The 288,358-nt window shown below is 41.2% G+C and overlaps 4 protein-coding genes and 2 long non-coding RNA genes across 9 annotated transcripts in view; 4 read left to right on the plus strand and 2 right to left on the minus strand.

Moving 5' to 3' along the window:
* The first annotated feature begins 7,809 nt into the window (after positions 1-7,809).
* Positions 7,810-41,154, plus strand: ESR2 (estrogen receptor 2). Its single transcript, XM_062577245.1, has 8 exons — positions 7,810-8,255; positions 14,748-14,923; positions 17,667-17,783; positions 27,963-28,262; positions 32,402-32,540; positions 34,824-34,957; positions 36,453-36,627; positions 38,795-41,154. The coding sequence occupies exons 1-8, from the start codon at positions 7,822-7,824 to the stop codon at positions 38,964-38,966; spliced, it is 1,647 nt and encodes a 548-aa protein (XP_062433229.1). The 5' UTR covers positions 7,810-7,821; the 3' UTR covers positions 38,967-41,154.
* Positions 41,155-46,366: 5,212 nt separating this feature from the next.
* Positions 46,367-226,696, minus strand: SYNE2 (spectrin repeat containing nuclear envelope protein 2). Of its 4 annotated transcripts, none has more exons than XM_062577243.1 (119): positions 226,635-226,696; positions 209,122-209,237; positions 198,605-198,666; positions 197,550-197,645; positions 197,205-197,282; positions 197,025-197,117; positions 195,586-195,767; positions 193,695-193,891; positions 193,115-193,215; positions 192,243-192,344; positions 191,349-191,486; positions 190,303-190,467; positions 188,177-188,289; positions 187,619-187,775; positions 186,266-186,362; positions 185,914-186,101; positions 185,561-185,725; positions 184,773-184,916; positions 184,067-184,240; positions 182,441-182,599; positions 182,015-182,188; positions 180,663-180,797; positions 180,354-180,509; positions 178,976-179,187; positions 178,612-178,687; positions 177,731-177,849; positions 177,021-177,144; positions 175,831-175,988; positions 175,225-175,372; positions 173,413-174,008; positions 172,384-172,563; positions 171,413-171,563; positions 169,869-170,027; positions 169,000-169,161; positions 166,458-166,559; positions 164,974-165,174; positions 164,455-164,620; positions 163,582-163,694; positions 162,642-162,844; positions 162,148-162,267; positions 161,757-162,045; positions 160,930-161,099; positions 158,929-159,238; positions 158,021-158,185; positions 156,755-157,105; positions 156,092-156,226; positions 155,252-155,413; positions 153,789-153,935; positions 151,203-151,358; positions 150,547-150,812; positions 147,201-149,301; positions 145,952-146,271; positions 144,835-144,979; positions 143,883-144,098; positions 143,236-143,501; positions 142,496-142,652; positions 139,500-139,655; positions 136,921-137,061; positions 136,388-136,570; positions 135,694-135,831; positions 134,539-134,724; positions 132,921-133,043; positions 131,011-131,193; positions 126,863-126,988; positions 124,234-124,428; positions 123,554-123,628; positions 122,076-122,195; positions 121,413-121,520; positions 117,917-118,153; positions 115,676-115,843; positions 114,474-114,593; positions 113,484-113,596; positions 112,407-112,548; positions 111,315-111,446; positions 110,590-110,742; positions 110,133-110,342; positions 108,862-108,963; positions 107,639-107,758; positions 107,274-107,474; positions 105,310-105,483; positions 105,034-105,165; positions 102,911-103,107; positions 101,704-101,836; positions 100,601-100,783; positions 100,005-100,151; positions 99,161-99,337; positions 97,486-97,641; positions 95,983-96,132; positions 93,487-93,657; positions 91,669-91,802; positions 91,145-91,349; positions 88,969-89,148; positions 87,451-87,579; positions 86,672-86,826; positions 86,187-86,334; positions 84,856-84,950; positions 83,283-83,517; positions 81,866-82,060; positions 81,231-81,356; positions 79,079-79,234; positions 75,804-75,962; positions 74,629-74,795; positions 64,650-64,812; positions 60,996-61,183; positions 60,689-60,839; positions 59,992-60,174; positions 58,015-58,152; positions 56,945-57,139; positions 55,865-56,147; positions 55,428-55,496; positions 54,535-54,617; positions 53,407-53,536; positions 52,055-52,266; positions 50,639-50,839; positions 50,171-50,299; positions 49,467-49,658; positions 48,710-48,799; positions 48,444-48,490; positions 46,367-47,634 (listed from the first exon to the last, which is right to left on the minus strand). In XM_062577243.1, the coding sequence occupies exons 2-119, from the start codon at positions 209,198-209,200 to the stop codon at positions 47,406-47,408; spliced, it is 21,120 nt and encodes a 7,039-aa protein (XP_062433227.1). In that variant the 5' UTR covers positions 209,201-209,237; positions 226,635-226,696; the 3' UTR covers positions 46,367-47,405. The 4 variants fall into 4 exon arrangements, with proteins under 4 accessions (XP_062433227.1, XP_062433225.1, XP_062433226.1 ...); XM_062577241.1 differs by having other exon boundaries at positions 54,481-54,617; XM_062577242.1 differs by lacking the exon at positions 226,635-226,696 and adding an exon at positions 219,244-219,344 and having other exon boundaries at positions 54,481-54,617.
* On the plus strand, positions 226,300-229,137 carry LOC134141199 (uncharacterized). Its single transcript, XR_009958554.1, has 2 exons — positions 226,300-226,388; positions 227,545-229,137. It is a non-coding gene; the product is annotated as an uncharacterized LOC134141199 (long non-coding RNA).
* Positions 229,138-254,125: 24,988 nt separating this feature from the next.
* LOC134141202 (uncharacterized) lies at positions 254,126-259,403 on the minus strand. Its single transcript, XR_009958555.1, has 2 exons — positions 259,071-259,403; positions 254,126-255,802 (listed from the first exon to the last, which is right to left on the minus strand). It is a non-coding gene; the product is annotated as an uncharacterized LOC134141202 (long non-coding RNA).
* SGPP1 (sphingosine-1-phosphate phosphatase 1) lies at positions 258,744-279,322 on the plus strand. The gene is made up of 3 exons (XM_062577247.1): positions 258,744-259,364; positions 269,088-269,177; positions 273,021-279,322. Exons 1-3 carry the CDS (start codon positions 258,744-258,746, stop codon positions 273,570-273,572), a joined length of 1,263 nt encoding a protein of 420 aa, XP_062433231.1. The 3' UTR covers positions 273,573-279,322.
* Positions 279,323-288,040: 8,718 nt separating this feature from the next.
* Positions 288,041-288,358, plus strand: part of WDR89 (WD repeat domain 89) — a 16,035-nt gene continuing 15,717 nt past the window's right edge. The window contains exon 1 of the mRNA XM_062577268.1: positions 288,041-288,358. This exon is cut by the window's right edge and continues 307 nt beyond it. The gene's annotated coding sequence lies outside the window, so the exon portion shown is untranslated.

Consider the following 288,358-nt stretch of genomic DNA (forward strand, 5'->3'; position numbering starts at 1 on the left):
GCTTGCAGAGTCAAGAATAAACAATACCTTGATTCGTGTTACTTCAAGGACTGAGTGATGATGAGGAAAAAGATAATGCAAAACTTTTAACTTCTCAAATAGGCACAACTAAAATGAAATGCTCATCAAAATGCTTATAAATAAATGAGGATCACTATTGAAAGACAAGTGGATAAGCTTAAGTCTTTTGATACACATTTTTATGATTTAAATTTTATTATTAAAAAGTTTGCTTTATGCAGTAAGAGGTAAGGCAAGCATATGTCTGTGCCGTGCTGTTTGATTACTGAATAGAGCAAAATGCAAACTGGACAAGCTTTGATGTAGTAATCTCAAAAATGAAGCAGACTGTCTTCCAAAATACAGTTCAACTCCAGAGCTTTAGCAGCTGCCTGAGTGGCAGTGATGGAGTAGGGATCTTGCATGTGATGTATTTTTCTTGAACAGATGCCATGGGCTGTCTTGTAAACAATGTGGACAAATACTGTTAGTTTAAGAGGCTTTGGGCTCTTTAATAAGACTGCTAGTGAAAAAGACTCATTATGTAAATTTGTCTTAGTGTATATACAATTTGTATTGTAATGTGGCCATGGGAAGAATGTAGTAAATACATGGTATTTATTAGTGTGGGTGAGGGGTGGAATAAGGGATGCTCCACATTGATCTGACAGGAAAAAAGTCTACTGCTTTTCTCCACTCTTCAGGTCACCTAGATCTGAAAAACAGTTCCCTGATAGCATGTTTACAAGGAGGGCTTTCAGATGCCTCAAGCAGCTCTGGTTATTGCCATTCCTTCTCAGCCTCATAAAGCAAGAGGTTATTTGAAGAGGCTGGAATATGGCATGCTTGAGGAGACAGACAGTGCATCAGGTCTGCTTAGCCAGGAGAATTCAAATCCTAGATACACTGCTATCCATGACAAACAGAAACCAGATGGAAGCATATTTTGGAGCAATAGCAGATCAGATCCTCAGGCCGTTTAGGATGCACCACCTCTAACTTCTGCAGAGCTAAATAAATCAGTTCATATCATTCAAGGTTGTGTCCCATTTGTCTACCCACCTATCTAATCTCGTTGCCTGTATATTGCCAGGAGCCCTAGACTGTAGGGGCAGCTAGGAATCTATTGTACATTGGTCAAACTAAGATTTGCCCAGGGCTCTTAATCACAGGTTTTTATGCCTAGTGAGGGAAAACTGCTGCCAGGGAATCTATCTTCTATACTTTCTTCAGAAAGCAAGACAGTCTCTCTCTTAGAGAATAGGATGCTTCAATTCCTGTTGTGTTCCTCATGCCTGATTTGCTTGGTTTTCTTCACGTATTGACTCTTTCCTCTTTCTTCTCTTAAATTTCTGCCTACCATGAGTGCATTGCTACTAGGATTGTTCTGTGTGTGTCCTTGCTATCCATCTTCAGACTTGCACAGGAGAACAGCTCAGGATGTAAATAAAGTGATATTTTCAGTTCCTGATGTATTTATTTTATTTATTTTATTATGTTTAAGGAGCGAGACCAATGCTGAGAGATGCTGAATTTTTATAAGACTAAACAAAAAGAACTTGACTTCAATCAAAAAGTTTCAACCCCTCTGCCAGCCCGTTCATATCTACGCCATGCCGATAACTAAAAGAAAGAGTTATTCAGTAACCTGCTGAGTTGTGTAAAACTCCTACTGGGTAAAATGAGGCTCTTTTACTATGTATACTTGTTCTTTCTGAGGGCAGGTTCTTGAGCTGACTGCTCTGTATCTCAATAGAGATAAATTAAAGCTGTCCCTCAATGCAGCCTTTCATAATGACTTGAGTGTGGTGGGCCCTAATGATAGTTCTAGGGCATACAGGATGGGAAGAGCTATAGTGTTCCCTGGCCTGCTCTTAGTCCAGATGACTGGCAGACCAGGACCTTGGGACACACAATGGTACACATCTATTACTCAGCATAGATATAGCCTCCTGTACTTATTTTTGTGAAAAACATTTCTGTGGGCTAAAGTAGAAAATCTTTTCAGTTTCAAAAGAGTTCCCCTCTTTTGGAGATAAGCATGTGTGAAGTGCAGTGAACAGAATATAACTATGACCAAGTCATAGTTACATGACTTGGTATGGTTCTGGAAGCTACTCAGTTAACCACAGGAAGACCTATACTATTGATTCAAAACTGCACTTTATTATTAAAATAAAGTTCTTATTTGACAAGGGTGATGTTCTGTGTACTGGCTTCTGCATGATAGTGCTGTGGATGGAGTAGTGATTACAAAATCCTCAGGTTTATCCATGCTATTTGTGTAATAGATTTACTAGATGTTTCTTTTCCAATAAAATGTGTTAGAATTTTCAAACTGAAAATCAAATACTCTTTTTAATACTGAATATGTACTGAACATCCGCACTGTACTTTGAAATAATGTCATGGAGATGAAAGGAGCTGAAACCACTCAGGTGCACTTGTATTCCTTAACAGGACAGTGGCTTTCCATTTCTGATCTGTAAATTTTTAAGTGCATGAATGATAGCTAAAAATGCAAGTCATAGCAAGCTTAAGTCTGTCCTGAAGTCTGGTAACATTTAAGGCTCTAAAGATTGAAAAAAAGACTGACTGCACTGAATCTTAGCTCCAATTTGAATGGAGACCTAAAAATTTTTTTCAGTTACATACTTAGCTGCTAGTGATCTGATTCCATTAAAATGTACTTAAGATGGTTGTTTTCATGTACCTCAAAGTGTTAAATGTTGATTATCTTTGGACAGGGCCCACACCTCTTGCCTTCTTGAGCAAAGTTGACAAGGTTACCAGTCTCCTGGTAATTAATTAATGATCCTTTGCTATGCTTCACCCCTTGCAGCACAAGTAAAGTAGAATTTTCTCCACTATGAATGCCTCTAATGGAGGCGTCTGGATGAATCTAGACATTAAAAAGGGGGGGGGATAGGAAGTGATATCTAAAGGACAACTAGTCTGACCTTCTGCTTAAAGGTAGGTCAGGTTGCTCAGGGTCTTGTTCTTAATATCTGCAAAAATTGAGATTTCATAGCCTTTCTGGGCATCCTGTTCTTGTGGTCAACCACGCTCACTGTGGAGAATTATTTCTTGTATTCAACTGAATTTCTGTTGCTACAACTTGTGGCTGTCATCTCTTGTCCTTTGTGCTGTTCTGAGAAGAGTCTGGCTTTGTCTTCTTTGTAATTCCTCTTTAAGTAGTGGAAGACGACTGCAATTTGACCTTCCCACAGTCTTCTGTTCCTCCAAAAGAACAAACCCAGTTCTCTTAGTAGCTCTACTATGTCACATGCACAAATATATTTACGAATGTTTAGAATGAACCTAGAAGTTGTCAGTGTCTCCAGTAACACAAGGGTTATGCTTTTAATCTGCAATGTTTTCCTCAGAGGATATCTTGCTCTCATTGGGAACAGGCTATTAATTTTGCAGGAATGGGTATAACATCTCAGGTCTAGAAAGATAGTTTTATTTTCTTTGTGCTTCCCTATCTGTACTCTACTTATTGCATCTACTTCTTCTCAGGTAATAATAAACTTGTTTACTTATATGACTTTTGTTGGCAGGATCTGACATTGCTGCGTTTAATGAGTAATAAGTTCCTTACAAAACTTGAAGCACAAGTGCTGTGTTGTGCATCAGGAATGGTGTTCTTTAACAATCAATTTTTGAAAAAAATTGATTCAGTTTATTGTTGCAGTGAGATGCACAAAGTTTAACTTAGCAGAATATTAATAGAATGCTTTGCAAGATAACTGAGGTGCTTAGGTTGTGGGGTACTGGAAAGTATGCTTGCTGAATCACTGCTATTAAAATGGAAGGAAGGACGATTACACTTTAATTTAAACCTAGCAGAGAAAAAGGTTATCTTAATTCTCTCGCAAAAAATTCTTTGCTCAAAATATGTGGCTTGCAAAGAAAATCTTAAATGCGTTGTAGTGTGTTGATGTGATGGTCACTGAGAACATCCATCAGTCCACTGTTTTCTTGAAGATTGTTACGCTTTTCTCTTTTACTGTATTTCCAAGCAGGCTTTAAAAATTGGTGGCCTACCCTCTCTATTTTTTTTTCCAAAAGCTAAAAAAAAAAAATAAAATAAATTTCCTACAAGAAGATACTTGGTACAGGTAATGTGCAATAACTAGCATTTGAATTTAAGTGTATCTATTTGAGTTTGTTCAGGTAGGTCAGATGGCTTAATTATTTACCCGTCTATCTATTTGACTATGACATCTAAATAGTTGCTGTGCTTAGTCTGGTGTGTGTTGGATGGTGACTCGCAAGAAACAAAATGTTCAATATGTAGAGCTGTTTAAAGACCAAAAACATAATTTTCTGGGGGAGCAGTGATGAAATCACATTTTTTTCCTACATCATCATGGATATCGGTGCTGTCCTCTGCATACTGGAGTCAATAGAACTGTATTCTCTTACACCAGATGCGTACCCTGCCTTTAATGTCTTAGATTGTGAATGGTAAGTGTTACTCAAGGAATCAAATGGAAAATTTACTCTATGTTGAAAGTTTACTTAATAATAGTGTTTCAGTGATTCAGTGTCTTGCTGGACTAAACTGACTTCAGTGGATTGAAACATTTGCAGTCTGCCAGAAGACTGTATTCTAATAATAACTGATTCCTCCTTTGCTCATTTTTGGGGAGTTCATTTCAGGCAGGAGTTCTATTCAGTTTAATGAATGGTGCTTAAAATATGAAGATGTTGTATCAAGAAGGAAAAAAAACGTACTAGCTTGTTGCAACTCTTTATTGCAACCCTTAGCTTTCATGTTGTCCTGCTTCCTTCCAAGGTATCAGTATTAGTGTAGCTTGTCTGTTTCTGTAGCCCAAAATCTTAAGATTTAGTTCCCTGGATCTGCAGTTCTTCTTTAAGATGTACAACTCCACAGTCCAGCTACAGGTTTTGAGGCCCTCCTGAACAATTCTGGTTAATATCTGCAGCTTCACTTTGTGAGGGTCTGGGCTTCTCCTTCTAAATTCTCTTGGGTATAAGGATTATCCCTGAGATGAGCCTGTGTAGATGCATAGTCTACCATGACTAAATTGTTTCTACTACCCAAGTTAATTATCTTAAGCCAGTGCTGTTATTTTTCTACTATAGTGCAATCTGATTAAGACCATGAGTGTGGTTTCCTTTGACCTCCTGGAGTCCCTTCTCTTGTAAATGAGTCATGAGCAGTCTGTTTTTGAAGAAAGCTCTAGTGACTTTTCCTGCTCATGTGAAATCCTCCCTCTAAAACAAACTTCTTTCTTTCTTCTCTTAACTTCTTTGTATATTTCTACATACTGTGTGTGTGTGTGTTCCTTTGGAGAGAATGTAGCCTTCTGCTAAATAAGCAGTTATCCTGTATTTACCTGGATATCCTGCATTATCCTGGATTACCTCTCCACAAAAGCATAACTTAGAGCTCAGCTGACTTCAGTTCATGGAACTGTGTAGTACTAGCTCTGTGTTTTCACTGCTTATGCAATATATATGCGTATATTTTTTTAAAGGTCTGAGGGAAACTAAACGATCAGTTGTTTGCTACAGAAACAATTAAAGTATTTTAGCAGAATGTCTCTAGCTGATTATGGCAGAGATGGTGTTGTAATAGCTCTCACATCCTTCTCCCAGAAGGGTTTGGGTCTACTCTGCCTCGTATGCCCTTTTGAGGGGGAGCAGGGGGCACAGCTAGCACAGACAGCTCTTGCTGGATTTGGCTGATGGAAACAGTCCAGGTGCTACTGCAGCATCCATGCAAACCTTGCATATGTGAGATCTCTAATTTCGTTCAACTTTACCTACACAGAAACTTTAAGTGCACATTGAATACAGTGTGATCATTGGACTGGTGAATAGTGACTACTGAAAACAATCTTTAAGATCATTTCTTAGTTCCATCATCTGGTATTCAAAAATTAACTGGGTTACCCACTGCATAATGTAGGAGTGAAAGCACATTTAATATTTTCAGTGCTTTTACAGTGAAAATTGAATAATACTTTGTTTCTTTTAGAGAAGCCTGTGGACCACATGGCTAGAGCAAATGAAGCATGTAGATTCTGGTGGAATCGAGGTCAGCTTCTTGTCCTCTGGCTGCACTAGAGGTCCAGTGCAACAATTGCTGGATGAAAACAGCTGCAGAGATATCTTATTTTCCTGTTTCCCACAAAGGAAAAAACAGCAGCTGGGTCTGCAGCGCCTGAAATGATTTGAATGAGTTCCTGGTTATTTCTACATATATCTTCAGTTTCATTAACAGAGCCCAAAACAAGTCGTAACTTTTTTTTTTTTTTAATTCTCCTGAATAAAGAACTCTAAAACATCTATTTTCTTCAATAAGACAATTTCTCTTGTTTTCTTGTTAATGCTTCTACCCTTAATCATGGCCCTAAAGAGAAAAGTGTGTCAATTAAGGCCAAAGATGGCAAACTAGAAATGCCATCTAGCTCAGCGTAGTTGGCTGAGAATTTTGGGGCTAAGGAAGTTGCTGTTGCTTCAGAAAATCTGTGTTTGAGTCTTTCTCATCTTGTTTTATGTTACCAAGAGGTGAAAAGAGGTAAGAGTTTTCAGCATGGCAATACTTTAGCCATTTATGAAATAACAGAGCTGTGGGTGACTTTGTAACTATCTGATGTTCTTTCATGTTAAGATTGTATTACCATATGTGAATGTGCGCTGCAACGTCAGTATTGGGGGCTGGAACACGCTGGAAACCAAGTACTATTTTAGTTGTTTTGTGTTGCAAGTTATGAGAGAGATACACATCTGTCATCGAAGTTGGAATGAGTTTCAGATATGTATAGTGAAGAATTAAGGATAAATATTTTTTCAAATGCCATTATAAATAATTCTAGGACAGGGGAAATGTCTTCAGAGGATAGTTTTGGTGTCCTCTTCCCCACTTTCCTTCCTTGAATAATTTGGATCTACCTAAATCTGGTGAGAAGTATTTACTGTGGGTAAATAAAGATCTTTGTTGTTGATTTAGATGAGAGAAGACTGGAGAGTAGTTAGGATGAGGGTGTAGAATGCAGGAAACTCTAAAACTTCATAACTTAAGGAATCGTTAGAGTTCTGTGTTGTGACTTGTGCTTTTATCATGGCTCTGTTTGGAGGAGCTGAATCGCAGTGCCTCTCGGTGATGAAGTCACATTGCTTACTGACACTCGTTGCGTCTTTCTTCCTCCCCTCTGGAGAGGGGTGTGCAGTGGAGTTCTCATTTTGGAAGGTGAAGGGGTGTGTGTGTGTTGGGGGGAAGGTGTTCAAAACACCTGCTATTACACATCTGTGTTGTTGAAGGTAAGACTGAAGAAATATGCTTACACCAGGAGTAGGAACTGGTGAATTTTTACAATGATGATTGACTCTTGGGACATTCACTCCACAACTGTGAACCGTAGGATAATTTTGCCTCTTGGACAGAGGAACTTTACTCTGGCTGCAGAGCCATTTTGCTAAGAATCTAGGTTGTTATCTGCATCTTTGTTTCAGGCATCACTTGAATTCTTTTTTTCTTCTTTTTTCTTTCTTTCTTTTTTTTCTTTTTTAACAGAACCTGTATCTTGGTCTTTACATCATTAGAACTTTCCTAAAAATAGTTTTCTGTTTTTAAAGGTAATAAACTTGAACCGTGACTATTGGATTCTATACATAATGTATTTCCATAGAATATTTTTATATTGTTTAACTGATTTTTTTCTTTTACAGAAAAGACTCAAGACAGAGCATTATTACCTTTAACTTTTTTTTTTTTTTTTTACTATATCTTAATATCTTAGGATGAACATTTAAACAACAAATAATCTTCAGTCTTGCTTAAAAATGTCCCTGTGTGCATCTTCACACAAGGACTTTTCTCAGCTGCTGCCACTTCAAGATATTGGATGCAATAAAACAGAAATTAAAAACTCACCCGCTGGTATTGGCACTCCAGTTCCCTACAGCTGTAATCAGTCCGTGCTGACAGTAGAACACAGTCCAGTTTATATCCCTTCATCTTACATGGAGAACAGACATGAATATTCTGCAATGGCATTCTGCAGTCCTGCTATGATGAATTACAACATTACCAGCAATTTTGGTGATTCAGAGAGTGCATCTGTGAGGCAAGCATCAAGCCCAAATGTGTTGTGGTCTGCTCCTGGCCATCTCTCCCCCCTGACACTGCACTGTCAGTCATCGCTTCTGTATGCAGAGCAACCAAAGAGCCCATGGTGTGAAGCAAGACCAGTGGAGCCAGTGCTACCTGTGAATAGGTGAGTAGTACTGATTTCTTTAAACTTTACTGCAAATTAATTACATTTTCTTTCGTTTTCTAAAGATTTTTATTTTTATATTTGGCTTCTATGCATTGTCTCTCTAAAAATGAAACAGGACTGATTTGGTGTTTGTAACTTTTGAAATAGGGTTTCTTTTCAAATGGCTCCATAGAGAACTATACTCTGACACTAAGCAAAATGAATGTTTTCAATTTGGAAATTGCTTATTGTGTATAAATAATTGTTCAGAGCTTCTGGGTACTTTGAATAATAAAAATTAATTTTCCCGCTCTGGCAAATTAAGTCATTTGAGTGAAAGAAGTAAAGCTTAATTCTTTGTTCCTTTTCATAGAACATTGTATGAACTCCATTTCATTTAGGTAGGTTTGTTTGTTTTAACTGCATCTAATAGTTAGGAAGGCTTTTTGTGAACTTGATATTAAAAAAACACTTTTCTTTGAGTTCTAATAGTCACACAACAGCATGTGTCGTGCTCAGAAGAGTGCTGTTGTTGAAAGTCTGACGTTGTTTCTTATTGCCATTCTGGACTGAGCTTATGAAGTTATTGTGAACAGCAGATACACCTGGCAGGATTTTCAGCTGTAAAGAAACTGTATTTGCAAAAACATGTTCTCATTCTGCACGTTCACTCCTGTTGCATACCATAAGGAAGGTGTACAGCAGCAGTTGATATACCTCATTCATCAGCCCAACAGCTGTTTTATGGATAAAAACACAGTGTTGCAGGTGCTATTCCTCTTTTGGCAACTGCATTCATAGGACTTTCTAACTGTTGCAGTCACTGTCAATAGGAAAAGTATTAGTATGTCCTTGAAACAGGTTTAATCTAATTATTCGTAAAGATTTTGGACTATTTTTGAAAGTACTCACATTTCTTCAATAGATAGCCTTATGTTGCCTGCACATAGATGAGGAGTGAGATCTAAGTCTGCTTCATACTCATGGGATGCAGCAATTTTACAGCCTGACCACTTGACTAGTCTCCTTTGAAGTCAAGGAAGAGTAATGGGCAGATCTGCAGTGCAAATCCAGTTTAGGGGTGTGAATTGGAAGAAGCCGTTTAGATTGCACTGCTTTACAAAAGGCTTCCCCAAAGCAGATATTGTGCACCAAAGTCGGATGCAACATTAATAAAGCTAATATCCAAACTCTTCTCACTTGGTTAATGTCTCAAACCACAGAGAGGTCTGGAAAAGCTGCTACCAGTTAATGTTTTAAGCTGGCCAGATGATGGGGCAGCACCTAAAATAACCCAAAAGCAAGAGTGCTGCATCCAGCGCTCTGCTGCATGCTCCCTGCATGTATAAAGGGAAACCAAGCCTGTGACTCTAGAGTTCCTGTGAATAACAGCCTTCTGCCATTTGTGTGGACTATTGCTCTTGCAGCTGATTACGACTTCACTCAAAGGGGAAAAAGTATCAGTGAAAACTGGAATCTAAATTTATGGATCATCTTTATCTTTCAGCAGCAGGTAACTACTGAGCTGCTGACTCTTCAGACCTTTTCAGTGGTTCAGTTGTCTCAGTGCAGTACACTGAAACTCCCTTTGTGTACAGAGTTTTTAAGAACTGACTTTTAATTTAGCTTTGAACCACAAGAAGCAAGAGTTGTAATTCCCTTATTGTGGATCTCTGGACTGAAATAAGGCTGTAAAGGAAAAAGCCCTGTGCTTTCTTCTGCTTTATACTTTGATGAGGTATTAAATTAATGTCATGAACATTGTGTTTATTGCCATGGGAACAATGACTGCGACACTACGGATTCATAGATTATACCCTGAAGGAAGAGTTCTTCAGGTTGAAACTTAAAAGAATAGTTGTGGGGGGTGAAAGACACTTATGATGTAGGGTGTAGCTAGTTTTAAACACAGCGCTTAGTTCAAGAAAAGGTGTTCATCTAAATGATGAGTAAAAAGGTACTACCACATAGTAAGATCTGTTACAGTTTATTGTTTTACATTTAAAATTAAGAAATAGTCTCACTGAGAAATTAGTTTAATTTTCCCAGGTGTAAAATTCCATTAACATTAGCTAAAATGATGTGGTCTAGTTTGCTAAAAGTGATTTCTATTTAATTTGGATCTCCTTGTAGATCAGTTTGAAATAAGGAACCTAAATTTTCTTTCCTCACAAATGCATTCATCATATGAATGCAGAAGTAATTTATTTAGCTTTATTAAAGGAAAATATTATGTAGCATTGTGCTGCATCTGATGTGTCATATTTTGTGTAAAAGTAGACATGAATTTATAAAGATCCATTTTTACACCAAATGTAAACTTGATGATAATGCAAATTTAGCAGAATCTTTATGGATGCTATATCTATTGAAGACAATGGAAATATTCTCGTAAGTTTTGCTGCGACACAAACACTGCTTTTATATTAAAATGATATTTGACAGCATAATTATAAGTTATTTAAGAGTAGTCTGGCATGTAAGCTGTAGTTGGTTTCTGTCTTTATCCCATTACTGAAAGGCTTTTTAATTAAAGAAACAAAAGGTTTATATTCCAAATGGACAGAGGTATTACTTAAGAAATCTCAGTGAGGTTGCCAGAGTGATGCTTCTGGGACTTAAACTGTTCTTCTTCCTTCTATCATTTTCCTTATGCTTCTGACAGTAATGGCACATAGAATATATAAATAAAGGTTTATTGGATGTACAGGCTAGCAATGCTTGCTTAATCAAAAATCTAGTAACTTCATTTGTGTTATTGTTCAGTGTGTCCTGGTTTGTAGTGTCTTATACATTGTTTAAACCCTGCTTTGAAACCATAATTGTTTGTATTATCCTAATGTTTTTTTTTTTATGGTGCTTATTCTGTAGAGCTCTCTAATGTATCTTGAAGTCTATTTGAGGTGATCTTTTAGCTTAATCTGTGTAACTCTTTAATCATAAAATGGAGATACCAGCCCATGTCCCTTAATTGTGAGATAGCTATGACATGATTTTTAGCATACTAATCAATGTTTGGAGTGTAACAAAACCTGTGCTGTGGAGATAAAAATATTTGCAGTTGTGTGATATTAACACTTTAGGAAATTGAGGAAGGTAATGGCTGAAAAATATTTTTCGGTTGATTTTTGCCCAACATCTTGCACATATTCTGCAAGTTGCTGAGCTTTTCTCCAGGTAAGCTGGATCAGTGATACTCTGACTTCTTGTGCCCTGAACAGGGCAGGCCTACGAACATGGAAAGTGGGGCAGCTTGGGCACAGCCTTGGGCACCGTGCAGCTCGGGTTTGTATGGGACTGAATCATCCCCAGGCATTGAATGAGCCAGAGGTACCTACGAGGGAGGAAAGAGTATTAAGAAGTGATAAAATTTGAACTGTTTATTTTTTCACTTCCAGACTTTCGTTTTCTCAGTGTTTTTCTCCCTCTTTCTTTTTTTTCCTTTTTTTTTTAATGTACAATAGCTTAGGTTTAAAAAAAATCTGACTCATGACAAGTGCCATTAGCAAATCCTGCTAGTTTCTAGGTCACATCTTTGCCATACTTTTTAATACTTCAGCTTTTTAATATAAAGCTGAAGCAGTCTGCACCGAAGTTTTCCAAGTGTGGCATGTTCGTTAAACAGCAGCAAAGGTAGAAGCAATTAAGAAACATAATAGAGATTGAATAACCTAAATACCCTTGCAATTTCCCTCTCTTTTAAGGCAATCAATTTGTCATCTTTGACCAGTAGGAAATCATGGCCCTGTTACTTTGCCCAAAATCTTAAATCTTTTATGGAAACATAAAATCTGTATATAGAAACCATGGTCACAGAGTGGAGAGGAGTAAAAGGAGATGTAAAGTGATAAATCTCTGACTGCGTGTGTGGCTCGGTAGCAGCCAGGGTACATCCCCCATGTGCCTACTTCCTTCGGCCCGGGAGCTTTTTGGGCAGCCAGCCAGCTACCTTGTGGCAGTCCCTCTGGAGGACCTGGCAGCTCGTTCGTCTGCAGAGCCTGCTCGAGTCCTCCAAGCCCCAAAGCGTTGAAAAGTGGCCTCTAACCATACGCAGGGCTGTTCGTTCTAGGGATAACCTGTCTGATCAGAAAGTTTTCAAGGTAATGGTCGTGTACCATAAAGCTCTGAGCTATTTCCTAGGTCTGTTGTCCTTATTAAAGACGGCGGTAACAAAAGATTGGCATTGAGCCTCCCGCCACGATGCTGCGGCTGTCGCGGCTGAGCATATTTGATGCCTGCTCAGCCTGCAGGAGGAACGCGCTCCAGATTGCTGCTCGGTGTGCAAGTTGTTTACCACAATCTGGGGAAGTCACATAGGTTGTATGTGTGCAGGATGACTGCTGTTAAACTTTTAAACAGAGAAAGAAAGTGTTATTTATTTAGTTTAAAGCATTTCTCACGATTGGAAGGTAAAAAGCAACGTTCATCAGTGAGATGGTGTGGAATGTGCTTATTTATTTATTTATTTATTTATTTATTTATTTATTTATTTTCAGCCATAACATTTCTGTGCTTTAGCAGGGACAATAAACATACCTCTCTACAGCATATCAGTCAGGGGCTGAAACACTCTCTAGCTGATTTTTAATTTTCTTCTGAATCACTCAATGGGATTGTGATTCCCAAGCAGAACTTAAAAATATACCTTTGCTACTAATGTAAAACCTCAGATTATGTTCTTCCCTCCAAAGACAGGTAGATGGAGGCAGGAACAGCAATGCTGTTTCTTCCTCACTGTAGCAGTTTATGAGCCATGTGGTACACTCCCGTTATTATGAGGCAGAGTTTCCCTACGCTGGTTGTCCCAGTGTGCCAGAATGGGAGATACCTTCCTGACTCAGAATCTGGCAATCAGCTAACTGTGTGTGTGTGATCAAATACTCAGCTTCTTAAACATCTCATCACCTTTATTCCCTGCAATAGGCTTTATTCCCTGTAATATCTGAACAAATGAGTGTTTGCATGTGTGTTTGTGTTTTTGCAGTAACTCAAGTCTACAATAAATACCTTAAATTCCTATATGAGAATTTGCTCAGAGAACCACCTTTTCGTTCCAAATCTTCTCTCAGAAAATTAGAGTGGGTTCCCCTAGAGAAACATGGGAGGGAAGGCATGATTTTAGTTGGGATATGGATGTGTTTGTCCTTATCTCCTCTCATAAAAGCAGTATAAAGTCTGCTTTAATATGCTAGTTGAAATCTCCTTGACAGCACTTTCAGCATGTTTCTGCCATTCTCTTTAAATTTGCTCTCACTGATACAGAGATTTCTTCTGCCCTGGAAAGGCACCCCAGTTCTTTAGAAGTCGTAAAAGGATGCTATCTACTGTCTTTCCCTGGCTCATATTTCATTTCTTCCTTAACCTTGCTAGAAGGCACCTGAGGAAAACTCTGTGATTTCTTCCCTCTGCCTCTATGCTGAAGTTTATACCTATAAACTGACTGTGCAGCTTTCCGGTTGACAAAATTGCTACTGAGAGTTTGCATGCAATGTTATGTCCTCTCTAGTGAGGAATTGTGTTGACCAGCAAGGTAAGACAAAGAGAGTAAAGTCTGGAGAAAAAGTATACAATGAATGTGTTTCCTCTGTCCTAAAAACCAGACCAGTGACAATCTAAGTTCCTTTCCTCTTACTGTTTGTTTACAGGATCTTGGTGTCAGGAATTGGCTCTTATTTCATGTTTTTATCCTGTTCTAATTTTAATTTAGTCAATAAGAATTGCAATTGGAATTACTTGGAGCACTTCAAGAATGGATATATTTTATTAATTTATATTGAGCAATAAAATTGATTTGCAAAATACATTTTATTAACTGTGTTTCTCCATTCTTCTTGTGTTCAGACTTACTTTTATTTATCAATTCCATCATTAAAGACAATCCACTTGAGTGGTTGCCTAGAACAGAAAACCTTGTCTAACATTAAGTTGATCTTACAGGTCTCATATTCACTTCTCAAAATATGTCTCCAGCATCTCAATGAATTGAGCCTTATTTAAAGGATGAGCTACCTGAGACTGGATATTTATTGCTTCAGCTAGAGTTGTCCCTTGCTAGTAGCTCACTGTGTGATGCAACTGAAGTTCTGTTCATGGTGGTATTTATCATGTCAATTCAAGCTGCCTGACAGTTTTGCACTTTCTATGTTAAGCTTCTAAAGGCAAAGTGCGATCATTAGCAGCTGGACTGCTGCATTTCTAAGAATTCTTCAGGTTTTGTCAATGTTCCATATGATTTTTGCAGCGTTCATGTCACATCAGCAGTAAAGTTTTATGCTTGTGAGTGTTTTGAACTTTCTAGTCAGCCATCATCGAAAGTCCTGGGATCAGAATATGTGCTTTAAATAATCTTACCAGAAAAACACTTAACACTGTTTCACACTACGTGATCTTCAGTAATAGCAAGGCTCTACAAAGAGAAAATTGAAGACAGTGAAAAATAAGAAGCCTTTTGTAATACAGCTAGATTTATTTTTTACAGATTTGCAACAGATTTTTTTCTTTTTTTATCAGAGACACATTAAAAAGAAAAACTAATGGCAATGACTGTACAAGCCCGATTGCAAACAATCCTGGCTCAAAAAGGGATGCTCACTTCTGTGCAGTCTGCAGTGACTATGCTTCAGGATATCACTATGGAGTCTGGTCATGTGAAGGCTGCAAAGCATTCTTTAAAAGAAGTATTCAAGGTAGGAAAAACAGCTTTTGATACCTTTTGCTCAAGTAAATTTTTCTTCCTATGATCAAGTGCTGCAGCAGTTGATCTAGTAATGAACTGATCTCTTAAAATCCTGGTGTATCATGCTGCATGCTGAAAATAGGGTAAAAAATGATTTGACTACTTTATCTGTTGGCTCTTATGTTGTCTGGAAGATCTGGAAACATTATAAACTGAGTAATTGATTTCTTCTGAGAAGAGATGGGACGCGTAGCACACGAGAACACTTCTGCAAAGGCATCAGTGGGATGGCCCTGCAGACCTGTGAAGCTGTTTGCAGTTTGAGTCCTGAGGCAGACATAGTAACTGTGGATTTGTTATAATAGACAATTTGTCTCAAGACTTTGTCTGCCAGGAACTATTTCTATGAGGAGTATATTGCCTGGAGCTGTTGAATCATAGCCTATAATATCCATGTGGTATGTAGGAAATAAAATACAGCCATAGGTAATCCATAGAAAGTACTCGGTTCAATCCCATGTATTTGTTTATTTACTTCCACACCCTACATTGCAGTAGTTCTTGTTCTGGCAAGAACTGTCTGTCTCTAAAATTTGCAGATCAGTGTTTAAATTATCAGATAATTGGTATCTGGTTCAAATCTGCTGAGTGACTGCTGCATGTAGTGTAAGCCTCCGTGGTTACTATCACAGCCCACAGGCTGAAGGACTAGCTTGTACACCATACTGGAGCTTTGGACCACTTCATGTCTTTAGCTGTGGCTCGGGTTATCGTGTTCTTTGGCCTAGTCTACGGCCTCTTGGTGGGAACTTATTTGGATTCAGGTTAGATACTGACTGCAGGCATAGGGTCTGCAGGAACTCCTGTCATTTGGCTGTCTGTAATGTTCTCTTCTTCTTCCGCACAAAGCCTTACTTATTTTGAGGCATTTTCTCGTGGCTCAGTGTGACAGAGTCCATGTCACCATTAGAATCAAACTTGATTCAAAACTTGTTTGCATTTTCAATTTATTGTGTAAGTTCTGCATGGCCAAATAACAACATCTATAAAGTGATGTAAGTCCCTTTGATTCTAAAATGATTGAAGAGAACTTTGTCCCCAGTTTGTCACAAATGCAGACTGAATTTGATCTCAAAGTGTTTTCTGTCAGGAAAATTAGTTCCTTGCTATGCATTGCTCACAGGTGATTTGTCCATAAACAAGTTACCCGTTGTAGCCTTTTGTACACCTTAATGCCCCCTGTCAGATAACATTTGTCTGTAATTCAAATAAATGAAAGTAAGTTCAAGCCATGAAGTGTTATCAAGCACTCAGCTACAACTGAGTAGTGAGCAACATCTTATTAAAGATGTTGCTTAAAAAAAAATCAAAAACTTTCGGGCTTTGGAAAGTGGACAGAATTAGATGAGATGATTGGGCAACTGTGTGTGGTCTCTTTTGCTTGTCCAGGTTTGTAATGTAGTGTGTTGGTCCTACATCTCTGAACATCTGCCTGCAAACTAAATTATCCCAAGGCCACAGGAGTTTTAAACCACTTGATACTCTTGTGTGCTTCAGTTACAGTGCAGCAGAGAGCTCCCTCCTCCTTCCCCCCAAGTTGCATGAAGAGTGATAAATAGTAATTTGTTTTTCAGTTGCATCTGCCAGTAGGAAGTGGGACAAACTGTAACCTGATCTCTTCTTCTTAAAACACTGTAGGTTCAAAAATTCAAGGTTAAAATTATTTTAATTTTGCAAGGAAATAGTCACAATGGTTCAGTTAAATAATGACTCTTGGGGAAATGAACTCTTGGACTTGCTCATGAATCAAGAAAAAACAACCTACTCAGACTGCTGTATCTTTAGCTGATCTATTCTTAAAAAAAAATGAAAAAATAACTTAGAAAAACAACCTGACAGAAAATAGATTAAGAAATGTAAATGAGTGAATATTTTTGTATCCTTAGGTAACTACTCCAAGAGAAACTTCCAGTATTTGGCAGGAGGTGATTTGCTTGAGAGTGTAGTCAAGTCTAGTTCACAATAATAAACTCTTTTGATCAGATTTATTGGTTAATCAAAGACAACAAAGGGTTTTTTGGAGGAGAATGGAGGGAAAGGGAAGACAACAGAAAGAGTGGAAACTGACTCAAATAAGAGAAACTTTAGTCCAGAATATCTAAATGTTTTATCTTCTGCTTTTTTTCATATTATACAGAATGCATTAATTTCTACTTGTATTCTTTGTCTCTTGGGCTGTGTGGTTTTTTTTCTTTTTCTTTCTTTTTTTTTTTTTTTTGTTATTAACTTTGGTGCAGGGTCAGTCCTCCAAAAGCTCACCACATTAGAGAGACAGTTCAGTAAATACAGCTGTAGTTTACACAAATCTTTACAGGACTGAGAATTTGTATAGTTCTATTTTGAACTGTTGGGGCAAATTGGGATACTGTAATATCCCAATATACAGTAAGTAGTTGAGGATTTGAGATAAACTTCCACAAAAGCGTATGTCCCACTTTCAAAAATGACTTGCTATTAGAAGATGCTCAGTTATCTAGCAGTCATCAGGGAAGGGTGGTCTATGTTGCCAGATACTTTTTGAGGTCATAGATTGACATTTTAAGTTCAGGATAAATATAATTTTTTGCATCATTTACTTTAATAGAGCTTGGACATATATATATGTAAAAGTTGAAGTGCTTCAAATCAGGAAGGATTCTGGAAATGACAAACTGCTGGAGATTTTAAATTTTCTCTCCTATACCCTGCTGCAGGACATAATGATTACATATGCCCAGCTACAAATCAATGCACAATAGATAAAAACAGGCGCAAAAGCTGCCAGGCATGTCGACTGCGGAAATGCTATGAAGTGGGAATGATGAAATGCGGTAAGTTTTTAATGTGTTTGTGCATGCATTGTTTGCTTGAATTTTGTCTTCCCCCCTTTCAGTAATTTTGTACAGCTTCTAATGCTTCCCCTCTGCCCTTGGAATCCTAAAAAGCCACAACAAGTAATTAGAGCAAGGTTTAAGCTGGCTTTATAGGAATGAATGCACTGATTCTTAAGGCGGAAAAGACTATTTTAATTTGAGAAGAAAACCTGGGGGGGAAAAATAGGGAATAGGTAAAATGCAGGAAAATCATAATACTTCTATTCTACCACGCTTTGCAAGGCTGGTTTGCTTGCATGCTACATCCTGCTGAACTTCAACCCAAGAACTGCTGCTGCCTGAGCCTCAAGTTAAACTGAAATCCCTTCTATTATGGGAGAAAATGAGCCTGTACTGTGCTCTGTGCTGGTTGAATGTGGTGTAAGAACAGCAGCCCTGCATCTGAGCAATAGTTCAATTAGCCTAGTATCCTACCTCCGGTGGTGGCCAAGCGGGAATGTCTAGGGAAGAGTGCAAGAATGAGACTAGCACTTAGTGAAATTTCTGTTGCAAAATCCCAGCTTCTAAAAATTAGCTGTTTGGACTTCATGGTCTAGAAGAGGTTTTGTGTATTTAATAGATTTAATCCTGAAAACTTTTAGCATCTATAACACTCCGTAGCAAGGAGTTCTGCAGCTTAACTAAATGTCATATGAAGAACCAGCTCTGGTTACCTGTTGTCTGAGGTGGGAGAGGGAGTACTTTTCGGGTGTTTGTGTGAGTTTGGGGTTTTTCTTGTTTGTTTCTTTTGAGCAGGCTACTTTCAGTTGGTGCCCTCCATCCCTTTCATCGAAAGAAGTAGTGTCAACGCCCATTTATGCTCACTGCACCACTCAGCCTTTTCTCTTACTCCTCTCTTGTACTTACACTTCTGTGACTTCACTGTAGTTCTACATTAAGATGATAGTTAAAAGGTTACTGTTAAGATGAAAATATCTTAGAACATGTTTTAATATCTAATGTATTTTCATGGTTAAGGTTTGTTGCTGTTTCTTATAATTGTGTCAATGTACATGAGAGAAATAGGCTAGGAAAGCATCACATAAGAACACTGGAGGGGAAGGGACAAAGTCACTGTGCCTAGTCCTCTGTGATTTGCAGGCATTCATCTCATTTCATTCCATTTAATGCAGATACCTGTTTATATTTCAAAGCTAGGCAGTGTTTTCACCCTTCCACTGCTTTGATCAGAAGGCTGTTTGCAGAATATTATTTTCTTCATTAGGAATGTTCTTCTGAATGCCAACCTGCATTTATTGCTGGACAATTAATGCCCATTGGTGTTGTTATCTTGTAGCTGTATGTGGTGGTGTTATCTTGTAGTTTAGAGGCTCTTCTCTTTATTGTTAACACTGTAATTGTACTTACGGACTACAATCCTCTCCCCTCACCACCTTTGTTTCATTAGGTTAAATATACCAAGTGATCTCCCCCTTCTTGTAAAACAGGAAGGTACTCAGACTCTGGAAGTTTAGGTAGCTTCTCCCTCAGTGTGCTCCAGGCTGCAATGGTCTGTTTTGCATATTGATGGCCAGAATTTTGCAGGACTCCTGGGAACTCTCCTCAGGGTAGTAGCATTTAATAATTACCTCCTCCTGCTGGGGGTGGGGGGCGGCTCTGCGTGCAACCCAGGATCCTGTTTACCTTTTCCTGGTTGCATCCCACTGGCATTTCATAATCGTTCCAGGAGCAGCTGTCATCCTAACAGCCTCCTTGTTCACTTCCAGCTGATAACTCCAACCTCAATTGTTCCCAGTATTATTTTCATACTGCTGAAGTACATCTTGTTTCTATTACTCACATCGGCTCGCTCTTTCTGTAGGAAGTTTCTGTCTGCCTCTGCACTGATGATGCATCTCAGCTTTAGCAGAGTATTTCATTAACATAGCTCCATGCTATGCTTGGTGCTGGCTGCCAGAAAGAAAAGCCTTACCCTTGCAGATGTGACTTCCTTTGAAAACCTTACTTTCTGAATAGTGTTGCTCTCTCTTTTTTTAATCTTTATGACACAGAATTTTACTGAATGTATAAGTCTTTCCAAGAGTGGTTTCCAGCTTTCAGTATTAGAGCTGGAGGGTGTTTTGTAAAGATTGTTTCCACTGTGATATTAAAAGTCTGTCCTCCACAGTATTTCCCATAGGTGAATCTTTTTATTCTAATTGTCTGTGGAGTCCTGGGTTGTGATTAGAAATTATAGACACTGTGGTATTACAAGGAATAAATAATGATAATATCTGCTTATGTTTTAGCCTGTGTTCCTTTTAATCTTTTCACATATCCATAAAAAAATTCCCTTTACAATAATGAATATTTATTGGACACTAATGACTTTGTGAGGCCAGAAATGACGCTTTGAAATTTATAAATGTGCTCATTTGCTAGTTATAATAACTAACAGGAATTTTATTTTTAAATTAATTAGTATTCAGAATAGTAGTATTGAAATTTGAGAATCTTAAGAATTTAATTTGAGGGAAAGGAATATAAAAATTTCATGCTTGCTAATCAGGCCTGAATTGTCTCAATTACCTGATGAGTTAAGAGATGTCTGTGAGTAAAGCTGATGCATGGACATATGGTAGCCAGTGTTTGACAGACAGTTAAACCAGACAGATTTTAAGACTGTACTTCTTGCATAAAACATAAATGCCATTTCCTGCAGAGGCCGTTAGAGCTATGCTTTAATACCCCTTTTTTATTCCAGAAAGCCATAAAAGAGTACATTTATTCTAGAAAGCCATAAAAGAGTACATTTTCTCCTTAATGAAGGCTTTTTCCTAGTCTCTCTGTTCCTTTCCTAGGTCACTCAGTGAATGTATTGGTTCACATCTGTTAAAACTCTGGACAGGATAGAATGCTTCATTAAGTGGATATTAGCTTGGTGGAGACTTGTTGTCCAGCGGAAGTGATAAAAGAGCCTCAATTACTGCTTTGCAAGTTTAGGAAAGCTCTTCATAAACTTTACACCATTTGCATCAAATCTTTAAAACTCTACTTTTGTATATTTTCAATAGACATCTTAGGAAAAAATGTGTGTGTGTGTATAGGGGTATGTTGTTGGGTATAAACGTGATTGGGTAGTATATGCCCCTCTAAAACAGTAGGAGGCAGTAGGAAAATACTGCTTTGCAGTTTCCTTGTCTGAACTTCTCTTGGACATCACTACATTCATAAATATTGAGAAGTCAAGTCAACAAGTCCATGGAGTTGGAGATATTTATGTGGAGGCTAGGTTAGGGGTGTTTTTATTGAAGTGATAATGGATTTTCTAACTGGATATACCATCATTGCCAAAAGCACAATGAAAGTCTTAGAGGCTGTATCTGCACAGTTCTCTGTAAGAAGACTGTGTAGCTTACTGTTTCAGTTGAGAAAGCTATTAAACAGCAAAATTTTGGCATCAGGAGCAATCTGGAACAAGGAAAACAGAATTATTGCAGATAAATTAAAAGTAAATTATGCCCAGCAAACTCAAATAAAATGGATCAGAGTAAAATGGAACTTTTTTGTAGCTTTCTATTATTTACCTTGGGATCCTGAAATGGGCTGAACTATTTGCCCAAGGCAATGAAGAAGAGGGGAGTAACTTCATCGTTCTGCTCTAGCCACTCTAGTAGTGATATGCTGGTACTCATCTTTCTTGCTAGCAGAGACTCAAATAGACCTTTTTCCTTAATGAGTCTTCAGTTTCTTGCTTGGACTAGATTTATCTCTTACTTTTTCTTTTCTCTCTCTCTCTCTCTTTTTTTTTTTTTTTTTTTTTTTTTTTGTGGATCTTTGTTTCTACAAGTGCTAGTTCCTAATGTGTTGAAAATGTCCCAAAGATACAACTACTTTTTTAGGTGGAGTTGGGGGTAAGGGGCCATACTAAAAAGTAATGGATAAATATCTTCCTTGAATACTGGCGTCATTCCTTAGGTTTGCATAAGGAAAAAGAGACAACTCAATGGGCTGATATGAGTTGTGAAGTTCAGGATTTAGCTCTCTTTCTCTTGTACTTAACTGTTGAGTGCAGTTTCTAGATAGTACTTTGAAATGCTGTAAATTACTTTGCACACAAAGTGAATTGGAAAAAAATATTTTGTGATATTCTCTGGACATCAGATGTATTAATTATACTTGAGCTGTTACAGAAATTACTGTAATTTCAGCTCGTGTTCTGCTGAGTATGCCCGTATTCATAAAGCAGACCTCCTGAAAAAGAAGCTGCTGTCTGCTATAAACACAGGAGAACATTTGCATTTGCTTTCAGAGGTGATTTGAGTGGTAATCATTTACTAATGCTTACTGGAGAAGAGCAAGTTTTAAGCTCAGACACTTCCAAAAACTGATTATAATATATTCAACAGTAGAATCTGCAGTTCCCGCTGAACTGGTTAGCAGTTGCTAGGGACCAAAATCAATATTGAGAGCTGCGTATCTGGTAACTGTCCACCATATCAGGCAGCAGGTTCACCTGCCAGAGCACAGGTTCAAATGATTTGTAAACCAGGAGTTACTTTAAAAATTACTTGCTTCACTGCCAATGATATGTGTTGTGATTTGTCCATGGAAGAGCGAACAGCAGGCTCATTTTAATGACTTCTTGGTGTGACTTACTTCTTATGTTCTTGTGATCATTTACCTGTATAGCCTATGATACCATAAATAGAGGTTTCACCCTTGGTCCAGCCTTCTCAGCTGAGTACAGCTATTTTCATGTGCTAAGAATAGCTGTAAATCAGAAGAGTGCTGTGGGAATGTGGGATTTGATCATTTTATGCACTTCTCCAATTGCCCGAATTAATTCCGTAGCTATTTCTCATTCATAAAGGTTATTTAGGGAATCTGTGGTAAAGCCAGAAAGAGTCTCTAAGCTGAGATATTTTAAGGATTTTACTGATGTGTCTTTGCACAGATTGATTCAGATCTCCGTGTCTAGATAAGCCAAACACTAAGTTGATTTATAGTTATTTATAATATATAGTTTTATAAACATTTATACATGTGTTTCAAATGTTAACAGATGTATAAGTAGTATTTTCTGTCCTGCATAAATTTTGGATTTAAATAAATGCACAGAAGCTCTTTTACATTGTTTAAACGGCGCTTTAATTAGAAAGGCTGTTACTGCTTGAAATGTCAATTGACTAGCAAGCTTAAAACACTGTGTTTCCATAACTGTGTAATCTTGTAATGCATGCTCTCTTTTATTTTGTTTGTATTTCAAAAAAAAAAAAAATTAAATGGTATCTCTTTACTTACTGAGGAGCTGTATGGGTTTTTTTTGTGAGCTGGTCAATGAATCAGGCTTTTCCTGCTTTGACAGTATATGATAATTAAACCAAATACAAGCAATAATTCAGTATCCTGCTTTGTATTTTTTCTCCACCAACTATATATAAGTGTATGTGTATTTAGTAAGAGCGGTTTTTGTCATGATTCTACTAGTTTGTTTTTTCTGCACTGGAGATGCGATTATACAAGCTGATTTCTTCTTCTTTTTTTTTTTTTTTTTTAATAGAGTACATGCTACTACTTCAACAGAGGTACTCGTTATCTATGAAATTTGGTTTAGTTGAATAACTTCAAGTAACTTAAAGGGACTTACTACTTCCCAGTAATAACCCTCTAGTTATTGAGACCTTTCGTTCTGTCAGTAAACTTCACAACCAGGGTTGAATTGCTGTAAGGTAGAGTATGGAGCACAGCTACTGAGATTAAAATTGCACAAGAGTGGAATAATTAGAACAGAATGCTGGACTCTTTACTGAACTTTACTGAATTCTTTGATCACTTTGTTGTGCGGTTATTTTATGGTTAAGCTACAAAGTGTTATTTGAAAGACTTTACAGCCGTGATATTTTGAAAAGATAACTTGGCGCTCAGCCCCAAAGGCCTGATTCTGTTTTCACCATGTGGGTTGCAGCACAGCAGAGTCCAGAACACCTTAGGACAATTAACTGGGGTGTGCTGAGTCCTGCCGGAGCTCTTAGGTCCCTTCAGTGCCAACTAAAATGAATTGAACTGCAATCAGTTAGCTGGTTGCAGGTGCTTGTCTGGTCTCCCCTTCTTATGGCCAAAGTGTCTAAACTGCTGCAATTTCTTCCTCCTTGTGTCATTGAGCACTTCTTTCTATCCATAGCACCCTTCCACTCCCCTCATCCCAGCCATACCAGTCCTTTTTTGGACTTTCTCATTTTGGAAGCTGGCCCTTCAGTTAGCTGAACAACTTTGATACATTTAAATTAACGACTGCTGTTCTTCATGCATTTTCTTTCTTGGTGCTTCACATGTCCACCAGGTACGGGAACGTAAAAATTACGAATGTCTTGAAGCAGTTGGTATTTTCTGACAGCTTTAGAAAATTACTTCCCCTACCCTTCTCTCTACAGTTTTTAGGCCCTCTGTGCTCTTTTGGTTGTTTTGTCCTCAAAGGTACTAAAGTTCAATGTGCTTTGGCTTTTTATGCGACCTCTGTGAAGTGTTGCTTTCTGCTTTAGTTCCATTCGCTCCTTGGAGGCTGCAGTCTTGACCATACCTGTTCATATAGAGGTCAGATCCATTAAATCTCTCTGTAGATAAAGCACCCTGATACCTTGGCATTTTGTGGTCTGTGTCCAGCTGTTGTACTTTTGATCCAGTTGCTTAGGTCACTTTTGACCTTTCCTCTTTGCTATCCCTGCTGGAAAATATTTACATACCCTTCTGTGCGTGACATGACTTCAGAGCAGTATGCAACCCGCTGTGCCATTGTAATGTCTTTCTGAAGCTGACAAAGCACTTCAAGATCTTCCTCTTGACCTTCGTGCATTAGTCCAAAATAAGGCTTAGCACAGAGTTTTACGTCATCCATGTTTCTTTACAGAAATTAGTCTACACCTCACTATCCTTTGAATCGCAGAACAGGAAGGATTTGTCAATACTGATGGTTGAAGAGATTTGCTTTGTGGCTTGTGTAGTTCTGCAGGTGACCTTTTGTGGGGTATCACCATCAAGGTTCATTTCCTAATTTTTCCATTAGATACTGTCTCCAGCTCTGATTTTTCTCTGCTGGAATGTGATCTGTTCTTGACTGCTCTTCTCCTGGCTGCTCTGCAGCTTCTTCTAGCTAGATATCTTAAGCTAAAGATATTTGGGTTTCAAATCATTAATTGTTTCTCCTTGATCCATTACTTATGCAAATTGCCTGTCAGTACTCAACCTACCCCATCACACCCATATTCCTTTTAGGGACACAAAGACATCCATTCAGTGGTGCAGACTTTAGGCTTGTATTTCCAGCTGATAACACGAGGTGTTTCAAATGCCTGGTTCTACAGAGATTCCTTCACAAACTTCCTCCATGCCCTAGGACTGTGCTTTGAACCAGATTTGCTTATCAGTCTTCTCCAGTCTCTTGGTTTTCCAGGTAAAGGAACGCTGCAATGTTCAGAGCCTCTTTAATGCCCATTCTGTGCCATCGTACATCTGAGATGGTTCACTGAGCAAGCAGTAATGCCAGGGTTAAGTTCTACATTCTTAAAGTCCTGGCAGATTCTGTTAGTCCTTATCCCATGTTTTCAGTGCCTTCAGGTTGTACCTGACTGGCCTTTGCATCTCATCCTTCTCACAGGTTAATGTCAAATGCTTGACAGCTGTTGAAACTAAGAAAAAACTGACCTGACAAGCCACCTCATTTGAGCAACCTCCACCACAGACCGTCTGTATTAGCTCAGCGTCTTATTTATCAGGACCAAGCCTTGTCAATGGCACCTTAAACTGATTTCTCATTCTCCACCCTGCTTCCCCCCCCCTTTTTTCTTAATTGGGTCTCAGTTTGAACCTCTTATTTTACTGACTGAATCTGAGAGCCAGAATTGCAGTGTCTGGTTAGACTGTAGACAACTCATGGTCCATATAACTCTGGTGGATGTGGGTGAAGAGTGTTATGAGTTGAGGACTCCAGTAGCTAGAGAAAGGGAGACTGCTGCATTACTGTATGCCTCAGTCCAGCCAGCAGCAGAGCCAAGCATGCCCATTAGGCACACATACATACAATGCACATATACACAGCCAGTCACACAGATCATCACGGACAGAAAACACAGCACTCATGCAAACACGAAGAGCAAAATGGCTCTGGTTGATCAGGATTAAAGCCAGTAAGTGGAAAGTAATTATGTATATACATTATGGATCCCTTCAGTACCTGGGGTTAGACTGACTCAGTCTGTCAGTTAGCTGACCCCTGCATCCCTAAGTGTCCCCAGTTGCTGGCACTGGTACACATGAACCTCCAATGTCAGCAGCACCACTCCAGTTGCTGGTACTGAGACTTCCTCCCATACAGATGGACACAGGAAGAGTTGTGCACCGTATGGGACCCTTCAGTAATTGGCTTTAGACACTCAGACTATTCAGTATCTGGTTCCTGCGTCCTCTAGTTTCCTGTCTGCCTTGTGCATGTGTGCACACACATGTGCAAACAGATCTCTCTGGCAGCTGGTCCAAACCTATGGCCTTACCAGTAGCTGGCCTGCAGATCTTGTGATCTCTTTGGTAGCTGGTTTGGACCTTCTAGACCTTTCAGGTGAACTGGAAGGCCTTTCCCATTGACTAGCTGGTGCATGTCACATCCATACCACAGACTGATCATTCTTGTATCGTAGTGCTGGGAATAGCTAAGTCAGGGTGCTCTTTTGCACCAGGTAGGTTATTGGGGTTCCTCCACCTTCATTGTTCCTCTGATTCTTTGTTTTTATGGAGATAAGCTTTTAATTACATGACCTAACAAATAACAACAATATTCTGTGACTATAGTGAAAAGCCTTTAGATAATGCTCCAGAAGATTTGCTGACTGCAATAACATCAAGATAGCAACACTAAATGGAAGGATGCTTTTATTAAATTTGTTACAGAATTGAAATCAAATGAGGCAACCTATTCCTGTGATCTAGGATTTCATAGTTTCTATGTATGCAATAATAAATACTGGTTTGATACAGATTTACAGTAGCACAGACATAATTTTACATATGACAATTCAACCTTTGAGTATCATCTCTCAGTAAAAGTGTTGATGACTAGCACAAAAAATTGACTTTTGTGTGATTTAGAGGGCAATTCAGTTGTGATATTAAAATGTTAAATGCTGGAGCATTTCAGTCTGATGATCTATTTAGAAACTTAGTAGTTTCAAAATGTCCTGCTTTTTAATATGATAAAATCTTCTGCATTACTTACTGCTAGGGATTATTTGTAAATCAATAAACATACCTCTTGTTATGGATTATGCTAAGAGAGTAAGGGGAAGAGAAGCCATGGCTGAATGTTTTAGCAAATCCTGCAACCATATTTTTGAAGAGGCAGAAATATACTCTTCTTGGGATGGGAGGGAGGTTAGGCACTTTCCATGGCAGCTATTCAAGAACAAATAACGGTGATCCCAACGATAATAGAGAGAGTGAGAGAGTCAAAGAATGTTTGCTCTTCTCCTAATGAGCTATAAATTAACTCTTGGAATTTAAAAGCTTTGTAAACCTGACTACTCTGTGCAAAAGCATTCTGCATGCAGCACTGCAAACCGGGCTCACGCCTTCTGGATGTACCAGATCTGAATTCATATCAGGGAAACTCCCCCGGCTTAACAGGACACAGGGAGAAAATGGGCTACATCTTGGGAAAGTCCCTAGCTGAACACCCGCTTGGCAATGAGGTTCGACTGTGCTTCTGGCTGAGGCATTTACTCTGTATCATTGCTCAGACTTTCAGAACTCTTTTTTTTTTCTTTTTTCCTTTTCTTCGGTTTACATCTAAAGTCAAATTTTAAAACAGAAATAAACAGCTATCTTTATTTACATGTAAAGACACAATTTATCTCCTGTTGATGCTAATGTGAATTTTCCCATGAACTTTTAAAATTAGTTTACTGGAGTTCAAAAATAATTTTTTTTTTAAGTAATATTTTGTTTAGTAGAATAAACAAAAACCTCATCCAAAGTCAGTGGAAACAAGGTTAAGTCAATGCTGAATGCTTTAGGAATTTTGAAACTTTATTTCAGTATTAGATCATTCAATATTAGAGGGTATTTTTGCTTCCCCCCAAACATTTGGATTTGTATAAGGCAACACAGAGAAAAAAATACCTCAGTGTAATCATGTACATCTTGTCTCAGGCTCAAGAAGAGAACGTTGTGGGTATCGGATCCTGCGCCGCCATCGTAGTTCAGAAGATCAAGTGCATTGCATTGGCAAAGCTAAGAAATACAGCGAGACGGCAACCCGTGTAAAAGAGATCCTCCTCAGCACAGTCAGTCCAGAGCAATTTGTTTTAACTCTACTTGAAGCTGAGCCTCCCAATGTGTTGGTGAGTCGTCCCAGCAAACCATTCACAGAGGCCTCCATGATGATGTCCCTGACAAAACTGGCAGACAAAGAGCTGGTTCATATGATCGGTTGGGCCAAAAAAATACCTGGTAAGAATTTCAATCCTTTCTTGTTTATAGTGTTCAACACTGTTACCTTAACATACTGTACTCTACCCTGAAGTAATAGCATGGTACAGTAAATGCATTATATGAACATTTAAGCTTTGTATTCTAAAAATGTAATGGACAATTTTTTTGTTCTCAGTAATTCATCTGAAAGTATTTAGACAAAAGACCTTGCCCATAATTTGTTATCTACTGTGTTAGTGAAGTACTTGCTCATAAGATAAAAAGCATACTTAGTGTTGCATGCAATTTCCACCTCATCAGCTATAAATCCTTTATTAATCTAATTACAGAAATTTCATAAAAAAGGATGGTACGCAGATTGTTATTTTGAAAAAAAAAATAAGACTGAATTCTTTCCTTGAACCCTGATGAAAGGTTTCTGTTACGATTGATGAAACCTGACGAAGATTGTCCAAGCACTGAGTGTCTGTAATTGCTTCAGCTAACATAGTTACTTCAGAAGAGCATCAGATTGCTAAGTGGGGAATAGTATTGATCTCAGAATTTATAGTGTGTTCTCCTTCAAAACAGAAATCAATGGGGATGCTTTTGGTTGTTGGCAACATAAAGAACATGCACTGAAGTACAGCTGCGTGTGTTATAACCTGGAATGTCTTGAGTGTGGCCATAGTGTCGTGGCAATGGGCCATTTCTCTCCTTACAATCAAGAAGTAATTGGTCAATATTTGAAGGGCCCACAGTTAAAGCAGCCAGAATAAAGAATAAAAGCTAGAATAAAAGCAGCCAGTGCATAGAGAAGATAATTGGTAAACTGCAGAAAAACTTGCTGGAGGGCATAGACTAAACTACAGACCATTGCTCTTTAGCAAGAGCTAAGGTGACGAACTAAATAATAGCGAGCTAAAAGAAACATCAAACAATTGACAGAGATGTAGCAGCATGGAGCTTAATCCTTAGCTTTGGAAAGAGAACTTTGCTAGAAGTGATCCCTCTGCCAGTGTGTACTCTGTATGGCCAATGTGTCCTGCAGTGCACCCGGTAGTCCTAACCTGATGTCCATCCATACTGAGGAGACAGCATGCGATGGCTCCTCTCTTGGATTTTCTGCTGAGGGCAGCCAGCGCGTGCTGGCAGAGTGGCATGCCCGCAGGCCTTGTCACGGTGTGAGCGAGCGATTGTGCACTGTGGAGGACACTCACTCCTGCCTGAATACGCATCCAGGCAGGCTTGAAATTAATTCTTACATCTGATGATGAACTGTGTGCTCAGTACAGAAGACAGGTTTGGTGGAGACTACATCGTTAAACTAAGAATTTATGAGTAGGAAAGCATCTCCTCTTTCAGGTCTGGGTAGAGCGGTGGGAGATGTTGCCAACTCCAGCTATTGGGCACCATCTCCTAGTTTCAGGTTACAATCTCTACTGCTCAGCCACTGTGTTGGAGGGCTCAGGTGTGGTGTCTTGACTGCGCTACTGGGTGCTTGCAAATTCCTGTTCAGCTGCTGCACTGCTGGGAGAAGACACTTGCACAGTATGAGCATCTGAAACCCTATAGCCGCTTGCAAAGAGACAGTGGGTTTTGTGCTGTTAGTGTGGAATATTTCAAGATGAATGCCCAAATCCTTAATTCTTTTTTTTTCCTGGTTTAAGAAACTCTGGAAAGGAAAATAGTTAGAAAGTACTAAGTAATGTTTGTTAGTGTATTTTCCTGTCCACTCAGAAATATTGGATTGAAAGGTACCATTTCCGAGGACTCTGTGCAGTTCTGTTAATCTGATAGGAAGCGAATTGTGTGTGTGGGGGGGGAAACAGGAAAAACAGTCTTAGAAAATTACCTCATCTTAACAAATTTTGACTGAAGAAAAAGACTTTTTCTTTTTGAGGTGGATTCTTATTTCTGTTTCCTTGAACTATGACAATTTTTTTAAAAAAACAGAGTCAGGCAAATCAAAATAATTTTTCTGAAGCTTGTTTAAAGAAAATGCATGTGTTGGTTTTATATCAGAGTCCAAACAAATGCAGATTTTTACATTGCTCACTTTTAGTTTATTTTCAACATATGTCAGACATCAAGCCTTTTTCTTGGCAATAATTGAATTGGATGAAGAAAATCTGTTGAAATTATCAAAACCATTCAAACAATTCTGAGGAATGTGGACACTTATCACGTATGTTTGTTCTTTCTGATCAGTTGTGTTACGTAGAAAAGAAATAAGCATATTTTAGAACAGTGCCAAAACAAGATGTGATGTTTAATGTGTTCCCATTTATAATTAATATTACCATTTAACATGGCAGTTAGAGCATTTACTTGAATGTGGATTTATTTTTTTTCTTTAAAATAACCATGATGACTAAAGCTCAGGACAAAAAGATCACAATTTTGAAAAGTTCTTGCCTAGAATTAATCATCTAGATCCATGCTCCAGTTCCTGGAAGTAAAGGCTTTGAAAAAAAATAACAGAGTTCTCCGCCAATGGCCTAGTAAGCACTAATTTTATATTCTGTAAAGCTAATTGTAAAGATATTTGCTTTTATATAGCTGGATAAGAAGCCTGTTTTCAATTTCAGATTATTATCGGATATTATTTTGATGCTGACCAAACTTGAAAGAAAATCTCTTTGTTTTTCCCTATATTATATATGGTGATTTTAGCACTGCCTTTTTCCATAAGGGGAAAGATAAATATTTATCTCTTTTCCCCTTATAATTTAATATTTAAAGACTTCCTTTTGTTTTGAGTCTTACTCTGTGGCTGTATTTTTTACTGTACTTTCAGCTCAAAGGATTGTAATTTTATTGTTGCTCGGCAAAACAGTAGTTGCTGCCTAGCTTTGTTTCTCCTAAACTTCAAGTATTTTAATCCTAAATTATCTGAAGGCAGGATATATCTTCTATAATTGCCTTTTACTCTGATGACCTTGTCTAACAGAGTTGAACGTAATTCATAGCTGCAACTGTATTGCTAGAGGATAAGATGTTGTCATAATATTGAAGTTTGGATCCATTATGCAACTTAGTTTGTTGCTGGCCAGAGCAGCGTGTCTTTGGAGAGTCATTACACATCCAGCACAAGTTCCTTCTGTGCTGCTACAGCATTTTGTCTTAGTCATTTTTGATCAAAAGATTAGGTCTAGAGCACATGACTTAAAGGATATGAGCTGTAGAAAGCTCTGACTAGTTAAATGTGCTCTGCACAAATGAAATGAGACTTTGAACACGGTGCTAGGAGCTGTTGCAATGATGGGCCATCTTCAAGCTTGGAAACAAAAAGCTGTTCTGAAGAGTTAGGGCAAACTGCTTGTGATAGCTGTGCTCGGTGTTCATAAATCACACTGCTGGTGCTGGTCATGCTTATTTAGATGATGTCTGGAATAAAGCTGGATGTTTAAGTATGTGCAGATTGCATGTTGTGGCTTGCTCTGACATCTAGCTCAGCTGAGGCTGTTTTTAAACCCAACAACTGGTTGTTTATGCTAGAGGAATCAGCGGGAATGCGCACACGTCTGCTTTAATGTTTAGTTAAGACAAACTTCTGAAATGTCTTTGAGCTGTTATTTCTCAGGGAAATGGCACTGTCAGTTTAAGCTATTCACACTTCCAGGATTATGTTTCGAAAAAGACTTTTTAAGTTATGAGAGTTTGGGTCTGGCAGATTACCTGTTGTTGGCAGTGAATTCTATAGCAAAATCTATGAAGTGAAATCCGTGAGCACAGCTCATGCGTTCCTCTTTACTGTCCTCATAAAATGAGTACGGATATTGATATTGAAAGGTAGGCCCTTTGGGCCCTGATAAGAGAGACTGTGTGTTACTCAGTTTGTATTAACATAGGGATGTTACGGACTGCCTTCTAACAAAGTAGTTCAATAAAACTAAAATATATGGAAGTACAAATTACTGAGGGCAAATTCTTTAAGAGAGCAAACACAGTATGTGGTTTTTAAGACCTCAGACAAGAAACCCATGTCCCACAGTCTGGTTGCATAATGACTTTTCACTTTTCAGCATCATAGATGCTAGCTCATCTAAAACTGAAGCACCTTTGCTAAGAGACACATCTTAAGCATCTCTGCTTTGAAAACTGGCATGAGCTTGATTTTGAATGCAAGTGAAATTAACAGGTTGATTCATTTGATGCTATTTTCATCATTTTAGGCTTTGTCGATCTCAGCCTCTATGACCAAGTAAGGCTTTTAGAGAGCTGCTGGATGGAAGTTTTAATGGTTGGTCTGATGTGGAGATCAATTGATCACCCCGGAAAATTAATTTTTGCACCAGACCTTGTTCTAAACAGGTAAGAGAAATATAATTTTTAAGAGCACTTCACATTAGCATATTTGAAGGGGGATGAACAGTGGGAGAAAGAGAAGTAAGTATTAGAGATGTTATTGATGTTTAACAATAGTGGTTACTTGTATTTGTAACAATATCATTGAGGTCCCACATGCTTCCAAGGGTGTAAAAATGCTAAGTGTAAACAGTATTGTTGAATAATGTCAATTTGTGAGTTCCTTAATTTGTTGAATGACATCAATTTATGAGTTTCTTAATTTCTCTCTAGTACCTAACAGGGTGGAGTGCTACTGCACTTTTAACTGATCTTGTTGTTGTTCCTTCTGATCGAGGTCTCTAGATGCCAAAACTTTAGATACATTATTAAAATACGGTACATTGTCAGTCAATTTCTCTCAGATTTTCTTCTCCTTCTCCTCAAAAAAGAATTAGACATAGTATCAGGCCATATTTGAATGAGGATCCACTTAGTGTTGCCTTATAGACAGTTTGTTGTGCACATACTTGTAATACTGATTTTTTTTTTTTTTGAACAGAGATAAAGCAGAGTGTTCGCAAGTTTAAAAATTATTTCTCTATAGCATCGTGTACCATGAGGTAGAACATAGATTAATAAGGATGTTTTTCTACAGGCCCTTAGGAGAATTTGATCTAGGCTTCGAACTGATAGAAGTCACAGTAACAATCTACTCTCTTGGCTAGCTTTAAAACGTCTTGTAACCTTTTCAACCTGGAGAAATTCTGATCTATACCAGTAGCAGGATTTGAGCTAAATAATAAATATCATAGTGTATATATAGAAGGCAAAATGGGTTTGTAAGGAAAATAAATTTAATTTATAGAAGATTTGAAATAAATTGTGATTCACTCACATAAAATTCAGTGCAAGGACATAGTGGGTTGTTCAATGCAATGATCAGAAATTGCTGAAAATGTATGATACATTTAGTTCCTACGGGAGCTAATACATGCCAAATAGAGCAAGCTTATTTAATAGATTCCTTTGTCTCCACACGACAGCAGAATGGGAATGAGCAAGTATCTGGGCATTCGGTATTTTTTTTCTTTTGAAGACATGCTTATATGAAACTAGTTTGTAATTTGCTTATTTGAGCTATCTTAGCTCAACTTCAGATACATTCCCTACTTTATCTTTGTAAACAAGTACTTCTTTAATGTTCATGCCTATTTTGAAACTGGCAGTAGACTCTCCTCTTCCAAACCTTAAAATTCTCCCTTGCCATGAACGTATAAGAAACTGAGCAATATTTGGGCCGTTACAGCTGCCTTGCTGTAAGGACTATGTGCTGTGCCTCGCTAGTGTGGTCCACCTGTGCCTGCTTCTTGGCCTGAGGGCTCAGCACCTCTACTGGGGATCCAAGAGAGGAGCTGAAATCTTCACACCTCCTGCACTGGTGTTGTTGAGTCTGCCTTATCTTAAAAACTTTACAGAGAAAAATCTCTTATTACAGCCACTGTAAGAAGCATCTCTTTGAATGCCGTGTCACAGAGTTTAGCTGCACTTTAAGTCCAGTACATTACAAAAAAAAAATCCCCCCCCCCCAAACTAAACTGGAGCATAACTTTAGTGGTTTAAAATTTGTTGTTGTTTAATTTTAGACCCAGTGGGATGTCTTAGAGTTTTTCCCTCTTTTTTTTTGGATCAGGCACAATAAAGTATATCCTGAAACATTTCTGACCGTTTCTAAAATCTGAATGGGGAAAGTTGCATTCAAAATCACCTGCAAACATAAAAAATACATATCTATTTAGATTTAAAAGCCTACAAAGAAAAAGTGTTTTGCAGGTAGGTGTCTCGTTGTTTCCAGAAACTTATTGGTGAATCTTTCTTATTCATCAAGTCCTTAGGCCTCTGTCAAATACAAATAGTGATGTGATGGCATTAATTCCCTGTGATACAAATCTGGAAAATGATTGAAGATGCTACTGTGCTCTGCACTGTACTACATAGTTTCAGACTAACTATCTAGAATTTCACTGGTGGTGAGGTTAAAGCCTCTTGTAGAAATGCAGTCATACTTACCTGTGGTCCAGCCTGTAAGCACTTTACAATGTTTTAAAAAGAAAATCAGTTTCTCAGAGGTGCTGACCATTTAGAATAGTGTAATTTTCAATTTAGATTTCATGATGTAACCTTTTGAATGCTCCCAGAGATGAGAGGAATAGGCCTTTTTTCACCTTTTTTATGCTATACCTTTTATCTGGCTGCATCAGAGTTCCTTAAGTTTACATTTTTGGTAATATTTTAAATCTGTTTCCATAGGGACGAGGGGAAATGTGTAGAGGGAATTTTGGAAATCTTTGATATGCTCCTGGCCATGACCTCGCGGTTCCGAGAGCTGAAATTGCAGCACAAGGAGTATCTGTGTGTCAAGGCAATGATCCTCCTCAATTCCAGTGAGTATGCGGTTGCCTCTGACACTCACCAAATTGTACTTGTTATTTAGAGGGTGGCTGGGAAATCAATCTGTAGAAGTGGCAGAAATATCAAGTGAGATAAAGCCATTAAAAGAGAACGATAGGAAGAGGTTTCTAACTATCTATTTTTAATGATTTGTGCTCAAGAGATGACTAAGCTGTGGTGTTTGCTGGATTTAGGGTCTATATCTTGTTGTAAGAGCTGCATGAAAGATCCAAAGTCTGAGAGCTTCTCACAAGGTGTGGGGTTTATGACCCAGAGCAGGCTGTGGGTACGTCCTTTTTGAATGGTGTTGCCTTTTGATCCATGAGAATTTTTGCTCATATCTTTCTGGGTCCTGGGACACGTGTGATGTTGCTACACAGCTCCACAAGACAACCTGTAATTCTTAATTCTAGCAAAGCAAGTTACTCTACTGAGCAATGATTAATTGTATTTAAGTATTCCTGTGTAATTGTGATTAGTTGATAGAAATGACAAAAAGTACTCAACTACTCTGCAAGATGAATTTGAGAAGAGGAGCTTTGCTTTGCAACCTCTTACACACTCCTGTTTGCTGTGTGCATTTGTCACTCCTGTTTGCTGTGTGCATTTGTCTAGTTTTGGATAGTCTGCAGTAAAATCATAATTCTCCAGTACATTTTGTAAAGTTGTCAAAAAAACCCAAAACAAAATAACATCTGTATATACAGAGATCATGCAGTTTACATCTACTGTTTTCAGCAAGAAGCCTCACTATAATTCTCAGGTCAGTTCTGAAGAGGAATAGTCCAGCTGTTATCCCACTTGTCTGTAGACAGACATCATGATTTTTAGCAGACAGCAAAGCCATTCTTTTTTCTTTAAAAGAACAAGTTTTCTAGCCACATTTTTCTCATGACTCTCAAAAAATCTCTCCCTTCCTCTCTCCCTATTCTGTTTCCTTTTCAAAGTTAATCTTTTAGTCCTAATTTTCAAGGTGTTTTGCAGCTCTGTCCTTCCATAGGTGTCTTGAGGTTTGGGGAGTTTGTTTGTTTGTTTTGCCCAGGTCCCGTCTCTGGTAAGCAGTAGGGAGACCATGGCAGATTGAGTCAGTGAGCAGTGTCTCCCACCATCTTCTTCCTCCCTCCCTAAGATAGGGAGAAGATGAAACCTTTTATTTCAGAGAAGAAAGTTGTTTTCAGCAAGATGGGATTAGATCAAGCATAATGCTATAGTTCATAGTAGTTACCAAACCATATGAAAGGAAAATCCGCTGGAAAATGGAGAATGCATCTACTTTCCCACAGACTCCTGGAGTGCAAGGCTTGGCTGGATTGAGGAGTCTGGCTGAGATCCTTGGCCAACTATGTTCACAGTATTGTTTTAGAAAGATCTGGGACAGTTATTAAGTACACAAATGATGTGGCCATCAAATTTAGGCAAGGGAATGTAAGGTGGAGCTTGGTGGAGTACATGGAGCGAAATATTCATGTGTTTCTTTCCTCCGTTTAGGTATGTTTCCACTGTCAACAGAAGAACCTGAAAGCAACAGGAAGCTGCATCACCTGCTTAATGTAGTAACGGATGCTTTAGTGTGGGTAATCGCAAAGAGTGGGATCCCCTCACAGCAGCAGACAACTCGTCTGGCCAATTTGTTAATGCTACTCTCCCACGTCAGACACGCAAGGTAAATTTTGCAGAATGTATACCACTTCTTAGTTTTTACTGTTTACTACAACAGCAAAGTAAGGCTTGAACTTGGAGCTCTCCTGAGGGAATCTGGGTACTGTTCTTCATACCTGTTCATTAAGACTTTCCTTCCTGGCAAGACTAAATAAGCAAGTGCTGACTCACGCTCAGAATGCTTTGTTGATATTAAAATGCTATCTTAACCATATTACATTAAATGATTCCTTTATAATAACACAAATTCAGCCCTTATAAAAATAACCAAACAACCAAAAGTCTTCTATCCCAAAGAGAATAGTCTCCTTCAAAACTGATTTGCAGTATGGAGGTATACCCTGGGTTCCATGTTCATCCCAGACCAAATTTGTCATGTGTCCCAGGAGCAGCTCTTAGTTCTTCACTTCAGAACCACATCAGTTTTTGCCAAGTGACTTGTGTGGTACAGCCATACCACACTCCTGCTTTCCCTGTGAGAAGGAGCTCTCCTGCTCCCTTGTCAGCTCCTGGACCTTGTTGAATCCTCACCTTTGCTGGGCATACTGCAGACTCTCAGACAAGCCCTCACCTATTGAGCAGGGCCCTGCAAACAGACACTTGACATCTAAAGTTGTCATCTTTAATTATTTCCCAGAGACCCACTGTTCACAAAGCTTTTTTACATCTTGGACATGGAGTGTGTGTCCAAGGAAGTCTTTGTGAGAGTCCTGGGGCTGGGCTGCAGTGTGCAAACAAAAGATGGGCATATCTGACTTTGCATGGGGTCAGCAGTAGAGGGACAGCCACCTCTGATGTGGGCTTCCCATGAGAAAGGTTGGGAGCAGCAGGGCATGGACTGTGCTGGAGGCATCTTTTCATAACTGGTTTGTGAACTGGTGGCAAGTTTGAGAGCTAGCCCTACAGAAGCTTTCAGTACCAGCCACAGCTGAACCTGCTTCACAGCTCTGAGGCACTGCTGTGATCTGAATGTCCACACCGTGGTGGGACACTGTCTCATGGTGTCGTAGGAGTGCTTGTCCTGGCATGGCACAAAGGTAATGAATCCTTGCACAATTTGTATTCTTTTTTATTGAAACATGAGTTCTTACGCTGTGCCTGTCTCAGCCAAAGTCTGGAGACTGCCTGTCGCAGTCTGTCCCCGTTACATTGATAGCTCTAGTCAGCCAGTTTCACTCCATTTTGGAAATAGCTGGTGCTCTCAGCCTTAATTACCAAGTGATGCAGGATTCTCAAGGGCTGGGTGCAGGCATTCCTTTCCTTCTTTTTTTGCCATTAACAGGTTTGTAACTTGAGTTGCAGCAGAACCTATTTTTTTGGGAAACTTTGCCCCCCTCGCAGTCCAATCCACCAGGCTAGTCAAGCGTTGGCTGGCTGCCAGTCCTTCCGCTGGACATTGTCTGTATTGAGTGAGCAGGTTTCATTTTCAGCTCTCTTGACTGTATCTGAAGTGTATATATATATGTGCAACTGCTACATCTTGGTAATAACTAACTACTGTTAATCCAAATAGTGATACGGCCACAGTGTTCAAACTAACATGTCTGACAAAAAAATGACTTTTAAATCCTGTCTGAGGGATCTAACACTGGGCAGAGCAGAGAGGAAATAAACTGCTAGAAGTTAACCAGTGTGTTTTGGTGTCCATCCAGTCAGGAAAAGTAGATGGTTGCTGCAGCTACATATTGTAAATGTGTCTTTCATATAAAGGTGCAGAGTGTGAACCTCCCATATTTACAATATTGAAGAACCATAAGGTTGGAAGGGACCTCTGGAGATCATCTAGTCCAACCCTCAGTGTAGCCCGTACAGGGATTGAACCCGCAACCTTGGCATTAGCAGCACCATACTCTAACCAGCTGAGCTAAACCTGCCCCCTGCCCCAAGGTTTTCTCTGGCTTCAATAGGGCCAGCACATTTAAAACACTTTTTAAAGTCAGTTTGTGTGGTGTGAAATGAACCTTGGTTCCCTAGTCAGTGAAATACTTGGCCCCAAAGTGTCAGGGTGCTGTTAATAGTGTTGATAGTGCTGAGTGACCCTAGGGACTACAGCAGCTGAATCCTCTTAATTCCTAATAAAAAGAGCACTCTCTTGAAGCCATGAGAGAACATTGTCCCTCCCTGCACTGTCAGACCTGGACCACTGACCTATTTTTTGTTCTCATTCACAGTAACAAGGGAATGGAGCATCTCCTGAGCATGAAGTGTAAAAACGTGGTCCCAGTCTATGACTTGCTGCTGGAGATGTTGAATGCCCACACTCTCCGAGGGCAAAGGAAGTCCCCAGTCACAAATCCTGAATTTGGCCCATTAGAACAAATGGAGACTGGAGATGGTCTGTGAAACGGGGCAGCCCACTAAATCCATCAAGACCTGGAGTTAAAAATGTGAAGCTTATTCAAAGTTATGGGAGAAAACAAAGCTACCGTGGTGAGACTGTTGAAGATTAGGTGACTGCAGTATGAGTCCTCATCTCTTTTAGATTTGCACATGGGTATCTTGGGAAAGGCTTGTGAGACACACAACTTTGTCCACTTTTCTGACATTATTATGGCTGCACTTTTATAGTGCCTTTTCTGAGACTCTCAAAAAGCACCTTATGATACTAAGCCTCAGAACACTACTGTGACAGAGGGAATTACTGCCTCTCCTTTTTAAAGGTAGGTGAACTGAAACGAAGAGATAAAGTGACTGGTTTAAGATGACAGAAGAAGCCTGTGTCGGGGTGAGGAGTCAGGTCCTAGGTCTCTTTCTCCCAGACCAATGCTTTTAAGCACTCACTAGGCTCTCTCCTCTTTTAGTATGAGGTTGTATGAAATGTACAGCTGCATCATTTGGGAGAGATTTGCCTACCTGTGTGTGCTGGTCACTGAGAAATATCTGCTTTGCAGTTGATCTAGATAAAGTGCCGAGATACATATACAGTGTAAAGGAGTTTCCTCTCTTCATAAATACACAATGGCTGCAAAGGGGATGCTTCATTTGAAGGCCATTCAGAATAGCTTCTAGGACCGATTGCGAGTCTCTTCGGAAGTGTTAAACCAAGCTTAAATTATGTTTTGTGAGCCTGTTCTTAACACTCGTGTTATTAGCTGTGTATAATTCTCCAATGCTTTAGGTGATGACCACACCGCCTGGTTATTTCAGTCAATGCTGAATGTTGAAATGTGTTTGTCTGTGAGATTGACATGTTGTTTTATATATTTATTAATGATGTTAAAGCTATTATAATGTTTAGGTACAAAAGGTTACTATGTGAACGTTAACTGTTGGCATTTGTGTGTGATCTGCTAATCAGGGCTTGTGAAATGAGCTAGAAACAAACCATCCTCGCTCCCCTTTGGGCTAGCGTGTGGAATTATGCAGTGCCCATCTGAAAGCTCTCGCAGTCGTCTTGCACGGGCACAGGAACGGATGGGGAGCTAAGCTATGACATGCCTTACCTGCTTCTGACAAGTTTACCACTTGCTTGTTTTCAAAGTGCATCACACCCTTTGCTGTGCTTTTCGTATCTTGGATAAGATCCCCCAGAGACGTGAGGGGGATGACTGTTCTGGGACTTCTGCTTCTTGAGTATAATGACTTGTTTGAATTTCAGTTACGATGTAGGTCTAAACCTCCTGCTGAGCTGATTTCTGTGTAAGATGCACTGAGCCAAAAAAGGAGAAGTAGCCTGGCCTATATCCTCAGTGAAAAGCATGATGGCATCTTTTGTTCTGACAACAGCCAATATTGCATTTTGCTGTGAGCAAGAATTGCAATCACTGTAAATGGAGATGTCTAAATATTATCATCGATGCATATTCTGAGCTTTCAGATATGTTAAATTGGGTTCACACCTAAAGTCTATTTTGAGCCAAATAAGTCTTATAGATTAGGGACTTTGAGTATGCTATTTGCATACTTTGAGTATTATTCAAGCTTTTGGGGTTGGTGATTTTGAAGCCAAGGACAATGCTTTTTTATAAGAGGGACATAAAGAGTTTTCAGTGAGTTACACAAATCTATAGTCTTGTTTTGATCTTGTACTGTACCAGATGCTGATGATGGTCTAAATTTTTACTAGCTACCTTTTTATTATTTTTAATAAAATGTAATATAGCAGTGTCCTTCTAAATGAATGTAATATTTACTACTACAAATGGAAGAAGAAAAAAAGTGTAAGTACAGTCTTGAATTCATTGGTACTTGCTCATTTTGAGTGAAGCAGATGCATTTCAGTGTTTCTTGGGCTTGATCACCTTTTGGCCTAAATGCCTGATGTATTATTCGTTCTTTGATTTTTCTTATCTTGTATAATCTTTTTTTTTAATACAACTTTTCAAAGAAATGTGCAAGTGATTTCTTTTTTTTTTTTGCTTTAAAAGTGCTGAATTTGTGAGCAATCTTGAAATAAACCTCTTCAAAAGAAATTGGGAAAGAGTGGATATAAATCTTAGTCTTAACTTTTTAAGAGAACTTTACTTTGCTCTGGACCAACTTTGTATAAGGGCAGTGGTGCAGATTCATGCCACACACGATAATTCGTACATGCTGCTACTAGCACAGTATAAATAGGAAAATGCTGTGATTAGGGCAGGTTTTTTGGTCTTACTAAGCATCGTTGTTTTTAAAGTTACTCATTGTGCTTTAAAATGGGCAGCAGCCAATAGCTGTTGAATCTTTTGATTAACTGAATTTATATTTGGACAAATAGAAGATGTCTGATTAAAATGGCACAGTTTATAAACAACTAGCTATATGATGAAATGAATGAACAAGAGTGTATTCATCTCTTGAGTAAAGTATGGGGTTTATCATGGGTCTGAGTTGCGCAGATTTTCTCAGATATTGCAATCCAGCTGTTGAGAGTGACTGTCTGTGCCAAGTCTGAAGAAAACTGTCACTATGCATTTCAGCTAAAATACTGTGGGGCTTTCCAATTTTCAATGTGAATGAGTGCAGTGCTGATGAACTTCAAGGGCCTGGGAGGAAAGAAGAAGAAGGGGGTATTTTACAGCTTTCCTTCACTGCTTTGCTATGGCATTTCATGCCATGTCCTACATCAGCTTCTGCTGCTGAGCCTGGACCTTGCCAGAGGTAGCTGTTTCTGCTTCAAGAAATTGTGCTGTGGTTCTGCAGTGTTCGTGGAGGTGAGCAGACTTGGCTCGTGTGGGAAGTCCAGTTGCTGCGGGTTTAAGAACCCCCCTGAACTTCTCCTTGTGTGCTGTCGAAAGCAGGCTGACATTCCTCTCAAGTGTGGAATTGAAACCAAGTTGTAAAACAGCCTTGATTTTTGAGAAATGAGGTGACTCTTGGATTACTTGAAACAGGTATGTGATACCTGATTTGTCTCCAGGAATGTTAGGTCTTTTCTACACCTCCATGGCAGATTGGGCATTTTTGGTGCATTTGTCATATTGCCCGTCAGAGGGGAACGTGTGTGGGTAAGATGTGTTGGGATGTTCTCCAGCAAGACAGTGCCTCATAGGCTGGGTTCTCCGATAAAGCGTGCAGCAAACTAAGACAGGTAGCTCACAAAGTATATGTTTATTTTTTAATAAATGTGCATATTTCCATGGATGTATCTGCTGTTAGTTCTTTAATGGTTGAACATAGAGCCATATAGGGAGTATTCTCATGAGAAGAGAGCATCCTTTTTGGTGCTGGAGCCCTCTTTGCATGTTGGATGTGAAAGAGATTTGCTGTATTTGTGTCTTTAGAGGAGGAAATCCTAAAAATACAATCAGTGAGTTGTTTCCTAGTCCTTTTCCTAACCGTCAGCAGTGATTAGACTCTTCTGAGGTAAGAATTTTTGTCTTGTTTAGCATTTACTGGAAAATGTAATTTAGAATTGCTTGCAGGAGATTCAAAATATATATGTATAAATTGGTCTAAAAGGGAGTTCCATGTGGCAGCTGATCCTGAGGAGACAAGAATCACTTATGGCCATGGGCAAGACTGTGGTCCAACAGCACGGTGGGGTTGCTGCTGGATAGTCCTGTTGCATTTGGATCCTAACTATACAGCAAGCAAGCCTGAGCTTTCTTTATTAAACTGGAGCGAGTGGTTTTTAAAAGCTGGCCCAGAAAGCGTGCTTTGTGCATCCAAGGTTGTTCCTTTGTCCGGATGATAGAAAATAGTTGTGTATTGATGAAATAGCTGTTCTTCCGTAGGATGTGCTTTAACCCACATATATGAAAAATGTGGTGGTGATTATAGTTCTATTTTGACTTTAGTGCAGAGAGCACACGGCAAAGATGGAAGGTGCTCTTCCTTCCTGCCCTTCCCCACCATCTCCACGATAAGTGCCAACGAGGAACAAGTTGTTCTTACTGTGGTAGATAAGATTAAAAACAAAGTAGGGGTTTGCATGGCTTCATTTTCTGAATGAGCAGTTTGAGATGCCTTAAAGTGAGTACAGTCTAACATCCTGTCACAGGAATTGCTGTTTTATAGGGCTGACTATTGATCTTCTGGCCAGCTCTTGGGATAGCAGGATAGCTTGTAACTGTTCTTGGCTGGTGTAAGGTAGCGCAGATGAAGGACCGACTCAGTGTCTCCACAGCTGTCTTTATTCCCAGTCAGGCTGTAGGCTGTCCCCTTTCTTTAAATGGTGTGCGGTCCTCTGACTGTTCCAAACCATCAAAGCTAGGAGTCATGGAAATGTTGTTAGCATTCTTCTAAGAAGAAATCATTTGACATTATTATTTATGTCCCGCAAGATTCTCATTTAGCAGAGCAGCTAAGGATGTGGTCATACGTTGTGCTGAACCAGTGCCTAAAATAATATTGAAGAGAGCTTTCTAAACGTGAGTATGAGAAGTGGAAAAAAGTGGACTGCTACATTATGGAAACTAAATGTTATGTACATTCATTTTTCACAGTGTTTTACTACTGAACTGAACTGGTGACTTGAATGGCATAGTGTGGTTTGTAGCCAAGACATCCTTCTATTTATGATGTGGATAGTTTTAAACTCTTTTTCCATCTTTATGCATAGGAGTCACGTATACTCCTAATGTATTGTTCTATATCAGTGATTTCTAAATAAATACATAAGAAACCAAGACTGCCGTGCTAGAGAAATGCCAGCTTCTGTTGGTACTGTCTGAACAGACAAGAGCTTCTTCACCTCTCACAGTCCCGTGCTTTCTAAGGCGTTAGCATATCCCTTAGTAGTTAATACTGTGTATTTCTTATGAATGTGTATTTATTTCTCCCAGAAATTTCTGTTCTAAATCCTACTTCATAGGTGGTTTTAGTTTCACTGTTTTCTAAATTTTAAGACAAATGCAAATAGTTTATAATGGAAATGGTTTTAGGACTGAATTCAGTGCCCTTTGAAGTACTTCATATATGTTTTAGAAATGGTGTGTGGAGGGGAACTCTACCTTTTTCTCAGCTGCTTTTTAATTTTGTGAACTTAGAGTATTTTTCTAGTGCTGTGCACTTTATTCAGTTGTAGATTGTTGTGGCTGAATAAACAGGTATCATGACATCTAAATCTATTGCTCTTTTTTGTTGTTCGTTTCTTTGTAGCTGATTTCTGCCTGTTTTTTGGGGAATAAGATACATGTGATAATGGTGTCTGTGTGCAACTGTCTCAGCCTTAATTCCACAGTCACTTTACAATCTATAGATTGATTTGTCAGGTACTAGAGTTCTTACGGAAGTTGCATGGCATCAAGTGAGTATAGAGGCAGAGCAAAGCTTTAGGTTGTTTTCCTAGAGTTTTGGGCACTAGCAAATCTATGCAGGAGGGCAAATTTAACAGTGTGTGTGTGTGTGTGGGGGGGGGGGGGGGGTTGTGTGCCAGTTCACATGAAACAGATTGCTTGCCATGCCTGCAGAATTGGTGCTGATCCTTTTGGGGGGTGATTGTAGCTGAAATCACAGATTGCTCTCTTATCTCCCAGCCACAGAAATGACTTCATCTCAAAACTCGTTTTGGCCTGGTTTCACTTGTGCACAGGATGCAAGTGCAAAAGCGTGCATGCACTCCTACTCGCTTGCGCACACTCACCCTCTCGCCGTTTTTAATCTTCACTGACAGCTAACAACCCAACCCTGAGAGATGATAGGAAAACAGTAAGAAATTGGTGAGGCTATACAATGACTTGTTTGAAGCAGACTTCAGTGTCAGCCTACAGTGCGGTAGTTGTAATCAGCTGGGAGTAAAACTATTTAAAATGGATTTTGGAGAAAAAACATTTAAGTAGAAAGTGAGTTATTTCCCCCCCCCCCCTTTTTTTTAAGACATTGGGAGGTAATTTTGTGAAAGTGCATTGTATTATAGATTACATCAGCTCAACAATTTGATATAACTGTACATAATGAAAGGAAATTGCAGGCTATGAGATTTTCTTTAGCCCTTTAACATTGTTCAAGTTTTTTTTTTTTTTTTTTTTTTTTTTTCCTGCCTAGGTTGCTTAATGGCAGACGAACTGAATATCATGTCAGCAACTGACTATTAGTCCTTGGCAGAAAGGTTTGCATGGGCATTTGTGACAACCTGGCAATGAAATAATGGTTAGGGTTGGCTGACTTCTACAGAAATAGAAACTTAAATGAGCTCCATCTGAAAGTACTTCCTTTCAAAATACAAGATTATGATAAATGTGTGTGCGCGTGCGTGTGTGTGTGTGTGCGCGCACACACACATTGCGGGGTTCTCAGCCTTTGTCTTGCAACACAGCACTACTAAAACTCTGGTAGCTGTGGCAGAAGTCTGGATCCCATCGTCAAAGCTGCACAAAGAGTGCTCTGCAGGCTTAAGGGCTACAAAAGATGCTTAGTATTAAAGTATTGCTAGATCTATTTTTTTTTTGTTTGTTTTTTTTTTAGCGTGCTGGAGTCCAGGTAGTTCTACATGAGATTGGTGTTGAGATGCTTCAGCATGGAGCTTGAAGGTATCTCAACCCCTATTTGCGTATATAATATGGGTGGGTACTACCGTGTTGTAGGGTACCACTACTCTAAATTACCAAAAAAAAGTAAGCTTTGACATGGTGCTAAATGTTTGCCTGTTTAACTGACTACAAGTAATGTATTATTTTAAAAATTCTGGAAATCTATTGTGCTTGTCTGCCACTCGGATTGGGAAGAATCCATCTGTTTGCTCCAGGGACTGTCTTCTTCTGAACATAAGAATGCAAAGCAAGTTCATAAATCCCTCTGCAAGAAGATGGAGAATAAGCAGCCAACAATGGTGACAAGTATAGATGGGATTGGAAAATTCTCACAGGCTGCTCTCAAATCCTGTTTTGTACAGGTAAGCATTACGGAAATTGGGTCTCTAATTACTAGATGACTTTTTCACTACTGCTAAGCATAAAAAAATTGGAGTGCAACCCAACCCCTTACTGTACTACTGAGCTTGCCTTGATATGCCCTTCTTGTCCCTCACAGCTGCTGTAACGGATGCTTTAGAAAATCAGTTCCATGCTGAGGAAATTTTTCAGCATTTCATACAGTAGTAAGCATGAGTTTGTTCAACTTTGTGTTCAGTGATAGAGATCTTTCTTTTCCTTTACAATTGTCTGTAATGTCCTGGAGGAAAAAACATAGAAGACACTTCTGAAGTTTTAAACTTTTTCCTCTGTTAAGCCAGAGAGTGGTTATGCTTCTTCTGAGGCTGTTGCGTTAGCATGCGAATAACATTAATAGCATAAAAGCATAATAACATTTTGTACAGTGCTAGCAGGGCCAGCACTGTTGGACTGCACTGCTGGTAGCCCCCCAACTAGACACTCCAATAGTCCTTGCAGACATTGGCAGAATTTTAATGAGAAATACTCAAACTGTACAACCAAGAAGCAATGTCAAAACTGACTGTACACAGTGTTTTCTCTAGCCATTGCCTAAAGTGTTAGTTTCATTTCAAAGACCAAGAATCTTACAGTTAGTGTATAAAAATGCACAATTCTCTCCCAAGATACTGTACACTGTTCAGCAGGTTAAAAACTGAAAAAATCTTCCATTAAAAAAGTCAATACATTATTTGTATACATCAGGGATAGTCTACATGATTGGTTTCATCTAGAAAATATGTGCATTATAAACCACTTCCATGCAATTAAACAATTTCTTATTTCAAAGGTGGTATAAAAAAACAACACAGCAGTCCTAACCACTAGAACACTGCATGTAAAACAAATGTGCATCCATTTATTGAATGTGTTAGATGAATAAAATACAGTAACAAAGATTCAAAAAAATGTAAATTTTTGTTTCTACCAATATCAAAAGATAGTGATAATGTGAACAGCGTGCAATTGTCATTGTAGGCAAAGTGCCTTTTCAACTGCATGTTTATCCTGCTAACCCATGACAGATTGCTGTGTGCAACATTACTGTTATGTAGCTTCTGCATCTAATCATTCAGTAGTTTTTTTGACTTGTATTTGATGAGCTCATAAGCTTAAGACCACCGTAGCTATAAAAAAATGTATCTATTGCATCAAAGTATAAACTGTCTTGCTTATAGCTTAAAAATCTATAGAAAAAGTTTGTTTTCTGTACAAAAAAGTTGAAATTTTGTCAAGATATACATTTTGGGATGTGAAATTTAACACAGTCCCTGTGACAGGGAAGGGAGGCTATGAAAGTGAGGCATTATTTAGCTGCAGCAGAGTTGGGCATTGGTGCGTAGGACGCGCAGGTGCTGTAGTGGCTGGTTTGGGGAACTAATACAGTAGACAAGTTTTTGTATTTAATCACCATTTGATTGATGCTAGCAGCATGAAAGTAAGCACCGCAGAGAGTGTATTTTGGTATAGCTGAAGATTCACAGGCTGCTTTTTAAGTTGGTGGAGGACCATTGGTATATCTCAGCATGGGATAGAAAGATCGGGCAAAGTTGTTTGCCTGCGTGCAGCTGTAGTCTTCCTCAGAAGATGGAATCATGCAAGCCAGAAGCAAAAGCAGTAGAAAAAACAATTGAAGGGGTAAAGCTGCTCGTAATACACGGTAGAAGAAGGAGGGGGACCGAGGAACTGCTTGAGTAGTAGTAGATGGATGGCTTTCACCTCTGAAAAGGAAGAAACATAAAAGCACTTTAGAGTTTAAATGAAATCAGTTGTTTTAAATCCCTCTCTAGGGTTCACACTGCCCTTACAAGATGCAGAGCTGTATCGCTACAGAAAAATGCAATGCACATAAAAAAAAAAAATTAAATAAAACTTGAAAGCATGCAAAACTGCTCAGCAGGAAGCTAGCCGTTGCCTTGGGTTTTCCTTCCTTATTACAGAAAAAATTTCTTTGTAATAGCTCAGATCAGTAGGATTTTACCCTATTTTTTGATTTGCAAACTCAATTTTCCCAGCAGAGGAACAAATCATTCTAAATGCCTGCTAAAGTATAAGGAAAGCCACCATTCAGGCTGATTAGGCTCCATTCTGCCAGAGCATTAGAGAGATTGGTCCTTTGAATAGACTTTAGGTACTGGATGCACAGCACTCTCTCTGTGTCCTTCATGGTCAGTTTTTAGTAAGTGGCTCTGAGTTGCAAGTTTCTTTGTTCAGGTATGCTAGTGGGATTAAAGGAAGATTTAAAATTAAAATATTCCTCAATTTGGCACAAAAAAAATATTTCTCAAGAGTAAAGACAAGCAAAGTGTAGAGGCTTAGGAGCAGGGTTGCTAAAGGAAAACAGTTCCCCAAGGTGCAGCCCTGAACTTGTAGGCAAGGGAGACACTACAGGTAAGCATGAATTGCCTCCACCTGTAAGTTAACCTATGACAAACAGCTGCCTCTAGTTTCATTGAGTGAGGCTTGTACTCGGCTTGCCTCTGCCATTACTACTCTTCTTTAAAGAGATCAGGATAAGATAAAATAGTACCTGGTACTGCTGTTGCTTTTGCCAGCTACAGTTCTCTGTACAGTGGCCTGTTGAGAGAAACAGCTTTTATTATCCAGGTTTGACAAACTATAGCAAAGTTCTCTTTCTCAAAAAAGACAGCTGAAACTTTTAAGTTCTATTGTACATTCTGTCATAAGATATGCATCTAAAAGGTAAAATAATTACATCTGAGAAATTTGTAGGCTAAGTATGTCCAAATATGTCATATGCTAACAGTATAAATATCAGGAAAAAAAAATACTTGCCTTCTTCACAGGAGGGCTGGATTTCACTGCCACTGGAGGATAGGCTCCTGAGTCCAGGTCATCTGGAACTGGCAGGAATGCTCTGGTATCCTATAAGGTAACCATACCTTCCTCTTAAAAATGCATCTCAAAACTCACAGTAGATGAAGTGCAAAGAGTCATCTTTCATTGCCTCTCTATAGGTGCACAGCCAGGTACCTCTTTAAGGTGTGCACAACCAGGTGGAAGCAGATGTTCCAATTTTTCTGGCACTGGCAAATGTTTTGCCATGCACAGCCATAAGAAACAGTGCTGGAGCAGATGTGTACTGGTACTAGCTTGAAAACACCTCACCTGACAACTCTCACTGATGAACAGTGTATTGCTGTGGATTGCTAAACTCCTCCCATGATGTGATATGATTCCATATTTGATATGGATCGTAGGATAATTCAGGTTGGAAGGGACCTCAGGAAGTTTTTCTAGTCCAACCCTCCTGCTCAAAGTAGGGTCAGCTATGAGATTAGATCAGGTTACTCAGGACTTTATCCCATCTGATCTTGAAATCCCTGAAGGATGACAACTACACAACCTAGCTGGGCAATCTGTTCCAATACTTGACTAGCCTCATGGTGAAACAGTTTTTCCTTATATCCGTTTCAATTTATGGAAGTGGAAGCACTTAAGTTTTAAGTCAATCTTTTAGAAACATTTTTACTCTTAATAAGTTCTTACTTCTCAGTAAGATCCATGAACAAGTATTTAAACTCCGACTCACCAGATTTCCTTGTATTGTTTTCAAGTCATGCGAAACTTGCTCAATAAGCTGTTTCAGTTTCTTTCCAATAACATGGACCTTCTCATCAGCTTCAATGTAATCTTCACCATCTAATTTAAGCAGCAGGTAAGTGGAGAGTTCTTGGAGTGAGTTTACTTTAAGCTGCTGTTCCAGTAGCTCTTTCTCCAGTTGCTTAAAAAAAATGGAACAAACAAAAAAACGTCAACAGTTCAAGAAACTATTACTTTCAACTTTGAGGATGTTATCCTCAGTGGATGTTGCACTAAAAGGATGAACTTTGGAAGGCTTTAAAGAACAACTTAACCTGCCTGACAATCCACAACACATAGGAATGGCTGCTAGTTACATAAGGAATTAAGTTCTCTTAAAAATACTGCTGTACCTGCTCAATGCTATGATGTGAAATAGTTCTAGCAGTAATTAAGCCATAGGGACCAGACCTAAACCTTGGATGTGGGCAGTCTTATTCTAGTGTAAAGACTGTCCATGGGGAACTTAATTATGATCCCCAGTTCTGGAGAAAATATCCCATATAGACAATCTCTTAGCTAATTTCAGAAACCTGCCACTTGCCTGCCTGCCAAATAGTGCAGGTTCAAGGAGGGGCTATAGAGAAATAAACGTGGTGTTCATTTTGTGGTGAGCTACTGACTCTTGGGAAGAACCTGAGGTGCCATACGTACCATTAGCTCCTTTTGGCATTCCAGTATTGTATGGGGGTCAGCATTTGGATCTGTGATTTGCACTTCATTCCTTCGGCTTTCAGCACTTGCTAACCATAGGAGTAGCTTTTGGCTCTGCTCATGGAAGTCCTGGAGAAACACACAAAGATTTGCATGTAAGAGAGAAAAAAAAAATCTTTGCAGTGCTTTCACCTGGCTTTGCTTATGAATAAAATGAGCAACCTGGATTAGAAACAGCTGACAATAACTTCATGATTAGCATAATGAAAGGGTAATATCCAGGTCAAAGATTCTACCAAACCCTTCAAACCCAGCAGAGTCAAGTTTGTACACAAAGAAAACAGCAGACTTGGATTCTGAACCACCATGCCATTAATGTGCAGGAGTTACCCTTCTCCTCTCTCCCCGTATTTATCCCTCAGTAGCATTTTAACAAGTTTTCCCATATAAACTGCATGTTATAGTTACCTGGCAATGCAGTAGGGCTTGCTGCAAACCTTTCCTCCAGCTGTCCAATGCGTGAGTTACTTTCTCCCAGCGCAAGTTCACCTGCCGAAGCCTGTTCTGAAGCTCTTTGGACTCCGTGCTGTCTGCTTGCTGGAAGACTTTGTTACTCAGGTTAATTGAAAGCACCACAGCCTTGTAGTTATCAAATGCTTTAAGCAGGTCCTGGTGGGGAAAGCAGATTAGGAGCTTCTATGACTGATTGAATACATCTTGTTTATTTACAATAAAACCATGCACTCAAAAGAATCATAGGTACTGGGGAAAGCTGTTTGCATTTGAAACACTTTTCAGACACCACTAAGGAGCACATTAAGGTAAGTAAGTGGTTCTTTGGTGGTTTTGGTGGGTTTTTTTTTTTGAAAGCCCAGACCTTTCACTTCGAAGAAAATAAGTGTGGTTGGGCCTGCCCTTCACCCTCAGCTGCAAGCATTATGGCTTAATCTACATCTGTCCTTCATTTCCCTGCATTTCTGTCTTTCTTACCACAGATCACCACATGATATGTCCTCTTGTTTATAAAGGCTTATCGACTTTAGAATCCTAAAATAATTTATGTTGAAAAGGACATAAAAAAATCACGGACTCACTGAGGTTGGAAGGGACCTCTGGAGATCATCTGGTCCAACACCCCTGCTTAAGCAGAATCAGCTACAGCAGGTTGCCCAGGACTTCTCCTAACTTCTGCCCATAACTTCTCTATGCAATGTGTTTCAATTTGTGCCTTTGCCTCTTGTCCTGTCACTGGACACCACTGAGAAGAATGGAGGTCTCTAGTCCATCCTTCTGCTCAAAGCAGGGCCAACTTCAAACTCAGAGCAGGTTGCTCAGGGCCTCATCCAGTCAAAATTTTGAGTATCAACCAGGATAGAGATTCCACATCCCCTCTGGGCCCTGTTTCCATACCAGACCACCTGCACTGTGAAAAACTATTTATCATCTATCTAGTCAGATTTTCTGTCATTGCATTTGGCAAGTCTTAAGTCATTTCTTTAGCTTTGTTGTGTGTTTATCTTAAAAAACAAACAAACAAACAAACAAAAAAAAGAACTCTAAAAGCCCTAAAAAAGATTTCAGGTTGAATGGTTTTGTCTGAGAGAGAATAAACTGTCTTGGTAAGGAAATAGAAAGGGAGAGATTTTTATTTCAGAGTGGCTGCTGTTGTGACCAGGCACATCTGCAAATCTTCGCATATGAAGACAGAAGCATTTTGCTTAACTAGTCTCTTTAGTCCTCTTAGCTGAAAACAGCTTAGCTCCTCTCCCGCATACATGCATTGCTATTAGCTTTCATGCTGCCAATCCCTCCTAGGAGCACAAGAGACAACGATAAAGAGTGTCAGTATCTTGAAATCTCACTTCTCAGTATGCCATAACTTACTTTCAGTTTCTTGACCATTTGCTCCATCATCTGCATGCTGGTGGGAGGCTTCGCTTTTTGCAGCTCTTCCAGCTCTTCCTCAGTTTTATCCAGCCAAACAGAGATGTCGTTGAGATCCGAGTTCAGCTGCTGCCACTGCTGCAAGTTCTGTTTCATCCTGAGTTTATTTCTGAGGTCTTGAGCTTGGATGAGCTCCCATCTATCAATAATGCCTGCAAGTGCCATAACAGCAAATGTTTAAATCATCAATAAGGTGAACATTTTGTAAAACAGGTGCAGTGAGTTTTATAAATAATTTATGCTCCAACCTGCTTAAGGCCAAATAATTCCTACCATGTAAAATTGTTATCCAGACACTGTTTCTTCTTGAGATGATGCAGTCAATAGTTTTTATTACCGGTCAAGTTATCCAAATAGTAATGCTACACAGGGTTCTAAGCATATCAGTTGAAGATGGTTTTAATTCAGCTGGAAAAATAGACTTAAGTGTAAGGAGATGGAATTTAATGAACCTAGTTGTGACTTGGTTGGCAAAATTAATTAATCATGAGAAAAAAGTATGATCCAGCAGTTAGGACTTGGACTTATGTCTCATCTATTCAGTGCTACGGGAGATGGAGAATGCCACCTGTACGTTTACTAATATTGTTTCTGGAAGCCCCTCTAGATCTTTCTCAAAGATTTTTCCTATTCACCCCCTGTAGAGGACCCTGCCCTAACACACTGATAAAACCAGAGGCATTAACTGAGTAAACCATTCACGTAGCTGCATTCTCCTTTCCCACTTGATTTCCTTTTGTTACTGCAGTACAAACATGATCTTATTACAGCTTCTTGCCCTGTTTTGAAGAAATGACCACATAGAAGAACAGAGTACACTACCAGCTTTGGTCGACAAAGCATTTCTGTAAATGGGAGTTGTAGTGTCTTGTTATATGATGTATCAATGCCTGAGAGAACAAACTATGGCAATTCTGTTTTAGACAGGGATCCACTCCTTGGGTCTGAAATCTGATTAAAAGGCTCTGAATTAGCCAGTATCCAGACAAAAGTAAAAATGTTCCCATTCATTCCAACCAGCAAAGAGATGTAAGTTAAACACATTATAAGTGACAGAAATCTCAGTTCTGACAAAAATATATAAAGGCTGAGAACAGCAAGCACAGTCAATTGAGAAGACATCTCCTTCTCACAAAATACAGCAAAATACATTAACTTGGATCATAGCAGTTCACTTCTATTTTGTTCCCAAGAGGAGTGCACAGCCTTTGTGTCATCTCTGCTTTGTCTCCCTGAGACAAAGACAAATATCACTGCACCAAAGCCAACCTCATTGCCTGAGCACACCGTACCTGACTGCTTTTCTGCAGCTGCTATATTCACAAGCTCCTGCTCATCTTGGGGTTCTTCATCACTCACGTTAGCGGACGTAATTTGCTCATTGCTGATGCTGCCGCTGCTTGTAGGCCTGAGCTGATTCACCTGGAATGACATTTTGGTGGGTGAGGCCTGGAGGCTAACAAGCTCTTGACGGGCAAGCGTCATGTGTGTTACGCTGGGGCGGTTGGGCTGATGCTGAGCAATCGCGGATCAGCTTTAGCACTGGGCTGCTGCACCATTGCTAGCGGTTTGTATCGGCCCTCTATGCTTTTTTTTTCGTAAACAGACACACACACCATAGCGATGTTAGTTACTACAAGATCGGAGACATCTACAAATTACTTGCTTTTGCACGACATGTACCAGACAGCCTACGTTTGCTGAAGCTGTTTGCTAGATTCTGGGCCTTGGCAATACTGACTCTAAAGCAATGGATTTGATTAGTGGTGACAAAGGCAGCCAGATACCACTACCAGCACTGGAAGAGTGCTGATGGTAACTGCTGAGCCAGGGGCCTGCTGGGGACCAGCCTTGAGGCTGAGGTATCAATGGGCAATGGCATCTCTCCTCTTGCCACTGCCTTTTGTGCAGTTTTTTTTTTTTTTTCAACGTCCAAAAGTGGATTAAATGGTGAGTTGCATGCTAGAAAAAGATCCTTCAAATCAGTCATCTTAGCATGTAAATATATGTAAATGAATATCAAGGGAGGATGTTTTCACCCTCACCTTGGACAGTAAAGTCCTCCTAGGCTTGTCCTGCTATAACAATAGAGGAATCGGATTCCTCTAGACACTGACTCTGACCAGGAAGCAATGGGATTGCGCTGAGTTGCTTTAAAGAAGTCTTCTGGGGAAGTGGATGGAAGGAGAGACTCTCACTTGCTACCCGAGCCACCAAAAATAACGTCTAATTTTGCATAAAGTGAACGCTCTCCCCGCCCCCAATATTTTCCTTGATGCTGGAGGAAGGAAGAGGATGGGGTGACACAGGCACAAACACATACTCTGTGTAGTACGGGTTCAGCGCCCACAAAGTGCCCAACTCACATAGCCTGGCTTATAGGGGGTACTTGTCTCTGGCCCAGACAGCACGTTTCCAACCTTCTCTGCCTGGCTGTATCGGTGTTTCCTGCAGACTGGGCTATCTGGAGAATGCCAGGAATGAGCTTCTGCAACAGATTTTCCTGAAACAAACAAAACCAAAACCATATACCGTGAATGCAAAAGCCCATCTCCACCAGGAAGCTGCTGCTTTGTATTAAGTTAGAAAGCGCTCTGAATAAAATGGCATCAAGTTATGGCATAAAAATGACAGTTTTGCAGCTTTCCTTGCAAAGCATGCACATTTGCAAAACGTAACAGTGTTTCAAAGGTAATGAGATGAGAGCCATGCAGTTATGGAACTTTCTGTTTTCTTCTGGAAATTGTCTGAATACAAGTATGAGTAAAAAAAAATGAATAAATAAGAAGGCTGCACTGCGGGTTTGGAAAGTTTGCATCCCAACGATATTATCGCATATCTGCAATGCATTTTAGGAGGAACAAGTAGAGGCATGTCCTGATTTGGGGAATGTTCATTCTGGATTTAATTGACAGGACACCCATGGGACTGTCATGCACAATGCAAACCACTAAAAATACTTGCAGAGTTGAAACTGTTTTCCTCAGTAATTACGCGACTGAAATCAGAACCAACCCAAAAAAGTGAAACTACCCAGAGCAAACCACCAAGAAAGTACCAAAAGACTTTGGATCAATGCAATGAAATGCACATAAACCACCTTGGCATTTGGCAGGCAAAATCTAAATGGCATGTTTTTGACTGCTTTGTAATGTACATGTGAATACTGCAGCGTAAGAACACCATGGCCAGATGATACATGGTGTCCACACAAGGCAGGAAGTCAGACATTACGTATGAGAAAGGTTGAGGAATACAGCGTGCAGCACAGGGAGATTGCCATGTTCAGACACATGCATTAGCAGGTGCCTACCAGAAGATGCTTTCAAAGTTTTTGTGGTCATTTTAAGATATGCCTCGGGATTTTCAGTGATTTCTACATCTGAAAAAAGAATAATGTCATTTTCCTCACTATTCAGTATTTTCCAGCTATTAAAAAGAAACATTTGAAACAATGAGGGAAAATAAAGACCCCCCAAAAAAGGGTGTTTTATTTTTATTTTTTTAAATCGGACATTCTTAAAAAGTAAGTTTTCTAAAAATCATACGTTTCTGAAAATATCAGGTTGGTTTAGACAATACCATTTCTTTTCATCAAGACAGTAATCCTAAGATATAAGATTGCTCACATTTATTAGCAGTGCTTGAAAACCAACCAAGTGGGAGCAAGACCTTGTTCCCCCTTCCCTCCTCTACAGGATGTCCTGCAATTGACCATCTCAAAACAAACACCTGGCAGTTGGGTCTCACCTGACAAAGCACTGTAGTATGTTCCTTCTTCTTCGTCCTCATGAGAGGAAGAGCCCCCCACATCACCTGTGTGATCCCATTCGAGTGGGATGGAGTCGACACTGACAGGGGTCTCACAGCCTGATCTTTCATGACCTTGACTAGGCGGCACAAGGTGACAGAGGGACTGTGGGGAAGATGGCACCTCACTGATGGCCTTCTTATGCCAGGGATCATTCTGGATTTCTCTGGAGTCTTCTGGATCTGTCTCATTTTCAGAAGTCTCTTTTTCATCATCCAGTCCCTAAAAATAAAGAATAATTATGGCATATTAGTAAGAACTGTAATAGATGTAGGCTGCTTAAAAAGTTAATGATTGAGCAGCACGGTACTACTGGAGACTGTTTTGTGGTCAGCAGACCCCATGTGCCTCAAATTAAAGGGAAGCATAATTTCTGCCTTGTTCCTCTTCTGCTAAAACATTCCTCACATCAGCAACTACCAAGACACTCAGCTACGACCAAAACACTTCTTCATGGTTTGCAGAAAGAGATATCCAGTTCCAAACAGACTCCACAGGTCAGCAGTGAAATGCTGCTCAGAGCAGGTGAACAGCTACTCTCAGATGCTCAGGTTTGTTACTCCCTCTATTTGGCTTTTTAATAGATGTTCTTTCTTTCCAAGCCAAACCAAAAGTAAAGAGCATGCTGTTCCCAATTCAAGGTTGCCATAAGAAAGTAGACAGATGGAGCGTAACAAATAAATCCATAAAGAGATATTCTAAGCACATTATTGAAATTAAAGAAAACAAGTACTGATATAAAAAACAGCAAAAAGCTTTTCAAGCCCTCAAACCACTACCATCTAAATATTAACCTTGTGGATTACTTCCATGCTATTATCTCAATTCTGCAGATGGAGACCCAACAGGAGAGGCGTGAGGAAACATGACTGATGACAAAGATTTAGCAAAGCTGGCACAACTACTGAGGCATTCCTGATTCCTTTGAGCAAAATCTAAGCTGCTAGGGATAAGCAATGAACACTGCAGCTCAAACACCAAAATCCTGCCAAAGCATCAAGGTGACTCTTGCTTCTTACAGTATGCCTTGAAGTCAGTCTTCGATGGAACCGGGCAACTCGCCCAAACACTTCCTGACAGTATCTATGTAGCTCTTCCAATTCATCTTCAATCAGGATAGCATCCAAGGGCTCACTCTTCTGAATCAGCTGCTCCCCAAAAACAATTAGCTGATCAATCTTATTGGTGTTTAACGTTATTTCTTGCTGGAAACCCTATTTGGAACATACAAGAAAAATGATTACTTCTTCAATGCCCCTTTCCAGCCTGAAGTTTGTCCTCCTTTCCTAGCTCAATGCAGTAAAAAATGAAACTAGCAACTGACATTGTTGTCTAATTTCATTTGGTAAACATTTTTTCACCCAAGATGTGCAGAGGTTTGTTTTATTAGCAGGATTACAGTTCCAAATGAAGTGGCATTTTCCACTTGTGCGTATATCAATATGACTGCAGCATCCTGAGCCTGCAGGGGATCAGGGTGTGAGAATTCAGATAATCAGAGTTTCTTCTGTTGTTGGTTACATGCAATCTTAGTAGCAGAGAAGTCCGGGTAACCGGGCCTGCAAAGAGTCTACATACCAACAAAGCTACATCCCAGAACAGTGTAAAGGAAAAAGAGGAAATCAGCACATGACCACGCAACAAGGAACTAGTACGGTCTTTAAAAACATTACACTCACATGCTACCCTATTTCCCCACAGGAGTGCCAATTACAACCAATGCACCCAAAGAAGAGATCCTAGCTTAAGGCTGGTTCAAAAAAAATCTCACTAGAAAGGAGCACCTGGAATTAGGGATGTGGCTTTTACTGTTAACCCACATGTGCTCCTCACGTCAGACACCACCGTCACTGACGCTAAGGTGTTAGGAGAAAACAGCAAGATAGAACCAAGAGTTTGAATCCTGAATCTGTTTAATCTTGCTTCAGAGAATAAGTCTTAGAAGCTTACTGGTATCTTACAACAAATATAGCCCAACAGAGACCTGCCAGCTATCATGAAGTTCCCAAAAAGAAGATTGTATCAAGAGAGGGCAGCCCAGTATGATCAGCTGGGCTATATTAAACAGTTGCTTTATAAGGATACATACATTTAACTGGCGCATTTTGTCATCAAAGTTACTTTTTGAGAAGTGCTCCACATTCGTCAGCTGGAGGTCCATTTCTGTGAGCCACACAAGGATGCTCTCCCTCGTACCCTCAAACTCATCTCTCCGATTGGTGAAGTGCTGAAGAGCAGGAAGGGAGCCAGTGTTATATTCACTGAATTACAGAGAAAAGATGCTCATAGGAGCCCTCTGAAAATAATATTTTGTTTCAAAATTGCTGTTGACCTTAAAGGACACAAATTAAGCATGTCACATATTAACTGCCCCTTTCCTGCAGTGATGCTGGCATAAAGCATCCCATACTGGAACACTATTCCTCTGGGAGAGGGAATAAAATTTCAACAGTAAAGAATGCTTATATAAAATGATATTCTTGCTTCCACACTGCATGACAAATACACCTTCTCTCACATCATTATACCACAGCAGCAGTCAATCAGGCTCAGGTTTAAGTATCTCATTTGTTTTAAATTTAGAAGAACATTAGACAAAGGAAGCCAGTCCCATTTCTAATTAAACCCAGGTAATTAAAGTTATGGCTTTAAAAGCAGTAGAACAATGGAGAGGCTGGAACATGGATATCCACACAACTAAGTAATGCATCAGTCGGCATGGAAGGCAGGAGATGTTCTCTCTGCTGCCATCTCTCGCAAAAGGCATCATCAGAAGTGCAGCTTTCTGTGCCCCAGTTCTCCTCAGGGGATTTACTGTTCAGGAAGGAGATTAAATAACATCCCAAACATGACAGCTCCTAACTCCACAGCTCAAACCCCTTCATCACTTATCTCACAAACTCACCCACTGGCTTTTGGGACCTAATAATTTTCCCTGGCAACTGCTTGTAGCCCTGCTATACTTAAAGCCCTGCTGTATTTAGGGCTGTAGGGCTGTGAAGATGATCCGAGGGCTAGAGCACCTGCCCTACGAGGAACGGCTGCGAGAGCTGGGCCTCTTCAGCCTGGGGAAGAGAAGGCTGAGGGGGGATCTGATCAATGTGGACAAGTACCTGCAGGGAGGGTGTCAAGGGGATGAGGACAAACTCTTTTCAGTTGTCCCGTGTGACAGGACAAGAGGCAATGGGCAGAAATTGAAGCACAGGAAGCCTGAACGTGAGGGGGGAATTTCTTTACTGTGAGAGTGATGGAGCACTGGACCAGGCTGCCCAGGGAGGTTGTGGAGTCTCCTTCTCTGGAGATATTCAAGGCCCGCCTGGATGCAACCCTGTCTACCATGCTCTAGGTGACCCTGCTGAGCAGGGGGGTTGGACTAGGTGATCTCCAGAGGTCCCTTCCAACCTTACTGATTCTGTGATTCTGTGATTTAAAAACCAGATAGCAGCAAGTTTCTCCTACTGCACAGCACAGGAAATCTGCTCAAAAATATTTTTAACTAGACTAGAGAAAAGTCATCCTCAGCAGCAGTACAGCTCTCTGAAGCATCACAAATAAACCCTCTGACAGCATTCCTGTCAGCACGGAGTGCAGCACAAGGCAGGGACAGCAGCATGTCCCTCCATCACATCTCCATGGTCGAAGGCTTTGCAAGTAGATCATAAGTTAGCGTTAAGCAGAGCTGCATTGTGAACTCCTTTTCTGCATTTGTTCTCTGCCCCTCATTTATGGAAAGATGCAAGTGCATGAAGGCATCCAGCCATGACAGGGCTAGATTAGACAAGTGGATTGGAGCAGCAGTAATGCCTACAACGAACCTTTCAAAATTCGCAGTTGTTCTTTACCTATGCTTCTTTGGTTAACAGGAACTCCTTTGCAAAGGACATACGTACGTCATATAGACAGTGACCTCTTTCAGAGCTGCTCTCCCACATTGGTAACTCAAGCCCACTAAGGCTGAAACACAAATCAGCACAAGACAGTTGCTCAAGTATGTGTTTTGCCCTTGGTAATTCCTATAGGAATCTTTAAGAGCTTCTCACTGTCTCCTACTCCACCATGCAATTACCTTGAGTCTCCTCAGAATGGCAGCGACTCGTTTCTGAAGGTTATCCCAGCGCTGGTTGCCCTCATGTACCATCTGTTTCAGCTTACTGGCTGAGTCGGTCCGGTTCTCTCGTGCGAGGCGTCTATATTGCTTATTGATCAGCTCCAACTGAGTGAGTCGTTCGTGGATTTGCCGTTGGAAAGCCTGCAAGGCAAACTGACAAACTTGCATCCCTTGCCAATAAGAGAAAGGATTGGTGTGATACTATCTATCTATCAAGATGGTGATGCCCCTTCCCCTCAAAAAACAGACTTTACAGCATCTTCAAAATTAAATCCAGAGAAGGCCCCATATTTTAAATCATCAAAATCAACTCTCTCTGCTCAGATTCAGCTCATTGGGGGGGTGGGGGGGGGAGAGAAAGTCAGCCCACAGAGGTGTCCTGCCTATAGAAAGCAAAAGTTTTAACTTCTAGGCAATATCTTGTCAGTTCTGAGTATTGGATTCTCTACATACAAAGATTCTGGAGGCAAATGAATCAGTTAGCTGCTTAGCAGCCATGCACCAGTTAAGTTATTTGTGTTCTCTTTACCACCACTTCCAAACAGCCAAAAGGGTCTTTCAGAGATCCAGGCATTTCACATAGACAATAAGTATTCAGCAACCTGATAATTCAGCCAGCTGGTGAGCATAAAAAACCTAAATTTAAAGAATTCACCTCAAATTTCTTCAGCTCCTCCTTTGCACGCGTGTACAGAACCTCCGAAGAATGAGGGTTAGCTGCCGTCCTTTCAGCGGATTTCAGCCAATCTTCAAAGCGTGAGTAGTCATCCAAAAACCTCTGCCACAGGCGCCAGGTTTCCTCAATTCTGAAAAGGAAATGCAAAAATGGAAGAGTTTTATCACAAGCTTACCACGCATTTTGCATTTCTTCTTCAATATTCAGTTTTTGGCAAAAGCAAGTATTTCTTCAAAGTGCTGCCACAGACTACTTACTCTAGGAAGGGTCAAAAAAAGAGACTCACTTCATTCGTCTCTCCATAGACATGGCACAAATGTTTCTCCACCGTCTGTCCAAACTCCTGGTAGTCTGCTGGATGGAGTCACACTCTGTCTCATTAGCACACGCATCTGAATCATGCAGCAGGACTTCACAAATATTAAATACGGATTCCACCCCAGCAGTGTGTTGTTCTATGTCTCGTTGTAGATCCTGTAATAGGAAAAAGAAGAGTTTCAGTGGAAGGCAATGTGTATGGCCAGGGTTCAGACAGAAGACCTTTCAAAATGCTGCAGAAGATAGGGAAAGAACAATTTGTTTGTCAGTAAAAGCTTATTTAGCTTTACAGACTAGGCTTGCAGGATGAGCAGTGCAGATGACAGGCTGATAGGACAGGACAGGGAACTGCCACACAAGAAGGGATTGTCCAGCTCTGGCTTCCCAGCAAAAGCTCAATATTTTCATTTAGTCTGAACAGTTTTAATGTGCATTCAAAATCCAAACCTTACACACACTGAAAACACACTGATTTTGACAGTACTAGAAGACAGTATCTCATAAGACACTGTAAGACTTGACAGAGAATTACTATTATATTTTAGTGACTACATGATCACAAGCTGGTACCACAAACTGCGGTGCACAGCATACGCAGAGTCAGTGTTGCACTAATACTCTTATTCCCCCTTCTAGACCTCTTATTTTAACAAAATTACTTCAAAAGGCCTGGCAAAAAACCCTCGTCTGATCTACATTACATGTTTCTTTTCCACAGCTTGCATCTCCATCATATTCTAGGCACTCATTCTGTACCTGTAACTATTGATAAAGTCAATTTAAGTGAAGAAGAGAAAAAGAAAGCCTTATCTAAATGTTTCCAATTGAAAAAGCAGCTCTATACAATACTACCAACTGTGAATGTAAACGAACTGACGATGTATACTACCTTCCCATTATTTCAACCCATTCTTGGCTTCCCTAATGAAGGATGCAGTGAATTCGCTGGAATTATACCAGAACAACAGACGCCAAAGAAAACGCGTTTTACTTACAAGAGTGAACAGGAACTCTCACTAAATGTTATTACTGATTTTAGCGAACAGATAAAGAAGAATTGGTTTTGCTCTAGACTTAAAAAAAAACAGGCACACAGCTTGTAGGCAGCTCAAACAGAGTTGAGGGAAGATCTTTACAGAAGTCAGTAAATTGCAAGGGGTTGAGTATCAGCCACTGGCAAGCTCCAGTGGTATTTATATGTGTACCTGAAAGAAGGGCTGAGCCATAAAAAGCCCCAGAAAATTTGGTTTGTGGGATTTGTGGTAATCTGCAGCTCTAAGCGAAGTAAAAGCCAAAAATCTCTACATAGATAACAGGCTGCCAGAAGCAGATCCAACATCATTTTTAACAGCTTATTAATGATTCACAGCAGTTTTTTCAGCAAGAGGCAGCTTTTTAGCACAGGCTCTACTTCTTGGGGCAGGTTCTACCACACTACTGTCACCTACAGAGATTCTTCTAATTTCACCGAAATCGCCCTGGATTTAGAGTTACGTTGGTAGAAAATGAGAATTTGTTCCAGAGACTATAAAATCATCCTTACTTGCACTACGCGATCTTGCTGACACTGTCTCATTACTTTTGGTCCTACCTGGGCTCACGCAATAGCGCCAGGCAGAACGCTCGCGGTTATCAAAGCTGCCTATTCCCAACGGCTTAACTGCGTTACGTACCAAGAACATAACATCGGTGCCCACAGGTACTCTTCCATCAACTCTGCACAGCATTGCCCAGTGAGCTTAAACAGACTACACGATGCTAGACCTCTCCTGTAAACACCTTTTAGATTTCAAAATGATTATTCGTGTTTCAAATCTTAAGCCTTTAACTGTACAAGCACACCATAAAAGTCTCTGGATGCACAAATGCACAACGCTTTCAAACTTCATTGTTCAAGACAGAATGGGTAAAACTTCTCCAGCCATGGATGTCACACCAAAGAAGCCTATGAGGCATATTTCTCACGATCACTCCACACTTGTCAAAGTAATTGCTGAGATAAAACCAGGAAAGATCTCTTTACTTGTTGCATTCGGGTAAGAGTTTTGCTAAAGCTTAGCAAAAAAAGGCCCCCCCTCTTTTTTTTTACTGTTCTTTTTTTTCAGCACAGACTTCTTATATCCAGCCTCCTTAAAGTTAATGCTAGGAGGAGACTAGAGGTGCTCTAAGGCCTGTTGCTTGAAACAGAACCCAAACAACAAGCAGTGAGTGGCTCTGAGGAGTCAGCGATGTCTCTCCAGCAAGCTACAGCTTGAACGCTCATAATAAAAACACATTAGTTAAGACACAATTCTTCCGTGCTCCTTGTCTTTGCCTGGCATAACTTATCACAGCCTTTGAGAATGCAAAGGGTTTTATGAGAAGAAAACATTCCCTTGCCGTTTGCATGACTAATCGCATTGCAGGTTAAACCATTAGATGCTGGGAGTCAACATTTCTGGTGTTTGACCACCCCCTGGCAAGGAGGAGGTGGCCTCTATGGCAATGCCGTGGCTGTGCTCAGCTCCCGGGGAGGGAGAAGGAAGCCCTCAGGTCTCTGTCTCTCAGAGTATTTTTTCTCAGACAAGAGCAGGGACCAGTGGGAGAGAAGAAGGGATGGGTTACCCACCCCTAGGTGTTCTTTAAGGGCAGATGCTGTAAAGCTTCTGCATTTGATAGTTTATTCTTAATGCTCAGTTTTAGAGCAAATATCCCTGTTTATGCCAGTGGCCAGAGGACAGTCTCTGGAGCTCTGTTTTACAGCAATAGTGATTTTCAGTGTCCCGAGGGAACCCCACTTTGAGCCTGTGCAGACTCAAAGCACAGTCCTTAGCAAGGAGTGACGCAGGTTATGCCATTCCACCAGCAAACCTCACCTCGTGCCTCAGAGAAGCTCCTTTTCCTTCTCTAACTGTTGCAGAGAGAAATTTATTCCAGGACTATCCATCTCATCCCACACTTCCACTTGGTGGGGACAGCTGGCAAGTTCAGCTGTGTCCAGTACTTGGCATCTTCAGCATTTAAAATCAACATAGATTGTTAGGATCCCCCCTCCGCTGCTCTCTTGGTGAAATGCCTACACGCACTCAACCAAGGCCTGATAGGGCTCAGCTGGGTCATGCTTATGCCTCAGCAGGATTCACGCACCATCTCACCCAACCCCGAGGGGATTTTCAGAGCCTATCTCCCAATCAGGCCTCAGTCAAAGGTATGTTTGCCCTCCAAAGCTCAAACAAGCATCCTTTTCTGCCAAGCCTGCTTTGCTGTTTGCAAGGGGGGAAAAGGAGTGAGCTGTGTATCAAATCACTGCACTTAAATCCGTCACAGCCAGTTTGTAGAAAAAATAGCATTTAGGCCTTGCAGTGCTGAGCTTAAGTTATCCTCGAGGATTTAGCCCGCCACCTGCATCCCTGTCTAGCCTTTAGGAAGTCTGCTGTACTTAACCAAATAAAAACTATCAAAAATGCTGCAAATCAACACTAAGCCAAATTTGTCCCTGTAAAGTGTCTTGGCAGAGAAATGCAGCGAAATGCAAACAGTTAGAAGTTCTGGTTAAAGAAAAGAAATAGATGATTTGAAACCAGGACCAGTTGTAATCAGTAACATTTGAGCTCATTTTACTTCGGCTGCTCTTATTTCCCACCTGCTGCTCTGCCAGTCTTTTCTGGATTTCTTGATCATCACATATGTCGTAAACAACAGGCTTGGAGAGCTCAGACTCAATGCGGGCCAGCCAGGTGCGAAGGTTACTCATGTTTTTGTCCAACAGTTGTATAAAAGCAAAAGTTTCCTTCAGTTTCTTCACCCTAAAGAAACCAGGAAGAATATTTTGTTAAAAAGATCTGCAGTCAGTAGAAATGATGTTAGCAGGAGGTGATGACATCTGTCACGGATTTATGAAGCTACTTACTGTCACACCAAGCTGTTGTCTGTAAATCAGAGCCATGTTTCAGTCAAAACCTACCTAAATTTGCTCAGCAGGCTCTGCTCTACAGTTGCAGAAGGGTCCTGTGTGAATTATTCAATGAAACTAAATGAGCAGAGTGAATTTTTGTAGCCTCATTAATTTGCAAGTGAGCTCTTCAGGCAATTCCTGGACATTTGTCTAAGTGGACGTTTGTACTGAAACATGCCTCAGTTAAACTAAAATGGATTTTCAGGGATCCTCCAAGGGCCCAATTCTCCTACCACGAATGATGTTGAATGGTTCCTTCATTGACCATCAGACCCTGCTGAGCAAGGCAGCGCTCAGCCAGCAGGGCAGGATCATGCCCAGATGACAACACCCTAGGGAGTAGGCACACAGATGCGGACAGGAGAGGAGAAGACCTGAGCAGCAGCAGCCGTAGACTTACAGCACTACAATGACATTAAAAGCTCTTCTAAACAACATGCTGAAATGTGTGGAGAGGTGCAAGACTCTCCTGGTGGGTGAAAATGAAAAGAAGGATGCAGAAGAGGAAGAATATCCAACAACTAGGATGAGTGGTACAGCAGACAGGCAAATGTACTGCTGCGACCATTTACTGCTCTTACAGCTCTTTGTAGCACAGCTCTCAAAGCACAGGCAAACCTCGTCTTTATTTCCAGCCTTCACAGCATATACCCTTGTCAAAATCCCTTATCAGCCTGTGAGATCAGCCTTCTTCATCCTCTCGTATTATTCAAGTAGCATGTTTATACATTTTGGCAAATCTGGCCTTATGTGTGGAGGAACATCTGTTAAACCACCTCACTGCTCTCCAATCTCTCCTTGAAATTCACATTTTTTGCAATTTCCAATGAAAATTACCAAAAAGCCCAACATCAGGGTGGCATTCTTCTCATTACTTCAGACTGACATCAGAGCTCATCATCTAAACCTTTGGAGTAAACGGAGAAAGAAAAATCTAGATGCTGATTTTCATCAGACCTGTCTTAAATATCCAACTTACAAGATGAGATGAACTAAAAGCACCATTTTCTCCCCATGAACTCCAGTGGCCTAGATAACTACCTCAAATATAAACTTCACAGACACAATGTCAAGTGAAATGCTTCCACCCTTGTCCCAGTGAAAAAACATTTATTAGCCAGCATCATTCCCCCACAATATCCATCCTGGCTGATTGTACCCCCTTGGTTGCCTCATTTCAGCCCTGTGCCCTTGTCTCTGGAGCAAGGACCATCTTTTCTTCTGCACCTTGCACAGGATTAAGAGGAAAAATTAAATTTATGAATGAAATCGTGAACAACTATCTGGTCTAGCAACTACCCAGCTGAGCCTCATTATCTAAATTAAACAAAGTGCAAAAAGTCAAAGTATGTATGATGAACCCATTTATTAGCTGCTTTGGCTTATTTGCCAAACCTGCAGGAAACCATCACCAGCTGAACAAAACCAGTAGGTAGGACTGGGAAGGCAGCTTGAACAAGAGGATCACTGAGTGTCCCAAAACGTGTGTGTGTGTGGAGGAGTGGTAGGCGTGTACAGGGAAGCTTCATGTGAAGAACCTGCCCATCTGCAAGCAGAATGAGGAGTTTCTTGGTCCACTCTCCTGCCATCCCAACCAGCTTTAGAGGAGAAGGGTCTAAACTGCCTGTGGTTGAGCGACTTTTGCAGTTGCCTGTTCTAGGATATGATACAATGACAAGAAATATGCAGGACAGCTAATCCTTGGTGAATACGCCACCTTCTAAGCAGCAACAGATCTTATTAGTAATCTTAAGGTGATCAAACAGGTCACGTATGTCAGCTAGATGCTCTTGATTTAAGGTAATTCACTTATGGAGGATAGGTGGGAAAGATCCTGCTCTCCTTGTTCAGTCCCTATTGGTTACGGTGAGGGTACAGAGTAAGGCCAACAAATTTTGGTTTTCATATGAATTAGCAGCATGAAAAGCAGATTTCCCTGATTCTTGGCCCAAAAGGGCCAGGCAGCACTTTCAGTTATTTTACGAGGAGTGCAAGAACCAGGACAGGAATGTGCAGGTGAGAAGAGCATAGTCCTGCACTGGGACTACTGGCACATATTTAGCAACTCTGCAAAACGTGAACTAGTCTTGCATGGTTGATGCAACCCTGCAAGTCAGCCTGAAGGATTTGGCCAAACCTGTGGTCCACCTTGTTCCTGTCTTGCACTCACAAAGCCACCAATACTGGTGTAAAGTGCAAAACAGCTGCCTCTGTCCCTTTGTGCTGATGGTGCTTTCCACTGCTGCAACTGATACAGGAACGCAGTTATGGAGGAAGCCAGCAGATGACAGAAATGTTTAGCTGCTCTGGCTTTCCTTAACGAGCTGTTCTCAGACCTCTGCTCTGAACCCTGTATGCAGAAGTATCCAGCTGCTGAACCAATACTCCTGCCCCTGGTCCTGCTTCTAGTAAGTGGTACTCAGTGAACATGTCACACTCTGGGTAATTACACAGCATTTTCTCATGCTTTCATGGCCTGGCAGCAGCGCACCCAGAAGATCTCATTCTCCTTCCGCTCTCTGTCCTGCTCCTGTCCCACCAGCCAATTTTGATCCAGTTGGTTATAATGCTCAGCATGTCCTGCTGGCCCTTAGGCACGTGGCTTATCAAATACAGGTGATAGGAGAGCACTTCCCCCTAAAGAGGCGGGACGATGCAGACTCTGCATGGAGCACTGAAGGGAGGAACCACTAGAAGCTCCAGGCTCGAGGAAGAGTTTGAGCCAAACGTGTACACAGTTAATTCGGCACTGCTTCAGGCCAATCGGAAGGAAAGCAAGGCTAGATCACCGCACTGACCCTGACGTTCAACGGCAATTTAGTCTTTGCATACTCTTGTTATGTTACCAGGCCTGATTCCCCCTAAGATAAGCCACCTAATCTACCCCTCCTACTAGAGGGAGTACAGTCCTGTGGACCATGCCCGGCCTGCTACACACAAATCTGTCCACCAAGATGACTGCAACAGAGACTCCTTGAAAACTTGCTCCAGTTCACAACCTGCTATGCACTACTGACTTTTCCCATGGGAAAAGCAGGACTGTTCCCCTACAAAGGTAACCACTGCTGTCTTGAACGAGTGCTCTTTTGCAGGGGTTTTTTTGCAAGACATACATGTTGAGACCATCCTATGCCACAGCTTCCTTGTTGGCACTACAGTTACCATGCTGTTTTCAGTATTGTCTCCATACTTCCTTACTCCCTTTTCTGTCTGTAGTCACCTTTTTCCTGTCTTGAGGTTGCATTATAAAAAAAAATCATGGGTTACAAGCCATCTTTCTTCAGTTAACATGCTGGATGACAAGCAGGTGAATACAGACAAGGAGGTCCAAAGCAAAATCCAGGCACAGCAGATTATAATTGAACATTTTTATGATTGACAGCACATTCAACAAATAGGAAAAGCAACAGCTCTGGAATCCAAGTGTTTTTTTTTCATGAAAAAATACTATTATTATTTTGGCTTGGAAACCACTCCAAAATTCAAGATACAAGTATTACCCTACATATGTGGGGCTGTATCTGCTAATGTTACTAGCAGCAGCCCCAAAGACAGCATTACTGTGGTACTGTGAGCTTATATTTACCTTCTAGCAGTTGCCATTACAGATGCACCAATGTAATTAAATAATTTAATTGTTTCATATTTTAGATAGAATATGACATTTGTCAGTTGTTTCATCATGCTTAATGCGCTGAGTTATTAATCTCAATCTTGCACTAAACAGTCAGAGAAAAACAAAAACCTGATAGAAGTTTATATTAGTGCAGGGTCTAAATAGGAAGGCAGTCTTCTTCCGATGTCCATAATGACCGATTTTTCTTGTTACAGTCAAGGCACACAAAGCCCAAGGTAAAGGGTTGGGCTCCACTGTGAAGAAACAGGTGAGATGACGAGAAAGTTGGGCATCCCCAACAGATGCACAGGAGTCAAAGGAAACTTCCATTTCTCCAGCTATAGCTCAAAGAATAACAGGAAAAAAAAAACACCACCTATCCCCATAGAAGTCATGCATTTACAACTACCACGCTCAGCTTGCCTACTTGCAATAATCTTGCAAATTATTTGCTGTTTACAGAAAAGAAACCTTGTGAACACTTTTGAGATGCAGCCTGAGAGGGTTATTTGTCCTGAAAGACAAGAGACCTCTTCAGAGCTGGGCAGGGGTCTGCGAGCCACCGAGCCTGGGGCAGAAGCTGCCCTATGCCAAGGTGGCCAATCACCCAACATCCACTGAGTCCAATCACCCAACACCCGCTGAACTACAGCTGCAAGAGTTCCTCAGAGGACATGAGCTCCTCCCAGTTACCTACAGAGTAAAAGGGATTAACACCATAAATGATTGACTTCCTCCTCTACAAAGTACGATTCTCATGTTATTTGGTCACACGGGCAAAACTTAACGTTTAGTGGATAAAGGCCTAGCTGTACACAGGTCGTTTCCCAATGACAGCTGGCCAAAAACCAAAGCATCACCATCACCATAAAAAGACCAATAAACTCAAACACCTCCCATAATTAAGTTGGGCCTACTGCAGAGCATTTCCCGATTCACAGGAGCACACAGACGCACGCGCTAGGCAGCCGGGATAAACCCAACAAAGCCAGTTTCTCAGTGTCTTAACCTTTACACCAAAATACGAGTGGCAGGAAAAGACAGAGCAGAACTAGGAGATTATAACCAAAAACTGGTTGCAAAAGCAAACAGCAGCACTGACTGCCCTGACCCGAACTGGGGATGGGGCTTGGCGCACCCCGGCTGACGCCACCAGTTAGCACCAGTCACGCGCCAGTTAGCACCAGTCACCAGTTTCAGGCCGAATGGCCCCTGCTCCGAGCGGCAGCGCCCGGTTGTAGGAGGTGCCTCCCGGCTGCCGAAACCCGCTTGCCCGAACCCGGGGCTGCGCCAAGCGCCGGCCAGGTGCGCCCGGCTGCCCGGCAGCGCTGCAGGGCCGCGTCCCGCGGGCGCGCTCAGCGGCACGAGCATCGCTCAGGCCGGGCAGCCACGGGCTGAAATTGCCCTGCCAGCTGCCAGGATTGTCACCGGCTTTCCCGGATGCACGGGGGAGGAAAAAAATAATAAAAAAAAAAATAAATAAAAGCGGGGTGGGGGGGGGCCAAACCTTTGTTCAGGAGCTCGAGCGTGCGAGGGATGAAAGACCCGGCGGCGAGAGGCGGCGCCGCGCGCGGCCCCCCCGGGGCGGCTCGGCCGCAGCCCCCGGCGCGGAGCCGCCCGGCCCCCCGCGCCCCGTCGCGTCCCCCCCGCCGCCGCCGCCGCCCTCCGCCCGCGACACTCACGGTTCGCCGGGGAAAACCATCCCCGGGCGCTCGCGAATCCCAGGGGCCGCGCACGCCACGCGCGGAGGCGGAGGAGGAGGAGGAGGAGGAGGAAACCCCTCCCCCGCTCGTGTGCCCTATTTATTCGCTGCCTTAGCATCCCGCACCGTGGCGGCGGCGGCGGGGGAGGAAGGCTCGCCCGTCCTCCTCCTCCTCCTCCTCCTCCCTGCGCCGCGGGGCACGGTTTTACCTGGCAAACGGCCTCATTGCTCCTGGCAACGGCACCAAAAATAAATAAATAAATAAATAAACCCCAAACCGAAAGCGCCTCCCCCTGCCCAAGGGGGCCAGCAGAGCCCGAGGCGCCCGCGGAGCAGCCGGAGGCTTCGAAACCGGGCAGGCAGCTGCGACGCGGCCGAGCCCCGCGGGCCGCGAAGCCGGCGGCGGCCCCGAAGCTCGGGAGCGGGTGTCCGGGGGGGGCCCCAGCTGCGCCCGCTGCGGCGCGGCCGTCGCTGCGCGAGCTTGAGCTTCCTCCCCGCGCGCCCGGCCTCTCCTCAGCCTCCCAGGGAGAGGGATAACAGTCTCCGTTTGCGGTAGCATTCGTTTAGGGGAAGTCGGAGTCACGCTACTCCCACCCGAAACGCCACCGGGAACGATTGGGAAACCGCAAGCTCGGCTGCAGGGCTCGGGCAGCCCTCGGCAGAGCGGCACGCGCTCGCCAGCCGCTCGGCCCCCGGCAAGCCTGGGGATCGCGGCCGCCCCGGCGCACCCGGGCCGGCGCCGGAACGAGCTCCGATAAGCTCACGAGCTCCGTGGCAGCTCCCGCGCCGAGGAGGGGCCTGATCCCTCGAGGGGAGGGAGGACGAGGACAGAGAGGAGGCAGCTCGCGAGCGTTTCTGCGCGGCAGTAATCGCAGGAACGAGACGCGGGGAGCTTTACTGCGACGAACCGGGACAGCTCAGCCGCGAACGGTGCTTTCGTCTACCCGGGGGCCTCGTGCCAGCACGCGCCGCTCCGCTTGCCGTGCGACAGCCGTTCTCCAAGGACCTTTGCACCCGTCGGAGCGCGGCGGCGGGGCAGGACGATGGCGCTCCGACGGCCGGCCCGGCCCAAGGGTAGGCGCCACGGCGGCAGCTTGCAAACGCGGCGGAGGGACATCGCTGCCGTTTCCGAGGGCGGAAAGGCAAAAAGCGGAGGCACGCGTTGCCTCGGCAGCCTCCCTGCGAGGTCGCGCTCGCACGGAAGGGCGCAGCCATCTCAACCGATTCCTGTGATGTGTTCCCCCCCCCCCCCCCCCCAAAAAAAAAAAAAAAGGGAGCAAAGCATTGCGTTAACCTCGGTGGTGGACCAGCCACCGGAGGAGGCAGAGGAACGGGGTTGAGCCCGCGAAGGCATCGTGGTTGCCCGGCAAGTCTTGGTGCCGCCGGGGAGCACGGCTCCGAGGGCTCTTGGCCGCCTGCCTCCGCCGCGCAGCCTGCCCGCTCGCTCAGCTGCTCGCTGCGCGTGCAAGCGTGCAGCCCTTTCTTTTGACACAGTGCTGTGGTGACAAGAGAAAACAAGCCCAAGATTTTTTTGTGCCCATTTTCACAGCCAGCAGACCACACTCTTCCTCCTGTCACCACGTTCCTAGTCTTCCCCTATCAACAGGGACGTAAGCACAAGAACCTCCATAGTTTCACAGCTGAATATAAATGCATTTGCATGCCTGAAAAGGAGAGCAAATGTCTTAACGGTTATTTTAAGTTCATGAGAAGTAACATTTTGAGACCTTGCCAGAGGCGCACCAAGCCACGCTCCGGCTGCAGCGCCTGCGGCAGGGCTTTTGCCACCACGCAAGCCAAGCACGTGCATACAAGGAAGGTGTTACGTCCTGCGAGCGCTGCCATATGGCACATCTGAGCTTGTCACCCTGAACTAAGAGAATCACTTCACAGACTAAATGGAGAGCTCACCTAATTTGCCCATCTGTCCTAGGATGTTTATTGGTTTAAAAAGGTGAAATAAGCTCTCAGGAGGAGTGTGGTGTATTGAGTAGACTGGCCCAAGACTGATTTGCTGGAAAGACTCAGTCCCCAGGATGGAGGTAGGCTTGGAACAGGCAGCGGTGCAGTCTGCACCTTCTCCGGCCATGCAGTGCATCACTCGGTGCTTTACACACTGCCCAGGCCATGGCCTGCCCTGGAGGCACTCACAAGTGCAAGTAGAGGCAGCAGGCAGTTCAGCTTTTAAAATAACCTGCTGGAGTCATAATACTCGTCAAACAAAACCTCCAAGTGGTGTTGGACTCAGCACCCAAAACTTTTTAGCACTGCTTCAATACAATTGTTACGGCTTTTGCAAAAGCAAACTGAAAAGGAGAGAGACTGTCTCTCAGTGTAGGGCATCGCAATCCACACTCACAGGTCATCTCATCTCCAGCCCAAGCAGAGCTTAAAAGGGCACAGGTGGGACCTTCTCTTCAGTGCTCTGGAGCCCACCACTGACGTGGAAATCTCAGTGAACACCTATGCAAGCCTAATTCAGCTCCAGCCAGATTTCAGCTGGATTAGGTGAGAGATGTGCTATATTCATGCTGCAAAATGCAGTGGCTCACTGGTCCGAGGGGACCAGCAAACCCACAGGGCTGCCTGATAGCCCCGGGCCACCAACGGGAGTCACTTAAAACCAGCCCCTATCAGTTCCTTCCAGTTCTTCACCCTGGTCCTAAATGCAGAATCGGTGGGAAATCTCATGAGGAAGCCAGGACGGTCAGAGGCCTTTTAGGCTGAGAACCCAGGAACTGTCACATAGGAGCAAATCCCCTCTCTAGCAGCTGCTATATCCAGTTACCTAATGAAGGGGCTACGCTGATGCTCTGGGGAGACGCACACTGACCTACCTCAAAGACCATCGTACGTTTGTCTGAAGATAAAGCTTCAAGATATCCCAAGTAAACAGACAAGTGCTCTATTGGCAGAGGCTACTTGAACAGAGCACCAGACATTGCTGTAAATATCCCACCAGTTCTTTAGCATATTTTCCTAAATATTACTGTAAACATGCAATGTTTACATCAGCTTTAAAATACTGCACATTTTAATCTGCATTTAAGAACTGATATGATTCATAAGTAACACAAAGCAAAACATAAATGACCACAAACATGTTTAAAAACGAACAGTATGTTGCCATCAGATGAGAACAGAAAAAGTGCTGTTGTAACAGCAAAACGCTAATTCCTACAAACACGCCATCGGCAGCTCCCAGACGCGTCTACAGATGAGGTAGGTGTTAGATCCTAAGAAGGCTGCTTCTGCTTAATCATTCATGGCTCACGTGTCACCAGTAATTCAGATCTAATTTCAGGTTAAGATCCAGCACACTCGGCATGACATGGCCACAGCACAACTGCCGACTTAACTGCCCTTCGTTAACTGAGCAGAGAGAGCTTCTCCGGGCTCAGAGGAGCACGAAGTGGGGCTACAGGGGAAACCAAGGCTTCGGAGAGAAGTTGAGACTGATACTAATGCTGTATTGGGCTTTTTATTTCTGTACTACTAAAAAATGCAGGAAGGAGGCGAAGCCAGCCCAGCATCCTCTTCCCGAGTTGTGGTAGAAACTCGGGGATTATGGTGAAATGAGATAGTCTCAGTAAGACTAATACTAAAATGATCATGATGTTCTTAACTCTTTCAAGTATAGTAAGGATGTTTAATCCAATAAGAAGAGGTCACTGCCTGGACTGTACAGGTTTTTGTTTTAGTTCTTCCTGGTAGTGCTACCCAGGTTACCAGCATGCAGAAGATACTGAATTAAAAAAAACAAAAACAAACAAACAAAAAAACTCATGGTATGGTCCTTCAGTTGTAGTTAGGGAAGAAAGAATGACTAAAGAAATAGCATTAATAATCAGGGAGATTCCATACACTTCTGAAGGTCAAAAGGGAATATTATCATTATATAAATCTGACCATCTGCACAGACAAGTCAGGGATCTCCTCAAATTCTGTGCAAATATGTGAGGATGAAATAGAGGCTTCTTTTAACACAGGAGACTCTCCTAAAGAACCCAAATAAACTCCCACTGCACAGCCTTAAAATTAAGCTGCATTCAAGACAAACAACAGAGAAATTGCTTTGGCTCTTCATTTTATGTCGCTCCCATGATTAAGATTATACTATATGACTTCTTACACCCTGCCCTTGAGCACTGGATAAATTAAGACATTTGGTGTCACAATACAGCAACAAGTTATAACAACCTCCCCCCCCAACTGAACTTAAATTTGAATCTCAATAATACAATTAATTTTAAACAGAATTCAAAAGCTGTGTTAGTCTGTTTCTGATGGTTGAGGACACTGGTCTCTGACTTTTATCTCACATAAAACAATAGAAATCATTTTCTTACCGTGCTCCAATGACATCAAAGAGATGCTGCCAGCGATCATTGATTTTGTTGAGTTTGTCATCTATTTCTGCAACTCGGCTCTTGTTGCTAGCCTTGATGAGCTGGTCACCCATTTGTTTCAAGTGAAGCTTATTTTCACTGAACAGGTTTATTTCTTCCATGCAGTCCTGACAAATACACACACACACTGCTTAGTTCCTGGGCAAAACCGAACAAAACTATCTATTTCTTTCCCCACATGTGGGATGTGAAGGCAGCTCTGATTGGGGTGGCCAAGGTTTCTACATCAGTACATAAAACTTCTTCATTAGAGAGGAAAAAAAAAAGACTCCTCAATGGAAATGCTCTCACAATGAAGCCACTATGAAAAAATAAGCAGCTTAAAGACTACTAGAGGCTGGGAGTAAGTACTCCTAAAAATAGCAACTTAATGTTCTAAATTTGCTCCTGCTTTCCTCATTTAACTTAATTTTTCAATCAAGCTACCTTGAAAGAATCCACATTCAAGCCTAGGATGGCTTTATTTTACTGGTATTCTTATCCAAAGGAGATCTGGGATTAGATATTGAGCCCTTTAAGCCACACAGAAGAACTCTGCAGCAAAAAAAGTCCTGTTTTAAATCAAGCTAATAGGAGGGTATTAGAAAGCCCTAACTGGACTGCGCACCAACACAAACGCACAGAATTGTTCACCATTTCAACCTGCAGGTTTCATTTTTGGTTGTGGTAATCATTTGGCTCGCGTAAGACCTGTCACATCCTCCAACCTTTTCTTTGCCTTTGGACTGGCACTTTCATAACAGCTGACCCTGGCTGGAGGCGGTGACGGCATCGAGACACGCCAGGACACCTCTGATCCCTGCGAAGGAGGCTCTGGAGTGCAGCGTACGTGCACGCACGCATGGCCACAACCACCCAGACCCCAGACCAGTAACAAATATGTGTCACGCTCGATGTCTGAATGCAGCCAGGGGGTACTTCTACTTTGCATTTTGCTCTTAGCCTGAACATTGAGAAGGTAAGAGCTGAGGATGGAGTATCTCAGCTCCTCGCAGAAGACTAAGTGCTGTTTTTAGACCATGTGTCATTTCCCAGGGACTACAAAGAGATGGGGACTGGCGTCTCTGTAACAAGTTACCAGGCTGCATTTCAAGAAACGCTGTGCTACTACTTACCTTCTGCAATTTGTCTATCATGTCTTCAATGCTAACATCTGCAGTCTGCAGCACTTTGCTTTCCATCTGCACCAGCCACGAGCACAGCTCCTTATTCTTCTCATTGAACAGAATCCAGGCGTTCAGTCTGTCCTCTATCTCCTGCTTACGGAGGGATACCTGCAAATAAGCATATGCATTAACCACAGGGAAGGAAACCAGCGATTATGAACCATTAATTTCTAGTCTACGTTTGATTGTGTTCCATTTTGCAGGAGCCATTATTAAGTATCTCTAGATTTCTTTCTGAAGCCAGCAAGCAGATTGTTATTACACGTTATTTTGGATAGCAAGGCCAGAAGTTGTCTAGCAAGCAGCAGATTCTCTCCTTCAGGGGAATGAAACTGGGTGACAGCTTTATAAATGAGGATGTTATACAACAATTTAACTATCACTTAATGAAAACTTTAAAATGCCAACAAAGTAGTAATATAAAATATATAATTAACCACATAAAAATGAATAAAGTCTCATATAAAACACAAAATAAATAACATCTAGATAAGTTCTTGTTTTTCTGTAATTATAAGAAAAGCTTCGCGACCACTAACTGCAATTATTATATCTCTAAAATACTTCCCTGTTCTCTATTTGCTCATCTCTTCTTAGAGAACTTCCAAACAACTCAGCATCAAGAATCTATCCTCTTTCTTAGAATATGTGGATTTTTTTTCCTCACCAAGATGCATAAACATAAGGTTTACATAGGGAAATTAAGATACCAAACCAGCAGTGCTCATACCACAGCTCCATCATCTTCGAAAGAAACCGGCTCACTGTTCTAGCAGCTAGTGTCACTTACTCTGGCATAGAGGGTTTAAGTGTATATGCATATTCATTTATCTACTTTGATGGATTCCTGTACTAAGGCAACCCACACCTATGGAAGAAGGAAGTGAAGAAACAGTGCAAGTTACATCAAAACAAAACAGACAACTAAGCGCCTCGCCAACCAACTTCGGGCTAAAGAAGACGAAGCAAAACACTTTGCTCGAGCTGGCTGTGAGCGGCCACTCCAAATACCACCACGTGGCAGGACACGTACCTCCTCTTCACATCTAACAAGCATCCCATACAGCATGTGGCTCCTCAAAAAGCTATTGCTGATTCTCATCTAACCAACCTCTAACACAATTTTGTACCTTGGTATGAAGCTTAAGTATACAATGGGGAAGCAAGATCAGCTCCAACTAACACACGGACCAAAGTGTGAGCTACTGAATGATCCCTCCAAGTGATTGCTTGAAGGCTAGGCTTTGCTGCTAACACACCCTCTTTGGACCAGCCACACAGGCACCAGCACCTTCCTCTCCAGCTTCGCCTCTCTAGCCTGATGGCAGACCTCTCCCTGGGCATCTCCAGCCATCCTTGCCCTCTGCTTTGTCCTCCTGCTCCCACTTCAACGGTTTTCTTATGATTTTGCACTTCTCAGCTGCTGAGTAAGACACGACACATGTTCGTTCTCTGACAGAGTGTCACATATGTTGGCGTTAAAATGGGATCTGCGACAACATGAATAGTTAAATCTTTGACCTACATGTACCTTGCAAGGGCATCTATGTAAAAACTAATCCCTCTGAGTGCATCTGCTCATTAAGTGTGCTTATTTCCCTGCCACGTCCATCACGGGCATCTGGCCGCCCGGCTCCGACGTCCGTGACAGCTGCAGCAGCGTCTCCCTTGCACAGGCTTTCGGATCTCTGTGTTTACACCGCAGTTTGTTTTCAGACAATACATCTCGAGCTCTTCTACTGTGACAACCAAACAAAGCAGTTACGTTGGCAGCAAAACCGATAAAGTTGGCTTTCCTGCATACCCATGTCCAGAGCTGAGCATCAGCGACAGCTCTCCAGAGGCCGGTTAGGGTGGTGCAGCCACTTCAGTGTGTCCCTCAGCCTGCAGCACTGAATAGGTTTCCTCACACTATAAGTTTTTTTGTGTGTGTAAAACTTACAGCAACATTAATGCCACCTCTTTCTTCTCTCTCCAAGGTAGACTGCTTAAATTTTGTTCCTTCAGGACATCAAAATAGAAATTTTGAGTAAAATCTGAACTTAAATTACTACAGTCAGAATTATACAACTTGGATAGACTGTAGCTGGGTACACAAAGAGGTAGCTCAATTTTCAGGCCATCCCAAATTAAAAACATTGGTCTATATGTGGGGCAGGGGGAGAAGGATGTCTCTGGAATTATTTTCACAGTTCGGAAACAATAATTAAGAAAATACAGATCACAGCTTAACTGTCTATTTAAGGTAAAGTTACTAAGCTCTTCCTCACTGCAATGCAAAAGAGAAATCCAAACAACTAGTTCATCACACCAAAGTTTGTGAAACGAGCATCGTTGTTCATTCCTTACTCTGCCAATATTCCCACCAGGATTGCTTTACCTTTGCCTGAGTAAGGATTGGACACAAAATATTGCGGCTAAACTTGCTTCAACACTTCTTGGCAAACTGTGAAATAAAAGCTATGGACTCACGAGTAAAGGGGAGTCAGAGTTTGCCCTGCTGACACGTAGAGCCATCGAGAGCAGCTTAGGACCTTGAAATATTTTACCTCTCTAAATCCCATGAACAGGGCAAAGCAAACACACATTCAATCTGCATAATAGCAGAGTGAACCAAGTTCATGTGACTTTGCCAGTGAATTTTCCCCAGCAGTTTTACAACCAGCACTAAACGAAGTGCAATATAGCAACAAGCCACAAAGAATACAAACATTTCACAACAGGATAAAGAAGAAGCGAGGCAGTTCTTAATATGTTTAAACCCTGTTAGCAAGAAGTTAGTATTTAAACACACACCAGTTTTTCTTAAAAATCAATTCTGCTGGCATTTTCTGTCTCAGATTTCCAAAGGCCTCCCCCTTCCTCTGCCTGCTTCACCCCCGAGGCCATTCCGGTGCATATCCGTGTCCCTCCCCTCTGCAGCCCAGAACAAAGCCATGTATTTTGGTAAACAGCTGCATTTTGTCTCCCTGAAATTCAGCCACTCACTAGTTAAGAGTTTGCAAAGAAGAAAAAAATCACAGCACTGCGTGCCCAGGATGCAAAGGGAGAGCCCGCAGGCTGACTTCGCCGCCCCCCGTTCAGCCGTGCGGCGAGAAGCCCCATCCGCAGGCAACCCTAAAAAGCGAGTGCACCCCTCCAGAAACCCGCTGCCCTGTTTCCCCTTTTCCGCTGGCCCCAGCAAATACGCTGCTATAAAAACCCAGAGGATGCAGGAAACTCACCCGCAAGCAGAGCTCTTCCCACTGCTGGTGCAAATGCTCGACCTGCTCCTTGAGCACCAGCATGTCCTCGGAGAGGATGCAGTGCGCCAGCTCCACCTTCATGGCCCGCAGCTCCTTCATGCTGTGGGCCCAGTCCGCCAGCGACTGCTCCAGCTCCTGCATGGAAACGCACCCAGAATGAGCCTTGGCTCTAAGCTCCTCCGGTTTCCAAACCGGCTCATTAATCCTCCCGGCCGGCCTGTGGGGGAGGAGAGCAGGGGAACCGTGCAGCTGCATGCACAGTTCTTCAGCTCTGCTGGCTCGGGTGCCCCCCGGGCCTGATTCGGCACCCGCTGCAGCCCACGGCAGGGCTCCCGCCGACTGCACGGTGCAGCAGGAGCCTCCGCCACCTCCAAACCCCCCTAAATGCAGCCTGGCCCCTGCCGCTCCCCGTGCGCCCAAGCAGGGTTTGGGGGTTCGCATGCAGGAGGGATGACATGCCCACTTCTTCATTTTTTTCTCCTTTCTTTTTCTTTTCTTTTTTTTTTTGATAACTTGTTTTCCACCTACATATTTGTTGTTATTACTTATCTCGTTGCCCCAAATCAGTTCCCCTCACTAATAACAGATTTCATAGACATTTCATCAGACTTCTCACAAATCTGCAGCTCCAAGTCACACAAACATGTTCTCTCTCTTCTCTTTTGTTCCCCCATCTCCCCTTTTCTTTTGCAAGGAGTCTGTGCTTTTCTGAATAGTGTTCAACTGGTCACCAAAAAAGCAGAGACAGCACTGCATGCAGCAGGGAAGCAGCACACTCCACGCTCGAGGCATTGGGTCCCGTTTCACAAGGCAGTCACAGGGAAGTGTTGCTGGCTCCTCTAACAAAAATATCTTTACATATGATCCTATTTATCTCATTTTAAAAGAAAAAAAACATGTGAGTGTCGGTGTTGGGAAGGTGTGCTGAGTCCAAACCCCACAGGTATTTTCACAGTTCTTTTGATCCAACCACTTATATAAATCCTAAAAAGGAATTGCTGATCTGCTTCAAGACTGGAGGAAAAATTAACTAGAAAAGGATAAATCAAATAGAATTCAGAATAAAATTTACCTGAATTTACAATAAACTGCTCCCCACAGATGGGAGCACATGCAAATATGCACCTTGACAAGGGTCTAATCAAAGCAATAATGGAGCCAGTGTGGGAATTTAATGGGATTATGCTAGCTGCATGCAAGCTAGAGAAAAACAACTTTATTCTACAGAAGAACGAAACGCAGAGAGAGTAAAGGAGGCCTCTTCTTCTTAATGCCATTTTCATCCTGAATTTTATTATGCTCTGACATCCAACAGCAGCATCTGCACTGGCACTGTCCGACTGTGACATCTCCATGGCCAAATTTCAGTTGCTGGAACGAGAGGCAAGAGCTGCGTACGGACAGGCGCTGCCATTTCAAACGTACTTCAGAGTTACAGCAAGACTGGTGCTGTGGGAAAGGCAGCCAGCGCTCACAAAGAAGATTTCAGACAGCTGATAATGAGTTCAAAGCCCTGGCTCATTAATAAGCTTATTTGTTCCCACCACATAGGTCAACGCTTCACTTCATAAAAGGATGATGAAAGACTGACCAGTCCAGACAAAACTTTCCTCTTAATTTCCATTTAATTTTTATGATACACTATGGGCTGCAAGAGCTTTTGCCACTCCCTTACTCTAATTTTCCTCCTCTTTAATTATTCTGAGATCCCACAGGTGTGCATTGCACTTTGCAGACTGGAAGGAAAATAATAAGGTCTCTTGCCTGAGGAGCTCCATGTCCAAAGTGGATTGGGAAACAAGAAGGGAGATTCAGCCATTAAGAGCACAGCCAATTCGAGCAGAAAGCAGAAAGTTTTATCTTGCTTGGGTGACTACGAAAACAGGCCTCAGAAAAGGAGCAGAAGCAGTTAAAAAAAAGAAAGAAAGAAAAAAACTTTTCTTGCAGCAAAAACCTCCCTCATCCATGCAGATTAATCTATCTGAATTTGCAGATTGGAAGCAAGCAGAATGGTAGAGGGGAAAGGGATTCAGTTTCACTAAAGAACAGGTAAGATGGAAAACTGATTTCAGAGGGATTAGGTGCTGTGCAAAGAATACATCTATTTAAATATAGTCTGCCTGTTCCATACCTTAATGTCTTCCTTGACTTTGTAGAGTTCGTCATGTTCAGCTGGAAGTGGATCTTTCACTTTCTCCTTCAGTTCTCGCAGCCTACTTTCCAATTCCTTGGTTTGCTTTTCACAGCAGTCCCAACGCTGGAAGTTACAGAAGGAAGATACAAAAGGTTAAGAGACCTTACCATGGACATACTGTACTAACAGACAGGTTACAGAAGAGCCTCTTCAGCCCACTCCAGTAAGTAATCATCAGTTCTGGTTATTTGGATTTTGATGTGTGGTACCACCCACAGGGGTTCTGTGCATGCACTTACAGAAGAATTTGCACCCTTTAATATTTAAGCTTTGCCTTACAAAATCTTTCTGCTCGGAGGTTTATATTTTGTCACGTCCAAACTGAGAGGTTTTTAATATAATTTTGGGCTGAGGATTATACTGATGACAGTATTGAAGGGTAAGACATGCACGCTGTCTGGCTGTGAAAACAAATTTATTTCCTTAAGGAAATCAGTAAGGTCTCCCCCTTCTTTTCAGGCTCTCTCAAATTTTCACACTGCCTTCACAGCCTGCTGGAGGAGCCACCGTGGTGCCCACCCTGCTGTCCCTCAGGGAGCTGGACACGCTGGTGCCAGCTACCTGCCCCGTACCTGAGCTGTGCCACCGAGTCCCGTCCTGGTGGCCTCCAGCTGGAGCTGGGTGTTGCTCCAGCTCTGCTGCAGCTGGCCGAGCTCCTCCTGGAGACTCGCGCTCGTCTCAGGGTCAGAGACCGTGTGCAGCTTCTCTCCGACGTCAATCACTAAGGAGTACATGGCTTGCCACCTCTGAAGGATTACTGCCTTACTCTTCAAAAGAAAAACGTTTTAAATTTTTATGCGGTCTCTAACAAGCCTTCAAAACGCTCCTGGTGTTTCACTTGAGAAGAGGAGAGGACTTAATGAACAGAGTTAGGAGGCACTGGTTGGTTCACTTTGTGCAAGAATAATAAATACATCTTCTTCTATGGGCTTTTGTAATTTCAGAAAAAAAAAAAGATCGGACCCCTCCTGATCTACAGGACTCTACAGCAGTTTTTCGCAGACTGAAGTGATACAACAAAGGTGGGACAGTTATAAAAAGATGAAATTTTAGCTGCCTGAGTAATTTAGGAGTAAAAATAATTATCTTAAAGTCCTGTTAGCACCCCGGAATCAAAGGATAAGATAGCTTTTTGAGAAACAGCATCTTTATTAATCGCACCAAATGAAGTAAGCCATTGATCTTAATTTGCCTACAACACAAATTAGTCTATAACATGAGCAGATATGATCATTGTTTCTTTTTACAAAGCAACAGTTGAAGAGAAAAGAAATTTGGAGCAGGAAGAGGAAGATTTTTTCACTTTTCTCATTAAGGAAGAGCATAAGCCTTAACTGATAAAAACTACTGAAATTCATCTTTAAACAGCAGATGAAAATGAAGATGCCGCAAATAGAGCTAGCACCAAATGCAGTACTGGAAATGTGTTAATCTATCAACCTTAGGATCATTGGAAGATGATAAACCATGGATCATGCAAATAGAGAAGCAGTTCAATAATACATTTTTTAAACATTTTTGATTGCCTTAAACAACAATTGAGGTCAGTGCTTGTACTGACCCTCCCATTAAAAAAAAAAAAAAAAAAAAAAGTGTACACAGTTCAATGGAAAAAGCAAGACATCCTAAACTATATGGGAAAATAGTTTTCCAGGCTCATAAAAGCAGAATTCACTGGCCTGCTACCCTGGATTTCCAGGCTCACAGGAATAGTTGTTGATATCGACCTGGAAATTGCTACAGTAGAAATATTTTTTAAACCACACAAAGCTACTAAATGACAGTGTTTCTCAAAAAATTTCCTAGTGTAAAGAGCTTTTTACAATGCCACTGTTTTCTCATCTCTGCTCAGCTTTAAGAAAAAGGTTCAGCAACTGGTTTTGCTCAAGAAAGCAAGTCATTTTAAAGCCTTTCCCCTTTATCAGGCAGAAGATGATTCAATCCAAAAACACTCATATATTTTACATTTATTGGAGATAAAAAGAATACCTTAAAATCATGAATTAGACTTCTAAGCTGGTAAAGGCTACAGCAGTCCTGGCTCTTCACAGCCACGAGGAAGTTGTTCGTATCAGCAAGAAATCTGCTGAGACTCCGCAGGGAACTCCTGAAGAGCTGCCACTGGCTCACGAGCCCGTCAATATCTTTCTTCCTCTGCTGAATCATCCGGATAACGTTCTGCCACTGCTCTTTCAACAATGTGAGCTTGGAAATAAACTCTGTTCTGAAGACCAGAGGTGTTGAGTGTTAGCATATTTTAACTTCAAAGTTGTATTTTCCAATAATTGCGATGGATTTCCATTTGCAATGTTGTAAAATTCCGATTCAGATATCCGACTATGTGACAGATCTGTGCAGTCAACATAAGCTCAGCCCTGCTCTCTGTATTCAATCTTTTAAGCAAAGCAAAATCTTTTACGTGGTACAAGAATGGATAATGCAAGACATTCCTGCTATTGCGTTACAGCAACACACGTAGTACAACAACCACTGAAGCAATATGCACTAAATACTTTTTTTGAAGAACAAGGAAGTCAATGCAAGTGAGACCAGACCTCAGCTTTTGCTGCAAAACTGATCTGTGCTTTTACCAAGCTGTAAAAGGGAGCTGTGTCCTACAGCAGTGGGCCACAACTGCAGAGTGAAAGGGCTCTCTGTTTATTACCGAACTCATGCGGGCAGCTCCCTGGCCTCTCCCACAGCACCATTACAGAATCCAGCAGACCTAGCTAGAGGTGTTGAGATACCCCCGAGCTGTTCTTTCTGCTCTTCTGCGGTGGCCCCTAGATCAGCCCTTACTCAAACAGCTGTGTGTGTGAGGTTAGCTTCAACACAAAACCCCGCAGCTTTGCTCAGTTTAGCCCTACCTTCCCTGGCAGCTTTAAGCCAAGCTATTACACTGAAGTGGCTGGGGGAGCAACCAGCTCTGGCAGAGAGGGGAAATGTCTTCACAGCAGAAGCGGCTGAGGCAGCTGAACCTCTACTCACAAATATTACATGCCTCTTCTTATTCTATATTGATTAAGAAAAAAAGCGTAAGATCACCCTAATTAATTAATAAAAGACAGATTTAGCTATCACATTTTGGGTTGTGTGGCTGAGGACTCAATGCCCTGCCACGTGAGCCTGGGGCAACCTGCGGACGGAGCCTCACCCTTCTGCGCTTAAAAGCAGAGAGGTCTGAAAAGAGAGAATGGGACTTTCACCTACGGCTTTCTCTTTACCCCTTGCAAAAAGGTAGCTTCTCAACCACAAACATAGTTACAGTTTCAACAACAGCAGGGAAACAATCTACAAGGAAACCTTTTATTTAGGAGCAATTATTTTTGCTAGGTAGTTAATATCCAAAAAGGAGTTGGGCCAATATACCTGTATTTCTTTCTCTTTGCACTACCTCCTGCTTTTGCAAAACCTGCCATGGGATTATTTAAAGGGCAAACATGGTCAAGGATTTGGGTTTGTATTCTCTTAAGAGTAAACATTCAATACTGATACTAAGGAAGTGATCCTATCCACTGAATTAGTTATATCTTAGCAAGATCTTAGGGAGAAAAAAATTTACCTTTTTTCTGCTTCTCCAGATTCCAAGAAGAGTAGAACTTTTCCTATGATGGAGTTAAATGTCTGCTGATTTATAGAAATCTCAGTTTGCAACACCTGAAAATAACAATAGTTTTTTTAACTATTCAATGAACAATCTTTCCTACGAAAGCTGTTTCTCCTCCTCTTAAGTCACAGCACATACACTTTTAAATGCTGAATGCTTTATTATTTTCATGTGCTGTTGTCAAACTCTTCCTAAAAGTTTGCACATCTTTTGGATACCAGGAGACATTTGCACATACGTGATAATTGTCCCACCAGAAGCTGTATGTTGCAGTTATTCTGGAGCCTAAAATTTGCTGGACTCTTTCACAAGAAATGCAATTTAGACAGTAACCTATAAAAAGCTGTAAAAAGCCTCATGATAGGCTAACTTGAGCTCTGCCACTGTTCATTACAATGAGCAGAAGCTTACTCTATAAATAGTTTAATTGCAATGAATGAATTGATTTGGTGATGTCTGAGTAGGAGGGACCAAAAAAAAAAAAAAAAAATCTTTCCTCAGGCCCTAATGAGTATCATTAATGCACAGACTTAAACACGCTGTGGAACTAGCAGCAGTACTTAGGGCAGCGGGCAGCTCTGCTCCACCACAGTCAGCACAAAGCTCAGCCCAACTTTCAGTTCATGATGTTTAGCTTTTATCACACAATTACTTTGTATCTTGGTTGTTTTTCCATCCTCCCTCCAATATGACAAAGTTTATACACACTTTGCTTAGAATTGCATCCACATACTACTGCTAATATGTAATGTACTCTTATCCTCTGGATGAATACTGTTGCGCACTTGAGCACTATCTCTCTGTAGCAAATAGCAAGTGTTTGGAAAAATGCCAGTGAAACAGATTTCCATCTGAATCTACCAACTGGTCAAAATGGCAATATGCTGTGAAAAGGTTTTGTTTTAAATGCTGTTCTTCCAGAAACAAGTAAGGTTCCTGCTAGATCCCCAGGAAACTGCCTAGCAAGCTGCTGTGGACAACAAGCTTCAGAGCTGGGGACAGCTAGACAGGCAAGTTACCACAGGGCTGGAGAAATCTAGGACTTCTGTGATGCAGCACTTCAGGACACACTCCTGAAGGTCTGACTGCTGCAGACAGACATCCACCCCTTTTGCAAAATGGTTCAAAGTTTTCCTTCTGGATAAGTACAAGGCCACATTCCAAATGAGCAAAATGCACCATAAAACTCTGCCCAGGTATCATTTCTAAAGCAATAGGATTTTTTGAAGAATTTTCTCAACTGTTACAATTCAAGAAGAAATTTCCATTCTTAAAAATAGTTTTACCTCATATACCCTCTGTTGTTCCTGCAATTCTTCAAACTGGCCTGGAATATCTGCTTTTAAGGCCTCTTTCATTTTTTCTAGGAATTTCATCCAGTTTTCACACTTCTGAAAAAACTTCTTTTCATCAGTTTGAGTTCCTTCAAGCTCACTGCAGAACAAAATAAATAATCAAAACCTGTTTTACTGTTCTTTCTTTTCTGGATACTTTTGCATACAGTCTAGCATGGTGGTTAGTAATAATAACAAAAATGGGGTTTTACTCGGCACTTTCCTACCTTCTTCACTGTGAACGTCCACATTTTTGCTTCAAGTGACTTGGAATGCAAATAGGCACTGAATAATAAAGTGAGATAGAAGGGTAGGAATTCTTGGAAAGCCCCATGAGAAAGCTATGAAAAGTTTGCAACCTCCCATGCTTTAATTTGGTTTTGACTTTCCTCATGGAAAAGGCAACGGTTAGCAGTAATTTTTTTTGTGTTTCTGACCTGCAGCGCTCCAGAGCTGTTGCTGTTTTCTGACTCCACTGCCGTGTCAGGCTCTGCATTTTCTTTAGGGTGAAGTCACTGAGGGGCAGCTTAATACTCGCTTCATTCAAACTTTCTATGCTTGGAGATAGGGCAGCAAGCTCTAGCGTACAATTCTGGAAATAAAAAAATAAAAGCAACTGCAAAACATACTGCCTTTCTTTAATTTCAGAGAAATATAGAAGCCTCTTCTGTAACATTATGCACCAAATGCTAACCCAAAGAACAACATTTCTCTGTTAATTTCACAGAATACAGGAAACAAAAAAATCACAATTCCTCTACACGGGGCCCACTTTTCTGACACTATTTAACAGAATCTGAAGAGCTGGTATGTGCAGAATTACTCTGAATCCCACAATGAGGGCAAGGGGGTACTGCCGCTGCCAAGCTCCTGCTCACAGCCATGGGAGGTTCTCAGGATGCCTGATGCAGTTCACTCCAATACACTACTCTGCCTCCAGAACAACGTAGGGAAAAGAATCTCCCATCAACCTCAAATCTACATGGTTTTCCTCCCCTCCACACAGGTCATTTGGCCTGCAGGACACATCTAGATTTTTTACAAACTTCAACTGTTGAGTTCCATGTTCCACATGAGATTGTAGACACTCAGATGCAAGTGCTATAGCTATGATACTTAGGACACAAAGAGTTCCTTGAAGTAGAGAAGAGCTGGTATCCTACAGACCCTTAAATCACGAGCATTTATCTTTTTGCCGTTGGAAATCTGAACATACCATGAGCAACTCTGCGTTGTCTGTTTCTCCCTCTAGAGATAGGTTATCTAAGGCATCTGCACAATTCTTGACGTGACCCTCCAGCGTTTCGAGACAGTTCTTGAAATCCTCCAGTTGTAAAAGATTGAACTAGGATGAATATTGCATATTTATGTTAATCACAATCTGATTTACTATACATATCCAGTATACAAAAAGGAGCAAAAAGTCATATCCTCAGGTAGGCAAAAAGATATTAAATCCAAATGGCAATGTATTTATAATCCACTCACTGATTTTTTTCAGTGTTTGCACGGAGAAGGGCAAAATTTAAGCCAAAGTCACCAGAAAGAAACCAAACCTCTAAATCCTGAGAGAGCCATATACATCTGGAGGGAGTGGGAGGTATATGATATACCTTTCTGCAGCTTTGCACTTTGATTTGTTGCAAAATTGGAAAACCAGAACTTTACTTGTCAGAGGCCATAAACATGTGAAAATGAGCTTCCTTTGAGCTGCATGCAGAGCATGCTCCCATGTGCCTATAACCAAGGCTGCACAGATCATATGAGCTCTGTGGAAAGAAATAAGGGCTGGAACCTCACTCACTTATTCACTGGGTTTGTTTCTCTGGGTCAGGGAGAAGAAAACAGCTCTAAAATAGTGATTTTTTTTGAGAGAAGTGAATGGCAAAAATTGGTGTGAGGGGACAGATAGCTTTGTGCTAATACTATAAGGTTACACCAGAGAAAATGATTATCCAGAAATGAAAACTTTCACAGAGTGTGAAGTTCACAGGGAATAGGAGAAACTTGTTATCTTCAGAAAGATACCTGGCTTCCAGCCATTGAATTGTGCAGGTAGACAGAGTCATAAATAGAGTTGGCTGAAATTTCTTGAGAGCTGGGTTTACTTTAGAACATAACAACTCATTGAAACCAGACTTTCTGAAAGGAATGAACTGGTTTTGATCAGTATATTTGCTTGGAAGTCTTCTCAGCAATACCTGCTCAGAGGAGAGTCAATCCCATAGCCCTTCTGCGAGCAGAGCATCATATGTGGAAACCTAGATCCAGGTGCCTGCTCTGTCTAAACAGGAAGGTGAATCTGATCTTCAAAATTACATCAAATGACCACAATCTTTTGTTTATTTAGGTATACGGCATTCATTTCTATCAAAGTAAACTGAAGCCCTTAGATTTGTTCCAAGGAGAGCCAAGAAAGTTTACAAACTTGCCAAGATGTTCATAGAATATGAAAATGTTTCCTAACTGGTAATCATCCGAGGGTTCTGTAGTCCTTGACAGTAATAGGTCTGCTTAGAAAAAACTCGTTAGAGCAACACAATATAACAAGCAGGTGAGAAGGGCAAATCCCTTCCTCCATCAGTCCCTCTGGCTTAGTATATTGTTTGTTTACATGGTTGACCATAACGTCAAGCTTTATTTCATTCAAAATTTAATTTCAGTTCAGCATCTACAGGGCTATAGTGAAGAAGCTACCTTGGACTGACAGTTAATTTGCTACTAAGAAAAATACCTCGAATTCATCCAATTTCCGCTGCAACATCTTTTCTAAATAGGATGCTCTCTGGAGCGGTTGCAGCTTCTGCAGAAGAACGGCTTGTGTGGCAGTCCCAGCCTGCTCTTTTATCTGGTCCACCAGCTCAGAAATCTGGGAACGGCAGCCCTCTATGGCTTGAAGGCCATGCTGTAAATTCTGAAGAGAGAAGAGGGAAATAAATAAATAAATAAAGGCAGCAAATGAATCAGATCTTCATTCATGTGCCACTTTCATTTAGTATCTTTTGTTGCTGTAACTAAGCTCTTTTTGTTGATCTCCTCTGGGAGCCAAATTCAGCTGTGGTGAAAGCTTCTGTCTTTTACTCCGATAATAATGGGAATTGCATCCATTGACTCCAGTGCTGGGAAAAGCACAGTTCAAAGTTCAGTGGGACACCAGTGACTTTAGACAGCAGGATAGTACTGTTACAGACGAGATTAGAGAGAAAAATTACAATATCCTCTCAGAATGGATTTATGTTAGCAGATGGAGAAACCAGCCCATACTACATACAATAAAAAGCTATTATTTTACAAACATATCAGTACCTTGAATCCCTTAGTCACTGAGTATTATGTCTTTTCTTTTCATTTGTGTCCCTCTGCTATAGAAATGATGCTATAAAATTAACTCTAAAGGCAGTGAAAGAACAAAGCGAGTTGTTTCAGCCCTCCAAATAATGGCAGGATGTCACCTTGAAATGCACCGATTTCTACAACCATCATTTATTTTTAGCCAGTAAAACCTCCAGAATTTGCCGCTGAATATTGTCGCTTCTTTGAGTAATGAACAAATACTTCTTCCTATTGCTAGCAAAGAATGGACACACTTCCCTAAAAAGCAAAGTGGCTCTTAGTCCCCGACCTCATCTTTGGAACGGGTCATAATGTGAACTGCCACTTTAGCCATTTATTGAATAACTCATTATAGTATCTTACTCTGCATATTGGATTTAGTCTGTGCTTGTTGTGATGAGAGAGTTCCATAAACCCATATAAGATGAAAAGATTAGAGATTAAAATGCAGTTTAAAATGCCCATTTGCTTTCAAATACAACATCTCTGTATCTCATAAGCCATATCACCACTCCTCATTCTTCTGCCTCACTCTTCCCAAAATACACAATAAATTGCATGCATCTTCCCCACACATACCAGGACATCTACAGCACTAATGGTATTCTAGCAGTTGTCTCATGTTAGTAGTTGCAAAAATTTCTTGGTCTCATTTACAGAAAATTTGAGGCCTCTTCAAGGACATATATAAATTTATGTCTCTCAGCCTTTAACCAATCAGAAGAAAGAGAAAATGCTTCGGTCCAAGTTTTGCTGCTGTCAATTGTTTTTTGACATGGGAAGAAATATATGGGTTCTCTTTTCTGTAATGCAGAGTTTCACAGTTGGCCACATGCATAATGGGGTACTTTGGACCTCCTCCAATGTGTTGCTAAAGGTTCATAAAGCAGGATGAATCATTGCTCTGTCCTGAAATAAAGATTATTATATTTCTTTACTACAGTCTGAAGAAACCAAGAGTGTCGGAACCTAATGACAGCTTTGCTGTCTGAGAGTGTCAAATATATCCTGTGGTCTCAGCATGAAGTCTCATTTGCCAAAAGTCAGAAGTATTTTGGAATAATCTAATGAGCTCAGAAATCTGTTAACTTATCAGACAAGGCCAAAAAAAAAAATCAAAAAAAAAAAAAAAAAAAAAAAAAAACCCACACCCATCAAAATCAAGTAAAACCCATCTAAAGAAAAAACTGCAGAAGACTTCAAGATGGTCCAGTGTTCTGGAAAAATGGTCTTTTTTTCCTGCTATTGTTCTAATAGAGACTACCTCTCTTCCATATACTGCCCCATAAAATAAATCATTTGGTTTAATGATTCTCATATAGCCCTAATTCTTTGTGTAGGCAAGAGAGAGGTAGAGATTATTGCTCCCCTCTCTTCCCATCTTGTGCTAACTGCAGCTTGGTTTTGTCTCAGCATATGGCCAAAGTATTTAAAAGGAAATACAAAGGTGTTTGTTAATGGAAAAGCAAGGCTGTTTTCCACTGATTGGATTCTTCTAGGGGAAAGGAAAGGTGTTCTTCGGATTTTTTTAAAATAAATACAGATTTGTACAAGGCAGCAAAAGCATGTTCGTGTACCTTTACATCTTGAATCCTCTGCTTCAGGGTTTCTATCATGTTATCCTGAGGCATTTGAGCATCCAAGAGCTGCGTGCACTGCTCCTCGTGTTGTTCTAACTTGGCTGCTGCCTCAGTGCATAAAGTGTCATAGGGCTCCCAGAGCTGCAGGACAGCTTGCGCCGTCCGCAGCTGATCGGTGATGTCTTCATTTACTGAGCTCCACCTGCCAACACATCAGATGACGATAAGAGCATTTTGCTTGGAGATTCTCCTCTTGGATCAGAATATGATTTGATGCAAGATTCCCAGAGGAGTCTCCTTGCATTCATGCCCATGTTACGGAAAGCTGCTGACATAACACCATTTTGTGTTCTGTCATCCATCACAAAAACACAGCATCAGCTACTATTCTGAACCTTCAGACAGCTGAATAGTCTCAATATAGATTTAAAAGTCTGACAGAAGTCCAAGTCCTGTCTCATCAACTTTTTTTTTTTTTTTTTTTTAATATTAATAATGCAGAGTCCCCTTTGCAAGCTTACCTGGTGTGTGCCTTGTTGCACTTCTGTTGGATAATCTCTGCAAAGGAGGGGGAGCAGTTCTTCTTCAGACCACTGGCAGCAGCCTGGAGCTTGGCCCAACTTTCTTCACTGTTCTCTGATTCATCTTGAAGAGACTGCAAAACGCATTACTGAAATTAGTTTTGGAGATGAATGACCTAAGCATAGCCTCTCCTATAGATTAATAGGAATACAATAGCAATAATGCCACCCATATTTGCAGTGCAGAATAAAATGTTTGTGAAAGGCATAACATCTGATCTTAAACAATTTTTTAACCTGGATCATTTTACCTCAGTTGTACTTTTGAGATTTTTAGGTGGGCTATTTTTTTGTTCTTCGAGGAAAAGTTCATTTTACAAACCCACAACCTTGAACTGATTAACCTAATCTACTAGAAACAAAAATGTCTTATTTTAAGCCATGGTTTCAGGGACATTTCTATTGGTGGCAAAGCTGGCTTTACAGCTCCTTATACAGGTGATTGTAGGACCTCACCAAGGGCCATATCTGGGAATCAATTCAGATTAAAAATAAAGAGGTTGCTGGAAGAAAAGGAGGAGAAAGGTGCCAATTGACTGCAAAAAGTCTCCAATAGACTACATGTCCCCAGGTCGCGGTGGAAAGTGTTTGCACAGACTTCACTGTGGAGAAGCATACTTGGGGTTCATAACCTCAGTTTGCTTTGCTCTGGTTCCGACATGACTTTAAAATGTGCCAAAATAGGCTTCATTTAAACTGAAACAAGGAGTGCCCACAGAGCCTTTCAATGCTAGTTTAAAGCCAGGTAAGCAGATTTTAGCTGAATCTGCAGAGCACTCCAACCCAGGGCCAGCCTGACTGCCCCACTTGGACTTGGCAACCGCTACATAGAGCGGCAGGATGATCCGGAGCATTTATGCCAGGCACCTGTGCTCCCTGTACTGCCTGCACAGGCACACAGGTGCCTCTGAAGAGCCGTTCAGAGCCCACATGGGAAAATCCCCCTTTCTGGAGGGCGACTGAACAGCCAACTCTGCGCTGGAGCAACAGGAAACACCGGGCACAGGGATCCTCCCTTGCCCCCACTCAAGGCAGGACTGCTGTGGGCCCGTTTGCTGTTTTTCTTCCTGGTGTCACAAGCCCTCATTCATTTCTGTGCGGTGGCCCAGCATCGGTGGGTGGGGGCCTCCTTCCAGGCTACGCTGCAGCCTTGCGGCAGGGCATTCGCCTGGGAAGCACAAGTGATGGGACATATACTCTCCTTGGCCAATGAGCTGAGAACCAACATCTTCCACCTCCTTGGTGAACAGGGATAACCTCTAGGCAAGCCTATACGACAACAGCATTACCTTTTCCTTTGATTTTCAGCTAAACTGCTGTCCATGTAGATTAGCCATGGACAGAGCAGACCTAGTGGACAAGGTCTGATGGTGGAGTGCACATGTCCACCTGGACTCAGCATTGCAGTGGAGCATGAGGAGCTGGTACTTCACAGGCAGAGGCCTCCAGGCACATGCAGCAGGCTGAATAAAACATCAAGGGACTTTTGCAGTCCAAAACAGAGGCACTGCTAGATTTCTCTCTTGAACTCTGCTACCTAAATTACACCCAAGTTGAACTTACAAGCCAAATAAAGTGCAAAGTCAAAAAACAGTCCTCTGGTGGTGAAAAAAAAATACACCTGACTTCATTGGCACACAATAAACAAAAAGTTGCTTGAGAGAAAAAATTCTGTTTTTTTAAGTGGGTTTTGTTTGTTTAAAGGCACAGAGGGAAGCATGAGATTAAGACAACAGCTTTTAACCTCAGTAGATTTACCTGGAGAGTTTTGACCTGTTTTTTCAAAGCTTCTAATGACAGCACAGAAGGTTTGCACTGGTCTATGCAGTACGAATATCTTGTCATCATCAGACTGACTTCTCCATAAGCTTCATCATACAGTCTCCACTGCTCCAGTATTGCCTGCATGGAGGTCCTTAACTGTGCAACCTGCAAACAGATCACTTTTGTTATTGTTTCCTGGACAATGCTGGAATATAAATCACTTTTAAGTTGACTCCAAAATCTCAGTTCAATGCTCACTTCATGACAATCCACAAAAATTTCACAAGTTTGAATATTCTCCTACTTTGTAAGTAATCACGTAGGCTTCAAAGCAAGCAGTAAGCAGTATTCTGGGTATTAGAGTGCACTATAAGAATTTGCTGTAAATAAAATTTTAAACCCGAGTTCAAGGTAGCTCGTTTCTTTCAGCAGAATGACAGAAGCCCCAAGAAAGTAAAATGTACTGAAATGAAGAACTGCTTATTCCTTGCTGCCAAAATCAATCTGAAGAAGGACAAAGCAGAGAACTTTAGTCTTGTTAGGAAACTGATAGCTCAATCAAGTTTTATTTTAGTCAGAATTTCAACAGAAAGTGTTTTGTATGGAAGACACTGCTACAATACTCTCAAGAGCCATCATGCCCTTTATGTCGTTGTGCTGTAGCAATGCAGACTAGCCAGAAATATAATCCAGGAATTTCAGGATTCTCATAGGCAATGGCAGGATGGATTTCCTTACTGTTTTCTCTTTGCCTCTTTCATTACTACAGCAATTTAAACTATACTGGCACAGGCAAGGTTTCCACTTGCCACGTTCTCCTGGACATTACAAAAGCAAAACGGCAGACCTACTTCAGTGCAATTTGTCATTTTTGCCTTTCCATATCAGGTAACCACACGAGGCATGTACTGGGCTAGACAAAACATTCACCCAGTTCAAAATCTGCTTCTAGTGATGCCAACACCAGATGCTTTGAGAAGAGCATGAAAACCAGGCAAACAAACATCCAGCAAAGCCAGATGCCAGGTTTTGATTCTGACTGTGCCTCCACCCAACAGGAGATGACGACACTTCTCTGCCAAGGCGCATGCAGGACAGCCTGCACGTATCCTCGTTCGAGCCAGGCAGGAGTAGACGGATTAATGACCTCTAGTCTCATTTGAATCCTGGTGTAGGTGGGGTGAATCTTTAATTCTGTCAGTAGCCTGCAGCTAATTACTGCCCACGCAAGATGGAAAGATGCTGAACTCGTGAAATCTCTCTGAGCCACAGTCATAGCCCTGAGATCACCTTTCGGACAGTAACGTCATGGTATCCCACCTTGCTTAAACCTGTATCCAAAGTCATAGCCAGGCTCCCACTGAGGCCAGTTGGCTATGAGAATAAACCTGCACTCACACTTTCATCGCGCACACACACACTGTTAAATTATAAGAATATTCTGCAGTTTCTAAGTTCAACACTTAAGTCATAAAAATACTAAAATTAACATGACTCACAGCAGCTGTAAGAAGAAAAAAGAACTACACTCTTAAACCTGCCAATTTCAATCCTGAGCTCCACACCAAAAGCAAAAACTTTCCTTTTTATCATGTACACACAAAAAAATGCCCCTGCTCTCTTGCTAACAGCCACATCATTCTTGTTGCAACTTGAAACAAAAAGCAACAGCCCCAACCTGGACAAACAGCGATGTGGAAGAGTTCAAGCAAAAGGGGTCCAATCTGATGAAGTTTTGAGGAACAAAAGTAGCTTAAAAGGGAAACGTTAGGCAATTTTAACTACAAATGCAATCACTGTATCACATATAATCCTCTACAGGACATAGCTATTTATTATCACAAATTTAAATCTATAAATGTACTCATTATTACATGTTATTGCATCTAGATAAAAAGATCAGTTGCAAGTATAAAGTAAATACAACTATACATGCAAACTGCTGGTGAGTCAGTTTGCATGGACTGGGGAACTTGACAGGCTATCCATGAAGCAACTGGAAAATACCTGGGGATTTGAATACAGCAAAAGCAGTCTGGGTGTGGGAAAGAAAGAGTAGGAGGGAGATGGAAAAGCTCCACTGAGAGAGGAGCAGGAGCAGGCAGCTTCCAACAGCATATTACAGGGGAGGAGGGCCCAAGTATGAAGGAGAATTGAACCCAATCAGAAAGGCTTCCCTTTTCAGTTGACAAAAAAAAATACCATTACTATTTCTTTGTTTTCTTAAATTGCAAATGAGGGTTTGTCCCTCCTCCCCCTGTAATCAAGATGCTTTGAGTCTTTTTTCTTTTTCTTTCTTAAATTTGGAAATGGATTAATGGTTGGCATGGTACAGAATTAAAAGGAAGTTCTTAGGAAGATTAAGATTAGATGTAACACCTATTTTGCATCTTCTTTGCAGTAGCTAAGGCCATTCCTTGAAGAAAATGAGTAACATTGGTGGTAAGGATATATACTGGAGGGGCATCTTAACATGAGCAAAGCCTATACCTGGCTGACAGCACGATCCCTCATTTCACACAGCTCAGCTGTCCTGAGCGATGCAGCTCCTGGGGTTTGTTCCGGACTGTCCTTCAAAGCCGCATTCTGTTTGAGCTCATCAAGAGTTTTGGATTTAGCTGCAAGTTGATTTTCCAGCTCCTAAAGTAGGGGGAAAAAGGGGGAAGATTAGAAAAAAAAATTATGAGACCATACAAAAATTCTCCCATATTAGCAGCTTCAAAACCAACCCTGAGTAGTTCTTCAGCCATGCAAAAACACCACCATTTTGGCTCTGATGCAGAATGCCAGCTCTAGCAAGCTAAGGTAACGTGGGAATAGACTTCTGACATCCTACCAACTTCTCAAGAGTTATTTTCAGCTCCTCTACTTAGCCAGAGGCTATTTCCACCTGTGGGAGAAATCCCACTGAAATCAGCAGGGCCTCTTGGGAGAGTAACTTCCACAACACAGTCAGCAAGGTTATAACTTAGTCTCGACATGCTGGCGAAAGCTGAACACGCTTTTGCACGTGTGTAAATGTTCATGCACGTGACGGACAACAAGTTTTCCCTATAACACTACACTTCCTCACATGACCTTTTTTAACCTAACTGTCCCCTAAAATTTTCAAATTTTGACCTCAATTTTAAGAGGCAAATTAATTTTTATGAAACATTTCAGCCACCTGATTCTTAGAACTGGATCTTGGTGGGATCAAATTAATATTTTAGGCAAAGACAGCTAGTGTTTTTCTTCCATCCAGGCCCCTCAATAGGTTTCAGAGTTTCAGACAGACGAGTAACTCGAGGAATAACAGAGCACTCTAGGGAACAACAGCAGCCTACGATGGGAGAGACACACGTAACCATGGCAATAAAAGAACAAATATTCCACATAAAAAAATAGAGAGGGATCACTGTACTGAATGAAAACAGCAGATTATCAGAGTAATGGGCACTGGTTATTGGCTGACTGCCCCTGTCCTAATTTGGATGGAGCTGATGCCTTATAAACCACAACAAAACTAAAGTATACCCAGATTCTTGAGACTGGTGCAGAGGGAATACATTCTAGAGCAGGATTATAGAGAGTTACTATTCTTCCAAATGGGCCTGTGTAGCTTCTGTGACCACTATCACCAAAGAGCTCTTCAGACTAATGGAATCGATAGCTCTTGCCACAGCTGTGCTGAACCGAGAGAACTATCTCTGTTGGAGGAATTTCAGAATATTATTTCTGCAAAACACTCCAAAATTCACAGACCAACAGGAGATGTACTTTCAGCTGGAGGGGGAAAGGGGGAAACAAAATAGCAATTCACATTGATGAAGGATCTGGCTCTTTACCAACTGAACTTACCTTGCCTTAATTAAAATGATACTGTAGTATTCTTCTAGGAAATGGCAATTTCCTTTATATTTCTTGCAAAAACCTGTGCAGTTCATTAGTCTGGATTCAGCAAAGTGCTAAACATACTCTGTGCAACAATATCACACATATATAATGCTTTACCTTGCAATCGTCTAGCGTGTTTTGTGCAGAGATCAGACTTGCTGGGGTTTGTAAAGATCTCAGTCGATCACTCTGTGCTTCCAGCCACTTGCCTAGAGTCTGTGCTTTGTTCTCATTTTCAGTAATATCTTCCAAAATGTGTTCCAGATCTTGTATCTGAAAGTTGCAGAACTCTTAGGTCAGTTAAACCTTTGAGGTGGGCAGAAACATGGATCTCCATTTCATGACAGATTTTAAGATTACAGTGTTTTCTCTAACCAAGGACAAGCCAAAAAAATCTTTGAATGCAAATATTTTGAAAGGAAAAGCTAAAGAGATTCTCTGGCTCTTTAGTACCTGACCACTTCCTTGGGCAGGAAGCAAGGCAGTGTGGGAGCTGGAGCTGGCAGCCTGTGGACCTGACAAGCTTGGGAATCCTGGGCTACTCGGGCAAGTTTGTAGGGAGTTGGAAAACCTCATTCTCCCCAAACTCCACCAATAAAGATACTGAGAATCAAGGGAGCTTATGTCTCCTGTCTTCAGTTTTGGGCATCTCTTAAATCCTACAAAACAGCTTATTGATAAAGGTCAGAGAAGAAGAAATAACTTCAGCATTCATTGTGGAAAATTTCAACTGTGCAGAAACTGAATTTTCTACTTTAAAATGCTTCTGAAAGACTTTCTCATCCAGAAAAAAATAGAGGGAGGCTTCTCTCAATGTCCCATAAGCTCAGGAGAGGTACAGACATGAAAGACAGACATGCTAGTAGAGGGATTTATTTCAGCAGCCTCATGGTTACATTCTGGAATGCTGATCTTCTCCTAATCTTCCACATATCTCAGGAGTCCCATCAGCTTTTCCGTGCACTGGAGCAAACACGCTTGTGCTCTGCATAGACACCTGATGACGCCCGTGTTACACTACGCACCTAGAGTTCCTCTTTCAGCTGCTGATCTTAACATTGCTCCAGAACAGAAAGCACATTTTATCACTCAGAAGAAGCGTGCAGAAACAGAGCAACCCATTTCCAGCAACCCATGCGACCAGCAGCATGGAACAGACCCTGGCTGTGCATTTACAGCAGGCCATACACTCCATTAAAACATGGCTGTCAACACTAATTACTTTCTGGCAAATCCAATATCTATGACTAGAAATGTGTGGCAGCTTAATATATCTCTGCTTCTCACTCCTATCTTATGTCATGCAGAGGAGTTGTTTGCTTTCTTGGTGCTGTGTTTGCCAAGTAGGGCCTGGCTGCTTGTACCAACTGGCGTAGCACCTCTCCCTTCCATAAACCAGCCAGCGTTTTTACCTTTTAAGTTTTAGATGTACCCGGTTTCACAGAACCCCTCCAGCTTCCATTTCATTCAGCAGATTTCACTAACAGGTTCTTCTACAGACATGACCTCAAATTCTTCCTTTCTTATAATTATCTCAGTATAGGTTGTCTTTGCTGACACTGCACCAACCATATTTTCTTCATGTGAGGAATCTTATTGTTTCCACATAATACAGTGAGTGACTTGCAGGTTCTCCTGAAGACCAGATTTTGTCTATTTTATCTCCTGAGAGTTACAGGAGAGTTTACCCTCTCAGACCTTGCTAGGACTTAGATGCCACTTGCAATGTACAGGGCACTAGCATAGACAGCATCAAAATTGTGAGAGAGAAAGCAATGAAATATGATCAAACCTTTCTGTTCAGGGACGCCTGCAGCCTGTGCCACTGCAGGTTCATCTCCCCAAGGCACTCGGCAAATTCTGTCCTTTCATACCGCTTGCTTTCCACATCACAAGTGCTCATCTGCAAGAGTGACTGGTTAACAAAATCAACCATCCACTGTTTAAAGTTCATTTCCATCATGTATTCCTGGAAGAAAAAAATAAACAAAATAAACAAAAACCAATTAGTTTAGTAATTTTAATCTCCCTAGCATCTATGAAGGTGCCAAGTATGGCCTGAATCCTTGGGGCAATCAGTCTCCATGATTGGCGTTTCTGTGTCTAAGCAGAGACAAATATCTTCTGCAGCCACCCTCTCTGCATTAATCTTGTCCCTCTTTCCTAGTATATTATCTCATTTGATGAAATATAATATCCTATATCCCTGTTCTCTAGGTAATTGGATCCTGACTATTGAATTTCAAAATTACGAGGTATTCCTTGTTGAAAAGGCAGACAGAAACACAGCACAGTCTGGCTTCCTAAGAAAGCAAAGCCTAACAGCGCATTTCCTACTTAACACGTCCTATCATCTAAATTTAAGAGAGAGAGAGAGAACAGGTGAGACAGATGGGAGAGCATGAGGAAAAAGAGAGTTCAGCACAGCAGACAGTACTGCCTGCGTTGTACCGCAGGCAGTGTTTTGTGTCATCTTGGAAGCAAAGTGAGTTTTTACAAAAGATGTTACTGCACCTTTGGGGCTATTTTGGGAACTCTCATAAGTATCAAGGGAAAGATGCGACTGTGATGGTAGTTTGTGTCCATCCTTGTGACAACTAAACACCTGGCAGAAGGACTTAAAACTTCTTATTTACCTTGTACTTCTGAAGGAGGTTCCTGACTTGAGCAGCGCTGCTTTGGGTATTTATAGGGTCTTCACGTCCCTGATGTTGTTCCACAAGGTCCAGCCAGGTCATTAGTTCACCAATGGCTTCCCGTGATGACAGTTTTTCCATCTGAAGCTGGGGGTAAAGCATATAATGAATCCTCTATATTTCGCCTATTAGAAATATCAAGGAAGATGACATCTTTATTTTTAGAAGGGCTCCAATACTATAATTGCAATTATCTGGTATGAACTTGAAAATGAACTCCGTGCTCCAGAGTGCGATATGATTTAAATTAAAAAAAAAAAAAATAGAGAACTCTCCAGTCTGAAATAAAATTATTATTTCTAACTGTAATGGACTTTCATATAAAACTGTATAGGTGATGGACACATGCAAAATTGCACAGAAAGAACACCATAATAATTAAACCACACTACAATATTGGGGATATTCTGAAAGACAGACAGCTAATTAAGAGGTGCTTTGTGGGCCCTACATAGCAGCCAGCTGATAGCCAGCAGCAACTTTTGAAAGCAATTATTTAGCTTGAACTGAGAGATGGTCACAGAGCTGTTCCTCACCTGGTGAAGCTTTTCTTGGATGGCTGGGAGCTGTGTTATCAGTTCTCCCCATTTTTGCTCAAACTTTGCCAGTGATGACCTAAGTGCTGCAGTATCAGCTTGCTTCACATGAAACAACTGGTTGGCAGTGCTTACCACAGATGACTTCAGGGAAGACTTTTCATCAACTTCCTTAGAGAATACCTGAGGTGCACAGGAAAAATTTAAACAGAGGGTAAATATTTATATATCTATTTAAATAAAGAACACAATCCTGTTTTCAATCACAGGATGAACCAGCTGAGCAAAGTGATTTTAGTAGGTTTGTAAAGTTCAGAAAACTTAAGAGACAACTTAACATGTTCTGGCAACAGATAAGGCTTTCTCCTGCCCCTTCATCTTGATACAACACCAAATATCATCTCTTACTCTGCAAGGACCGGGAACAGGCATCTCCTCTTCACACAGTGGTCCAAGGAGTTACCCGGTCCTTGCGTCTCTGGCTAGCCCTATGAGCCCAACCTTTTGCGATGCTTTGCTCTCCCATTGAGCCAGACTCCCTTTGCCAGATCTCACACCACTGGGGCTGAACAGGTTGTACAAGGAAGCACAGCAGTGGGGGCAGGCAGAGACACAGGCTGTAAGCCAGCATGTGCTTTCCTAGCGGGTCGACTACCCCCATGGCTCTGCAGCTTCTCTGCCGCTCCTCGGCTACATGCTCCAGACTCGCTTGGTGAGTGGGCCATAAACTGGGCTGATTAGCTGCAGCTGGTGTTTGGCATCAGGAGCAAAAGAGGAGCTGCGTTATCATGCTGTACATGCTTAAGAGATCCTGGCCGGGCAGTAATACATTGCACTTGGGAGCTCGCCACAAGAAGGTCATGTTCTGACTTAGGCAACCTGACCGGCCTAACAGTCTGAAGAACAGCTCTGCGCTGGCTTCCCATCCTCACAATTCCCCACTCAGGTAATGCAGTGGCTTTGGGGCATGCAGCACTTTGCCGGTCAGTGCTACGTTCTGTGGGCAGCTTCCAGGACACGGTGAGTATAAAAACCCCTCACAAGGCTCATTTTTACTCGAAGTCATGATGTATCACCTAAATCTGGCAGCAGAACTGACTTACAAACAAGTTGTTGATGTTATCCCTGACAGTGGGAAGATCTTGTGACACATTGAGAGACTGCTCCTTCCAAAAATTCATTCTCTGCTGAGCAGAATCCAGCCATTTCATTAATTCCTCCGAGTCTCTGTTGTAGCTGCAGGGAGGAAACAAGTATACAAACAGCCTTAGAGTGGTGACATCTCCTAACTGACTCTAGGATACATTTCTCATCCTCTGAGTTGCCCTTCGTCAGGAGCCATGCTATTCAAGTACCTATACTGCTACTCAACTCTTGCAGAAACACTGCCACAGCCTGAACTGATACACAACACAGAAGTTCTGCTAGAGGTTCGCACAAGACTGTTCTAGCAGCTCTGTTCAGCTGGCCTGCTTTCTCTGAAAACATCCCCTTTCTATATTCGCTGAGCAGTGAAAAGAGCTTTGCTAGAGGACAAAACCATCAGAGGAGATGGTGTACATGGGAGAATAAGGTGCAGACTACAGAAGCAGAATAAATATCAATAAATGGCATGACAGGCATGCCCTGTCCCCACTGCTGGTCTGGCCAGACTTGGTCTCAGACTGCACAGAACGGGTGCAGGGAGAGCCAAGTTTGGTACATGGGCTGGTGACCTGGGCTGTTGGGCTGCCATCCTGCCTCTGCCTGAACAGCTACGACTGCATTGACGGCTGGGTCGGGCCATGAGAATGGCACCGAGTCTGTTTGGGTTTTGCCCCTCTGGAGGGCTTCAAAATGTAGCTTGAGGCAGCATTTCAGCCATATCTTGAATGCTTGTAAGGTGGACAGTATGTATGTGCACAGATGCACCTTCTGCCTTTGCAGGGGAATCAAGGCTAGACTGCATTTATGGCAGGCCAAAATGCTTAGGGCAGCATGAGCAGCCCGTCTGTAATCAGCTCCAGCGTACGAACTGCAGCTCAATCCAGCTGACTCTCAGCTAGATGTACTGACCTGGCAATAGCAGCAATCAATAAATACTGTTCCTGCAAAAATAAGCAGGAAAAAGGCCTGTTACATAAAGGGAGAAGATCAGCTGAGTCATAATGTACCACTTTTCTACCCACCACTGCTTTTTTTCATTCTTAAGCAAAAGGAGCAATCAAGTTTATTATTTTGTTATCATATTTCAAAAAAATACACATCTATAGAAGGTCAGAAACTAATTTCTAGCTGTTATTTCTGATTGTTTTTTGAGGTATAACCCACCTCACCAAGAGTTTGAGTAACGTTTGAAGTCTGTGTAGTTCATGGCCAACTTTTTTGGTTAAGGACAACCACTGTTCTTCCAGCTTCCCAATCTGGTTTGTTATTTCTGGACAGCTCACAGCAGTCAGCAATTTCTTCCCTTCTTTCACCATCTGGTACAGCCTGGCATGCTTTTCATCAACATTGCTTTTGATTTGCTATCAGAATATGGAAAGTTTACATAACAATAATATTTTAAAAATCAAAAACATGGCTAACAAAACACATATAATTTGTTCTAACATTTTAATCTCACATCTTTTATTTCACATACTTTATTTTCCAAACTGAATGAATCTGTACTTCATTCCATGCAAAAGGGACATGGATTATTTTTCTCAATTTCCTCTGGATAGATCAAGACAGCTCTGGACATCCTTTCATGTATTAGTCAGAATGACTGTTGTGTTTTGATAGCTCTTTCAATGCTTGTAAACCTCACCCTATGGACAGTCACTATCTATCAGATGTAGCTGCAGTGTGTTGACACATGACTGTCCCCAGGCAAAAGTTATAGCCCTTCTGTTCTTAGTAGAGCCTATGGCTCAACCCTATTTAAAAATTATAATCAGTGTAACAAACAAAGCAACATTTCGCTGTTACTACTCTTCATCGGAAGGTCAAAAAGAGAAAAGGGAAAGAAGAAAAACCTCCAGGAATTAGATCAGTTCTGGGGAGAAAACAGAAAGGAGCAACTGTGTGATATGCAAGTTTCTCACCTCTCTCCAGGCAGAAGGGGCTTGTACAGTATTTATCATTAATAGGGATATCTGTCTCACAGAAATTGTATGTCTTAAGCCTCAGAGAATTTTATTCAATTCTGTCCTTGAAACTGTGAAGCTCCAGTGCTGAGACTCATCTTAACTTCTTCTAAAGCCTTACTACTTTGTTTCTGATAGCTTTATGGAAAAATAAAGACTAAGAGTGAAGAGCTAGTTAAGAACTTTAAAAAAAAAAGACAAAGACAAAGAAAACCTGATACCTGCACAATGAATAAATATGCAAACATTGCATATGTCCTGTCTCACTGTGACAGGCATCAAAAGCATTAGAGAGCTGCTATGATTGTAAATATCTACTGTTGAGTTATTTCAAAAGATGCACTGTAGTCCAGACTCAATTTTGGGGGAATATCCTATACTCTCTTTTATGTAATTAGCTACCTCAGAGGATCACAGGAATTCTTTCTGTTGTTACAGTCTATGAATCTAAATATCAAACTGAACTCAATATAAACCCAAAGACTGATTAATTCCAACATTTCTAATAGAGTGGGTCCTCCAAAGACAGGGAAAGGTCAAATTCTTTTCTCTGTGAGGAGGGCAGATCACTCTTTGAGGATATAACATGAAGTTTATTGAACACTACTTCTTCTTAATTTCATAAAACAACCATAAAGGAGACATTCATCATATGTTTCAAACTTGATGATGTTCTAAATAAAGGCACAGTTCTGCCATCAGATGTGCAACATCTTTGCAGCTGGAAACAGATCAGGATCCTATCTGCCGTTCTGTAGAAAAGGAATTTTATTCTCTTTGTTCAAAGAGAAATCAGGACAATTCATTTTGAAGTCTCAAGATTTTAGAAGAAACTGTTAAAACCAGTAGGCCTTCTTCTATAACCAGGGGGTCAGATATTTGGAGACACTGGCTTGGCTCTCCTATTCTACAGGTTTTACTTCATGGCATAAAAACCATTCCTGATCTACACAGAAGTGCTCACCTCAAGTCTCCCTGCTGTCCTTGGGATTCACATAACCTGCACAAAATCTTCTTTGACTGCTCTGCTTTTGAGATCATTCCCAAAGTTTTATATCTGGGGATCAAGTTCTAAAGCAGCTAAAGTTATTTGTTCCACCTAGGTGAACTTGTAGCCACCGGCCAAAATTAGCAGCCTGATGCCCTGCTACTTTTAAAATAATGTGGAAGTTTTCAGTATGTATTCACACACAGAAGACACAGAGGAAATATCGCCCTGCAAAACATCTTCTCCTCATATTCTAGCTAATCTTTTTGCCAGCTCTACCAATCTACACAAAAAAACAGATAAAATCAGTAGAAGAGACACAAGCACAAAAATACCTGGAGAAGTGCAATCCTTTCCATCAATCTTTCTTCTGTTTCTTCAACCAAATTCACAGAAGGCAATGTAGAGGCAAGTGCCTCTAACTCTTTATTGAAAGCTATGCATTCATCATCAAATCCTGTCCATTCCTAAAAAAATACTTTGTGTTATTAACATAACACATATCCATCTCTGCATTTTTGCTACATAACTAGTATAGAAAGGGTTCTCTTATACGCAACTCTTCCCTTCTTCCCTCAAAATTTTACACTGGGTTTCTTTTGATTCATTACCTCCAACAAGCTCTCTAAGTGTATACCATACTGGCAGGCCTTCTGCTCCAGCAATCTGACTTCATTCACCAGCTCTCTCCAGAATTTCTCTCTTTTCTGCAGGATGGAGGGAGCCACTTTTTTGGAAAACACTTGCATAAAAGCCATGTGGGTCATGAGCTTGTGGAAAAAGCCCTGAAAACACAAGTCAAAGCTTAATTTTAGTGCATCACAATAAAGCCTACTTTTTGTTATTGCCATGTACTTCATCAAATCCAAGTGCTTCTAACATAAAAACCTGGCTTGTGATTTTAATAAGAATCACAATGCTTTCAGTTTACTACATACTAGTTTATCCCAGCATTATCAAAAGTCCTTCTGATTTATCTATACAATATTCTATACTCTAAGTAAGGGTAAACTAAATTATAGTATAGATGATCTGAGTACAATGGATCCTTATTTGAGGGTGCAGGGCTGGTAGGTCTCAGTCACTCTACTGCATTTGCAGTACCTGTGTCAAGTAAAAGACACTTGGAGATTCTTCTTGAGAGATCACACACCCAGAACAGGAGTATGGAGAATACAGAAGAAGTGTGGCCAGTTTCAGGGTCTCGCAAAGCTGGAGGCAGGAACCTTCTACCCCAAACTCTGCATCACCCCTAGATGGTCCATTACTGATGCTTTTACTTTCAGTCAAGAACAAGTGATGAGCTGGGTGCACTTTTTTATCCATACATTTATGAGGAAAATGATCTACATTTATAGCTTGCATTCAAATGAAATGCAAGGATGCTGCAGGTCAGATGGAAGGAGGAGTTTAACTAGCTCATACTAAACTGTCTATTTATAGATATCACCAGACAGCCATTATCCAGTTTGGTTTACCTGAATGGGAGGTGGCTCTGAGCCATAACTAAGGGTATTAGCAGTTCTAAGAGCTAAGTTGTAGGGCACAATAATCCTTTTGGATAACTATAAGGTAACAATTTAATTTAGTCATGGCTCAGCTGAGCCTTTAAGAAAAGGCTGAATTTGAACACAACATTTTCCCCCCCAAAAAAAAAAAAAAAAAAAAAAAAAAGGCAGAGAATACAAGATCACACTCCTAGTTGAAAGATCTTCTTCACTCAGAACTAATGCCTAGCACACCTAAGGACCATACCCCTGTCATGGGCTGTGTGAGCATCCAGAGAGGGCTGGATAGTCAGAGCACAGAGAGAACCTCTTACAATTTCCTTTTACTTCTGTATATCCACCTCAAAGCCAAATCAATGCGTTAATATATGGATCGCAAATGCCTTCTGTATTTGTTCTCCTTTGTAAATAAACTCCTAACAATTTACCTTACGGAGAGCAATCTGAGCCTAAGTAACAAATACCCTTCCAACGACTCTAGAGTAGTGGTTTAAAGCATCTGGCATCTTGAAACAATTCTTAAGGGAGCTTGAGCTCCATGGAGAGTTAAATCAAGGTCTTCACATGACAGAGGCATTCTCCAGTGACTAGTACTGGTCAGGGCTTCTTGTCTAGCCACAGCATAGTGAGGATGCAGGTGGCTTCTCAGCATCTTCCATCAAGGATGTAACAGCAAGGGTTGCCAAGGGGAGGAACCCAAAACACCCTCCATCCAGCAAAGAGCTGTTACAGGTAAGATCCCTCCATCGGATGGTGTAGGCACAAAGGAGCAGGAGCCTCAGCTCCCAATTCCTAGACAGCATCTTTGGGAACCTCTCTGCTGATTTTTCACCAAAAATTACAAGGAAATGCGTTTTCCTGACACATTGGTATGTTCTGAGGTAAATCAAAGTAATGTTAAATGGACTGGCAAAACTGAGGTCTAAACTGACCACCAAGTATTACAGTCCCTCCCCTATGACATGAGAAAGAGTTATTCTTATGCATGACACTGGCGAGAAAACAGTCAGAGAAAATAATGCTTCAGCTCTGCTGATTTGAGCCATGCTGTGATGAGCATGCTATACCTTGTGATTTTCCAGGTGAGACTGTAAAGCTGCTCTGCTTTTTGTTAGCTGCTTCGGATCTTGTGCAATCTTCTCTTGTCCAATAGCAACTAGCTCTGCAAACCCGCGAAGTAAGTTCTCATACTGGTTCTCACTGATGGAAGGAGAGTTCAGCTCCATGTACTTCATTCTCAGAATCCCCCACATGTCATCCAAAACATCCTAGAATAAGAAGAGGATTCAGTGATCCATTAAAGACAGAAATAAATCCTACAAACCTGAGCACATGTGCCCAGAATGCAAAATAACCATCAGCCTTTTGATGTTTAAAATACCTTACTTAGAAGAAATCTTGCTGAATAAAGGTAACTGCAGCGTGCTCTTACCTCTAACTTGTAAACTTCCTGGATTAAGGTGACAGGTAACTGAAATCTTTCCCCATAACCTCTCAGTTTTGCTACTTGGGTTTCAAGGTTTTGCAGCTCCAAAGCACAGGCATCAATTTTCTGAATTAAAGACAAAATAAACTATCAAGAGGAGCGCTGTTCCATCAGACTTTACATTATCATTGGTAGCACAGCAGCTCCAGGGCCTGGATTTCCACTGTGCTACCAATTCATAAATTCACAGTAAGACTTCCTGGTCTAGAGAAAAGACTGTTCATGATACAGGTTATTGGGCTCACACAGGCACAGCCAGGATGGGAATTCAGTCTGGAGTCTCATGCAATGTCCAGTGTGCATTTCTGTTTGCTAACTCAAGAGCATTCATTTAAAAGGAATCATGGCCTCATAAAATACCACGTGAACTGGGAAGATTCAGTCAGGGCTGGACTGATACAGGCTCTCCCTGAAGGAAGGGAAGATAAGGAATTCTGGCCTTTGTTTCCCAAGAGTGGTTACTTGACAGAATATATCTAAGGCAGCAGTCCTACTTGGAGCTTCAGCATTTACAAACGTAGCTTTCAGCCTTGCAGAAGGTTATGCCTGTAGATGAGGTAATGAGTCTAACAAATTGTAGACTATAATAATAAAAAAAATTGGGGGAATCTCTCTTTGTTCTATCAACAACAGTTTGTTGGCTGATGTTTATCCTGGAGAAGTACAATCTGCTCATTTTTAATTCTCCACTAATCCCTAAAACAGCAGAAGAAAATAGTTTAACTGGGTCGAGTCCCATATTACAACAAAGTGCTCATGACTGCTGAATGAGTAGATATAAATATGGCAGCCCTATTCCCACCGAGAAAAGCTAAAGCTTTGCATATAGAAAGGCATAATGTGATTTTTACTTCACTGAACTATAGGGGGCCTTTTTTGGTCCTTGCTATGATAGTGAGTATCTTTAATCTAGAAGGTAGTAGAGGAACTGGTTCCTCCACTCCAGCTACTATGAGGACTGGAATTAGGCTCAACCATGGATTGGGGCTGTAGTAGGAAAAAAAAGAAGGAAAAAAAAAAAAGTGGGGAGGATATTAGACTCTCTCCTTCCCCTAATATTTGAAAATCTAATTGAGACTCAAACTTTAGAATATATGAAACTTCAACAAATTATAAAAACAAGAAATACCAGCTAGCTCTGAGAGATTTTTTTCTTTGAATCAAATTACCTGTAGCTGCTCAGAAACATTATGTCCACATATTACATTCAAGTATTGTTGCAAAGTAGCTTTTTTCTCAGTTAATTGATCATAGAGCAGCCTGGTTTCATTCTGGAAAAGAAAAAGTATCAGAAATGTATCGCATATCAGGAATATAGTAATAATCAGATAAAATTACACTGCAAATAAAATGGTGAAGTCTTATGGCAAAAGCATATTTTTCTTTTCAAAACAAAACAAAGCCTATATATTATGGGCTCAAAGCAATAATTCAGAAAGGGAAATTCACTGGCCTGTGCAGTGTAAGAAAGCAGACTATTTTGTCACGATGATCCTCTACAACTGTAAAAGTCTGTGAAACATATAGAGATACAAATTCTTCTCCTCTGAAAGGAGAAAATGAACCCATTAATGGCAACGGATGGAGCTCAATGGAGTCTGCATAAGCAGGCATTGCAAGACCAGTCCTGCCACTCTTTGGAGACAACACCCTGTGCTCCTCACAGAAACTGTTATTCAGCAGCGAAGAACTACACTGTCGTCACTGACTACATCCTGATGCTAAGGAGTTTGGCTGGACATTGGAAACATAGTTCAAGGACCAGACTTTTCTTTCCTTACTTCAGCCCAAATACTTGATCTGAGTACTTTTCAACAATAGCCAGTAGATTTAGCCCCTCATAAGAACGTACTGAAAAGTTTCTCACTATTTCCATTTGCTTTTTCAAAGAATAACAACAAAAAAAATGCAATTTTACACTGGCTTCCAATACTATGGCACAAAATTTCAGTGAACAGTAAAAGGAAATATCAAGGATCAGATCGATCTCCAAAGCACAGCTAGAAGTAGCCCAGTGCCAGATGGGGCACAAAGGAGGAAAAAGCCTGCCCCTCACAACAAATACTATGTGAACAACAGAGCCCACAGTACTGCACTACTCCTACTGCTCCTGAATCACAGGGTAGCAGGAAGAAAACACTGGCCTCCACAGAGTGCAAGTGCTTTGGCCTGTACACAAGCATGCCTGGGATCCCAGACTACTTCCATCTTTTCTTCACGTAAATTTTCTACTGTGATCAAGGCCTCTAAGGCAGTCAGTCCTGTAAACAGTGCTGTAAACAGCAAGATTAATTTGTTTTTTGAGAGGCCAAGAGAAGTTTATTTTTGGGGGAGGGAGGAGGGAATACATTATAGATTGCTCATTTGTAACCCAAATGCATTAGCAGTGACAAGTCTAAAAGATGCTGTGAAACAAGACGTGCATTCGGCAGTGGAGTACCTGATAATTGCTATTATGATCCAGCCCAGCTTTCATTGAATTGCTCCTTGAAGCAGTGGCAGCTTGAGTTTGTTCCAGCCGTGCCTGCAAGTTGTTAAAGCACTCGCAGAACACATCTGTGCTCCCACCAGCGCAGGTAATAGACTTTAAGAGATCATCCTTTTTATCACTCAGATCAGCGTGAAGTTTTTGCAGCTCAATAGAGAGAGTCTAAAGGGTTGAAAGAAAGATAACGTGAGTGAAAATGGTCTCTCCAAGGACTCTTGCCATTAAAAGGCGGCAGGACTCAAGTTGTTAAATGTTACTCAAAGACCCAATTCTGTGCACCACCAAATGGCACGGTGGTGTTAATCCTAAGTTATACCAGTGAAACAAGAGAGATGTCAGGCCCTGTACACTTTGTCATAACAATAATCCGCTGGGGCTTCTCCTTTCCTGGGTGCTTTAGGACAGTTACCTCGTAAAGAGCCTGCTGCACAGCTGCCTCTTCGGTGGAGAGGACCGAGGTGTTCAGCATCTCCTCCATGTTATTCAAACACCGGCTGATTGCCAGAAGCAGCTCAAACAGTTTTCTGTCCAAATTGGAAGAGACTTCCCCTGCCACATTTTCCTGGGTTAAGGCAAATCAGAAGTTTTCAACACTTTCTCCCAAGACACAGCTAAAACATGTTCACTCGCACAGAGTTAGAGTTTCAGTCAGCTAATAATAATAAAAGGGAATTAACGAAGTTTGGATGAGCCAGTTGTATGCATGCAACCCTCAGAGCTCCCAAGGCCAAAGCTGGGACTATGATCCTTGTGTATGAAGAGGGTTGTGGTGTTACAGGTCTCTAATCTTTCAGGAGCGAGCCCAGCACATTTTGCCTTGTCAATTCCAGTACTGCAGAGTCACTGAAATCATTTACAGGTTCCTTACTTAATATAATTTGAGGCGTAATCATCATTATCCACACTTGCTGGTCTGCATATTCAGTAGCAGAAATATTATAGCTGAAATGTCTCTTCCCAAAATCCAGACTTGATTATTCAGCATACTTCAAACCTGATGCAAAAGTTATACTACAACAAACCCCATTTGCAATAATAAGATTATTAGCTATATTTATCAGTGCTCAAATGGTGTCTTGTGTCTACAGTCCCTAATACTTTTTGCAATGCTAGAACATGCCATGCCATTTGTACCTGCGCGTGCACCACATTTGCTTCTTGACTTATGTCTCCCAGCTGGACAGTGTAAGTTTTCAGTTCTTCCACTGTTGGGGTCCCTGCACTAGTGAACGTGCCCCGGGGCAGCATGTTCATCTTTGTTGTAATCTAAGATTTGGAAAAAGAACACTGCAGTTAACAACTCAATTGAAAATCGGGCCATACAGCTACACAATACTCCTCTCAAGGCACTAACATAAAGGTTTCAAGGCATTAATATAAAGCACTTGGATAGAAGGGTTCCCTTTTTCCTAGGAAAAGTAAGTTGCTCTTCTACCATTTGGATAGGTTATGCCCTGTTGGGAGTCTAGCTGAATGAGGAGCCTTCAACTCCCAACTTTAATTGCTATCGGTTGCAGTTTTCAATAAGGCAACCCTGCTGCCCACCGTAAGCCTTGCCTGAATAAGAGCTCATATTTGTCCTTTTACGTGACTGATATTCTCCCACGTAATGCAATGATTTCAGAGAACAGGGAATCTAGTCATTCTAAATGAACATGAACAAAAATGTCAACAATAGAAATTTTCCTTTTGCCTAAGCAGTAAAATTCCACAGCTGGATCTGAATAAACACATAGTGCTCTCTTGCTGGCTGCAGCACTAACTCTGTTTTTGATATATCAGAGAGGAGGCAAGAACACTGCGGTAAACAGCAGAACAAGATTTAAACCAGAGATTCGTACTGACTAAAGTGCTCTCACTTGCAGAAACTGGGATTTAATCTACATCCACACAATTCAGCTGGGAGCTAGCTGCCTTGCTCTCTAAAGGCCACTTGAAAAAAATTAAATAGATAACATCTAGTCTGAATGTTAACTGCAAGACTTCACTTATGTTCTCCCATGCTACACCTAATAGTCACTACTCCATGGTCATCTATCTCAAGGTAAAGTTAAGAGAGAATCATGAAAATGGTATGCACTAATAATTTCATCTGGAGAGCTCTTGCACAGCTTTCGGTTATCTAATGAAGAAGAGACAATGCAACGGTGCAGGATGATGCACTATCGCTGTCTTCATTATAACGAAGAGCCTGCAGGAAGAGTATTTTTCTGAACTTAAACAGACCTGAGGTTCCACAAGCTGGCAGAGAGGAGACTTCATCTTTGACGACAGCTCTTGTTGTAAATACTGCCATTTATTACCCTTTTGGTCTTTTGGAGCTGAAGTGGGATCAGCCAGCTTGCTCCTTGGATCAGATTCTCCATTGCTGTATGAGAAAATGTTGTTAGAACAGCAAATACTGAAGCAAAATAAACCACAGTGGATTTGAAGGACTCCTTGTATACGATTAGTTTCTATTGCTCCTTCCTCCAAAACAGAGTGAAGCCAAGTGCATGGCTGGCCTTTAATTTCAAAGCTTTGTTACATTTCTTCCAGCATTTCCCTTGCCTTGATGCACCCAGAAGGCCTGCTGGTCTCCAACATGTGGGCAATCAATCCAGTGCCTTCTCCAAGGTTGCTGTCCACCTCTTAAGCTAAAGATATACTTTGCACAAGAGGGACCTTGAAATATCCACACCTAGGGGGCAGAGCCCTTGTCTGCCTGCATGAATAAAGCGCAACAGCAGATCTCTGCCCTCAGCCACCACAGTTTGTAGCCCAGAGGCACAATGTAAAACTTCCCATCAGCTCCTGAACTATGAACCTGCCTGGAGACTTGCTTGTATAGCAAGGACAACAGCTCGGGCAATATGAGATTCAAAGCCAGCAGCCTCCATCTCTGAAACGATGTTATAGGGAGCAGAGTCCCTCAAACAGTCTCAGTTCCGTCCCTGAAGGTGAATGATCCCAACGCAACAGTCTTAAAGATGCCTGGGGGATCTCCTCGTATTTGCACAGAGTGAACAGAGATATCCAACCGGCCTCCTGCTGGGCCTGCTTTAGTTTATAGCAGGAGTCAGTCCTGCCATATCAGGACTGACTCTAAACACCAGAGGCAGCCCCAGTATTAAGGAAGTTGTAGCACAAACGAGACTGAATTTCTCTAAACTAGAGATAGCAGAAATCTCCCAGCTTCTGCAATTTTTCTTCTAAAGACACGTATCCCTCCACAGAACCTGTGGTGCCATGGTAAAATCTCAGTGGGCTTGGGCAGATTTATGCTACTGAACGTGAGCACTTAATAGCCTTGTTATTTCGTACCTTGGTTCTAAGTTCTTAGTCACACTCTCATCAAGCTGTGGCTGCATTTTTTCCACACAGGACTCAATGAAGTCTATGAGGCTTTTTTGCTCGGCTGGTTTGACTTTCAAATCCTGTGAACAGAAAACAGTGTGAACAGTAAAATCGGTGTGTACCGCATTCGTCTCAAATGACGATCTTGCTTTTCCAATCATATTTTACATTAACTCATTTAGCAAAGAAAATAAAAATAGATCTATCAGAATAAAAAGTTGATTATGTGTAAAGAAGAGTTTACTAAACTAAGAGATTTTCTGGAAATAGAAATTACAGAATATGTCAGCCCGAGCTAAAGTTTTAAAAGCAGAAACCCTCACTCATAGTCAAACTAAGCACATACAGAAAGGTAAGGGCCATAGATCGCCATCCTTATGCAAAGGAAAGGGCAAGCAAAAATGGGGTGTTTGCTAGAAAACGAGGTTGAGTTGAATTAATTAAAGACAGCATTCAGTGAAAACAGAGCAGTTTTCAGCAGTTCAAGCTGTATCATTTATTCCAGCAGTCTTCTAAGAGCATCAGAAGTGCAAAAGCTAATTTCCAGTTAGCAAAACAGAAGGTAGATCACAAGGCACAGAACATCTTGGGATATTTTTGTGTTAATAACGCCGTTAAAGTCAGTAGGAGTAAGCCTGTGGGAAAACATTTGCAAAGCTTCAGCTTCGAATCTCATCTTGTAAAGCAGCATCAGTGTATAGATTCAGACTCTGAAACACATTAGGGCTTCAAAGACAGGAGATAGGAGCAATGGGTGATACCATCTGCATCAGTATGACACAAGGCAGGTGTTAGGGTACCATCCAGCTTCACAATATTAACAAATATCTCTGGACCCAAAACTCTCTCCACCCTCATCCTCCCACAGTAAAAACTGCAGCAGGTAACAAGAGCAGCTGCCTCCTCGCCCATGGGGGACGTGGAGCAGCCTGCTTCACGGAGGGGCAGGAGGATTACCTGCGGGTGCTGGTGGGCACCGTTGTGCTGCATGGGTGGCTCTGTGCCAGGAACGACACTGGCGTTGTCGGGGTGCACAAGCATGAGGGCCTTCGAGTCGACCTGCTGCCGGTTTTGAATCTGCAAAGCGAGACCCTGTCACGGGAAGGTCCCCGGGATGGACAAGGGGCAGAGCCCCAGGCGCAGCGCGGGAAACGGCAGGAGCAGCGCTGGCTCTGGCCACGCACACACTGAATCCGCTGCGCACAACACACGCTGCTCTCGCCCTGATTTCTGTGCCGTTCCAGCTGTTGGAAGTGTGACCTGTTCCTATCTGCTGCCGAAACCCTCGCATTTCCCTCCCTACCAGTGCGTTGAGAGTTACCAGAAGGCTTGTTTTGTTTTTCCTGTTATTGATAATAACTTTCCATTCTTAATGCTTGGCCAGTTTACCTGGATAGTTAATTTATGCTCATAAATTTGCGCATGTCTTCCTGGTACCACACCTAATGTGCAGCACTAACTCCCTGCACGGCTACATCAACTCCCTTTCAGACTGTGCTGCTCTGGCACTGGAGACCGCAGCTGCCCGTACTGTTATGAACACCCCAAATGGGCTTCTCTGGACCTTCGCAGAGCAGAGTGGGAATTAGTCCTGAAGGGAGGAGATAGCATCTCCCGTGGTGGGAAACTCAGCAAAGAGGCTCAGGGCAGAAAGGGTTCACAGAAAAACTTATTTTGCCCTGGCTGCAGAAATCCCTTCCAGAGCCGAGTGGGGGAACGTGGCACAGGAAAGCTCGCAGTGTCACTGCCCTTAACACACATGTTCTTCCAAGAGAGAGTTACTGCTTAAAGGCCTGTCTGCTACCATACAGTCATAGACAAACATCGTGGCATTTCAGAGTAGTTTTTTTTTGTTAAAAAAAAAAAAAAAAAAACACTCTTTATTCTTCTCCTGTATTCCTCACAAAATCTTGACCTCTGTCACTGAGCACTTAAAGCAGAAAAGACGTCTCTCAGAGACTCATTAAAAACCCCATCTCTTGTTGCAAACGACAAATAATTATACGGCACTGTAAACTGTAATAACAGCAAGTCTGACATTTCTCACTGACTGTCCTCCGTTCCCTGCTTCACGTGGTGAGCTCTAACTGTTCTTCTGCAACTAGAGCACGTAAAAGCACTGTGATGCTCTCACTCTGCATATCATTCATATACTTTACCTGCTCTTCATTGTATTTGTCCTGAAGCATCGTCTGGACTTTTTCCAAATTGCATTTTACTTCCTTCAGCTTCAAGGAAAGAGCTTCTGTCTCTTGCTGGTGGCCTGTGCTATCTCCACAATCTTCCAGTAGAGAAAGGACCTTTTGTTCAATCTCTGATAACATCACCTAGGAAGGACAGCAGCCAATTATTCACCCTTAGAAGTACAACACTCCTTCCCTGATAACAGCCTGAAGTCAGCACTTACACTTCCCCGGTCTGAAATGAATAGAATTGTATGGGCAAAACCAGAAGTAGCTGCAGCCCCCATGGATTCTTGTCTGATTTATTCTCTTCTTCTTATGAACAATTAAATAAATTGTATGCAGGGTTACTCTTAAAGATAAAGATACTTCAAACAACAGCCTTGGTAGGAAGTTATGTTAACTCAGACACAGAGTAATAAAAAAGGAGAACAGAAATCATAGACTTGGAATATGTCCAAGAAGTTAATGCACCCCGATGGGAGAGGAGGAGAGTGTGCCCATGACTGATCCCATCCCCACCTGAGAGGGTCAAAGTTGGGCGGCATTAAGAGATAAATAGACCTCATTGTGGGGCTGCAGCACTAATATGGCTACGGCCACGTTTGGACTGGTAAGTGAGAGAGAAATCCTTGAGCTATCATTCACAGTGGGACCTGTCTGTCTGTCTTCTAATCACATCATGGCTTTCAGCCAGAAGCACGGCAGGATATGAAAGAGTAGATTTTTTTTAAAAAAAAAAAAAAAAAAAGAGGTCCCCATTTCTAAATGGTCAACAGAAGCTTAAGATGAGCATTGACAGAGAAAGCTCAAGCAAACCTTGTTGTGATGGTTTAAGGGGCTATTCCCAGCTCTCCAAGCTCTGCACAGGGAGCCACTGCACCCCATGCAGGACAAATGCCACAAGCTACTGAGAAGCAATGTGCTGAAAAGGCGACCCTTTTCTGTGGGATTACCACGTTTTGCATCTGATGTTCTGCAGACCTTGGACAGGTGGTCCTGCCAGGATGCTAGAGATGATGGCTCCACAGGAGCCCCCTAGGGTCCCCCAGACACAGGGCACAGAGGTGAGTGGCCTTCACGCTGGAGAGCCATCTCCTGTCCACCTCACAGGAACGAGTCTAAACCACATTTGTAAGGTAAGCACAGACACAGGTACCACGGCTTGGCTGGGAAGTAACTCAACTGCAGTAAACCATCTGTTTTACATTATATTTACATTATATGTCCATATCCAGAGACTCCTCCCACCTTGTGCCAAGGTATTTTTCTACGTAGACCTTGGCTAGGTTAGAAAAATATTTTTTCCTCCCCCTTCCCACTCCATTTGCTTCTTAACATTGAGCCTAATTTCTAAAATCTGATAGGAATCCAGCAGAGCCTACAGTTGCCTGAAATCTGCCTGTTTTTAGGTGGAACAGCACTGTCCAAGATGATGTTGATGTGAACTGAATGGGACCCAGATACTGACAGATATTTAGGTGTATTCAGATCCTAATGCCCACAGAGTTCAGCACCCCACCACTTTCCTGAATTAAGGCCTAAATCTAGAGATATTTCCTGGCATGGACTCAGTCTCTATTAAAAAAAAAAAAAAAAAAAGAAAGAAAGAAAGAAAAAAAGCTGAAAACGTTCCATATCAATTTAAAATAGAGGCATTTTGATATTAGCTCTCTTATAGCAAACGAAGATTGTCACTGCTTTGGGCAGACTCACAGGTACAAAGGAAAAGCCCATGTATACACTGGCCTAAATTGGGGGCCTATACTGCAAAGGAAGCATTTACAACCTTGGAAGCTATTTTATAGCCTTTGTTTAAAACACTCCATCCAAAATAAAAGTGAAAATGCCCAAAAAAAAAATTATCGCAATAGATTTACAGTGATCGAGGCCAGCGCAAAACTGTCTTTTAGTAAAGGATTCAACCTATGTCAAATTGTATATCTGAAAATAATCCGAAGAAATCCAAATTAAAAAAAAAAATACTCTGAATTTCTTCTAAATCCCCTCAGATACATAAAGATGGCATTTTAAGCAAGTCCTCGGGCAGCTGCACCTGAAACGGAAGCCAAGCGATTACTTGCTTTCCACAGGGTGTCCCGCAGCCGGTATCGCGGCGGCGGCGCAGCCACGGCAGCGTCTGTGCAGACGCGGGCGCCGGGGAAGGGCGACGTGCTTGCGCTCGGCCGCACCAGCGCGCTGACCACTTCGTCTTACCTGGCAACCGGCGAGCTGCTGCTCCACCATCTGCTGCATTTTGGGGCTCTGAGGGTCTGACCCCAGGGACACTCTAGTTTGGTCGAGCCATCGCTCCAGCTCAGCCACCTGGGCCTGGCACACCTGGAGGACCGCTCCAGGCTCAGAGCCGCTGCCATCCAACGAGGCCTCTGGTGGGTCCCCCGCTCGCCCTCGAGAGCCCCGGGCGGCGTTCGGGGCGGGAGGCGGCGTGTCGCTCTGGAGCAAAGCACACGGGGAAAAACACCATTAGCTATTTTTTTTTTTTTTTTTTTTTGGCCTTTCCTTACCAGTAGGAAACCTTTAACTTTCACACTTGCAGAGCTCTGAGCAACTCTGTCATCGTCTTCCCAGATTAAAAAAAAAAAAAAAAAAAAAAAAAAACAGAAAATAAAAAAAGAAAGAAAAGGGAGGGAAAAAAAAAAAAGAAAGGAAAACCAAGCGGCTCAGCCATGCCAGGATCAGGCGCAACAGGTTTCCAAGGAGCAGATTTGCATTTGCACAGGTCTACCTGAGCGGGCAGGAAGTGCAATGACTCACCATTAACCAGTTCTCCCCTGGGGAGAGATGTTTTTCTGTGGGAGCTGGACGCGAAAGCGCTGCAGTTCCAAGCTGCAAAGCGAGCTGCTGTGCAAGGCTTATACGCTCCTTGCACGCATTCTGTTCCAGCAGTCAAATATGCTTTATTTGGGCTCTAGGGCACACTGAAAAAAACCCTGTATTTTTAAATGTAGCTCGAGTAACTCCTTCCTCTTATTTGCTCTCCCTTAAGAAGCAATAGTGGACACTTCCATAATAAACAAGTTTAAAGAGCACAGAGATACCGCAGCTGTTTAGAAGCATATACAGGTCTGAATATGCTCCACAAATACAAGTACTTATACTTACATATGCAAATCAAGCGTGACAACGCAAGTTCAAAAATACCTGCACCCTCTCGCGGCTGTAGACCATACACTACCATTGACTGTCTCAGTTGTCTGTGTGTATCTGCTGCATTTTAAAATAGGATTTGGCAGAAAATCAGAGAGCTGGAATACACTGTTTCAGCTATCAGTGAACTTTAGTCGTTACTGTACTTTTTTGCCTCTGAGATAGCTTGGGACAGTGCTATTAAACATAGAAAGTAAGCCTTAGCCTGCAGGTCTGGGAACACCTTAAATATTTAGGTATAAGTGGCTGAAGGTATAAAATAGTGATAATTTCCTTCAACCTCTATCTGAAATTTCCAGCTCTAGTTCTAAGCCTGTTTGTTTTAGTTTGTTCATTTAAATATATTTTGCTGGTTAACGTAAATCTTTTTTTATTATTTTTATTTCAGTGGGATTGCAAAACATTCCAATTTGCTGAAGTAAAAATATTTTGATAATGCAAAGAAATAACAAAGCATTAAACATGCATAATTCTATGCATGGCATGTACGTGTGCATGTATATGTATTTTGTTTTCACTTAATAGTATGCTCTGCCCTTGCCAAGTGGATACTACTGCAGTACATTTTATCTCCTTTCTTTACAGGAACAGAAACTAAAAAATACGGTCAGATTACTTGAGCTAAACAAACTGCTATCATCTGAGGAGGAGTATGTTCAGCTTCAGACATATATCATGCTGTCCACATGCTAAGAACAAACGTAATGTAGGACACGTAGTGGACAGTTAGCACAGCTCAGCTGATACGCAGTAACTCAAATGTGTTTCTGAAACCTGAATTACGTTTTAGGCTTCTCTAACTGAATTTGGAAGCATGCATGTGCGCAGGCAAGGAACAACAAGGTGGGAGGGTGGGAGCAGGGGAGGAAATGGTTATCATTCATCAAGTACCAAAATAGTAGGAACAATTTAATTTGAGTGTGCAGCAAAGCCCTAAATGGAAAATGTAATTATTGACTACATAAACCTCTAAACACACATGCATCTCTACGGAAACAAATGGATTTGGTATTTATAAACGTAAGTGTCCTTCTGTCTCCACACAGTATAAATAAATCATTTAGCCAGAAAAAGTCACTATCTACGGAGAAGGAAATGTCACAGTACAGGAAAACAGTGAAGTGGAAAACACATTGCTGACAACAAACAAATAAAACTATCTGCCATGGTTTGAGGAAGGAAGGCCTTTCTCTAAGAGAAAACTGGCTGCAGGAGCAGAGGGGGACTTGGTCATAGTCCGACAGCGCTTCCCCCACGGAGCAGCTGCGTCCGTCTCAAGAAACCGCTCCTCCAAACTTTGGCATTGCTGGGTCCAACAGGCCAGAGGTGTCTGTGAGGGCACGAGGCCAGTGAAACGTGGTGGGGCACACAGAAAGGCCAGCAGGCCATACACTGTCCTGCAGGAACCCTGGAAACCCCAGAAGCTCTGCTGAAGATATGGGCTCTTGCATATCGGTGTCTGAATTCCCAATAACCTTAGTCGGTGCAGGCAGTGGTTCAGCTCAGCCTAAAGCAGACAGCGAGCCCTTAGCTGAGCTGCTCTCTCTGCTTGGCCACCATGGCGTAGTTACTACCACCACTGTCATCTCCACCGGCCGTAAAGGGAGCCTAGACACGAAACCGTGCAGGTCGAGACCAGCAGCAGCATAACAGAGAGGAAGGACCCAGCGGGGTCAGGCATACAGTTATGTCATAGGTAACACACTCACACGAGGCTGGAAGATATAATACAGAATAATACTAATGCAGAACTAAATGCACTGTGCCGCTTTCTCATCATTTCCTACATGCTCTTCTCCACTGCAGGAATCGGAAACATCTCAACAAAGGGTACGTCAGACTGCCCCCCGCCACCCCACGTTTCTTTCTTTAACTATAAATTAACGGTTAAGCATGACGGAAGGGGTCAGTAGGAGTTGGGAGGCAAAGCGACCTGGAGGCTTGCTCCTGCTGCAGTGGGAGATGAGTCCTGGCTTCTTTCCTGCTCCAAACCCAGCAAGAGCTGAATGCTGGAAGCTGCCTCATCTGCTGCTCCTAGCCTTGCTGGAACACTCAGGCCTGTCTCCATACTCTCTTCTGCACATAACCCATAGATGCCTGCCCATTCCTCCCTTAGTCAGTGCTTGTCTTCCAAAAACACAAAGCAGCAACATACAGAAGTGTGATTATCATTAATTTCTTCTTTAACTGCCATGAACACTTTAAACCCCATAGCTGACCCAGGCATACATAGTGTAAGCCCTTCCCTTCCATTCCATTCTTATCCCATGCCTATTTAAAAGCATCATCTTCCTTCCTGAAAATACTCCATCTTGTTCCCTGCTAAACTGCATTTTCAAGGGACAAATCGAAATGTGCAAATTCTTACGCAAAGCAGCAATATAAAGAGGCAATAATGGGTCGTAGGTCACCTGCTATATCATAAATGCTGCAACAAATTCCAGTAGCATTACCACAGTCAAAGAGGGCCTCTCCACAGCAGCTGGGTAATGCTCCAGACCCAGAAGGTCACTGTGTTCAGCCTACTTCAGGCCTTCAAACTTACCATAGTCTGACTGCCAAGGGCTGCGCCAGTGCTGTCAGTGTACTGCAGAGTTGGTGAAGATGTTTCCTCACGACGTTTACTGCATGGTTCCATTATCTCATCTGCATCCTGCACAGAGAGAAGCAGCAGCAGCAATTTGTGTCAGTATGGCCTTGCTGTGCTAGAGCAACCTCAAAGGGCAGTAGCCACACAACCCATAGAGGTGCTGCGCCAAGAATATGCACAAAGAGAGGTTCCCTTATCCCTGCAGCCTGGATATACGAAACCAAAGAACTGCAGCTATTACAACACTACTGAGATGCCATGAAGGACAGAGCAGGATGCTGCTGAAATTGTAGCTCATCAGGTGTTTCAGATGCTGATCCCCCATCAAAAATGCATCTATTATGTCCTTTCCAGGGGTTATGAAGTGAATTGCTGCTAACAAGACGTGCATTTCTATCTTTGAGGTTTTGCCAGGCTAGAAGAAATGTATATATAGCTACAGGAAAGGACACTCAAAAAGGCAAAATTTAGCATAATGTGGAAGGTCTGAACAAGGCCATCCTATCCTGCTTTTTCCACAGTACTCTTACTGTGATGACTACAGCAACACACAGGACCAGTGCAGATCCTTTCCACAAAGGAGGGTTCCTGCTATGCGGAGATTAACCAATACGTTACCTGAGCAATGCCATCCGACAGGGTGCCAGAAGACCAGGACGTTGCACTGTCTTCCCTGTGCCTTTCATCGTCTCTTCCCACAGGCCAGCAGCTCCCGTCTGTCTCTGTGGCCGTACTTCCCTTTGAAAGCAGTAAGAGCTAAGCATTAGCTTGTGCACAGGAAGCTCAGATGTCCTTCAGGAAATGTAAATTACTGCAAACCTTTAGTCACACTTTGTTCTATTCTACCTTGCTTATCTTTCTTTACTATGTTTCCCAGATCCTGCCGCTTCCCTTTCTCTGTTGCTCCGCTGTAAGATGAATGGCAGCTGGATAACACTGAGAGTTTTCTCTAGAGACCTCAGAATATCCTAAGTTTTTTTACATTATTCCAAGAAAATCAATTTTTCTCCTGTCCTGTCCCCTAAAAAGAGAAGTAAAGAAAAGCAAATCCCTGCAACCCTTTATATTAACTAAGCTGTAGTGACAAAGATGCAGAATCAGAAACCTTGAAACTGAAGTGCTTGGATCAGAGATAAGGAAATGAACTTTACCCAAGCCATTCAGACTCTTTTGCACCACCTGACCATGGAGTTTCATCCTTGCCTAGCCTAAAGCTACCACCTCCAGTACTAGGGCACCTCTTTGCCATGTTTTCTTTTGATTCTTGATCTTCCTGCAAAGATTTAGCAAAAATGCTAATTCATTCTCACATGAGGACTTTAGAGACTCAGAACTCAGCTGAAGCCACAGTCACTCCCAGGAGGTGACAGTAGTTGGTCATTACCAACATAGGCATCTGCTGTGCAAGGGCATAGTTAGGCTACAACCTCACCTGCATTTCTGCACACTCTTGGCTACATCTGAATGACTTGCACAAATACATCTGGATTAGTCCTTGGGGGAAAGTATGCAGAGCATTTCATGGATTATTTCTGTTGTTTTTTTTTCCCCAAAGCTGTCAATTTTACAAACTTTATTCCCAGCTTTGTTCCTCTGCAATCTGTCTGGGCACTCACACTCCTCAGATTCAAAGCAGCTTATTAAGTACTTTTTCCTAGTTTCTCCCACTCTCCCAGGAACCTCTTCTATCCTGATTTCATTCCCAATAATCTAATCATGCCCTTTTTTTGTTAAACTCAATAGCATAAGATATTTAGATGGTATCTTCTAATTTTTAGCACTTCAGGGAATGTCTAATTTTGTCTGAAAAATACCACATATAACCATCGGTATTTAGGCCCATACTCTGCAACTAACAGTTCCACAAAGAGGGTGTTATTGCAAGCAATCACATCAAAAGCAGGATCGCACATCACAAAGTGAGGTGCTGCACAACATTGGCAGGCTCTAACTCAACTGCAAGATCTTATTACTGTTCTTAAAGTGACAACAGAAGTTTCAACTTGTTCTGAAGTGTTTCCTGTTTACACATTTTTCATGATTTGTCCTAAAACAAACTTTAATATAATCTACACATCAGTGTCTCTTGGACTCACCTTACTGTGGAAAGAACTATCTTCTGACTCTTCATCTACGCACGGCAGAAGAGACATCATTCCTCTCTTTCTCAACTACAAAATGCACACAAAGAGACAGCTCCATTATTCCTGGCAACAACAGTAAAAGCCTCCTCTCTTCTGCCTGCAAACTAAAGCAAAGTTACCACTTGGGGTCCAATTCTGGGATGATCAGCCACTCTATATTAAAGTAATTGAAAGCTGCAAGGACTAAGTACCTCTCAAAACTGGGACTTGTGACTGTGCTGTAATGTTCTAACATCACAGACGAATCTGGGACGAATATCTTTTTGCTCCATAGAAAATATTTACCGAAAATCTCAGAACAATTGATTGCCAATGAAATTGCAGAACTAGCATTTCACTGTTGATTGCATGATATAAACTTCTTGTCTTATCTGTCCATGCTAAAGCATAATCCAAGGCACACCTCTCTCCTGCTCTCTCCCAGTCATACATCACACTCCTCCTTTTGGGACCATTCAAAAGCAGAGCATGCAGGGCTAATGCAGCTATAGCAGAGGGGAGGAGAAGTAGCATTGGTTCACAGCCACAGGGATGTTCGTCTCTCACATGCCACTCCTCCTGGAGAAGGAAGAGGTCTTTGCCTTCCCCCTTTGGCTCTTGGGTAAGCAATCACAGCATGGTGGTCCACTTACCTGCGGCTCAGGCACATCAGTCCCAATCAAGCTACTTTCTGCTAATACAGAGGCTATGGGTTCATCTTCTGGTTCAGGCACTTCTTCCTGTAAGTGCTGGTGAAGCTCAGACATTGAATTCTTTATCCCAGTAAGGATATCTTCCTTTTTTTGGCACAGCTTGATGATTTCTTCTTTTACAGCTTCCATTTCTCCCTAAGGAGCAATGACATCTGTAAGCATGCATTTTTCTTACTTAACCAGGTGATAACAAAAAATGACACCAATGATGCATCTTACTGGAGCTATTTGCCCTTCTTTTTTGTGGCCATTAGGACAGTTCCCCATCGCCACTACATGAGATGTCCAGATACGCACAGAACAGCAGCAACAGATTCAGCTCAGGACAGCACTTGCCACCTGTAATGCAACATGGATAGCCTGGAAGGAAATGTGAAAGGCTGGATAACTTGTTCTAAGTCCTGCATGGCTGTGGGAGCCTGAGTCCCTCTTGTGACAGGAGGAATGCAGCTGGGTTGCATTGCTCGGTAAGTCAGAGCAGGTGATGCTACTTCTAACTGTCTCTGCCAACCTGACCCAAAACACTTGGGAAAGCTCACAGGAAGGCAAACACAGGTGGTGGGTAGCTCAGGGCTATGTGGTCTTTGCTGAAGCCTGTGTGAAAAGAAGAGAACACAAGCTATTTGGGAGAGTTTTAGTGATGTAGCTAGGGGACAAGAAACACCTCTTGTCTTTGAGTGTTATGTTGGGAGCAATGGTCTCCAAGAAAGTATAAAGAAAATAGGTAATGTTGTATAGGGATTAAATAGAAAGCCTGAGTAACTTTGCACTAACAAAGGAGGAAATAAATCCGTCTTGTTTGCTGTCTGTCTTCCCTGGACACGATTATCACTCTAGCCTGTACTTGTCCTCAAAGCCTTCTGCTAGAGCCTTTCTTTACTACCATGTCTCCAGGTCAGCAGAGAAAGGACAAGGGATAACACAGTAAGGGGGGGCAGGAAAAAAGATGCCCCTGTTCTATTTCCTTCGTTACTGAAAGTGCCAATGCTCTTTGGTGCACTGCTGTTTGCTCAGAAGACTGAGAAATGGCTAAATATCCCATCACAGACTGGTCTCAGTGCATCAGAGCAAGCTTTGAAGCCATGCTTGAAATAATAATGAGATCACTGATTCCAGAGACTGCTCTACCACAGTGTGAATAAAGCTATGTAAGTAATAATCTGTGACAGATAAAAGCACTAAGATTCCTGGGTTTTGCCTCCAACACTGCTTCTTCCACTAACTGTGCTGGGAAGGTGGGGGCAGGAACCCCAGCAGATCTTTGGAAGACAATGGAAACTCACCTTGGATGTGGATGGTTTTTTCCCTTTATCCACTGAAAAACACAAGGTGAAATCTTCCAAAGGTAGAGGCAAGAAAAAGTTATGGGAATGAAGAAATGGTATTCCATAATTGCAATATTTTTTTAAAAACTCCACTAAGAAGAGAATTTCTACTTATTTCTTCACAGCAAAAACTCACCAGCTACTGCTTTGCAAATTTAACTAGCCAAAAAACCCTCCTAGAAACCTAACATGGAAAATGAGTTCACTCTTCCTTTGCTGATATCTCTTCCTTATTTTAAGTCTCTTAATAAGCTAAGCGCTTCCACTACTAATTTTATTAATGAAATGCTACAGTTGTGAAAAAGATCTTTCCTCTGAAACAAGAGCTATTAAAAAAACCCTATATTCAAAGACAAAAATCAGAAGCAGGAAATGAGTCATGCTCAGTACCAGCATCAAGCCTCCAGCATTCAACCACCTGAAATCAGTCACTACACACTTAGCAGCCTACTGAGTGATTATAGTTATTAAGTAAGGACAATGCATGTGTATTAACTTAATTGTGACCAACTGCAAGAAGTTGAGCATTTTGGAGGCATTTTATAAACTGCTATTATACTTAATAAGTCATTTCCTGACTTCTGCAGTGCTGTCCTTAAAACATATCTTTCTTTCTTTAGTGTTAAATAATCACTTCATCCATTACACAAAGCAGACAACTGCAGGGAGAAAAGCAACACATTTTTACCAGCTGGCAAAAACATAGCATGGCAAGTAGGGCCAAGAAAAGGCAATTAAAGAATCTAACTGCTAACTGGAATCATTGAAATTACCATTACGTGGCTGGTGAGCAGAAATGGACACAGTGCTCTCCTTGTGCAGTACTTTAGGCTGTTTCTACCAGCAACATGTGCTGCATCCACACTAGCAGGATGCTGAGCATGGGCAGGCTATCAGAGCTGCATGCTGTCTTGCCAAAACAGCTGGAAATAGCACTGTAGATCTTTCTTGGAAGTTGATATCCAAATATGTGCACAAATGACACGCCAAAACTGACAAGGCGTGGATTGTTAAAGATATACCCACCTTTGCAAATAATATTAACTATAGTTCTTTGTACACGACAACTTATGTAGGCACAGTCACATGCGTGGCATTCATTTGCCTGCTTTTCTGCATGGGGAAATGCCTGTTGTGGAAAGGAGATGCACACTGCTGTTTTCTCAGTGCTATACGTTATCGTGCTTTGTGTCAGTCAGGGCAAGTAACAGACACTGGAGAGAGAAAAACAAAATGAAACCCACCTCAGGATAAGAAGTATTCTGAGCCAGGGGCTGGTTCTCGCATGACATTTCAACTAGGTGGTTCTTTAAGAATTGTTTCAACTTTTCAATTTCTTGCTCGCATTCTTCTGTTTTCTTTACAGCTTCCTGCAAAAGAATAATTCTCAAAAATCATTTTGGATTAATTAGAGCAGAAAAATATAGTAAAACAACAAACTTGCACAGAAGAGTACTCAAGCCATTCTTGCATCTGTAGTTACGTGTAAAAAACCCTGTGTGTTTATTCAACTAACTTTCCAGGATCCCATCCTTGCCACGTTCACTGTTCGCTACGTAAAGACAAACAGGCTCGGCTCTGCCCGCATGCAGCCGCGCAGCGGGCGTTCTGCCCCAGAGCACATCTTTGCTCCCTGCAGAGCAGAGCTATGAAGTCTGCTGATAGCTGTGCTTGGCTATAAAACCGCAGTATATTTAATCACGTTCACTAGAATTCAGAACAGGTTAAAAACAAATAGAAATTGCAGGGTTCTTTCTTCTTCTCAGTTTCATATTAAGTTAGAAAACATACTCTTTTTTTTTTTTTTTTTTTTTTTTTAATTGGTGTACAGATCTTCCAGCTAGTTGCCAGCTAGTTTTGCACCTCCCAAAAATGACTTGTGTTGTACACCAGGCAGATACTGCAGCTCAGAGGAATACACCAGCTGCAGTATTTGACTATTTGAATACTTCCTACAAAATGATAAGTATTTCCACTTAGTGTAAGCTTCCTCCTCTAACATGAAAGCATATTACATGTTATAAGCAGCCAAACATGCTTCTATTAATTTGAAGAGTGAAAACAAAATTTCACCAAGCCTCATGCTTTACTGCTCAGGCAGAAATCAGCAGTCTCCCCATGCCGATAAATTCCTAATGTTTGTCAGCAACAGCCTGCCACAATGCCTCAGGTAACTAAGAAATAGTTACATCTCCAAATTATAATGTTTTGTGAAAACACAGACTTCACAGAGTGGTTGGTGGCTCTGCATTTTGCAGCCTGTGAGCTGAGAATCCCAGAATATCTATGGACTATTCCTCAGGTTTCTGCAAAAGGCAGCAAAGAAAATGCAACCTGTTGTCGACGGCCACAAACTTACTCCGCTGAGGGCGGCATCTGAACGGCCTGCGAGGTTGGCAACTGCAAAGTGCACAGGCTCCACCTTTCAAAGCAAAGAACCTCTCCGGCTATGAACAGTAACTTTGCTGTTTGCTCAGCCACTAGTTCACAATAGCTCTCCCTTCCCATAAAATGCAAACAAGAGTCAGGTTCTACTTGATTTCTCTTACTGACGGGTCTAAAAGATAGAGAAATTTGTTTTCCCACTTGGGGAAAGAAAAAAGAAAAAAAGACAAACTGCAGAGGAAGCTGTTTAGTGGGGAACTATAATGCTATAGCTTAAGAATCAGAGAAGAAGGAAAAATAAAAATAATTTTTAATGGGAAACTCAAAATCCTTCTAAAAGAGATATTCCCCAACTATATATATGCTTTTCCTACACATATACTCCCATATTAACAGTTCAGTAACAGGCAAAACGTGTAGTTTCTCAAATTTCCTTGATTAACTATGAGCACTCTGTATATGGACTCAAATTTATTCTCACAGCAGGCTAATATGTGAATATAGCTGTATGGCTACATATTCTCAACAGCCCTGATCTGTGTGCATTCACTCCCTGCCTTCCAACTAAAGGAAAAAAAAATATATATTTTTTCCTAATAGAATGCAAATTAGGCCATATTTATGGGACTGAATCACTACCTAGATGCAAAACCTCTTTTTCTGTTTTTTCATGTTTAATTTTCATTCTTCATTTTCCATACTGTGGTAATATTAGAAGAACCAAACATGGAAAACAATCCACTCAGCTGTAGGGTAAGAGCAGGTAGGCACTGCATTTGTTACAAAAAAAAGCTTGCTACAAAATAAACATAGTAAATCATCAAATATGCAAATACTGCCACTCTTGCACAGAAAGCTGGTAGAAGCAGCTGTGGCTTCCAGCTCCTCTTCCTGCTAACATTATTTAGGTAGTGATAGGTGTGGTACTTGACAGACCGTAATAAAAAACAAAGGGCAACATTCAACACAACTATAAGTCAGCTAAAATTCTGCCCTGGGGCATTTACAGTTGTGTTGTACCTAATGTGATTTTTGCTTCTGTTACAGGTGATTCTTTTAGCTATCACACTACAATTTCATTATACAAATGTTACTATTTCAATATGCTATCGCATCACAGAGAGTAAAACACGTGCAAACGCATCCAGACATTAACATTTCAAAACTAATACCAGAAAAAATACATATATATATATATTTATAAAGGTAACTTGGCTCCAATTTGGTTTTCTCTCTATCAGAATATTTATTAAAATTCTAATGTAATGCTAATAATGCCATCCTTTCATAGCTTTATCCTTTGTAGTGTCTTAGCTGGTGATAGATTTTCACTGTAGTACTGTTGCTTTCAACCCACTCTACAGGACTGGAAAGTCTTTCTTGCACAGTTTGATATCTAAGCTGCCAAGAAATGCATTTATTCCAATCTGTTTTCTCACAAAGAAATCTCACTCGGCTACAGATTGTTGGATGCCTACCGGATAAAGGCATGCTGAGCAAAAAAGGTTATAGCTGTTCCAAAAAGGAGAAAAAATCTAAACCTGGACCTAATGCTCCACATGAACCAGTTAGAAGTCTCATGATAATACTTTGTACTTGCAAAGCACCCTGTTTCCGAAGACTTGGAAGTGCTTTGTAAATTCTTGAATATTTAGCCTGGTAACTCCTTTTCTGAAACAGGTATGTTTTACCCTCTCTCAGACTTAAGTGACCATACGGACTTAAAAAAAAAAAAAAAAAAAAAAAAAAGGGGGAAAAAAAAAAAGAAAAAGAAAAAGATAAGTCCTATGGATCTTAAGAACTGCATATAACCATTGCTTCTTTTAAAGTGCAAGCCTGCGTTAGTCACGGGCATGTTCGAGTTTTGTTCACGGTGCTCTTAATTACACAAAATGAAAATCAAGGATGGATATTCATGTTTTAGCTGCCACTTGTGTCTACCTGGCCTCCAAAATGCCTAGTCAGAATTTGCATGTTCTGACACACTCCACTTTACTAATGTAGCTTTGGAAAACACCACCAAAGAAAAATACCAGGGCATTTTTGTTATGACCCTGTCAAGAAAGGGATGGGTCACATGAGCGTTCCCATACCTCTGCTGATGTGGGGACATAACTGAACTCCAGGCTGCACCAAACTGTATCTCCACTGAGTGATGGAGTGTGATGCAGATACCCCCCACCAAGCTGGTTAGAAGCACATGGCTCAGCACAGTGCGACAGAGATGTTAGTTCAGGTTTGGAGCCAGCATAGCTGCTTCAGCCTGATACTGTGCTTGAGTTACGGCACGCTGGCTGATCAGCAGGGCCCTCTCAGCACTCACACTGACCCCATTATATCACTTCAGAAGCAGGTCTGGTCACCAACACCTTGGAGACCCCTGCAACATGCTTGCGTGGACCTGCTTCATGGGGCCTTCCAAGGGCAGAGCCTGCCTTAAAATATAAAATAAAGCAAGCAATAGCCAAAGGAAATGGTCACTTTATGGCTCAATGATTTGGAGAAGTCATCTTTACGAACAGGCTTTGGGCTAGCTGCATTTCAGTTTTGCTATTATTTGTCATCAATGTATATGTAAGGGCTGTCAACAAAGAATTTCTAGGTAAGTTTAAGGACCTGAATGTTGCTGACGTGAACACCTACAAATGACACTGGACTTAAATCATCCGCTGTGGGAACCTCAGTCATAAGACACTTGCACCTATATTTCTTCTAGAACACTATAAAACACCACAAGGTGCCAAAAGCAACTGGCTTTGGGAATAGAAGCTGATGGCTGTTGTGTTTAAATGAAAAAGTGAAATGAATTTCAAGACTATGTAGCATACTTTGTTCTAGTGTCAAATTATATTGAAAAAAACAGAAAACAAAACTAAAACCAGGATGTAGAAGTAGGTACACTAATATTCCTGTATAGATAATACTATCTAGTCATCAAGATGATTACAAATTAAAAGTGATAGTTTACAAAAAACTGTTCTTAAACCAATCAATGCAAATCAATTACCTCCAGTAGCTTATTCTGTTCCTTAGTAATTTTTTCTAATTTTTTCAATTCTCTCAAAAGTTGTCTTGCCCTTTGGAAGACTGGAAAAGGTTGTATTTTCATCCCCGGCAGCTGAAGTGTTTCCTCATAGGACTGTATATGAGCAATGGTCTTCTGCATGGGGCCAAGGTGGTCAAGTATAACCTATTAGGATATAGCATAGATGATGGATGTGATAGCTGGAAAAATCACTGAGAATATATAGCACTGTCATGACATGGAAGAGTTCTCTTCAGTGAGTTTCCCATTTAAAAATCAGAGAGTATTTTGATCTTGGAACAAATTTTTTTTTTTAAAAAAAAAAACCTCAATAGAGGCTGCTTAACCAAGTAGTAATAGTTATTTATATTTACAGTTTTGCTTTTAATGCATATACATACATACAGTTTGTGCAGTGATAGAAGAGGGTCACATCCAGAGTGCTACTGTTTTACCAAGCATATCATTTCAAAATCCTGTATCTTTGGAAGGAAGGACAGCTTAAAAACTTGCCCAACTCCTCTGATGTCACTAGCCAACTCAGGCTTTTGCTTTGTGCTGCAAGCCAGCCATGAAGTCTTCTGTGTTAAAACTAGAGGTCCTAGAAACAGTTCTATCAGCACAGCTGAGAAGACTGAAAAGATAACATGTGAACTGGGATGGAAGGCAGAAGAAACCTCATAAGCCAGCTTTCCTGACAAAGATAGTATTTCACATCCCTACACCTCGAGTGGATACACAGTTTATAAACACCTATATCAGCTTTGGGTGAACAGAACTGTGCGCTATTTGATAGTGCAATATACATTTTGTGGAAGACTCGGTGATTCACTTGGCAAAGATGGAATGACAACACCAGCTCACAACTTCTTTCTTTTGAGACTACATTTAACTGAGAACTTCAAAAACAAACAAACAAACAAAAACAAAAGCCCAAAGTCCTTTTCATTATTAACATTTTTGTTAGATTCTCTTTCAGGAAGATTTCACTTAAATGGCTCCAATTGGAGTACAGATGCTTATTCTCTTGTTCAGAAGCAGCCTGCATCAGGATGCTTTTTTGATTTTTGCGTACTGTCCTGGGTTGAATTTAAAATAAGGCAATGGACAAACATTATTTTCCAGAATTCATATTTCTTCTTTATTTTTTCCACATAATGTTATCTGGTGAGCAATTTTGTAATGGCTATAAAACTATGAAAGGTGTTGATGTTTTAACTCTCCCCTGAAACCCAACTCATGCCTTTTGCATTTCAGTCCACTTAATGTGGACTGCAGGTGGTATAAAAGAAAAGATATCAAAAAGCTCTGCTTTGTTGTACTCAAGCAGAAAAGGAAAACCATCTGGCCAAGATATATTTGCAGTGAAGTCTCTGCATGTGTAAAGTGGCTTTGTGGTTAGTCATTGCAGCCTACATTTCCAGAAGATCTGCTAAATTTTGCCTCCATTTTTGGAAATGTAGAGTCTGATATTCAGACTTTCAGATTACCTACTGGTGGATGTTCAGTGAAGGAGTGTGCAGCAATTATCTCTGAAAATCAGACCATGAACTTTTCAAGAAATGGAGACACTTCAATATGGCCAGGATGTTTCAAAGTGTGAGTTCATGTGATATATTCAGGAAGGCCATTGCAGAGAGAGGACCACCACATGTCTGTCTCAAGTTGTCTACAGGTATGTCTTCAGTAATGCTTTAATTCACATCAGGACTGTGCTTCTGAAAGGAATCTCCTAAAAATCTCCATTTCCCACCTTAGGATTTTCAGGTATACCAGTTATACACTAAAGACTCATGGTAGCTTGCAGTCACAGAACAACCTTCTGCTTATGCAAGTGGTCATACATACATACTACGTAAGAGGAAAAAGGCTTATTTGGGGTTTTCACAGACCTGTCTCTGTTTAAGATGGTCTTTAGGAGAAAATTCTAACAGATCTTCTGATGACAAGATTGTCTTCATTTTAGCAATATCCTTCTCAAACACTTTTACATCAGATTCAACAGCATCCAATTCCTAGATTTTGGGAGCAAAGAGATTATTTATTGATAATATAGTTTAGAGACTCCCTCCAAATATTCATTGATAGTACAGTTTAAAGACTCCCTCCAAAACCAAATCAGCTTGCATTCAAGAACATGCTTTGCCCAGAGACAGAGAAATGTCTTTGACTGATGCTGAAAAAGAAATACTGAGAAACAAGCACTGTATATGCAGCACATGTTAATACGAGCTGCTGATCTAGAAGTTAGTCACTAAAAATTATGAACTGTCATTAACTTCTAGAGGAATTAAGTATCTGTGGTCACCTGATGTGCTTTAAACCCTGAAAACAGAATTGATATACCTTTGAAAAGTCACATTATAAATTACCAGTAGTGACATGACACTATTCCAATGGTGCTATTTACCAGCGTAGTAAAACTGATATAACCACATTGTTTCAGCTTACTGTATGGAAAGTCTTATCTCAGAAGGAAAAAGAATCCACATACAATACTGTTGCTCATGAACTCCCATGAAGACAGAATCACAGAGTAATTTAGATTGGAAAGGACCTGGGAGGTCTCTTTCTTCCTTTCGAGCAGATTGCTTGGGACCATGTCCTGTTGGGGTTTGGGTACCCTCTAGGATGGGGATTTCACACCCTTTCTGAGCCTCTGAGAGGCCACTGTCACTGCAAAAAATCTTCCTTCTAATATCTATTTGAAATTTCACTCGTTACATTGTGCCTGTTATTACTCATCCTTTCTCTGTACACCTCTAAAGAGTCTGGCTCTGTCCATGTCTTCCCCCTAGGTAGTAGCAGACAGCAGTAAAATCCCACCTCAGCCTTTGCTGACAGCCCCAGGTCTCCCACTCTCTTCATATGTCCCCCAACCATCCTGTTGGCCCTGCACTAGATTCACACTGGTATGTCCACGTCTTTCTTCTAAGAGGAAACCCAAAACTGCTCACAACACTCAGATTTCATCTCATAGGTGCCAAATAGAAGGGAAGGACCACTTCCCTGAGGCCCCTAGCTATGTTCATGCTGTTGGCATTCATTGCTGCTGGGTCAATTTAGGACCTCCAGACCTTTATAACAAAGCTGCTTTCCAGCTGGTCAGCTCCCTGCCTACACCGATATTTGGGTATGTTCCCTCACAGGTGCAGGACTTCACATTTGCCCCTCAAACTTCAATAAGTTTCTGTCAGCCCATTTCTCCAGCCTGTTTAGGTGCCTCTGAAAAGCAGCCCTACCTTCCAGCAGGTTAAGTCCTTTTAATCTGCTGTCAACAAGCCCTGTATTTCCCCTCCTAAACAAAGATTTCATCAGTACTCTTAAACTTCACAGCTTAATTAGGTACCCAATACCTTCTGCTGGTTTGTTTTCAAACACTAAGTTTATTCACTTGGCAAGCCTACAAAAGCCAGAATGCCTTTGCTCTATTCAGGCAATATAAGCTGTATTTCATGACATTTGACGAAGCTTCGACAAAAGGCACTTATTGAAATCAGCCAAACTTACATCAGCCACATGCTGGATCTGTGGAAGAACTTCTACTATCTCATGTTGTAGAGCTGTTAGGTGACCATTTACTTCATTTAGCTGTTGCATTACACTGTCTGTTTCAAAGACTGGTGTTAGCTCTTCGAGTTCTGAGTAAATGTTGTGTAGAAGATTTTGCTTTTGTTCTGAGTCTTCCAAAGCGATCTGGAAACAAAAATAAGAGCTTAGTTTGCCTCCGTCTTTGGAGTTTCACAGAAGTTAGGACCAGAAGGTATCAGGTTTCTTTCCCTGTATATCATTCACCATTATATATTTCCCCAAAAGTTTAGCTCAGAATAAAACACTTCCATCCTCTGAGGACCAAACTTCTGCATGCTGCAGGCAGAAATCTAAGACTGATGCCATGAATCTAAGGCCCATATGATGACATGGAATTTAATATTAGATAAAACGTGCTTACAGGAGCCTGACAGGACACATGCAGAAAAAGGTTTCAAACTCACAGAGAGGTCCAACTACCACACTCAAAAATAAAAAGAACAAGATGAGATACTGGAGAAGACATCTCCCCAGCTCCTGTGCAACAGCCAGGCTGACTGCAGGCATATGAACATGACACATCAGCTGGACACACAAAAAGGGTTTTCTGTGTGCCACCCCTGAACACAGCAGTGATTTATTCTCTCAGACAGCAGGAGAGACAAAGGGCTCCAGAAAATATCGAACCATCTGTGCATGATGGGCAGATTTATCCTATCTCCTGCAACTAACTGGAGGCATTATTGGATTTAATTACAGTGAATGTCTTCATGCAGAACAATGAAGGTTGCAAGCAATGCATGTGATCTACTTGTCTCTGTGGCATGTGAAGAAAAGGACTGAATGCATATTTTGACTCCAATACAAGCCTTAGGTACATTTTCAAACCCACTAGTTTCCCAGCATAGAACATATAAAACGTTCCAGGCTATAAGTGCAGGAGGATCATGCTTTGTCAAGAAATAGTCACAGATTTTGGTAATCATAGTCACAACATTATGGCTATATGATCTGTAAAGTATCAGTCTATGGCAGTCAGCTACTTCTTGTAACACAGGAAAGGAATCTGATTAATTTTAATACAAAAATCTGTGTCCATTATGTCATATAATAGATATATGCATTAACACTTACTTGAAGGGCATCAGCATGGTTGCTTAGGCTTTTTGCAGAGTCGTTTTGAGCATCTATTCTTAGCAAGCAATTGGCATTTTCTATCCAAATTTCCATATTCTTCAAGAGCTCATCATACTCCTCCATCTTGTTGGCAGCCTACAGAATGACAGTTTTTATAAAAAACAAAAAAAGAACACATTTCTATTCATTGTGTTGGATAAATACATCTGGGTAAAATTAAAAGAAAATTGAATACTTTATTTCAGTATACTAATTTAACAGATCTACAAGATAAAGTAGTAATATAATTTTTGAAGCATTTACATGACTTAGGGCTATCTCTTCTAATCAACAGCAATTTTGGTGTTTAAAAGCATATGTTTTATAGAGGCATTGCTGTGGCTTATGTGGCAATGTTATTTAAGCGGGTAGCAGGTGAGTAGAGCCACAGAGAATCATCTCATCACAGATCCATGGGCCTGAATTCAAACTAAGCAAACCCCCATCAGCTACAGTGTAGAGGTGGGCCCTTGGGCTGGTAACTAGAGGCAACGATTGCCTCTCCAGCAATTTTTAGCTACAGAAAGCCAACAAACCTGGAGTGGCTTTTGACTTTTCATTCAGCTGAGAACTCTTGATGATTTAGGCAAAACATTAAGATTTTTTTTTTTTTCAAATTTGGGTTACTTATCACTTTTAGGTTTGCACCTACCTTGTTTAAAACAGCAGTTTTGGACTCCGCAAGTTGTGAGACCTGTTGGTACTGCTGCAAGGGGGTCACTAAGATGTCCATCAACTCCTGTGCGTGGCAGGAATCCTGTTCGACTATATCCTGCACTTCTGCGTCCAGCTCGTTGAGTTTGTAATGCCAAAGGTCCAGCATATCCCAGACTTGCTGCACGTGGAGAGAGGGGAGATGAAATATAAGGTCAGGCTCAAAGGTAAGAGTAGAGTTATTTGTTCTTTGTGTGGGACATGTGGAATTGCAAAGGTCTCTGAACTGATACCACGAGGACAGAACACTGCATTTTCGGGTGATTCACAGCCCTCACAGCTGAGAAAAAAAAAAATGCATTTTTCTATGAGAAAGAGTTTGTAAATATTCACCACATAAGTGTTTTCTCTTACTTCTCATTTTACAGACATAAAAATCAGCGGAAGGCCTCTTTAAATCTCTGTTAAACCAGGCTCTGTAAAAACAGCCAAAATCTTTTAAGACCCACAAAGGAATTTTGGCAAAATTACCTTCTGGATTTCTCTGGCTTTTGCAATGTTTTTACTCTTCTGTTGTAACATCTTTTCAATAGCTTGAAGGCCATTGTTAATAGTCTCTGCTTTTCTTTTCAGCACGTACTGAGGAGAGCTCTGCAAGATTTCAGTGCTGATCTGTCACAGTAAAGAAAAAAATGAGAGTGGAGATGACAAAGATCTGCTTGTTCGTTTCTGCTCACTGCCCTACCAAAACCATTAGAATTCTTTTTTTGTTTTTCTTGACAGGTCACTTAAAAGACATAGGAAGGGAATTATATTTAATGTGAACAGCGTTTGCATGTCATTCAATCATTTCCTCTCACTTGAAAAGACTGGTCAAAAAAGGCAATCCATTAAGAAACAAGCAGTAATACTGCAGCTTGCTGGATGCTTCACTCCAGCTGGCCTTTCCCTAGAAGTAGTAGAGGCTAATCAAGCTGCACCACAGAAAAGGTCACATCTACATTACTGTTAAAAAAAAAAAAAATCTAGAATGGGACCATTATGTCTCAGCTGATAGCTATTACTTCCGTAAAATATGGAAGCAATAATAAGGAAATATGGAAGTGAAGCAATGTTTAGCGAGTTCCTAAATATACATCTAGGGATTTATTACAGAAATAAACAGCTCTGAGCTTGTCCCATAAAGTATGCTGAATTCAATTTTACTCAGCAGAACTTCTCAGAAATGAAAAACAGGAACATTGCAGAGCCTGATTTTCTGTGTAACTAGAGAAAAACCTCACAAATGTGCCAAAGCTGAGTAACATCTGAGCACAGAGTTGAGCCATGCGATGAGTGACCAGGTCACTAAGGACTAGATGAACTGCAGGGACTAAGAAAGTCCTTGGGCTTAGCCCAAGGTGAAGCCCTGTTAGCCATCAGGGCCAACTGAGGACTGGTACCTTGGTAAGTCGTAGTGTGTCCTGCAGCCCTGCGATCTGGGGGCTCATTATTACTATCCTGGAGTATACTAAACATGAGAAATTACTGATGTTTGTTGTATTTGTACAAAAAAAAGAAAAAAAAGAAAAAAAAAAGAAAGAATTATGTAGGAGTGATGTGACACAGCTGGAACTGAAAAAGCAGACCAAGCACAGACTGCACCTCTTTTCTTGGATAAGACACTATCTGTTGATGCTCTGTTCATCAGTAGGGCAGTTTATTTTTAGAACTTCTTACTGGAGTAGATTTATTGTATTTATCATATAAAGTGCATGACATCAAGAATACAGTTTATGTCCATTCTTAGGATATTGAATGAGAAATTGAAAATTTTGAAAAGAAAACATGATGCCATTAAAATACAAGTTAATTCAACTCAACTCATACTAGTATCTCTTTGCATGTAACTAGACCAAACTCCAGTTCTACTAGGATTTATTTTTTTTTCATTTATGTGTTTAAAAAAAGAAAAAAAAAAAAGATAGTTACTACTCTTTGCCACTACCAATTGTGAAAAGTAAATGTTTTCTAGATTCCAGGACCAATTCTGCTCCGAACTTTGTGTGTGTGTGTGTGTGTGTGTGTGTGTGTGTGTGTGTGTGTGTGTGTGTACGCGTGTGCGACAAAACAGTAAACAACTCTTCCTCCTCCAAACCATCAGTAGTGTTTTACTTCCCCTTTCCTTCTCTCTTCTACCTATTTATTGGTTTTGAAATAGAAACTAGAAAGTTAACCTAATTAAGACTCATAAGCTGTAATGAATATGTCTCTAAATATTTAATGCAACATAAAATGAATGAATAATCTGATAGACACTAACAAGTAGCTAAGTTTTAAAATTGTTTTATTAAGCTTTCAAGTTTTATCAAATTAGCTGCCTTTAAGATTAGCATTAAACATGATTATTTTTGAAAGGGAAGAACTAAAAGATTTTTTAAAATAACACAAATGAATAAATAAACATGATAATTTTAGCCGGCTAAAATTTCATCTCAAACTTACAGCATTACTTACAGTATTGCTTCATTTTCAAGTTAACTGTCTATTTTTTTCGAGCTAACTGTCTATGCCCTTTGTACATAGAGCACATTGCAAAAAGCCGAGGCAATTTTATGTAGCTATCTAAACTCCCTGGCTGATTTTAAAGAACACAACTGTGTCCCAAGGGTGATATAAAGATCTAAGTCAGTCACAATACTCTACTGTATATGCAAGTCAGATAAAAAAAAATGGCTTTGAAATACTCTTTTAACTTAGTTTTGAAAATCTCTTCTCAGTTTAGCAACACAAATTTCCCAATCCACTTTGGCTTCGAGTTCAGTTTAAGAAATAGATAGAAGACAGCATCCATAGCCTATCCAAGACCCTGCATGTGTTTTACTGTTAGTGGCTCTCCCATATCCTCTTGTAATGAAAAGGATTTTTATATTCACACTGTTCAGGGTAAGACTATTCTAAAAGGAGAGCATGAACACAGGGAATTCTTCCTCACGTATACGTTTCACCAAGAGGGAAATGCAAGTGAAAAATAATAAACTAATGTTTCAAGTTGAAATTTATAATAGTAATAGTCAAACATTACTGTACTTACACATTTCAAAAAATAAATAAAATAATTACACAGTTACCTTGTCTTCTAGGTCTTGTAATATTTTCTTGCAGTCCTCCAGCCGTATTTCTATCTCTGCAGGAACTATTGTATATATTTCGGAATACTTGATCCGGAGTTTCTCCATAATATCCTGAAGACTTTGACTTTCTTTGCCAATCAGACTCTGAACCTCCTACAGCATTAAGAAGAATGTGACCAGTTTTACTCATATTTTAGAGAGTGCCTGTGCATGTGTGTGCATATATATATTTACCTAATATACACGCACATGCATACACACACACACTTAGTGTTTTATATTTCCGACACGATTAGAATTTTAAATAGTCATCTGTGTGTTATAAAACCTAATTTAGCTACCTCTGCAAGAGGATTAACCTTGAGAAATACTCACTCATTTAATCAAATGATGCTTTTCAATCTGCAAGAATTAGTTAAATTTGATACCACTCCCTGTCAAACAACTGACGCACTGATGTTTATTGACAGGTATTAACAATGTAATCATATGAAACGCTTCTGCGATTAAATGTTAACCTTTGTGCTCTCCCTTTTACCAGAAGTGCATTTTCTCTTTGAAAGATGTTTAATAGCCAGTGTTCATTCCTTCATTATTATAAACAACACAAAAGCCACAAAAAGCAACAGGTTTCAAGCTGAGGTGTCTGCTTTCAGGCAATTATGCAGAGCGGCACAGCAGGCTCCTTTCGAAACAGTAGTTTCCAGTTCTGCTTAAAGAATGTAGGTTTTATGAGACAAAAAGAAACTTGAACAACTGTCTGCAGCCCGTGGCCTAGGAACAAAATCTGATCTAAGTCCTCCTGCAGCAAGAATGAAGAAAGTCATTTGTTTTAAAGGCTTTCTAAAGTTTCAAGTTGGAAACTTTGGTTTGTTTGTTTTATGGTTCCTCTCTCTGATGGTTGGCTGTTTGAAAAACTCAAATGTTAGTCAAGCTACTAGGGAAAGCGATCTGAAGCTCCTGCCAGGCAATGAAAGACATTAAAATCATCCTTTTCTTTTAAAACATACTTTTCTTTTAAAATCGGGAGTAATACTAATCCTTTAATTCTCAGTCTTCACTTGGGACTCTTTTCTCTCAAATAATTAATTTTGCACAAAATAAATATGTAAAAGTCTGAAATAGATTTATTTCTTGTCATCCAATAGCAATTGGGGCCAACAAGAGAAAAAAATAAGAGGGAAAACACCCCCCCCACACTATGAAACAGTTGCATGCCTGAATCCACCAGAGGGACGCTTCGTGTTGCCGAACGGCCCAGTCGAGACTGTGTGAACATTTACGGGAGTTCCCAGATTCCCTGACTTGCATTTGAAAGGCTCAGTCGCAATGTTCGCCTCCAAAACAAAGCACACCTCTGCAAAATGGTTCCTGCGCCTGTAAGCATGCTCACATTTCATGGATTCTCCAGCTGGAAAGCAGTTGTCCTTCAAAACTGTTCCATGTTTCTCCTAGGGGACTGGATGATATCACCTTCCCATTTGCAAGGTCACCTCTTGGTGACTTAGAATTTCACTCACTGTCTTACTCATTTTGCCATCAGGAAGTGCAATAGTTAGGTATGCTCATTCAAAAAATGCAATTTATTGCTCCAATTATAATGCTACAGATTTTATAGAAATCAGATTTCCTTTGGAAGAAGGGATGTAATTGCCCTATAGATTTTGGCTCACTGGTATTTGTGTTAGGTAAAATCGGGGCAGTTTTCAATTATTTCAGTTTTCCAAAGGAACATGGATCCTGTGACATACTGCTATTTAGTCACATAAATGAAATGACAAACAAATCACTCGAGAAGATTGCTGTTGATATTTGCCTACGCTGATTGCTGCCAGCAACAGGACCTCTAAACTCACCCGTGGGCCTGCTGCTCACCTTTTGTTTGACCAGAGAAGTACAGTTTGGATGTGAGGAAAAGAGCAGGCACCAAGCACCTGCGCTGGTAGCATTTCCTCCTGGATATAAAGAGTTCACTAAAACAGCAGCCCAATTTCTACATAATTCCAGAGGGAAAAAATAAGCCCTTTCAGACAAATTTGCATGGTTTCATCACATTAATGCCGGCTCACAACTCTCAGGAACCTCCTAAATCTGTAGTTATAAATTCTCTCCAGTGCTAACTCACACAAAAATGCTCATCTATGCCACCATGTTCTTTGGCTTCCATTTTCTCAAAGTTCTCAGCCCTTTCCCAGCTTCCAGCATACATTTTCTGAAGAGTACGTGATGGAGACCCCTTTCTATTTTTTGTACAAGACTCAGTACAGTGGTGTCCAAATTCTGAATATGCCTTAGCAGGCTAGAGTAAATAAATGATAAAGTTCTATAGTTAAAAGAATAAATCAATTACATAAGCTTAAATCAAGATTTTTTAAAAAATAATAATATAGATCTAATACCATTAAATTGAAACTAAGGTAATTAAAATACTAGACAAACAAATACGTATTCAGGAGCTGTTAGGAATAATAATATTTCATAAAGTCAGGGATTCAGAGAAGGATAGCAAAAATATCCTGAAATGATAGAAAGACGTTAAGAGTGGATTGAGTTGGTGCAAGTTTAAGGCTGGTAGAGATTGTGGTCTGGATCACAAATTTCCGAAAACGATTTACCAGGTTAAACCACTGATATGGAAGATCAAATACAGACCATCTGAAGCTGCCCTTGCTAGGTACGCAGAGGGGGAAGGTGAGTGGGGGATATATCAAAAAATCCTTCCTAAAAAGCATGCAGTTGACTGTGACTCTTTGTGATCTGCTCTTCATGTAGATTGCAGATTTAATGCAGAATGAGGTGGACTCAAACCAAGGACATGGCAGGACCAAGCGTATCTTGCTGCCCAAAATGCCAGTCTCGTCCTCTTTCAGGTGTCATGTGTACATGAACAGACACATACTTTGCCGCTAGTTTTATTTGGAGCAAGTTCAAACCCCAGTGTAAAAGAAAACACACTCAGAAAGACCCCAAACAATAACAGAGCTTCTACCAACCTCCAGTCGTCCTGCCTTTTCAGTAGTATCTTGTGATAACAAATATGCAGCGTTCTGTAACGAATTTTTCACAGCATTTATTTCTTCATTGATCTTGTCCCTCTGTTGAATCTCAGATTGTACAGACTCCTTATGGTCCTGAGCCTTTTCACACAACCTATAAAAGATTTCCAGTAAGAACAGATTAATTGTAAGACTACATTGATTAAAAGTAATCAAAGAAAATGTTAATATTTTAAATATACATCCAGAACATTTGCCTGTATTTTGATATTATTTTCTGTAAACAAATCTCTGCATTTCTGCCCTTTACTGCCTCAGTTTCTTCAAAAATGAGTCTTCAGATATTGTTAAATAAGAAACATTCAGTAGACTAAATCAAATAGCATTTACATTTAACTAATCAAGCCAGAAATGGAATCTCATTTAAATTCACAAAAGCTTGGGACCTGCCCAATTCACCATCATCCCTCCCAATTCCTTTCAAATTTGAGAAAAAAAATTGCAGCCACAGAGGACATGGCCAGGCTCAGGTTCTCCCTAAGAGGTAGATCCTGTTGCCCATGCTGGAGCCAGTGGACAGGTTAAATGGAAGAATTGTGTGACCCAGTAAGGGTCATTCATTATCTCTGCAAGACTGCTACATCTTTCAAATCTTTTTTCTTCAAAAGCCAATAAAATGCTGAGCATTTAAGTAGTCCTACTTCATGGCTTTCAGAGTGAATTTTCCCCCCACTTACTTTTTACAGCGGTCTTGCATTGTTTTTATCTCACACAAGGTGGGAAGGGCAGCTTCTACCTTAGTATTTTCAGGCATATTCAGGATGTTTCTTATTCGGTGAAGAAGTAAGAGTAAGAGGAGCTGCTGCCGGTTGATGTTCTCTTCAAATGAGTTCACAGAATCTAGCAATTCTACTAGTTCTTCTCTGCTGGCTTTTTCTTTCTCTTTAAGACTTTCTGGCTGTTCTTCCTGGAGCTTATCAAGAATTATCGTTTCTCGTTCCAGCTAAGTAAACAATATGTGGACGAGATAAAGTGTTTTTTCATTCCATCACCTTAAATTACATTATTTACTCACACACATGACCAATACTGGGAACCATGTAGCCAGAGAGCCTGAACCTCTGAAGGGTGCCCAGACCTTTGAGTTTTCTCTAACAAAGCACATCACCACACACAGGGTCATGCTGGGTTCAAAGAATTTACACTATAAATATATCCACCATTTTTCACTCAAAACTCAAGACTAGTTGGAGCTAACTGACCAATTGGCAGGTGGGAAATGATGTTCTGCACTCATCTCAGCCATTCATGCAACCTTTTACCAGCTGAGGGTCCCAGCCCCATCACATTCCTCAAAACTTGCACTGTTTGCTGAACAACTCACCTCTTCATTGATGAATTTCCATTCCTGCTTTAGTTCTTCACAGTTAATCTCCAGCTCTTTAGCTGCCTCAAGTAAACCTAGCCACTTTTCCCACAAGGTTGTTACAATTCTGCCCAGTGCCCAGTCAGTTCCCTTGCATAATCTGGTCAACTCTCTTGAGACCTGCCTCAGCTTCACAAGATCATCTTCAGCTGAGTCAATGCTGGAGACTAAAATCTTAAAGGAGAAATAAATAAACATGCAAATAAATAAAGCAAGATGGTCTATCAGAAATGTTAATGAAGCATTCAGTGACATGATTAGGATCCTCCGTTAAAATGGCAATCACACCATTAAGCTGATTAAATACATTTCTCATGAGGCAATTCTATACTGGCTAAGACTGTAGAGAAAACAGTAAATAAAACAAGCAAAACAAACAGAAGAACAGCATGCTAAGTAACTAGTTTGCTTTTACTTTTTTTCTAGTTACTTGGAAGAGAAAAGAGACCAGAAGGAATCATAGATATGTAACACAAAGATTCTGTAATATGAGTACTACAAAAAAGATAGAAAAGAGCTTCATTATAGCAGGCACAGGGTGAAGAGGCAGCAAGATTGTCCTGGATGGGGAAGTAAGAAATTCTGATTCTCCCATCTCAGGGAAAACACGAAGGTTATAAATGTGATCAGCCCTGGTCCTGCAAAGAAGCAGTGAGGGATCTGGACGTAAATGCAGTACTATTTTAATCACAGATAGCGTTTCCTTTCCACAGCAAAAAGACATATTCATTTTACATGGCCTATCATAATCCTGAATATTTACTTGTATAAAAATAAGTCCTGTGTTTTTATATATATCTAAATGCAGGACAAAGAACTTCACTTCTTTCTGTTCTGGTATCATACGCTGATGAGCGTAGCTGCATCATTGTTTTGCACATGTTTTTGAAAGTATTTCAGAGCCGTTTACCTTGCTTTCTTCTAAACGTTCCAAAGCTTCCTTGTAAGACACAGGGATTTGGGACAAAGACTGCGTAAGCACCGTTTCCAGTTTTTTAAGATCTTCACACACCTTTTCTTTGGTTTCTGTGTAGCTTTTGTGTTTCTCAAAATACCTGTAGGAAACAATTAATATATCAATTAAAATTTGTTGTGGTTGCTCCTCTCTCCAACCGTAACACTGACTAGAATTTAAAAATTCTGAACTAGAAATCCTTACTAATTATTTTGCAAGTTGTCTTCAAATAGCATTTATTACACATTTCAATTTCAATATCTGAGATATATTAGAGATTCAGGTATAAAATGCCCCAGAGGTAATGAAATATAGGTATGTATATCCATACATAAGCCATTGAATTGCCAAAAGAATTGTAAGTCCTGATCTTACATCTACATCTCTATACTTCTCAGACATATCCCAAAATCAGCTCCCAGTCTGTAGCAGAAACTCTATTTGTCCCTACCGTGCGTAAACTGTACGACTGAAAATTCTTATTTCTATACCTTACCACCTCTTCTCTATTACCAAACTCTTTACAGTCATCCAATTCTTTCTGTATAAAAACAGATTTTAAGGTTATGCTCAACAGAACCAGAAGCACTAGATGACCAGCAAGTAATTTAAAAGTCCTTTATCTCCCAAACTTCTTTCATACCTGTATCTGAAGGTACTTCAGATCTCTTCTGTATATATATCTGAAGGAAAGAAACTATGGCCTGCATCTTGCTTCGTCTCAAACCATGGAAGACGCACATTACAGCTGCCCTAGCACTAAACTAGATAGCGGAAATGTGCTGTATTCTTATTCCAGCCCCATATCACATTCAGTCCAGCACCAATTGTATTTTCTGAAATATGTTAAAAGTGAAAGCATTGTAAATTAGTAATATTATTATATTAGTAATACACTTACTGTCTGGTAATTTTCCTTCCATCACAATAGCACCTAGGGACAACAGAGAGCTGCTTACAGCTCTTTCTGCTAAGTAACCAGGTTCTATCAGAGCAGAAGCAAGACTGCATTTATTACCAGTCACCTTCCTCATAGTAAGGAACATAGTCTAGGGAGATCTCTTAAATGTACCTCTGCTCATCATCTTCCTTTCTTCGAGTCTTCTCTTTTATTGCCAAACTTCTATTGACTAGTTCTCTTAAAGTTTTTTCCAGATGCATTTTATCTTCTGGTTTCAGTAGGTTTTTCAGCTTGGAGTACAAGTTTTCTATGTCAGCCTTTGCAGAGTCAAACTCTTGTCTCCATCGTGGGATTTGATGGGCCTCTCCTAAACCACCAGGCTCTGCCATGGCAAAGGAAATTCTAGCTTCATAGTTGCTGAGGAGTTCGACAGCTCTCTGAACAGCTTTGGTATAAAGCTCACCGGTCTTATGGGCCTCACTCAGCGCACTCTGGAAGCGGTAAAAAATGTAGAAGGAACAATCAGGAAAGACTGCTGTGCACCTCTGGATTGCCAAATGGCCTTCTCAGAACCCAAACTTATTCATACACTATTTCTCCTTGTATCAATGCTGCCCTGTAGAATAACCAGGTGATTTCCATTATTAAGTTTACCTCCACTCTAGCTACATTTCTCAGCTAGATTTCTCCCATGCCCTTACTTTACCAGGCTGAGCAAACTAAGCTTAGTTAGCAGCCATTGCAAGATATACCCTCTACTTCCCCCACCCCTCTAACAACACTTGTTTCTGGTTGAACGGATCTTTCTTGACAAGGGCACTAGTAATTAGTTCACTGCTCCAACGAGCAGTGAACTAATTCACAGTGAACTGATACACAAGGAGCACTGCTCCTTGTGTACTTGTGTAAAAGCCTGGATCTCAGCTGTATCCTTTGCTCCCCTCCTTGAGGCCCCATCACATTGGTTCAACCTGCTGCGCTTCACCTTCCTTGAACATTCCCAAATAAGATCTCTGTTTATAGTAGAAACAGGAAACTTCTGGGTTTTTCGCATCAGTGTTGCTACTGAAAATGTTAAGTAAGTCCCAAGAACAATACAAGGTGACCTGTTCCCAACCTCTCTTCAAGCCAGTATTTCAACATAACCTGCTCTCTCCTCCTCTTTACCTTTCTCTTCCAGTGCTAATTCCCCCTGCTTGATTATGATCAAACTGAATGCAATAAATTTCTTTGCATCTTCAGTTTCCCATCATGATTCCAGTCAAACCAAACAATGCAGAGAAGATATCAGTCCAATTCATTTATTAGACTAAACAGAGGATGTAATTCATGCAAATATAAGCACTACACTCATTGATGCCTAACCCAAGTCTTGGGAAAAGACATATGGTTATATCTTGCTTTTATTAAATATACTTACAACACGGGCTGCAATATCTGTCTTCAGTTGCATTTCATGATCTTGCAGTGTCTCTAATTTTGTTTCTATACTAGCAGCAAGAGATTTTTCTTCTTGATTTTTCCTCTCTTTTTCCATTATACATTTAATAGCAGAAAACACTGCTGGAATCATAGTTTGGATTGCTTCCCATCGCATCTTTTCATACTGTATCATCTTCATGTCTACTAGAAGTGGTTTCTGGACCTCTAATTGAATATGCTTTATTGTGTGGAATATATGTTCTACTTCACTCTGGATATCTTCCTTGTTAACACACTGGAGACCAGAGACCATGTTTTGGAGAAATTCATTCAGTCCTTCAATATTTTTTTCCAGGCTCTTTATTTCTTGCATCTTAGATTCTTTGAATGCTGTATCAAATATTTCATTTTTGTTTATTTGATTTGCTGCTTTCTGGGTTAAGTTCATAATTTGTTGAATTGTCTGAAGCAGAATCTGTGCACATATAAGCTTCTCAGCAGGAGAAGAACTAGAGCTATCATTTAGTACGTTAGTTTCTCTTCTTGTATTAGATGTCATAGTCTGGATTTCATTTACCAATGCTTGAAGCTTATCACATTCCCTAACAACATCATCGAAGTGCACTCTCTTCTCTTCAATTTTGTTTTTAATTTTAAAAAACTGAGTTTGCAATTCATTAAGCTGTAGTGAGTCCCAATTTAGACCTATGCATTCAAATATTTCTTTATACTTCATTATTTGTGACAAATTAGACTGAAAAGCTAATATTTTTTCTTCAAGCGCTTTGTATTTTTCCTTAGATTCCTGCTTGACACCTAATAATTCCAGGTTCATTTCATCACACTGTAGATCATTAAGATCTTGCTGCAATGAAGTTATTCTTTCAGAAGATTCTCTGTAAACAGCTATCTTTTTTTCCACTTCATGACATTTATTTTGAATTTGTCTCTGTGTTTTCCTTGCTCTAGTCTTTAAACTTTTTAACTGGTCACTCAGAAATAATTGTTCAGATAAGCTCAGTTCCCCAGCTGTAGCCTGGCTCTCTTCACAATGGGATGAAACCAGCTCTTCTATTTCCTGTGTTTCCTTTAAAACTTCCTTTAAAATGGCTTGCTGATGGCTTAATTCTGACCACGTGCTAGTTTGGTTCACATCAGGCCTGGCAAGTGTCTCAGCATTTTGCAGCTGACTGTGAACTTTTTCTACTTCTGCAATAAGCTTTTGCCTCTCCTCCAGCTGGAGCTCCAACTGCTGTAATCTTTGAGCTGATTTTGAAACAAGAGCCTTGTATGAATTCTGCAATGCTTGTAGAAGGAAGGTCATATCAGTGATCTCCTCTGGCTTTAAGTCAGGACCAATGCGCCGAAGCTCGTCATCCAGTGATACAATCACAAGCTCTCTGCCTAGGACTTCTGTCCTCACCTGCTGACAATTTCTAATCTGTGATTTAACATCATTGGGGAAAAGTGCTGCTTTCTGATCAAGGGAGGACAGTGAATCTTTGACCCATGAAATATTCTCTTTCAGCCTCCTTGTTATTTCATTTTTCTTGAGAGCGGGACTAGGGAGCTGAACATCCTCTTGAGGAGTTTGTTGCTCTGATAATGCTTGCAATTTGCTCTGCAAATCATGTATGGAATTTTCCAAAGCTGTCTTTTCTTGATCACTCCATATTCTTTTCATCTGCAGTTCAATCCTTCTTTTTAATAGAAAAAGACCATGCTTAATGTCCTGTAGCTCTGTGGTCCAAAGTACAGGGTATTTGGCTTTTCCTCCAGCTGAGGAACTTAACTCTCCTTGTAAATACTGCTCTTGTATCTGTCTCTGAATATCCTGTGCTTTACTCATAAGCAAGTTAAACTCATTGATTTCTGCCACAATTTGATCATGTTTCTTTTGCACCGCTTGTTCCATGTGTTGCCACCATTGCTCCAGTTGCCTCATTTGGCTTTCTGTTAACACTTTATCCGTGTATGTTAAATGCTGAGATAAATTTTCCTGCTGAGTTTTCAGCTGGTTCAAAAACTCTCTTTCTCTGAGTAATGACCCTATACATGTTTTAATTTTCTCCAGGAGAACTGTGTTGTTCATAGGACCCCTGCCAAAATATTAACAGGGTTTTAGAAAAAATCTAGAATACAGATTAGACACATTTTTAGAAGAGAACTGCACCAATCAGGAAATGATTCACTCACTTGATTCACTTAATCACCTGTACCTCTTAATGTTCTCTCACCACTTTTTTATACCACATTTGCAGTATAGTTATTTCTTGCTTATCTGTGTATTATTTCTAGGTATCTCTGTAGAAAAAGGTACTTTCTAATTTATAGCATCTATAATAGCAGTAGATACAAATATAATGTGCTATTTTCTAAGAGACTCTAGTATCTCTTTAAAGTTATAACAAATACATATCAAAAAATCAACAATAATGTTAAATCAGTTTTAAGTGAACTAACAACATTTTACAGCAATGTTTGATTTAAAAGGAAAATAAAACTTAATTAAAAGAATAACTTTAAAAATTCCCATTCATTCAGAAATAATTAGGAGGGGTTAATCAACTTGTCTTGCACTTCCAGGCTATTTGAAATACCTATATAAAATACATTTAATAATTAGATTCAATTTAGTTCAATGTCTTTGCTGTAAATTAACAATTGTATAAATCATTTTAAAGGTTTTCAAACTAATATGATTCACTATTATCACTGATAGATCAGTTCCATGTTTTGACAGCCAATCTATAAAATGTACTAAATATTTTATGTACATTGGTTACCTTTGGATTGATACTACAGACTTATTTATTGCCACAGAATGCAGTATTCCTCCTATTAAATAAAGTTAATTTTCATTCTTATGAACTTCATTCAGTCTCAGTAATGAGACTTTTCACTCGGCAACAAATAAGAATTTATGAATCTTTGAAAAAAACCCAGTGTTCCACTTTCCTAATTTATTCATCTTGAAAAAAAATTAACACTTCACATTTGCCATATTTTTGAAAAAATATTTTAGTATGGCATTTACATAAGTTTTTTAGCACATCTCTTTGATTTGCCTAAAAAGTAAAATGAACAGGTGTTGCTAGAGGATAGCATAGAACCACTGGTAACACTTCTGTTTAAGGCTGCTGTGTTAGTACCAACTTACAAACCTATTTGAGTGCTCCTGTCACCTAACTTTATCGAGGAGGCTATGTCATAATGTCATATTCCTATCTCAACATCACTGAAGTTTAGGGGAGAAATTCAGTCTAGGTTAGCTATATCCGTAACATTAATTTAAGGCCCATATTTGTTCTGCAACATTAACAGAAAACCTCCAGTATACTTACGTTTTTATGTTATCTTTTTCTGCTGACAAATTTTTCATTGAGGACTGAGCAGCAGAAAGATTTTTCTGGTACTCATTAACTAAACAGTACTGCTGTTGCTTCACTGCCTTAACAGTGTCTAGCTCCTGAAGCAGCTTGTCCCAGCAGGGCACCGCGGACTCCGAGGTTTGCAGCTCTGCTGTGCTCGATCCCGTTGCACTGGGGAATGCCTCTTGATTCATGCACAAAGATTTTGCTTTCCACGTTTCCAGTTCTGTGTGCAAATTCTACAACCAAACCCATCACAGAAAGAGGATTACACGAGAATCTTAATGACTTTTGACTTAATTGCCGAGTATGGCTAAATACTGGTACATCTACAAACTTGCTTGCGTAGTCACATGTGAACGAACACACGTTTGTATACATCAGGGAAACACGCATGTGCCGTCATCGGTGTACATGCTACTGCACTTCAGAAAAGAAGAATGAAACATTGTATGGACATATTTGCATTAAAACAGTGTGTTTGCAGATTACCTATTATATAAACTGCCTAATCGCACAGGCAAACCCCAGATAAGACTGCATGCAACGATTTTGTTCTGCCTGAGCGAACCGTGCTTCTGTGAGCATACCACTACATTAATAGTGAGGAATGCTTTGCCGTTTCATACCTCCAGCTCTTTCAGTTGTTCATTTATGAGCACAATATCCAATTCAGCCACTTCATTTTTCAGCTCGTTAACCTTTTGTTCCTCCTCAAAATATTCAGTATTTACAGGTACTTCGGGAAATAGTTCCTTCTGAACATGCACGTCAATATCTGTGTCCTACAGTGCGGAACAAGATTGTTATTTCTGAAGGATTCCTAAAACCAAAAGTTTTCTGACTGCAACGTTTCCCCTTTGCTTCACAGGTTTAAGCTATGCCTAAATCCTGCAGTAGCTTCCCCCACAACCTCCACGTGTCCACCAGGACTTACAGTCCCAGCTCTTGGAGATGACCGCCTATCTCTGCAGACACCCTGGCTGCTTGCCAGCACAGCACAGGTAGCAGTGAAACCTCTGCCCATCACTGCAAGTCTAAAAGTTTGACACCCCCACTTTCAAATAATGTCCTGCCTGCACCCACATCTGGCAATGATCACTCAAATTCATGTTTTCTCCCGATCTTCTCTCCCTCCTCTCGTACACACATCCTTTAACCCCCTCTCACACCCTCATCCCTGCGGTTCAGCCACGGCCTCAATATCCTGCTGTTGCCTTTGTGGGGACCACCTCTCTCTTTGGCTGCCCTTCATGGGGCAACTCATGCATGAAGCAGCTTTTCTGCAAGGTGAAGCCACAGCTGCTCCTGCTGCGAGCGCCACCAAAGCCCAGTGCTAAGCTGGACGGCGTTGGGAACTGTGTCTCCAGCGGAGCAGTGATGAAGACAGAGCTCAGACAGGGAAGAGGGTCAGTCGGTGCCAGCCCCTGCCTGGCCATCACCTCCTGCTGTGACAGAAGGACAGGTCATGCAGGTGTGGTGGTCAGGTCCAACAACCCAACAGTTGGTCACTGCCCAAGCAGGTGCTCATGGCCAGCCCCAGTTCAGACGTAAAACATATTCATCTAAACTATCTTCAGCTATTGTGGACAGCAATGTAAATAAAATGTCACAGACTCCTCTGGATCACACGGCAATGCCTTATAAATCTCTGTGTGTCCCAGCTCCCCGGCACCTGTCAACCTCTGGCTTAAAACTGTGATCTGTTCCAGCTATGGACCACATGTGAGTGCATACAAGTATACAGATGGGACTACCATGTGAGTGTCTCCATGGTTGTACTGACACACAAAATGAGCAATGACAGAAAACTCTTATTTGAAAAGCTTACTTCTTTGCTATTTTAAACATCGTTTTCCTAGGAAATGACCAGCTACCCATGCAGCTGTATCACTTCTAAGCTGTGTCACTGTCCTCTGTCTCTATGTGGGTCATGAACTAGCCAGACTAGCATGCACCTGCTTCCAAAGGTGGAAACGTGTAGCACAGTGCAGGCATTATTGGAAAAGAATAATTCTAATTATTTGAACTTTTCTGGTTTCTTTCAGTTTGAACTGAAGGGGCCCACTCATGAAACAGTCAACCAGAGAACTTTTCCATTTCTCTGTGTACACATCTATACAAAATTCAGACAAAAGATTTCATCTTAAGAGACTTTCAAGGGCCATAGAATTAAAGTAAGCTGAAAAACTCAGCTATCCTTCACAGAGCAAAAAGGAAATCCACTTTACCAGATCGAAACATAAGCACATCAGAATGCAAAGAAAAGTAAGTGGTTGGGTGGTATGAGAACTCAGGACAGGATTGCTGTGTACCTGTTCTGCTTGTCTGTGTGATGTTCCCCTGACGCACACCGTGGCACTACCCCACAGACAGCTTCTGTCTCCCCACACAGTAGTTTTAATTTTTCCACTAGTTTCTCAGCTTGAGCCCATCAGATAGGCAGAGAGGGAGGAAAAGATGAGAAGGGAAAAGAACAGGGGCTGTTGACCAGCTGTTAAGTTCCAGGTAAGACCTGCCAAAGGACAGGTCTTATAGATTTACCTACAGATTTAACTGATCAAAATTTAGTTACTTTCAGGTCAAACTGAAAGTAGCCAGAAAAGTTCAAATAATTAGACCTGGCTCCACCTTGAACATAAGGATGCTGAGAACTGGTGCTGATAAAGCACTGCAGCCAGGAAAGTTCAGGAAGGCCATTTATCATTTAACACCTTTACTTTAAAGCAGAATACATTTAATAATATCATCTAGCAATGTACCTCATTTCTCAATTAGCTTGAATTCAAACTACTTTTTCTATCTTATTTATTTTCTCATGATGGATCACCCCTGGATTTTAGTTTTCTGAAATGCCTTCCCTATGATGGAGGAGACTATCACAGCTAACCACAGTAACATGGAAAGAAGTTACATCGATTAACAGGATTTAAAGGGAAACCCTAGATATTATAAAATAAAGACTGGTTATGGTGGCTTTGAAAACCAATATTTCTCTTTTGAACAGACCTACTGAAAAAAATATTGTGTGGCTGGCACTTTGGATAAAGTTCAAAACTATTGTGGACATAAAGCAGTGCTATACCCTATGCACTTGACTCTGATGTGGGAATAATTGCCATGTCTTTATAATAAAACTTCAGCTGAAGCTGTAGACTGCCATGCAACAAAAATTCATTGATTCTGTCAATTTGAAATACCAGAACACGGGTTACCTCATGTACAGAAACTGGGGGTTTGGACTCCAGACCATCTTTCTCGATTGCTACAGATTTTGGCACTTGACTCTTCTGACACATCTCTTGTCGAACCTGCTGCACATCTTCTCTACATGATTGATTCTTGACATCACTAGATTTCTCCTTTTGTTGTAAAGGAAATAAAAGAAACAAGTAACTAGAAAGCCCTAATCAAACATGCTGAGTAGTAATTGCAGTGCTTCAGATGAAAAAGGTATGAAGCCTATAATTACAGGTAAATGAGGAAGACCAAAATTATGTCTCATAAATTTATCATGGGAAAGGTTACAGCAAAGGAAACCATTTAGGAGAAGTAGTGTTGTAATTTTGTTATAAATTTTTAGAAAAATTACAGATTGCAAATATTCTTCCTCTGACCTACACTTTTCATGTTTCTTTATTCTAAGCGTGGGCTTTGACCTCTGCATCCCCGGATGCTCATTGTCTTGAATAGACAAGAAATAGAAAAGGTCTTGAATAGAAAAGGTTTAGCTTTTTCCTGAGGCTCCAATCATTTCCTTGCAGTGTAGACAAAGAGTCTGTGGCTAGAAACCCTGCTGACTACCAGGTGGGATATTCCCCTGGGCAGCTCTGGGATTTGCTGTATATACATGCTGAGGCATTTACTGAGTTATTCTCAAGTTCTGCTTGAGTTTGTTTACCATCTAGGGACAGAAGAAATAAAACAGCCACTTACCCAAAATAAGGAACGACAAATACAGCATGCCCACAGAGGAGAGTACAACATTTGGGATGTATCTATGCTGAGATAGTATCTGAGCTAGTGACTGCAACTCAGCTAGGACACGTATTGAAAGTGATCCCTCTGCAACCTGAAATGAGCTAATTTACTTGGTTTTTCAGCAAGTTCACAAGTCCGCACTGTGCTCCACCTTGTTACTCATAACACTGCTTTCATTCTCAGTGTGCTAAAATGGAAGGTCTGAGAAGAGACTGGCTGTCTTCTCTGTAACGTCCTTCAGGGAGGGGGTGACAGCAATTACTCTTTTCTTCTCCAAAGACAATCTAGCTCTTTTGTGCCTCTCCTCATAAGTCAAGTGTTCCAGCTTCTAGCCATCTGGTTTGTCAAAATTCCTCTTGTACCAGGGGGCACAAAACTGAACACAGCATTTCAAATGTAGCCTCATGCATGTGAGTAAACAAATATGTAAATAACACATGTAAATAAGTGAAAGAGATACAAGCAAAGTAACAGTGTTCAAGCAAAGTGCTAAAAGGACGTCAGGATAGAGCCAGGCGACTTGGGATACAATGTCCCCAGCAAATCCCACAGTAATGAAATAATTCCATCCATAGCCATTTTAAGCGTACATGAGAGGATTCAGAGAGTTAAACACATACTAAGAACACAACTGCAACTAAGCTGTATACATATATCCTCAGCTTCAATCAGTCTGTATAATATCTCATCCAGTTACCTCCGCCAGACTTGTTTCCTTTCTTGTTTCATCACCTTCAGTACCAACAACACCTTGTTGCCTTTTCCGCTCTGCTTCACTACCTTGAACCGCATTGTCCAGAGGGTCCTCGTGGACTCCATCACGGCTGTCCACGGCTGGGCTCTCTTTTTCAGCTTCCTCCTGGTGTGAAAAATATTCATTGTTTACAACCAGTAAAAGTCACAGTAAAAAGAAAAAATCAAGCTTACTAAATTCTCACTCCACAAGCTGTCTACTGCTCCTTCAGATCTGCTTAATGATTGTGGGAATAGGCCGAGATACCTCAGACCCAGAGTCTCTTGTGACCACCTGCTCAGATCAGCTTGCAGGATCGGCTTAATCACTGCAAAACAGTTTCAGGACAAGACAAACAGGAGCAAGCGTTCATATGATTCTTAATGCTGTCAAAGCCCTTTCTTCTTAGACACATCTGGCAACCCTAACTATTGATCTTTCTCCTTTTCCAGAAACCTCTGCACTGATGGTTTCTGCTCTGGTATTTTGATAGCCTTCTCTCCCCTGTAGTGTTATCCCATGATGATGAGATCCAGAGTTCTCCAAATCATGCCCTCAGCTTCGCACATATAAAGTCACCCCCACCCTGACAGTGTGAATATCCTGACATCCCCCCAAAGAGCAGCAGTTTCAGGTTAGTAAGCTCTTTTTGGCTCATATAATTTATCCTTCCTTCCTTCAGGTTGGAAAGGAAAGGAAAATATGCCTCTGTAGGACTCAACGAATTATTAGGAAATTACATATGCACTTCTAGCAAACACACACGCACACATTGACATGTGCCGGAATATATTTGTCAGATACCTGAACAGTCTGCCCCTCTTTGTCCTTGCTTTGACAGATAACCTGAAAGGCGCTGTCTGGCAATACGCTACTTTCCTCCAGAAGTGTATCATTTTGCTTCTCCTTCTCTGACACATTCCCATTTACATCCTGATCCTAAAAGAAATGATTTAAAAAAAAAAATGCTTGTGTGACTCCAAACCTTCTATTTTAATATTAAATATCTGGAGGGAAAAACACAGAATTTATGGAAACAAACATGAAAAATATTGTGCTGCAGTTCTAGACAGGTCTTACTGGTTTAAGAGAAGCTCTCAAAGTTATAAAACAACAAAACAAAAAGCTAGAGTTCTTTGGCAGAGGTCTATTTGCAACTTTCACATCTACCTCTCATCTCCGTTTGTGTCTTGAGCTAGGATACTTATTTTGATTACCTGCAAGAAAAAATTATATGCAGGTTGAATCTGAATTGAAAGTTGCAGTTTTGAATAGACAGTATTGACTTGTTACAGACTTGTTAAAACAACTTCAGGGACTTCTCCTCCATTTGATTTATACATGTACGATTTACAGAAGGCTTAATTCAATAAAAATGAAAAGGAGGCAATATACAAAAGGCATCTGAAAGACAGTTGCCTCTTTAATCAGTCTTTCACTGTTGTTCCTGACAACAAGTATACTCACATTATGCATTTCCAAGCACTCCTTTAACTCTGCTGCTTTGGGGCTCTCTTCTACAGCAATAGGGATAGCAGAAGTGACCTGCATCTCTCTCTTTGTGTCTGCCTTATCTTTCTCATGTATTTCATCAGTAAATACATCTTTTAATTCAAGGGCTTCACTGAAAATATTTTCATTCTTTTGCTTGACATTTTCAAGCCTTTTTTCCAGAGTCCTATATTCACTCTGAAGTGTTTCAATCTCATCCTTAATAAACTTCTGTCCTGCTGAAGAAGTGTTTTGCTTAACAGTTTCTGCTAAAACCAAAATCTTCTTTAATGTGTCTTCACATTGACTAAGAGGTGCTTGTTGTTCCTTTAAACACAAAGAAAACATTTTATTGAAAAGTGTCTTCACTCAATATACTTAATGCTAAGATCTAAAGTCATTCACTAAATCATAAATATTTGTTCAGAACAGCAAACTGCTGAAAAGTTCATGAAGACCTATTTGCTACAGAAAGTCAAATACTACACCTGTATTTTAGAGCCATATATTTTTATAAACAGAGTACAGTTGAACATACGCATTAAGACAATAATAAAATAATCAGATAGTATACTGTGAGGTGCACGGTGATCTTTCAAGGTTTCAGGGTTTTAACAGGTAAACTCCCTCTCCTTCCTCTTTCTTCACTTGTTAAAGGTATAGCAACTTCTGGAGGAAGGGGAATTAATGTTTTGCATGTGAATTACAATGTCATCTTTCAATAGCTGCCTGTGCTCACAGCAATGAGACTATTCTGAGTTTTGCCAATGTGCAGAAGAGTATCTGCTTGTGTTAAGAATATCTTACGAAGTATATCTTAATACTTATGAAGAAAAATATCTACTTATCTATACATCTTAATGTTGAACTTGGCTCACGGACACTTTCCTAAGCTTTCTGAACTCTGGTTAAACTAAAGACACAAATTTGAAGATCTCTTTTCTCATTATTCCCAAAGAGAGAAAAATTTAAAAAATCAAATTCAGGAAGTCTGTGTGCTTGGACTTGGACAATTCTGCTTTCAGTTAGGTTAACAGCAAAGATCCACTGACTTCATTATGAGCACTTTCAGTCCAACAACGATCTTAATAAAAGGAATATCACATACACCTTACATTTTGAAAGAATTTCTTTTATCCTAGTTTGACACAAATACCTCTTCTCTTTTTTTAAATACAATGCCCTCCACAAGCCCCTGGGGTATGGATCCACTTTCCCCATCATGTAAAATCTGTAATATACCTGTGATTTCAACTGTTTTTTCTCAGCTGATGGTTGTTCCATTGCTGGACCTCCATAATCAGCAAAATTCTCAGAGACAGTTTTTAGCTCAGTGCTCAAGCTTTTTACCATATCCTGAAACAGATGGTGCTCTTGAACATGGCTTTCCAAAGTCTGCACTATGTTCTAGAAATCAAGGAGTTTCTCAGGTTAGTCAATCACTAACTCACAGAAAATATAACCCATCCACGGTCTGTCATAGCTTTTCCAGGACCAGAGTGGCACAAAACATTTGCTTATTTCCCACAAAATATCCAGCTAACCACAGCGGTACAGGAAATATCTTCCTCTCTTCCCAACACATAATGGATTACACCATGAACAAATCACCATTAGCAGCAGGATGCAGAGGAGTTTGCATTCCACGAGAATATGCTTACAAAAGGTATGTTTTCTGTCCAAAAAGGATGAGAGATTGGAGGGAGAATGCCCTGTATGTTGCAAAGGCACTCTGGTGACCTAAACTGAGTGCAGCCAATAACAAACAACATCCAGGCAAAGCCACCCATCCTTCCCAAAGGAGAAAAAGACTCCTGTGGCTGGGAGATTATAGCAACAAATGCTTCATGCTAAATAGCTAAATAAATCTGTATATACAGATATGAATTTTTATTTTTCACATCTACCTTGGTCTCATTTATTTACACATCTATTCCTCTGCAAAGTGCAAGGCAGTGAAGCATATGAGCTTCTAGTGCATTTTTCCCACAGTAAAGCAGAGAGAGGAACTCCCTGCCCTTTCCCAGAATAATTTTCCCCACTCCCAGTTTTACCCATAAACTTGCCAGCTGAATGAGACTATAGACAAATAGGGATCAAACAGGCATTTTATACAAATAATCTTATTGGAAAAAGAGTGAAGTTCCAACCTGTAGCTGACTGAGCAGATTTTCATGCTGGTGCTTTAATTCCAACCATGACTCCGCTGTGAAGCAGGGATCCACAGTGTGACCCTGTAGGTGATCTTGGCTTTTCAATTCATTAAAAAGGGAATTTAAGTCTTCCACTTTCTGCAGGAGTTGGGCATACTTTGTCAACTGAGCTTGTTTCTCCTGCAAACCAGGCTGGAGGGCAAAACCTAACTCCTGTTGCTGTTTCTTCAGTTCAGTCAGAGCCAGTCTCAGGTCTTCTTTGCTTTGCTCATATTGCTCCCTATTGAGCTGAAGTTGCTCTAGAGGGCTAAAAAAAAAATACTTACTGCTATTAATAGAATTAAAAACTTCTGTATTAATTACCTAGAAAACAATCAAATTGTGAACAAGTCAACCATTATTAGAATTAACTCAAACATACTATAGACTTTTCTTCAGACTGAAAATCAGCTTTAGGCTGGAATTTTTAAACTTAGTGCTGCTGAACTGGATTTAAATGCAGAACAAGTTACACCATCTTATATATGCTTTAAATCCTAACCTATAAACCCACAGTTTCTAGCGTCTGAGATATGATACTCTTGTATTGTGTTTTTCTGCTTTTCATCGCAGCAGCCGTTCTGTTTTAAAGCTACATCATGACTATAAATCTGCTTTCCTTAAAAACTTCTAACAACAGTTTCCTGAAAGGGAATGCACTATACAAGATATACATAATATTGGTTGAGATTGTAGGGAAAAAATCAAATCAAAACAAAGCAAAATGTTTTAGAGATACTGACAGCAGAAACAGCATGTGCAATATGGGTCATGTTAGCACAATCTAGTGCCTACTTTGCTGATCCTGATACTGGATTTTGATTTGTTTGCTTTATAAACATGCACATTGATGCACTGCAGGTGGACAAGTTGCATCTCTACACTAGAAATAGATAACTATAATCAGTGAATCAAAAGGCCATTACCTAACATTTGTATGTTCATGCTTAGTGGTGAAGCTGATAATTTTGTAGACAGAACTTAAATGTCACAATTTGAAAACGTGATCCCACACAAACAAATGGAAATGAATTGAGTCTGGTTATAATTCTGTAAAGTATGGCTGGATAAGTGAAGACAAAAGTGTTTTGTGTTTTGGTCTTTTTTCCCTGTCCAGATTCAAAATTTTTTGGCACCTAGCAAATAAAGCATAGCCTTCTCACATACATTAAGTACTCTTGCTTCAAGTTCCCTATTCCAGCTGCACAATGCTGCCATTAATGTGCTGCACTGGACTCAAAGTATTTATTTTTAATAATTCATTCCCTGATCAACTAAGAAAAAGCAGGCCTACTCTAGCTTCCACTGATCTCAACAGCAAATTTCCCAGTGATTTTACTGCAAGTCAGTTCAAGGACGTTACAGCAGACAGCTATATCGAATGTGTCTGCATCTGCAAAATCAGAGGTCTGGTTTACATTTACGCAACAAGCCTAGAATCAGCTGACAGGTTTTAAAGGACCAGATTTGCAGATTTGGCTCTCAGTCACACTGTGGCCCCAGTGGCACAACATGGGGTGCCAATGAACGCCTGGAGCGGCAGGGAGGCAGCTTGGGGACCACAGCAAGGGTTAGATCAGTGCCTTCTTCCTGCGCAATCTAATCAAAAAAGGAGCAAGGGATATACCTTTTTTTTTTGTTTTTTTTTTTTGTTTTTTTTTTTTCCCCAAGAACAGCAAAGCTGTTTCAGTATCTCAAAGGGAATTTAAGCTCAGCAAGTATAACCCTATCTGCAACCCTGCCACCCCCCCCTTACATTTCCTGGTTACTCCTCACAAGACCTTTGAGTCCAAACCACAACCTGCTCCGTCACAACCGTGTAGAAATGCAGGTGCTTTTGTTGGTATCTTGTTTTGCCCACAGATAACACAAATTCAATGCAACAGGTACAGAAAGAAGAGAGGAATGTCAGTATAGCAACAAGAGACCCATACTGCCTCTTAAGAAACTCCATATTACCTTATATATTGTGTGGCTAACTGAAGGGCATTTTCCCACTGATTCTGGAGTTCAGAAACAGTCTGCTCAACAACTGGCTTCTCAATTTTCTCATTTCTTATTAAAGCTTTTCCTAGAGCTACTACGTTCTGTATTTTGGTTTCTCCTCCATCTTTGAGAGCTGTGATTTCCTGTATTAAAGAAGAAAGCAGAAGCCGTAAATATTCACCTATGTTTGTTTAAAAAATAAAAGGTATTACCAATGAAATCCTTCATTCTTTGTATACTGTTCTTCAAGAAAAAAAAGCAATCCTTCTTTCAATATGCTATGTGACCAATGTATAAACAGACTAATCATCTACTTATAGAAAGTTTAGAATAATGTATCTGAGATTTATTAATTACTCTCTACATAATAAAAGAAAACCAATATTGTTCTCACTCAATTAAAAAAAAATGCTCCAAAACCTATGGAGAGATATTTGTCACAATACTACCTCTTCTAGGGAAAGAAATGTGGAAATCCCAGTGGCCTCATTTCTGGCTGCTCTGTTAGGAGGTCTCATAAGTCCTTTCCACCTCTGGCATAGTTTATGAGGGGAAGATGCATGCTCACCAGCACCCTTCCCTGGGCTATGAGTTCAGTACTGCTCCACTCAGAAGTGCAGCAGAGAACCTTCTCCTATGTGCTTAGTTAACCATGCAAAAAATCCAAAACACCCAAGAAACAACCTCCTTCAAACAAGCCACAAAAACCAGAGTCAACCAGTTATCACAGTGTCTTTCAGGAGGGGCTGACTCACCAAGCATTCCCCTGAAGCACAAGAGAAATATGTGTAACACAATACCTTTATCAGATTAATCCTTTCTTCTGATGGCAGCTCACTTTCCTGTGATTTCAGGTTACTAACAGCCTCCTCAAGCCTTTTGATCCAGCAAGAAATATCCTGGGCAAGTTCTTCAAAATTTTGTCCTTCCACTAGATGTCTCTGAGTATCTCCAGCCATTTCACTTGCATGTGTCATCAGTGTCTGATATCTACCAATAAGATTAGTGGCTTCAGAAACAGTTTCGTTTGCCGTCAACCCAGTCTCCCTCAAGGAATCTGCTAGCTGAGCCATGGACTCAAACAATTCCCTAAAAAAGGCAACAAATGAATCAAACATCTATCTACTATAACAACATATAACAAAATCCTTTACAAGACATTTCTTAGATACAACCCAAAGGCAACAATACCTCTGCATTAACAACGTTTGACAGAGGTTTTCAAGTTTTGTCTCATCTTTTTGAAACTCTTGCAGCTTTTCTTCCTGAGAGGCAAGCCATTCTTCCAAGCCAGTACTGCTTTCTTGAAGGCTAACAGAACAATAAATACAGATGCAGTTCAGAATGAGAGGCTTTACAAGAGCAAAACTTGCTAACAACTGTATTTTTCTGCAAAAGTAATATAAATATCATGGGCCCAAACAAGGAAAATAGTTAACCATAAGTCTAATTTTAAGTATCTTGGAACACGTTACTGAAGCTGTTCATAAGCACATGCTCCAGTATAACATGGGGCCTGCTATGGAGAGAAGGACACATTAAACGTAAAGCAAAGCACTCACTATCCCTTATTAAAAGATCATCTTAATAAAAGCAGAGTTATTTGTCCTTCCGTATGACTGTTTAATAATGAATCATTTTTATCACCTATGTTTAAAATGTCAGAAATGACATTAGTTCCCTACCTGCTGAGCTGTTGGAGAGAAACATCGAGTTCCTTTTCCCGTTTCTGACATTTAGAGATCAGTCTTTGCAGTTCTGCTTCTTGATCTCTCACACGGCTGTTAAGGTGGTTAATGTTTGCTTTGGGCAAGTAATGCTTCACTTTATTCAATAAAGTTTTAACCTCTTGGATATCTCTGTCTTTGCCTTCAGAAGTTAAGAAGTGCTGAATAAAAGCATAAACACAAGATGCATTTGTCAAATTTGCTGTTGTATAGTAGAGATTTACTTTACAAGAATTTCTTGATCTCTGTTATCTCCATCAACATTTGCCAAAGTGATCTGTGTTCTTGTCAAGGAGTATACGTTAATTCACAATTCATTGAGACACATTTATTTCACTTGCAAATGGAAAAGTAGCTTTTTGTAAAATAAGAAAGCAAAGAAGATGACAGATTTTCTTCTCTACAGCACAAATACAACAGAACAGGCAACAGCAGCATTCAAATGTAGCATTGACATCACTGTGCCTTCTGCTGCTGCTAAATGGTGATTGCTTCTTGCAGATACTGTGGCTTCTCTATTGCTTTTCTGTGGAGTCTGCCTGACTTAGAGTGAAAATCTAGCTATAACAAAGTGAATGTAAATTTTTCCATCAAGTCCAATGTGGGGATCAGAAATTGATTTTACCCACTTCATCTTTGACTTTTTGCATCTTTGCACACTGAAGTTCCACCTACTAAGTATCATCTGGTCGGACCTTGCACACACATGCCTTGAACTTGAACACTGGTATTCAATTTTAACAAAGTTTTATTTTCATTCCATTTATTGTTCTAATGTTTTATGTTACATGAAATAGTCTTTAAGCCTCCAAGTAGGTGAATTCACATGCAAGAACAGTCTTGAAGCTTAACTTCAAGAAGAATCAACCTTAGAACTTAGAACATTCTAATATTTTACCTTTAGCCTCTGCAATTTTTCTTCCAGCACCTGTTTTGTTTCTGGGGGGTCAAAGCAGTCCTTCAAAGACAGCTGAGTGCTGCTGAACCAGTCATTAAAATTCTTGCACTGACCTGCAAAAAGATACATGCCAATTTTCTTCATTAATTGTATTCTGTAATAGAAAATTCCTATTTAACATGAAGATTTCAGATAACTCGTAATCACATTCAGCACTGTCAGAGTTGCTTTTCACTGCACACAATGTGACAGAAAATGCTGCAATTCATACTTTACTTTTCTCCCAACATTTATTGACAATAAACACAGCTGTTCACTGAGGAAGGATGCAATGCAAGAGGACAGTCTGCTACACTTAATAGCTTTGGTAAACAAGACCTAGGATAGCCTTTTATCAGCTTTTCTCATTTTCACACAAACAAATATTACTCAAGAACTATTTCAAGATGAGATGACCTTTGGGCCTAATTCTCCACTGGCACAATCCTGTGCGTGCACAAAGCAAAGAGTAATTAATGATGCTAACCATAGCCATAACTAAGATTATATAAGAAATGACTGGAAAAAATGTGTCTGATTGCTGTATTTTTATATGAAATGTTTTGATATTTGTTTCTAAATGCTGCTTCACACTTCAGTCAGCTATTTTTTTAGATGTAAGAATAAAAAATAAATATTTCCACCTGGATCACATGATTTGTTGGAATCAACAAACATTTTTTTCCAAATCTTTATCTTGTTGAAAACCCTGAAGCAGTTTGGCAAAAATTTTGCTTAAGACACTGAATGAAAAATAATTTCATAAACTTAAGGCAATGAAGATGCTCAATGTAAAACTATAAAATTATGTAAACGTGAAATGTGTTTGCTTACGGTTCAAAACACCAATAAAGTGATCTTGAAAAACATGTTTCTTCTTATTAAACAAATCAGTGACACATTTAAGCTGCTTATTTAATTCATCCACATCAGGACAATCCGTCTCTTCTTGGAGTAACGTCACATGGTGTTTTTGCTGCAGAATTTTCTGATGTATCTCCTAAAGTTAAAAGAAAGACAAGTATTAAAAATAAAAATTTGAAATACCAGCAGCTTACTGCACAGAGCTCTTTCAGTGCTAATCCTATAGTTTTGTAAAGCAGTTCGGTATTCTGTTCTCATGCCTACCACTAACCATTTCCAACAGCTGCAAGACTTAACTAACTACATCTAATAACATCTAGAGAAAACAGGCTTTTAGTTTATGTTTCCGGCAACTTTAGGAAATTCAAGCCAAGCTCTTCATTTGTGCTGTTCTAATAGTTTACAACTTATTCAGGAGAAACACATACGAAGATATGTTCAGGAGAGGAAAATCAACCAAATTATGAAAGATATGTAATTTGTGGCTACCTCTAATTTAGTGAAGATCTCTAATGTGTCAGAGGGAGATAAAGCTTTTAACAGTGATTCAGTCATCCCAATCTGTGTCTTGGCCAAATCAAGGTCTCCTTTTAGCTCTGCCGTATTCACAGCAAGTTCACTGGTCCCCTGCTTCGTTGACAAGAGCTCTTTTATTAGCTCCATTTTATGCACAACGGATGATCTGATGACCTTAAAATTGGAAATAAGAATGTGTGAGAAATTATACTGGATTGATTTCCTAGAATATTACAGAACTACATGACAGCTATAAAAAGCAATGAAATGATCTGAAGCCCAGATGCTTCAATCACAGCTTTTTCCAGTTTCTTCCCCTCCACTCTGCAAATTGAAAAATAATAACAATAGCATTCAAGCCCTATTTTTCTGAGGAAGAATAATCTCAGCCCCTTTTTTATGAGGGATGCATTTACTGGTGCTGCTTTACTGACCAATTTATTTGTCAGTCTATTCCAGAGTCTACTTTCACCTGGTTGAAGGCCTTATATGCCTTTTCACTACCAGCAGAAAGGGGGTGCCAGGCCTTTTATACAACATGTTCCCCACACTGACCCCCAAAACCAGGCAGGTGGAACAGAGAGGCAGGAAGCTCTGGCTTGAGACTGGTCACTAGGGAGCAGCAGGTCCTTGACCTCATCCTTAACTCTTCTGTCTTCTGCAGAGACAACAACCCAATGGGGTCATGCCCACGTGCTGAAAGACCACCTGGGGGGGCTGACAGCATCTGCACTCCCTTGGGGCACAGTGTACACAGCACAGGGTCACCCAGCCCCTGCCTAAACTCCTTGGATCACTTTACCCAGCAAAACTCCTCTGAGTTCACTGCCTGCTGGGAATAAACATACAAATGGCCAAACTAGATCAAGCTCAAGGTCCACCTGACCACGACTGGGAGCAGATGCTTGGGGAACTGATGTAAGATCAAGGCAGGCCATATTGGCTCAAATGGGGAAAAGTATTTACTCTTGATGGGTGAAGTAAATATTAAAAGATGGAGATTTTCTGGTGCCATTGCAAAGGCAAATATCATAGTTAACATTCCTACATGTAAATAGCTACATACTAACAAGCTGTATTAAGTCATATCCAGGTAAAGGTATGGTTTAAAATAGACGGGCAGTGTGCTGAGTTGCTGGGATCCCAAAGGGATGAGGAAGCCCCCCTGTGCCTCATTCTTGGCAGACAGCTAAAGGCCAGGATTGTTAAGGATGGTATCGTTCAGCAGCATTGAGATGGCTGGGGAAGGGCCAAGCCCCTACAGGGCACAGGACTAAGATCTTTGTGTTTAAAATGACAAGTTTGGTGTTGACAGCTTGAGAAAGACAAGAAATGAAATGGATGGTTAACAGCTAACAAAATACCTCAATTTCTCTTTGGGCAGATCTACATCAAACCAAGAAATGATTTTGTAAAAGATGGGTACTGGCACATTAGCTTTATAAGCTTCTTCCTACCTGCAGCTCCAGCGGTGGTTCATTACTATTCAGAAGTTCCTCTATCTCAAGCACAGTGTTGTCAAATTTCTGGAGTTTCTGCTCTTGGACTCGTAAACATGCCTGATGGGAAAAACACACATCTGTAATTATATTGCTTTCATTCAAATTTAATTCCCATGTTTCTGCTAGGAAATTGTATCACTTATTTTCTAATTCTGCATTTCGGCATATAGAGTTCCAACAACTGGTACATCTTCTGATTTTCATTTTAACCATCTATTTTTTTTTTTTTAACTAGGAATAAAAAATTCTAGGTTTCCAGAGCCAAGCATTTCTTATGCAAATCTAGTGCAAATTCTAAAATCTTAATTACTTTACTTCTGCCTCAACTCAATCAACAAAAGAAGTAGGAAAATAACCTTATTTCCTACTTTTTCTGTTAAAAAGAATCTTAAAATACTTTCAGATGTCATGGACCTAAAGGCAACCCTTGGCACCCTGATGATATACTTTGGTAGGGATGTGATAGTGCACAACATATTCTGTGTGCGGTTTTAAAATGTAGATCTCTCTGTTTATAAATCACCTGACCCAGTGATCACGGAAGCAAATGGAAAGACACCCACTTGTCTGAATGCACTTCGGAACAAGCCAGAAATGTGAAAATAAAATATCAACTTCAACTTAAGAAAGTAGAAATGTCATGAACAGTCACACCATCTCTCATTCCCAAATCAGATTTCCATATTCCCTCAGGACAGACTATTCCTTCATACTCTTTTCATGGTGAATCGTCCAGACCCATTCACCCACTGCAGCCCTTAGAAAAGCTCCTACCGTCATACCGGCTTAAGGGAGAAAGCAGCACTTCTCTTACAATATTTATATTAAAACCATTTTTAAATATACAGTCAAATAATTCATTATTCAGTTTTTTTGTGATAAGCTTCTCGAAAGCACGTGCATCCGTGCTCTGCTGGGTGGTCACAAGGGACCTCAGGTTAGTGCTCTATGTAACATGATAGATAATGCAACAGTTGGGTTGTAATTACTAGTAATGCACGGATGTTTCAGGATTAGAAAACATAATAACCTATAAACAGGCCCGACTCACTCTGGGCTTAAAACTATTTTATAAAAACACAAATGCGCTGAGTTCAGTTTTCTTTCCTGCTTTCCACCTTTACTGCAGTTTGTGAGTTTCTCTCCCCCTTGCCATCTCCTCCCCTCCCTTTCGAGAATTACCTTCCTGCAGAGCAACCTCTGCGCAGCTACGGCCACCAGCACGAGCCCTTCCCGAGCGCGCCGGGGCACGGTCACATCACGCGGGCTTGAGCAGTCTCCAGGTAACAAAATGGCTCTTAAGATGCAGCTGGTGGCTGACGTGTTTTAGTATAGCCCTCAGGGACCTGAACTACCCCAGGTAAACTCTAACAGTGCAATGGTAAAAACAATAATAATGTAATAAATTAGCCACCCCTGCAGAGCACCTATACTCCTGCTTCACCAGAAAGATCGACAAACACTGAACACTTTGGGTTTTTATTGCTCTGCAAATTAAAACAAATGAGCGAGATTAACAGTAGCAGTAATGCTGCAAATAAGCGTAACAAAACCTTGGGCATTTATAGCACGTAAACACTGAGAAAAAGCTGCCTGCATGTTTTCAAACAGGAAGATACTGGATAGCTTTACACCTCAGCCCAACTCACACAGGAAATTCCTTCTGCTTAGCAGAAAATGGCTGCAACTACTACAAAGCAGCACAACTGGTTGGTTATGGCCCTGAAGTTTGAAGTTAAAATATTTACCCACAAAAATAAGGCGTTCAGTGGGCACAGCTAGTGTATGCATCTCTACACGCAATCACACCTCTGCACTTGGAGTCAGGGCTATGACCTGCACAAGAAGGGGCTCGGGCAGTCCTTGGCCAGGCTCTGCAGGCATCTGTCTGTCCACATGAAGCCCCTGGAGACCCTTTGCAGCCAGCTGCACGGAGCTGCCCTGGGAGCGCACCAGGACAAGGACCCAGGAACCAGCAGCTCACATTTGCAACCTCTTCTTGAACTGTGCATTGCCCGGCTGTTTCTGAGGCTAGAGTGTCGTTACTAACAGGCATTTTCTAACAAGAAAAGCAGTCATTACTGCTTCTACAGCTGCTCTCCTCTGCTTCTTTGCTAGGTACTAGGAAATGAGTGTGCCCCTGTGCACAGACTGCAAGCTTTCCAGGCCTGCTCTTCGCTGTATGTTTGTATAGTGCAAAGGAACGAGGGGGCTGCAGGGATCTAAAGCAGCACTTGGAGTGCTGTATTAATTTAAAAGTTTTACATCACCACAAAGCTTGTATCTACATATAGGCCTCTCTATTTGTTTCCAAGACCTATATTCTCAATGCATTATGCAGTTTGTTCAATGAAACTGTCCTTGCAGATAGAATTACAAATGCTGTGACTTCCCCTTCTTTGCAGCGCTGGTAAACGTACGCGATGCACATGCTTACAGTCAGAAGTTCATGCCACTACAGCATGAATTAATGCTAAAGAATTTACATTCAAATTACCTTCAGCTGTGTAAGGTCCTCTTCGGTCAGGCAATGGTCTTCTATGTTCTTAAGTTCTGCATTTGCCCATGCATCGATTGTGTTGGATAAACTAAGAAGTTTGTCCCATAAAGCCTGGGCTCTTCCCAAATTATCACAGTAGTTTTCAGTCTTTTCGTTGATCTACCACAGGATTTATACAAAGAAAAACAAATTCAGATTTCAAAAATTATCAAAAAAAAATATATTCTAAAAACAAAGCAATGTAATAAAATCCTGGCAAGATGAAAACGCCCACATAAACAACAAGTGCGGCAAGGGAAAAAATCTCATGTGTCTTCACAGTGAACTGGTCATGGAGAAGATATTTAAATCACTGCCACACATGTCGCTAAACATACCAATCACAGTAGCAGCTTGCCAGTTTTAAGACAGGTTTAGGAAGGAGCCTTGCTCATTAATGTTTATCTGCTCTCAGTAAATACCATCTAATCTCAGTATTGATGCACTGCTTAGATCGACAGCAGCAAACGTTTCTCACTAACTGCACCAGCACAGTAATTCTCCAGATTGTCTCCAAAGTCTAAATCCACTGAAGTTGCTGTAGAAGCTTACAGATTCACACAAAAACCACAAATACTGCCTTTCTGCATTTCTCAGAACTGTTTTTACTGTTGAGGAGTGCCCATGATATAAAAACTACCTGACAGCTCAGAAACATTATGCCAATAGACATTCTGTAAGCTTTGCTGCGGTAAACACTTGAATTTATCTCTTAAGAATCTTTGCCATATTGTACTTAATTTATTCCAAATATTACGCACAAGTCAGAATCAATTACTATAATGCATAACAGATAAGACCACCCTGATAATTTACTTTTTACATACATCCAGCCATCTGTCCACAATAATGTTAGCCTCATTCTCAAATGGAGGTTCCTCAAAGCTTCTCATTTTATTGAGCTGGAACTGAAGGTTTTTGCAGATCTGATTTATCCTGTCTACATCTTCAGAGTGATCATTAAATTCCTCTTTCGCCTCTTCAATCTGTGAAAAGAACCAAATGGATATTTTCAGGCGTGTTTACTTAAGACTGTTTATTCAGCAAAACATTTTTAAGTAGCATGCTCTTCTTTCCAGTTTAGAGAAACAACAGCATGACACAAAATAATCCATTTTATGTAATGTAATGAGACTAGGAATGTATTCTCTGTTGTTATATCCCCACCATACTGACAGGAACACTTCCCCATTAGAATGACGGTATTTTTTTGTTACTGGCTGCAAAACACCTTAGTGGGAACTATGAATGTGTTCTTCTGACTAAGAGATCCAGACAGATGGTTTGCTTTAAAAATAATAAATGCAAGATCCAAGGTAATATACATCCATACAGAGCACTTCAGCTACAGCAGAAATAAACATAACATACTGTAATAATCATCTCAGAGACTATCACAGCCCTGGAAAACGTAACTCAGGACGCTGATCCCCAGGTTTTGAACCACTTGAAAAAAAAAAAGAAAAGCTTAAATGCTATGTAAAAATAGTCATTATCAAATACACTCTGCTGGAAACAGGAATGGCCCTCTTCCCTTCTTTCTGTTTGTACACAAGACTGCTTCTTTGTGCTTGATTGTAATAGCAGCGTTTACAAACAAGGGAAGCCTGATGGAAATGAAACACTGACCTCTAGCGTTAGCCAGTTTGGTATGAAAAGGTCTTGTTATTTCCAACAGATGGACGAGCCCATTCTCCTAGAGATGCGGTCAACCCCAGAGGTAAGGGAGAGGGACGGCAGAGCAGGACTCACAAGCCAGAGCAAGGCAGAGCACCTTCTCTTTACCGTTTTACATGATTTACCTAACCAGTCATCAGCACTCCAGCACATACTCAGGTAAGGAAAGGATAAGGGCCTCAACTCTTGGTTAGAAGCTACAGAGACAGCAGAACAACAAGCAGCCCCGAGGAGTTATATTAAATATTCTTTCTGCTTCAAGCAGTACAATGCTTTAAAGTATCTTCTCAGTGACAACTGAATTTGCTGCCTTGGTAACTTTACATACTGCCCACCAAAATGTTTTTACCACATAAGCTTGGCAGAAAATGTAGAAATATTCCAAATGGTATGGGTGAAATAAGCCTTGTGGATTTCAATAGGTGTTTTTCAACAGGATCAGAATCATTATATCATTTTTTTCCCTAAGTTTTTTATTTAATCCCTTCCCTGTAACAAGACCATGATTCACTAAGTAAACCTAGAGATCAGCTCAAAACAAAACCAGGATATGGTCCCTAAGGGTAGTCTGCAAGCCAAACTGAGAACAGGACTTAACATTTGCCCTGAAGCCTGCATAAGCAAGGGCAACCCCACACGTGAACGCTGCCAGCAAGGGCTATTCTTTCCATGTCACTAAGTTCTTATAACTCACCTTTGTTATCATCCTGTTCAAATTCTCCTTCCCCATGTAAGAAATTTGCTGTGAAAGTACAATCTCTTGCTTCTGGATGATGCTGGTCAGACTACTTTTGCAGCTTTGGTATTGCTTCAGGAGCTCCAGAGCCCTTGCACACTGCTCCTGGCTATTGAAAAAGAGATACATTATTTATTGCCTATGCATGAAAGAGCAGCCTCAGCCTCTTGTCTGCTTTATTCTCCTATATTCAAACATGTTTGAAAAGTTTCATTATTACACTTGGAAGACAGAAAAGGGGAGGGATGAACAAACCCAGTCAGAATCTCTGCGATGCTGTGAAATATCTGTTGTGGTAGATGAACAATTTTTGAAATCAGAGATGCTTTTTGCCATCATATGACCCTCACTTACATTTAACGGTGACGCGACCTGAGAAGTCCAGGTTAACCAGGACTGCCCCAGGCCATCCAAATCCTCCAGGCCCTTTTAAAAATCCTAAAAAGAGGATGGATGCCCTGGGTCATCAATCATACCCTTTCCCAGTCCTCATTGTTAGGTTTATCAAACCTCTTTCAGTCTTTTCCTCAAAAAGTCGCTCCCTATTTTCCCAGTTCTTGTTTTCCACCTGTTTCAGTCTAGCTTTTTATTATTTTATGGGGGCATGAAATTCAGAGCAAACAGAGAAGACCTCACTCTCAGTAGCAGCCCAGCTTTTCTTTTGGATACCGATTCAGTCCAACATGTCACAGTATACCTGCTCAATGATGGGACTGTGATCACTTAAAAATAAATAAAAGTCATATGCTTTGGCTGCAAACTTCTATGTGCAACTATTTGCATTACGATATTTTACAGTATCATAATAGCAACATTTGCTACTACATCAGCATTTCATTTACTTTAAAAAAGTCTAAGATTCTTCTGATGTTTCATTTTTACAAGCTCCTTATTTGTACAACACTTTAAAATATAACCTTTTTCCTTACCATTCAGCAAGCAACAGTTTTGTATCCTCCCATAACCTCTCTGTAACTCTGCACTGTTCGTTTGCTTCCTCTGCTTTTTCCTTTTTGATGTGTGGGAGCTTATTAGCAATTTCTCGCATAGCTTTCATTTCAACAGCAGCACAATCCAATTCCTTTTCCAATTCCGTTAATGATTTTATTCTTTATTAGGAAAAAAATGAAATACAACCTTATATTAAAGTAGGTCTTTGACTTTTTTCCCCAATATAGTTATTAAGTTCCCTAGAAATTCATCCTCAGCTACACACTGACTATATTAAATTACATCATAAAGTGTAATTTGATCTTCAGTTGGTATAATTTGACAGTCTTTCAGCAGAGTTATACTGACCTGAGCCCTTTGAGAAAGTAATCCAAAATCTTAAATGCCAATATATTCTGTATGAACGTAGTTAATTATCCTGTATTAAAATACAAGTGCATTCAGGACATCTTAAAATATGGTCTCAGAAAGGCAACTATGGCATAACTAAAAGTATGATCTCAGCTTATAAGCTCTTTTCCTCCTCACATAAACAGTAGTGACTTGTTTATTCATCCTTTGCAAGGCAGCAGAGAGCTCCTTTGAAACATTACAGGAGACATACAAATCACATCAGTAACTTTCGCAGTGTGTGGTAAAATAATACGACTTCTGCAACGCAGAGTTTCTAGGGCACGTGCTTCGGTGCTCAGTAAGAAGACCTGTCTCCCTGTTTGACAGCTTTCTTACTGAAATCGATCATAGCACTTAACCTTCTTCTATTTCTTCTTCATCTATGCTGCTTCAAACACGCACATACACAGATGTTTAAAGAGGAAAAAAAAATCAGAGAAGACTTCCTTATTTAGGCTGTGACCGAGAGAAGCAACCATAAAAGCTCCCAATTTGTTTCACCAATGCTACACAGATGTTTTAAGATATGCTCAGGTTTCAGTGCTCTACTGCAAAGGGGCCACAGGCCCCATAGGATACTATGAAATTAAAAGAGTTTTTAAAAAAGAAGTCACCTTTGTTGAATAGCTGGAATTGTTGGATCCTTCAAGCCTATTCTGTTAACCCTGTCATGTAGATCCTGAATGTTTTTAAGGAGTTCACTATTTTTTGTGGAAAAAATCTTGTATAAGTCATTTTCCTCCATAAGCATCTGTTCACTTGAGTGATCATGAGCCTCATTCAGCTCTTCAGATAAAGTCAGAACAAGTTTTTCACAGCAAGTCTTTCTCCCGCATTCAGCATCTTCCAAGCAGATATCAACTCTTTCCAAGCGTTCATCCAAACATTTAGCCTCTTCTGCCATATGAGAAACTTCTTGCACAGCCTCCCTCAATGCCTTTCTTTGTGTTTCCAGTTGACCTGAGGGATCTACATGTTTAATGGAAAACTGAATCTTCCTCAATGAGGCCATAAAAGCTTCCAGATCTTTTAAGACTGTTTCTCGAACCTGCATCTTATGGCTCATTTCTTCAAGCTGATTTTGATAATAAACCATAATTTTACTTGCTGCTTGCAGATCTATTGGATTAAATTCATCTATTGCTGAATTGTCCAAGTGTTCCAGTTGTTTGCACACTTCAATCTGATTTAATATGGATCTCTGGAGCTCCTGAAATTGGAAGAACCACCAACAGTGTTAGCAAGTGAAAGACAACCATATCCTGTACTTCAAACTGAATCCATGGCTGGAAAACAAATTACACTAATCTAAATACCAAAGAAAAAAAAATCAGACTGTGAGAAGAATGAAGGATAAAACGGTATTCCACACAAAAGGAACTTGAGCACCATTATAAGAAGCCCAAGTCTCTTGACAACAACCAGATGAAAAGCAGAAAAAGATGACAAGAGTCCTGGGATGGAAACCCAGGAGGCTCTCACAGTTGCAGATTGCTCTGAGCACAGGTTGGCATGTAGATGATCGTTACTTCTGCAGTCTTCTCAATCCTTTATGCTATACTTCTGGAAGAGACTGGGAGGAGACTGGTGTGCATTTAGAAATCTCCTGCACATTATGTGGTTACAGCATTATGCAGCCCTCAGACGAAGTAGCACTATGCCACTGCTGTGAAACTCCAGGTAAGAAGAGCAATCTCAGACAGAGAGTGCCCATCACTGTGCCTCAGAGCTTGAGACCTCAACTCTGCTCAGCTCAAGAGCCAAGTGCAGACAAATGCAAACTTTCAGTGCTGGGCAGTAGTCTCTGTGTTCAGCAGGGAGAGTTATTTACAGCAGCTTAACAAGTAACTGCACATAAGCAGAGCTGCCAAAACTATCCTGGGGTGTGCTCAGGCCCCTCAGCAGATGTGGCACAATGCAGCTGAAGTTTGCACACGAGCTTACACCCTGCTGTACTTCCCAGAGCTGTGGCACTTGTCATGGCTCAGCTGACACACAGTAATTTAACCATGAGATTGAGCCCCAAAAATCTTCACAAAGAATACTGTTTCAGATTGTAAAACACAGAGGAGAAGAAAAAAAAAGCTAATAATGGCCACAATTAGGGCAGCTGTAATTTCTTCTGAACAGCACGTGATGATATTCAGCCGTGTGAGAACAATGTAACACCAGAACAAAGGAAAGTCATAAACAAGAAGGGACATTCAAGACTATGTTCTTCATGGTGGGTCCCACTGAGCTCCCTGTCTCTAAACAAGCAGGGCCATTTAAAGCAAGGTAAGTAAAATGCTGTTAAGCGCTAGAAGTGATGGGAGGTCTTGTAAATGGTCACAAACTCCTGAATGAGAAATACCACTAAATTCGCTAGTTCTTTGTCATATTAATAACTGATCTGGCTAGGGTGTAGTCTCTGCATTTCCCCTTACCTTCAGCTCCCTATATGCAAGATCACTATTCATCAGATTAAACTGTTGGACGTCCTTTCTGTTCAGCCGCTGATCTAATTCACATAGAAGAATAGATTCATTTTCTATTGGCAAAACAATTTCCAAAGCAGTCCTTAAAGAGTTCGTTCTACAAGAAATGAAAAGAAACATGAACTGGAAAAGCAAGTAAGGAAAGACACAGGGCAAAAAGCCACAATGTCATTGTGATTGACTGCCTAATAGAGCGAGGTAATAATCCTCCTCCTCTTGAAGTCAACAGGAGTTTTCTTCATTGATTAATAAGAGAAGCAGGGTGAATTACAATGAATTTAATCAGAAAGTTGAAGGAAATAATGATAACCTTGGGAACACTACACAGTAGTATTACAAAGATCTGACACTGAACTGCTTGCAGAGATTCACATTATCTGTAAGAGATGTATGTGTGTATTAAGATAAGACTGATTTTATATGATTAAAATTTAAGACAGAGTTAAAAATGTGCAGACATTTTCTATAATGCACACTACTCCCTTCACAATACACACTTTAATTACATTACAATCACCTATAGCTTAGCTAATATCATGCCGTGCTATTTTATACCTGGCACTTATAATATCCTGAAGCTCTTTCCACTCTCCTTTCAGCTTGCTTTGTGTTTCAGAGATAGTAGCCAGTTCCATTTCATCCAAGAGGTTTTCTAAGGTAGATGCGATGTTTTCCAGTTGTGTCCAGCCAGAACTGATTTCGTTCTCTATGATCTAAAAGATATGCAAGGTTAAGTGAATTAATATAATACCATATTTTACAACAGACAGGTCAATTCAGAAAATTACTGTCACAAGAGCTACTTCAGAAAAAGCTGAAAATATCACCTCTGGTTAAGAGTGTCTATTGCTTTGGTTTTTTTAAGGGCCCCCTTTTCAGTTGTATGTAAATCTCTGCTAATATTTTATGCCAAAATTTTCCACGTCAAATGTATGTCTTAGCTGCACTTCTAAAAAGGTTCAATAAATATGGCTTGGCTGTTTTTGCCATAAGAATTTTAGCTGTTTAAAAAAACAAAAACAGCCTTAGAACTGAACCAAATTCTGAGATGCTAGATAACCTGTGTGCTCACAGGAAGGACTTAAAAGTTGCAATAACAAATGCCCCAACATCAAATGTGTGCCTTTTATCACCCCCTAAGGTTCTCACAAATGTGATCAAGCTGTAAGTCTTTGAAGAGTTTTCTTCTGCACATGCACTGTTGGCATCAGATCGTTCACCTCTCTGAAGGTTGCTCCTGCCTTGAGCATACTCCAACGCTTGCCACTCCTACATGAACATGGCAAGACAACCCTGCCTCCCTTCACCCCAGAAACAGCAGGTGAAGTTGCTCCAGCCCCAGGCTGAGCAAGACATATACTCTTTCCATTTCTGGTGCTGTTATGGTAGCACGCAACCAGGAGAAAAACTGTGGAAGACCAGACTGCAGCATAAGAGAGTTTAAGCCTGCTGACAACAGAGCTGCTTTTATTCAGTTATTTTTTTTCATGAGCCCCTGTTGTATACCACAAGCCAATTTCTTCTTTCAGCCAACCTGGCTCAACTGAACCGTGAAGAAGGAATTCACACCCTGCCGAATGCAGAACCCTTGACTTCCTCCTATTCCTAATAAATCTGGTAGTGCCAATGCTCCCTGTCTTTTGGCAGTATGTGTAACACATACAAGGTCACATAGAAAGACATAGAAACACATAGAAAAACAACAGTTCAGACACTGAGTATGTTTTTAAGGGGTGAATACTTACCTGTAGTTCAAGCAGCTTATTCTGAAGGCATGAAGTTCCTTTTATTTCATCAGTAAAGCCAGATGCTACTTTATCTCTGCTGATTTGTAAAAGTTCCTCCAAGTTACCTCTTTGTGTGTTATAGCTGAAGAAAGAGGCAATCATTTTCAGAACGAGCATTATCTCTATTTTAATGGGACATGGCAGGGGTTGGGACTTGCTGACAATAGATTACCGTACAAAAGAGGCACAGTCTATTACTAATGCATATTTTAACCCAGATTAATGGTCACAAATGACCTATATATAGAAAACCTGAGAAATTGCTCCACTGGCAAATTTTCATGTATGAATAGCTTCTTGTATTCTCTAAATTCAGTATTATGCATGTAAAAATACCAGTTCCCTAAAAAAAAAGTTCACCCTTTTTTGGCTTTTCCAATGTTTACTTTTTATTTGGAGTTACTAGTAAGGCAGATAAAGATCTTTCTGACCCAAGGAAAGATCAGGAAAAAATCTCTAAGCGCTAAGTGTTGTTGCTACAAAGTCCTATCACTTGAAATATTTAGCTACTGTAGTGATTCTTTATCAATTACAGAGTAATAGTAAACATGCAGTAGTAGATTAAGAAGGGAGTTCTGCATAGCAAAAGTTCACTTTTCAACTCATTTCTAAATTTCCAGCATAGTATCATCTCTTAATATGAATGCCTTTCATCCTTTAAAAATTACCTGTCTAATAAAGCTGGTAAGGGCAAATCACTGTCTTCCTCAAATTTCTTTGGGCAGCTTTCTCCATTCTGATGTGTTACGTCTGTTTCCCAAACTATATCTGAACCAGGTCTTGATGTCTAAGCAAAAATAAAAAGGAAAACAATGAACTCTGTGTTATGCTGCGCCAACACATAGTAAAGATCAGTAGACAACTGCGAACTCCTGAAAGAAGCAATTACTTCATGTGAAACACTCCCAAAGGAGATGAGAGATTCCATTCCTGAACACAAGATGTGTTTAAACTAAAGCATGAATCAAAAAAGCAAATTTTTGAGCACTTGCAGCCAGGCCATTCATTCCCTCCATACTGACACTGTGTCTCAGCAGACACAGCCACCCCATTAGAAATTTGGCAGGCATCAACCAGCAGAGCAAAGCTCCATGACCATCCGTGGGCAGCCCCGAGTCACTGTCTGTCTCCTGAGGCTTTGTCCCATTGCTTATACCAGACAGCTTATCATTTCTCTTGCCCTTGCTATTTTTCCTTTGTGTCCTCTGCAACTAGTTCATGTCACCTGGCCACTACAGGGACCAACACAGAGCTTCAGATACAGCTCTTCCAGCTGAAAAGCACTCTTCAGCAAAACATAATGCAAAGTTGGGGTCCCACTTACATCTCTTCAGTATGCCTAGTGCTGTTCCTTGCATGCGAGTGATTGATAATTGATTGACTTCAGTCAGTTAGAGGAGTTGCAAATTCCTTGTAACAGATACTTTTTAGGATTTATTTAATCTACATTCCCAAGCACAGTGGGTTACTGATCTGTGACCAGATGTCTGAGGTTCTGCTATAACACAAATAATAACAGAAATAATCACAGTAAGCTTGGACTGCATACCTCCTGTGCTGAAAAGATATCCATTTGTTGAGAAGAACCTGGATTTTCTCCATTCTCAGAAGCAACAATGGAACCCCTAAGGTTTAAAAGAAATTTCAGGTTAAGGATAAAAGCAGCTATGAAATATAAGAGAAAAATAAAAAGGAAATTCTGGCTAAAGATTAAAAACTAACAGTGCAGCTATGCCAAAGTGTAATCAGTGTACTTGTGTGTTTCTGAAACTCACTACTAAATGTTTAGAAAATAGAGTTGCCCTTAGTAGTACTCATGGTATGTGCTTGGTAGTACATTTACAATACCACAAAAACTATCTGTATTTCTGATTTCAGTGAGGCTAGGACACCTCATGCACCCAGACACCCACTCTTTCTTGGACGGCTGCTCTTTTCCAGCATGAGACAGCAAGGCTGCGTAAGTATCTGCCACAGTGGGTTGAAGCTTTTCTAGCTTTTGTTCACACTCCGTAACCAGTGTTTGTACATCTGGGAGAGTTTCTTCTGCCAGTCTTGCCAATGTTTTAAGATCTTCTAATGACTTTTTAAGTTCCTTCAGGCTGCCTTCGTGTGAAAAAAAGGTCTAAATGAGGAAAATAATATAATAAACTCATGTTAAATTATAAAGATACGCAATCATTTTCATACATGCTTCTATTTTCATTGTGTTCTCAGTAAGTGCACTTAAAGTGTAAGATATCAAATGAAGAGAAAAATATTTATTTTCATTCAGTTCTTTTTCAAATAGAGCCAGGAAAGAAATGGAGAAAACTGCAACATGTTCCCCAGTTGTACTCACAAGACTATTTGACTCTTGTCTGAGTTTGAAATGACTTATGTTACTATATTTTCAGCTATTTTGGGTCCCAAGTCCTGCTAACACTGACATTAACATATATCTTCCACTGATTACAGCAAAAGAGGAATTGGAAAATTTATTTAGACTATTCCTCATTAATAACTCTACCTTCTAGGATGAAATTAAGATACAATAAAAATTTTAAGCGGAAGGAATGCACCTGAGAATGCTTGTTTTTCTTTACTCTTGAGTATGTAATATTTGTTGAAAATAAACCCATAAGAAGCAAAGATGAAACCTCTGCTGAATTCAATGGAGACCAGAATTTCATCAGCAGAGCGCCTTCTTACCCTTACAAGCAATAACCTGGCCACATCAGTGCATCTCAGAGAGGAAGATGAAGGAAAACACTAATAACACTGAAGTGTAAATCCCATTGCTTATGGAATAAGTCTGTTCACTATGGCTCACTTGGGCCAGTGACATATGGAAGGTTTATGCCTAGCCTTGTGGTTAACATAAATTGCAGCACAAACATGGGGCTATGGTACTGCGGGGAAGATACGCTCAATTCAAACACCTAACATCAGCTGTGTGACTGTTACAATTCAGGGGAGTCCCAGATCATGCAACCATTTTTTCTTACTGCATTTTGCACAGCTAACTCTGTCGTAATACTTCAAGGGCATTTTTAAAAGATTTAATTGAAAAAATCATACCATCCAAGTAGCACGGAAGTAACTTTAGCAGTCTGCAATGATGCTAATATCCGAAGCCAGAAAGGCAAGGGATCATTTAGGTGGCCTCTGGTCTACATTAACATGACATCAAACACCAGAGCTCTGCTCCATAAATGTAGACTGTGATAATGCACATAATAAGGAGCAGGAAGGGCAGACAGTGCCTTCATATAGACAGGGAGGTGAGCAGAAAAGGAGTGCGTCAGGTACCTCATGTTCCTGGATGAGCCCTTTAGTTTTATCCATGCTGAGGAGTTTCTTCTCTTTACCTAATTGCTTATTGATTTTCTTAAAAGTTGCATTAAATTTCTTTTTTCCCCTTTCTACTATGAGCTGGATACAGGACATAATTTCATGATGAACTGCCTGCAAAATTCAGAACATGTTATCCCTGTGAGATGGGGAGACAATACTACAAAGCAAATAAAAACATCTAAACTTAGAGTGACAAAACATTATTTTTCAAAGATGCCAAGCCTAATGAGAAGAAAGGAAACTCTCCTCTGTATATTATCTCACCTCCCATCTTTTACAAACATCTTTACTCTTTTCCTCCACTACCAGCTTTTCATGATCAGATGAAATATTTTTCAGTTGTTCAGCTGCTTTCAAAAATTTGTCAAGAACTTTACTGTCCAAAGCATTAAAAGCTTCCTGCAAGAAAAACATCAAAATGAAAAATAAATAGAACTGAATTTAGCTTGTTTACCTAATAAAATGACATCAGTAGCACATAAAAACCATGCATAAAGTATAAATACTTGGTGTGTACAGGCTGTGATGGCCCTTGCCTGAACGGGTAAAAGGGCATTCTCCACAGGGACAGGTAAGATGTGTGGCTGTGGGAGACGTCCGCACCAGTGCGGTGGGGTCTGGCGAGGCGCCGCGGTGCCGTGGGCTGCCTCCGCGCTGCTCCCTGCACACAGCCAACAGGACTCGCTATGCACCACAAGGCAACACCAATTTCAGGACTTCCATTTCAGATAGCTCACTTAAGACCCCTCCAAGAGATCTGATTTTTCCAAACTTTCTTTACAAGTTAGCCAGTAGAAAAGGGCAATTCAACTTTTATAATGATGCTTTAAAAACTCATCCAAGAACTGGGCTACGTGATTCATGATGGGAATGTTTATTATTAATTAGGCAAAATGTGGCTGTAGTTCAGAACAGAAATCCGAGGATGATGGAGCGATTTAAAACAAGGACAAGATGAGGACAAGATTCAGACACTGAATAAACTGCTACAGAGATACAGCAGCTGCAGAACTGTCAACATCCTGTGTTATATAAAAATAAAATCTTAAACATAACACCACATAAATGTTACTCTTTTATACTTTGCATTTCCTAAGACAGGTTTATTTCATCAGGAAAATGAGATTAAAGATAAACACAACGTTACTTCTGTGTCTCATGGCTACTTTGTTCTGATAATACCTTCCTACTAATGAACAGAGGTAACACATCCCATTTTCTGAAGAAGAAAAATCCCTGAGTCAGGTAATGTAAGAAGCCCTATCAGAATGCATTTACTGGTGGAAATGGAGAGCAATTTGGGATCAGGAACAAGAAGTTTTTAAAATAATTGTTAGCATTTATCATGACAGTGCAAACAAAAAGGAATACACCGCTAATTAGAACACGTAGCTATAAAGGTAAAGATTAACATTTCTCCTCTCAAATTGTCTGCCAAGTTAGTATACACTAACAATATTAAATTAATGAGTTGGGGGGAAAAAAGCATTAATAGTTACCAAAAATATCTGCTATTTTTCTCACTGTGGTATTTCACCGTTTTGATATTAAATAACACTGAAAAACACTCCATTCAGCTGGCTCAGAAGCCAGGTATGGTATGAAAAGCAACTCACCTCGTATTTTGAAATATTTTCTTCAGGGCTTAATTTTTGACTGACAAGTTTCACCGCCTTTGAAATGGAGGCTTCAAGGTCTTTCTGAGATTCTTCAAAATTGAGCAAAACCTCCTTTTCTGAGAGTCTCTTCTCAGACTTGGGCAAGACATCACCTACGTCACCCATGGCAGCCTTGGAAGAAAGAGACACTTTTCAGAACACGTGTGAGTGTCACTAATTATATAAAGCTATTGTTTCACAACATCACTCAAGTTTTTCAAGTTGAGATACTGATCTTTGAAATGTTCCACATTTTGCCACAACAGGACTCTGGGAGACTGATTCCTATTATAAAAGTATACACATTTCACTTGAGTGAAAGTAGCCTTCCTGATCATGTAATGCTAAAACTAGAGAGGTCTGTGTATGATCAAGAAAAAATACCTCAATTTTGTCTTTGGCTTGTTTAATTCGTGCCTGCAGCCCAGCGGTATGAAAATGTTGTTGGGACACCTGACCTGAAGCGTTTTGCATCAGGGATTGCAAGATCTCTTCTGCTGCCACAACTTGCTCCTGGCATGAGGTTCCTCTTGCAGCCAAGCTCTGGTTAAATGAAAAGCATTAGAAGCCTGCACAGCGCTCACGTCTCGTTGTTTAGAGAAACTAAACTGAAAAGCTAGCACTCATTATGGATGGTTACTTTTTGGTCAAAGAAAGAGCTTACATTCCAACTATGGCCAGTGTATATTGCACTGCAAAATCTCCGTGTAGAGAGAAAGAAGTCTGCTGCCATCCACAGGGGATTCTGTTTGCTAGCACGTTCTTCCTGTCAATGTGCTACCTCCCATGTCTTTGCCTCCGAGCCAGTTAAAAGTAATTTTTAAACATTCTTTCACATAGTGGCCTTTCAAATGAACATACAAACCACGCATTTGGATATGTATTGTCTGATCATTAAGTCATCCAAAAGTAAGCTTATCAAGGCTCAGATTTTCTTGCAGTATTGACTCCTAACAGGCAGGAAGCAGCTGGTTATTTTGCATGCAAAAGTACTGTGTTGTATTTGAATATTTATCATGAATTGTCCTTACTAGAGCAGTTTTGGTCTATGAATATTCAACACACTTTCCTGTTTGAAGTTGTCAATTAGCATTCTTCTAGTGATAATCAGTGCTTTATTCTGGATCTCGACCCATTGTACTGCAAGGGAGAAACAACCTGATCTCTTCCTCTCAGAGACATAATGACATAATGCCACTCACATTTCCCGAGGCTGTATTTCAGGATGCCTTTTGTAACTTTGATGTTTTAAACAAACCAGTGTCATCCTGCAAAATTAGGCTTATTGTATAAATGTACACCCACAAATTACACAAAGTTGAATATATTCTTTTCACAGGCTCCTATCTCCTATCTCTGTAAACTAAACACAGTGTAATGCACAGACTCAAAGTAAACTCACACTAATTCTGATTCATGATTATTGTAGGGGATTTAATATACTGAAGATCTGTGTTTACCCTTAGGGCTTGAGCAGAGAAGCTCCAGCGACGCCTGATTCTGCCAGCACTTCCCTACCACTAGATTATACTGCCCCTGCTGCAGAAATAACAAGTGGGAATATAAGACAGTACTTCAGCTTCTCCAGTGCAAGCCCGGCATCTTTGTTCAGACTCACCTTCATTGGCAGGTGAAGGAAATAAATCAGACTTTACACTCAAGCTGCAGACTCTACACTCGTCTGTGGTGAGTGCTGTGCTGGACAGGGAGTAATTAATACCACTCAAGAACAAGCTGCTGATGAATGGCATCAAGAGCATTTGGTTGGCACTTGCTGTCACCTGGACATGCTGATGTTTGGAAGAGTCATCTGCAGCTTGGCTGGAAGTTATTGTGGGAAATAACACCAACATACTAACACAGGCCTGACTGTTTAGGAGTGTTACAGCATGAAATCCACCTTCATTTCTGCTTCACTGGGGATGGCTCATTTTACCTGAGCCACAAATCCATGCTGAAAGATGAGAATTTGATGAATGGGTATTTTAAGCAGTATATTTCCATTTTCACCTGCAGATACTCCTGCGTCTCAGGTTTCGCACATCCCTCATGACGGATCTGGCCAAGGAGGTGTTCAAGTTCGGCTGCCCAGCCATCCACCCCTTTGAGGAGTGCCTCGATTCTCTCTGCACTCTCTGGGAATCCCCTGGCCTTTTCAGCGGCATCTGCGCTGTCTTCAACGAGCTATGAACAAAATGCAGGGTTAGACACATTCACACCTGGCATCTGCTCTCAAGGGTCTCTCCACCGCCCTCCTCCACGCACAATCACCACTCAGCCAACTGTCTGGCTTTCCCACTCAAAGGAGAATGAAGGAGAAATACACACTAAACTTACACTGGTAAATAAACGAGGAGAGGACCTGGGACAGCACAACATGTGTCCATAGGACCAGCCTCCTCCCCTACAAGCAGGTGGCCGTGGCCACTCTACTTATGGAGAGCAGCTCCTGGCCTGGAGCATCCCCTAGGCTATGCCAGGGAATTGTCTCAGAGAGCCATGGTTGGCAGGGGTCAGACCCAGACCAAGGATCACGGTAACAATTTAATGGTTCTGGCAGTCACAGGCCAGAGCTTAAGCATTTGCATTTGCACCAGGTTTAATTACATACATATATATATATATATGTAGGCATAGTCATAATGCCCCAAAGCAATGCCAGAAAAATAACTCCTAAATCCTTAAGCCCTTGTAAGGGTAGGAGAGGACTCTTTACCTCTTCTTTCTGAATATGACTCCTAAAAGCTTCTCTTGAAATGTCTGCCAGATCACTAAGGGCTTTTATAGGAGACTCCAGATTTCCCTCACTCTTGTGAACTTGTTTCATTTGATCTTCTTGCATTTTCAGTAACCTCATCTCCTGCAAAAATGTTGTAATTTGTTGCCACCATTTATTGTCACAACAACACCTTCAAAATGTCACCAAAAGGCTCAATTTAGAAAATTAAAGTTAAGAGCTGTTAAGTTCTCTGGCAGATTAGTAATACCATTTTTGTAAAAGCATTCTAGGAAATGTTAGATATGTAACACCAAGCAGGTTCTGCAGGAATTTGCAGCAGCATGAAACCCTGTCAAGTGAGCTGGTGTAAAGTTGCACAACTCTAGAAATAGCTACAAAGCAATAATTACTTTCTAACAGCTGAGGAAGAGATTATACAATTTAGCAAAGGCTCACAAGCTGTGAAGAAATTGATCACTTCCATCTCCAGAACTGAATAAAGAGCTTTATCCCACAACAAAGTATCCTTTCATAGGTGGATTTAAAGTTTCCATTTAAAAATCTGAACATTTTCCATAGTGTTGTAAAGAGCATTTAACTGAGGCATATATGAACAGGATGCCTCTGTGTATTCTCCATTCCTCCTGTTCTAAAACTGTCAGTCCTGAGTTGACTAGTTCCTGATTTATGAACCTCTAAATAACAAGTCAGTAAGTTTAGAAAATAAAATTTTGAAGGCTCCATGGCAAAAGAGTCATACGAAACTGGAGGGTTTGGTAGCTTACAAACTGCGTCCTCTTGATGAACTTAGCCCATCTCCTGTTCAGTTTCTTCAGCTCTTTGGCAATATTTGATCCAACTTGCTCTTTGCTCACTTCAATGAGATAATTTCCAGCTTCGTTTAAGGAGCCATGCACTGAATTCCAGTTTGTCAGAACGTCAGCAGGGATCTAGACAAGAGGCATTGAAATCATTTAAAGCAAACCCTGGCTGAACACTTATTCCCAAAGTGAGAAGCAAGAATGCATCTAAAACAACCACTTCCATGTACAACGCTTTCCTTCCAGGAGTCTTCAAAGCTTCGCTGTCCTTCACAACAAAGAGAAACCTAACCACCTACTTCTTTCTAACCACCTACCTCTTTCGGATGCTCATTCCGTTTTTCTTCCAGCCACGTCTTCAGTAAGCACATGTTTTCTGTATAATTACTCCAGGAAGACAGAACTTTCTGTAGGGTATTATTTACATTGGAAATATAGTCTCTGCACATGGAAATCTTCGACTCCACTGTCTTAAAAAGTTTTTTAATTTCTTGAGGATCACCAGCTAGGACATCAAATAGGGAATATCATTATGCATTTGAAAACAGAGAGTTTAATCACACAGTCACTATTTTGCAGAAAATATAGGAGGCAGTGGGAATTCAAACTGGTGACAGCACATCAATTCAAAACAGAGGTTTTAATAACAGTTTGTGTGCATGAACTCACCCAAGTCAGGACTGCTGATGTTTTTGTTTTTTAAATCTTCACAGATGTGACTAGCAGTTTCTAGCTGTTTTTCAAGTCTCTTTTCTTCAATGAAATTCTGCACAAAGTGAAAAAGAGCTGGCATGGGTAATACTGACACACACAAAACTAGGGAGGAAATACAGCTTAGGATACATTTTTTTAATAAGACCTTATAACTTGCAAGTTAAATGTAACCTCTGCACATCCAGCAACCCAGCTACACCCTTTAGTCTTAAGTTAGACCTGTTGTGTGTGTTAGACCTGTTGTGTACTCTGCTCATACAGAGGTACTCCAGTGTGACTTTCTCTGCTCATGAGAATTTGTTGCTCAATGTGTAACTCCATCTTCTGTACTGCCCTTTAGAGGCCTGATTTTCATACATTGGAAAGATGAAGCTAGTGGCACCCAAAGTGCCGCTTTCTGGATCTTTTCCTCATGTCTTAAACTCTTCTCTACATTCTACCAGCTTGAGGGAAGATCATGAATCATTATTGTAAAAATAACACGATAATAAGTATTTATGAAACTGACTTAATCAAGAAATTCAAAACAAATTAATTCCATGGTCCCAGCTCACCACAGGGTAAGGTTAATACATCTCAGGAAAACTGAGATTTTATTCAACTTCTTTCTGCCTCATTCCACAGTTCTGATGCTGGTGAAATTCTCACTAATTGAACTAGGGGTCTTCCAGCCTGAAAAACTGGAGAGAAACTCTTCAGAAATTCAGCTACTTGGGTAGGACAACCTGTCCCCTCCCACAGCTCTGTAAGGGCAGCAATTTGTGGCCTCAGATTAATAACTTGGGCCCAGATGGTAAGCCAAGCACAAAATATAATAAAACAGGACAATTCATATGCACCAGGGAGCACACAGAAGCAAGAAAACTAGGAAAAGGAAGAGGCATCAGCTACAGACTGAATTAGCTGGCACCATGGTGGTAGTTGTTTGCTACCGAACTATGTCAGAGAGATTTGTATGGATTTCAGCTCGGAAAGGGCTGCTATTGCTGGCCCTCTAAATAGCCTAGAAAGAAAGAGCCCCCTGGCCCAAAAGAAAATGAGGAGATAGGAAAGTGACAGCTGTATCTATTTCTCCAGGCTGAAGAAACTCACATTCAGAGCAAAATTGGAAGAGTATGTGAAAAGAAAAATTTTATGGAAGTCTGCTCGTGCTCCTTTGCATAAATACCAGATCTCACAAGACTACTGTGCTTCTCCCAACTATGTTAGTATTTTTAAATGAGGACAGATGTAAGCCTGAATGAAAGAGTGGGGCAAAAATGATTACTGTCAGGGCACAAGTATGAAATACCTATATTTTAAACTTACATTCCAGTCTTCCAGCAGTGATTCCACAGACTCTTTTGTTCCATATTTCATATTCCAGATATTTAGCTTTAACATCACCTCATTGGCAATAGCTGAGCACAGTCCACAGTGGTATTCAAGAAAGGTGTTGGAGTTTGTGAACCGAATATTACTGAATCTGCAATCAGTAAAATGTTCCAGAAGTTGACTCAAAATTATTGGATATAGAAGGCATTAATGTGTATGGCTTTTAGCATAAAAACGTGTAATTACAGACTTTATATGCAAACATCTCTTTTGTTCTGATGGAAGTAAAAATCTAAAATAATAACTATTCATTTTTTTTTCAGTATTAACTATTTTGAGCATTTCAATCTTGTCTGCTCAATTTTTGAAAAATCTAAAATAGCAAAAAAAGGGACATCTGCCATCTGTTATATCAAAGCATCCCAGATTAAGGACACAGATTCATTGGTCACTTTTGAAAATAGGTTCTGACAGCTACATAGGGTTGTACAACCTGTAGATCTCAAACTGATTTTAAAAACTAGGAATTAAGAATTGGGCAGAGAACACAACCTTCTTTTCATTTCCTCCAGCTTCTCAGGCAATACTAGTGGCATATTCTTCTCATCTTCATTCTTAAAGGATTGAAGGGTGTCCAAGTGAGAATCAAAACAATCCATCAAGCCCTGGGGAGAAAAAGAAATAGTAAGTCATTCACTTAAATGCTAGAGTACTTCACTTGGAAATCTGCAAGTCACCTGACGTTACAGCAAAAACTACTACGAACTAGTCAGCATAGGACAGTGTTCCAGTGTTTTAATTCATTAAAGTCAAATGAAAGAATTCATTTCATCACCTCCAAAAATGTATATTTACTAAAGGCACAATACGATTTATCTTACCATTGTGCATCTACTTGAATTTAAGGAACATGTATCTATACTAGCTATACTATCAGTTCTTTCCTCAGTTTTACTACCATCTTTATAACTAAGAAATGTCACTTCAACAGTTTCAAGATATTAAGATCTTATTTGCTATGTGTTAGCAAAGACTGATAGCAAAACATTATGAATAAACATATTATGTCATACTTGCTTAATACTTTATTTGAACACTTAATAAATTTCCATTTAATATCATTCTAATATCAATGTCATATTAACCCTCTGATAGCCATTATCAAATGAGCTGGGAATATTTTATGGACATGTGCCTGAGCATCAAATTCTCAAAACAACAAATTAAACATAAAACAAATCTGCAGAGAAACTTTAACCCACATGAAGAGTTTCAGGAAAAAAAAACAGTGTTAAATATTCCTATCACTTACGACTTGCACATGATAGAAGAATGCATATATCAAAGGGGATGAGATATTCATAAATGACCTATAAAGAATTGCAGTTAAAAATACATTTCTGTGTAATAAAACTTGCCACAAAGCATGCTAATGGCAAAGGGCTAAAAGCTGGGCCAGCCCTCATATCAGACAGCACTGGACAGCTTTTAAATACTTGATTTTGCAACCTTAAAACCATTCCAGTCAGACAGTTAAGTGCATTGGTGGGTGACTTCCTTGACCTTAAGAGAAAGTAGAATTTGCTTCATGAGACACCACACTGACAATCCCTACACAAGACACATTAAAAAGAGTGGATTAGAGGAAGGGGGTGGGGGAGGGAGCCCAAAAAACTCTCAGCAGAATCTCTTCCCTCCAAGGAAAGCTGAATAACAGAAATGAAGCATTCTGGGTTTCTTCTTGAGGAAACTAATTACGGAAAATAATGCTTTTATCTCCTTGTTCAATGGGAAAAATACCTAAAACAACTAGATCTCTTTCCTTCTCTCATTCTTAGAAATGGTTTAACTACTTAGGCTAAAAATTACAAATCATAGATCAACTGACTGAATTTGGTAACACCGTTATCAATTAAAAGTCATGTCTCACTTTGGGAACTGACTAGGAATAGTATGAAAAAAGTGGTGTTACCAAGTCACTCACAAGAACTTCTAGTTCACATCCTTTCAAATTTACATCAGGGACATGCCACAAAAACATCCACCTTCCCAGCTGTTGTTCATACAAAAAGAAAGCACAGAATTACATTGATCAATCGGGCATCAATACAGCTACCTTTTTTGAAGTCTTCAAACTCAAAAGGATGCTTGAAATATTATCAATGTAAAGATTTCAAGGTTAGAATAAACAACTTGTATGGAAGGTATTGAGGTATCCAAATACCTTCCATTGCTTTGAGTGGAATTGCAGAGTAATTCAGCAAGTACTTGACTTAAATCTTAAGAGCTGCATGAACTCACTGGAATGTAACCCTGAGCCCAAGTGCTTTTCTGAATAGGTATGTATTTAGCATAGGTTTAAAAATAAGCAGGTGCTTACCTGTATTATTACCTAACAAACAAACAAGTTGCAAGAGCCACATAAAAATAATACCACAATTTACTCATTCAGATACTATTTTAATTTAATCTCACCCCCAGTGAAAGCAGAAACCTCTCTTACAGACCCATGTCATTATTTAATTTAACTACTCATTGTTCAAAAATCTTCAGAGGGGCTTTTCATCTTCCTAAGATAAACATATCCACACCACCTCCCAAAATGTCAACATCAACTCCGTAACAAGTGCTTTGCTAGGTCAGACTGAAGAGGAATGTTTCCTTAGTGATCAGCATACCTTAAATACTACAATTATTTCTCTGAAGAGAGACATTGCTTTAAAGGGGTCCTGCAAATCAGGCAAATCTTCTGCCTGCAGATGTTCAACTTCCTGAAGCCAGGCCTCAATACCATCCAGAGGAGGGGGCAACATCTGGTCCAGCTTTGTTTTCCATTCATTAATCTTAAAAGAAAAGACAAGTGATTAAATTTCTCACTAGAATTTTCTTCCCCATTCCCAAAGTACTGATATATGCTCCATAACCTGATGTTCTAGACACCTCAGGAGAAAAAAATAATAAAAAAATAGAAGTCACCATTCAGAAAAGGAGCTTCCAGTGAAGGCAGCTGGAAATCAGCTATCTTCACCTGAGATCCAGACTTGCTCCTCAGCCTGTAATCTCTGTAACACTACAAAGAGTTCAGAACTCATTGTCCTCAGCTGGTGACCACCTCAAAGCTCCACAACATGAAAATTTATAGTATGTTACTGGAAAAAATGGATGGGAACAAGGGATGCTGTGGGCAGCTTTCCATCATAGGGGAAGACAGGGGAACAACTGGGTCATAGAGATTATCAGCAAGGCCTAGCTTGGGGGGCAGAGAGATGACACGGCCAACCTCATTGCAAAGCAGTGACCAGATCTAACTATACCACTACTGGTCCTGTGGGAAAGATTATTCTAACACACTTTCCCCAGCTGCATCATTATCTGAGCCATAATTACATCCCAAAGAAGATTTTAAACAAAAATAGGCCAAAATCAGTGATGTGAAGACTGCTCACATTCAAAAATAATCAGATGCAGGCTATATTTTGGCGACTTCTCACAGTCCTGAGCCTTGGGAAGCAGAAGGGTAATAGACTTTCCGTCTCCTCTTGGGCACTGCGCACCACTCAATCTGTCTGGATGTCAGGTTGAGGGTCAGTCTCACCTTTATCAATCCAATTCAAAATTACCCACAATCACCCCCCTTCTTCTCCCTATGTCATTTTCTGTGGTAGTCTTAGTCTTCTTCATCAAACACTCACACATTGATAAGAGAGCTAGAAATGCCTCTGACCTGAGAGATCAGTTTATGCCACTCTTCTCTCACTTGCTGCTGGTCTTCGCTTAGCTTTGCTACACTTGCTTTTGATGACAACACGGGCAGAAAGGCTTTTTTTTCTTGGTTAAATGCTTCCATAAATGACATCATTTCCTAGGGTTGGAAAGGAAAAATAATTCACAGAAGAAAACTTCAAATGGAAACTGGTGGAGTCAAGAATTGGCTTTGGACATATCAATATGATTTCCATTAACTTCAAAGAGTGTAATGCATGGAAAGGTAAGATACCACAAAGGAGGCATGCTCATCTACAGGCACCATTTGGGTCTGAAAGCATAGGTGCCATACAGTAGTGAAATCTTTATTTAATATAATGTCAGTGCAGTCAGACATGGCTTCTCTCTTCATAGTTCCACACGGGCCTTTTAATTACAAACTCTGGCTACTGGGCCATATAAACCAAAGGAAATTTTACTTCAGACACAATCTGTAGCCAACATTTTAAGTACCTTTCTATGACACTAGTTGAGAAAAACTATTATTAATATCACAGCAATGGAGAAGGTGACCCTGTGAAGGGTCTTGAATCTTGTCCATGTCTTCCAGCTGCATCAGTTAATTAAAAGACACTACTTCACCCTCTCCAAAAAATCTTTGTTCTGCTCAGAAACCAAGGAGTATATACCTATTTCCTTACAGTAGCACTTTTTTTTCCAAATCTTCCCTTAATCCTTTTGGTGCATTTACCAAATTCAGTCTCAGGTTTCCAAGTCTTTTATTTAAAAGTTTATCTAAAACTTCAGTTCAGGCAATGACTATGAAAAGCTATGTATCTGGGAATATATTTTTAATAATTCTTTTTGATAAAGTAGTTAAATATTTTAAAAGGGTCTGTAAAATGCAACTTACTTTGTATTTTTGGTAATATGCTTCACACTCTGTGTCAATTAGCAACTTTTCTAACTTCTTTCCTTGTGCGGCCAACCAGGTTACAGCCTCTCTTACTTTTCCCTGGTAATTAGAGCAGAAAATTTCATTTTCCCATTTTGCAAGCCCTGTTTTTAATTTACATTGTGCCATAAAACAGCATACAAGTGAACATACAATAAACCTCATCCAAAGCCTCTGAAAAACAAATTAAAATTCCTGGGGGCTCTAATGAGTTTCGTATCAGCCACTACTTTTGAGTGATACCAAAGTTTTAAACCTGGTACCTGCATATATAAAGGCATCTTAAAATAAAATCCTGAATGTAGTCATATTAAAAAGAGATTATCAGCACAAAGATATGTAAACAGCCAATTAATGCATAAACTATCATGTGAGAATATAGAGAATAGAAAAGTTCGTTTTGCAGCTGGTATTCTCTGCAAATGACAACTTCCGCTCTACAAGTGAGCTATTAAATTTAAAGTAGTTTGTTCTGCACATTTGCAAATCTGTCCGCCTGTACCCAGACACTTAAATACAGACTTAAGACTGTACACAAAGGCAATCAGGTTTGAAAATGTCATCTGGAATAGTTAAAAAAGGAAAACAAGACAATCTAGACTGCAATTCCACCTTTATCATCAAAAATCTATTGTATTGAGTCTTGGGTGCTACTGAGGAGCATCAGGAGGTTCAAACCAACTCAACCCTATCGGTGGCTGAATCAGAGGATCAAACCATGAAAGATAACGACTACTGCGTCACATTATAAACTGAGCAAAGAAAGTCCTGAAATTGTTGGCAACTGTGAATCATTTAAAAGTGTCTCAGTGATAAAACACATAACATACCTGCATGTCTTCTTCGGACACAGGTAAATTCCTGGAGTATTGCAAAAACTGAGCCACGTAAGTCATGATTGATTTTTCATCTGGATTCATAATGTCAACATCTACAAGAACCAATACACTATTAACATAATTATACAGTCCTCAAGGCCTGATCACATAATTACACACTATACTGCAGTTATTAAAACACAGTAAGCATAAACATGTTTATTTTTCAACAGCTCAGTTAAAACACCATTGACAGAAATTAGTTCATTCTAGACTTCTTTTTTTCTTTGAAATAGTGTAATACAACATGATAAACTAATGAACAGGTTTCTCCTATGAATGGGAAAATTTCATATCCTTTCTTCTGCATATTGTTCCCACATTTCCTGTCAATTAAAAAAAAACTCAAAAATCTGAAGTACGCTCTGTGTTACACAATAAAGAACATCAAGTTTGAGCATTACAGTAAATATCAATGTTTCATTTCAAATCTGAACACAGCCTTATTTTTTCCTGCGTTAAAAGTCAACACATATCAGACTATATTACACTCACTCCTTACTACAAAGATATAAAAACCCAGATCATCTACCTTCAGGTTCAAGAAGTCGTGGAATATTCAACTCAAGTTCTGCAATTCTGAAAGCCTCCTTCAGATTTTCTTTATTGGTTCTAGTTTTTGCTTTCTCCATATCAACTAGACCTGGTCTTAAGGCATGGATGATGGCTAAAAAAGGCAGTCCACTTCGCCAGCTTGACTTGAAATCAGTCACACTGATAGAACCATGCCTGCACCAAAAATGATCAGAAACAAAACATCACAGCCTATTTCTCAGATGTCACAAGTACAAATTTAGAAATACAGCATAAATTCAGTAAAATGGGGTATGATCCAAATGCAAGGAGTTACAGAAATCCTGGCCACTGAATTCTGCAGAAGCTGGGTCAATCAGTGATACAGCCGTACTACTGAATGCTACAAATATTTTTGCAAAATGACACAACACTTTTATCTTGTGCTCCATTCTGAAGACAAAATCTTGCTGATCCAATACCCTTTCCGAGTCCCACCACTGCTCTCACTGGCTATGCATCCTACACAATTGGAAAACAAGAAGCAAAGAACTGGAGTTTCTGCAACAGGGTGCATAAATTTGTCTGTGAGGCTGCTGAGTATTGGACACATTTGGCCTTTCAGAAAATTCAGAACTTAAAAATATCAGACTACTGCAGGAAACGTTTCTTTTTCCCATATTTGCTTCAGTGTCCTTAAAACATCTCCTATTAAGTGGTGACCAGACAGCACTGTGAGGTGCCCTCATGACTCTGTGAGTCACAGTGAATGGGACAACCTTCCTGAAAGAGCTTATATATTACGAGTATGCTACTGTGTGAAAAAGATGAGTGTTCAAGTGATCAAACTCAGTCACAAAACAACAAGACAGGATTTATGAGATCAGGTCTTTTATAAAATAAAATAGGATTCACTGAAAACAAAATTATTCAATGTAATCACAGTTTAGAAAGAACCCTACAAAACAGAGAGCAATATTGATGAAAAACGAAAACAAGCAAAAGGAAGAAGAAGGTTAAATGGAGAGAACTGGGTTTTACATGCCAACAAATCTTGTACTAATAAAACTCAGCTACAAGGTAAAATTCAATGCCTAAAAACATTCTCTCAACAGAAAGTGTCTGATGTGCTGAGCAAAGCCTTTATCTCCCCCTAACAATACGGGACATTAGAGGATGGTGTTAGAACGTAAAGCAACGAAAAAAAATGGAAGGAAAGGTCTGATGCTATTGTAAAGTGTATCTGAAGTATCTTTGAATGAAGCATTAGCCCTTGAAGAAAATACAAAATGTAAAGCCTGCATCTTTCAAGAAATAGCTGTATCTGCTCTAGATTCTGTGCTGTGAGCACTCCCATTTGAATCAAAGGAGCCAGGTACTGCATACATCAGGGATAAGCAAATACCTTGTTACAGCCGGGGGCTGTGATCTCTCACTTTCATAAGGATCTTTCTTGGGGATCACGCAGTGTTCAAGAGAAGAGCATTAGAAGTAGGAAACCTAGAAACCCTACATTTTCAATTTTATAAAAATCGTCTTATTTCTGAAACTTTGTTACCCAGTGCCTACCATGAGGATTAAAACTCACAAGTCATGTAAGCTTTCCACTAGACTTATGACATAGAAAACTGTAAGCCCCTAAAAGAAAAGCTAAACAACACAGTTAATTTTATGGTGTTTTATTAGTAGAATTAGCCTTCGTTTCTTATGTTTAAAGGGCTAATGTCAAAACACTTAAGGCCCAACTGATGCTAAAAGTGCTGCTAACGTCATCTGGATTCTAAAGACTTTCTGCTAAGCTGTCACTAAGAAATGTCAAAAAAACCCAGGGAAAAATAACATTACATTACAGAGGAAAGCAGTAAATAAAAAATGTAAGATACTATTTATAAACCTGGGATGGAACTTACAGTGAACACTGTTCTTTTGCCCACAACAAAAGGGCCTTTGTAGCAGAGATCTTCCACCGTTCCTTAATTTTAGCACTTTTTTTAGCTGATCTGCTTGCCTTTGGAGAGGAGTCAACAGCACTTGAACAATCAAGAGACGGCTGATTGTAAGTACAAGCAAGTGCCCCAGCAAGTTCTTCAATCTATTAGAGACAATAGGAGAATTTAATCAGGTTTCAGTGAAAAATTACCAGGACATCAACTGCAGAAAACCACGGAGAATTAAACAGGACTCAATTACAGCTGGAGTTGTAGTCCTCTACCCACAAGGATCAGATCACATTTCCAAGTCTTTGCCAGATTTTATCTGTTCAAGCTGAAGTATATCATGATGAATCCCACCTTTGGGTGATTTTCTCGGCAAGAAATACCACCCAAGACAGCTCCATCCATGCGATACTGTGGACAGCAGCACTGGCAGCAAATGACCTTCTTACTCAATGTACTTTCCTACTCCTACCACTGAAAGCAGCCTGTGGCAGCTGTTGACACAATGCCGTGTGTTAAGCATGTTCAGAGCTTGCCTGCTCGCTCACACACAGGAATGCCTACTTCATAGACCTTGGACATCCAATGCACCCAGAAGCTTTGTTTGGGCAAAAAGATAAAGCCTCTATGTATGTGCAGCCCAAAAACCTTCAGTGCCAAAAATGTGGGGAAAAATGTGGGATACATACTGTTAAATAAACTTCCTTCTTGGCTCTCCTCTGAGTGCCAGTCCTCAGCTCACCTGCAGTGCATCTATGTTAGTTCTCTGCTGAGCTCTCACTGGAAGATACTTCGGTTCCATCACTCTCTACAGTCCTCCAACACAATCCCAGTAAGGCCCTGTGCTTTCAGACATCCCCTCCTCCCCGCATCCTCACATCATGCAAGATGCTCGGCATCTGGTAAAAGAAATGTCATTACGACAGGCTGCAAGACAGCCTTGGTGCTACTTCAGGCACCTTGTGCTGAAAAGCAGAATAGCGGGTATTACACAGCACGAGCACAGCCAACACGCCGTAGCAGGGGGCTGCCTCTGAGAGAGGTGGATGTGAGTCACTTCGCACTACTCGCTCTATTTGGTGCTTAATCATCTGAGGCCTTAAGCAAATGGGTAAAGTTTAGCCTATTTTTTAACTAGTTATTTACAAAATATTGATATCTGCCCATTCTACCATTTTGAATTAGACTGTTCATCAGACTGTAACTCCACCACTGAATTGGAGAAGCAGCTCACAGACACAGACAGGACACATTGGTGCATCTCTTCCCTGAGCCATTGCTTCAAAACATCAGAAAATAATCTTCTCCTTTGTACTAATTTAATTCATCTCCTTTGGTGACTACATAAGTCAACACATTTTTGTGCTTTTTCCCTCTACTAAACCATTCTCTCACATCACTGAAATACTTACATGAAAATGAAATATAATTGTCCAAATTAGGCCAAGCACAATGGAAGGTTTTCCTTCAATAATGTCAGCAACATGAATATTTATGAGCTTGAGCTGGAGGAAAAAAGGATCATTGTTAACAAAGAAAATGTTCCACCAGCTAAGCTGGCTTTTCTTGTGAATTTTGAAGTTAATACTCACTGATCTGCTCTTTAAAAATGTCAAAGCATTTTCTATGTTGCTTCTGCACTGGAAGGTATTAAATCCTTTTTCCCGTGGCTGTAAAGTATAAAGAACTTGTTACATTCTCAGATGCAATAATCCATTTTGATTTATATTATGATAAAGAAAGTCTTGCAAAGATTCATGAATGACTTGCAAAGAACTAGCATCAACGGCTATGATTAAATGTCAGTGATGGAAGATTAAGATACTTGTGAATAATTCCATGACCCAAGACTGATCACTGCTTACAATTAAGCACATCCAGAAAACTTTGCCAGATATGACCAAGGAATGACGTAACATTTTTTTACTCTGTCTTACCAGATGTTGACCTGAAAGCACTTCCAACAGATCCAAAAGCAAATGTCCTTGCTGTATGTCTGTGTACAGGTCTGAGATAACAGAAGGAGGCGTGTGCTACAAAACAAATTTCAATGTTTGTCACACCATCTTTTGTCATTTTGAAAACATTACACTGCAAAACATCACAGATTGTTTTACTTTGTTCTTAAAAAAAACTTTTATTATCTTTTATTTTTAAATAAGCTGAAATACAAATCCTACATCTAATTTCCTATATCCTGTTCCTTCTGAACCATTGTTATCTTTGCCTCTTGTACTCTCTTGCTCCTGTCTCTGATTTTTACAAGGGTTAGTTTAGGCCTTATTTTCAAGCATTTATGCATTTCAATGAGGTATGTGTCAAAATATAATAACTTTGAACAAAAAGAAAATCAAGAAAAGCAGCTAATTCATATTTTGACCTAATCAATGTATCTTGAGTTCAAATTCAACTACAGAATTGAATTACTAACTCCCCATCCTTTTCACCAGTTGTAGACAACACAAACCTATCATGAGCTCAATAGCTTCTGCTCAAGGAGGGACTAAAACAAGATTTTTTGGCTTGAGAAAGTCAGATCTCCAACACTTGATGCATGAGCTGCTTCACGAAAGCTTGAAGAGCACCTACATGGTTATGTGATTTCTTTTAATATTCACTTGTCACTCAAATCATCCTATTAAACTCAAGTTCTTGGATTGCATAATAGAATAATTCTTATCTAAACATAGTAAAACTAATTGTAAATACAGAACATCATAAAATCCCATCTGGCACATGTGTACCGCAACCTAGCATAAGGTCTGCAGACAGAGGAAACATGTTTTGCTAGATCAGTGAGAAAGATACTCTCATCTACTTATGAACCTGTCTTCTGAATGTCCTCAGACAATCACTGATTCAAAATTTTTCCACTTATTGCCTAAAAGCTTAAATTAATTTTGTTTATTCCTAAAAATTTTAATCTCCACAGAACACTTCTGAATTAAAAAAGCAAAAAAAAAAAGTCTTTTCAAAAGAATCCCCTTCTTACCTTTGCCAATATTGAATTTATCCAGCTAGTGAAGGTTTTCTTCTGGGTACACTCTCTCTGCACTGAGAAAAAGAAGAAAAAAAAGCCTAATGAAAAGAATGGTCTGATTTTATTCATCTTTCTCAAAAAGCTACATGGGATCCATCTCAAACCTAAGGTCTGCTCTTCAAGACATGATACTGGATACAATCTATTATTAATTTTTCTCAACTGTTATTTTACTTCTAATACTTTCTTGCTTGCAGAGATCACGCTACAAGGAGTTCCACAACCATCAAGCAGATGCACCAAAATCAGCTAGATAAGGTTTTCTTAGAAGCTCCACAAATGCAAACAGTGGTTTGAACACATCAGCCTACAGCGTCATGCACCTAGAATAATTCCATCCATTTCTAACCATTCCTTAAAAGGCTCAGCGTGACCAGCAGCGTAAGATCCACTCTTGAGATTGTCAAAGGGTTTGGCTCAAAGATAAAATTCTCAAGAGAGCCCAAATCGCTGAGGACGGCATTCCACTCCCACCAGAACCTGGAATATTTGGACCCTCTTCAGACCCTTCTCAAGGAGGTCAAATTCAAGGAACTCCATGAGCCAAGTAAGGTGATGAGACCAGGAAGGAGGCCAGGGCATCTGCTTGGATGACAAATGCGCATCTGTAGGCAAAGTCACAGAGGAGCATGTCTTGGTTAACTGACAGGCAGATCACTGATCAGGCCCAAGCAGGGTCCTAAAACGGGAGCGAGGAGGAAGCAAGTGCTTGGATCAGAAGTGCTCCAGCAAGGAATGGTGAAATGGGACTCGAAGCGTGGCCTGGGCATGCAGAGGTCCGGCTCTTTGCAACAGTCCCTGGGGGCTCTTACGCTGTGATAAACTTCGAGCAGGGATAACTAGTTGTGAAAAAAGACAGGAAATTGTTCAAGCCCATGTTTCAAAAACCAGAATTTTTAACTTTCCCACAACGGAATAGAGTGCAACAGAAAGGAAAGCATTTCTCCACAGCTCGTGGGCAGCAGAGACAACGGAAGGGGAATCCTTGCCTGCTTCCCCCGAAAGGCAGAAGAGGAAGACCATTTGTGAGCCCTTTCCAGGAAAAGCTTATCCTGAGCGTAACCAACCCAGCGGACGCTGCCGCGGCGCGAGGCCGGCTCGCTGCCCGCCCGGCCGTCCCTCACAGCCCAGCCGTGGGCTGCCCCTTCCCCGCACTGACTCCGGATCTCCTCGGCACCCTGTTTAAAAGCACCCAAGTATACATATGTCTCGCTTGAGACAGGCATGGGAACAGAGAGCTAGGTAGGCACCTCGCCAGAATAAATAACAACGTTCTTCCCTTGGCATGAAGCTTGATGCCATCCTCACCTGGGCCCGTAGAAGAGCCCGTGTGCATTTGAACAGCGTGAGATCAAGGCCAGTCTCCATTTTACCGGCCGGTATCGACCCACCAGCTGCTGCGGGCTAGACCAGCTCACTGACCTCCTCCCTGGGCACAGCTCAGCCCATCCCCCTGCAAAAACACCCCATTGCCAAGGAACACGGCCATCTTCCACCTCCGTCAGCTGCAGGCCCACCACTACCCTCTTCTCCCCACACACACTAAAGTCAGTGCTGATCACCTGAAATTTTTAAAGCTCCAAACCTGAACAACCACGTAACTAGCTGCTCGCAGTATCTCTGGCTGTTGAGAGGACGGCAGCAGTAGCCATACGGCCTTAGACGGGGACAGAGGAGAGCTCGTTTCTGCTCCTGGTTGCTTCTGAGCAAGCCTCTGATCCCTCGTGCCCCACTTCCCCACTCGCAAAGCTTGGGCTGACGTTGCAAAGCGCTGCAAGAGCCACCTACGAGCCAAGTCTTCCAGGTGCAAAAGGCTTCCCACAGAAACAAAGTACCTGTTACCCCTCCAGCTACCAGTCAGTATTTCTGCGGGAAGTGTTGAAGCTTTAACCTAAAATGGGGGAGGGGCGGGGCCTCCTTTCTGAGGCCACTTGAGTGTTTGTGTCAGTAAATGACATCTAGGGTAGGTAAAAGTTAAAGACACACAGTTACCAAAATGTTGGCCTTGGTTTCTCAAAAGCTGCCCCTAAAGCAGTGCCACCTGGAGCTGCCGGAAGGGCAAGCGTTCCCGTCCTCTTCCCCTTCCCCCTGTCATGTCCCAGCAGATGCCCCAAGCACCGCACCGGCTTTTATAGCCCAGATATTACAAAGCATGTCAAACAGACAGACCGTTACCCAAAGGAGGGCAAATTTGGCCTGACAGCATCTCTGACATGCTCCCGCACAAAAGATTAACGTGAAGGGAAGTTGGACATCATAAGGCAAAGGCAAAATTACTCCACAAGAGAGCTGCATATTTTTGTAGGCTGGCCTGGATGAAACATTCCAAAAGCATCAAACCCCTTGGGGGGGATAAAAAAATTCCCTTACTGCTGATGAAGATGAAATGTCTCAGGACTCACAGAAAAATGCCACCTACTTTATCAAGCTCAGGGAATTCAGCAAGCACAAACTCCAGTCCTGGGCTGCGTTTCAGCAGCCAAGACAGTTGCTACGTGCAAAGCCTCTCTCCAGGTGGAGGGAGCTGTTTAGGAAGAGCAGAGCCCCCTTCTCCTAACCAAGCCAACCCCTCCAAAGACCTCCTTTGGCTCAAGCTGGCAAGTGAGCTACAAGAAAAATATTCATGCATTACATGCATCAAGGATTGTTTTGCGTTGTGTGGCTATCAAATTTTGTGTCTGTTCTTCTCTATTCCGTAATACTGTGATCCTGAAATCCTGAAGGAGCACGGAACAGTGTATGCCCCTGCTTGCTAGATTATTTACTGTTCTTTTTAAGTATTATGGAGCTCACAATGAAAAAAATTATGGCAGTCTTAAAGATACGGACAAAAATACAATCTCAAAATGCTATTTAGTTTGGAAAAAAAAGAGAAAATAAATGCAAATGTGCCACTAACAGGTGCCAAGCGTGAGACTCTGGATGGTGCAGCCCATAGAAGAGGGGTTTGCTCTGGTGTGGACTTGGACCATCGTCAGCGGGGATGGCCATGATGTCAACAGCGTGGTGAGAAGAAACTGGGGGAAGCTATACCTTAACTGTAGAGCTCTGATGTGTGTTATAATCTCAGTTCTGTTATATTTCTAGCTTTACTAAACTTTCAGCTTTGTTATAACCTCTCATCTCTCATAAATCCTCACACTTGACAAAAGATGATCTCAAGTTCAGTGCAACTAACTCCAGAACCCCAAAGGGCCCCGGGCGCCGTCACAGCCACCAGACAAGTCACAATCACGGCCCGCCCGAAGACAGCACAAGCAGTGCCGAGACACCGGCTCCGTGTCAGCGCAGGGCCAACCCACACGGTTGCCCGCGAGGCAGCCGTTCCCACTTAGCTAACAACCCGCTGCTGAGCAGCCGGGCTCAATTCCATCCAGCGGGCAGGGCGGGTATTGCTAGCACTTGGGAAGGGATGGAGAGCAAATATTAACTAACTACCTTGCCTGACGCCAGCGACTCTGCCGGCCAGAGCTCCCGTCAACCACCCGCTACCGCTCCTGGTCTGGAGAACGTGCTCTTGCTCGCAGACAGACCACTAGGATCAGGACGTTTGCTCCTGCCTGGGTCGATTCTCTACGTTATTAATGTACAGAAGCAGCCAGCAAAGCGTTCGCTCACGTTGGTGGCTCCTGGGCCAGGACCGCAGTGCGAGGGGGTCTTTCACCGCCCGCACCCAAGCGCACGTCCCGCTCTGCCCAAGCTACTGCCCGACGCAGCCCACGTGGAAACCTCGGGGACAGCTGCGGTCTGCCTTATTTTCACACCCAAATTAAAAAAAAAAAAAAAAAGAAAAAAGAAATCTTGCTGTGAATCAATACCAATACGCCACGCTGCGCCTGCCAATACCTCTCCGGACTGTGGTGCAGCAGTCGGTGCCTGCAGATCTGGGCCACGCAACCTGCAGCTCTCGGTGCGCATGTGCTGGTGGCACAGGGGCAGGCGGTTGTGGTTCAGCTTTCAGGCTGAGCTTGTCTTCCCCTCACGGCTCCCCCCGACGCTCCTGCTCGCAGGCTCTAATGATTTAATCGAGCTCTCAAATTCTTGTATCTGTCATGTGGTTAATTAATACGGATTTTTTTTTTTTATGAGGATGAATGGGTTCTTTGTTAAGCCTTTTTATAGGACTCTGAGTGACCTTGGTTTTATCCTGCCCTAGTTTTCAAAATGCAACTGACCCAGAATTAAAAAAAAAGCTATATATACATATATATATATATATATAAACTGATGAAGAGTTTCCTTCACTTTGAAAACTCACCAAGCCAGAAAGTGGATACGAGGGAACAAAGTAAGAACTTCCTAATCTGAAAACACCTGAAATCTGTCACATTTCATCCTGTGTTTCAAAGCCAATCTTTAGATTAACTTCTTTAGCGGGGAATAACAGACAGAATAAGCTTGTCACGTAGGCTGGCTGAAAATCGATAGACACTGCTGGACAATCATGGATTTAACCAGTAATGAGCCATCAGCAAGTATTACAAAAGTGACTAATCGTTAAGGCCTGAAGCACGGGGACACAACGCAGGTTATAGCAGGGAGCGTGGCAGGGGCCGGGGCAGGAATGCTGCCTACCATGGTTTTGCTCCCAGCCTTCCATTAACAGGGATACAGAAAAGCCGGAGTTGAAATTACTCTCCATTTTTTAAGCCTCGCACAATTATTTCAAATCCATGAGCACAGGCTGGACTGTCATCTTCCCATCTCTGTATCGACAGAAGGAACTACCTCCAGTATATGAAGATTTTCCATCTCCCTCCCTGCCACCACGCTGCTCAGCCGAGGCTACATGGACATTACATGTACATCAGCAAGCAGTGCAGCTCAACATGAGCAGATCTGTAGGCCAGAGGAATTCAAGACCTGACGTCCACACCGCGTGCATCGAGGTGGAAAAGGTTGCTTTGGACCAGCTGTGGCCTGGCTGCCCGCTGACAGCTCTATTGCCTTCTTGGAGAATACCTATTTCCATCCCCAAAAGCACTGTGTTTCCGCACTCCACAACTGCTCAGTGGTGGGCAGGGATAACCAGGAGATCTCCTTCAAAAAAGCACTCCTGGTATGAGCTAAAACACCACGTAGGTACCAACAGCAAGTGACGGGAACTGTCTGAGGACTCTTACGGATCTGCTGACCCTGGTACAGGAGGTGCAGCCCCTTTTATAGTCCCTTCCCTTCCATCTGTTAACACTGTTTTTATTTATGGCAGACAGGAAAGCAGGAGTAAAGAGTTATTTCCAGCATTTATGTTCAGCAATACAGTGCTATGCAATTAAAAACAAACACTGTATCTTTGTCAACATTAAGAAGTTTATCCAAAACTCAATGAAGGCGGTGAAAATACTTCTGCAATAATGGATTTTTTCAGCTCCAAAAGCTGTATGAAAGTTAACAAATTATCTACTACTGTGTCTGGGAATTCTCCATTCTAAGCTACCTCCTTTCAACCTTCTCTTCCTTTCATAAGCAATTTCTCCAATTTACCAAATTGTTGCTAAGTCAGGAAGCCCGTTCACACTGAGTTTTGCCCTAGTGGCTTCCTTAAATCTACTCTTCTCATTGCCAGGATCCCAGAGCAGCTCAAAATCGTTGTTATGTTTATTGCCACAGTGGCACTGCAGGCGTGGGTGGAGGTTTTAGGTCAAATTCTTGAAGGTACTAAATTACATCATTTAGATATCAACATACCTTTAAAGATAAGGGCTTAAATAGCTCTTCTAACATTTCAAAGAAAATCCATAGTGGAGCAGGGACTTGAACACAAGTGGCCTTCAGCGTCCTATCCTATACTGGTGCCTCAGACATGATCCACTCCTTAGTCATTTTAATGCCAGTTTTTAACTAGTGAAGTACCTGCTAACGCCCTTAACAAATTGAAGTTTGTCTTGTGGGGAACATATTTACCCAAGCAGATGATCTCTTTTTTCATTAGGCATGATAGACTGAGACAAAAATACCCGTGTTTTTTTTTTTTTTTTTTTTTTTTTTTTTTTTTTATGGGCAGGCTCATGTATCGTCTGCCTCTTAAGTTCCAACGCACTCGTCACATGCCAGGGAGCCGCCGCATGCAGTTACGAGATGGGCAGACTCAGCCATGTAGCATAAACAGGGCATAGATTTCAGTGCAGGTAGGCTTTTGGGAGCTTTTCCACTTGTAAAATCACCCTTGAAAATCATAAGAAACAATTAATAGACTTTTTTGACTGTTCAGGTTAAAAAAAAGAGAGAGAGAGAGAGAGAAAGAAAGAAAAGTAAAAACAGAATCTGTAGCTGTAATAAAATACCAGCCTCAACAGATGAAGCATACAGCTGGAAGACAGAAAACTGCTGGGTGAGAGTTACTAGTCTCCCTGACCTCTGGAAGAATTAAGTGTGTCTCGGAGAGATATCCTCCTTTAAGTCAATTACCTGGAGAGTGCAATCTAGTACAAGCTGCACAACAAAATCTATCAGTAGGTATCACTATATTTTCAATGTCAGTTGAAAAGAAAATGCATTTTTGATCATTCATAAAGGATTAGACATAACTGCATAGAACAGCATAACTAATTTATATCATTAAGCATTCTTCAAAAATAGTATTAGCTGCCAGGTTTTTATATTATCATCCTTCGGATTACCAGTAAACAGTAATATGCATAGAGGTCAATGAGCACAGCCAGCAAGTTAAGATCTCTGAAGTTAATTAAATGGTGAAAGCCCTAAACTTGGAGACCTAAAAACATGTTTTTGTGCCTGAAATACCTCAGCAATAGGAAAAGAAAATGGAAAAGAAAACTCTGCTCAGTCCTCTTGGGCAAGGTCACAGCTACTGTCCACTTGCTGCCTTGGAAGGGCAGGTGGAAGGATTTGTGCGCAGGAGGGAAGGTGAAAGCTGGGAACACCCCACAGAGAGGCAGATATACATCCTGAAAGCAAAAAATATCTCCTGCTCCAGAGCAGAACAAATCTCCTTCAGTTTCTAATGCAGCAGCTGCTCATTTGCAAGCGGCCGCATGTGCCCCTCGCTGGACACCTGCGCTCCTGCTCACCAGCACGTATTCAGGTCTCCAGCAAGGCTCAAAACATTTGCCATAGAGCCCTCTTTTCACTAAAGGAAGGCAAGTGGCTCCTCATTTCAGGCAGCAAAAAACAATTTTGTCCCCTTGCCATGCATCTGGCATTAAGAAAAGGCCAAGCACCAACCTGGACCCCGCTGTGGGGGTCCTAGGCTGCAGAGATGTTAGGGGAGGAGGTGACATGCAGCAGAGCTTCCGTGTTGTTCCCCCTCCATCCACCCTTTGCCAACCAAGCCCTGGGCAGTGAGCTCCTGCCTGCTCCCTCTGCAGTGAATTAGGGCAAATCCCTGAAGAACAAAAGTGACTTCATGTTTCAAAGATGGTCCACAGGCCACAAGAAAGGACTATCTCCCTGCAAAGCATCCTGTGTTCAGCAAGATGTTTGGAGCCTGCCCAGCAGGAGAAATCCTTCCCTTAAATACTTCCCATAGGATATGCCCCAATAGGTCCAGCTCCAGGCTTTCTGCCTGAGCCTTTAGGTGGCTGCAGCTATGCAGGACACAAAACAGCTTTGCAGCGGCTCTAAGACATGCTGCACCGAAAAAATAGGAGGAAAGAGAAAGCATAAAGGCAAGGGCTCAACTAATGTTAGTATTTTTCTGATTAAATTTTACCCCAGTGTTTGGGGAAAGAAGAGGTGAGGAAAAAGGATGAGAAAAGAGAGACTTCAAGACCTGATGTAGTGTAATTTCATAGCAATTTCAACTTTCTTGGTGTGGGAGGAGCAAAACAATTCTCTCTCGCTTGTAGAAATCACCTTGAAAACTGGAAAAGGCTAAAGAGCAACAAATAAATCACAGAAGATAAATATACAAGAGTTTCTTGAAATATTTAACTGTAAAGAAGGGCGCTGGGAACAAAGTTACATTTTAATTTGGGTTTTTTTGTTTGTTTGTTTACCACATCTTTTCTGCTGAACATTTCTAAGTGAAGTTACCATCCCTGAACACTGTCGCTACTAAAACCCTGTGACAGAGTCCACTAAAGCAGATTTGTACAATATGAACACCCTGGCGTTTATTTAACAGGGTTTGTATAATAATTATGGATTTATATAATTAGAATTTGTATAATAATAATAGAGCTGAGAAGTAACCACTTTTCTAATTATTTAAGGAGGTGGTTCTTCCCCTCTTTCCTTCCTTTCTCTCCGAAAACTATTGATGATCTTCCTCACAAAAGACTATGACTTAAATCATAGTCAAATCTTACTAAACCATGTGTTTAGTTCTATACACAGTAGAAAAGCAGTTAATGGTTTGCTTACATTTTTTTAGGCATATAACTCCATAATGGCCAAAACTGACTGACACGTTCAATAGATCTCGTCCTAATTAACCAAATCAGACAAATGCACTAATGTCCCCGGATGCCTCTCAGGAATAACAAAGATTGGATCACACAGAATTTAACAGTAGAACAAAATACAAGCAATCCCGACTAGATCTCACTCCTGTTTTCTTATTCTGTGCCAAATATTTACACTTATCTCCTGTTAAAATGGTGTATTATCCAAGGCTGGACATATTCTTTAAGGTTATGATTTAACCACTTGAAAAGCAGATCATAACCAATTTTCTATCCACAGTTAGTCATCCAAAAAAGTGAACTGATTTCCTGAAAGTGATGAGCAGCTATTCTTCGATCCTGAGATTTCTGTAAAATTTCTTCAGGTCAGCTTCAAGACTTGAAGCAATCCAAGTGTCTGGCAGCTGTGCAAATCACATCTCAAGAGTCCTATTACTGAAAAAAAAAATACAACTAACCTTTTCCTTGAGTGACCTTATCCTTCTCACTGGACCTTTGCTACCACAGATCTCCTGGTAGATTTACTAATGGCTTCTATATGTCATGTCAGGGAAGGCACCCCCAGTGCTTCATCACGGCTGTATTGCCGTTCGCCCGCTCTGCCCCAGCGCAGATGCTGCCGCGCCACGGTCCGGTACCTCGGACGTGTCTGCCTCTTTCGTTACATGCTCAGTCCTTACGAAAATTGCTTGTGCTGCTTGTAAGAAACCTCTCTGGCTGTTTTACAAACAGCTAAGCACATTTAGTTCAGCGCTGCGCTTGTACTGTACTCATTTCAGCATAATCCAGGAGCTCAGGTTGTTACAGCACAGAAATATTAAGTAGTTATTCAAATTTTAGTACCCTCTGCCTTAAAGCTGGATTACATTCTCCAAACTATTTCATGGCAACAGCCACCTCTTCCCTTAAATAAGGCAAAATCCTGCCCCAGGCTGAGTTTGGCACTACAACGGTACCTTGGACAAGCTGGGCTTGGTGCAATGTTCACACTAACTCATGCTTGTTGGAGTTCTTTCTTGCTCTGCTGAAAACATAATTCTGAAGTAAAACGGAAGAAAATTCACTATTAGTTTGGCCTCAGATTGCTGTTAGCACTCGTTCATAAAAGCACACGGCTGCAATGACAGTGTTAGTGCAAGTCAGGATCGTAAAAGTGTCTTGGCAGAATATTTTTTTGCACCATCTGTTTTAAACATTTTTTCTCAACTGAGCAACAGAGGAACTTCATAAGCAAGTGAGAAGGAAAAAGCTCTGTGGGAACATGACTTAGCCCATCCACTGGAGAATAACCGGACACCGAGCACAGCGAGGACGAGCTCTCCAGCAGTGCTAGCTCTGCTGCCCACACTAGGCTCCTTGATGAAGCCTCCCTAAATCTTTTCATGAATGTGTTTGGAGGAAAATCAGTCATCCCAGAAAATTTTTATACAAGAAAATTCAACATATGATCAAAGAAACTCCAGAAAGGCAGAGAAGCAGGCTCTGATGCACTGATTAACCCTTACCTGCCCAGGTAACTGCCATGAAAACAGAAAAAGTAAAAATTGGCCAACGTTTGGTTAATAAGGTGTCATTCGTTTCAAGTAAGGGTGAAGTATTTTGACCTGTAAGAAATTCATGTAAAAGCTACAAAGATTTTCTACTTGTTTAGGCCACAAGTCATCTTTCTACATGTGCAGGAGATAAAAAATAACGTAAATACTGTCGCTAGTAGCCTCAGTAAGACCACTTAGTCCATCTGAAAAATACTCAGCATACTGAAAAAAAGGAAACCAGTTCCCTTGAAAACAGTTTATAGTAACATATATTCTGAGTAAGAAAACTAAAGTAGCAGCGAGTATATCTGTACCAAAAAAGGCAAAAACTCTGAAAATACCAGCAAAAGTACTAGGAGATCTGTTGTCTTTCATTTCACTGCTGAAAAGTCGCTCATGAAACACCGAGACATCTGCAAAAACCCACAGATGGGAGCCGACTACACTGACTGTAATGCCAGTTTTATGTTTTAACTAGTTTCTCAGAATTTCATTCAACTTGCACCCAGTCACCTATTTTTGCCACAAATCCATACCAAAAAAAGCACATAAAATTGCAATAACTTACCTTGCAGTGATAGGTAGAGATCATCTATTTCTGAGGAAGCCTGCTCCTCTGCTGAGGGAGATGACGGCTCTGATGCCATAGCAAATCTTATGGAGAGTCTTCAATCAATTTCCAAACTGAAATAAAAACAGAAGAATATCAGTATAATTTTGGTCTAAAAATGATGCAATTAAAGATGTTAAAGAATAGACATGTTTAGGTTTCTTCTTTTTGCCCCGGTAGGATGTTTCCTAAGCTCACCCAGAACAAAGTGAATATTCCTAGTGCACGAATGGTGGTTTTGTCCATGCCATGGCTCGGCGCACGCGATTTCGAACGGCCGGCAGCACTCCCCAGCCCAGACCACGGGTTCAGGCCTGTCTTGCCATGAGAACAACAGCGCTATGATTAGGAAAATTCAGACACAGTTGCTTTCTTTTACAAAGTCAGGTTGGGAAAAGCTCAGGGTGCCTTCTGCAAATTTGTTACTGTCACACCTCAAAGATTTTCTTTAAATCTTTGTACTTCACAGACCTCTCTTCCTGCCCAGACACTTGTTCCTGAATGGAAACAATTAAAGCAGAATCTGCAAAGATTAATGGGAAACAAAAAAGCGGCAGCTAACGTAAGAGAATAATCTCAACTGCTGTTTCTGCCGGGTACTTCAGTTACTCCTCATCCCCCGTGCAGGAGGTTCATTTTCCAGCTTCTCCATTTTCCTTTCCCTGGATACCACCCCCATCACTAATGCAATTTGAGGGAATGATACGCTGTGTTCTTCTTAAAAGTATATCAATGTTTCTGTTACTGCAGCAGCAATATTGTTTAATTAGCCACCATGGGGGGAGGGAGAAGGCTTCTGAGAGAGAAACTCATCAAGGATGTAAAAATTAAGCAAGTTCAGAAGTAAATAAAGCCAAAAGTTAAATAAGGGCTCCCCTTAAACAAGTTTTGTGACCTAAATAACTGTAACCTTTCCATAAGAAGTACTAGGATTCAGACATTGGATATTAATAATTCATCCACCAAGTATATGTTAAAATAAATGTGGTGCACAGATGAGTAAAGAAATACAACACTAAAGAAAGCCAAAGGAACTTTCCTTCAGTCCCCGTGTGCAGATGAATCATGATGCAGCCTATATTTACTCCACTGTATACTATTTCTCCCCACTCCTTGTCACACTCAGCGTGCAGCATGGACAGCACTTGTTTAATGAGGATCCATTCAATATTTTGTTTTCTTCATCCTGAACAATGTGTGTCCTTGTGCTTTATTCAAGAGCTGCTCTGGTGACAGCATTATTAAGTTCCTCCCAAGATTTTCTATGGCACTCGTCCCCACAGCATCTGAATGCTTCACAAACATCAATCAATTTACAATTTATTTTCACAGCATCTGCATGAGATGAGGGGTTATTGCCCACATTTTACAGACGGCAAACAAAGATGCAGAGACAAAAAAGTAAAAACAAAAAAAAATGTTAACATGACACAGCCCAGGTATTTCCAGAGAAATAGATATGACTTTATAAGTCAAAAGCACTGATTTCAACTGCTGCAGTGAGTACTCAGGTCATCCAGGACTTAGGAGGACAATTCTAGCCACCAGAGTCAAAAAACAGGAGTTTCAACCTGGACAAGTACACATAAGAGCTATATAGATGACCAGAGAAAAGGAAAAAAATATATTTCACAGGATTTTAGCTTTCTTATCCTAGCAAGAAGAGCAGGAAAAGTTTACTCTTTGGCAGGCAGAAGAACAAGATGATATAAATAGGTGATGCCTGAGGTTAGGCAGCAAATCGGAAGATTTCTAAATATTAGTTCTAAACCAGCCTCCCAGTATGGGCACAAAGACTAGTTTTAAGACTGGAACTTGTCAGAAATATGCAACATAAAGTGGTTGTCTTTAGTAAAGAGGATTGGACTTGCAGCCCCGGAGATCTCTCAGAAGTCCTCTGTCCCCAAGTCAGGAGCAAGATGTCTAAGTCAACCAAATCCAAACTGTATGATCATATCTGCTGCTTTTTGCTGCCAGGACTCAGGCAGGATCAGCTGCATTCCCTGCATCGTGAATTTTCCGGTGGCCAATTGTAAGTTTCCAGGGATAGTTAAGAAATAGGAAATAACTGGGTAACAAGGAATCTACATGTGAAATTAATGTGCAAGGAGGACGCCTTGATTTGGACACCAGGTTATAACTTAAATTGGGCATCCATGCAGAGGAAGAGGAACACGACAAGACGTACATCATTACTGCAGCAAGATAACCCACAAACAAGAGGTCCCAAAGCTACCTGCCAGCCCCTGCAGTCCTGGAGCATGCACTCAATATCCCTGACAATGCACGCTCTTTTTCTCTTTAATAGAAGTTTGTTCCCACTTTTCAGTTTATTTTTAACTAAACTCAATTTAAGGACTTTCCTTTAAAGGAATGCAAAGCAGCATAAAATCCCAAACAGTGAAAATGCACCTATCTTTTCATTTTTAATGCATCCAGATTTGAGTTTGTGGCATAGGCAAAGCCAAGTCATACTAACGTGGTTCAGGTGATGCTAAAGTCATTGGGAGTGTAGCCCAGAGTACAGACAACAGGATCTGGCATTACAGTTCCACTCTGATGATGGTAAAGATGCAAGAGCCATGAGCAGCATTGCTGGAAGTTTCAAAACCAAAACCAAATGCTAAGCCTTTCTGTGACTATCCCTTCTCTGCCTCCAGCCTCTGCCAGCTACAGCAACCTTGTAGTAGGTGCAGTGTCCTGTTACGCACTTCTACTGCATTTCATGTGATGGGACACTGATCCCAAATCCTATCTTAGGCATGAAAGGAGTAAAGTTTAACAAAATTATCAAGATTCTAAAGTAGAAAGTATGTCACATGTAGAAGAGTTATGAATGCTCTAAGCAGAGAGGTAGGAAGGGGGGTCCCTTCCAACCTAAATTATGGCGCATGCTTCTAGAATATGCATAAATGAAAAAGAACATATGCTATCATTTTTTTTAAGGTCAAAATAAGGCCTTCTTACCCAAAGAATGGATATTTTTTTACACAAAAATCCATGCAAAAATCTGCAGTGCAGGTTATAAAAATGCACGGCTAATGAAAGGGAAGTTCATCCCAGAGCTATCAGTTTCGTGAAGCCCTCTTTTTGTGATCCCATATAGCAAGCACATTTCTCCTCTGCCACCGGTCTCCGTCCTGCCCCAGCAGAAAACTCCACAGTTGCTTGGAAAGGGAGAGGCACACATTTTCAGAGGGCGTTCTTGCAAATACTAGCATTCTTTAAAAGGCACAAGGCACAGATTATCTGGGAAAGGATTACAGTGACAATATGATAGTTCCTTTGACCCTCCAGAACTGCATTCAAATAAAGCATATTACTTGTAACTATTTTATAGAAACCTCGAAAGAGTCTATGACTGCTAGGATACTGACAGAATTCCTTAGTAATGCTTTTTGTAGGCTTTAAGATCTACCATCTTTTCTACTTGGTGTCTAAGTTGACTCTTTTCTGGTATAACCACTTAGCAATGCTGCGGAGCTAAGCCAAAGCCGGCAGTTCCATGAAATGCTGGACAATCACAAAATACAACCTATCGTGTCGAAAAGAAACCAAACACTTTCAAATGACAAGGTGCCATTTCAGCATGGGTAAAACCTAAGACAAAGAAAATGCAAGCACTTATGTGCCTACTTTGGAATAACCTATTTCATATAGAAAAATAAATAGTTCCAGGAATACTGGGACCTTGTTTCCAACAGATTTGTTTCTTGGTGTTGATTAACTTTTAAGTGAATTGCACCAGGGCCACTGTGTGAGCTCACGCTTTCTTAGACATGGGAGATGCCACACAAGAGAGCAGCACTACAAAGGTCCTACTCAAGGGAAACATTTTCCTTCGGCGTCTTCCAAAAGAGCATATTTGTGAGTACCTAGGGTTCCCTGCAGCTAAAATGGTTCAACTGTCAAGAAAAGCTTCTCCCATAAAGGCACTCACAAGACTCAAAGCCAGGCTTTTGTCTAGTGGGGTATTAGCAGACCATTTCTCCCCTTACTTCCCTGCTTGCTCACAAAACAAGCACCCAAAAAACACAGGTGGAAACTACACATGGTGTGGACCAATGACTGTATCTGCCAAAAGTGGGGAGGATCCTTCTCCCAGCCTTTCCTCCACTTCCCTGTCCATGCTCTCAGCTCTTTCCCCTTCTGGTGGGGTCTGATCCCACCATGACCCAGGTGAGCTCTGCACAGCACACGGGGACAACTGGTGGCAGCCAACACTGCAGCCTGTCTTAGCTGCAGTGAGCTGAGAGATTGGCACATCTGCACCACCTAATTTCAACTTAACGTCCTTGGAATCTCCCTCCCTCTCTCAAATTCAGTTGAAGTCAGACAGCAAATTAAAAAGATATATATTACAAATTAAGAGACAGACAGGCACACGTTGATGGAGACAGAGAACCATATGAGCAGGAGGCAGAGTGGAAATCTCAAGAAATCCACCCAAAAATAAAGAATCAAGGATCAAATTCATGAGACGTTATCATGATTTTATCATCAGTGAGACATAAGAGATCCTCTTCTTAATCAGGGCTTTTCGAAAGACAGCCTTGTCTCAGAAGAAAGAAAAGAAGTTTCAGATTGATTTGGACGATTCATTATAAAGCATTTCATAGCCTTAACATTACAGCTGGATGAGTGAAGCTTGCAACTTTTGTCTTTCAGTTGCTCCAAGTACTGAGTACAGAGTAAGATTTTACCATGAGAAAAAGTTAACAGCTACACAGCTCTTCACCTCTGTAGTGACACTGCTGTTTTCAAAACACTGCATGCAATTACAACATAAAACTCATGCTTCGCTAATTATTTAAGGCTAGTTCGGTAAAAGAGGTGTGCACGCTAATTAGGAAGCAAGGTAAATGAGTTGGCCTGATTTCCAGTCTGTCGCAGGTAAGGCCGTTTCCAGGTAGGTTGCAGCTAACTTCTGCACACTCGCACACCACGCTGCAGCCTGCGGCACAGATGTGCCCTCAGATTCCTCCTTATGAGCCAACCTTGAAAAATCAGATTGCATGGAAAGAGCCTAGAAATGCACTCCTTTCAGCTGTAAGCAGCAAAGACCCTGCAAACAAGCCCAGCTAGAGGCAGGTGAGCGCTACAGTGCACCATCAGCAAGTCCCTCCTTCATTTTTGCCTTTGCAGATGCATGCTCCAACGCATCTGCTTTCCCAGTTAGGTTGGCAACAAATTTTACATGGGTGTTGTAATAGGAATTATAGGCATCTTTGTGGGGCATCTCAAACTGCTTCTTTTTACTTTCCCTCCTTTGAAGTGCCACCAATTATTTATGACCCACTCAGAGATTCAAAAGACTTTCCCTCCGCAGAGGCCTCTACATGTAAACTGAAGTCTGTTCCTAGCAACAGATTTTTATTACTCATGCGCTCAGTCTGCACCGACGTCATGAACAGAAGCAGCAGATTTTTATCTTCAGTGAACCAGTCAAAAGGAAGTAGAATTTCACAATGAAGAATCACCAAAGATCCTTTTCCTTTTTGATTATTAACAGAGATTTTAGCTTATTTTGCATTCAGAGAGAAGCACTAACATCCAGAACAACACGGCTTGAGCCTTGCAAGGTGCTGCTGAGTCTTCTTCTGTAAGTCCTGCACAGTGTCCTTAAAGGGATATTGTTGGGATCCAAATCATGATAACATGAGCAAAAGAATTATCACAGAAAACCCTGAAGATCAAGCTTTTTTGGTAAATGTTTCCATTTTCCCTCAGTTCTGATGTACTCACACCTCTGTTAAGTCCGAGCAGCTTGCACAGCACTGAGGTCTGATGGACATGCTTCCTCCTTGACCTTGCAGTGATTTCACGGTTTTGAGATTTTGAGATTTCACAGTTTCATATAGGTGAACCAAGGTTTGGAGAGCAGAAGAGTCTGTTTAAAGTATTCATTTTCCAAGATCTTTGTGCTGAAACAATCACTCCCTCTGCTTGAGATCCTACTCCAAGCTGAAGTTCATCACTTCCAGATTCAAAAAACTTCCAGGTTTTGTGGGCAACCTCAGGTTGTAAAAATGTCCACAGCTGGAAGGAGCCCACATGCAAATATACAGACCCTTTTCTCTACAACGTACTGAGCCTGACCCTCAAGTAGTAAAAATCAGAGCAGCACACCAATGGCAGATCTAGCCTGATTTTCCCCACCTGAGGACCTGACTCGTCCTCTCTGTGTGATGGAAAAAATATCTATCATCATTCAGTAATCGGAAGTAGCACATTTTCTGGAAGAAGAAAAGGTCTTCTAGAAAGTTTCCAGTGCTTTGAAGGTGATAGAGAAGACAGACTACAGCTTTCTGATCCTACCTAATACCCTCGAGCAATCAGCTGGGTATCAGTCAGGCCTTTAAGAAGAGGTATTAGAGCACATGGCATTAGGGAGGCTCTGGATCGTCTGGGACACTGCTGAAATGAGTCCGGCATCGGATTTTGTTAAGGTATTGGTAGCTGGAAACAATGGGGAAAGCTTGCAAGCAGCTATGCAACTCAGTTCAGTAAGAGCAAAGCCCAGAGCAGTGTCAGACCCCAAGAACTACTGAGATGGACACAAAACTGCACCCCACTGTCACAGAAATAGCCTTGATTCACATGGCTTTGAAATTACATGCACAAGTAAGGACTCCCCAAAGAAGAGCTGCAAGACCAAAGCCTCTCTTGTTAGTTTATTTATGACAACCAGCAACAGCACATTTTTTCTTATCCAGGGACTTCCCAGTGATCTATTTATAATTTTGAAAGCATTCCAGGACAAGCGTATGAGTACACAAAAGCTACACCACTTTTTAAGGCCAGAAAACGTTGCTGGTTTGCCTTTAATTTACACATCAGTAATACTTCCCATCGCAGAAGCACAATGGAGCTTCTCGTTGCATCAATCAATTTTAAAAATAGTTAGAAAAGTGTCTTTCTGGACCTTTTCTTTTTTCGTGGTGATAATAGATCAGTCATCCTGGTACAATTGCACAGTTTGAAGACTGCACCAACTCCATGCTGTTGTTAAAACATACACACATGTTTTATTAACAGAGCTAAGCTTTTTGCTGGTGCATTCGTACAACTGGCCCCCGGAGGTGTGTGACGCATTTGACTGCTTCTGTGCGTAGAGTAAGAGCCCGTCTCACACGTATGTATTCCCAGCTGGAAAGCCAGTACTGAAGCATACTTGACAAAGTTGGAGAAAATCTGAATTTTCAACTGGTCTCCAAGTTTGCCCACATCATTAACTGCAAACAAAAAATGCTCAGAAGAGCTCTAAGTAAATCACAGCTGTTAATTTAAGGAGGGAGACTGCCGAAATCCTGGCAGCTCAGGAGGCTGATGCCGTGCCCTTCAACCACGCCAGAGTAACTGTTAAAAACAACGCGAGAAACGCACGCTGGCTCAGGATTTGTGCTGAGGGTGGGAGGCTCTGAGCACCTCGGGCATAAATGCCACGTCTGCCCACCTGCAAATAGCTAGAAAGCTGCACACTAGCGTGCATGCACCTTACTCGCAGATGCCCGCTTGCATTTTCTCGCGAAGGCTCCTCTCTCTGCCCCGGCCGCTCGGGCTCAGGGGCCAGGGCAGTGGCATCCAGCGCCCGCTGCTCCCGGGACCGCTGCGGGCAACAGGAGAGGCCTTGGGGAAACCCAGCCGAAAAAGAAGCGCGGGGCTGCACAGACAGCTCCTCGCGCCCCTTCGGCGGCACTTTTCCTGCGCTCCGGCCCGCTGCTGCGATCCAGACGGGAAGGAGAGGGGGAGGGAACCGCCGGCGATCGCAGCAGCTTTAACTCTCCCGCAGGGAACTGCCTAATCAGAACGCGCTGCCTGCTTGAACCAAGCGTATTTCAATAAGTTCTTCCTTTTATTTACAGATGTTTCTTTCTTTCTTTCCCTTGGATTGCAACTGGAATTCCTTGCTTAATTCCTTAATAGACACGCACAGCCAGCTTCCCATTAACACTGAAGCCACTTTATATAGTGTTAAAGGTATTTAAAATAGCAGTAAATAATAATTACACCCACTCTGTATTAATGACACAATGTTAATGAGAATCAGGCTCCCAGTAACATTCTGCCTTTGAAGGAATACAATTTTTTCCTTCCCACTGCCTTCCTAATTCCCTTTTTCCCCAAATAAAGGAAACAGTCAGATGGTTAACAAACAGATTACTCTGTTGAGTGAGCCTAGCCTAAGCAATAAGAGCATGGAGTATCCCAAGTAAATCATAAAGCTGCTCTTGCACAGAAATATCATTTTAAAGAGCAATAATCTGCTTTTTCAGAAAATTCAGAAAAGGGAACGGTAGGGATGGTGGTGATCTTCTAAACTCAGGAGTTTTCACTAGAGCAGGGGGCTTGTTCATAGGGAGCAAAATCACTGGAAACTGCACTACAATGTTTGCACAACAGATCTCGGCAGCCAGAGCCAATGACGGTGTCGGGGAAGGGAGGAAAGTGAAACATGATGCTTATTTGGAAGCCAAAAGAGAAAGGGCACGTCTCATGTTAGACCTCTCTGCCTTGGAAGTATTACTGTAAAGATCACAAACTTGTTTTGATCACTAAATATAGCAGAGAGAAGGGATCCTGCTGCATGCAGCTCCCTCCAGTAGCGCTTGCTGCTCTTTTCTACGCGGGGAGCGGCAGAACACAAAAGATTTGCCATGCCAATTGCCAACCAAGCTTGCCAAAATCTGAAGGGCAAACTACAATTTAAATGATAGGTCCCAGCCTGACAGCTGCAAAGTCGTCTGCCTCTCCCTGAAGCATGTCCAATTCAGTCCAGAGCTGTGCAAACGATCCCTTTTCGCCCGGCAAACCTCAGCTCTGACCTGGAAGGGCCGCGTCTCCAAAGAGTAAGATTTTCATATCCACATAACTCTTTCAGCTGAAAATTCCCCCCAAAATGCTAGGAAGGGTCTGTTTTCAGCAGCTTCCTACCCCATGCGCTTTGAGCAGCGTGGGCAAAGCAGCCTTTTCCATAAATGCAGCCGGCGTGTTCACGTGTCCGTGCCGGTTTTGCAGCCGTGCAGAGGGCCTTTCAGCAGCATCATCTCTCACATCAATTATCCGGGACCCTCTGCTTCGGGAGCAAACCGGTGCTTTCCCTGCGATAACTCAGAAGCCTCCCTGCACTGCGCTGCCAAGTAAAGCACCTTTGTTTACTGTTTCAGGCAAATACAAATGCCTTCTTCACTTCCAATGAACTAGTTGCTTTAGGAAAAAAATCGCCGCGTAAGGCTAAATCTCTAATTTACAGCATAGCTTCAAGTCTGTAGAAGAACTTTTCCTGTCTGCAGTGGAAACCAGGCCAAATACTCTTGCTCTTGCTCGTACTGTTGCCAAGCGGCCAAACTGCACACAGGAAACCCAAGAGAAAGAACTTTGCGCTATGCAACAACCCACTAGAATAAATTATTATTATTACACAGAAAAGTTGCATCGACAGAGCATTAAGGTTGCAAAGCCAAGGACTCCAAAGCAGGAACGGGTCAGAAGAAGGGACGCCTTACTCATTTCGCGCGCTCCCCTTTTGCACAGGCAGGACGATACGCTCTTCTCGTCGGCGCCTGGATCGCAGAGCCGCCCGGGCTGCTCTCCTCTCTAACCAGGATTTCTTAACAACGGAGACGAAACACGGCAAACGCCTGCAAAACCCCGTGCAGCTCCCTGCCTGAGAGGCAGCAGTATTATTACCGAGCGCAAAGTTACGTGCAGACAAGTCGAGTCAAGCAAGGGGAAAGGCGGTCTGCGCGAGTGGGGCGGCTGGGCCCTTCCAGGCGCCCCGAGCCGACGCGAACGCAGAACCGAGGCAGGTTTCTCTAGGATTTTCAGCTTTTCAGAGCTGTCATCCAGCAGCAGCTTGGCGTGTGAGCGCTAACGCCAACCCTTGGAACAGGATATGCCTCAATTTCCTTGCAATTCAGGCGCTGGCTTTCGGTACGGTAACACCGCGGCCCGGCTTCTCTGGCAGTCCGTGCAAGAAGCACGCCGAGAGCCGCTCCCAAGCTTTAAACGTGAATCCTTCGCAGCTGAACGGAGCGCGAGCACCCGTCCCCAAAGGCGGTCTGTAAAGCTACGCCGTACCTGGAGCTCTGCTCGGGCACAACCGCTCCGCAGGAACGCCGGGTGCTCCCGCAGGTTGCACAAGTATCTGCTTCCTCCCCCTCAGAAACAGCTTCGGTGCCTCGGGCACAGAACGGGGAAGAAAACGCAGGTTTTTTACTACTCTAAATGAGGACGGCTCTGCTGTCCCGTTTACAACAACAAGCTCCGCTTTCGCCGTCCCAGGGGTGTTTCATCACCAACATCCCACCCTGCTCTGCGCCTGTAACAACATTCCACACAATTTATCCGACGCTTCTTTAAAATAAAAGAAAACAACACCTTAACCCTACCAGTCTGCTAACTTTGAAACCATTTGTTACAGTCCAACTGGTTGATTAAGTAGGATGACAATACCAGGAAATACCTCGAATTGATCTTCAGTGTTTATTTTTGCAGCTGGCTTTTCTCCCAGCTCTTATTTAATAGTTTGCTCTTCCCCTCCTCTCCCCACTTGCTCTCTCAGGGATCAAATTTCAGTTTGCTTCACCTCTTGGAGTTCAACCTTGGATCCCCTAAGCAGAACCTGAGGAATCAAATCTTGGCTCAGGCGATGTGTCCTTTTTATTCCACTGCTGTCAAATTCTCTCTTTTTCATCAAAAAGAACAGGAGAATTCGCTGGCGGCTGTCTGAAATCAGAAGAGCATGGGATCCATTCAACGCTCAGAGCTTGCCTGTACTTCCGATCTTTGCTGTATGAGCGAATTCCTTCAACAAATGCTCCTCCTAGACCCTCAGCTCATTTGTCTCACCAAAAGAAGTCTTTTTGCTCTGAACTAATTCTCCACTCAGGAGAAATTTCATCCTTATCCTACTTGGTTTACCTGTGCAGATAAGTTAGGCTTTCTGCAGAAGAGCTAGTGCTTTTTTTAATTCCTCTAAATAAAATATCTACAGCAGCAACAGGTAAGAGTAGACCAGGTTATAGGTCTTTGCATGACTCCAAACCACCCTGAGGTCTACCTAGGAGGCTCACTGCAAGTTGTAGATATGACATTTTAAAGAGTTTCTGCCCTACCTCTGAATATCATTAAATAATCATACCTGCTGTCTTAGGCAACTGCAAGCACAAAGTAAAGTACTTCAATGTTTAACCGTTCGCTGCAGGTTGAGCGCATGCATACAACCACCTGCGCTGTCCCAGTAACTCTGCTATGTGCCTGAACCACGGATGGTGGAAGAGAAGGGGGCAGGGAAGGAGAAAACGGCTGTGAAAAAGGTTTTCATGGAAAGGAAATGAGCACCTACCAGGGGCTGTCCACCTGCGAGCGCCAAGCAGCCAGTCTCACCCCAGGGCATGGGGCAGCTTGCAGGGCAGCACAGCGCAAGAGGGAAACCCCTCGGGGAGCCTGCAGCCGTCGTCATTGCTCCCACCTCTGCTACTAACCTGATGGACGACCTTGGAAAAGCTACTCTGCAAATCCACTTGGGCCTCTTATTTATAGTAGAAGATTGTCTCTCCTTGTGGGGCCAAGTCAAAGCCTTGCTGAACTCAGTGACTGACCGGGGGAGAGGAAGACTTCGAGCTGGACAGTGATGTACGCTCATTTGCAGGCACACTGTCTTACGCAGCACGAGCCATCAGCACGCTTGCTTGCTGCAGCTGGCAGAAACAAAGACAGTAGGAGCCCTCCTAGCATCCATGCTGTGGTTTCAGATGCTTTTGGCTAAGATTCATCTCTCCTAACATTAAGCAGCTACAAGAGAGAGGCCTACATCTGAGAGCATAGTTTGAACTCTGTACAACAAGTGGAGAGAAATAGGCACTTTTAGGGCAGCTCGTCCAATGTATTTTTAGATGTCCAATTTAGGGTGCACGAATCACGGCCTAGAAGCGCCCATTCCTTTCTGGTGACTATTAAAGGAGTCTGGACTACAACCTCATGGAGACAGCTATGCTGTAGTTTGGGGAGATGAATCTCACCCTTTAAGTTGGGGGAAAGAAGGTAAACAAAGAAGCATCCCCCTTGGTTTCCAAATTAGCGAGAAAGACGGTGTCTCCACGAGAGACATGAGGTGCAAGTGCTTCTCTGCTTCCCTCCTCCTTTGAAAACATCTTGCAACTAGACAATATGCAGCTACCTTCAATGAAAAGTTCTAGCTTTGCTAGAAAAGCTTCATTTTATCATTGAATTTTCAGCTGTCATGAAATATTTCTCAAATGAAACCTCCACGTCGGTCATGACATGAGCACGTCCAAGAAACAGGACATGCTGCTCACTGCCCCCTTCAGGGATTCAATCCCACCAGGGTAGCTCTCTCTTCTCTCACTGCATCGTTTAGGTTAACAACACAGACCAACCCAACATGAAACGAAGTCCCCACGAGAACAAAAAAAGCCATTTCTGAAGTTGTCCCATTCCAGAGTCTTTACAGCCCTTTCATGGCCAGTCACCTGGGCTCTTCACTGGAGATCAACGAGTCATGTCCAGCAGTACATTCCCCCTCACTGCTTCACCTTTTTACTTCATCATTCACCAACTGCTTGTCTCTCTCTTGGCAGCCAGCAAGACAGAAGATTCAGAAAGGAAAATTTTCTCCTGTAAAACTCGCATTTCTGTCTCCTCCCTGCACTTTCATAAAAATAATTTAAAAGTGCTTTGTTTTCCCTCTTAATTGTCCCTTCCTTTGATAGAATTTGCAATAATAAAGCTCAAAGAACTAACATCATTCTTTTCTTTTTCCTCCCATCCCTGACTACTCAGTACTGCTTGTATCAGAGTTAGCAATTCCATAAAAACCTCTTGAGCCAGATTGCATGGCTGCATTGTGTAGGGAGTTATCAGCAGTCTGCAGGAAGGCTAGAAAGCAAACATGCCTCCCCATGAGAGAGCAGAGCTTGACATTATGCCTGGAGTCAAAACTTTGCCCCACTTCCCCTCCTGTGGGGAGATAAGAGGCTATTTTGCACCAGTCCTTTCTCCAGAGCAGCCTACTTCTCCCTTCCTGAATGCTCGGTTAAGCTACAGATAAGTTTTTTCCCCACTCACTGTTCCGCCCTGTCCATCAGCATCTCTGCAGAAGCAGCCTTCTTCCTCTCCTGCTGTGAAGATTGTGATTTAGATGATCTATAGAGGCTGTCTCCTTCATTGCCTTACTAGTACCTGGACATCAGGGGTCTTACCGCTTTTTGCATCATCCCAAGAAGAATAGATACATCCTCCAGGGTGATACTTGTTGCTGACACTCTGCTTGCTCAATGGGATGCAAGTCCATCCTGGAAGTCAAGTCCATGTCCTAGCAAAGGCCAGCAGAGATGGCTATGGGGAACATACACGGTATTTTCTGGATCCAGAAAGCTGATCCAGTAGCTGCAGGTGCTGTGCTACTGTAGTTATGACTTCTGCTCCTCCTGGGGAAGGAGCACATCCTGAACAGGGCAGAGCAAGGTGAACACAGCCTGCCCCTTAGTGTGGACACGCTGCTTGTACTCCCAGCCAAGCATTTATGATCCAGACCAATTCAGCCACATCAGATGAAGTAACAAACTCCTCCAGACCTTATCCAGGTATAGACCCTCCTCATAAAGGATAGCTGGCAAAATCAGCTAATCTCGACCTTCCAGTTCCTACGTGACCACCTCTGCCTTAATTACTGCGACTTTCCATCTCCAGGGCACACCAGGCAGGGAGGAAATTCAGGCAAAGGAAGATAAGGTGAGAGATGTACGAAATGTCACCTTCACTTTAATCTCATCTTATGGATCCAGTCCCAAGGTGTTACTCACACAGTGCTCCACACTCCACAGGTATAATCCCACCAACTAATCCGGCTACTTGTTCAAACAAGCACGTTGCTAGGAGTGGGCCCTCACAATCACTATTTGCGTTTCCAGCATTTCTCCAAGTTTGCAAGCAGAGATGGCATTCTCTCCCACTTCTAAAGGCCTTCAACAGTTTAAAATAAAAGCTGCGGGGAAGCTAAGGGAAGCATGGGGGCAAACACAGCTCATCTCCTCCATCAAGGTGAAGATTGTCACAACCTGACAGGTCCTCTCCAAAATGACTAGATAACGCTGGGTAAAACACTTTAGTTGTGCTCAGCAACAGATAGGCATCTCTTTGCACATATATAAAAAAGCATCTCAGTTTGTAGACTTTTAAAACCAGTACTCATTGTGCCCCAGGGAAGACAAGAAATTGGGCTAGCCAGCCCAAGCACACAGCTTCACTGGTAAGAGTTTGGATCATCTCTCTAAACAAAACCAGCTTTTAGAGTCCAGATCTAAAACAGAGCCACAGTTGCTAAGAAAACATCGCTGCAAACAGATGTCAGGGGATGATTCATGGAGTAAGGGCATATCCCTACACTACAGATAAACCCAGATGAATGAGGCTCTTTATACCTGATCTTTCAAGCTGCGTTTCTTCTGCCTTCTTTGGGATTTGTTATTTAATTCATTCCTGTATTCACATGGCGAGGAAACAGGACTGAGTTAAACTCACTGTTTATGGAATTGCTCACTGGTAAAGGAGTTCTACAAAGCTCACAATGAACACAGCAAAATGGCTAAATTGTGGTCCGTATTTCCCCGAAGCAAAGACTTGTCAGCACAAGAGGCAACTTTGCCCAAAACCTACTAGCAGAAAAAACATACACCCTACAGGTAAAAATTGCAAAGCAAGGAACACTAGCAATTATTCTTTTATTACTTTCATTTATAACACAAAATTTAAAATTAACGGCTATGGAGACAAAGCATTTTGAACCTATTAGATCATTAGCCAGTAACACATACCACTTCTTGAATTACTTCATTGTGTCTATGCTTAAAAACTTTGCCTGACACATAAACAAAAAATAGCACGCTGTGGGTCTGGCCTAGTGCTACTGAAGCCAACTGAAAGTTCTCATCTGCTTTAATGAACTTTTGATCAGATTTAACAGGAGAAAACAATTCTTTTGACCCTCTTAAACAAGTCAGCTCTTAATAGGGTAAGATATCCATGGGATGTAAAATACATTGCTTCCTGAGAGTTATTTGTAAATAATTGTTTAAATAACGGAAGTTTGATGTGTTTTTTGTAGATAACTAGGACAAAAAGGCCATTCTCATTCATCATTATTCACTATGAAGAAAAGAAGTAACATCATTCTACACTTGTGATGAAAAGCTAACGAGTGGGATTAGAAACCTGTTAAGTAAAAAGGAGCTTATTTTGCAGGCTCAAACTCGTACTGGTCTGTCCTTCACTTGAGGGGCGGCAGGGTTGCCGCAGGCGCGTAGGGCGCGTAGCGCAAGGGGAGCACAGGCATCCCCGCAGCACAAACAAGCGCTGCAGTCACCGCCAGCTTTTTCAGCAGGACAGCCCTGCAGACTCCCCAGGCATCACCCATCCGTCCCTCAGCATTTCAGGAGGTCTTGGATGTTCTTCCTCATCTTCCTTCACGGCAGGAGCCCGCCAGTTGGCTCCCCCTTCCACCAAGGACTTCCCACAGCTCCTCTGCCTCCTCCCGTGCCGAACACACGCACTGCTCTGTCTTGGAACTGAATTATTCAGGCTGCCCTGATTTTACCAGGAGGTCGCTACGCGTGTGCATGTGGGGCACTGGAGACTGCTATGCTGCATGGTGTTGACAGCTGCCACCTCTTCCTCTGAGCTACAAAACAACTCCAGACATGGTAGAAGCCCATGAGTCAGCTACCCATGTGCCAGAGGTTGCACATATCCCTCTTTCAGGTGTCACGTTTCAAACAGACAGAGGCATACCCAGAAATGCCCGCCCGCCCGCCAAGCCAAGGTTGCGCTAGCTTGGCCACCGCGGGCAATGACTAGCCAAGCACAGCCAGATCCTACACACGGGCATTTCTCACTTTGTCTGCCTGTCCTGTGGTGGGAGATCTCCTTGAAAACTGAGACAGAGGAAAAAGAAAAAGAACAAATGATGGGAAGAAGAGGGGCAGAGGATAGCAGGGGCAACCCTCAAAAGGAGGGAGAAGAGATGTGGGGAATATGTTTTCACTATCCTGAGAAAGGTTCAAAAGGCTGATGAGAAATCCTCTTACTCAAAGTTTTTTCTCTTCATTCTGAATACCTTGAAAAGTGTGCACCTGCTCTGCCTCCAAATTCCTGCAATAGCCCCAAGGCAAAAAGAGAAGAAATAGGAGTAAGAACCTGGGGGGACCTCAAGGGGGCCCTGCATGAGTAATGGATGTGACTCAAGGGCCTTCTCCTAAATCCCTGCGTGCACAGCAGCTGACACAAAGTCAGCGCCAAGCTCCCCGCGTGCGGCATCCCATGGGCTACGGTAACACAGATTAATAATAACTGGTACAAGAGAAAGTAGGAGGGTTGTGAGGAGTCCTTGAAACATGGAAAGGAGGAGAGGCTGGCACAGGGGGAGAGGAAAAGAGAAAGGAGCCCATGTGCAGTGGAAAGAACATAAAGTGCAAGGCTTCAGCAGGCAACATTTTATCCGCGGCAGCAGGAGTGACCTCGCACAGATAATAAAGTAACCAAAGAAATGCCGTAACTCTCGCAGACCTTCCAGGAAGTTCGTTTTACTCCTTTTTGCTTTGGTGGGAACTTTGCTTGAGTAAGCATTTAGGAACAATTTCCAAATATGTAACCAAAGAGATAAAGACTTTAGGAGATAATCTCTGTCATCTAGGCAAGAAAGCTTGCAGAGCGGCAGCAAAGTGCTGTTTGCATGCAATTTGCTGGATGCTCCCTCTGTCCTAAGCTTGCTCTCCACTGCCTCGAAATAAACCTGCTCAGAGTAACAGCTCGAGAAATTCACCCTTCAAAGCTGCTAAACATCACTCCAGAGAGGGACGGGCCCAGCCAAGTGACAGAGGCGGGAACACGCACAAAACGCTGCCTTGCGCGGCCGGCGGTGCAGGGCGAGGGCTCTGCTCCGCAGCCCCGCCGCCTTCCCCGCTTCGCGGCGCGACGGCACCCGGGCAGCTTTGCGGAGTGAACTCTCGTGCCCTCACTCCGCAGTTCTGTTTTCGCCTTTCCCGAGAAAAGGGGGGAAAGGCTGGCGGGGGGGGGGGGGTGTTCGCCGCGGCCCGCGAGGCGCCTCCCCGGGGGCCGCGGCGTGCCCCGGGGCGGGCGATGCCGAGGGCGCAGCCGGCACCGAGGGAACAAAGGCGGCGGCGGCGGCGGGGAACAAAGAGCGGCAGGTACCGCGGCGGCGGCGGAGCGGGGCGGAGCGGAGCGGAGCGGGGCGGAGCGGAGCGGGGCGGGCGGCGAGGGGCCGCGGCGGCGGCGCGGCGGCAGCCGCGGGAAGAGCCGCTTCCCGCCGCCGCCCGCTCCCCGCGGCGCCCGGCACAAAGGCTTGCGCGGCCGCGCCGCAACTTTGCGCGCACGGGCGGGCGGGCGGGCGGCGCGGCCGCGCAGCGCAGCGCAGCGCAGCGGGGCAGACTCACCGCGGCTGCAGTCCGGGCATCGGCGGCGGCGGCGGGCGGCGGCGGCGGCGGGAGCAGGCGGGGAGGGCGGGCGGGAGGCAGGGAGGGAGGGACCGGCCGCTCCCCGCCCCGGCCGCTGCGAGCGCGCTCCCCGCCCGCGGCCGGGAAGGCGGCGCGGCCCCCGCGGCGCGGCGCGGCGCGGCGCGGGGCTCGGCCCGACCCCCGCTCCGCCCCCGCCTCCGCGGCAGGGCGCGCAGCATCCCCCGGCGGGACGGAGCGCGGGCCCCGCGGCGGCGCGACGTGCCGCTCTCCGGCGGCTCCGCCCGCCCCGCGGCTGAGCGAGACGCGGGAGCTGATCTCCTTTTACAGTTCTTCGGTCGGACCGTCCCCGCCGACGGAGCGGACTTCCCAGTGGCTGTCCGTGTCCTAAGTAATACCCACGCAAAAGCAAGGGAGGGTACCCCGCTCTCCGCACGCTCCTTGCCGTGTTCGCCAAGGGCTTTGCCCCCATCTTGGTCGCTTTTGCTTGGGATTTCCAGGTGTTTTCCTTCCACGCATTAAACAGGACTGTACCGCTCACCCCAGACCTTGGGAACAGCCAGGCAAGGCCACAAGCACTGTGTATGCGTGTGTGTTTTGAGAAGGGTCAAGAGGTGTTTTGCTAGTAAATACAAAACCCTAGGTATTTATAAGAACTATTTTCTGGTCAGAGAAGATTTGGGATCACAGGCAATACAAAGAAATAAAATATTGGTGTGTCACCTCAGCTCTACAGCACTCTTGGATCACATTTAGAAATAAAAAGTGGAAAAAAATTGGAGCTCTGTCCAGTTGCTCCTTACCCCTGCCATGCTCAGCTCCGTTCAGCCTCGCGCACACATCCTAGAAGCCCTTCCCGCATCGCCATTAGCCGCCTTCTCCTCTCTTTCAGCTCCAGTCTTCCTTCATCCCCACTGGGGCCCGAAAGCGCCAGCTCCGTCTGCACGGCTGGTAAGCGGGCCCGGCCCCGAAAGCTGCCTCTGGCCCCTAGCAGCGCTCGGGCTCTCCTGCGGCAGCCGCGGGGACCCAGCGCCCGGCACGTCGTTCAGCGAGGCCGTGCACGTGACGGCGTCGGCTGCCTTTGGCTGCCAAGCCAGCACTCCTGAAGCGTAAACGGGGACTGATTACGTGAATGTGGAGCAAAATGGCTTCTAACAGGACTTCAGGGGTTTTTTGAGGGGGGAGGAATTCCTTGCCTTAAACTCACCCTTTTGGATAGCTGTCGATTATACACTTCACAAAGCAGTGAGAGGACATAAATGATGAGAATGAAATCATTTACACACCCCAAGATCACTGGCTATCTAAATAAAAAAGTAACTTTCCAAAAGCCACTTCCTGCCAGTGCCAATACATTATTTTTTTCCTGACTCTGTACTGATAAAACAGCTGAAATGAATAGAAACAAGTAAGGTCCTGTATTTGAAGGCTACAAAGCCAAATATGGCACTCCTTCCTGCCTGCTTAGTCAAGCCTCTCTTTGTATCTGCAGATGCATCTAAGTAAGCTCTGCCAGATTTGCCCTGATTTTCTGTAATGATTTTTTTTTCCATGCAAAAGTGAACCCAGCACCTTTTTAAGTGCCATTTTAGCAGAAACTGGAGAATGCAATGTCTCGCAAAAGTGCCAGCCGAAGCTGATTCCAGCTAGACTGCCCTGCCTTAGCAAACACCTGCTCTGATTCACACTGTCCTTGCAACAAATCCAGCTGTGAAGAACTGATCTTTTTATGAAGTTACTGCTTTTTTTTAAATTGAGGATTAATTACTGTATGTAAAGTGAAAGTGTTGTCTTTGATAGTTTGCAGAGAATCAAGATCAAGGCAAAGGGCTGCATTCAGGCTGCCAACTGTTGATTCCTAGCTTAGATGTTACAGCTCCTGTGATGCTTATGTTCAAAGAGAAACAAGCATTTCAGACCTGTCTACTCCCTCTGACTGTAAGATACAAGATTTATATTTAGTTACGGGAGAAAAGTTGATTCAGTATCTATGTTAAATTCTATTACTTCAAGAATTATTTCAAAAACCCTCTTGCTTACTTTGAGACTGCTCCAGATCCCATCAAAGGCAGTAGGAAAAGTCTCGTGAAGTCTTGATCTTTCGTGCATGCAGAGTAGCAGCCACATTATTGTTCTGTGCTCTTCCCACTGACTTTGCTCCAATGTGGAGCTCACCAATCCAGCACACTTAGTACTGCGGGTGCCTGTCATGCTTTGTAAAACACGGAGGTCCCACCCCAAGGTGCTTTTTTGCACTAAATTATGCATTTGCCATAATTAGCTTGTAAAGTATTTTGAAGACACAACACTAAACAATAATAATGCTAAATAGTATTATTGGACAGATACAATGCAAGCAATTAAATAGTAATACAATCAAAAAAAAAGTGTGGGCCACAAAGATAGAATTGTCATGTTTGTCTACTTTATATCCATATCTCCTGGCTGTTGGTTACTCAGTACAACATGGCACTCTCAAAATAAACTTCCGTTTCTCCTTTTATTTTCAGCCCTCCAGCTAGGAACAGATAGAGCCCTGCATTTGCACAAAAAAAAAAACTCTTGACGGGTATACTGGTGCTGCCAGTGAGGCTAGCAAGCCACTGCCATAGATCAATCTTTTTGACAGATGAAAACATCTGGAAGCTGTGTGATCCAGGCTCTCACCTGCTGCCCAAGGGTGTCCCAGATGAGCTGCCTAGGAGGCCCCTTCCATGAGGCACTGAGAAGAGATCTGCAGACCAGACCTGCAGGTCATCACCAGCAATAGTGATGGTAGCTGTGGTGAGGATAAGGAGCCCTTAGAGTTCCCATGTGCTTTCTGAATCAGCATATAATCAGTTCAGCAGTGTGTTGCCCCAACCTTCCTGCACCAGTCTGAACAGGAAACTCACAGAGTTGGGCTCTGCAGGATGCATCTCGCACGAGGCATCCAGGTATCTCACACACACAGTTCCCACACAGGTAGACAGCATGAGTTTCATGAGAGGACACCTCCTTTATAATGCAGAATTTGCAATACTTTAACCCAGCACTGAGAGACTGAATTTCCCGTATCTGCTGGATGGAGTGTTAACTCTGAAGGATAGTGATGACAGTGTAAACTGTGCATTTGTTTGGATATTCCATGTCATGTTTATTTTGTAGTCTGCCAGAACAAACCTTTGACCCGGTGAACCTCCTCCCTCCCCTGCATACAACCCCCTGCACTGCACTGACACAGCCATGTGTGCTGGAGCAAGGAGTCAAATGAAAAATAGCTGAGAAGAAGAATATTTTGTTTTCAGCTGGATCACTCCCAGGATTTGCTTGCAGTGGGGACATGCAAACAGCTTTGCCAGCAAAAGTGAGTGGGCAGCAGGATCCAGCACAGGGACAAGTACAAACAGCACAAGGTGGAACTGGGGAACAAGAGAACGACGGACCTGCGCCATGCCAGAAACTTCAGCCTCCGCACTTGGCTGTGCTCCTCTCACCCCTCCCTTGCAGGAGAGAGAAGGAGTGTGAAAGGCGAGGGAGCGATGAGAGCAGAAACTCACCTTTGGACTTTCCTACCTTCCCCACTGCTGGTCCAGTAACACAGAGGAAATAAGGAAGCAGCTTCACAGGCATCATTTTTGGTGGCACTAGTTTGATGAAGCTGTTTACACTCCCTCAGTTGTGCTGCTGCAGCTCTTTGTACAGTTCGGTAGTGAACCAGATTGGGAGACTGCTTTAAAAAAAGAAACACCTTCCCCACCCTGGTTATTTTTACCTTGGCTCAGTTCCACCTGAGGTACAATTCACCTTGTCTCCACAGAAGTGGAACTGGAGAAAGAGCACCCGAGTGGGAAAGTATAGCCAGAAGCAGGAGAACGGGGGCCTGAGTCCACGGTGCCACTGGAGGAGAGTGCTGCTACTCAGCACTCATAGACAAATTGTTTGTCACAATTAAGGAGATCAAAAAGGAGGGAAAAAAAGGTTGAATCTTTGTAGGCACATGCAGTATTTGCATACTGTTTTTCCTCTGCAAAGTGTAAAGGGAAATCTGCATGTAATCATGTTTAAATGCTCCCTTTTCCCCCTCCCATTTAATCTAAACTTCATGCATGACACTGTCCTCAGAGCATAAAACAGCAATCCAGCAAACCACTTAGGCATGGACATTGCCTTTAACACCTGTCTATTCCTGCTGAAGTCAGTGGAAATACTTACATATTTAAAGTTACACACACTTAAATACTTTGTTAGATCATGAGCTAATTTAAGGACAGAAGCACAACTCCACAAAATAAAAATAGATTAATAATGCCAAACTCTTAGCGAATCTTAGGAAATCTCCTGGAATAGGTTCATAATTAGTAAATCTACACTCTTAAAGGTAAACATCCTAATCTTTTCCTCAGTTCTGTTTTCCTGCTGATTTTGCCTGTGTTCCTGGCTAAAGACATGACTGACTGAAGATTTCAGCACCTGCAAGTTAGTGCCAGAACCTTATGGCAGCATCCAGCAGATTGCACCACACATTTACCTCTTCTATACAGTATCAGTATGAGTGAGGCATTTCAAAGGGGAACTGTCTTAAGGTAACCAAAAAATGATGAAAAAACAGTTATCTGTGATCTCCCAACTTCTACACAGTAGGAATAACAGACTGAGGTAGCTCTGCTTGTAACAGCCAAGGTTAGTCTCCTGAGGACAAGTACCTACAGTTTGAAATAAGCAGGGCCCCATTTTGCTGTGTTTAAAATGCAGACACTGTGCATGACTCTCAGCTTTTGATGTATAAGCAGAAGCAAACACTTGTCTAGCAAAAGAAAACACCTTCTTCAGCCAAAATGGTTTCCAATCAACACTTTCCCACCTCTATAAGTGTACTAATTCCTTGGTTACAGGTAAGGTGGTTTTTGTGTGCAAAGAGGTAACTTCAGGTTCTTCCCTGAAAATTAAAATGGCAAAGCTGAGCACCTCCTGCACTAAATATCACCTGAATGGAGTGTCTTGAATCACATTTTCACTAAGATACCTCAAATCTATCCAAGTCCTGTTTCAGGTATTTAACTGTCTTATTGGATCCTACTCAAAGCCTTGCATTCCTGATGGGCTTAGTGGGCTTAGCAGACTGTGTTTTTAGGAGCTCATACTCTATAACAGACTGTCCATCCTCTGCAACAAGGACCTTGACCCAGTTTTAACAATAAACTCAGGAAAGGTTTGGCCTCAGAATCCCCTTATCTTAAGCCGCAAAGTTTACACACTTTTTTTTTTTACATTTGTATTAGTCAGTCTAGAAAAAAGTATTACTTCTTTTATACTTAGACTGTCACTGCTGCAGCATTTGTACTGCAAACTTTTAAGAGCATTGCAACAAACCTGCAGGTAGGACCACACCAGTCCTATCAGTTCTGTCCTCATGCCCCAAGGCCTGATGGCATCTCACAAGCACACTGCATCCTAGAAGCAGTTTGATGCATCAGTTTTAGCAGAGCAGTTGGATGACAGCAATCTGCCCAGAAACACTATATACAGCTGACTGTAGCAGAAACTGCTACGCAGTGTGATGGTCAAATACCAGGTGTGGGTTCAGATACCTGCATGACATCTGAGGAAATAACAGCGAAAATGTGTAAGCAGCATCTTTGCAAAGCAGCTTCAACAAGAGATCTATGAGGTCCAGGTGCTTGTAGAGTATAACAGGACTGCTAAAGGCACCCAGAGACTTACATGTTTTTAGTTTGTTATTCTCCTCTCACCCTTGAAGCTTTTTCACGGGGCTCAGACAAGAACTGCATTTTTTTCACTTTGAGAAGCAACTGCTCTAATCTCTTTACAACCTTTCCCTTTCTTACCTCCTCCAGGAAAAAGCCTCTTTTCCTTAATTGTAGGTCTTAATAGTTCTAGGACACACCTGGTCTGATGACTGTAGAAACAACATCAGCACTTACCTCCAGTTCATACTATACTGGGCATTCTTCTCATGGCCTCAGTGATTAGAAAACTCCAGCTTTCAGCACCTGTAAAGCAGCAATGGTTTGATTTACCTCTGCTCCCACTGCAAGACCTAAATGGCTTGGATGGCTACAACCCATTTTCAAAAATGACTCAATGGAGAACAAAACTCCATGAGAACAAGAAGTTCTCAATGGAGGGAAGTGAGGTTAAGGCTTCTTTGGGAGTAGGCGTTAGTAATCCCAGTCACCACCTTTAAAAATGTTTGCCCTTGGGCCCCAGCCAGCTCTCAGTTCTGTCAACATCTTTATTGCCAACTTTATTAGCAGAGTCACACAAAAGTAAATCTAGTGTGAGAACAGGATTAAGCCCATTCTGTTTTTATGGTCTATGAAATGTCTACTGCCTTGTTGTCATGTTGCAGTCACAAATGGCAGAGAAAAAGGGATTTTAGGCAGGTATTGCGTCCTCAAAATTTTAAAGGAAGAAGAAAACTAATCCCAGAACCTTAACTGACTAGAAAAGTGTATATGCATACAAGGCTTCTCAAACAGAGACCAAAAATCTGTACCTTGCCAGATGCTAGTTGAGGTATATTAATTTTCTTCTGCAAAATAAGATTAGGAACAGTAATTTGTCATGCATTCAAGTTTGGGATTTCATCTGCAAGGGGATTAAAGCTCAGGCAAACACGAGCCTGCCTGGATACTGCACTACTCTGTGTGCTGTTTCTCCTTGGGAAGAACAGGAGACGAGGCTGGGATCAGAACTACACAGGGGGCTATACGGGAAGCCTACTAAAATGATCATTTCTTCACCGATGATTCAGTTGGCCGAGATTTGCAAGAGAGACTGAGGGAATTAGATTTCTGTTTTCTAAAAATTTCAATAGGATTTAAGTTCCTGGCTCCCTTAGGTTGCTTCTTTCAAATATGCCTGAAGATTAGAAAGGTTTTTTTTAGTATAACACTGACGATTAGATTTCAGCTCTTTGGCTGGGAATATCTTTTGGTTCCAGGTTTCTATAATCTTAGGGCTCAAATCCCTTAGTAGGATCACAATGTAAATAACACTAAATACTTATTACAATTATTAATAGTATAACTCCACAGAGGTATCAGCTGAAAAACCGCTGAGCTAAATACATATTTCAATTAAAGATGCAGAATTATGAGGATTTATGCATGAACCTGAAAAGCAAATAATATTTAAAATGTACTTCTGGGCAAGAAATATAATTACCTTTTCATTACCTTTATTATTTTCCAATTAATCATACTGGGCTCCACCTATAAAGTCTCATTCAAACCTTACTTGTATAAAGTTGCCATTGTCTTCAGTGTAAGATTTTCTGGACTGCTGTGACTTTTTCTTGTCACAGAAGATAAGTAAGGACTATAATGAGATATTGCACTGACTCGAAGGCACAAATGGTAGTGTTTGCCAAAATGTAAATTCACTGTTCTGGTAGACATTCACATACATTCTACCTCTTTAATTCATTTTTCAGTCCTCATAGAAACAATTTCATGCAGGCCAGGAAAAAAAAAAAAGCACATGGAAGATAGACTGCAGTGACCCCTTGTTTGGGGATTTAGTGATATTTGTTTTGGCATCATGCATATATTTAGTAAACTGTCATCTGTTACAACTTGTATGGAGACAGCTCTGATGTTTTGAGAAATATTCACCATTCTGTATCACACAGTTTCTTTAAATTGCTCTTTCTGTTGTTACACAATAGTCTGTTTCAACAGCAGCTTTAGGAACTGAGTGCTCTCCCATAAACTGGCTATGAGGATCCTGAGCTGGTTAACACTTGTAGCAGTACTGTTACAGTACTGCTGTAGCCTGCTGCAGCAGGCTGTTAGCTAAGTCCTGTTCTCCTGAGCAAATGACTTTGTGTTTATTTGTAAATGCTTTTCCTGAAATGAAGGGAAACGTGTTAAATAAGACACTAATGTATTTTCTGAACGCAGGACAGAATCTGTCTCTTGAAGGGGACAATTCCCAATCCCTGCAAGTGACCTGGCTATTTTGGGCTGTGCAGCCCCCAGAGCCAGGCATGGGGGGGACCTTCTGTTCCCCTCTGCAGGAGCGCTTATTCCATGGCCATCGTGGAGCATGTGGGCAGCCACCAGCAGAGCAGTGAACGATGTGACTCCAGACAAGTCATGTGTTTGCTTTCTTCCCCTCTCCCCAGGGGAGCATGTGCAATGCAATACTGAGTTTGCAGTTTGAAGGGGGAAAAAAAAACTATTGTTTTGTTAGTCCAAACACCAGGGTGTTGGCAATCTGCAGTGACCCTCACATCTCAAAGAAAGGGAAGAAAAACAACAACAAAAAGAACCAGTAACAATTCAAACCTTTGGTTAAACCAGTTGGGTCTCTGCAGTGCCACACAGCTCCAGCCACTGCAGGAATCCAACTGCACCTCTCTTACCAACTTTAAATGTGGTTCAGAGCCCCCTCTATACTTTCACAGACCTCCTAGCATCCTGCACTACCCACAGCATGGCCTCATTCTCCCTAAACCTCTTCATGGCCTTGTAACTTGCCTCTCTCACCTCCCACCCAAAGAGATTGTGCAACCCACGACCTATCTGTCACGGTCAGTCTGCCAACCACGCTGGCGGCTGCCAGCACAGCCGGGCTGGGAGAGATGAGCCCAGCTCAAAAAGATACAATCACATCTACTAAAGCCAGCTCTGGGCTTCCATCAGCCTTGCAGGGCAGCAACAGCCCCTTATCCCCTCTGCTGATCAGGTTACGCCTTCCAGTAGCATTCCTAAATTGCTCATCACGTGAGCTTGTCCTGCAGCGAGTCCCACATCTCTCATTCAGACAGATACTATTAAGATTGGGTCTCAGCATGCAGTGAGGATCCAAGCTGCCACCTCTGGCTTTGGTCAGCAGAGAGAGCTGCTGGACATCTCCCAACTGCCATTGAGTAAATCCCTGGGACTTATTCTGTAGAAATAAAGTAAATATTTTTTCCAAATTTTAATTTCTGGAGAAGAATACCTTCTGATATGTAGGCCAGTGCAATAAGATATACATTCATATATACTGCTTGCATCAGAAAAAGCAAGGTCAAAGAAGTACACCTTGCAGGCACTGCATAAATTTCATGATGATTTCAGTTCTTCTGGGAGTTATTATTATCAGGGTTTGTAGTGCACAGAATCTAGGATGGTCTGGGATCAAGGGACATAAGACTGCCTCCAGCAGAAAAAGAGTTAAGAGGAGCCTGCCCTGGAGGTGAAGGTGTAAGGGAGTTGCCTGCTGGAGACTGGCAAAGCTAGACTAGATTAAGCCTAAGTCCATTCCTTCCACTCTTGAGTGGAACTCATGGCATTATGACCAATGCAGCTGAGCCCCCTTTCCATCTCTCTTCCGGCTAGGCAGGACCACAGCTTCCCTGGTGCTGGCACTGGTTTTCATCTGATCACAGAGTGATCTTGCTTTTCAGAGAATTAAATCAACCAACAGCTCCTTACGAAAACTAAGAATAGTTTCTGGCTGGGCTGGTTTAGCTCCCTGACTCAATGTACCAATAAGCACCAATGCAAGGTGAGATTAGGGAAAGGGAGGGACCAGGATTCAGCAGCAGTTAGATCACTTTAGCCAAATCCTAAAACCACCCCTCCAGCATTGCCTCTCTCAGGCACGGGGGAATAAAAACCCCTGCAAGACCTGCAGTGCCAGGCAGTAGGTGGAAATGGATGCTCGTAAACAAATGTATAATAAACCATCCTGCCATGTGATGGTGTACTGCCCAGGGAATTTCAATTCTATATCAAGACATAGCATAGAGATCCAGATGTTTTACAATCCTAGAGCAAAAAGCTAAATCAAACTGTCTCCAGGTAATACAAAACAATGTGCATTTAGATGAGCACAAGCATAGTATATTTCTGTAAAGATTGTCTTTTTAAAAAAGACATCCCTTATGGTAAAACTTAAGTCCAGGTAAAGGTAAGGGGGATGTGGAAGAGCCTGTGCTTGTCAGAACAACGAAATGAATCATCTGACAGTTCTGGAAAGCCCCGTATGACATGGAGACACTTTTCCGTCATTGCCACCATGGACCAAAACATAATAGAAATGTATCTAAAGTTCAAAGTGTTACTCCACACTGTTTTAGCAACAAATAAAGTTCACTGAATGATTTGGCTCTGTGCTCCTTATTCACTTTAGGGAAGTCCAAAAGTGAAATAGGAATGGGGTAAGACAGAGCTGAAACACAGACACAAGTTGCTCACAGCTGATACTTCACTCATGCCATTCATTTTCAGAGCTACTAATCCTTCATTTTCATGACAACTTGGAAGATTCTTTAAAATTATAATTTAATGGAAAAGTTGAATCCAGAGATGTAGCTGCAAAGGGGCAATTGCCTACTGTGCATTGACTTTAGAGGAGGCAGTTAAGTGTATATTCCAGGGATGGACTGAAAGGATAATTGTAACAACGACTGAGTTCAACAATCAGGAAATCTCGATTTAAAGAACCTGTCAGGTATTTTTGTTTTCTTTTTACATGAATCTCCATAGTGATTTCATTTTCTAAAGAAAGACTGATTTCAGTGACTGGAAGAATTAATTTCATGTGACTAACCAAGAGGGTACCTGTAGCTTCTACTTATTCAAGTGAGTTTGTTATATTTATCTATTCAGATTTCTAGTTATCTTTTAAATAAAACTATTAGAAATTATGCTTTTTTTCTTTTTACAACATTTTTTATTTTTGACCTTTGATAGACTGGACAGAGTTTGTCATGCAGTCAAGAATGACTGAGCAGGTTCTTGAAAATTTTTATTGTATAAAATATATTGTATTTTTATTGTATAAAAGATCTCAAATATCCTGAACACATACAGAAAAACACATAGCACTCACATTTTTTAAAAAAAAAAAATAAAACTAATCTATTTATTAAATAAAGGAGCATTTTCTGTAATTGAATTTGGACTTTTTCTGGTTACCGTGTCCTTTACGATTTCAGAAATGATAGTGCTCATCCTCATTTCTCTTCCTTTCTTTCTTAAATAAAAGGAAGCAAACGAGTTTTCAGCTTTTTTAATTTCCAGTCAGTCTTTTGAGATATACTTAACCGGGCATTGAACTGAACAGTGAATAAATAGAAAATAAGAAATATTCTATTTCTGCGTAACAGGCCCTCGTCAAAGATAAGGCCATCACTCACGCCACCGCTGGCTCTGGTGGCTTCGAACCACAGCGCCTTATCAGGAAACTGGCACTGTGGAGTTCATTGATTTTAGAGATGTGTTAAATTGAGGTTGCTGTGGTTTACATTTAAGGATAAACAGCTTTATTTCCAAAAGAGCAAAATACAACTACACAATGGGAGTCATCTCGGTGAGTTTTTCAGAGGACCATGCTGGGTGAGCAGCTGGGTTCATACCACCATTACAACCCCTTAAAACGAACCCGGGAAAGTTTGGGAAAGATCCAGGCGTAATACCTTGCATGAAGCCCAAGCTGCCGCCACCTCCGCCCGCGCGGAGTCGTTACCAAGCGGCCCCACCACGCGCGCGGGCGGCCCCTCACGGGCGGAGCCGTTACCAACGGCGGCGCCGACCCCTAGCGGCCGCGCCTCGCGCGCGGGCGGCCCCTCAGGCGCGGAGCCGTTACCAACGGCGGCGCCGACCCCTAGCGGCCGCGCCTCGCGCGCGGGCGGCCCCTCACGGGCGGAGCCGTTACCAACGGCGGCGCCGACCCCTAGCGGCCGCGCCTCGCGCGCGGGCGGCCCCTCAGGCGCGGAGCCGTTACCAACGGCGGCGCCGACCCCTAGCGGCCGCGCCTCGCGCGCGGGCGGCCCCTCAGGCGCGGAGCCGTTACCAACGGCGGCGCCGACCCGTAGCGGCCGCGCCTCGCGCGCGGGCGGCCCCTCAGGCGCGGAGCCGTTACCAACGGCGGCGCCGACCCCTAGCGGCCGCGCCTCGCGCGCGGGCGGCCCCTCAGGCGCGGAGCCGTTACCAACGGCGGCGCCGACCCCTAGCGGCCGCGCCTCGCGCGCGGGCGGCCCCTCACGGGCGGAGCCGTTACCAACGGCGGCGCCGACCCCTAGCGGCCGCGCCTCGCGCGCGGGCGGCCCCTCACGCGCGGAGCCGTTACCAACGGCGGCGCCGACCCGTAGCGGCCGCGCCTCGGGCGCGGGCGGCCCCTCAGGCGCGGAGCCGTTACCAACGGCGGCGCCGACGGGGAGGCGTTTTTCCATGGAGGAAGCTGCGCACTTGATTCGTGTTAAAGCGGGACGTAATTAAGAAGGTTTTGAACGTGTATCGCAATGAGTTGTAAGCGTTATGGGATGTGGACTCTGCGCAGTGGGAAAGGGAGGGCTGAAGTGCTGGCGCCTGGCACAGCGACCAAACTCAGTGTTTGATCACCACGTTTTCAACATCCTGGAGTCAAGCGTTACTGCTTTAGCCTTAAAACTGAAGGGTTAAAGCTGCAAAAGCGAGGGATCTCGTTGTTCAGCTTGACTGTGTTCTGACTGTTTTGTACTACAGGGATTAATTAATTGCATACATATGTGAATCCTATCTATAACTCCTCTGCAATCTTCTCCCATGTTGTACAAAACTGAGAAGGGCGGGGGGGGGGATTATGAATGTAGTCTGTGCCTCTCTGTTTACTTTTAAAGGATGATTTGCCAAGAAACTGGATCAAAAGGAGTGTTGAAGCAGGAAGTATTTTCTCAAAAACTTGAAAAAGCAAAAGTCAGTTTTATAGTCCTGATAAGAAGAAAGATGTTGAAGGGAATGGCAAACCTCCCATGGCATAGAAAGGAACAGAAGACTAAGGAGGGAGAGTCCACGGACAGGCAGAAAAACCTGGCAAGCCCTGCAGCCTCGAAGTACTGCCTTTTGTGTCCGAGCTGGCAGGAGGAGGCTGAAAAATGGGACAGTCACGTGCTTAAAATTTATTTTTGCCTTTGCATCCCAAAATACACAAAGTCTGTCCATAAACAGCCTGTTTGGAAAATGCTATTGCATGTCAGGACAAAAGCTTTTGACTGCAGAACTCTCTAGAGGTTAAATTTCCCTCCAAGATTCAGTTTCCCTACAGGAAACACAGAGTGTGGAGTGAGGAGCTTCCCAGGGGCAGCACCAGGGGGTTCTCCTCAGAGAAGGGTAGCAGGGAGTTAGCATCAGCACATCTGCCCAATCCTGCAGACTGTGCAAAGAGCATGGCCTGGGAACTTGTGATAACTGCACGTTTTCAATCTTGAATTGTAATAAACCTGTAATCAAGTGGAGCATATACCAAGGCAAAATGTAGGTGGAGGATATCTGGCTTTTACTGACCTAAAATGTCTTAAGAATAAGAGATTCACATGATTGCAAAGAATATTTACAAAACAAGCCATGTTTTTAACAAAGTAAAACTTCACATGCACTCCTCATAGCTAATTAAAACCTTAAATAAGAGAGCTCATGCATTCTTCAGTTCAGATTTATGCATGAAAACCTAACACTAATAGGAAACACTGGGATTGTTCAGGATTACTATAGCATTCAGCCTGAATCCCAAGGTAAATACTTGTTTTCTGCTCTAGGAGTGTATTAAATACACAAGAAAGCCTTTGCCTAAAAAAGAGAGTCTTAGGTCTCTAAGAGACTTAGGAGTCACAATATCCTTTTCAGCCAATACTGCAAGCTTATAGATCCTGAAAGGCTTCTCTCATCTGACTCTGTGAGAATGGCAGGGATTTGAATGCAGAAGGACACTGAATTCTTCCTGATCCATATCCTGCAGACAGCCCACAAAAATACAGAAAAGCAGGAACAGTTTTCTGAAGCGATTCCAGATGTGATAGCTTCTTTCAAAGTAAATTATGTTCACTAGCAGTTTTAGTGTCCCACATTCTTGAAGTAGTGTGATTTTACTTTACGTAAAGTAAGTAAAGTAACTTAAGCACGTAAGTTTCATGTCTTTTCTTCTTTTTTTTTTTTTTTTTTTTTTTGCATTTGCAGTTTGATGCATTGTTAAAGCTTTATTGAGAGCTAACCTGAAACTCAGAAAAGCCTCACACAACAAAGCAAAGATGTGGATGCTGAAAGAGGACAAGACATGATCCTTCCCAGCACCAAGTTTTTTTCTTGCAGCAGAGTAAGGTGAACTGCATGGAAATAGTAATGCATATCAAACAGGCAATCATGTTTGCATTTAAGTGCCTCGTAATATTCTCTTCTAGTCTCGAATATCAGCTCTAGAGACTAAAAAACAATTCACAGCATTGTCTCTTGGCAGAATAATAACAGTATTTCAAACTTACATACATGTCTATTATTTTCTGTTTTCAAAAAAGCAAACAGGCAATCAATACTCATCTTAGAGTCTGTGCACAGCAAATATATGAACAATAGAACAATGCTCTGACTAGCGTGAATAAAGAAAACAGTAGAGGTGCTGCCATCTCACGTGCGCCAGCCCATGTCTTCCTGCTCCCAATAGCCTGCAGGCAATTTAGAGATTATTACTGATCAAATGCCTTTCAGTCCCACCTCCTCTTTTCCATTAATGTTATCATTCAACTTGTAACTCAGAGCTTCCCTTTCTTCCACACATGAGCTGCACACACAGATAACAGAATTCATTACTGTGACTTAGAAAATCTCTTCGACTCTCCAGTCATAGTGACTAAGCAACGGTGCTTCTGTTTCACTTATTTACCAACAGTGTCTTATCCTTGTTCCCACTATGTGCCTGTAAAGTACAAGCCAAGGCATAAGAGATAGGAAATCAATGAAATCAGAAAGGTTAATTTCCCAGCTGTGCATTCAGGGCTGCATGGAAAAGGAAGGATGTGAGGATCCCAAGATATGGGCCCCTTTCAGCTATTGTTACTCATCGTTTGCAGTAGTTTATTATGGATCAATAACTTCTTATAGGTTCTGTCTGTATTCTTGCTATGCTTGTCAGGTGGCACTTCACTCCAGGATTAGCCGAATGGCTTTGAACGGGCTTGTCTGTGATCTTTTAAAACAAGTTGAGAACTCCCTGCAAAAAGTTATGGGTATGCTGCAGAATTACAATATGAAATTTTCTGGTCTGTGTTATGTAGGATGTCAGAGGAGATCATCAGAATAGCGCTCACTGTCTCTGAGAACTCAGTGAGGGTTTTGAGGGAATGGAATGTTGCTTACCATGAATTGTTCAGAATCTTGCCCTGTGGAAAGGAAACAAAGCAGAAAGACTTCACTGAGATGCATTGGGATAAGAGGTTTATTTTTCTCCTGAGGTAAATAGGAGCCTTTTTGATTTCTACTGGACATATTTTTTGGTGATAAACACAGAAAATGCATTTAAAGGAAAGCGCTATACCATGGGGGATTTGTGAATCTAGGCAAAACGGGAAAAGCTGCTGCTGAAATTTAATCAGAGAATGTTTTCTCATGGGATTTCCAGTGTTTCTGTTTGCAGTCACCAAAGAGAATGGAGTGCAGACCTGAGTGACTTTCCTCTAAGTGTTTCAAACATCTTATTAAAGCTTGGAAACGGATGACAAATCAGGGGGCTGTAATGCGTGTAAACAGTCATCCTCAGGGTTACTTGTCTCATGTGAGATTTCCTTTTTGTTTACAGTGCACATGTGTTTAAGACCAGCATGTCTTAAGAAGTGCATGAAGCAGTTGTATGGAACAGACAGCATATATCGGGTTTTTTAGAGAGCGCATGTATGTACAACACAGTACATATGTGCTATGGTCATCCCAGTTTTCTTACTAGATGGCAGCCTTGATGAAACATGTTCATGGGAGACACTTCACCAGCACATTGGCTAGCACACCTCTGGAAATCTTTTAGCAAACAGGAACGACTTCACCAGAAAAAAAAAATACACAAGGGAGTATATGGGAGCCTTGATTCCATCCAGTCGTTATGTCTAATATATGCATACCCTAAATTAGCTTCCTATTCAAATTGACTTTAATGAGCATGGAGAGCCAAAGATGAGTATCCTGGGAAGCTTATATGTGTCTTCTCCAGCTTACACAGAAGCTGTCTCTTTAGTCTAGAAATCAGACTAATTTACCCCAAGACTTGTATAAAGTTAGCGCATAAAGGCTGCTCCTCACAACCCTAAAAATGGGGCATATTTCGAGGTTTTTCTTCTCAGGTACCTTTTACTTACTTACTTACTTACTTACTTATTGCTGCAGATTTCCATTCCTCCAGTCTAGATTTCTCTTAGACTTCCTTATACCTGTCTCAGGTTTGCTTAAATGCTTATTATGGCCAAATGCTGCAGAAAAAAAAATAATAACGTCATCAGAGTAATGTTCCACACCTTTGAGCAAGTGTCCATGCACAAGCTTATTGTTTGGCTAGTTTTGCTTGCTTCCTGCTCCCACAACCTGACTTCCCAGGCTACAAAGCTCCGTGCTGGCCAGGACAGTACCAGTTCTTCTCATTGATAATGATGAGACAAAATAGTGCCTGACTTTCTGTTAAAAAAAAGAAAAAATACACTGTAAGCAAGTAGAATTTTACACAGCCTTGTGCATCTGCTGATCCTATACTGTTATTGCAGTCTGCTGTGGGGGTATCCAGCATGATATAAACCACAAATTTCTCTGTGGCATTGATATTTCCCTACATGTCTTCACTCCTCCTTTAGCTCAGCAGATATGTCAATGAACTTTCCTAAATGCTGTGATTTATTTGACACATGATTGGCACAATAAACCCCAGGCTTGGGGTTTGTGTATACAGATGCATTTATGCTACTGAATGACAGATTCTTAGGAGTCATTACTCTAATTGCCCGTCTTGACTTGCTGAGTCTCTCATTCTGAAGGTGAAATTCATTTGCCTGAAGAAGTTCAATCTTCACAGTTCCCTTTATTGGTATCTGTCCCTTTTATCTTGGAGGGCTTTGCCATATTCTTTCTTGCACCATGAGCCCTTATGCTAGAGGTCAGTAGTGACTAGGTTTGCTGAATCCCAGAGGTGGATGCACGTGTGTCACAGTTAGCCTGTAGTAAGGGGGTGTTTGCTTGCAAGATCCTATGTATTCTAGAAGGTCGATTTCCCGCTGTGGCCCAGTATGGTGCGTCCTCACCCCTTTTTCTGCTTCCATTAAATAATCAGCTCAGACTGAAGAATCCTGCAAGGTCTGTCTCTGTCATTTGGGCATCTGCATACTTGTATGAGCTAATCTCACCATGTTTGCAAAACTCCCTGATCTGTGTGCTCACCTACAATTGATGAGCATGCAAATGAGAAGCCAATATGGTTTGGGTACATAGCTGCAAAGACCTTGACAATGAAAATTAAACCTCCATTGTATGGGTTGTAACTTCGCATTTTGAAGATTATGTGGCATTTAGATAAGAACATGCCACCTAGTCTATTAACCTTTACAAAGGCCCAGGTTTAATCATTGATATGCTGAAAGGAGATACGCCTTTCATTCTGGCCCTTTCAATAAGGCATCACTGCTTTGCCTACAATGAGGTGAAGGGTCCTGCGGAAACAGAGCTGCTTGTAATCATTCTCCAGCTTCTTGCAACCCTTCTGGAAAGGCAGAACCTGCTGATCATGCACTGATCGACACGCTGATCATGTGTTGCCCTGACCTGCCTCACCCAGCAGTCATTTGCTAGGAGAGGATTTGTTTCATGTTCTCAAACTGGATGGCTTTGGCAATTCCTTTCGCAGATGTGGAAATCACCCTGGCAAAAATAAATAGTGGGATCCAGAAGTGAGATACAGCTTTGAACCAGTACTCTCTTTTAGCTCTTCAAAGGCATTGAGTGATTGTGTTTTAAAGCCATAGCATACTGAGGATTAAAAATATTGGACAGGTGCTTTATGGGCTTTCCTCTCTCTCTGGGCTCTGGATAGCTGGACTTACAGTAAGTCATGCATTTGTTTGGACAGATGGAAAAAAATGAGACACACTCATTCATGTTCTTTAAATTCTCTGAAATAAATCTAAATGACATTTTATTGTTTACATGGAAAGTATAAAACAGGCAATGAGCCGACATAAAAGTTATATGGTGCTGTCCTTAGGACAATTTATTTAATAGATTTGTGGGTTTTCTGTTTTGTGTAATGTGCATTCCTGACTCACATTAGTATAATATCTCTTATGTCACAGAATGGTGGCCTAATATGAGACCAAATCTTTCCTTGGAATTCATAAAAGCAAATTCCTGTCTGACATGACTTTTTCTGTACCACTAGGTGGCTTTTCTACCCAATATTTCATATCGTTTTCTTTGAAGTTAGTCGACTCTTAAATGCGACTATGAAACAAACTGTGGGAAAAACAGACAAGGAAGCTAAGACATAATTCATCAGATGAACTCTTAAACTTCCCATAGGTTTACAGTGAAATCTTTTCAGATCTCAGTCCCTCTGGCTTTTTGTTTCAAATTAGCTATAGCTAACTAGCTGTATTTCTGGATTTTGAGGGGGCATAAGATGTCTGCTACGATGTATTTCTGTACAGCCACAAAACTTTGCAAACTTTCATGTGTCTAATTTTATGATAGACATTTTTGTCTATCTTAATAGAATATTCTTGTTAGTAACACATAGAAATAGGATGCATACTTTTTAGTGAAATGCTCTGTTCTCAGAAAGAGTAAACCAAGGTTTCTCATTTCAGATATTGCACTCTGCTGCAGATACCTTCTTAACTACAGCTTTTTACTCATTCCTCATACAAGCATAGAAAAGTCTGACTGCTGATAATATCTTTTTCCAGATGCAATTAGAGTGTCCCAACCCATTTCCAAGAAGAAAAACCCTGAGGAGCTCACTGAGTAGTGAGTACAGAACAATAGGAGAGGGAAGGATCAGCTACAAATCCACAGATGTGTTACAAAAAAGAAAACAAACATAGTTGTTCTTTAAGTTTGGCCATGCCGAGTATTTTATTGGAAATACAATACAGCTGATTGTCCAGGGAGAGACCTAAGATCAGACAAATGACAGAAGTTTGGCAAATAAGCTCAGGGCTTGACTTTCTCATTCACTTCATACATTTTTCCTTTCACATACTCGACTCTCATTTTCTGTTATAAAAATGGCCATATTCACTGGAGAGAAAACCTAGAGTGCTCTCCTGACAAGTACACTGCAGCAGTATGAAAATCCACATCAGTAGCTCTTGCTGGCAGAAGGCAGAAAATAAATGGAATCAACATGCAAATTTTATGATGGCTAATCCTGCAGCTAATTTTACGCACATCAGGTAAGATTTCAGATGATGAGGAAAGCCAGCTGCTGATGAAAAGGGTGAAAGGTCCCTGCTTTGGCAAATAGCAAAGAGCACTGTTTGGACTTGAAGAGTTATTTAAAAGTTGTTTCTCACCTCTGGAATCAGTGAAGGGTGCTGGACCCAGTCCAGTAAAAGCTGAGCACGGTGAATCAAACGCAGAGCTGCTGTAAATTGACATAGTGCTACAGCTGCCACACACTGATTTGCTCTTTTCCAGCCAAAGCTCTACCTTTAAGTATAGCAGCCAGGATACTAATATAGTGACAAAGCAGTCAGTAATAAGTGGTGGTTTTTTTCATTAAACAAGTATCCTTTCAGCCGCCTTCATATAGAATAATTCTGCATAGTACAGTCTCATCAGATGCAACTGAACTCTGCCTAAGCAGCCAGCTAAGAGCTGTGCCGTCACATTAGCCTGGTGCTGATTCAAAATCAATATACTCCGCTTTCGGGGCGCTAGGGCTTGGCACTTAGCTGGTGCAGTCACATAGCTTTTGGTTGGCATGAAGCATAGGCAAGAGTCTGTTAGTGCATCTCAGAGTATACCATGCAGAACTACCTGAAATATAGTGCAGAGATGTGTCTTTAAGCTGATCTTTAAGTTATGATTTTAACCAAAAAAAAAAACATCAGTTTTTATTTATCATTCTTGAATCCTTTCATCACAGTCTGTACCTTTGCTTTGCCCCAACAATTAAATGCACCTGTACAAAGTGAACGTAAAAGCCTGCCAGTCTGCTCTGGCAGTATCTTGCTTTCAGTTAGTGCTGCAGTATGTGCCTTTCAGGTGAAAGGCACTGGACGACCGGTAAAGCCAAGCGCAACCTCTGATCTTTTGGCTGTCTCTGAAACTGTATTATCTCTGCAAACATGCCCTTCCCTTAATCTCTATACAGTTTTTTTTTTCCCAGACAGCATATTTAAAACCCAGTTCCATGTCTTTTCACTGGCTTTTTTCAGCTAAACATTTCCCAGCCTCCCTCCTTGTGCCTATGGTCTGCAAATTTTGTCCAAGGTGACTTTTTTTATTTTTTTTTTTAATCAACCTTTGCCCTTCTCTGTCAGCTCTGCTGTTTTTATAGACTTTTTTTTTTTTTTTAGGTGAAACACTGTTTTTTCCCCTCTCCACCTCATTGAGTTTCATTTGCATACTGGCAGAGTCCTTGTGGAAGCAAACTTTGAGCCAGTTCTGTGCAGTTTTTAAACACTTCCCTTCATGAATTTATATCATCTCTCCTTAACTCATTATGCCCACAAGCAGGGGCAGACAACTAAGCACGTGAGCAACACAGCAAGATTCCTGTGCTGGGTGATGCCGCCTGACCTGCAGCAGGCCTACAAGTGCAAAGGGATTTCAGTCTGGAGGATGCCAGGTAAGCGTGGTCCCAGGCAGAGGAGGCATAACCCAGCTGAGGCTGGTGAAGCCCCAAAACGGGGCATTGCAGAGGAGGCTCCAAACTGCCACCAGCCTTGCTCTGCCGGGCCGCCTCTGGTGACTGCCTTGCCTGCCCTTCTGCAGCCGTCAGAGCAAGGCAGGATGAATGCTGTGGCTCTCAGCCCTGAAAATATTTGACATGAAGTCTGTACGGCCAGTGTTTCTATTAGCAGGTATTTCCCTTGAAACCTAATCTCTTGTAGTCTTCAGAATGACTCTCTACTTTGTTTTTATGCCTTCATGAATTACTCTTATGCTAGATGCAGGCCACACACATGCTCTGGCGTGATGTTTTTTACAGTTTGGTATAATTAACTCTTATATTTCCAGCAGAACAAACAAGTGTTATGATCTTGTAGTCTCTGTACTTTTCTTTTGACTGCTATTTAGATCCTGCGGAGATTAAAACCAGCTCTTACATAATACCAATACACAGGACCATGCTGGCAGTCTAAACCTCATATTTTAATTGTTGATGATAAAGAAACCTATCAGTGGTTTTAATGGAATACTGGTTTTGTATATAGATGCAAGGTTACTGTGTCTGAAAGGCTACGTGGAAATTAATCACAGACCTAGCTGAGGGATTAATTAATAATAGCTTATCTGGCACTTCTCATCAGTTGATCTGCAAAGAAAATCAGTGTTCTTACTTCTCTGTTATTGGTACAGAAGCACAGAGAGAAGAAAGGACCTGATAGAGTTTACATCTCCTGCTAACAACATAATGGTTTTTAGAGGTGTTAATGATTTCTGGCTCCTCTTGAATTTATCTGGCCTTAGGAGGCCCTGGAGGCCTATTAAACAACTGTCAACCTTGACCTAAATAATTTCTTTACATTTCAATCTATTTATTGTTTTCACCTTTACCATCTTTACAGAGAATATTTCAACACTAAGGAGTTGCATCTTAATTTGATTATCAAGAGCCCCAAGGACTTCCCAAAACCCATTTCAAACATTTAATGACCTTGCCAAGATGTAGACCTGTTCAGCTTTCAACACTGAATGCAATTCCCTGGACTTCAAAGGGATGTGTGAACAATGCATAAGGATGCATAAAGACAAGTCCTTGCAGAATCAAAACATGGGTCAGTATCTTTGCTGGAAATTAGAAATTTCATGGTGAAATATTACAAAGTTTTTTTTCTTTTTTTTTTTTTTTTTGTAATTATGCATTTGGGAGCAGAGTGCAATTGCTTTAATTCAAAGATTGTGTTATATGGAAAACCTGCATGAACTGCCTCATACTTAAAGAAATAACACTTAAAAGGTGACGTTTTCTGAATTTATTTTTTAAGTGTTCATGCATACATGTTTCCACCATGGTTGCATTAAAAGAGCATTTATATTAAAAACTGTTTGTGGCAGCTGAAATCAGAAGGCTAAAGATGGTTATGTAGCAACATTTTATACTTCATGTTTTAAAACATTTAATCCAAAATATGTAAATCAAGCCAGATTTGTTCAAGACATGGCCCAGGATCAGTGATACAGGTCATAAAACTTAGTGAGGCTTACACAGAATTCGAGTTGTGGATTTGTAGTTTACTCTCACTTCAAGTTGTCTTGCAAATATTTTGCACGCCCTAACAAACAAATACAACAGCACACTCGTATCCGTAGAACCAGAGCCCCTTGTGCACCAGCAGGCTCTGAAGCCTTCTGCCTGCCCAGTACTGGGGCCCACACTCATCCTTCTTCCATTAAGGTGAGTCTTTGGGGCTGGGGGACACGACAGTGTTTTTGTTGTGCTAATGAAGTATTCCTATTAAAGCTGCACTTGAAATGGGGCTGTTAGTCACAGCCATACTATGTTTGTCTTGTTCTCTCCATTATTCTTTAGACATAATGCAGAGCCTATATTAGTAGAAACTCCAAAGCCTGCAGACTTGGAGGCAGGAATTTTTTCCAAGACAGAATGGTCAGCTTTATATACATATCAGAAAATGTACAGAGATCTGTGATTCAATATACAAAGTTTTATCATTTTAGTAAGAATTTGCTTATGATTTGGTTGGGTAAATGATACTAGATAATTATCATACTGATCCAAGGACATACAATATGTACTCAAGCAACTTGCTCACCCTGACCTTGTGACTCCAGTTTATTAACGAAATCCAAGTTCACAAGAGAAAAATAAGGAAGAATTCAGTCCTAGGGCTTAGGAGCTGTATCCTACAAAGAAATAACTCTGCTAAGGGAGTGATTCTAATGAGATTTGTTTGTTTTGCCCTTTTTTTAATTGAACTGAGTGAATGAAATTAGCTAGAAACGCAGCAAAATCTAAGATGAGGTGAATGCAACAACTCCATTCCCTTCCTGAATAGTGTTTTGTCTTCTTTTGTTGTCTCGCTAAGCTAGTTTTAAAAGCCCCTTCATCAGCAGTTTGTAGTTTCTAGCACAATAAAGGTCCAAAACTAAACAATCCTTAGAATTATCAATCTCTTACTGATGAGCTTATATAGCTACTTCCTCCAGTCATATTTGCTTATAGAATTTTTTTTCTAAAATGCAATGATCAAAAAGATGTAATGCCTCTCATCCCCTCCAAAATGAATAATTCTACCAAAAATATTTCCCTTACTATACTAGTACGTCATATTTCATTGCTTACTTTTCAGCAGTGACAGCACATCATGAGGGCGGTATTAGAAAATGAACTGACAAATTAACACAGAGCTCCCACATCCTAAGAAGCTTCTGCTCTGTGTACAGGTACATCACAGCTCTACGAATCTAAAGTCTCACATTCCCGGCCAACTTCTACTGCTTACATAGCCCGACTCCAAATCTACAGCTACTTAACTTTTGTTGCATGATTAATCTGATTCCATGTGCAGGATTTCAGGTTCTTCCAATATAAGTATTGCAACTTCTGTGCAAACATCAGCATTCCAGTTTATGGACCTGGGGAACTGCCAGGACAAACCAGTAGGTTGCAGGGATTTTTACATACCTCTAGGGTCAGACAGCTGCACAGCATGAGATTTATGGTTTTCTTAACATGGCCCAAAGGATTCATCCAAGTTCCATTTCTGGTGCCAAAGTAAATATTCTAGAACCTACCCAACTTGACAAAGTACTTATTAAGAATTTGGATGGTGGAGGGCAAGTCATAATACCCTCCTATGTATTGTAACTCACCCATCACTGAAATGTTAATTACTTATGTAAGGATATTTTAAGGGTTAATTCATGTTTGAGGAAATATCACAGGTGCCCACATCACTCTGAGCACTTTCTGTGTAATGAAATAAAAACAGCAATGTTCTTGCTATTCTGAGAAAGAGCGAGCCTGTGAAACTGCTGGTTATATCCAAAATTCTTGTTATACAGGTTTTGAATAGCCCTGGGATGCATGGGTTGTATTATCTGGGAAAGGGTGCAGCAGTAAGGTGAGAGAGCTCTTCTGAGTATCATGATGTACCTGGCTGAAAATTTACTGAGACCCTCCCCAGGCTCAGAAGCATGAAACCTCATAAAGATGGAAGATTGAGGGAGGAGGCTCACTAGGATTTTCAGCAATTGAAGGGAAAAGACTTTTGCTGCTCTTGATGTTCTTGGTTTATATGCAGCAAATAGGACCATAGTAAGAATAAATTAACATTGGCTATCACATTTTAAAAAGGGCTTTGAATGTTTCAGGTCCTTCTCAGGCAAGAGATCTAACCACGAGGCAGTTACAAAAAAGGTGAACATCCTACCCCGGAAAAAAAAAAGGTGAGCTCTACCCAATCATTTACAAGAATACTCATCACTGAATACCCTCAAGAGAGGGCTAGATCCTTCTACATAGTTTGAAGTGCATACCTTGTAGCCCTGAGGTGTGGAATGAGGTTTCAGAGCCATCCTTATGTTTGGTTCACTATCAGCTGGCTCCAGATAGCTCCCTTATCAGCCTGTAGACTTTTTGAACTGCCTGCCAACATATTTACCTTTCCCATTGCATTGCTGAAGGAGCCTAAGGGCTTAACTTTGGCCTCTAGATTCCGGTTTGAAGGTTAGGAGTTAAAATTGAAGCACTGCAGTGCCTGACTTGTTCACACATTTTTTTTTTTTTTTTTTGGCTGTAGGTCAGATCTTTGTTATAGAACAGATGACCTCATTTGTAGTAACAGTTGTGGTTACAAATAGTGCTCCTGAAACCCAAATGAATTCATGATTAGTAAGAAATATGTACATATTCCCCACATTGTGGCTTCTTTTCAACCTTTGAATGGGAAATGAGCAAACGCAGTCAGTAAGAACACTAGGGAAGCTTTCGCTCCTACTCTAATGATGAGTACATGACACACCCTTGAATATGAATCAGCTCCATTTTATAATCTTGGGAATTTGGTATTGGGGATTAAAAAAAAACCCAACAACAACAAAAAACAACCCTGCCCCCCCCCCCCCCCCCGAACTAATTGAAGCATATATCTGTGCAGGTTACGGCACATTCCCACCTGCTGTATCTTTTATAATTCTCAATTGTCTTATATCAAATCTCTCTTCCCTAGTAATTTACTTGGAGAATACATGCCTTGCTTGTTCTCCTCTGCTTGAATTTCTGAGTCTGATGACAGGATTTGAGCATGCTATCCTTCTCCTCCATTCTGTGTCCTAGCATGCCATGTGAACTCTCCTGCTCCTGCTGCTCAGGTTTCCTTTCCAGTAGCGTGGGGTGCAGCCCTTCGATGAGCGTGAGTCATTAGAACAAGCCTAGCCTTTTGAAAAGGCATCTTTTTCCCCCCACCCATGAAGCAGTAACTCCCTAAATCTGGTTATCTGGTCTCTGCTGGGAGTCTTGGGTACCTCCCAAACCTGCAATGTCCTGTGGAGAGGCTTATTCTCACTCCTGCTGGGGGTCCATCAGTGAATGGATCCTGCCACTGCAGTTCGGATGCAGGCTGCTTTCTCAGTGTTCCCACAAGGAACTTCCTGCTGTAAAAGCTCACAGCAGTTGTTTGCCCCTGTAGCACAGCTGGTTACAGACACTGATGCAAATCTCACCATTTTACACAAAATTTCATCAGGTATGGAATAATTGCAGTTGCTGCAAATAAACATGAAAAAATAATTCCTTTCTTAATGAAGACGAGTATCTTTAAGGGGTCTGCTAAAATGACAGTGATAAAAAGACTACAACTGCTGTATAACCACATACGCTTAGAAGATGTTTCAAAGAAGGAATCCTCTAATTCTGGCTCTAGGTTAACTAAGAGCTGTGCACAAGTCCATTTGTTTATTCCATCCCTCCTCTGATGTCTTGCTAGTAATAAGCAAAAAAAAAATAAAAATGCAGAGTTGGTACCTGAATGGGCATATGCACCGGGTTAATAACCTTTTTGTCTCTCCCACGGGGAAAAGGTGCAGATAATAAAGGAGAGCATGGGAATGAAGGCACAGTCAGCTATTCTGGGTAAAAGCAGGCAATTCTACAATTTAATCCCTGGTATCCAGAGTGAAGAAACATCTTCTAGAAGTGGGAGTTCCACACCCTCAGCTAGGTATTATTAATCCATGCATTTTAAAAAGCAAGACACTAAACCTCCTCTTCTCATTTTGATTTCCTGTTTCTGAAGGACCCCCTACCACCCATACACAAAACAACCAACCTTTCCCCTCATTGTTTTGAGCCCCATATTCTGGGACTATGGGGCAACGAGAACACTGAGGTGTTTTTTTTTGTTGTTGTTTTAGGACGTTAGCCTCTCTGAGATGCCACACGGAGAAAAGTTCCATTTTCTCACCATACAGATAGCAGATTACAAAACTTAAAAAAAACAGTGAAACCTTGGTCATTGACAAATGGAAGTATAATGAAACTACTTTCCATGTCTGTATCTGTTTCCCACTTGTAAAATGAAGGGGGGAGGAATTAAGCACTGTACTCTCTCATAAAGTAGTTCTGAGGAATTACTAATTAAAGATTGTAAGATACTCTCATGTTATAGTAGAGGGCATATAATAATTAAAGTCAAAAAGGGAACAATGTCATTTTTAATACAATAGAAACACTCCTTGAATGTTCTATAAATATTGGCATGTAACATGGTTATATGCATGGATTTCAGTTCATGGGGAGAATTAACAGCTATATTTCTGTAAAAACTTCACAGAGGAGAGACTATTGCTGCAGACTCTTTCATTACTTTAGCTTTTTATTCTTGTTTGTTATAGCAAATTTTAACATTGTGCACCTCAATGTGCACCTCATTGTGCACCACCAAGCTAGTCATTGAAATTCTGTGCATTTCCAAAACCATTTGCCAATGTAGATAAAAAAAAAAAAAAAAAAAAAAAAAAAAAAAAAAGCAAGCAGTTGGGCAGACACAGTAATGACAAGTACACTCACCCTTCATTTAAATGAGGAGGTGGTGTAATAAGAAGTGTGTCTTGTGACAGGAGAGCATGTGCTGTGCCACTCAGTGCTAAAACAGGGACGCTCTAAAGCCATCTTATTCCATTCCCTGGGAAAACCTGGGACTCTGAAGGAAAACTTTCACCATTTAAACAGTGCTTGTACTTTTTGCTTTTGTTGCTGATGGGAGATACCAAGTTTACTCTATTTGGACCTTAATGTTTCAGTTTATTGGGTTAACTAACAAACCAAATTTATGGAGGTACACAGTGAACTTTCCCTATCACACTAACATATTACAGTATTTCAATACTGTATGAACAATACTTGCCAAAAAAATCAGAAAATTTACAAAATGTCAAGAATATCAAGGAAGTGTTATAAAAACAAACAACTAAGAACAGAAAAGGCACTCTTTTGTGTGGAATTTAGAGCATTATCCTACCAAAAAAAAAAAAAGGCATAATCCAGGCTAGATTAAATTCAAGAGATTGTATCAGGTCATTGAACTCATTTTTTATTGCAGTTGGTACCAAGTTCATAGCATAGCAATCCCAATTCCAGCAAGAAATAGACAAGAACCAAGCCTTATTTTTCCAAAACTACATGAACTACACAATCTTTTTTTTTTTTTTGTCTTGAAGAATAACATACTTGATAAATCTTATCTAAGCAAAGTGCTACAGTGGTTCATTAAATCTATTTTTACTGAAGAAAGTTGAACTCCTTTAGTTCTATTGAATAAGCTATCACTGGAATTCATGAGTGGTAACTTGCAGAGAGATAAGCTGAATTTTAATACCTCAAATTGCTTAATGAAGTTCTGTACAGAATTCAGCAATGACCAAGTATAGCACTAGTAAGCAGAAAACCCCTAAGTATGTTCTTTCTTCCTCTGCTTTGATGTAACAGTGGTACATCCCCAGTGCTCGTTCACTGAGTTATCATAATAGCTCATATTTAAGAACAAGTTAAAGCACTTTTTTTTTTGCTTATGGTAATATATATTAATTGGAAATAATACACATTTCTCCCTTGCCCAAGTATTTTTCATATAATAAAAAATAGTATAATAAAATAAACTCTTGCCTTCTCAAATCTGGGTATTCAACTCACCAAAATTCTTTAAAAAAATGGTATACTTAGCATATATTTATTTATATAGGAGCATTAGAATAATCATTTCTACAGGAAACTGGCCATTCAGGCCTCTACAAGTACTCTTTTCCATCCTTCATCATGCTGGGAAACAGATTTAATACTCTTAAAAAAAGCACTATCTCGCAGATGTCTTTTGCACAGGAAGATAGGAAATTCAAGCTATTTCAGACTATGACAGAAAACAAGTTCCACAGCCCTGGAAAGTGCCCTGCCACCTGCTCCCTCTATTATTTTAGGGGAGAAAGCCAACTGGCTGCTGCTGACTCAGATAAACTCCAACTATTTAAAGCTTTACAGGCCAGAAGCAGTACCTTAAATACACTCAGTAACCAGTGGTTATCCAAATGGATATCCAAGCAAGATGCTCTGCTTTATAAATGAACCACTGATTCTGCTCCTACCTCTTTGGCAGAGTGAGCACAACAGTAGCTGTAAGCACGATGCATTCTGCACCTCATTTGCCATGGATTTCCACAGCTGTGCCGCCAAATAATTACAGCCTGTGGGAATGTGACGGGGAGTACGCTCATTTGCCAGGCATCCTTGAGAATGCATGTGTTCCGGGTGTCATGCTCAGATGGCCCTTGTATGGTAAGCTGGGCTGTATTCAGGATCGCTTTGGGGCCATCTTTAGCAGACAGTAAAACAAAGCACATTTTCTGGAACAGCTCAGTTTTAGGGTGCCCTGTTCAAGTGCTCACTGCAACATTTGTTTGTTTTAAACAAGCAAGAATAATTCAAAAGCTATTTCAGTTTTGATGTCATGTAATTTTCATGCTAATAGTTCAAAGTAAACAAGTTGCAACTAAACACACAAACACTTCCTGCTTTTTAAGAGGATTAACTAGTACACACCATACCGACAAGTTTCACTATATCCTTTGTAATCACTGTAATTTTTCTTTTCCTGGTACAGTTATTCAGGTCTCATTCCAGAATTCAGCATGAAGTTAATTATCAGATTTCAGTTTCTTCTGTGTTTAAGGGTAGATGGTTTGTGCCTGGCCCTGGGAAAATGCACAAAAGAAGAAAAAAGGCTTGTTTTCAGACTTTGCATCTTTGCATCTTTTGCCCAAGAGCCAGGGAAAAAAAAAAAAAAAAAAAAAAAAAAAAAAAAAAAAAAAAAAGGAAGCATTTAAATTAGGAAGCACAGTATCTTGCAGGATTAGCACAGGGAAGAGATGCTATATATTTCTCAGAAGGCAGAGAAATGACAGCAAATACTTTACTCTCAAGATAGTAAGTTTTTATCACGTACCATTTCAGGGGTGGTATATTTGTGCATCTCTAGCACACTAATGATCTGAAAGCTTATTTGCATTTCATTCATCCTTCTTTCAGTAATAGCAGCTCTTCCATTGGGTATATTATTGCTTATATTACAGTAACGCCTCAACTGAGGTCAAGACTGTATAATGCGAATATATACAACCTGTATATATAGAATGAATATTATAGAAAATCTATAATGATTCTTTTGGTGCATTCTGATTCTCTTGGCCTTGAAGCAATTTTACATAATGGATGTTCATGTTATAAAATATTTTCAATATTTCACACAAATTTTTCTTTGTAAGGATTTATTCCTTCAGAATTTTTAAAAAAGAAATACAGAGAAATTTTTCTAAGCAATACCAAGGGTGTAAATTTAGAAAGCTTTAGATCTTGACTTAGAAGGTATATCCTGCAGTCTAATGCTTAATTCAAAACAGTTTGGGAGGACAGGGGAAAGGAAAAGTGTATCAAGGCAAAAAAAACGGATTCTGATGCTCATGATTATTAACCAAATGTCTGTTTCTGGGATTTAAAATGGACCCACTAGCTTAAGCTGACACTATGTATCATAGACGATCAGATTTCCATTAGTATTCTTTCAGTAAACTAAAGCATAACTTCTGCTTCGGTAAAAACAATTTTCAGAAATACCTCCAATCTTCTACTGAAGACATAAAATGATGGAAAATCTTCAGCTTCTCTTGAGAATGTGTTCTAGTAGTTAAACATGTAAAAAATGTGTGTCATACATTCTATTTGAATTTGTCTGGCTTTTGCCTCAAGCCATTACTTCTTATTATGCCTTTCTTCACTAGATTAAAGAGACCTTTGATATCCAATATTTTCCCTCAGGAATGTTCTTACATACTACAATCAAGTCACCTCTCAATTCTCTTTTAGATAACTTTAACAGCTTGAGCTCTTTTTAAAAACTGAAAAACAAAACTGTATGCACTATCCTAGTGTTGACCTCAACAATGATATCCACAAAAGCAAAACAAACCCTTTTTTGTTCCTTTGTTTATACATTTTTTTTCTTCTGCCACAGCTTCACTCAGGAAAGCCCTTATCAAATTCCTTACTCATTCTGACCTTAAATCCTTTTCAGTCATTTCCTTCCCAGGATATATAAATATATATATTCTTTAGTTATAGCCTGCACACTTGATTCCTATGTAGACAACTTTATATTTCACTGGATTAAAATTCACTAGATTAGAATAGGATGCTTTTACCAATCATTCTCATCATGGCCTTGTCCTCATCATTATTTTGGACTTAATGAATCTTTGAGCTCAATTTGAGATTTGTTTCTAGATCATCTCTAAAGAAACATAGTACAACATAGGACCTACTACTGGGAACTCCTGGGGCACCAACTTGTTGAACTAAGTTTTCCTACGGACTTCCTCGTCTTGAGGTCCGACAGCAGATCCTGTTTGTGTGGTTTATTGGCACTGTGTACATCTGATGTTTCTGAGAGTATCACACACCCCTGGAGCCAAGGATCTCCTCAAAACTGTATCACCAAGATGAGTTAAAAATAGCTGGTTTTACAGTAACACTGTGTAGATTGGTACTAGATCCCTTTATGTCAACTTATTGAAATTTCACATGAATTTTCTGTCATATTGGTTTGTTGGCTGGGATAGCTACTAAGCTAACTAGTCACTTGGGTCATATTTACCTTTTTCAAACAATGGCACAAACTATCACGTTTACAATTTGTTTAATCTCCTATGTATAAGACAAGGTACCAATATCCTTAAGTATTAGAAAACCACGGAACACTATCAGTCTGACAGGCAGAAGCACCGGAGAGCTCCGGTGACCATGGCTCGCTTCTCTCCCAGCGTTTCCAGAACTCAAACCCAACAAGCGCGGAGCAAAAATTCCTCGCAGACCTTTTAGAATACGCGACAGCCAGATTTCTGCTCCTGACGCGATCTGCATCCCTCCTGGCCCGCCCGGAGAAGCAGCGGAGCCGCCTCGGCGAGGGCCGGCGGAGGGAAAGCGCCGCTCCCCACACGCGAGGCGACGCCCGCCGCCCTCAGCCGGCCTCGACCGCCTCGGCGGGGAGCCCGCGCGCTCCCCCGTTTAGCGGGGCAGCCCGGGGGGAGGCGGGGCGCAGCAGGGAGGTGGCAGAAGGGAGGGCACACAGCTCGCCGCCCCGCGACCGGGCAGCGGCCCGCCAGGCGGCCGCGCTGCCCCCCCCTCGCCCCCGCCGCGGCCGCCTCCGCGCCTCCCGCTCGAAGCCCAGGCACGCCGCCCGCTGCCGCCCGCTCCCTCCCGCCGTGCCAAGCCCCGATTGGCTCCCCGCTTCCCGTGGGAGGAGGGACTGGGAGGAGCCGTGGCCAATCCGCGCCGCGGAGAGGTTTCCACGGCGGGGGGGGGCGCGCAGGCGCGGCGGCAGTGACGGCGGGCGGGGCGCGCGCCCCGGAGGGAGCGGGCGGCGGCGGGCGGAGCGGGCATCGAGCCTCGAGCCGCGCCGCGGGCAGCGGCCCCAGGCGGAGGCGCCCCGCGGCCCCCCGGGCGCCCTCCTCCTCCTCAGGGAGCGCGCGCGGGAGACCCGGCGCCGCCCGCTGCCCCGCGGGCGAAGCCCCCCCCCCCCAGCCCCCCGGCCCGGGCAGCGCCTCGCCGCCCCCGCGCCTCGGGCGGCCTCGCCCGCCCGCCATGGCGCTCTGCCGGCGCCTGGCGCGGCTGGCCGCCCGCCTGCAGGACCCGCGGAAAGTGGCCGCCTTCCAGCGGCTCTGCGGGGTGGAGGGGCCGTCGGAGTGGGCCGACGCGGAGCGGCGAGGCGGGGGCCGCGAGCCGCTGGCTAACGGCGGCCCCGCCGGCGAGCGGAGCGCGGGGCCGGGGCGGCAGCACGGCGCCGGCAACGGGGCCGTGCCGGGGGGCGCCGGCCCCCCGCGGGGCTGGAGGAGGCGGCCGCGGCGCAACTCCCTCACGGAGGAGGACGGCAGCCAGGAGTTCGCCACCCGCAGCCGCTTCCTCTACTACCTCTTCAGCCTGGGCACGGAGCTGGGCAACGAGCTCTTCTACATCCTCTTCTTCCCCTTCTGCATCTGGAACCTGGACGCCTGGCTGGGCCGGCGGCTGATCCACGTCTGGGTGTGCGTGATGTACCTGGGGCAGTGCACCAAGGATGTCATCCGCTGGCCGCGGCCCGCCTCGCCGCCCGTGGTGAAGCTGGAGGTCTTCTACAACTCCGAGTACAGCATGCCCTCCACGCACGCCATGTCGGGCACCGCCATCCCGCTGGCGCTGCTCCTGCTCAGCTACGGCCGCTGGCAGGTACCGCTCCGCCGCCGCGCCGGGCGCCCCTCGGCCCGGGCGCCCCTCGGCCCCGGCGCCGCCGCCGCCGTCCCGGTGCACGGGCGGTAGCCGCATGTAGTGTTCGTGCCCTCGGCGTGGAGGTGCAGCCAGATCAGCGTGCGTTAAAAAAAAAAAAAAAAAAAAAAGTCTGCATTTTGCTATTTCGAGAGTCCCCCCCCCCCACACACACCTTAGCTTCTCTGGAGTGCTTTGCACAGAGTTTGGGTAGGCATCTGATTTTTTTTTTTTTAACAGGCTTTTGGTTTTACTGACAGATAACTTGGTGGAGAGCCAGGGACTGAAGGACTTCTTGCTGCTGCTGCTTTGCTTTTGAGTCATTCTGTAGCTTGACTCAGTTTGTAGCTTTAGCCTTTTTGTTAACTGCTTTATTTTTTGTTGCCCGTAAACTGGAAATGCTCCTTTGTTCGTGGAGGAGTACATACGGTTTCAGATGGTTTTACTAATATTAATGTGCTAATAGTTAGCAGGAAGTGATCGCTGAGCTTTTTCAGAGCCTTCATCCAGCTAAATCTTAGTGTCTGCCTGTTGCACTTTTGAGTCAATGGGTTAATTTAAAGGAACACTGTTGAACATCATTTATAAAAGCTGTGGCATGTACTTACTTAGTTGCACTGCTCGCTGTTGGGGTTCTTACTGTTGCACATAATGCTAAAGAAAGCACTAGGAGTACTCACTTCCTTAAGTCACTGCATCCACTTCAATGTTTTGTATAAGGTTTAGAGGGCTTCTGTGTGTGAAGTTCAAGCTCTTAACACTTTCAAGATGTGATTAGGCATTACATAGGCCTATTTTATGTGAGATGTGGGACAGAACTTTTTTCTAAGCTTTATGAAGGGCTGAGAATCTTCCTAGTTACTGGTCACCAGCTGTCTGTGATCACAGAACGACCCTTTGCAGCTTCTTCTCGGTATGTAGGATGGATGCCTGAAAGGAGAGAAGCAGTTGAAGGTTGGAGGTTAAGAGTTATGTTTGGCCTCTGTTTAGTGAAAGCTTATGTATGTACTTACGCAGAGGTGATATAAATAAGCCTGAAAGAAAGCTATCAGGGATTCCAGTTCTTTACCAGGAAAATGTGAAGTCCCATTTTGCTGGAGTTGTGCAAGCATCAGGTATTGTAATGATTTGTAGGTGTTTATGAAGTGCATACTGGGAGTTCAGTCACAGAAATGCATACGTTTAAATTGATTTTATGGTAAAATACAATCTGAATACTAGATTATTGTTAAATCTGTGAGGCTGCTGTTGCTTAATGCACTGAATTTTATTTATCTGTGTGTTGGAAACCTCATGTAGTATTACTAGTTAATTAGCTTTGCAAAGACTCTGATATCATATGCGCAAAGGAGAACCCAGTTGACTGCATTTATAGAACCAGCAAATGGATGTGTGAAATGCTTTGTTTGTTTGTTTTTGTTTTGTTTTGTTTTTTTTGCCAGTGCACCAAGTTTGATCTCAGTTTGTGAACCCTGCAGCTGCAGCCTGTGAAACATTTCAGTAATTAACCATACACACTTATAATAGATGCATATTAAGAAATGACAGACGTTCAGCCTCTGCTAGTATTCACTTAGAATCATGCTTAGGAAATGGGGAGGCAAAGTGTTTGAATTTTAAGGTGGTTTCATTTCTTCCTGTGAAATATGTTTGAATAACAGACACCTTCCCCAGACCAACTTCTACCACTTCAAAGCTTAATATTTATTAGCCAAGAGTATTTTTAAAATTCAATGAGAAGTCTTTAGTCTTGAATGTCTTTAGATTTACCACTAAGAGGAGTTAACTTTTCTTCTAATGCACCTGCTGTTCTCCATGTTTTACTTACGTTGAAAGGGAGTAGGATTTATAAGACCACGTTCTGTCTTGATAAAGTGGAAATAGATTAGAGAGAGACATCAGAACATCTTGGAAAGCTATTAATGACAGAGGGGCTTGCAGTAGCCTATCTTTTTATTAAGTTATAGCTGTGTATCAATAGATATAAACTGCTGGACTTAAACTCCTTGGCAAATGTTGGGGTACAGTCTTAGTATATATTCTGTAGAAAGCAGCATTGCACAGACTCTGATTGTAATAGGTAAAACTCCTATCTTAGTACTCTTGTCTATTCAGAAGAATCGTGCTGTGGCAAGACTGAGTGTGAATTTAAGCAGACAGAGCTGTAACTCTCTGCAAAAGCTTTTATTCTGGAATAAAGGTGACTTTAGTTTGTCACCTTGAGAAGGTTTATACTAAATCGAAGAAAGCCAGTCTTGCACTAGAAGAGATCACTCAAGTGAAAGGGAATCACTTTCCAGTGTAACTTACTTGGAATTTGCTTTCACATTAGTCTAGGACTTCCTAGTATTGTGCAATACTTCTTTTCTGTCAAATATAATCTGTGATTCCTCCTTTAACAGTATACAGAATAGAGTAAATCTGCAGGCTTTTATTCTTCTAGGTATAATCCAAACTGTCTCTTAAAAAAACAAAAAGGTTGAATTCCAGTTGGATTTTTTTTTAACCTGTTGAATTAAGTTTGTGCTTTCCTAGTTTTAAATGCCTGTCAGTAATGCTATTACAATTATTTTCCTATTGGAAACCTATATTGAAAAGAATTTTTGACTATACACAGTAAAACTAAAATATTTGCTTATAAGTACAGTTGTTCAAGTAAAATAGACGTTTCAGTAACTTTGAAATACAAAGCTGATGCCAAAGACTAGCTAGAATTAAGTATTATAAATATTGGCAGTTTTCTATAGTTTTCTTTCTTTTTGAAGTTGGTATCTGAAAATAAAGGGTAAGCAGTTAAAAAAAAACTACCCACCTCCCTGATCCCTGAAAAGTGTTGTTATAGATACTGATAAGACATAGGAAACAGTACACCTTTATCTCATTAAGGAAAGTCTGGTTTTTTTCTTTTTTTTTTTTTTTTTTTCTTTTTTTGGAGGGGTAATATTGTTAGTTTAAGCCCGGTTTGATTATACAGTGTCCTTAGAAGTGAGGAAGAGATAATGTGAACTGCTCATTTTAACCTGTAAAATCTTTAAAAGCCTCAAGCTGAAACTTCTGGAAAAAGTCTGTTTTTAAGATTATTTGATGAGCTTGAATGCTGATCTCAAATAGATGTCAACTTGTTTGATTAGAAATGGTGCTCAAGTTAGGATGCTACATGAATGTATTATAACTCTGCTGTTTTATTTTGAAAAAGAAAAAACAGAGACAGAGAAAACGCACGTTTCTTGCAGAGTTCCTCCAGGGCTCAGTCTGGCTCTGGCAGGAGCTGTCGAGCCTTGTAAGTGATGTTGAGCTTTGCTATTTCCTGAGCTCTGGATTAATGAGCTGCGTCAGCGTGGGCCACTGAATGAACTTTAAGTTGATATTTAGCAGGAGCCCAGAGCTTGATTGATGAGTATCTTGCTTCTGTAACTATATTAACCACCTTTTTTTTTTTCTTTTTTCCAAATGAGCTTATCTTGTGGAGTGGTTTGGAACATTAAATAGGGCAGTTTTGTCCTTGCTATTTACTTGTCTGCTGGTGTTATACCCAAATGCTATCAGCAATGACAGCAGTTACTAGCCCATTCATGGTAATGGGCCTAATAAATGCTAACAAACAAATTACACTAGACTCCCTCCATTCTGTAACAATCCCTTTGACTGAGGCATCTCAAAGTATTTTTCAGTTTTAATTTGCTTACTGTTCTATTGATCTGCTGTAGTATTAACTGTGTAAGAGTGCCATGTGATACTGGGTTGCACTTCTAGAAATCCTTCATCTACGTTATTACTTCTGTCAACCAAAGCTGCTGAATCTAGTAAAATGAAATGGGTTTGATGGGACCTGTGCTGGGATTTGAGAGAGTTCTGCTCCATTCTGATTGAACACTATTAAATTTAGTCTCTGGAATTGTCTGCCTGCTCTTTCCTTTCCAAAGGCTAGCCTCTTTCAGATTCCCACTGGAAATGAGGAATAATGAATTATCAGGGTTGGATGAATAGTCAATTAAGATGCTTTAATTGTTCTCTCTGACTGCTATAGTGGAAATTGTACGGAAAGTGGCCAAGTTCCTAGTTTGAAGAGGTTGTCCTGGTTGAAAGGACAGTTTTAAGTAAAATTGGTGGAGTGATGAAACTGGGAGCTAGATATAGGAGGCCATCTCTTGCATATAGTTTCTGTGGAAAGTTTGTGTATAGGAGCAAGTGCAGGCTCCTTCCAGAGAAGAGATGCTTCCTCTTTTATTTAAATTCTTACTGAAATGTTGTGAAGAAACTCTGGCAAGGAGATGTATGCTTGTCTAATTAGTTTTCTATCTTACATGTGTTTCTTGAAAATCTAGTGGGGGGGGAAACTATTTTGATGTGAGAAACATAGCTGAAGAGGTGAATTGGAAACCTGGAATACCCACGCAGTAAAGAGCTTCTGAAATAAAGAGATGGGATTTTGCAGGGTTACAGCTGGCCTTGTCTTGTGTACTTGAGTTGTAGGTTTTATTTTGTAGGGGATACTAGTTTTTGCCATTTGTTTGTAAAGGAAACTAGAAAAAGTGCCGTGGCCTGTTTGATTTGTGTGCTCCTGAATGTGTCAGTTTGCAGAGCGTAGCACTCTATTACAAATCCCGTTGGGGATCTTGCTGGGGCTGTGCAACAGCCTGTCCCAGTAAATGGTGCCGATTGCCATTAAATAAACTTTACTTACAATTTTGCATAAGCAAATCTTTATTTAGTTTAAAGGATCTTGGGGGACTATGTAAAAACAAGTGCCCAAAGGTCAAGAGGCAATTTTTTTGATGAAGAGAAGATTCAGAGGAAATGCTTTGCTTCTCAGGCTATTTTTTTCTTCATGGATTTGTATGCATGTAAAGCATTTTTCATACTTACAAATAGGATGTGTTGGTTAAACCAGGAAAATGTCCAGTTTGCAGAAAAACTCCTTTTCCCTGTGTTGAGGCATGAACAGAGAGCAGGCTCTAGGTGATTCTTGCAGGATGTGTTCGAGCAGGGATTGTTGTTTGTTATGACTGCAAGGAAAAGAAGTAACAGGATCTAATTCTTACTGTAAATCTAGATTTCTGTTCAGATGATGTGTAGCAGAAAATTAAACCTTTAAGTCACTCTGAAATCTTTGTTTTTTGGGGATTTAAAGAACACGCTCTTGTAATCATAAAGAAATCTAAGTGCTGCAAGTGCTCTTTCATGTTGACTTTAAAAAATGTAAAGAAATGGGCATCTATAATGTTCTGTTAAAAAAGAAGGAATTTTCTGACCTAGGTCAAAGCTTTCAGGACAGATTGTTTCCTTATGAGCATTTCCAAACAATAGTTCTGTTAGTCTGACTTTATGCCAAGAGCCTTAATAGGGGGAGGAAAGAGGACAGACACTTCAGGGAAACGTTTTCTGTGTGATCCAGTCAGAAGCTTGCTAGCCCTTTTTAGAGGATGTAATTAAAGCAAATGGGTATTTCTCATTAACTATATAGGGCATAAACTTTTCAAAGACCTAACAGGGGGTGGATTCACTGCTGTTTTCCAAAACCTACGAATTTCCGGTTTGGTATATTTTATTAAAACAAGATTATGGCTATGGGACCAAATTTGAGACTTGAGAAATGAGTAGTCAATCAGAAGTATTCTTGAGTTTTTCTTTAACTTCACAGTTCATATATGAGTTCAGGAATTAACCTTGAATTTAATTAATTTAATTTTAGCCAATTTTATTTTTTTAAATAACACGCATGGTGATCTGTCCCTCAGTTATATAAAAGAAGACTGAGATATTTTCCTCAACAGGTATGATGCCTTCAAAGAAACATACCAATTCAAACTTTTTAAAACAAAGATATCGGTGATATCTCTTTAATCTGTATGTTGCATTTTTCACTGCTGCCTATAATCTCTGCCTCACTTTTCAATTCCATATGCCTCCTTTCATCTTGTAATATTCTGTGTGATATGTGCTTGGGGTTTGTATTATCGAAGCTTTATTCTAGTCTTCTGAAAAATTTATGTAAACTGGATATCAGTTATTTGATCTAATATGGAAGATGGGAGAGGAATACCAGGTTATTGTTGGTTTTGACACAATAAACATTGAATTTGTTTTTTCTTTTGAACATTCATTTGCTGATGGAAGAGAAGCTTTGTGAAATGTACTATTTGTTCTAAAACAGGGCTGATAATGTTAATAATCTTAAGATATTACACTCATAGGTCATCTGTGGTATTCTGGGTATTTAATGTAAATATACTCCCACTGCTTAGGCACAATTAAGGTAGACCCACTTGTATATACAAAATATGCAAGAAGTAATTTTCTAGATGAAGCAGCATTTAGAGAATGCTTACTACTGCTTCAACGCTGCCTTATTTTCAAATAATGCTTTGGGAGTAAGTTTGTCACTTGAGAATATTTTAAGGATTACTGCTGCTGGTAGTGTGCCTTGGAGGCCGCTGAGCGGGTGCTCTGAGCTACAGGCTGTGCGAGTGTTACTCTCCTTTAGTCCCCTGGTGTGCTGATCCCCGCGTGTGAGGACGAGCTGCCTGCTTGCCTTACCTCCTTGAGGCAGATCTTAAGCAGGTGCTACCGGTTTGGTGTTCTAAGAGTTCTTGCACCCAGCGGCATCTTTTAAAAGGCATGGGTGAAAACAAGCCATGGAGATGACAGGATGTTGGGCTGTGTGTTGAGACTGGGGGCTCCATTTAAGCTGGTTCTGGACTTGCAGGAAGAAAAGCAGATCAGTTATGGGGACCACGCAAGCAGGTATGGATATAATGTTGGAAGAAACCAGGACAGATGAGGGTTAAAATACCCTTTGGGTCAAACTTTATTCCTGTAATTTATGCATGGAGATGTTTTTGTATTTGAAGCTACTTCATTTCAGCCAGTAAAATAACTCTCAGTTCAGACAAACTGGCAGTTGTCAGATGCACCAGTTGCATAAAGGTGGGAGCAGAGCAAAGAAGAGAACGTTTAGGGTGGGAACTAATTATGAAAGTTTTTAACTGTTGTATTGTGGAATATTTTTCCAGGAGGAATAATTGTTGCAAACTTTTACTTTTTTCCAGTAGACTAGATGCAGTCCCTGCTGAGTATACTGTAGTGGGTAATTTGTCTTGGATAGAAGGAAACTAGGTTTAGGACTTCTGTGATCAATATTAACCTGCATTAAAAAAAATGTAATTTAGCATCTAATGCTATATATCTAATACCTGTGGACATGTCATGCTGAAGCTGTTTCAGGAAGAATAATTAGTCTAGAGGGTAGAGTTTAATTTTAAAATTTTGTTTACTTAAGGATATATGGACTCAAGATAAAAATGTCTCAAGGACAAGATAAGGAAGTGTTTTAGTTCTTGGACGCAGGTGTATCCTAAGCTGGCCAGTTTTTTCAGATGCTTTCATGGCTGCCTGTTCTCAATAGCTTAAGTAACTTTGGAGGATTAGTGTTACATATGGCATAACCAAATATTCTTTCTAAAGTTTCTTCAAAGTTGAAGTCTCTGACACCTTTTCCTTCTTCCCGGAACACAACCTTCTCAACAGTTCGAAACCAAGAGCATCATTTTCATTTTCCAGATTTCATCCTGCTCTCCCTGCTATTTGAACTACTTGCCCAGCACTCTGAAAATAAGAGTTCTCACGTGCCCCTGTTCCTTTATGCACCTTTTTCTGGAGGTGGTAAATCTCTTCCCTTGCTATTCTGGCGAGCAAAGCTTAGTCTTCCTGCCATTTCACACCTTGTGGAGCACCTAAGGGGTGCTAGAAGCCCCTCTTTACTTCTGATGATACAGGATTGTCTGTCTCTACATGTCGTCTCTGCTCTGGCAGCCCTCTGGGGACAGGCTGGAGTGCTGCAAGGCAGGGGTTTATGTGGCTCCAGTGTCCTCTTGGTGCAGGTAGTGTTACTTCTACCCCAGAGCTGGTGGGAATGATGGTCAAGGCGTAATGGGGATAAGTGATGGGTTTACTTTGTAATGCGTTCTGGGAAGTACAAAGATCACTCTTCTGGGTACTGTAACTGTATCAGCATCTAATAACTTTGCAATCACATCTGTAGTACTGCCATTGTGTTGGCATTTGGCCGTTGCCAGAATAATTCTTAAAGGCAGGAAACTGAGTTTGTTGCTTTTTTGTGTTTCAGTTAGAATCAAATCATTAGGCAGGTCACTTGCTTAGGTACTGTTTGTAGGTAACAGTATAGTAGGAAAAAGCCATGTTGTTGCATGATCTGGAGTTTAAACTAGATGTAACAAAAGTGAGCTTTGTTTTGTCATTTATGTCAAATGTTTAGAGATGGTTTTAATGTGAAATTTGTTTTTGATGTAAAATAATGTAAGATTCCTTTTTTTTTTTTTTTTCTCCTCCTGTTTGGGGAGTTTTGTAGGTTTGATGTCAGTGTGCTTCTGGAGCTGAGAATTTGAAAAATTACAGAATGATGATAGACTGATAGTCTTGTCTCAAACCTCTGTTTGAAAGACTGACTTAGAAGCTTGATAATCTGTTAAGTAGGCTCCACAAAGGATGTAGAACATTCTCCAAGTAGATCAAAGATTTTTTTCTCTAATGTGGTGGATATTCTACCCCTGAGTTTATCCAGAAGAAAGTACAAAGGAAAAGGCAAAGAAATTGTAATTCTTAGTTTTTATTCTGAGATTCTAGTACATCAAGACTGTCTATATTGAGCATTTTTTTAAGTTTATTTTGGCAAGACTGCTTTCATGTAGGAAGTGATATAGTCTTGGAAACTTGCCATCTTGTCTTGTGACTCGCTCTTTCATAAAAACTAATAATTTTAAAGCTGCAGAAGGAAGCTGCATTTCATCTTGCACAATGTATTGCAATATGATAGTGGGGAAAGCATTTCTTACTCTGTGGTCAGATGTGAATTCATGTAATACTTTCATGCAAAACCTATAAAATTTAAAATACGAAGTTTCTGCACTTTGATATATGCTTGTTCAAACAAAGTACATTGTTCCTACTAAAGAGACTCTTCATATATTAAAAAAATGTTTAAGGCTTTGGAAGTAATTTTTGATGTTTTGTGTGATTACTATGGTTTACAAGAAAATTTTGTATGAGCTTGTAGAACTCAGAAAACTACTATTCCAGGAGTTTCCTACTGATGCTCAGAGATTGAGCCAAAGGTTGCAGAAACTCGAAAGCAATCCATAAGGGATTAAATTCATTTCTAAATTATCGTTTCTGCTTTTTTCAGAAGAAAGGTTAAGCTATTAGATTTTTTTTCCTGTGAATTCATTCATGACACTATTTTATTATGTAGCTATTTCACCTTGAATAAAACTGTTTCTCAGCTGATAACACAAGGCTTGACATTGTCCATACTGTCTACTTAGGATATGATAATGTGGCCAGACTTCAGCTATTACAAAGATGAAATAACTTTTTGCTGCTTTGTCTGTAAAGACATGACCAGTGCCCTGAAATTCACATATCCTGAATGCAAAGGAAGAAAAAAAAAAAAAAAAGAAAAGCTGAAAAAGTTTGGCTCTGTAATGGTCTGCATAAGAAGATTTATAGGAGATGCTATAATAGGCTTGCGTAGGCTAGGGCAAGAAGAAGGGTAAGTGTAAGTCGCATTAGCTGGCTGTTGCTAAGTGACTTTTCTAGCATTTGTTATAGAATTTGTACTGAATTATTATTTTCAAATTCTAATACAATCTCTCCATTTTTCCCTACCAGTATCCCCTTATGTTTGGGCTGATTCTTGCGTTCTGCTGGTGTTCTTTGGTTTGCTGTAGTCGAATTTATATGGGAATGCATTCAATTTTGGTAAGAAAATCATCATACTACATTTTTATTTTAATGTTGTTCTGATTTCATGTGTTTCCATCGCTTAATTCTTTTTATAGTACAGTAATTGTAGATTTTAGAATGTTGTATCCTACACAAACAGAATACTTCTGGTTCATCATTGGACAAAGTATTTTGGGGATTTTTTTTTTTTTTTTTTTTAGGAAAGTTGTAGCTTTCATAAAGGTTTTCCCTGCAATTTCAGGAGTCTTTTTTTTTTTTTTTTTTTTTTAAAAAAAGCCATTTCTTTAACACTCCAGACTAAGGTAGATGCTGAGCTGTTTTCTGGGCACTGCACTTACAAAGAGGGGCACATGTTCAACTTGTGTGGCAAGGATGGGGCCTCAGCTCAGGTGGCAATGGGCAGCTCCAGCATGAGCTATTGATCTAGCTTGTGGAAGGCTCCATGTGCAGAAGAAGGAGCATCTGAAGGGGTGGGAGGGCTGACACTGCTAGAACAGCTTTCTGATCTGCAGTGTGCCCTCACACTTTTCCAGGCTGTCCTGGAAAAGTGCAGCAATCATGTAAAAATGGGAGGAAAAATAATACTACCATCCAAATTCAGTTTAGCTCTATTTCTTTGACTCCCCTAAAATAACTGGATATTCTGTAAAGTTTAATAGATATAAGCAGTTTGGATCAACTGTCTAGTTGGTTTCTGCACTATTGTTGTTTCTATAAATTGGTTCTTGTTTGTTAAATTTAGGATCAATAAAAAAATGTTAGTACTTGGCTGCAAACTAAAGATTAGGTGGCAGTTATGCTAGTTTCTGTATGAGTTCTTTTAAGAAATAGCTCTGCATGAGGGTCTCAATCTCACAGTAAGTGATGGCTGATGAAACCAATAGAGAAAAACGCAAACAAGTAGGTTACCAGGATTTACAGTAACGCACCTCTCTAGAATTCTTAGATCTTTTTAAAAAATCACTGATGTGTGATTGCGGTATTTATGATTGTATTTGCTTTTGTTGCATGACATAAAGGAAAATGGATTGCTGTGAGCTATACTGAAATCATCTTCAGTAGTGTTTTATTAAAAAAAAAGAGTAACTGAGTTAACATTCAGACTTTTGAGTTCTCATTTTTAGTGTGAAAAGACTAGCCTTCAGTCAGCCATTTGTAGAGTTCAGACTTCATTGCGGCATCTTTAATGCTTAAACTGTTATGGCTCCATTCATTATAAATGAATGTAAACACCTAGAAAACTCATATAGGAATCCAGAAATGGGGAGGACAGAGTAATCTTTAAAAAACCTTAATGTTTTTCTGCAGAAGTAGTAAACCCTTAGAATTTTTTTTGTTGTCAAATTAAACTAGTATGTATTGCTAAATACAGCATTATGCTCTGATAGAAATCAAAGAACACTTTGTGTGTGTGTTTTCCTAGTAGTTTGTTTTTGCATGCTCAGTACACTGTACCTTTGTAGAATATTCAGATGAGGTGTATTGCTTGTGAAATACGTATTTGGAACAAGTTTGAAATTTTTGCAATTTCTTGGAAAAAGGCAGAAATCTTGGAGGTTAGAGAATTTTTTGAACTTCTAGTTCAATGTTAGATGCGTTCATAGTTCTGAAAGCTTGAGTATCATAGATGTGTATCTTCCATGAAGTACTTTATACATCTCTGTCTCAGAAGGTATTACTATGAGTTGGTAACTAAACAGATCTTTTCACATACATGCAGTACTGCTTTTGTTGTTACAATGCAAAAAAAAAATTATGCTTTCAAACAAACTTAGCATATGAAAACATTTCAAAGTCTTAGAGAACAGTGTGATTTCAAAATGAAAATGCATCTAGAAATAACGAAGTAATTCGTGCTGATGTTGATGTGTCATTTATGCGGTAAAGAAACAATAAAAAGGTAACCTCAGTGTTCATACTGGTAAGTCCTGCTTAAGGAAGAGTATCGTAGGAAGATATTTCTTTGACACATGAAGATAGTAGGAAAATTTGTCTTTTGCTTCCAGCTTGCATTGTGTCCTGACCTGACATTTAACCAAGAATTACATTTTCAAGGTATCGTAATTAGCTGTACCAACAATACCAACAAGTAGTTGTTAAGGAAAGATTTGGAGGAAAAGCAATTTTATTTAGTGTTGTGTAGTTAACAGTATGGAGTTCAAAGTTCTACTAACTAAAGCTAAGCTACTCTAGAACAGTAGGCATCATTCCAGCTTTCTTAGGAGCAAGCAGCCCCTTTCCCTTTAAAGTTCCCATACAGAAACATTTAGTTTCCAGAAAGGGCAAAGGTTTTAAAAACAAAAACAACAAAAAAAACCAAACAAAAAACTACCCGAATGGATGTGCGTTTGAGTGCCGTGCTAATGGCTAGGATTTCACTTACCAAATATTCTAAATAACCAATTAAGAGAGTTGTTGTTGTAGAGAAACAATTAGTTATTAAAAAGAATTAAAAGAAAATCACATTGAAACACAGATTTCTGTGGTGCCCAGACGGGAAAACTGCAAGACTACAAAAGGGCAATCAGAATGCAAAACAGCTAATGAGGAAGGCCAAAGAGATTTTTGAGGATTAATTGATAAAAGGATAAAAGCTAGCACATGGAAAGCAGGAAGCCTAGTAGTGAGCAGTAAAGCTGGTAAATGAACCAAGTGTAAAAAGAGCACATGAAAACAAGGCAGCTGCAGAAGAATGATTAATTTGCATTGGCATCCACTGCAAGGTGATTAGGAAGTTCCCAAGAGAACCATTTTTTATGGAGGATAAATAGGGTGAATTGGTATTTCAAGATAAAGTCAAAGTCATGCAACAAAAGCAATGCATCATGTAAACTAGGTTATTCATCAGTTTCATATCTGAAATCTTGCAGTTTGAGTAAATGCATTAACCATTTGTCAATCATGGTGCCTAAGGTGTGGGGAGGTAGGATGGCAAATGTGGCAGAGGTCAATTCTGATTTTCATACCAACCAAATTGTATTAGAGCTTTTATCAAGAACACAATTAATGGAAGTGAATAAAAATGATTCATTGAAGAAGGAGCAGTAGAGAGGTGTCACCTCCTGGCTCTTAAGGAAAAGCTGATAAGCATGTAAATGAATGTGGTCCAGTCACTAGTGCCTGGATTTCTGAAAAGCTTTCTACAAATTCATTCATAACTAAAGGTGACCAAAGTCATAGACAATTCTATACAAGTGAGTGATAACCAACAGCAGCTGAAATTTAACGATAAAGGAAACTTCAAGATATTAAAAAAATAAATCAAGTGTTGAGCCACTAAAGTTCCCCGTTTTCCTTTAAAATTGCGCTATTGGAAACCGTTCTCCATTCTTCAAGTACTGTTTGCTCTTAAGTTGGGGTTCTGTGCTAGTCTAAGCTGCTCTAACTTCTAGCTGCTGTGGTCCTCTCCTGTCTTACCAGTTGTCCCTACCACCTCCCACTTTGTATTAGCTATGGCACTTGGTTCAGTGCTGAACTGTTCCAGCATATTAAATTGGTGGAATTTTACTTCTTTAGCTGGGTTAACTTTGTGCTGACTGTGGACTGGAATGGCCTGATTCTGGACAAGGACCTTTTTAGCCAGCAGATAGGTAGCTCTACAATTTCAGAAAAGAACAGGAACTGAAAGCTATTAGTTTAATTTGATTATGATGCAGGTATCCTATTAATAGGTGATTAAATGCAAATTCTTACCTTATCTTTAAAATAAAAGTAGAATTGACCTTTTACAATAAATCTGAAAAGTTGGGAATCCACAAGGGGCTTTTAGCAACAGAGCAGCTAGACTTGTCTCCATGTTAATGCTAATTTTTGAAATAGCTACGACACTGAAACCATATCTTTATCTCTCTTCAACAGGATGTTATTGCTGGATTTCTGTATGCTATTCTCATCTTGGTTATCTTCCATCCAGTTGTGGACCTGATTGATAACTTCAACTTAACTTACAAATATGCACCATTAATTATCATCAGTCTCCATTTAGCCCTGGGCATCTTCTCTTTCACTCTAGACACCTGGAGCACATCACGAGGAGACACAGCTCAGATACTGGGCTGTGGTGCTGGGGTAGCTTGTGGCTCTCATGTTAATTACGTACTGGGTGTAAACCTAGATCCTTCTCCCGATATGTTACCTTTATCTCTTTCCTCTCTCACTGTGACTGTGTTTGGAAAAGCCATATTGCGGTTGTTAATTGGAGTAGTAATTTTGTTATTAACAAAAATAGTGATGAAAAAAGCCACTATTCCACTAGCATGTAAAATATTCCGCATACCACACAGTGATGTACGGAAAGCAAGACAGCGCATGGAAGTTGAGCTTCCCTATCGCTATATTACATACGGAATGGTTGGATTCTCCCTCATGTTTGTTGTCCCTTGTCTCTTCCGGTTTATTGGTCTGTCTTGATGTAGATTCATCCCTTTAAATAGGGAGAACAGAGCTAGTTGCTTTTTGAAAAGATGCACTAGTTTACTAAGGGAAGGCAGGTGAGTTTGGCTTTAGCAGGGGTCTTCACTTTAACAGCAATACATAGCAGGCAAAGCATTTAAAGGACATTGCACATCTCTGGTATGGTATGTGGCTGGGAGTCACTTATCGATCTCTGAGAAGCGCAAAACTCTATAAATGCGGTGTCTAGAGTTATTGCTGTAAACAAAGTGTGTGCGCGTATGTGTACCGTGAGATGCAATGAATGTATCTGAAACATCTGTCATACTATGCCTGTATGTTTTGACAGGTATGTCTGACAGCTAATCAGAAAGCTCCATTTATGATCTGTTTGCCGTTTCATAATAACTTAGTCAAATTGTTGGACCATAAGTAATTTGTTTTCCTCTATTTTTCCCTAAACCCTGCTTCAAGATGTTTCAGCTAATAGGCTTTTGAATGGACCAAAATTGCAATGAGATTGGATTAAAAAAAACCAAACAAACAAAAAAAAAACCCAAAACCCAAACCCTCGAACAAACAGAAGCTTTTTTCTTTAGCCCCTTTTACACAGTAAAATGTCTGATTGATACTGGTGTTAGGTATCAATGGAGTATTCAGGTATTGTATTTTATGGTTTGATAACTGTGCCTTTCTGTTGCTAAATTAAATGCCATATATACTGTGATATAAAAATGATTCATTTTATTTTAATCATACACAATTAGGTAGATATTTTCAAATGCTAGATTGTCCACATTACTGGCACAGTTAAAGTTAACCAGAATATTCAGTTTAGACTGTTTAAGATTGCATAAATAAAATGGCCCAAGAATTGTGTCCTTAGGCTCAAAAGGATGTGAATGGACAATAATCCTTTTTGTAGGTATTTTTTTAATGTGCATTGTAAGTTACTGGTAGAGGATATATTTTTCTGTGGATTGTTTATACGGTGGACAGATGTTCAAAATTAATTATCTAAAAATATAAACAATAAAAATACCCAACCTACTAAGAAGTGGGCTTCACATTATTATTCCAAAGAGATTTAGAAGGACCGTTGTATTTAGAGATGTGCTTAGATTTTCTAAGCGTAGTTCTAGAAAAATTATATGTATTTTTATTCATTAACATACTGTATTTTAAGATGAGAATCACTTTTACCCAGTTTAGATAGCTATAAAACAAAATAATGATCAAATTAAATTGTTGATCATTTTGATAGGCAGATCTCAACACTCAAAAGACAGTGTTGTCACCGCATAAATAGTTTATGCGTATCTAGGTTTTATTGAATAATAATGCACTTTCAACTTTTCAAGTTCTTTTTCCGAGTGAGGAGTAGGGTGTGATCCTTGAACTATAATTTCTTGTGCCTCTATTTTGAATTTAATTTTGTTTGTGTATTTTTTTGATTACCTAAGCTGCTGTTTCCATGTTAGACAGTATCTTATTACAGCATTCTGATAAGACATGAATTACTTAGTTTTGTATCAGCATTTTTTCAGGAAAAAACGTAATTTAATTAGGAAGTCTAGTGAATAAGTTAGCTAGAATACAAAGCTTACATTTTTGCAAGAAGTACTTGGAATTGGAAGTTTATAGTATTGGAGATACGAGCTCCAAACTCTTGTTAATATGTAAATGAACAAAATTAACTTATCTCTTTCCTCCTTAAAGCAGTCAAAGTTATGGTACACTTGCATTAGAAGATGCAAAAATCTGACTTTTCTGATGTGCATTTAGAATGCACTGTTATGAATGTACTCAAAAGAATTGAGTGTTATACCACTTCTGTAGTTGAAGAGATCTGATCTTACAGAAAAATCAAATATAAAAATACATACTGAAAGAAGTTAACCATTTTCTATCTGCTCCTTTGTTGCAGTTTTTACGCTGAGTGTGTAGTAAATCAGTTTTCAAGGTTTTGAGGGAGGGATTTCCACCGATACAGCTTTGCACACTAACGTAGAGGCTGAATAAATAACTGGGGAGCTGGTATACAAAAAGGCTTTTTAGTTAAAGCCCTGAGCAGGTACTGTAGTTCTAACAATATTAATTAAGTCTGAAGACTAGGGAAAATAATACTAATGGGATGACTTTTTCTGAAATTTAGGACATTTTCCTTAAACATCCTAGCTTTACGCTTTTTAGGGAAGAATGTTTAAATTGTAGCACAGAAGGAAGAGTTGAACAAAAATAATTTTTAAGGTACGTATTTGCTGTTAAGACTTTTAGGAACTTTAAGTTTACAGCATAGGATTGTTCTTAACGCTGTATTTTATAGCTGTCATACTATTAATGGAAAAGATACTGTGGAAATTTTGGAATGGGTGAAAATCATATGCAGTCATGACTTTCAGCAGACTATAGAAAATTGCACTGTAGCTCATTCTATTATTATATATATATATAAAAATATATATTTTATATTTTTATATGTTACATTGGGTAACTTCAAAATATCATGTCCTATGTACCATATAATGTAGTCTGCAGGAAATGTATATCAGAGTATTGGTTTATAGATCACCTTTACAACCGTGTATCTCAATTGCAACTACTCTACTGAAGTTTACATGAATGAAGTTTTACTACTCTATTTTCATCTTCTGTAAGAGGCTAGGCTTTAGAGAGCAGTTTAGCACAAAATATCATGCAATATGAATACTCTTATGGAACAGAGGAAAAAAAGGCAGGAATGCAAAAACTTAAAATCCATCTCTAAATACACACCAAGATTTCTATTTTAGTATATTTTTGGTTAATAGTATCTTAAGATTTCTTCACATCAGTCGTAACAAAACAGTCAGTAAAACTTGAGCAGTTTCTTTGCCCTAAACTACTACTAGAGTTGAATGTGTTTGTAGCGTGAACATCAGCTGGTACCAAATTATTTATAAATAAATTTAACATAGCTTTAAGAAGGTAGTTAAATGTCGTCTTAGAAGGATAACACACTTGAAAGGTTTTATGAGGCAGTGCAGAAACAATTATTCATGTATCACTGTTACTGAACTTTCTCAGTTCTAGGTTGTATAGTTCTAAAAATAGAAATAATACTATTTTATAGAAGCAGATATAGATGCACATTTATTACAAAAAGGTATGAACAATGTTTGTCTTATACTGTATGCAATATAAAACTGAAACTAATGATAGCGTAGAGCATAGAAAATTGTTTTCCAAAAGGCTGGAGAAACCGTAATTAGTCTTAGATACCTGCCTTAAACATAAGAACAGGACTTTTTTCTGATCTGGCACTCAAATAGGACTAACATGCATTGCATTTTGGGTATATCTTTAAAATTGTTATTTTGAAAAAAGTGGCATGTTTACATGAAAGCTATAACTTCTAATCTCTGTGCTGTAAACTGGGGTTGAAGCATCTTTCTTCTGTATGATCGCATATGCCTTATTTATTACCTTGCAAATTAACAACAAAATGATGATCTCCAGAGGTCCCTTCCAACCTTACTGATTTGATGATTCTATGAAAAAAAGCTATTCTAAGGTAAATTGGCAAACCAAAGGAAGCTGTATTTTGTTTGCTTAATTGGAACCTTTCTTTAAGCTTCTGGAAAAAAGGACATTTTTTAAACGGGGTCTCTGATTTTTTTTTTTTTTAACCAAACAGTATTAATGTGTCTGGATTTTAAAAGCTATCATGTTTTCCTTTGCTATTATATTTTACTATTTCTTACAGTGTTTGTTATTCATTTCTTGTTTATTTTCTAGGGAGTGTCTTGAACTATTTGTAAGCAGATGCAAAAACACTGCTTCTGTAAAGATTGTCATTTTGAACTTGTAAATATTTAAGGACTGATAGTGGCTGTTGGCTGCTCAAATACATAAAAACAAACCTTGCATGCTGTAGGTAAATACATCTGTTGTGCTAAAAGTTGTTTCTATTTCAGTATTTGCTTTCTCGACGTGAAACAAGATTTTAAACACAAAATATAAAAGATACTTAACAATTCAATCATATGAGAGGGACTAGCTGCCTAACTCCTATCAATTTTGTTGAGAGTTCTGCATCTAGTTCTTCACGTCCTACGTGGAAAGTGAACCCTGCAGGTCACATCCGTGTTCTGACATGCAAATAGGCATGAGTGTGTGTGTGTGACCTGACTTGCCTTGTGAGATAGAAACGTAATATCCTTGCTTTTGAGAACTGGAGGATTGCTGTTTATAAAACCATAGTTATCCCAATTTTACAAGACTTCTGAAGGGCTTAAGTTGGGAACTGTTTCATATTAGCTGGAGTTATTTGTACGTTTACAACAGTGAATTGATGCCTTTCCCTCTGTATCATCACTCTATTGAATGACAAGATCCCAGAATAATGTCAGCAGACAGAATAAAGGGAGAATTGATTTCTTGGGGTATTGTGACTCAACTTACTGTACTGGAATTGATTTTTGGGTTTTTTTTGTCTAATATAGCAGTAAACAGTATAATCCAGAAACATTCTATATTCTACAAGTTACTTTGAAGAAACTTGACTTTTTTGTGGCAGTCTCACTGAATGACTTGATGCAGGCTGCTATTTTATCCAAAAGCTTAAGTAGCCTTTTTGTTTTGGCACGAATAAATAAGCCTATTTTAAAACTTAGTTTAATATTAGTCAAAACAATAGATTAGTTGGATGACTATTTTCTTCCTATGACACTTTTTGAATCAAAAGCAAAACCTCATAATTTTAAAACAAAAATCAGATATCGTGTGGCAGACAGGATATTGCCCTTTCGATGTTCTCAAAACTGCTAGTATCACATGCTGGAGATGAAGCAAATTTACTATGCATTAAAAATTTTTTTTGAACCCAGTTCTATAACAGAAGTAATTTGCATGTTGGTAAGAATCCATTTAACAAAATGAAATAAAGCAATATGTCCTTACAACATAAAATTGACTATTCCTGCAGGATCAAAGAAGAATAGAGATTACATAGGAGAATAATATCTTAAACATAGTGCTAAGTGTAAACAAAAGCCCTATCAATTTGGAGCATTTTATTAGTACAGGAAAAACAATAACTATTTTTTTTTGGTACAGCTTTGTTAAAGTGTAATGAAAGTCAAGGCTGATATTCCTGAAATAGAAACAAATTCTTAATAAAATTCGAGCAATGTAAATACTGTAATTTGAAAAGATCAATTCAGGAGCTAGTAACTTTTAAAATAGCAAAGTCTGAGCAGGATTTTGTACTAAATGCAATGCCACAATTTGACCTTTACTTGATTTATATGGGATCTGTAGTACAGTACAGATAGGTGTGTGTGTGTATATATATTTTGCATGTTGGAGTTTATTTTTTTTATGTATAGGTTTTTCTTGTTACTTGTTCCCTGATTAAAAAAAAAAAAAGTGTTCATAAAACAGCTTGTCTGTACTGGTTAGGCTCTATGCTAGTAGTATTACAGGAAATAATATGGTTCTAGCCCCTAGTCTCTCAACCTCTTGGATAACTTTTTTTAATTAAAAAAATGTTTTCAAGCACAAGCCCGGAATTAATTGAGGATCATATAACGGTGGCTGTATAACAGTGTACAACCTGATATTTAAAAATTAATACAGCTGAACTTTGTGATATTACGGTTACAGCTTTTGTACTCATTGTACACTTTCTGCAGTTGTCAATTAATATTTATACTCTCGATAACTGGTAACTGAAGTGTCTAACTTCCACTGCAAAGAGTGGATAATAAACTACTGTTGGACTCAAATATGTTCTGTCATCTTTACCACTTCCAGTACTAAGAAGCAACATGCGGCTGGCTGCATATCATAAAGGTAAACCATTGATCAGAAGAAAATTTAAGATGATTTAAGTCCTATCTTTCTATAGCTTTTCTCTTTTCTCGGTGTCACACACAGACAAGTGCATATGGAAGCATGCTCCTGCTTGTTATCTGAAAAGAAACTTGTCTTCAGGGCAGGTGCTTCTTCTGGGGAAGAAGAAACAACTTTATGAGTTCTGAAACTACTGAAGGTTGGATTCCAGTAGACTTATTTGATGGCTGATTTTTGGCTTACACTGCAGCTTTAGTTAAGCTGAGATAGCTCAGTCTTTTTTGAAATCAGAATCCTTATAGAAAACAGCCAGGTGAATTGGTATCCTCTTGGGCCACCTTCCAGTAACTTCTACTGTTCTGTCAAATGTGCTTTAGAAATTGGCAACTGTGTATTTTTTTCCAGACATATTTCATGAAAAGCTATAAATATTCAATAGTCAGTAGCATGATTGCATGAGCTTTGCTTCCTTAATAAACTGGGCTAATTGCAGAATACAGTAATCTCAAACACTAGATTTTACCATCATGGCTGATCTTTCCAAGAGGCTGTAACTGCTGTGTAGTACACAAACATGAGAAAGTATTGGTTCATTTGCTTGCTACTTGCTTTGTAGAAGATGTCTTGCTTTAAAAGCAAGTTCCTGCTGAAAAGCCTAAGCCTTCAGTGCACTGGGAATTGCCCCCATCCCCCCCTTCATTTTGTAATATAGAATTCCCTGTGCCTAACAGTAGTGTATGAAGAACAGGTAGATACGGAGACCATTATCATTTCAAAACATTTCCTTATCGCTACTTTAATTTTCCAGTAGCTATTTTACCCTATATTGTTGGCTTAGCTGAATGCTCTGGATTTATACAAGTGACTTAATCTGTTAATGTGCAGTAACATTTCTGGTTGAGATGGCAAATACTTAACTTACAGATGATGTGTTTCAGGTCTAAAGCAACCCAGTCTTAAAGTAAGGCTGTTCTGCTTGGTTTTCTTCTGCAAAAAGGCGGCCAAATCTTTGCTTTCTGCCACTAGGACATTGGAGTTCTTGTTTTGTATTTTCCCCTAGTCAATGTGCAGTTGAATCGAGAATACTCCAAAAAGAACTGTTAAGAGTTTCTATAACCTGAAGAAGTGTGAGCTATTTTGGCTTAGAACAGTGATTATCTGTTAACGGTAGCTAGCTACAAGTCCATCACCTACTTTACTGAAAGGTTTTTCCTTCATCACTCTCACCAGTTACTTCTGTACAGTGGGTGCAGTATATGCCCTTCAACATGGATTGTTTTAATTACTAAATTTAGTTTTTTGTGGTGGCATTGTAACTTCTGTCTAAAAATAGTAGTTGCCACTGGTTCATTCAGATGACTTGAGTCTACTTCCCTTTCTGCGAGGGGAAAATCTATGACAACTGTGAAATGTTGTAGGCAACTGTGGCAGAAGTTGAGTGGTGTGCATGTTAGCAACAGTTGATGTTCTAATTGTGTTTGTTGTGATAATATTAAATAATAAAGAGTTGGAAAAGCTTTCGGTGAAGGAAAAGATTTCTCATTGCTGTCTTACCTCTTTCTAATTCTAACGCAGTCTGAGTCTGTAATCTCAGATTTGCGTTTGTAGACAGATTCAACAGTTAATCTTCTCCCCAAAGGAAAAAAAAGAATGTATTCTCACAGTTCTTTACTGTTCTTAATGTATAAGCCTAGTTCGATTTGACAGCTTGGGAGGTATAAAAGGAAGGCACGTCCGCTTTACGTGTGACTATTTAATGGATATTTAAACACTGTGTAGTATGCCTGTAGCTATGTTCTAAAAAATGCTGTAACTTTGTTTGCCTTTTTTTTTTTTTTTTTTTTTTTTTTGGACAGAATTATCCCTTGTATTCCTGGGATTGTTCCTTGCATCTAGCAGTGTTTCATCTGAAAAACTATGAGTTCACAGAAATGTGTAAACATGGGGAAACCCAAGCCATGGGACATCTGCTAGGTGCAGAGGAGACATCACTATGAAGATCTGGCCAGAACCGAGTGTGTCATGGCACTGTGCCCCATTTTTGGAAATCTGGATGTTGTGATGGTAGGATATTAGAAAAAAAAAATGCTGTGTTCCATTTACAGAAGTTGCTTGCTTGAAGTCATATATATGGGCCATCCACAAATGTAGTGTCTCTCTTTTTCTGTAGACATTTAAGGTCTGATTCTGCTGCCATGCCAGTTAAAGAGAAACCTTCCATGGAATTAATTCAATCACATGTTTGGTCATCCCTCCTGTATTTCACTAACTATATTTGATAATTCCCACTATAGAGAATTTAGTCGTTGTGGCCAGTTAAGTCCATTACTACGCTGGGATGATTGCCAGCCAAAATTATTATTATAATAGAGTTAATTTGCAATTGCTAATCTTACGCTGTTAAGCAAGGGGATGCAATTGTATCTGCCTCACACAGAATAAACACGTTTCAGAATATAATGATCTTCATTTTCTCTAAGGTGCAAAGTTTTGTTTTGTTTGTTTTCCTAATTGATAACCTGTAGTTTGAAAGGCTGTTATCTATGCTTCTATTGTAGCATATATTTTAAAACAATCATTCTTTTTTGTTTTATTGTTCACAGCTTTATTCATGAAGGACCTAATTGCTTAATGGTTATTGCTTTGGACTATAATGGATCAGTTACAGATGCTAGAACTATTGGAAAAAATACTCTAATTCTTAAAATTAGAATTTTCCCTTTGAGTGGTAGGTTTGTTTTTTTTAATATTGATACTTATTGAGCATAATTCAGTCTTTGGTAATTTTTGTCAGTTTTGAAGAAATAAAAGCTGCTAAAATCTTTAAGGCAGTGGTACAGGCACACAGAGAACCAGTTGAGCATGCTGGCTGATGTCATACCAATGCTAACTAGCACTGCATTGCACTTGCCTTGCAGCAGCAGTTGTCATTTTTTTGCGGTGCCTTGGCCTTATGACAGTACTGGTATTGTGTCTAGACCTCACACTGACTAACCTCACCAACACACAGCTGAAAAATACAGAATTCTTCTGGTCCAACTTCATTCTTTTTCACTTACAATGTGCCCAGGCACGCACACATACATACATACATACACACATATATATATATCTTCTTTTTTAAAAATGTCTGGTTGCTGTGACTTCTTTCTTGTCAATGTGAGTAAATGTTTATTTCAAAACTTGCATTTATAACACTTCAGTAGATAAGTAAGCAATAAATTATCAGTAATACAGCAGTTCTGAAGTATGTATCTGGGCTGAAAGCCTACTGCTTCTCTCTCTCCTGAACTTGGACTCTTTGGAGCCTAGTCTTGTAAGGTGCTAATTGTTCTTAGTGTTGACCAATATCAATTGGAGTTGGAAGATCAGAGCCTGAAGCAAAGATGAAAAGGGTGCCTTCCAACAACGAAAGTGTACTGTGCATGAAATCTGACATATAAATGTGTGCATTTAAGAAGTTATCAGAAAAAATGTCAACATGTAGCAGATTTGAGCTGCTTTGTAATGTATGTCATGTTGCATTCAGAAAGCTTAATAACGAGGTTGTCAAGAAAAAGCTATGAATGAAGCTAATGGTTCAAGCTAAGCTATCCTCAAGAAATCCTGTTAAGAACTGGGAATACTATTAGGTGGAAGGAGATCAGGAACTCCTGAGAGGGGACAAGTGTTCCAGATGGACAGACTGCCCTTAAAGTATCTGAAGAGCGTGGGAATTTAAAAGCATGCCAGTGGTCATGGCTTACAGAAACCTCTGATGCCTCCTGGGTGCCCTTTCAGCAGTCTCTGACTCACACTCAGGTGTGAGGCTTCTGCTGTTAGTTTCTTTTTGATCGTTCTGCTTCAGAGATGTCTAAGGGGGTTCCTATGACTCACAAAATCTGCCTCGCCCAAACAAAAAAATCAGCACACCTGTACAGCCATTGCATGGGTGGGCAAAAGACAATCTGCAATCTGTTTGCCCTACCTGAACTGTGCCTGGAGAACCCGTTCAGCCTTTTAGGGACAGGTACTGAGGAGGTATTGCTGGAGGAGCTGAGGACAAGCAGACGGAATGTAGCCTAATTTCTTATCTTGAACAGGATCAAATATGGAATCTTAAACTGGATCCCTGTGCAGGTCATGAGAAATTGCTAGCGTTGTCACCAAAAGTAGCATTACTAAATGAAGGAGTCCTGCAGGAAAGAGTTCTCGGGCACAGCTCTCTTACTTCTGTATGCAAAAAGTTAGCATCTATTCTCAAAAGGCAGAAGCTGGTAGCTCTGAGTTGACCTCTAGAAAACGGTGTCCTTACCCCAGAATTTGACTTTGCAATCAAAACAGCCTTTTATCATAATACGTAATTAGAGTATATGATTTGCTCAACATCTGATTTTCGTTTGTTAAGCACTGATTCAACACCGAGTGGCAATTAATTAAAGTACCTTCAATAAATCCAGGAGCTTGATAAACATCAGTCATTACAAACTTGGCTCGTTTATACATTTTAGTGCTATGTTATTTGAAGGTAGAATTGCAAAAAAAAAAAAAATGCTGCAAAGAAGTTTGCCTACCAACAGAGATGAGAATTGAAAACTGAAAAGGTCCAATGAGATGGGACTTTTAAAGATGTTCGAAATAAAGCCCTCTCAACAAATCATGTTGCTTTCTAATACTTCAGCTGAAGGTGTCTGCTGATGGCAGTATTTTTACTGATCCCTGGTATGTACTGCTTTATCCACATGCACACAAACTGCTTTGCTATAAAAACTGGCCTGGGTAGCCCAAATTACGCTTCCACATAAGCAAGCTTTGTGTACTAGAGTGGATATACTATTGAAGAAAAACTTAACTGTTTCAGGCAGAAAACTCCGAAGAAGCCCTATGCACTAAAAATTTCCATTGATTGTTTAGATAGGCAGGTAGCATTCAACTGCTTGATTAGATACTGCTTACCTGAATTGCTCCAGTTAAAACTGCATCTAGCATCGATTACAGAATTATCCAGCCTTACCAACCCTATTTGTGAAAGTATACCTAAAAAAAAAAAAAAAAAAATTCAGCTACATCTAGGTATGCTCATTTCTTTCTCTTACTTTTAAGTGTTATATATTAAATGACTAAAAATATTAAATCTTTCATTTCCCCTACCTTTTTTTAATTTAACTCTATGGTGCAAAGGTGGGGAGGAAGACATACTTCTCACTGATGTGCTTTTGACAAAGTGCAACCCAAGCACAAGTTAAAAACAATTTAGAAACATTTCTGTTGCATTATGGTAGTGCCTAGAAGTTCCTACCCATACTCGAAGTATTATGTTGTGACATTGTGCAAACAATACTGTGAAAAGTCAATTCTTGCTCCAAGAGAACTTCACGTTCGAGTATGTGACCTTAGTGCTTGAGTACAGAACACTGAAACTGCTTCAGTTTAAGGTGGGGATCATAGAGCTTTCTTTCTAAAAATGAATTTTGTTTTAATTTCTGTCTGTAAAATAACTGCCAAGAGTTACAAGTGATCTACAGAGCAACTCTTACGCAATTATTATGGGGAACTTCACAGGTCCATTTCTAACGAATACACATTGTGACTCAGCAGCATTGGAGTGGTATCAGGAGAATTGTACGTTGTATTAATATAGTTGAATTCATCTGAGAGTACTGAATACTGTATTTGCAGCTGTAGAACTATGTTATTCCAGTTGATCTTGGAGTGTTTTTTTTCTACGTGAATGATGAGCAGAAGGTTATTTGCTAAATTTGTGGCAATACTAACCATCCAGAAAGCTCAGATGAAAGACTTACTAAAAATGTTTCTGAGCATTATACTGACATGCACAAAGCAACCTGAATAATTATAAGGCGTTCAGTTCAATATTGGCTTAAATGAAATCATACACATCTTGTTTTGTAATCTTCAGAACAGCTCACCAGTCTGAGTGCTGATTAGCTTGTCGGGCTATAGACTTCAGAGGGACCAGGCTTCCCAGCAAGGATGGAAGGTATTTACTGAGGAAACACTGAGCATGTAATCCGGGTCTGCGTGCTTTGCTGTCTTCATAGCGCTTAGACATTTTTCCATCCAAAATGCACAGTGCAGGGAAAAGAAAAAAATCCCATAAAATAATTATGAAGTCAAAAAAAAAGGAGGGGGGGTCACTTTGGCATGACAATTAATGAATTAGTCTTTTGTGTTTGTAAAGATGATACCCGCTTGGTTTCTGTGAGCCGCCTGCCTGTGGCTCCTTACAAACAGAAATAGCTCTGTGACTATCCAGTGCTAATGAACTATTCAGAAAGTAGACTTTAAGCTGCAATCTGGGTAAATCATCAATATAGCTGTAAAATACAAGTAAAATTAATTGTCTTACGGTATTGCAAAATGATCACAACGAGGAGTATTCTCATAAAAAAGATCATGCTGCTGGTAGATACATGAGACACAGTTGCAGTAATGTAAAAACTGCAAGCAATAGCCATATTGGAGCATGTAGAATTAAAATTTGCAATGCTTGCAGCAGGTGACTGACATGTCACTAGTTTGAACTAGCTTTAGATTGACTTCCTGCTTGCTTCACTATCAGAGTTAAGAAACCATTAGGCTGAGGTACAAGTCATGTGGTTTTGATGTCCTGTGGTTATTATCCATGTGATTTGACCATGTTACTGGGTTTTGCTAAAGCTTTTTGTTAAAAAAGCATATAGTCAGCTGAAATGTTTAGATTTTTAGATTTAAAAATGGCCACGGCAACAAAGCAGATGAAACTATTTAGTTTTTTTTTTTTTTTTTTTAATGCTTCCTGGAATAATGTATTTTTTGAAGAATAAGCCTTCATCTATGATATTGTTAATATCACAATTTACAACTTTTATCAAAAAAAAAATCCGATTTTAAAAATAAAGGAGTAAATGATATTTTCGGTTAATCTGTCTAGAATTACGGACCAATACAGTAGTTTACAGTTGTAGGGATGAACTAACATTGCTGCTGAACAGTAAATTAAGATTAGAACAAGGAACTTTGAATGTTAACGCTATGCACAATATTAAATAAAAAATAAGCAACGGTTAAGAATACTATCCTCCTCATTATAATTTTTTATGTATGACCCTATTAAACTGCAAGACAGAAAGAAAAAAAATACCGCTGGGGATATTTTTATTGGAAAAATAAGCGTCTGGAAAAGCGTCACAACAAACCGTGGGCGCTGCCGCAGGGCACCACGACGGACGTCTATCTCCGTCCCCGCCAGCGGCGCTCTCGGCGCCGCGTGGGAGCCGGAGCCGCCTCACGGCTGCGCGAGCCGGGACCCGGGCCCGCCCCCGTCCGGCCGCGGCGGCGCCATGTCGCTGCGCAGCGCCAACGGCTCCCGCCGCGCGGAGCTGCGCGCGCCTATCGCGCGCTGCCGAGGCGGGAACGGGGCCGGGAGGCTCCGCCCCTCGCGGCTGTCATGGCCACGGGGCGGGGCCAGGCGGTGTCGTCACTGCTACCCGAGGCTCTTCGCGCCCTGGGTGGGTGCTGATACAGCCGGGGCGCTTGAAGCGCGGGACCGCGCCCTGCCCCCCTCCCCCGCCTTGGCCGAGCCCCTTCCGATGCGTCACTTCCTCCTCACTACCGAGAAGGCTAAGATGGCGGCGGGCGAGGCGGGCTGGGGCAGCCAATGGGGTGGCTGGGAAGGGCCCGGGGGCGGGGCCGGGGCGCTAGCAGGGGTGGTCGGCGCGCACGCGGCGGCGCTGGGTGCGTTGCGCTGCGGGGGCACGGGGGGCCCCGGGGGACTGCGGCGCCCCTGTGGGGTTTGGGGGGGTGGTGTGGGGGGCAGCAGTGCCCCTGTGGGGCTTGGGGGGTGGTGTGTGGGGCGGCAGGAGGTGCCCCTGTGGGGTTTGGGGAGGTGGTGTGGGGGGCAGGAGGTGCCTCTGTAGGGTTTGGGGGGTGGTGTGGGCGACAGCAGTGCCCCTGTGGGGTTTGGGGAGGTGGAGGGGGGCAGGAGGTGCCCCTGTGGGGTTTGGGGAGGGTTGTTGTGGAAGGGTGGGGGGTGCCCCTGTGGGGTTTTGGGAGGGTTGGTGTGGGGGGCAGTGGGTGCCCCTGTAGGGTGTTAGGGTGATGGAGGGCTGGGGGTGTCCCTGTGGGATTTGGAGGGTTGGTGTGGGGGGCAGTGGGTGCCCCTGTAGGGTGTTAGGGTGATGGAGGGCTGGGGGTGTCCCTGTGGGATTTGGAGGGTTGGTGTGGGGGGCAGTGGGTGCCCCTGTAGGGTGTTAGGGTGATGGAGGGCTGGGGGTGTCCCTGTGGGATTTGGAGGGTTGGTGTGGGGGGCAGTGGGTGCCCCTGTAGGGTGTTAGGGTGATGGAGGGCTGAGGGTGTCCCTGTGGGATTTGGAGGGTTGGTGTGGGGGGCAGGGGTGCCCCTGTAGGGTGTTAGGGTGATGGAGGGCTGGGGGTGTCCCTGTGGGATTTGGAGGGTTGGGGGGGGGGGCAGGGGATGCCCATGTGGGATTTGGGAGAGGTTGGTGGAGGGGCAGGGGAGCATCTGTAGGATTTGGGGAGGGGATGGTTGGGAGGGCAGAGGGTGCCTGTGTGAGGTTTGGGGAGGGTTGGTGTGGAAGGGGGGGTGGGCTTTCCCTGTGGGGTTTGGGGGGGTGGTGTGGGGGGAAGGGGTGCCATTGTGGGTCTATAGGGGCCTCTCTCTGGGGCAGGGCAGGGGGTGCCCCCAGATGCGGCTGGTGTGGTGGGGTGAGGGGCCCCTTAGTGCCCTATGCAGCAGGGAGGAGAAAGGTGGCCTCTGAAATTTCCTTCCCCCACTGCTGCTTTTCTCTTCCTGTTGGGCTAAGCTGAAGCACTTCTTGCCTGCTGCTAATAATAATGAATAACTTGTAGTTGCTGCTAATATGTGAATAAAAATACTGTACTTGCACTGTGAATTTATCCTGTTACTCAGTGAAACTTGAATGCTTAGGAACAGCAACTGCTCTCTCAAAACTTTCTGGAGAGGAGGAG

The sequence above is a fragment of the Rhea pennata genome, chromosome 5 (genome assembly GCF_028389875.1).
Source record: "Rhea pennata isolate bPtePen1 chromosome 5, bPtePen1.pri, whole genome shotgun sequence".
NCBI lineage: Eukaryota > Metazoa > Chordata > Aves > Rheiformes > Rheidae > Rhea > Rhea pennata.

Excerpts from the sequence above, each read along its gene's own strand:
- ESR2 (XM_062577245.1), top strand. The coding sequence starts at position 7,822 with ATGTCCCTGTGTGCATCTTCACACAAGGACTTTTCTCAGCTGCTGCCA. Across the intron at positions 8,256-14,747 it reads CCAGTGCTACCTGTGAATAG|AGACACATTAAAAAGAAAAA; the intron begins GTGAGTAGTACT and ends TTTTTTTATCAG. Across the intron at positions 17,784-27,962 it reads AGTGGGAATGATGAAATGCG|GCTCAAGAAGAGAACGTTGT; the intron begins GTAAGTTTTTAA and ends ATCTTGTCTCAG.
- SYNE2 (XM_062577241.1), bottom strand. The coding sequence starts at position 209,200 with ATGGCATCAGAGCCGTCATCTCCCTCAGCAGAGGAGCAGGCTTCCTCA. Across the intron at positions 142,653-143,235 it reads ATGCAAGACCGCTGTAAAAA|GTTGTGTGAAAAGGCTCAGG; the intron begins GTAAGTGGGGGG and ends AATCTTTTATAG. Across the intron at positions 86,335-86,671 it reads ACAGCTCTGGAGCGCTGCAG|TGAGCTTGAAGGAACTCAAA; the intron begins GTCAGAAACACA and ends TTTGTTCTGCAG.
- SGPP1 (XM_062577247.1), top strand. The coding sequence starts at position 258,744 with ATGGCGCTCTGCCGGCGCCTGGCGCGGCTGGCCGCCCGCCTGCAGGAC. Across the intron at positions 259,365-269,087 it reads TCAGCTACGGCCGCTGGCAG|TATCCCCTTATGTTTGGGCT; the intron begins GTACCGCTCCGC and ends TTTCCCTACCAG. Across the intron at positions 269,178-273,020 it reads TGGGAATGCATTCAATTTTG|GATGTTATTGCTGGATTTCT; the intron begins GTAAGAAAATCA and ends TCTCTTCAACAG.